Source organism: Callionymus lyra, chromosome 7, assembly GCF_982586985.1.
Source record: "Callionymus lyra chromosome 7, fCalLyr1.hap1.1, whole genome shotgun sequence".
Lineage (NCBI taxonomy): Eukaryota > Metazoa > Chordata > Actinopteri > Syngnathiformes > Callionymidae > Callionymus > Callionymus lyra.
The window spans coordinates 26,866,758-27,141,797 of NC_141824.1; the positions used below are offsets into that span (position 1 = coordinate 26,866,758).

General features: G+C 37.4%; 13 protein-coding genes and 153 non-coding genes across 169 annotated transcripts in view; 152 read left to right on the top strand and 14 right to left on the bottom strand.

Annotated features, from left to right (window-relative positions):
* b3glcta (beta 3-glucosyltransferase a) overlaps positions 1-58,158 on the bottom strand; it is a gene marked incomplete in the record, with an annotated part of 76,419 nt that extends 18,261 nt beyond the window's left edge. The window contains 6 exon segments of the mRNA XM_087795580.1: positions 1,816-1,927; positions 2,908-2,984; positions 7,418-7,527; positions 28,247-28,286; positions 44,981-45,024; positions 57,965-58,158. Coding sequence (XP_087651706.1) covers positions 1,816-1,927; positions 2,908-2,984; positions 7,418-7,527; positions 28,247-28,286; positions 44,981-45,024; positions 57,965-58,028 — 447 coding nt within the window.
* A 4,411-nt stretch (positions 58,159-62,569) lies between these two features.
* Positions 62,570-81,112, bottom strand: wdr95 (WD40 repeat domain 95). Its single transcript, XM_087796046.1, is given in 29 exon segments — positions 62,570-62,603; positions 64,372-64,495; positions 65,510-65,598; positions 65,673-65,712; positions 65,796-65,922; positions 66,499-66,557; positions 66,655-66,741; positions 66,864-67,026; positions 69,977-70,036; positions 70,756-70,801; positions 70,875-70,929; positions 70,995-71,074; positions 71,152-71,258; positions 72,350-72,452; positions 72,719-72,870; positions 74,145-74,250; positions 74,331-74,571; positions 74,829-74,898; positions 74,965-75,082; positions 75,189-75,235; positions 75,304-75,349; positions 75,435-75,527; positions 75,595-75,680; positions 76,940-77,170; positions 77,330-77,395; positions 77,467-77,547; positions 77,612-77,665; positions 80,024-80,156; positions 81,045-81,112. Coding segments are annotated over 29 exon segments (2,766 nt in total).
* A 3,025-nt stretch (positions 81,113-84,137) lies between these two features.
* hmgb1b (high mobility group box 1b) lies at positions 84,138-86,675 on the top strand. The gene is made up of 5 exons (XM_087795626.1): positions 84,138-84,245; positions 84,917-85,072; positions 85,141-85,286; positions 85,927-86,101; positions 86,182-86,675. Exons 2-5 carry the CDS (start codon positions 84,926-84,928, stop codon positions 86,302-86,304), a joined length of 591 nt encoding a protein of 196 aa, XP_087651752.1. The 5' UTR covers positions 84,138-84,245; positions 84,917-84,925; the 3' UTR covers positions 86,305-86,675.
* Positions 86,676-102,409: 15,734 nt separating this feature from the next.
* LOC148075834 (olfactory receptor 52E8-like) lies at positions 102,410-103,348 on the bottom strand. Its single transcript, XM_087796048.1, has one exon. It carries the CDS (start codon positions 103,346-103,348, stop codon positions 102,410-102,412), a length of 939 nt encoding a protein of 312 aa, XP_087652174.1.
* A 9,919-nt stretch (positions 103,349-113,267) lies between these two features.
* On the bottom strand, positions 113,268-114,188 carry LOC148075835 (olfactory receptor 52B2-like). The gene has a single exon (XM_087795581.1). The coding sequence runs from the start codon at positions 114,186-114,188 to the stop codon at positions 113,268-113,270; it is 921 nt and encodes a 306-aa protein (XP_087651707.1).
* A 3,376-nt stretch (positions 114,189-117,564) lies between these two features.
* LOC148075836 (olfactory receptor 52K2-like) lies at positions 117,565-118,533 on the bottom strand. Its single transcript, XM_087796049.1, has one exon. The coding sequence runs from the start codon at positions 118,531-118,533 to the stop codon at positions 117,565-117,567; it is 969 nt and encodes a 322-aa protein (XP_087652175.1).
* A 2,651-nt stretch (positions 118,534-121,184) lies between these two features.
* On the bottom strand, positions 121,185-122,153 carry LOC148075837 (olfactory receptor 2H1-like). Its single transcript, XM_087796052.1, has one exon. It carries the CDS (start codon positions 122,151-122,153, stop codon positions 121,185-121,187), a length of 969 nt encoding a protein of 322 aa, XP_087652178.1.
* A 2,660-nt stretch (positions 122,154-124,813) lies between these two features.
* Positions 124,814-125,782, bottom strand: LOC148075838 (olfactory receptor 52K2-like). Its single transcript, XM_087796053.1, has one exon. The coding sequence runs from the start codon at positions 125,780-125,782 to the stop codon at positions 124,814-124,816; it is 969 nt and encodes a 322-aa protein (XP_087652179.1).
* A 4,724-nt stretch (positions 125,783-130,506) lies between these two features.
* LOC148075839 (olfactory receptor 52B2-like) lies at positions 130,507-131,439 on the bottom strand. Its single transcript, XM_087796054.1, has one exon. The coding sequence runs from the start codon at positions 131,437-131,439 to the stop codon at positions 130,507-130,509; it is 933 nt and encodes a 310-aa protein (XP_087652180.1).
* Positions 131,440-134,161: 2,722 nt separating this feature from the next.
* On the bottom strand, positions 134,162-139,482 carry chrna10a (cholinergic receptor, nicotinic, alpha 10a). Its single transcript, XM_087796056.1, has 5 exons — positions 139,428-139,482; positions 137,755-137,900; positions 137,532-137,686; positions 135,685-136,217; positions 134,162-134,838 (listed from the first exon to the last, which is right to left on the bottom strand). Exons 1-5 carry the CDS (start codon positions 139,480-139,482, stop codon positions 134,162-134,164), a joined length of 1,566 nt encoding a protein of 521 aa, XP_087652182.1.
* A 481-nt stretch (positions 139,483-139,963) lies between these two features.
* LOC148075841 (acyltransferase PGAP2-like) lies at positions 139,964-141,790 on the top strand. Its single transcript, XM_087796463.1, has 5 exons — positions 139,964-140,445; positions 140,983-141,232; positions 141,299-141,405; positions 141,465-141,573; positions 141,638-141,790. Exons 1-5 carry the CDS (start codon positions 140,278-140,280, stop codon positions 141,766-141,768), a joined length of 765 nt encoding a protein of 254 aa, XP_087652589.1. The 5' UTR covers positions 139,964-140,277; the 3' UTR covers positions 141,769-141,790.
* A 2,964-nt stretch (positions 141,791-144,754) lies between these two features.
* stim1a (stromal interaction molecule 1a) lies at positions 144,755-165,987 on the top strand. Of its 4 annotated transcripts, none has more exons than XM_087796467.1 (14): positions 144,755-144,914; positions 145,494-145,629; positions 148,674-148,804; positions 150,168-150,282; positions 151,838-151,949; positions 152,167-152,282; positions 154,347-154,524; positions 158,608-158,785; positions 159,342-159,509; positions 159,605-159,705; positions 160,387-160,616; positions 161,177-161,257; positions 162,308-162,707; positions 163,563-165,987. In XM_087796467.1, the coding sequence occupies exons 2-14, from the start codon at positions 145,506-145,508 to the stop codon at positions 164,053-164,055; spliced, it is 2,427 nt and encodes an 808-aa protein (XP_087652593.1). In that variant the 5' UTR covers positions 144,755-144,914; positions 145,494-145,505; the 3' UTR covers positions 164,056-165,987. The 4 variants fall into 4 exon arrangements, with proteins under 4 accessions (XP_087652593.1, XP_087652590.1, XP_087652591.1 ...); XM_087796464.1 differs by having other exon boundaries at positions 162,308-162,371; XM_087796466.1 differs by lacking the exon at positions 161,177-161,257 and having other exon boundaries at positions 144,756-144,914; positions 162,308-162,371.
* Positions 165,988-168,359: 2,372 nt separating this feature from the next.
* Positions 168,360-235,928, top strand: LOC148075843 (protein sel-1 homolog 3). Its single transcript, XM_087795416.1, has 23 exons — positions 168,360-168,477; positions 168,538-169,003; positions 169,061-169,187; positions 169,452-169,573; positions 169,645-169,760; positions 169,832-169,887; positions 171,121-171,250; positions 171,321-171,456; positions 171,552-171,686; positions 172,384-172,589; positions 172,658-172,837; positions 172,939-173,058; positions 173,134-173,274; positions 233,397-233,459; positions 233,675-233,848; positions 233,914-234,041; positions 234,100-234,183; positions 234,790-234,880; positions 234,948-235,035; positions 235,095-235,204; positions 235,270-235,397; positions 235,476-235,578; positions 235,652-235,928. The coding sequence occupies exons 1-23, from the start codon at positions 168,433-168,435 to the stop codon at positions 235,751-235,753; spliced, it is 3,051 nt and encodes a 1,016-aa protein (XP_087651542.1). The 5' UTR covers positions 168,360-168,432; the 3' UTR covers positions 235,754-235,928.
* On the top strand, positions 174,558-174,643 carry trnar-ucu (transfer RNA arginine (anticodon UCU)). Its single transcript is given in 2 exon segments — positions 174,558-174,594; positions 174,608-174,643. It is a non-coding gene; the product is annotated as a tRNA-Arg (tRNA).
* On the top strand, positions 174,854-174,939 carry trnar-ucu (transfer RNA arginine (anticodon UCU)). The gene is given in 2 exon segments: positions 174,854-174,890; positions 174,904-174,939. It is a non-coding gene; the product is annotated as a tRNA-Arg (tRNA).
* Positions 175,150-175,235, top strand: trnar-ucu (transfer RNA arginine (anticodon UCU)). The gene is given in 2 exon segments: positions 175,150-175,186; positions 175,200-175,235. It is a non-coding gene; the product is annotated as a tRNA-Arg (tRNA).
* trnar-ucu (transfer RNA arginine (anticodon UCU)) lies at positions 175,734-175,819 on the top strand. Its single transcript is given in 2 exon segments — positions 175,734-175,770; positions 175,784-175,819. It is a non-coding gene; the product is annotated as a tRNA-Arg (tRNA).
* Positions 176,016-176,101, top strand: trnar-ucu (transfer RNA arginine (anticodon UCU)). The gene is given in 2 exon segments: positions 176,016-176,052; positions 176,066-176,101. It is a non-coding gene; the product is annotated as a tRNA-Arg (tRNA).
* trnar-ucu (transfer RNA arginine (anticodon UCU)) lies at positions 176,600-176,685 on the top strand. Its single transcript is given in 2 exon segments — positions 176,600-176,636; positions 176,650-176,685. It is a non-coding gene; the product is annotated as a tRNA-Arg (tRNA).
* Positions 177,184-177,269, top strand: trnar-ucu (transfer RNA arginine (anticodon UCU)). Its single transcript is given in 2 exon segments — positions 177,184-177,220; positions 177,234-177,269. It is a non-coding gene; the product is annotated as a tRNA-Arg (tRNA).
* On the top strand, positions 177,487-177,572 carry trnar-ucu (transfer RNA arginine (anticodon UCU)). Its single transcript is given in 2 exon segments — positions 177,487-177,523; positions 177,537-177,572. It is a non-coding gene; the product is annotated as a tRNA-Arg (tRNA).
* trnar-ucu (transfer RNA arginine (anticodon UCU)) lies at positions 177,787-177,872 on the top strand. Its single transcript is given in 2 exon segments — positions 177,787-177,823; positions 177,837-177,872. It is a non-coding gene; the product is annotated as a tRNA-Arg (tRNA).
* On the top strand, positions 178,083-178,168 carry trnar-ucu (transfer RNA arginine (anticodon UCU)). Its single transcript is given in 2 exon segments — positions 178,083-178,119; positions 178,133-178,168. It is a non-coding gene; the product is annotated as a tRNA-Arg (tRNA).
* Positions 179,372-179,457, top strand: trnar-ucu (transfer RNA arginine (anticodon UCU)). Its single transcript is given in 2 exon segments — positions 179,372-179,408; positions 179,422-179,457. It is a non-coding gene; the product is annotated as a tRNA-Arg (tRNA).
* Positions 179,668-179,753, top strand: trnar-ucu (transfer RNA arginine (anticodon UCU)). The gene is given in 2 exon segments: positions 179,668-179,704; positions 179,718-179,753. It is a non-coding gene; the product is annotated as a tRNA-Arg (tRNA).
* Positions 179,953-180,038, top strand: trnar-ucu (transfer RNA arginine (anticodon UCU)). The gene is given in 2 exon segments: positions 179,953-179,989; positions 180,003-180,038. It is a non-coding gene; the product is annotated as a tRNA-Arg (tRNA).
* trnar-ucu (transfer RNA arginine (anticodon UCU)) lies at positions 180,548-180,633 on the top strand. Its single transcript is given in 2 exon segments — positions 180,548-180,584; positions 180,598-180,633. It is a non-coding gene; the product is annotated as a tRNA-Arg (tRNA).
* trnar-ucu (transfer RNA arginine (anticodon UCU)) lies at positions 180,844-180,929 on the top strand. Its single transcript is given in 2 exon segments — positions 180,844-180,880; positions 180,894-180,929. It is a non-coding gene; the product is annotated as a tRNA-Arg (tRNA).
* trnar-ucu (transfer RNA arginine (anticodon UCU)) lies at positions 181,438-181,523 on the top strand. Its single transcript is given in 2 exon segments — positions 181,438-181,474; positions 181,488-181,523. It is a non-coding gene; the product is annotated as a tRNA-Arg (tRNA).
* trnar-ucu (transfer RNA arginine (anticodon UCU)) lies at positions 182,717-182,802 on the top strand. Its single transcript is given in 2 exon segments — positions 182,717-182,753; positions 182,767-182,802. It is a non-coding gene; the product is annotated as a tRNA-Arg (tRNA).
* trnar-ucu (transfer RNA arginine (anticodon UCU)) lies at positions 183,013-183,098 on the top strand. The gene is given in 2 exon segments: positions 183,013-183,049; positions 183,063-183,098. It is a non-coding gene; the product is annotated as a tRNA-Arg (tRNA).
* On the top strand, positions 183,298-183,383 carry trnar-ucu (transfer RNA arginine (anticodon UCU)). The gene is given in 2 exon segments: positions 183,298-183,334; positions 183,348-183,383. It is a non-coding gene; the product is annotated as a tRNA-Arg (tRNA).
* trnar-ucu (transfer RNA arginine (anticodon UCU)) lies at positions 183,893-183,978 on the top strand. Its single transcript is given in 2 exon segments — positions 183,893-183,929; positions 183,943-183,978. It is a non-coding gene; the product is annotated as a tRNA-Arg (tRNA).
* trnar-ucu (transfer RNA arginine (anticodon UCU)) lies at positions 184,189-184,274 on the top strand. Its single transcript is given in 2 exon segments — positions 184,189-184,225; positions 184,239-184,274. It is a non-coding gene; the product is annotated as a tRNA-Arg (tRNA).
* Positions 184,485-184,570, top strand: trnar-ucu (transfer RNA arginine (anticodon UCU)). Its single transcript is given in 2 exon segments — positions 184,485-184,521; positions 184,535-184,570. It is a non-coding gene; the product is annotated as a tRNA-Arg (tRNA).
* Positions 184,613-184,698, top strand: trnar-ucu (transfer RNA arginine (anticodon UCU)). The gene is given in 2 exon segments: positions 184,613-184,649; positions 184,663-184,698. It is a non-coding gene; the product is annotated as a tRNA-Arg (tRNA).
* Positions 184,908-184,993, top strand: trnar-ucu (transfer RNA arginine (anticodon UCU)). The gene is given in 2 exon segments: positions 184,908-184,944; positions 184,958-184,993. It is a non-coding gene; the product is annotated as a tRNA-Arg (tRNA).
* On the top strand, positions 185,503-185,588 carry trnar-ucu (transfer RNA arginine (anticodon UCU)). The gene is given in 2 exon segments: positions 185,503-185,539; positions 185,553-185,588. It is a non-coding gene; the product is annotated as a tRNA-Arg (tRNA).
* trnar-ucu (transfer RNA arginine (anticodon UCU)) lies at positions 185,788-185,873 on the top strand. Its single transcript is given in 2 exon segments — positions 185,788-185,824; positions 185,838-185,873. It is a non-coding gene; the product is annotated as a tRNA-Arg (tRNA).
* trnar-ucu (transfer RNA arginine (anticodon UCU)) lies at positions 186,383-186,468 on the top strand. The gene is given in 2 exon segments: positions 186,383-186,419; positions 186,433-186,468. It is a non-coding gene; the product is annotated as a tRNA-Arg (tRNA).
* On the top strand, positions 186,679-186,764 carry trnar-ucu (transfer RNA arginine (anticodon UCU)). The gene is given in 2 exon segments: positions 186,679-186,715; positions 186,729-186,764. It is a non-coding gene; the product is annotated as a tRNA-Arg (tRNA).
* On the top strand, positions 186,975-187,060 carry trnar-ucu (transfer RNA arginine (anticodon UCU)). Its single transcript is given in 2 exon segments — positions 186,975-187,011; positions 187,025-187,060. It is a non-coding gene; the product is annotated as a tRNA-Arg (tRNA).
* trnar-ucu (transfer RNA arginine (anticodon UCU)) lies at positions 187,103-187,188 on the top strand. The gene is given in 2 exon segments: positions 187,103-187,139; positions 187,153-187,188. It is a non-coding gene; the product is annotated as a tRNA-Arg (tRNA).
* On the top strand, positions 187,398-187,483 carry trnar-ucu (transfer RNA arginine (anticodon UCU)). The gene is given in 2 exon segments: positions 187,398-187,434; positions 187,448-187,483. It is a non-coding gene; the product is annotated as a tRNA-Arg (tRNA).
* trnar-ucu (transfer RNA arginine (anticodon UCU)) lies at positions 187,704-187,789 on the top strand. Its single transcript is given in 2 exon segments — positions 187,704-187,740; positions 187,754-187,789. It is a non-coding gene; the product is annotated as a tRNA-Arg (tRNA).
* trnar-ucu (transfer RNA arginine (anticodon UCU)) lies at positions 188,010-188,095 on the top strand. Its single transcript is given in 2 exon segments — positions 188,010-188,046; positions 188,060-188,095. It is a non-coding gene; the product is annotated as a tRNA-Arg (tRNA).
* On the top strand, positions 188,604-188,689 carry trnar-ucu (transfer RNA arginine (anticodon UCU)). The gene is given in 2 exon segments: positions 188,604-188,640; positions 188,654-188,689. It is a non-coding gene; the product is annotated as a tRNA-Arg (tRNA).
* On the top strand, positions 188,900-188,985 carry trnar-ucu (transfer RNA arginine (anticodon UCU)). Its single transcript is given in 2 exon segments — positions 188,900-188,936; positions 188,950-188,985. It is a non-coding gene; the product is annotated as a tRNA-Arg (tRNA).
* trnar-ucu (transfer RNA arginine (anticodon UCU)) lies at positions 190,189-190,274 on the top strand. Its single transcript is given in 2 exon segments — positions 190,189-190,225; positions 190,239-190,274. It is a non-coding gene; the product is annotated as a tRNA-Arg (tRNA).
* trnar-ucu (transfer RNA arginine (anticodon UCU)) lies at positions 190,485-190,570 on the top strand. Its single transcript is given in 2 exon segments — positions 190,485-190,521; positions 190,535-190,570. It is a non-coding gene; the product is annotated as a tRNA-Arg (tRNA).
* trnar-ucu (transfer RNA arginine (anticodon UCU)) lies at positions 190,770-190,855 on the top strand. The gene is given in 2 exon segments: positions 190,770-190,806; positions 190,820-190,855. It is a non-coding gene; the product is annotated as a tRNA-Arg (tRNA).
* trnar-ucu (transfer RNA arginine (anticodon UCU)) lies at positions 191,365-191,450 on the top strand. Its single transcript is given in 2 exon segments — positions 191,365-191,401; positions 191,415-191,450. It is a non-coding gene; the product is annotated as a tRNA-Arg (tRNA).
* On the top strand, positions 191,661-191,746 carry trnar-ucu (transfer RNA arginine (anticodon UCU)). The gene is given in 2 exon segments: positions 191,661-191,697; positions 191,711-191,746. It is a non-coding gene; the product is annotated as a tRNA-Arg (tRNA).
* Positions 191,957-192,042, top strand: trnar-ucu (transfer RNA arginine (anticodon UCU)). Its single transcript is given in 2 exon segments — positions 191,957-191,993; positions 192,007-192,042. It is a non-coding gene; the product is annotated as a tRNA-Arg (tRNA).
* Positions 192,085-192,170, top strand: trnar-ucu (transfer RNA arginine (anticodon UCU)). Its single transcript is given in 2 exon segments — positions 192,085-192,121; positions 192,135-192,170. It is a non-coding gene; the product is annotated as a tRNA-Arg (tRNA).
* trnar-ucu (transfer RNA arginine (anticodon UCU)) lies at positions 192,380-192,465 on the top strand. The gene is given in 2 exon segments: positions 192,380-192,416; positions 192,430-192,465. It is a non-coding gene; the product is annotated as a tRNA-Arg (tRNA).
* On the top strand, positions 192,975-193,060 carry trnar-ucu (transfer RNA arginine (anticodon UCU)). Its single transcript is given in 2 exon segments — positions 192,975-193,011; positions 193,025-193,060. It is a non-coding gene; the product is annotated as a tRNA-Arg (tRNA).
* trnar-ucu (transfer RNA arginine (anticodon UCU)) lies at positions 193,260-193,345 on the top strand. Its single transcript is given in 2 exon segments — positions 193,260-193,296; positions 193,310-193,345. It is a non-coding gene; the product is annotated as a tRNA-Arg (tRNA).
* trnar-ucu (transfer RNA arginine (anticodon UCU)) lies at positions 193,855-193,940 on the top strand. The gene is given in 2 exon segments: positions 193,855-193,891; positions 193,905-193,940. It is a non-coding gene; the product is annotated as a tRNA-Arg (tRNA).
* On the top strand, positions 194,151-194,236 carry trnar-ucu (transfer RNA arginine (anticodon UCU)). Its single transcript is given in 2 exon segments — positions 194,151-194,187; positions 194,201-194,236. It is a non-coding gene; the product is annotated as a tRNA-Arg (tRNA).
* On the top strand, positions 194,447-194,532 carry trnar-ucu (transfer RNA arginine (anticodon UCU)). Its single transcript is given in 2 exon segments — positions 194,447-194,483; positions 194,497-194,532. It is a non-coding gene; the product is annotated as a tRNA-Arg (tRNA).
* trnar-ucu (transfer RNA arginine (anticodon UCU)) lies at positions 194,575-194,660 on the top strand. Its single transcript is given in 2 exon segments — positions 194,575-194,611; positions 194,625-194,660. It is a non-coding gene; the product is annotated as a tRNA-Arg (tRNA).
* On the top strand, positions 194,870-194,955 carry trnar-ucu (transfer RNA arginine (anticodon UCU)). Its single transcript is given in 2 exon segments — positions 194,870-194,906; positions 194,920-194,955. It is a non-coding gene; the product is annotated as a tRNA-Arg (tRNA).
* On the top strand, positions 195,465-195,550 carry trnar-ucu (transfer RNA arginine (anticodon UCU)). The gene is given in 2 exon segments: positions 195,465-195,501; positions 195,515-195,550. It is a non-coding gene; the product is annotated as a tRNA-Arg (tRNA).
* On the top strand, positions 195,761-195,846 carry trnar-ucu (transfer RNA arginine (anticodon UCU)). The gene is given in 2 exon segments: positions 195,761-195,797; positions 195,811-195,846. It is a non-coding gene; the product is annotated as a tRNA-Arg (tRNA).
* On the top strand, positions 196,057-196,142 carry trnar-ucu (transfer RNA arginine (anticodon UCU)). Its single transcript is given in 2 exon segments — positions 196,057-196,093; positions 196,107-196,142. It is a non-coding gene; the product is annotated as a tRNA-Arg (tRNA).
* On the top strand, positions 196,185-196,270 carry trnar-ucu (transfer RNA arginine (anticodon UCU)). The gene is given in 2 exon segments: positions 196,185-196,221; positions 196,235-196,270. It is a non-coding gene; the product is annotated as a tRNA-Arg (tRNA).
* trnar-ucu (transfer RNA arginine (anticodon UCU)) lies at positions 196,777-196,862 on the top strand. Its single transcript is given in 2 exon segments — positions 196,777-196,813; positions 196,827-196,862. It is a non-coding gene; the product is annotated as a tRNA-Arg (tRNA).
* Positions 197,077-197,162, top strand: trnar-ucu (transfer RNA arginine (anticodon UCU)). Its single transcript is given in 2 exon segments — positions 197,077-197,113; positions 197,127-197,162. It is a non-coding gene; the product is annotated as a tRNA-Arg (tRNA).
* trnar-ucu (transfer RNA arginine (anticodon UCU)) lies at positions 197,383-197,468 on the top strand. The gene is given in 2 exon segments: positions 197,383-197,419; positions 197,433-197,468. It is a non-coding gene; the product is annotated as a tRNA-Arg (tRNA).
* trnar-ucu (transfer RNA arginine (anticodon UCU)) lies at positions 197,679-197,764 on the top strand. Its single transcript is given in 2 exon segments — positions 197,679-197,715; positions 197,729-197,764. It is a non-coding gene; the product is annotated as a tRNA-Arg (tRNA).
* Positions 197,983-198,068, top strand: trnar-ucu (transfer RNA arginine (anticodon UCU)). The gene is given in 2 exon segments: positions 197,983-198,019; positions 198,034-198,068. It is a non-coding gene; the product is annotated as a tRNA-Arg (tRNA).
* On the top strand, positions 198,272-198,357 carry trnar-ucu (transfer RNA arginine (anticodon UCU)). Its single transcript is given in 2 exon segments — positions 198,272-198,308; positions 198,322-198,357. It is a non-coding gene; the product is annotated as a tRNA-Arg (tRNA).
* On the top strand, positions 198,558-198,643 carry trnar-ucu (transfer RNA arginine (anticodon UCU)). The gene is given in 2 exon segments: positions 198,558-198,594; positions 198,608-198,643. It is a non-coding gene; the product is annotated as a tRNA-Arg (tRNA).
* On the top strand, positions 198,864-198,949 carry trnar-ucu (transfer RNA arginine (anticodon UCU)). Its single transcript is given in 2 exon segments — positions 198,864-198,900; positions 198,914-198,949. It is a non-coding gene; the product is annotated as a tRNA-Arg (tRNA).
* Positions 199,160-199,245, top strand: trnar-ucu (transfer RNA arginine (anticodon UCU)). Its single transcript is given in 2 exon segments — positions 199,160-199,196; positions 199,210-199,245. It is a non-coding gene; the product is annotated as a tRNA-Arg (tRNA).
* trnar-ucu (transfer RNA arginine (anticodon UCU)) lies at positions 199,456-199,541 on the top strand. The gene is given in 2 exon segments: positions 199,456-199,492; positions 199,506-199,541. It is a non-coding gene; the product is annotated as a tRNA-Arg (tRNA).
* Positions 199,762-199,847, top strand: trnar-ucu (transfer RNA arginine (anticodon UCU)). Its single transcript is given in 2 exon segments — positions 199,762-199,798; positions 199,812-199,847. It is a non-coding gene; the product is annotated as a tRNA-Arg (tRNA).
* trnar-ucu (transfer RNA arginine (anticodon UCU)) lies at positions 200,347-200,432 on the top strand. The gene is given in 2 exon segments: positions 200,347-200,383; positions 200,397-200,432. It is a non-coding gene; the product is annotated as a tRNA-Arg (tRNA).
* On the top strand, positions 200,600-200,685 carry trnar-ucu (transfer RNA arginine (anticodon UCU)). Its single transcript is given in 2 exon segments — positions 200,600-200,636; positions 200,650-200,685. It is a non-coding gene; the product is annotated as a tRNA-Arg (tRNA).
* Positions 200,896-200,981, top strand: trnar-ucu (transfer RNA arginine (anticodon UCU)). Its single transcript is given in 2 exon segments — positions 200,896-200,932; positions 200,946-200,981. It is a non-coding gene; the product is annotated as a tRNA-Arg (tRNA).
* Positions 201,024-201,109, top strand: trnar-ucu (transfer RNA arginine (anticodon UCU)). The gene is given in 2 exon segments: positions 201,024-201,060; positions 201,074-201,109. It is a non-coding gene; the product is annotated as a tRNA-Arg (tRNA).
* On the top strand, positions 201,615-201,700 carry trnar-ucu (transfer RNA arginine (anticodon UCU)). The gene is given in 2 exon segments: positions 201,615-201,651; positions 201,665-201,700. It is a non-coding gene; the product is annotated as a tRNA-Arg (tRNA).
* On the top strand, positions 201,921-202,006 carry trnar-ucu (transfer RNA arginine (anticodon UCU)). The gene is given in 2 exon segments: positions 201,921-201,957; positions 201,971-202,006. It is a non-coding gene; the product is annotated as a tRNA-Arg (tRNA).
* Positions 202,217-202,302, top strand: trnar-ucu (transfer RNA arginine (anticodon UCU)). Its single transcript is given in 2 exon segments — positions 202,217-202,253; positions 202,267-202,302. It is a non-coding gene; the product is annotated as a tRNA-Arg (tRNA).
* trnar-ucu (transfer RNA arginine (anticodon UCU)) lies at positions 202,521-202,606 on the top strand. Its single transcript is given in 2 exon segments — positions 202,521-202,557; positions 202,572-202,606. It is a non-coding gene; the product is annotated as a tRNA-Arg (tRNA).
* Positions 202,807-202,892, top strand: trnar-ucu (transfer RNA arginine (anticodon UCU)). Its single transcript is given in 2 exon segments — positions 202,807-202,843; positions 202,857-202,892. It is a non-coding gene; the product is annotated as a tRNA-Arg (tRNA).
* Positions 203,107-203,192, top strand: trnar-ucu (transfer RNA arginine (anticodon UCU)). Its single transcript is given in 2 exon segments — positions 203,107-203,143; positions 203,157-203,192. It is a non-coding gene; the product is annotated as a tRNA-Arg (tRNA).
* On the top strand, positions 203,413-203,498 carry trnar-ucu (transfer RNA arginine (anticodon UCU)). The gene is given in 2 exon segments: positions 203,413-203,449; positions 203,463-203,498. It is a non-coding gene; the product is annotated as a tRNA-Arg (tRNA).
* trnar-ucu (transfer RNA arginine (anticodon UCU)) lies at positions 203,709-203,794 on the top strand. The gene is given in 2 exon segments: positions 203,709-203,745; positions 203,759-203,794. It is a non-coding gene; the product is annotated as a tRNA-Arg (tRNA).
* trnar-ucu (transfer RNA arginine (anticodon UCU)) lies at positions 204,005-204,090 on the top strand. Its single transcript is given in 2 exon segments — positions 204,005-204,041; positions 204,055-204,090. It is a non-coding gene; the product is annotated as a tRNA-Arg (tRNA).
* On the top strand, positions 204,311-204,396 carry trnar-ucu (transfer RNA arginine (anticodon UCU)). The gene is given in 2 exon segments: positions 204,311-204,347; positions 204,361-204,396. It is a non-coding gene; the product is annotated as a tRNA-Arg (tRNA).
* trnar-ucu (transfer RNA arginine (anticodon UCU)) lies at positions 204,896-204,981 on the top strand. The gene is given in 2 exon segments: positions 204,896-204,932; positions 204,946-204,981. It is a non-coding gene; the product is annotated as a tRNA-Arg (tRNA).
* trnar-ucu (transfer RNA arginine (anticodon UCU)) lies at positions 205,149-205,234 on the top strand. Its single transcript is given in 2 exon segments — positions 205,149-205,185; positions 205,199-205,234. It is a non-coding gene; the product is annotated as a tRNA-Arg (tRNA).
* trnar-ucu (transfer RNA arginine (anticodon UCU)) lies at positions 205,445-205,530 on the top strand. Its single transcript is given in 2 exon segments — positions 205,445-205,481; positions 205,495-205,530. It is a non-coding gene; the product is annotated as a tRNA-Arg (tRNA).
* On the top strand, positions 205,573-205,658 carry trnar-ucu (transfer RNA arginine (anticodon UCU)). Its single transcript is given in 2 exon segments — positions 205,573-205,609; positions 205,623-205,658. It is a non-coding gene; the product is annotated as a tRNA-Arg (tRNA).
* On the top strand, positions 206,165-206,250 carry trnar-ucu (transfer RNA arginine (anticodon UCU)). Its single transcript is given in 2 exon segments — positions 206,165-206,201; positions 206,215-206,250. It is a non-coding gene; the product is annotated as a tRNA-Arg (tRNA).
* Positions 206,465-206,550, top strand: trnar-ucu (transfer RNA arginine (anticodon UCU)). Its single transcript is given in 2 exon segments — positions 206,465-206,501; positions 206,515-206,550. It is a non-coding gene; the product is annotated as a tRNA-Arg (tRNA).
* Positions 206,771-206,856, top strand: trnar-ucu (transfer RNA arginine (anticodon UCU)). Its single transcript is given in 2 exon segments — positions 206,771-206,807; positions 206,821-206,856. It is a non-coding gene; the product is annotated as a tRNA-Arg (tRNA).
* trnar-ucu (transfer RNA arginine (anticodon UCU)) lies at positions 207,075-207,160 on the top strand. Its single transcript is given in 2 exon segments — positions 207,075-207,111; positions 207,126-207,160. It is a non-coding gene; the product is annotated as a tRNA-Arg (tRNA).
* Positions 207,661-207,746, top strand: trnar-ucu (transfer RNA arginine (anticodon UCU)). The gene is given in 2 exon segments: positions 207,661-207,697; positions 207,711-207,746. It is a non-coding gene; the product is annotated as a tRNA-Arg (tRNA).
* trnar-ucu (transfer RNA arginine (anticodon UCU)) lies at positions 207,957-208,042 on the top strand. The gene is given in 2 exon segments: positions 207,957-207,993; positions 208,007-208,042. It is a non-coding gene; the product is annotated as a tRNA-Arg (tRNA).
* trnar-ucu (transfer RNA arginine (anticodon UCU)) lies at positions 208,242-208,327 on the top strand. Its single transcript is given in 2 exon segments — positions 208,242-208,278; positions 208,292-208,327. It is a non-coding gene; the product is annotated as a tRNA-Arg (tRNA).
* Positions 208,548-208,633, top strand: trnar-ucu (transfer RNA arginine (anticodon UCU)). The gene is given in 2 exon segments: positions 208,548-208,584; positions 208,598-208,633. It is a non-coding gene; the product is annotated as a tRNA-Arg (tRNA).
* On the top strand, positions 209,133-209,218 carry trnar-ucu (transfer RNA arginine (anticodon UCU)). Its single transcript is given in 2 exon segments — positions 209,133-209,169; positions 209,183-209,218. It is a non-coding gene; the product is annotated as a tRNA-Arg (tRNA).
* trnar-ucu (transfer RNA arginine (anticodon UCU)) lies at positions 209,386-209,471 on the top strand. The gene is given in 2 exon segments: positions 209,386-209,422; positions 209,436-209,471. It is a non-coding gene; the product is annotated as a tRNA-Arg (tRNA).
* Positions 209,682-209,767, top strand: trnar-ucu (transfer RNA arginine (anticodon UCU)). Its single transcript is given in 2 exon segments — positions 209,682-209,718; positions 209,732-209,767. It is a non-coding gene; the product is annotated as a tRNA-Arg (tRNA).
* On the top strand, positions 209,810-209,895 carry trnar-ucu (transfer RNA arginine (anticodon UCU)). The gene is given in 2 exon segments: positions 209,810-209,846; positions 209,860-209,895. It is a non-coding gene; the product is annotated as a tRNA-Arg (tRNA).
* trnar-ucu (transfer RNA arginine (anticodon UCU)) lies at positions 210,401-210,486 on the top strand. The gene is given in 2 exon segments: positions 210,401-210,437; positions 210,451-210,486. It is a non-coding gene; the product is annotated as a tRNA-Arg (tRNA).
* On the top strand, positions 210,701-210,786 carry trnar-ucu (transfer RNA arginine (anticodon UCU)). The gene is given in 2 exon segments: positions 210,701-210,737; positions 210,751-210,786. It is a non-coding gene; the product is annotated as a tRNA-Arg (tRNA).
* Positions 211,007-211,092, top strand: trnar-ucu (transfer RNA arginine (anticodon UCU)). Its single transcript is given in 2 exon segments — positions 211,007-211,043; positions 211,057-211,092. It is a non-coding gene; the product is annotated as a tRNA-Arg (tRNA).
* trnar-ucu (transfer RNA arginine (anticodon UCU)) lies at positions 211,311-211,396 on the top strand. The gene is given in 2 exon segments: positions 211,311-211,347; positions 211,362-211,396. It is a non-coding gene; the product is annotated as a tRNA-Arg (tRNA).
* On the top strand, positions 211,888-211,973 carry trnar-ucu (transfer RNA arginine (anticodon UCU)). Its single transcript is given in 2 exon segments — positions 211,888-211,924; positions 211,938-211,973. It is a non-coding gene; the product is annotated as a tRNA-Arg (tRNA).
* trnar-ucu (transfer RNA arginine (anticodon UCU)) lies at positions 212,184-212,269 on the top strand. Its single transcript is given in 2 exon segments — positions 212,184-212,220; positions 212,234-212,269. It is a non-coding gene; the product is annotated as a tRNA-Arg (tRNA).
* On the top strand, positions 212,469-212,554 carry trnar-ucu (transfer RNA arginine (anticodon UCU)). Its single transcript is given in 2 exon segments — positions 212,469-212,505; positions 212,519-212,554. It is a non-coding gene; the product is annotated as a tRNA-Arg (tRNA).
* On the top strand, positions 213,064-213,149 carry trnar-ucu (transfer RNA arginine (anticodon UCU)). The gene is given in 2 exon segments: positions 213,064-213,100; positions 213,114-213,149. It is a non-coding gene; the product is annotated as a tRNA-Arg (tRNA).
* Positions 213,614-213,699, top strand: trnar-ucu (transfer RNA arginine (anticodon UCU)). The gene is given in 2 exon segments: positions 213,614-213,650; positions 213,664-213,699. It is a non-coding gene; the product is annotated as a tRNA-Arg (tRNA).
* On the top strand, positions 213,920-214,005 carry trnar-ucu (transfer RNA arginine (anticodon UCU)). Its single transcript is given in 2 exon segments — positions 213,920-213,956; positions 213,970-214,005. It is a non-coding gene; the product is annotated as a tRNA-Arg (tRNA).
* trnar-ucu (transfer RNA arginine (anticodon UCU)) lies at positions 214,505-214,590 on the top strand. Its single transcript is given in 2 exon segments — positions 214,505-214,541; positions 214,555-214,590. It is a non-coding gene; the product is annotated as a tRNA-Arg (tRNA).
* Positions 214,758-214,843, top strand: trnar-ucu (transfer RNA arginine (anticodon UCU)). Its single transcript is given in 2 exon segments — positions 214,758-214,794; positions 214,808-214,843. It is a non-coding gene; the product is annotated as a tRNA-Arg (tRNA).
* On the top strand, positions 215,054-215,139 carry trnar-ucu (transfer RNA arginine (anticodon UCU)). Its single transcript is given in 2 exon segments — positions 215,054-215,090; positions 215,104-215,139. It is a non-coding gene; the product is annotated as a tRNA-Arg (tRNA).
* trnar-ucu (transfer RNA arginine (anticodon UCU)) lies at positions 215,182-215,267 on the top strand. The gene is given in 2 exon segments: positions 215,182-215,218; positions 215,232-215,267. It is a non-coding gene; the product is annotated as a tRNA-Arg (tRNA).
* Positions 215,773-215,858, top strand: trnar-ucu (transfer RNA arginine (anticodon UCU)). The gene is given in 2 exon segments: positions 215,773-215,809; positions 215,823-215,858. It is a non-coding gene; the product is annotated as a tRNA-Arg (tRNA).
* trnar-ucu (transfer RNA arginine (anticodon UCU)) lies at positions 216,073-216,158 on the top strand. The gene is given in 2 exon segments: positions 216,073-216,109; positions 216,123-216,158. It is a non-coding gene; the product is annotated as a tRNA-Arg (tRNA).
* trnar-ucu (transfer RNA arginine (anticodon UCU)) lies at positions 216,379-216,464 on the top strand. The gene is given in 2 exon segments: positions 216,379-216,415; positions 216,429-216,464. It is a non-coding gene; the product is annotated as a tRNA-Arg (tRNA).
* Positions 216,683-216,768, top strand: trnar-ucu (transfer RNA arginine (anticodon UCU)). Its single transcript is given in 2 exon segments — positions 216,683-216,719; positions 216,734-216,768. It is a non-coding gene; the product is annotated as a tRNA-Arg (tRNA).
* Positions 217,269-217,354, top strand: trnar-ucu (transfer RNA arginine (anticodon UCU)). The gene is given in 2 exon segments: positions 217,269-217,305; positions 217,319-217,354. It is a non-coding gene; the product is annotated as a tRNA-Arg (tRNA).
* Positions 217,565-217,650, top strand: trnar-ucu (transfer RNA arginine (anticodon UCU)). The gene is given in 2 exon segments: positions 217,565-217,601; positions 217,615-217,650. It is a non-coding gene; the product is annotated as a tRNA-Arg (tRNA).
* Positions 217,850-217,935, top strand: trnar-ucu (transfer RNA arginine (anticodon UCU)). Its single transcript is given in 2 exon segments — positions 217,850-217,886; positions 217,900-217,935. It is a non-coding gene; the product is annotated as a tRNA-Arg (tRNA).
* On the top strand, positions 218,445-218,530 carry trnar-ucu (transfer RNA arginine (anticodon UCU)). The gene is given in 2 exon segments: positions 218,445-218,481; positions 218,495-218,530. It is a non-coding gene; the product is annotated as a tRNA-Arg (tRNA).
* Positions 218,698-218,783, top strand: trnar-ucu (transfer RNA arginine (anticodon UCU)). Its single transcript is given in 2 exon segments — positions 218,698-218,734; positions 218,748-218,783. It is a non-coding gene; the product is annotated as a tRNA-Arg (tRNA).
* trnar-ucu (transfer RNA arginine (anticodon UCU)) lies at positions 218,994-219,079 on the top strand. Its single transcript is given in 2 exon segments — positions 218,994-219,030; positions 219,044-219,079. It is a non-coding gene; the product is annotated as a tRNA-Arg (tRNA).
* Positions 219,122-219,207, top strand: trnar-ucu (transfer RNA arginine (anticodon UCU)). Its single transcript is given in 2 exon segments — positions 219,122-219,158; positions 219,172-219,207. It is a non-coding gene; the product is annotated as a tRNA-Arg (tRNA).
* trnar-ucu (transfer RNA arginine (anticodon UCU)) lies at positions 219,707-219,792 on the top strand. The gene is given in 2 exon segments: positions 219,707-219,743; positions 219,757-219,792. It is a non-coding gene; the product is annotated as a tRNA-Arg (tRNA).
* On the top strand, positions 220,007-220,092 carry trnar-ucu (transfer RNA arginine (anticodon UCU)). Its single transcript is given in 2 exon segments — positions 220,007-220,043; positions 220,057-220,092. It is a non-coding gene; the product is annotated as a tRNA-Arg (tRNA).
* trnar-ucu (transfer RNA arginine (anticodon UCU)) lies at positions 220,313-220,398 on the top strand. The gene is given in 2 exon segments: positions 220,313-220,349; positions 220,363-220,398. It is a non-coding gene; the product is annotated as a tRNA-Arg (tRNA).
* Positions 220,617-220,702, top strand: trnar-ucu (transfer RNA arginine (anticodon UCU)). The gene is given in 2 exon segments: positions 220,617-220,653; positions 220,668-220,702. It is a non-coding gene; the product is annotated as a tRNA-Arg (tRNA).
* On the top strand, positions 221,203-221,288 carry trnar-ucu (transfer RNA arginine (anticodon UCU)). Its single transcript is given in 2 exon segments — positions 221,203-221,239; positions 221,253-221,288. It is a non-coding gene; the product is annotated as a tRNA-Arg (tRNA).
* On the top strand, positions 221,478-221,563 carry trnar-ucu (transfer RNA arginine (anticodon UCU)). Its single transcript is given in 2 exon segments — positions 221,478-221,514; positions 221,528-221,563. It is a non-coding gene; the product is annotated as a tRNA-Arg (tRNA).
* On the top strand, positions 221,784-221,869 carry trnar-ucu (transfer RNA arginine (anticodon UCU)). Its single transcript is given in 2 exon segments — positions 221,784-221,820; positions 221,834-221,869. It is a non-coding gene; the product is annotated as a tRNA-Arg (tRNA).
* Positions 222,073-222,158, top strand: trnar-ucu (transfer RNA arginine (anticodon UCU)). Its single transcript is given in 2 exon segments — positions 222,073-222,109; positions 222,123-222,158. It is a non-coding gene; the product is annotated as a tRNA-Arg (tRNA).
* Positions 222,326-222,411, top strand: trnar-ucu (transfer RNA arginine (anticodon UCU)). The gene is given in 2 exon segments: positions 222,326-222,362; positions 222,376-222,411. It is a non-coding gene; the product is annotated as a tRNA-Arg (tRNA).
* trnar-ucu (transfer RNA arginine (anticodon UCU)) lies at positions 222,622-222,707 on the top strand. The gene is given in 2 exon segments: positions 222,622-222,658; positions 222,672-222,707. It is a non-coding gene; the product is annotated as a tRNA-Arg (tRNA).
* Positions 222,750-222,835, top strand: trnar-ucu (transfer RNA arginine (anticodon UCU)). Its single transcript is given in 2 exon segments — positions 222,750-222,786; positions 222,800-222,835. It is a non-coding gene; the product is annotated as a tRNA-Arg (tRNA).
* trnar-ucu (transfer RNA arginine (anticodon UCU)) lies at positions 223,342-223,427 on the top strand. Its single transcript is given in 2 exon segments — positions 223,342-223,378; positions 223,392-223,427. It is a non-coding gene; the product is annotated as a tRNA-Arg (tRNA).
* On the top strand, positions 223,642-223,727 carry trnar-ucu (transfer RNA arginine (anticodon UCU)). The gene is given in 2 exon segments: positions 223,642-223,678; positions 223,692-223,727. It is a non-coding gene; the product is annotated as a tRNA-Arg (tRNA).
* trnar-ucu (transfer RNA arginine (anticodon UCU)) lies at positions 223,948-224,033 on the top strand. Its single transcript is given in 2 exon segments — positions 223,948-223,984; positions 223,998-224,033. It is a non-coding gene; the product is annotated as a tRNA-Arg (tRNA).
* trnar-ucu (transfer RNA arginine (anticodon UCU)) lies at positions 224,252-224,337 on the top strand. The gene is given in 2 exon segments: positions 224,252-224,288; positions 224,303-224,337. It is a non-coding gene; the product is annotated as a tRNA-Arg (tRNA).
* trnar-ucu (transfer RNA arginine (anticodon UCU)) lies at positions 224,541-224,626 on the top strand. Its single transcript is given in 2 exon segments — positions 224,541-224,577; positions 224,591-224,626. It is a non-coding gene; the product is annotated as a tRNA-Arg (tRNA).
* On the top strand, positions 224,841-224,926 carry trnar-ucu (transfer RNA arginine (anticodon UCU)). The gene is given in 2 exon segments: positions 224,841-224,877; positions 224,891-224,926. It is a non-coding gene; the product is annotated as a tRNA-Arg (tRNA).
* On the top strand, positions 225,141-225,226 carry trnar-ucu (transfer RNA arginine (anticodon UCU)). Its single transcript is given in 2 exon segments — positions 225,141-225,177; positions 225,191-225,226. It is a non-coding gene; the product is annotated as a tRNA-Arg (tRNA).
* trnar-ucu (transfer RNA arginine (anticodon UCU)) lies at positions 225,447-225,532 on the top strand. Its single transcript is given in 2 exon segments — positions 225,447-225,483; positions 225,497-225,532. It is a non-coding gene; the product is annotated as a tRNA-Arg (tRNA).
* Positions 225,743-225,828, top strand: trnar-ucu (transfer RNA arginine (anticodon UCU)). Its single transcript is given in 2 exon segments — positions 225,743-225,779; positions 225,793-225,828. It is a non-coding gene; the product is annotated as a tRNA-Arg (tRNA).
* trnar-ucu (transfer RNA arginine (anticodon UCU)) lies at positions 226,039-226,124 on the top strand. The gene is given in 2 exon segments: positions 226,039-226,075; positions 226,089-226,124. It is a non-coding gene; the product is annotated as a tRNA-Arg (tRNA).
* Positions 226,345-226,430, top strand: trnar-ucu (transfer RNA arginine (anticodon UCU)). The gene is given in 2 exon segments: positions 226,345-226,381; positions 226,395-226,430. It is a non-coding gene; the product is annotated as a tRNA-Arg (tRNA).
* Positions 226,937-227,022, top strand: trnar-ucu (transfer RNA arginine (anticodon UCU)). Its single transcript is given in 2 exon segments — positions 226,937-226,973; positions 226,987-227,022. It is a non-coding gene; the product is annotated as a tRNA-Arg (tRNA).
* On the top strand, positions 227,243-227,328 carry trnar-ucu (transfer RNA arginine (anticodon UCU)). The gene is given in 2 exon segments: positions 227,243-227,279; positions 227,293-227,328. It is a non-coding gene; the product is annotated as a tRNA-Arg (tRNA).
* On the bottom strand, positions 227,629-227,714 carry trnar-ucu (transfer RNA arginine (anticodon UCU)). The gene is given in 2 exon segments: positions 227,629-227,664; positions 227,678-227,714. It is a non-coding gene; the product is annotated as a tRNA-Arg (tRNA).
* On the bottom strand, positions 228,212-228,297 carry trnar-ucu (transfer RNA arginine (anticodon UCU)). The gene is given in 2 exon segments: positions 228,212-228,247; positions 228,261-228,297. It is a non-coding gene; the product is annotated as a tRNA-Arg (tRNA).
* trnar-ucu (transfer RNA arginine (anticodon UCU)) lies at positions 229,055-229,140 on the top strand. Its single transcript is given in 2 exon segments — positions 229,055-229,091; positions 229,105-229,140. It is a non-coding gene; the product is annotated as a tRNA-Arg (tRNA).
* Positions 229,735-229,820, bottom strand: trnar-ucu (transfer RNA arginine (anticodon UCU)). Its single transcript is given in 2 exon segments — positions 229,735-229,770; positions 229,784-229,820. It is a non-coding gene; the product is annotated as a tRNA-Arg (tRNA).
* On the bottom strand, positions 230,041-230,126 carry trnar-ucu (transfer RNA arginine (anticodon UCU)). The gene is given in 2 exon segments: positions 230,041-230,076; positions 230,090-230,126. It is a non-coding gene; the product is annotated as a tRNA-Arg (tRNA).
* trnar-ucu (transfer RNA arginine (anticodon UCU)) lies at positions 230,624-230,709 on the bottom strand. Its single transcript is given in 2 exon segments — positions 230,624-230,659; positions 230,673-230,709. It is a non-coding gene; the product is annotated as a tRNA-Arg (tRNA).
* Positions 231,161-231,246, top strand: trnar-ucu (transfer RNA arginine (anticodon UCU)). Its single transcript is given in 2 exon segments — positions 231,161-231,197; positions 231,211-231,246. It is a non-coding gene; the product is annotated as a tRNA-Arg (tRNA).
* Positions 231,467-231,552, top strand: trnar-ucu (transfer RNA arginine (anticodon UCU)). Its single transcript is given in 2 exon segments — positions 231,467-231,503; positions 231,517-231,552. It is a non-coding gene; the product is annotated as a tRNA-Arg (tRNA).
* On the top strand, positions 231,780-231,865 carry trnar-ucu (transfer RNA arginine (anticodon UCU)). The gene is given in 2 exon segments: positions 231,780-231,816; positions 231,830-231,865. It is a non-coding gene; the product is annotated as a tRNA-Arg (tRNA).
* Positions 235,929-275,040: the final 39,112 nt, after the last annotated feature.

Consider the following 275,040-nt stretch of genomic DNA (forward strand, 5'->3'; position numbering starts at 1 on the left):
TTTTACAAAAGTAATATATTATGACTTAATAATGGCTCCACTCCTCCTGCAGCCAGCAGTAATCATGGCCAGCTTTTTTCATACAATGAGTCCTTTTAAGGTGGAGAGTTGACAAATGACGCGAGGTGACAAACCCAGATGTTTTACAAATAATTGGTGTGGTGTGGTAAATAACATTTCATCTCCAGAAAAAAATGTGTTTTCAGTGGGCGGGGCTTAGGTACATTTTCTAATGCAAAATCAAGTTCAAACTGTAACGAAAAATACTCAGTTGGCAGACACATTCCTAAATCGGCATTATTATATATTTACTCGGACTTCACAAGGGCTGCATTAATACAGTCAAAGTACCAAAGAGTGGCCCCTGGACCACACATTGGCGAGCCATAGTAATCAGCTATATTGAGTAGAAAAACATCCTTTGCTTATATATGTAGGCACCAGGCCACCGCTTTAGAAGACGCAGATGAAAAGTGTTGTTGCAAAGGTTTGTAAACAAGACGGTGATGAAACATGCTTAGAAATTCAGCGAAGTCCAGAGATATTTAGATGAAAAAAACAAACATAAAAGAACAAATACACACTGCTCTACATGAGTTATGATGCAGCGCCAGGAGAGGAGATGAGCAAAGAGATAAATATTCGTGATAATAATCTACCCTGTGGGAGAGTTTTGCTTCTCTCTCCACAGAGGAAAGGTATTTTTCCACCTTGACCTGGCGAGCCGCGAAGAGGTAGAAAACCATAATAAAAGTTGACGTAAATAAATCATGAATAAATGATGATGTCAAAGGTTAAACATTAAAGATTGAAATACATTCACAAATTGTTTATTCAATCTACATGAAGCTCCACCACACGCCTTCAAGCTAGATCTATAAATATTTGAAAGCCGAATGATGAGGAGCTGAAGGGTGGTTAACGTCCTAAAGAAAATCAAGTTGATCAATCATAAATTATTTCAAAGGGTAAAACTTATATCTGTGTGATAATGATATTTAATGAGATGTAAACTGTTGTGTTATTGTTGTTGTAATTCTTGTTGTTGTTATTTTGATATTAAAAAATGTTTTAAAAAAGCATTCTAGTACAACTTACAGAATTCTGTGTTCATTTATCTCCAGGATTGTTTCATTCCCAAGTTATCAGAAACTAAACAAACTGTTTTGGAATACAGACAAGATTACAATCTAACTGTTGCAATGCACTATGGGACTTTATCATAGTTAGTGTTGGTATTGAAACTGCTGTGCACTGCTCTTCTTTACAATCTCTTTCTCTTGCATCCACTCCTTCCATCCCTCTCTTGCATAAAATCTCTCTCGCTTTCACACTTTTCTCTCGCTCTTGCCTTCTCTCCTTCTCACTCTCTTTTTCTTGATAGAATCTAGGTGCATATTTCATTTCTTATCATCTATCCTAGGTCTTCATGTGCATTCCATCCCCATCAAAACACAGGAAATGTTAGTTGAAAATAAAAACACGGAAACAACCTTTAAATAAACAATCATTAAATGGTGAAGGTTAATAACAGTGGAAGATAATAATCTTGGTAATGACAAATGAGACGATTAACAAACAACTTATTTAGGCTTTTTAAGAGCAGCTGTTGCTTCTACGACATGAATTCATTATCCTGTCCTTCTTTTTTTCTAAATGACAAAAAGTGCAGTTCAGTGGAGCTGCTCTGTTTGTATTGCTTTAAAATGTGTTTGTATGATGGCGCCGGGAAAAAGAAGATAAACGCTGGTGTGGGTGATGAATTTAAAAGAGGAATGCAGGTCTGGAGAAATTGCTTTCCAATTGCATACTCACTTTGCTCTTGTCAAACTTCGCCAGCACTTGAACCAGCTTTGTCATCTTCACCTTGGTTTCCTCCTCGAGAAAAACAATCCAGGAGGAATTTTGCCCGAAGGACGACGACAAACTAAAGGGGAATAAAGTGTTATTAAATGATATATAGAGACTACAGATAGGGCTGTAACACAGAAAGAAAATAATTGTCTTTTCAAGTCCGGCCTGGCTCTCCATCAGCTCTTCCCTGGAGGGCACAGAGATAACTCTGCGCTCCGTAACGATTTGTGTTGTTTCTGACCATCCGGGTGCCAAGCCAGCTTGAAAGAGGCAAACATTGTCTGGATAGATAAGGGACGAGGCATTATGAGAGAAACTAAACAGTGAGACGTGAGCTGCGCATTATAATGCTGTTCACAGCGCTAGATGACGACTGTAATAATCTTAACGTGGCACATTCAAACATAATGGCAAGAGATTCATCATGATCTCGAGCACTTTATTACAGACTTAATGTGGCGACTACTTTCCAAAGCAATTTGTGGACATAAAATATGATGCATGATTGAAATCAGACAAAGCCTTTGGGAGGGGTGTCAGACCCACTCACCAGCATTAAAGGATGCTTTTCCACTGCAGCCCAGAATGGCTCGAGCCTGCTCTTCTCACCCCGCCCAGCTGGGGTCAGTATGTGCCAAATTGTTGTTTGAGATCCTCATCATAGAAAACTTTTCTCCAAACCCTAACTCAGCATTACCAGTTGTTCTTGAATTTCGCCTCCACTATTAAAGATAAGTGCATATAGTTGTCCCCAAACAGTGGCCTGTGCATCAGAACCAGTCCATGAGGCATTTGTTACCCGCACACACACAAAGAATGAAAAACAATCAGCTATTCTCAGACATTGGCCTGTGCCGTTATTTATTATTATACTGTCTGTCTTTTTTTTCTTATTCCTGTATGCGTCTGCCAATCCTCGAGGGAGCAAGGGGATATTATTATATCAGGACTTCGTCTTTATGTATTAAAAACTCTTGAGGGCCACAGAAATTACTAGGTAGGCCAAATTGTGACGCCAGACCCAGTTTGACATGTTTTCAGGGTAATACTCACTAAGGCAGCAGCGGGAGGATGCTCCAGTCACCCTCATTCTCTGATAAACTGTGAAGAAGCAAAACCACCGGCGGCTCCTGGAACACACAAAAAGAATATAAGTCGCCGACTATGATCGTCATGGACAAACTTTCAAGGTGCAGATTTTGTAACGGTCAGATACAATTGCCTGTTTTTGTAGATAAAATCCCATATGGCATTATTGGCTTCTGATTCTCATATTTGGAAAGATACAGATAAAGATAGGAAAATAAAATAAGCAGCTCACAGGATTGTTTACTACTATATTTATTTGTTTATTTAATTCAACCTTAATTAAAAAGTGACTTAGGGCCAAAAAGTTCAAACAAATATCATTAACCTACCAAACTACTCAGTTGCACTAATAGTTATTATTTTTATTTTATTTTATTGCACTAAATATAAATAACATTTTATTTGTCCTTAAAATTGTATTGGCAAAATGTATAGACAGATGAAAGCTGCCATACATTTTAGGTAAACCTTCCATAACAACTTCTCCTCTGTCATGGATCAACATTCAGCCACATATTGCTCGACATCATGAAGCATCTATCTTGGGATGTGAGTCTGTCCTGCTCACCGCACTGTGACGCTGAGAGGTTGTGTCTAAAGCTGTGTCCTGTGTGAGTAAATGTCATATCAATTTGACCAAAATATCCTGCAGCTACCCTCAAGATACATTTGTGAAGACAATAGACAAAAAACACCAAGGGTTTGACATTTATTGTTTCCTTGACGACCACGAGATTCTATCAGAAAGATTACTTTGAAATGACTGCAGATGTCGCATATTCTGAAACACAGCGACGCAGAAAAAAATGACATGGGAATTTAGTTTCTATTAGATACAAGCGAATGCATGAAGAAAAGCAGCACAACAACCGTGACTGCATTTATATTTGACGTAAACGCCAGCAGCCTGAAGGAAGGAAGTGACAGGCCAAAAAAAGAAATTATTCCATCTCGAGCGGCGGATTTTTAACATGCAAGATAAGGTGTTTCGCTGCGACTTTGCCCAATTATTTAGTCTTTAATCTGAGACTTTTCAGTCAGAAAGTTACTGAACTGTGAATGTGGACAGAATGTTTGATTCATTTTTCCCGTTTGTATTCTTGAACTCCCCCTCCCCGAAAACACAGTTCACACTGTGAAAATGAAACGACCAAGAATAAGGGATCTGTAAGAGACATATTAGAACTAAACCACACTTTGTGAGCGTGATACATCAGTTGAGTAAATTAGTTAATGTTTCTTGTCAAAGTTCAGAGACCTTCATCAAAAGAAAAGCAGATTATCAAACCAACACTTCTTTGTGCTATATTCCATTAAGAAGTAACACAAGGTCGTTTTCATAGTTGCACTGTCCTTCCTCAATATAATGTGGAATTATAAATTTTTTGACACATTTAAATTCTCATTGAGATAAACAGAGAAAAAAAAATCATTTTATTACTGAGTTTGATTAAAATTAAACCAGTTCACAGCAAGACGGTTGCAGGTTCGCTTCCAGATTTGGGACGAGTTAACTTTCTGTGTGGAGATGGTATTTTCTTCTTGTGTTGGGTGGGTTTACAGGTACAGTTACAGGCACTCCGGTTTCCTCCCACAGTCAAAAAACATACACAGGTAGATTGGGAACTTGGGGCAATTGATCCTAGGTATGAGTGTGTGTGTGAAGCTTTGATAAGATGATAATAAGTTGCAGAAAATGAATACATTTGATTGATGCATTTGTTCAGAAAGTCAATTTTTTTCATGATTTCATTCATCATTTATGTATTGTTTTATGCTCATTTTTTAATTGGTGTCGAGTAAAGAGTCACTTTTATCACAAGGGACTTACAATAAGCGGGTTAAACAGTCATGTGCGACAAAACCATGAACAAAACATGAAGTTGAATTTCTGGATGAATCGAGTCAAAGTTCAGTCAAGAGCGATGTCTTCACACAGTGAGCTGTTCGGCGGACGTTCAGGGAATGGAAGCGTGTGAGTGTATTAGTTCTAAATGTCTCCAGTCTTGCATCATATGTGGGAAACGCAGCAAGTAGTCATCTCGGGGATGCTAAGAGCCTCAACCTCCATTTTTAAAGCTGGCCTTGAATTGTTTGTTACTGAAAGGACTTAATTAGTGAAACTATTTCCACTCAGCGATTCAAAGAAAAACCCAAGACCATTTTTTAATACATTCACATTTCGTAAGACAAATGGACAAGATGCACTTCATTTGAGAGACAATGGATCCACTTATTTAACACAATTCAATGATCGTCTGAATTTAACATGTCCTCATTCATTATAATGATTAAGTTTTAAGACTTTTAAGATATGAAAAGATACAGAGTGTCACAGGGTGATACATTTCACATCACAGCAGTAAGTTGAGATAAGTATCAAAAAGCTTGACATCTCCTTCATTTTTATTTTACTTTGGAAAGAAATTTAGCATCTTTCTTACTTAACGGTTAAAATAATGAGTTACCTTGACAACTTTTATTCATGACAAATCTAAGTTTAGGTATTTTTTAAGCGGGATACAAAGTAATGTTTAACATTAAGACATTTGTTTCATTTTGAACAAGGATTATTATTATTTGGCAGTTAAACTCTATTACTAATGTGTTGATTTAGGTGTGTTTTGAATAGATCTTGGACCTCTATTGTACTCATCAGTGTGTGTCTGTTTGTACAAAACTCTTCTTTGAAATATTAAAATGCTTCGTATTCTGGTCAAGCGTTGAGGCTTGTCACGCAGAGTCATCAATCCCAGATGTTTCTACAAAATGCTTGGAGCTATGGCAGTTGCATTTATTTGCACCATGGCTTAAGTATTAAAGTAACGATTTGAATCTTCCAGGAAGAGACAAAGGGAAACTATTCTATGGGCATGTTAGACCTTTTGTAGTGCTGCTTTACTGCCCGTTATATTATATACAAAAATGATTCAGTGATAAAATTGCTACTAAGCGTAAAAATATGATTCCTGAGTCGTGACACAATTGAACCACTACTCCCCAATTGGTAACTGAGGCGAGACTAGTCGAGGTGGATGGTGGTTCACTTCACAGTTGGATGACAGAAATATCAACTGTCACCTGCTCATGTTTTGGCATAAAACTTAAAATAAGTGTCGAGTCATCAGTACTCTACTGCTAAAAACAAAATCAACATTCACAAAAGCAGTTGAAACTAATCATGTGTTTGCGTCGAGCGTCAAACTGAAACAGAGACAAACATTGCATGTTTTGTGTGAGGAAGTGATTCACAGTTGGCCTTCCATGCAGATTGCCTGATGACAAAGGCTCATATCTAGAATCAGTCACTGGATCCGACTCTGAAAAGCCTTCAATCTGACAACACGCCTCTGAGGGATGCGACTGATTAAAATTGCCCAGTGGACTCGATGGGGTTTGTGTAATTGCATCCAACAGATATTAAAATGTCAGGTCACAACAAGAGGTGGCATTGATGAATGAATCTTATCTTATAAAACTCAATGTCCATTAGAGTAAATGAAACCTCTTGTGACTAAGCTTGTTTACCTGCAGAATGTGATGTCACTTTTCATTAGAGAGGATCTGAAACAGTAATTCTGGATAAAACACAGTTTGCTCCGATGAGTTACAAGGAAAACCATTTAATTAGAAGATCTCTTGTGTCAATAAAATGTTAATATGACTGTTAGTAGGATTAGACACAAATCTATGGTGGAAACAAAAACTCATATTTTTATTTAATAAATAAATAAAGATTGGAAAACATCACACTTTATTGACTATATTTATATGCAATCATGGTGAAAAATAATACTTTAGGCATTTATCTTATACTTTATAAGAAAAATAATTAAATAAATACATTTAGAAGAAAAAAGTATTAATGAAAACACAATAGTACAGAAATTAAATTTGGAAAATATGGAAAGAAAATATTCCATTATCTGCTGCTGTTTAGCCAAAAGACACATGGAAAGAAGAAAACAAATTGCTTGAGTAACAAAAAGATACATGAATATACTGTATTTCTTTATATTTTATTTATTGCTCACGCACATATATTTCATTGTGTTGAATATTTGACTTGTACTTTAACTTAGTAATATAATTTATTACTGAAAATATGAATTAAAAACAATTATATGATTTTATATACATAGAATTATTGGATTAAATGATTCTAAATATAAACTTGAATGTTAAAACTATGTTAAAAATATGTATATTTTCTTTTAGAAATACCAATTACTTCAATTTATACTGTATTTTAAATTTTTTGCCAGAAGGTAAAATCAAAAAGCATTACTTTAATGAGAAATATAATATACCAAACATTAACATATGAGAATAGCTGCAATGATCAACATAAAGACAGAAAAAATAATAATTAGGTCCTAAAACAAACAGAAGTTTATGCTGATATCTCAAAGGCCAATTTTGTTGCCAAAAAACAATGTGGAACTTCAAAATAAAAGCATGTTAAAAGCCTCACCTGTGAGAGCTCCTGTGCCTGCTTGACTAAATGGTTCCTCAGATTCTCCGCCTGTCTGGCATGAAAAGAGTTGCTCTGACTCTGGATAACGAAGACTATCTCCCGCAGGTCTGTGGAGACACCAAAGTGAGAGAAGAAATCAATGACCTTCTCCAGACTTCTGCTAATTTAACAGGAATGACCACATCATTTGCCTTTGTGTTTTGAGAGACACGTAATGGAAATAAACACTTGGCCCCCAATTGACTGTTAAAAGAGTATTTGTGGTCCTGACATTGCAACGGTTAACATTCCCAACAGTCCTCTAGGAAGGACAAAGTTAAGTAGAGCTTAAATATCTCAAGAGAATGGTTAAATCTTCTCATTTAGAAACTGAACATGCTGGAGGTCAAACAGCCTTAGAATCAGTTCAAAAAATAATAAATAAATAATGTTTACACTTTTAAAATAAAATGAAAAAAAAACAAACTATAAATATTAATGAAATCTAATGAAAATAATTAGTGATATTATAATAATAATAACAAGTTATATTCATAATAAGAAAAATGTTGTTACATCTGTTAATATTCACATAAAATATGAGAAAAATATATTGTATTAAAACACTTTTAACAAAACTAATAATAATAATAATAATCTTAAAAAATTTGAGTTGTACACATTTTAATCAAATAAAAAAGATGTGCAAGATTGAAAAATGCTGTGTTACCAAAGACATAACATCACACAAATAAAACATCTTCACGTAATATTTTGTGTCCATAAACCGAATTAATATTTCAACATTTATAAACATTCAAGAGAAAGGATTATTAGAGCAAACGTAGTAAACAAATTCAAATATATATTTAATACTTTTTGTAAAATGTGGAACTTTCTGTGAAGTATTTAAATACATATATATATATATATATATATATATATATATATATATAATGAAATATAATACGTGTCTGATCTTGGCCTTGCAAATGGAAATGTGGCCGTGAGTCTACAGTGTCCAGAACACAATACAAAAAGTTAATAAAAATGATAAATCAACAGCACACTAAATATTCTTGCTTCTGGCTCAACCGGCTTTTAAGTTTAACAACAGGTCAGCAACAGTCATAAAACTCAGCGTTGACATTGACTGCACAAACAAATCTGCACAACTCTTAAGGCTCTTTGTGCTAAATCAAAAGGAGTCTTGCCGACCCAAAGGGATGGAATCACAGCGAGAAAACAGGCCGAGCATTTGTCTTCGTCTCTTTCATTTACATTTGACGACTCCTAAATCCTGTAACCTGCCTGTCACATTTAATGAGCACAGAAATGGGTTTTGGTGATTTAAGTACAAAGGCTTAAGAACATATTGAAGTTCGACAGAAGGTAGGAAGAGTATTTCATCTCGGACTTCATAGATTTGAAAAGAAAAATGGAGTGTGTGTGTGTGTGTGTTGTAGTTTTAAAAATTCAGCTGCAACCATTCATTACGAACACACCACGTATTTTATGAGGTTATATAAAAAACAGTTTTTGGCTTCCTACCTTCAGAAATACCTAGAATGATTCACTCTAAAAGATGCAAAAGTAAGCATCAATGTTTATCTAAAAGTGAGTCATCACTCCTCAGATGATCTTATGTCACCCATAAGGTTTTGTCCCCACCTTTTGAAAGCAGATTTCTGATTGGCTGTTGGTCACCTGGTACAACTGCTGCATTTAACTGTAGATCAAGTTCTGGGGTTGCCTAGCATTAACGAATCTTCTCTCACAACACTAAAAGAACACCAAAACACATACCGTACCATAAGGCGTACAAGACTCCATCTCAATGCATGTGGCTTCGCAGTGTCATGCTATTGTGTTGACCCCGTAATAGTTTGTGTTGCGAAGGGTTTTACCCTTATTTGCCCTAGCCTTATCCGAAGCATAATGAATTTTATTGAAGTACTTCCACGTCTCCTCGGTTAGTAGTACAACACGTGGCGGAGGAATATCTCAGTGTCTCAAATTGGTATCTTACTAACATTTAGACAGACTTTTAAGTGCTTTGCACCACATAAAGCCGTCCGGAATCAGTATGTACAACCTGAATTCACTTATAAGACTCACTGGATTGTAAGGCAGACTGTCAATTTTTGAGAAGATTAAAAGATTCAAGCGCACCTTATAGTGTGAGAAATATGGTAAAACCTTTACCACCTGTCTTAATGTAGTGTCACATCTCTTTTGAGTTAAAATGATTCCAATCGGAAATATTGTATATCATTACTATTGCATTTGTGATCAATGATGATTCAAATCTGAAGGTAAAAGAATGATTTAATTTGCAATATTGTGAAAAAGAAATGTCCAACCAACCATATTTGTATCATTATTGTTTATTCAATACTTGTTCTTTAACATTGAATAATGTACATTATGACTGTTTTTATGTCGACAATCTTAAACTGTATATTACCTAAATATATAAAAAATGCAATACAATCCAAACATATTTGATAAAGAAAGAAAATATGCACCTTTTCTTATATTTATTGGACTCTTACAAGCTCTTACTAGCACCTCTGCGTTGGTTGTGAACCGGAACGAATTAGCTCATCTCTACAGTGTTGCTGTAATTGGCTGTACAAAAGCCAGTGGTACGGCTCGCTCACAAGAGAAATACATAATGTGCAGGGCTGCTGCAGATGTTGCAGACTGGTCTCCTATTATAGTTCTGCAAGTGCACAACAAGGCGACCAGGGGAAGGGCGAGTGCTGACAATGGCAGGATTAGATGGATCACCTCCTGTGCAATTCCACAAGCTGAACCTGCAAACACCCTGGGTCCAGATATTAGCACCAGGGTCAGGGGAAGACCATATCTCACAGTACAGTATCCCGTCAGATCTTTTTAATTGAGTGTGTCGCCTCTTCTCCTGGCTCCTCATAAAGATTCCATTCATCCCTGAGCCTGGAGGGGGGAACGAGAGGCGGGAGGATTTACTTGCTAAATCTCTGCATGTCCATCTCCTCGCAGATCTAACCTCCGCTGAGAGCCCAGCTTACAGAGCGAACACCACCTCTAAATGTCCTTCTGCTGAGTCTGCTAGACGAACATTATTGTGTGGACACGTTCAGTCTGAGAGCGGCAGGTTTAGAGCGGACCCAGGTGCGTCCACAGCTGCCTGACTGTGCACTGTACCACAATCTGGTGCATGATAATAACAACAGGATCAGATAAACTATTCCCTAATCTCTCATTGAGGAGATAAGGCAGACCCTGATTTTGAAGTGAAGGAGAGCGAGGAGGAAAAAAAGGGAAACTAATTAAGAATGAAATCACTGGCCTTGCCCTTGCAACTAATGGCTTTCGATTAATCATCAAACAAGGAGAGGAAGAGGGAGAAAAACAATTCCGAATCGTTCACCTACATCACTCCTCAATCGTTCACCTACATCACTCCTCAATCGTTCACCTGCATCACTCCTCAATCGTTCACCTGCATCACTCCTCAATCGTTCACCTACATCACTCCTCAATCGTTCACCTGCATCACTCCTCAATCGTTCACCTGCATCACTTCTCAATCTTTCACCTGCATCACTCCTCAATCGTTCACCTGCATCACTCCTCAATCGTTCACCTGCATCACTCCTCAATCGTTCACCTGCATCACTCCTCAATCATTCACCTGCATCACTCCTCAATCGTTCACCTGCATCACTCCTCAATCGTTCACCTGCATCACTCCTCAATCGTTCACCTACTTCACTCCTCAATCGTTCACCTACTTCACTCCTCAATCGTTCACCTACATCACTCCTCAATCGTTCACCTGCATCACTCCTCAATCGTTCACCTGCATCACTCCTCAATCGTTCACCTGCATCACTCCTCAATCGTTCACCTACATCACTCCTCAATCGTTCACCTGCATCACTCCTCAATCGTTCACCTGCATCACTCCTCAATCGTTCACCTGCATCACTCCTCAATCGTTCACCTGCATCACTCCTCAATCGTTCACCTGCATCACTCCTGAATCGTTCAGCTGCATCACTCCTCAATCGTTCACCTACATCACCCCTCAATCGTTCACCTACATCACTCCTGAATCGTTCACCTGCATCACTCCTCAATCGTTCACCTACATCACCCCTCAATCGTTCACCTACATCACTCCTCAATCGTTCACCTACTTCACTCCTCAATCGTTCACCTACTTCACTCCTCAATCGTTCACCTACGTCACTACTCAATCGTTCACCTACGTCACTCCTCAATCGTTCACCTACATCACTCCTCAATCGTTCACCTACATCACTCCTCAATCGTTCACCTACATCACTCCTCAATCGTTCACCTACATCACTCCTCAATCGTTCACCTACATCACGCCTCAATCGTTCACCTACGTCACTCCTCAATCGTTCACCTACATCACTCCTCAATCGTTCACCTCCATCACTCCTCATCCGTTCACCTACATCACTCCTCAATCATTCACCTACGTCACTCCTCAATCGTTCACCTACATCACTCCTCAATCGTTCACCTACATCACTCCTCAATCGTTCACCTACATCACTCCTCAATCGTTCACCTACATCACTCCTCAATCGTTCACCTACATCACTCCTCAATCGTTCACCTACATCACTCCTCAATCGTTCACCTACATCACTCCTCAATCGTTCACCTACATCACTCCTCAATCGTTCACCTACTTCACTCCTCAATTGTTCACCTACATCACTCCTCAATCGCTCACCTGCATCACTCCTCAATCGTTCACCTACATCACTCCTCAATCGTTCACCTACATCACTCCTCAATCGTTCACCTACATCACTCCTCAATCGCTCACCTGCATCACTCCTCAATCGTTCACCTACATCACTCCTCAATCGTTCACCTACATCACTCCTCAATTGTTCACCTACATCACTCCTCAATCGCTCACCTGCATCACTCCTCAATCGTTCACCTACATCACTCCTCAATTGTTCACCTACATCACTCCTCAATCGTTCACCTACATCACTCCTCAATCGTTCACCTACATCACTCCTCAATCGCTCACCTGCATCACTCCTCAATCGTTCACCTACATCACTCCTCAATTGTTCACCTACATCACTCCTCAATCGCTCACCTGCATCACTCCTCAATTGTTCACCTGCATCACTCCTCAATCGTTCACCTACATCACTCCTCAATCGCTCACCTGCATCACTCCTCAATCGTTCACCTACATCACTCCTCAATCGTTCACCTACATCACTCCTCAATCGTTCACCTACATCACTCCTCAATCGTTCACCTACATCACTCCTCAATCGTTCACCTACATCACTCCTCAATCGTTCACCTACATCACTCCTCAATCGTTCACCTACATCACTCCTCAATCGTTCACCTATATCACTCCTCAATCGCTCACCTGCATCACTCTTCAATCGTTCACCTACATCACTCCTCAATTGTTCACCTACATCACTCCTCAATCGTTCACCTACATCACTCCTCAATTGTTCACCTACATCACTCCTCAATCGCTCACCTGCATCACTCCTCAATTGTTCACCTACATCACTCCTCAATCGTTCACCTACATCACTCCTCAAACGCTCACCTGCATCCCTCCTCAATTGTTCACCTGCATCACTCCTCAATCGTTCACCTGCATCCCTCCTCAATTGTTCACCTGCATCCCTCCTCAATCGTTCACCTGCATCACTCCTCAATCGTTCACCTACATCACTCCTCAATCGTTCACCTACATCACTCCTCAATCGCTCACCTGCATCCCTCCTCAATTGTTCACCTGCATCACTCCTCAATCGTTCACCTACATCACTCCTCAATCGTTCACCTACATCACTCCTCAATTGTTCACCTGCATCACTCCTCAATCGTTCACCTGCATCCCTCCTCAATTGTTCACCTGCATCCCTCCTCAATTGTTCACCTGCATCACTCCTCAATCGTTCACCTGCATCCCTCCTCAATTGTTCACCTGCATCCCTCCTCAATTGTTCACCTGCATCACTCCTCAATCGTTCACCTGCATCCCTCCTCAATTGTTCACCTGCATCACTCCTCAATCTTTCACCTGCATCCCTCCTCAATTGTTCACCTGCATCCCTCCTCAATCGTTCACCTGCATCACTCCTCAATCGTTCACCTACATCACTCCTCAATCGTTCACCTACATCACTCCTCAATCGCTCACCTGCATCCCTCCTCAATTGTTCACCTGCATCACTCCTCAATCGTTCACCTACATCACTCCTCAATCGTTCACCTACATCCCTTCTCAATCGTTCACCTGCATCACTCCTCAATCGTTCACCTGCATCCCTCCTCAATTGTTCACCTGCATCACTCCTCAATCGTTCACCTGCATCCCTCCTCAATTGTTCACCTGCATCACTCCTCAATCGCTCACCTGCATCCCTCCTCAATTGTTCACCTGCATCACTCCTCAATCGTTCACCTGCATCACTCCTGAATCGTTCACCTACATCACTTCATCAATTGGATAAAAGACAAAAGAGTTCAAAATACAAAATGATATATTTCATTATCCACAATTGTCACATTTCAGTTGAGATTTTTTAGTTGGTGTGGTAGAACTTCAACATTTCCTGAACTAAAACTTAAATAAATATCATTGTATTCGTGGACAAAAGTGAAACTGAAAGTCAAACATGTTACACATCACTGTTCAACTGGCCTTCTACAAAAAATGAAATTAGTATTCCACTCATTTTTTCCTTAAATTCTCTGCAACTTTCATCTGCTCCACTACTTTTTCAACTGACTCCCTCTCAGTGAACTTATCAAAGCATCTGTGTGCGTTTAGCAATCATTATGTTTGCATTAGCGGAATTCTTGTCTTTCAGAAATCATGGTTTTATTCCACTGGGAGATGTGCTTAACTCTTGATGACTGTGCAGGTGAATCTGGTCTATGTTTGGAGTTTCTAACCGCAAAAGTGCCCTACTGATGTGGAACTCGAAGCTCCAGTTCTCTGCTTTCAGGCGTTCCTTGATTTTCCAAATAGTATGTAGTTTATAGTACAAACCTTCAGGGAGTTGAGGCCATATAAAATACATGTGAAATCCTGTCTGCGGGATCAGGATGCTCATCTAACAGGGTTAAAAGACGGGATTTGGAAAACACTTCGAAGAATTTGCGCAGCAGCGGGGTATTAAAAAGAGATCCGGGGCTCAAGGGTGTTGAAAGATATATGGAATGTTTTTATGCTTATCAAAAATCAAAGGGAGAAATATAGATCAGAGCGGGATCACCTGCTGTTTAAAAGGAACTAAATTATTTAAATTCACTTTATTCTCTGCAGGACTTAAAACGACGCACATTTCTCTTAAAACGATTTGACATTTCAAAGATGTTTAACGGAGAACCGTGAAACCACCCTGGATGAGCACTTTTCAGATAAAGTGTCTCTTAAATGGGAAGATTTAGCACAGTATATAAGATGTTTTTTGTGTGTTTTTTATTCATTTTGCATCTTGTTTTTTTTTGAAGATGAACATAAAAAAAAAAAAAGTTGCAAGAAGGATTTAGGAGTCGCCACAACTACAAGATACAAAATCTATGATAATATTAGCTGAAGTAAACCCATCATTTTCTCACCCTTGAGCAATGGAATGAATACTAAAGTGGTAAGGTGAATATAAAAACTCATACAAATAAAATGGTTTGCTGGATCACTGACTGGAATTATACAGTTATAGTTATTTTCTGCTTAAATCCTAACATTTTCCTTTCCAGGTAATTCATTTCAATTTCAACTTTTTCAAGCTGCCATGGTGATGGGCAAATAATATATTATTAGACCCTCAGCTTTCTAATGGCTAATAAATACTTTTATTTCGACGTCTTTTTTTCAGAGTGAATTTGTTCATTTAGTTAAATCACTCAAAATCTCTTGGCAGTACAAATAGCAAACAAATGTATATTTTTCAAATATTATTATTCTACAAATTCAAATTATAACAAAATATTTTTCCTTCTTTTTGTGAGTATTTCTTTTTCTCAAAATAATTTTGAAGTTAAATGAATAAAGGTTTTGAAAAAAGTTTTTTTTTCTCATATTTAATTCATACTAAAGGAAAAGAAATTATCTTTTAGCTTAATACTAATAACTAATTACTCTATTATTTTCCTTGTAAAACAATAATTCTCCGGCGTTTTTAATTGGCTTGTTGGCCCCTTATAACAGTCACAGAGTTTATTGTGGCCCTTGACGAATTTGAATTGCCCACCCCTGCGGGAAGCCAGAGTACATGTATGAATCCAACAGATAGGGTCTTTTAATTATTACATGTTAATTTCCTTTTCTTTCCCTTTATCATTGAACTCACAGGGCAAAACTTTTTAGAGCTATTGGGAAGAAAATGGCCCTTTAGCCACGTCTATTATTTTCACCCAGCAATGACTAAAAAAGTTAGCAAATATTAGGCGGTAAATTCAGTTTTAATGCTGACATTAACAAGTGACGTCAATCAAGGATTATACAGGCTCGCTGTGAAGCAAAAGGCTCATGAATAAAATTTAATGGAGCTGCATAACTCGTGAAACACTGAAGTCGTTGAACAATACAATGACAATGCTGTGATAAAGACAAATCCCTGTCACCTTGCAGCAGGTTATTTTCGGGACCGGCCTGTGAAACAAGAAAGCATGAGACTGGTTTGTGCTCCCTCAGAACTGCACTGTGCACATCAAGACTGTATCAACCTTGAAATATATTGGTCGAAATGAGACTCGAGAGAGATTCAGCTCTTCTTTCCCTCTGATCTGACACTTCTCCCAAAGCAGGGAGCCACTTTTTAAAGACCATCTGGCCTGTGGAAACTCAGCAGGAACACTTGGATAGTTGTGGTTACTCAGCTTCTCTGCATTTGAATGGAGGGAAAGATGGGACTGAATTAAGAATTTCTTTGATAAATGAGAGAGTGAACCGATAGAGCTTATTTGTATGAGCCACTGCTTTTGCCTGACGGATGAATAGTGACATATACTTGAAAAGCAAGGAAGTATTTACCAGAGTGTAAGGGGCTGCTGGCTCACTGACCTCCCGGTGCTCCTGCTGCCCTGTCATATCCAGAAGTGCAGAGCAGGTGAGCAGCCCTCCCTCCATTCTGCCTCCAGGGACACGATAAGTTAAAGGGCAACTAAAATGTCTACTTGAGTCTTTTAAATAGACCTCTATTGTACTCATCAGTATGTGCAGTATGTATGGAATAACAATGTGGTTAACACTTTGTTTTTCTGGAGATTAAATCTTGTTTACCTTAACCACACCACTATGCTGTAATTGGTCGAATATCAAGGTTTGTCTCCGAGTGTCATCAATCCAGGTCTCCACCTCAAAGGGACTCAATGTATGAACAAAGCGGGAACTGATTGCAGGAGGAGAGAAGACCAGGATAACGTGCTTCACTCTCATAAGCACTCATTCACCAAGATTTCAGACGGGGGAGAGGTTTATAAAGTAATAACTTCAAAACATCATCATGATGAGGGACTTAATGTATGTGAGTGAGTCAGGAAAGTTGGGTTTTCACAATAGTTGCCCTTCAAACAGACATACATTCTAAAAGAGGCATAACATTTCACCCTAAATCAACACATTAGTTGCCCTTTATGTTAATTTTATATAATTTCATGATTTATTTGAAGTATCTCTTAATTTGATCGAGGACCTCTATTGTACTCAGCAGTATGTGTCTGTTTGTACAAAAACTCTCATTTAATAAACATTTGAAACATGTGTGTAAGTCAGGAGAGTTGGGTTTTAACATTAGTTGCCCTTTAATGACCCGGCACTATCAAATAGATATAACAAGATTCATCTGGCAAAATGTAAAACATTGATTAGATTAAGAGAAATTAAATGATTTAAATAAAAGGTGATTTATTTCACGGTAAAATGTTATGCCTCTTTTAGAATGTATTTATGTTTGATCAATCCAAGCAAATTGAGAAAATTAAAAAAATAGTTTTAGCTTTCAATGTGGAGTTGTGGGTCAAAAACGCTCTTGTGAATCCTGTCGCTATAAAAAAAGAATTAAATGTTTTCTCATGCTGAAATTATTATTTCTTATCAACAGCTCTAGCACAAACCTTGCAGCAACAAAACAAATCAGTATTCCTTTTTTGAGAAAAAAAAGTTTCTTTTCTTTCTGCCAATAGTACATCAGCAGGAAAAGAGATTGAAAATGAAAAGATTTTGATACAAAAAACTACAGAAATATATGCATGACCTGTATGAGAGTATAGGATGAAATGGATAAACAAAACATAAAGAAGATACAAAACTCTCTTTGCATTCCTCTAATCATGCTCACAGAGAATTCTAAATGATGCTTCATTAAAAATCCAAGAAACTGCATTTTCCCATAATTGATTCATACTTTAGTAGAGCAATCCATGATAATCACAGATATTGAACTGTGTTTAGCAAAAAAAATCCTTGTCAAGCCAATATGACAATAACAGGAAGTTAACATATACAAAATGTATTTCTAAGAATAGTTTTTTTTTGTAATGCATTACATAACCCTTTTACATCAGGATTAGTGATGGTTGATGAGGCCTAATGATACATCAGAAGATGCAGTGTCCGCATTTTCACAGCAATATGGCATGATAGCTGTATCGTGATACAGTATTAACGAATCACTGCTATATATGTTAAACTATGTTGAACTACTACTGAAAAGTTTGGGGTCACTTAGAAATGTCCTTATTTTTGAAAGAAAAGCACTGTTTTTTTTAAACAGTGCTTTAAACTAATCTAAGTTTAAACTAATCTATACATTGCTAATGTGGTAAATGACTATTCTAGCTGCAAATGTCTGTTTTTTGGTGCAATATCTACAAAGGTGTATAGAGGCCCATTTCCAGCAACTATCACTCCAGTGTTCTAATGGTACAATGTGTTTGCTCATTGGGTCAGAAGGCTTGTGCAATTATGTTAGCACAGCTGAAAACAGTTTAGCTGGTTAGAGAAGCTATAAAACTGACCTTCCTTTGAGCTAGTTGAGTATCTGGAGCATCACATTTGTGGGGACGATTAAACGCTCAAAATGGCCAGAAAAAGAGAACTTTCATGTGAAACTCGACAGTCTATTCTTGTTCTTAGAAATGAAGGCTATGACATGCGAGAAATTGCCAAGAAACTGAAGATTTCCTACAACGGTGTGTACTACTCCCTTCAGAGAACAGCACAAACAGGCTCTAACCAGAGTAGAAAGAGAAGTGGGAGGCCCCGCTGCACAACTCAGCAAGAAGATAAGTACATTAGAGTCTCTAGTTTGAGAAATAGACGCCTCACAGGTCCTCAACTGGCAGCTTCATTAAATAGTACCCGCAAAACCCCAGTGTCAACATCTACAGTGAAGAGGCGACTCCGGGATGCTGGCCTTCAGGGCAGAGTGGCAAAGAAAAAGCCATATCTGAGACTGGCCAATAAAATAAAAAGATTAATATGGGCAAAAGAACACAGACATTGGACAGAGGAAGATTGGAAAAAAGTGTTATGGACGGACGAATCGAAGTTTGAGGTGTTTGGATCACATAGAAGAACATTTGTGAGACGCAGAACAACTGAAAAGATGCTGCAAGAGTGCCTGACGCCATCTGTCAAGCATGGTGGGGGTAACGTGATGGTCTGGGGTTGCTTTGGTGCTGGTAAGGTGGGAGATTTGTTCAGGGTTAAAGGGATTCTAAATAAGGAAGGCTATCACTCCATTTTGCAACGCCATGCCATACCCTGTGGACAGCGCTTGATTGGAGCCAATTTCATCCTACAACAGGACAATGACCCAAAGCACACCTCCAAGTTGTGCAAGAACTATTTAGAGAAGAAGCAGGCAGCTGGTATTCTATCTGTAATGGAGTGGCCAGCGCAGTCACCAGATCTAAACCCCATTGAGCTGTTGTGGGAGCAGCTTGACCCTATGGTACGCAAGAAGTGCCCATCCAGCCAATCCAACTTGTGGGAGGGGCTTCTAGAAGCATGGGGTGAAATTTCTCCTGATTACCTCAACAAATTAACAGCTAGAATGCCCAAGGTCTGCAATGCTGTAATTGCTGCAAATGGAGGATTCTTTGACGAAAGCAAAGTTTGAAGGAAAAAAAAAATGATTTCAAATAAAAATCATTATTTCTAACCTTGTCAATGTCTTGACTATATTTTCTATTCATTTTACAACTCATGGTGGTAAATAGGTGTGACTTTTCATGGAAAACACAACATTTTCTGGGTGACCCCAAACTTTTGGGGTGTACAGTGTACATTTTAGTAATATATCAGTACAAATTTGTTGGTAATGCCATAAATGTATAAAAACGTTTTTCAATCCTGAAACCAGACACTTGGACCAACAGCTCCTCCTTGGTGTTGACACAAATCTCAGGAAAAACCGAAAGGACAAAACAATGTATACCCGAGATCAATAGCAGCATTTTAACGACAAACGTCTGTCATGCTATAAAGAGATCAGATACAGCAAGCTGTTACCAGACAGTCCAGGGAGACGCAGAGCTCATATTCAGAGATGACAGACGACGTCAATAGCTCATTTCCATCGTCAGCAGGCGCGACTCCCGAAACCCACCGCTGATTAAACCAGCGTAGAACCTGCTTCACTCCAGTGACTCACAAGATTGGCCTTGCTGAGACAAGACACCCCAGAATATTCTCAAAAAACACTCTCTCTATTCCGACCTCACACCCATATGAAGACGGCGAAGACTGGACGCTTACAGGTTTGAGACCGAGCTGGTCATGTCAGTCACAGCAGAGGGAAACATGATTTAATAGTCACTCTGCAGAGATCCGCTGATATTCAATCTGGGAGCACTGTTCTAAATATACCACTGAATAATCGTTCCTTTCTTCAAGACAACCAGCAGGTCCAAGTCATGGTGGTCCAGAGAACCTTCTGCGGTTGCTACATAAAGATTTTTAATTGCCGCACACAAGATCAATAGGAAGAAAGGAGTAGTTAACTTCCAGCTTCCACCTGAAAGGTCAGTGCAATAAATATCAGTCTGGTATAACAGGGAGATGTGGGGACTGACCTGGAAAAGAAGTACACTATTACAGGGATACAGCAGAATGAATCGTCTTTGTCCTCACAAGAGACGAACTTCAGAGTCTACTAGTCGAAACATTAGCGAGATTAAAAATGAGATGATTGACAGCTACATTATTAAACACAAGATTAATCTTTTTCTTTTGGCATTTACTCAGCAAGTCCTCCACCTTTACGCATCTTTACTTAATTCTGACGCATATTTGTCTTTGTGGGTTGCTGAGCCGGTGTCAGTGAGGAATCATTTGTCTAAAGTGCCATTTGCTGATGTACTTTCATCTTTTTGATCATTAAATACAACTGCTAATCAATGTTTTTGAAGCCCTTTTACTCCACATTAAATATTAAAGACTAAAAAAGATAATTTGAATGTTTTGTGAATCCACCTCCAGAAGGAAAACTTGATCATGGCAGAAAAATCATAGAATGACATCTTAAAAGGATGTTTTTGCATAAAAAATTTTTTTAATTGCTTGTCAACATTAGCTCAGGCTAAAGTAACTTGTAAAAGTGTTTGGGATATATTAAGGTACTTCCTGTCCATGTGACATTGAGCGACTTCCTGTTGAGGTGGGCATCCCTAATTTATTTTCATGCGGAATTCAGCCATCACCCGTTTGCGTAACATTGATGCTTCCTATTCTGACACTAAGCTACTTCCTGTTCAGGCTACATCCAACAACTTCCTTTTGGATGACATTCTACTACTTCCTATTCGAGTGGTATTTCTGTAATTCCTCTTTGGGTGTCATTTAAGTACTTTCTATTTAGGCTACATTCAGCAACCGTTTCTTTGGACGACATTTAACTACCAAGGGGGAATTTGGCTACTTCCCTTTTAGGGCGGTCATGTGGCTTTACGCTACTTCCTGTTTGGGTGACACTCGACTACTTTCTTATCAGGTAACAATCTCCTTATCCCTGTTCATGCTACACTCAGCTTCTTCCTGTTTCGGTGAGATTTAACTACTTCCTGTTCAGGTAACCAGAGTAAATGACATTCAGTGATGTAAGGTTTTTCATTGTCACTAAAAATCCAAATCACTGAATAACAAAAGAAATAGTTGAACCAATCATGTATTTGAATTAAACACAAAGTTTAAAGAAGTATTTGAAGTATATAGAAATGTGTCCAATAAGAGCCACACTAGAGTTCTTGAACTCCTTCTGACATAATGAAAACACCAGAGCATAGTTAATTCGACAATTGTCTCATTTATCTGTGGGAGCAGTTTAGGGGAACGGATGGTGTTTGCTTCTTGAAAAGTCAGTCACCTGTAAAAAATGACTTCATTACCATTCGTTGGGCGTAGCAAGCAGAGTATAAAAGGTTGGAGCAAACGCTTTCCAGTTTGTGATAATCACTCATCAAGTTTTCTGAAGTCCAGGACTCGGTGGACAAACTTGCAAAGACTAATGATCGTTCAACCCTACCCTTTAAACCTCACCTAACATCTATAATTCAGGGAGCGGAGGACAGCGGCACGACTCTAATCTTTGGATGTGGCAGGGCATTGATTAATTCAATGAAGTATGCATATAAATGTACGTTAAGATTGGAGGCGAAGTCATGAGGAGATTAAATTGGAAACACACAGAAGGGGAAACGGAGATAGCAGTGACTTTATTTAATATTCATCCTTAGTGACAGAGTTACCATTGTCCTTTTCAATCTCACTTCAGAGGCTCACAGCAATATAGCTATTTCTAACCTGTCACTTTCAGTCAGTATCCGTAATTCTAGTTCACCTTACTAGGATCAAGCCAGTCGGGCTTCTCTGCCTCATTGAGAAACTCAAGGCTGTGGTCCCAAACAATCCCACCCACTTATTTTAAGTGGCCCATAAGTGCTTTAAAATAAAAAAGCTATCTAGAAATGAAGAAACACTGACTACATTTTAAGGAGAAATTATTGGAAACATAAAAAAAAATTAGCTGGCAAGACGGGTTGTCTTTCGGAGTTGTTTTTTTTACATTTTTTATTTCAGCTTTTCAACTTCAAAATAAAATGCATTCATTATAGACATCAATAAAAATGTATCCATAGAGTAGACTTTTACCAGTAAAGTAAATGCAGAAAGTTCCACACAAAATCCACATGTACAAGTGCCTCTTCAGATGTAGATTTCCAGTGGATAATACCGTCTCACAACTTTACATTTTCATGAGAGTCATCTATATTTAAAATGTAGCCTACGCCTCATGAGACTAACCTTGTTACAGTTTTGTCAAACAGAATATGAAACGATATAGTGCCTTGCTTCGTATCAAGATTTGTAAACTTGAGGGTACACAATAGTTTTATTTTTGTCTTGCAGAGAGACTTCAGAGTTCATCTGGTGAACCTTGGACTTCGCTGGAGCTACAATTTGTCTCCTCTTGGCCTGAAGATGCAGGCAGGGAGCCAGAACATGAATATAAAATAACTGCAGCCGGGACAGCAGCACGGTTTTTCCTCGGCTTAATTTTTATTGTCGAAACTGATTTAAATTCTGGCAACCTTCCAGAATCTGGAGCGCTGCCTTACTCTGTGCCACCGGGTTGCCCTGAACTGTCAGAAAAAAACACACCTGAGAGTTTGATGAAGGAGGATTTAACTGGCACAGAAATCAGCAAAGGTTTTTGTTAATATAGATCAAATATATTTTTTAATAATTAAACATGCTAGAAAATACTGCTAATATTTTTCAGTTAGCCTGCAGACTTTTTTTTTTCTACAAAATGTAGCTTTGACTTTAAGATACTGTTGCACAATTGGAGAGATTACGCTAAATTCCTTGTCCAGGATCAATGTTCATGACTAAATTAGATTAGCTCAATGACTGCCAGAAGAATATTGAATCTTGAAACCAACTAAAATCAATGATGATCTTCTGAGCCTGGAAGAAAAAGCACCCACAGCCAGGAAAGCGACCACAAAAAAAACAAATTAAGCGTACAGATGTTCAGCAATAATAGCTCAGATGTTCAGCCTGACAGGAGAAGGAAAGAAATATTTCACCAAAACACTTAGAAGATAATGAGTGTTTTTTAATCATTAATTTTCATGATTAATATTCACACTTCCTCGTCCTAAACCAAGTTGGCCTTGTTATACACAGAAATCTGATTTACACTACAGGTTCTGACAACTTCCTCTCGCCATTATTACCTCCGTCTACGAGTAACTTCCCATGAGAGCTGCAAAAGTAAAAACCAGGAATCACACCGTGTGGAGAGAAGCATCAATATACGCTTTAGGATCTAGATTTTACGTTGATTAGAGTCAACAGTCCACTAGATCGCTGGTGGTGAAGCTTTCCTTAGAAGTTGGACCTTTGGAATGTTTGTATTGTAGACAAAAAATATCAGGGTAAATGACAGTAAATGACAGAGGCACAAAGATCCTCCTAGTGAAAGTATGTGGCCATCAGTGGCGTATTTGTTGTGTCTTCCCATGAGTCACTTCCAATAAGGGGGCCCATTATCTTGGAAAAATGTGTTTTTCCGCCATAGTGAAGAATACAAAATAAAAGTATACAGTGAAATTCAGCTATGTTTACGTAGTGCTGCCACCCACATGCCACTGAGAGGATCTCGCCGTCTCTCACCAAATGAGTATAGAGTGCATTGTTTACCTACTTTAGTGGGCAGGGAATTTAAAATTAAAAAACGGATTATTTAAGTTTAAGAAAGGTAGATAATCAAGAATAACAATCAAGCATCTTACGTACATTTTCTACAACCTCTAGACAAAAGCACTCACAACTTTCAAATGTTATTTATCATGTATTATTATTATTATTATTATAACAATTCTACAGTATTGCAATTATAGTAAAAGTATATAATGAAAAAACAGCATGGAAAACAGAAAAAGTAGTGAGACTATTGAGAAAAATCAACATCCACTTTGAAAACCGATGTTGATCAATTGTTGATCATATTATTGGTTTGACAAACTTTCATAACAAGCTAAGATGCTTTTGGTTTAAAAGTGAGACAAAATGGCTGAATTAATTCAGATGATGAACCTTCATTGCAGAAGTGAAAGAGATCAAACTAGACGTACAGCGTTACACGAGGCATAGACACATGGCTGACAACTCTACTTGTTTGTTAAAATGACCTGAAAAAGCACCTGCTGCTTTACAAACCCGACTGTTCACGCAAACTACCCTCCGTGAAAGTATTTCACTCCTGGAGCAGTCAATCTACATATCTGATGGGATCATCAAACAGCACCAGAGAGAAATCAAAGAAGGCTCTGGTGCACAGAAAGATGCAGGAGGATCACACAATGTTTCGCTTTGAACTGCATCAAAAACTGCACTCCGAGTCAAGAATCTCTGGAGCTATTGGAAAGCACATGTTAGCATAACGCCAAAACAAAATCAAAGTTGGTACTTGTGTTACTGGATTTCAGAGTCAAATGGTGCAGGACTGAAATGCTTATTGGACATTTGAAAAAGACATCGCATTCTACTTGTTCAGCAAAAAGTTTCTGTCCTCACGAGAATGTGTAGCATCATGAATATGAACGAGTATGAAATATATTAAATCTTTATATTGTGCTGTTTCGTATATATCTCCCCAGGCATGAAAGATGATTACCCACTCTGAGGATTTACTTATCTGTGCGATTCAGAGACGGCACACAGTTTGTAACACAGCAGGAATAATTGTGCTGTTCTGCCTGCAACTACCCGAGTCGATCCTTCGACATCTTTAGAAAAAGAGAGTGGAGATGTATAAGCGGCAAGAGGTTACATGCGTGAGGACATGGAACGTTGAAGAGTCCTGTGTTTCTTTTCTTCTGTCTTGCAGTAAACAACACCAGCTCCATTTTTCCAGAGCCATGGTGGCGCTGCCAGATAGTGAAGCCTCATTTTCCAGATAGACGTCTCGGTCTGTTTGTGTTTCGTCTGTGTCGCCGTGCCAAATGACAGCATTATGAAATTGCCTTTGTGTGCTTCTGCATCTGCGGTGACCCAGTTGAATGAACAATCGGCAGAGGTCCAGACGACTGGCTCCTGACTCTACAGGCTCCAAAAATCACTCTCAGGAGTGATTGTGTGAGCTCCGTGGAGCGGAAGATCTTTTTATTTGCTCCACTTATTAAAGTCCTGGTTGCTGTCAGATGGGACGCTCTGAGGAACATTGACAATAATTTTAGGGAAAGAAAAAACTGATAATTTATTTAACTATCTTGCACAGATGTTTTTATTTGTTATTAGTTTGAAATGGCAGTGACACTCTGAGGACATGCGATGTGACAAACTAAAGCTCTCTGAGGTAAATAGAGTGAGGATGCATTTAAGTATTCATAATTCGCACCATGATGACAAAGTTTTGGCGTTACTCGGGGCAATGGGTGCGGTACACCAGAATTTCTTGCTGGGAGGATACAGCACTAAATAAAGACTTGGTGGGTATCATTAACATCATGGTTAAGAAAGCTTGAAACAGAATTAGAGATACTAAATCGGTTCTGTTTATCTGCCAATAACACCTTAAATTGTAGATCAAAGAACCAAGCAAGTCACATCTGGGAAAGGGGGGCTAAAAGACGGAAACCCCCACCGAGAACATTTGAATGATAAGATTACAAGAAAATAAATCAGGATGTCTTCTCTACGGGGGATCGGGACACAGGGAACTTTAAAGAACCATTTGGCCGGAAAGAGACGACCCCCCGGACCGGAAATTTGCCTTAAATATAGCGATGTTTCTACAGATCAGGGACCTTTTCTACCCGAGGCTATTGACCTGTACAGTCGCCGGGAGAAAGTGTGTCCGATCGAAAACAAGGGGTAACACGAACACATCTGTTTCAGCCACTGGGTCACATTGTCCCGGAGATAACATGACACTACACACAAAAGGATAATGTGACAAAATTTGGACTAAAATTATTAGTAAGGAAAATTTAAATTCCCTACAATATGGTTTGAGGGAAAAATAAATACATGATAAATAAAAGGAATATTTAAAAAAAAGATCAATTTCATTCCTAAAACAATTAACTACAATTTAACCTGAACCAAAAACAAGTTAGATAAGATGGATGTATCTATCTATGTAGTATCTGTGATGTCACTTGTCTGTTATATGGCCAAATCCTGGCCATTTTAGAAAAGTGAAGTTACAGTTTAACCAGACGTACGGTCACAAAGTGGGGTTCATGCTGACTAAATAATAATGTGGCGATCAAATGTGCCCATTTAGTTGAGGCTAAGGTGGGAAATATGCTGTCAAGTTAAGCACGGCCCTTCAGAATTGGCAAGCTCAGGATAACTAATAAATTGGATAAAGAAAGGGAGCAATTCACCCCTATACAGTGTGTGCTAAATGTGAAAATGTGAAAATGGTTAAGACACATGCTTTAAAAAAGGCTGTAATTATGTCTTGCAATGTCGTCAATGTCTGTTATTGACTGGGTTTGTTATTGACTTCCGGTTTTTCTGCAGCCAGCCTCAAGTGGACACTTTTTGCACTTTTACATTGGCCAGTAACTTAAATGTGTAAAAAAAAAAAAGTTAAAAGAACGGGAAAAACAAAAGCTTTTTCCCAACACTTGGTTGTTTCAAAATACATCTGCTTATTTTTGCCAAATTAAGGCAATGTTTAGCGCTCAAAACATTTTCCACTGAGACTCTGAAGTCGTCTCTGTCACTGCAAATCACTGATCCTGATATGACTTTGTTTTTAATTAAATTGTTATGTCTGTATTTCTTTTTAGATTAATATTTTTTATAAGGAAAAACAAACCAAACCTGAAATGAAGCACATTAATCATAATTTATTTCTGGTTTCGCGCAGCAAGGGTAATATTTCATACTTATATCAGAGGAGAACTGAACAGAAATAGCAAAATTCCTCAGCGTGAAGAACAAGAACAGAAAACAATCCTGAATATTACACATCCGTCATTGTTGACTTTAACGATAAGAGCATCTAATATAATGACTCTTTGTTTATTCTGCGAAAATAGAATGTCTAGTAGGCGAAAACACAAGTCTCTCAGGACCTCAAAAGTGCATTTATTATCTTGGCAGAAGAGGTTTCGTTTTTTCCAGCGTTCATCTGCTTGTAATCAAATAACTACAAAAGTTATAAACAGATTTAAATAAGAATTTGCAGGTAATATTGCTGATGATGCAACAAATACAAGTGTTGTGGACAACCATCTGGTTCCGTATATCTTAAGAGGGATCTTCTATTTTCTGTGCTACGTTGATGACAATCATCGTTAATAGTTTTCTGAAACTGCATACTCATTGGTGACCAACAACTTGAAATATAGGACAATAATATTGGTTTTGGAGGTCTGAGGTCTCTTAAGTTTCAACCTACAAACTGTATGTTGCCAAAGAACCATTGGCAACCATAAAGAAAAAACCTCAACCTAATTTGTGGAAATTTGTGCCTTGGCTGTTTTACCTCTTATGAGTTATAACACAAAACTTACAGTAATGTTGAATAACTGCCACACATTAAAGATGAAAAAGGGGGCAAACAAATCAATCACAACACATTTGTACAATTGTAGAGTAGTGAAATGAAAGAAAGCCCACCTGTGTATAATTGTACGAGTATAAATGTCAGCATGACACACCATTAGTTACGAAAACAACGTGTCAGTGTGAATGCATGAGTGAGGTGAGAAAAGAAGTCTTTGAATTGTTCATGTTTTGCCGTACTTTCTTTTATCCTTCAAATTAGACGAAAATAGACTTACCGAGTCGGCTGCTGTGGATGGCACGCGTGTCATCTTGACTCTGAAAAGACAGAGAGACATTTTAATCATTTCAGCAGCGATGAAATGATGCATTACTAACATCCGACGCTGCCCTACATACATTCCCCTCATTGCCTTCAACAAACGATTGAGAGACTATCAAAGTCGTGCGACAACTCCGGCTGAATTTCCTCCAGCTAATTAGGAGTTAATTATGAGCAGCACTATGGGTTATTTGACAAAATAATGGGAGATACTCCACCTCATTAGTTCCATCTAATCGTGTGTTCTTTGCGCCGGCAGCTTTTTAAGTTTGTACTTGTCGGCTCAATTAAGGAATTCAGCATTCCTCTACCTCCGTAGCTGTCAAGGCAGACCACGGAGGGATGAGTGAATCAATCACGAGCCGAGCAAACTTTGAAGAGTCGACTATTGCCTCCATTTTTCAGAGGAAATCTCTGCTGAAGGCGCGAGGTGGTACAAGCTTGCTTGGTTTTCTACAAGTTTAGAGCAAGAGCATTAATAGATAACGACAGATTGAGGCTGGTTATGATTCATGATTTTATCTTGATGAACAATATATTTTGGAAAACTACATATGTTTTAAGAGAAGTCAAATATGTCATGCAGTAAAACCCTCCAGAGCAGTACAGAGGAGAAGAACCAAGGGAAATAGATGAAACCCCATGTATCATGTCATATTCCCCCCACCATCATTATCATCATGGTCTCTCATCTTCTCTGCAACTGGCTCAAGTTATAGTTGACATTAGTTCTGTCACTCTTCTTCTGTGCTCTGCTCATCCTTTTTCTTCATATAATGATGGTTTTTTTTCTTTATTTCCTACTATTCGTGTCTCATTCTTATCTAATTTATTGCATTTGTTAAATAGTGTAGATTTTTGCAGTTAGACTGTGCCAACACTGGGGGAAGCAATGAAATAATACATTAAATATTGAAAATTGCCCAAAGGGCAACATCATGTTTTTGAATAGCTATAAAAAACAGCCTGGTTTAAAGAAAAAGCTCATTCTAAAACACTAACTTCAAGAGATATATTTTCCTAATGTTCCCCTATTGTTTACATTCACATACCAGAATTTTCAAAATAAAGTGCATGTTTAACATGACTGAAAACCGCCCCAATTATAGTTCAATTATAGTTCAACTATAGAGACTCTGGCTAAACTGCAAGTTTTTCGTGATGGCTGCAACCGCATAGTGGCTTCTGAACAATTGTTCTGTAAAGGCTGAAGATACAAGTCCACAAGTTATACTAGAGGTTTGACAGAATTGCAGTCCTTTAACTAATGGTATGCTGCCCATGGGCTTCTTTATAAACCATATTATTTACCACAAAAAGGTTTTAGACTCATGTGTTGTTCTCAGTGTTATCTTGACCTTTTAAGTATATAATTTATTGAGTATTGTTTTGATTGTTTAAGCGCTTTGTGACCCTGGTCTGGAAAAGCGCTCTACAAATATAAATTACTTACATGTAAGGAAAACACCACAAAGCGAATTTTGATAATTGTAGATGCTATTTCCTAGACAAGGATATAGTAGCTTTTATTTTGAAGTTCGGAGTAAGACAACTCTTGATTTGATGACACTTTTTTATGATAATGTTCCGATTTGGCCCTCGATTGTTATCACTTCCCCTCTATGAAAGTTTTGACCCTGTTACACAGTGTATTGTATTTCATCTTCAAGTAGTACTGAGGTTGAGGATCTCCCTCTCTTCATCCAGTCTTTACCTTGATCCCAAATACACGACACCAGAATCTGAAGAGAAACAGAGCTCTAGTCCGAGTACCTCCCCCTGACTGAGCTGACGACGCAATCTGAAGCCTAGCGAACCAGAAAATGGTTTCCTTAAGGTCATGACCTAGATCCTATGGCCACAGATGAGAGTCGGAGCTACACCGGAGCAGGAAGTAGAGCTTCTCCAGCTCTGCCTTCGGACGAAAGCTCCTAATTACCATGATAAAGAGCAGACCACTAATTAGGCCCAGAAACAGTCAAGCGTGAAGCCTTCATCTATGTTTACTCTGCACTTTCACTGATTCCAATTACACTCACACGGCTTAATTCGGGTGTTTATGTAACACAATGTCAAAACAATAGAAGCCTTCAGATGAGAAATAATTACAGATTGATGACTTATGCACGATGAATCATCTCTTCACAGGATCAACATTGAAAGTATGTGCAGGCGGACAAGATAATGTTCGGCTGGTTTAGCTCAGTAGATACACGACATCAGACTAATTGGACTCAGTAGATGTAGTCATGCCCACAAGGTTTCTGTCTCCTCGCATAACGCTTCTGCTCGTAGCTCCACGAAGAGCGCTGAGCGAGGAGCAAAAATATGCATTTTGGTACTCCAGGAATATCTGGTGGTTATGCATTTTCGCTTAAGACATGAGGAAAATGCCTTCCTGGAGGAGGCGATGAAGAAAAATGAGAAAAAAGGAGGTGTGATAAAAATAGAAGCAATCCTGGAAAAGTTGCGGACGGAACTCAATATGCAGAGAGGAAATGAAGAAACAGCAATAAATCCTGCAGTGACGAACCTGCTGGTGAAATAATGTCGAAAGAATTGACTGCTTATTGACAAATGGTTTCTAAAGGCATAAAAGAAGAGCTCTACAATGATGTACGGCATTAGCATGTAATGGTGAAAAAAAAATCACCTGATGCACGTAGTTTGGAGGTGAATTAACTGTGTTTTAGGAATGAGTGCTTCTTAAGTTAGAAACTTATTTTCTTTTCGTTAAAAGGATAGTCAGACAAAATTAGAAGTATTTAACTTTAATTTCTGACTCCAAGTCTTGCCAAAGAAGCAAAGAATATCTGGACATTTACTTGTTGACTGGTAAAAAAAAACTGAATAACCCAGAAGTTAAAGTTTCTCATTTGAAAATGTAAAAATGTTCAAAGTTATATATTAATGAGGAAAGTTGATTAAGTTGAGTTTAGAGCTACGGCAAAGACTGGACGGACTGGCAGATGGCGCTATGAGGAATCTCATAAAACAACAAAAGTTAAGGGACGAGCAGCATCTTGAGACACATTTTTATGTTTGTATGAGTTATAGGCAATTACCCATATCCATTTTAATAGTCTTCCCACACATTTAAAAACGTCCAAATACCTGTCTTCTGTCTGCATTGGAAAATATTTACTGTAAGTAATTTCTGTCTGTGTGGCATATTAACCATATAAACTTGTTTTTAGGTTTTCCGGAACAATTTCTCTTGTCGAGTTTGTTTTTATGGCCTATTTTAATTGTTAGTAGACTGTCAAAAACTCACAGTAATGTTTAATAACTGCCACATATTGGAAGATTATCTTGGAAAAAAGATCGGAGGACCACATTATTAGCCCTTCTACAGCCACAGAATCAAAAATAAACCAAGCTCACTTGTATTTCATCATCAGACGGATCCAAAAACAGAAAACATAGCATTTCGTATTAATACATGAAAATCATTAAAAGTCCAAAGCTTTTGGGCAGTAAAACAAGGCAGAACTTTTGATTACGAAGATGCTGAATATACATTTGACTCACATGGACCTAATGTCTTGAGTTGTCTGTTTTACAATGCAGATAAGAAATGATTCACCGACTGAAGCGTTTGTTAAAATTCCTTCTTAGTGTCTGTTTAAAGATGCAGCCCAGAAACATGAGCTAATACTCCTTGACATGGCGAACTCGGATCGCTTCCACCATAAATGAGAGATGATTTATTCTCAGAGCGGAGAACCCGGCTTTTTGTGCAGCCTTAATGCTTCCCTGCACGCCATGCTTAAACCAACGTGACAGCAGGTTGTCAGCCACATATCAGACAGCGATAGGTGTTAAAAAGAGATTGTTATGAGCTTCAGTCGTCCAGCTGATGCAGTTTGTTTCACCTCCCCTGCAGCACATTTGATCTTCCGCACGGCGGCTTTGCTGTAGACAGTCAGATAGATTGTGATTTGACCTCATGATAAGGTCAGAAGAAGCGGATACGTTTTCCCAGCCTAGATTTTTCGGTGAACGCAGAGCAAAGCACCTCAACGTGACTCGTTTGTAATGAAAGACGCCCTCAAGGACGACCCTTTGATCCAGCCTTTACTTCCTAAGCATCTCGTGTAAGCGCATGTCAAAGCTCCTGCCCTTTGCCACTTCTTCTAGTTCCCAGAGGAGAAACACACGCTCTACTGAAGCTACTGACCTGTCAGGTCACATTAGCGTTTTGCTCAGTAAGAGCACAAACGAGTTATGGATGCAGGATATCTGGACTTTTGACAGAAAGAGGAAAAACATGCAATGTTAGAAGCTTTTGATCCCTTGTTAACCGGCACTCGGCGATTCAATTAATTTTCCAGCTCGTCTTCATATTGCGCCAAGACCAGGAAGTGACATCAATTTAAAAATACATCATCACACTTAGCCCACTTAAGGAAGGAAATGTCGGAAATTATAGTTACCATAAATTCAGTTCAGTATGGTTCTGTGGGAGAAAATCTACGGAATTTTGTACGTATGTGACCGTGAACCATTCCAACATAAACATTGCTATACAATGACGTCGTACAAAAGGAAGGAATTCAGCAGACTTTCTTACAGAAATGATGTCAAAAGAATGTGATTTGTTAATAAATATATTTTAAACCTTAAGAAGAGGAAGCGGCAGAAGGATGAGTGTATGGAACACAGAGCAAGCTGTAAAGGTCCACACACCTCCCATCGCCCCAAAGTTCAGTAGAACCTTCCATGTTCACAGTACAAAGTTTAAGTTTTTGTTCACATCCAGGTGTGTTTTGTTGGAAATTTAGTGGAGAAGATGTTTGTGTTGTCCCTAAATTTGCACTTATATTATTTGAGTTATGCTTCTCTTTTAATTCAATGAATCATCTTTTTTTTTTTACAGACAATATCATGCGTTAGTTATTAAAGTAGATAATATATATATATATCGTTGAGCTACAAGCAGAAGTATATAATAGTCCTCTACATAAATCATGTCAATGGCATATACAATTGAATAAGATGATAAAAACATTGCTCAGCCATTGGAAAACAACAATAAACTTCACTGTTGTATGAAAACAGATCTTAATGTGTTGTAAAAATAATCAACACCACATGTATATTTTCATTAAAAAACAAAACCTGATAAATGAGCCAAAAAGGACGTAGAAAAACTGCTCTTGAAACTAACGTTTAACTTTAGGCTCACTTTAGTCTTTTGATTTTCCTCTGATACAAGTTGCTGGTTTCAGGCCAACATCCTAATCTTGCTCTTTAAATAATTATTTATTAAATATCATTTAGATACTTTAAATAGATCTTTGGTGATCTGTCCTGGAGCACCAACATAAGTATTTGCTTTATTTTGTGAATAAACCTTCGGCCCAAATATCACAAGTTTAAGTTACCCAAATGTTCAGCACATTATGCATCCTTAAGTCCACTAAAATCCACAGCGAACTTAAATATTAGTCATAAATAATCTTCTTAACTCTTCCGTGCACATGAACCAAAACAGCTATTTTCTTAATTCATGATAAATGAGACAACATCAACACTCTATTGGAATCCTGAAGCAGCTGTTAGGACTGAAAGTTAATTCCACTCTCGTTCAAGTGACCTTTCAGTGACACGCCTGTCGACTTGTCTGTCTTCTCGGTGTGTCTCATTTCCATTTTCCAGTTGAGGAATTACAGCCCCCTTAAATAATCCGGTTGATACATTTTCATAATCTTACTTTCAACAGAAGCTGTACACAAGGGTGTTGAAATATTTTGCAATAATGTGTTTTTCAACCTTGTAAGTGATTTAATAAAATGTTGAAATAAATATCTAAAAAATACTTAATTATATGAATATATAGATGTTTTTGCTTTTTTTTTAACATGAAAGCTAAAAATCATCGAGTGTCCATTCGAGGCAGGAGGAAGATAAAAACAGAAGATATTTACAAACAAAGCCAAAAATAACCAAACCTTTAGGAGATTTAAATGTTTAAAGCAAAATCCTGGGCTAACGGGAGGATTTTATCAGGAGTTGTATTTTATTTTAACATTTCCCTTTTAATTTTATTTACAATAGTCGGTTTCCAAAAATGTTCATAAGAATTACTTAAACATTTTAAGAAGTGGTATCTACTAGTCAATAACCAATAGTTGTTTCATAATAGAACTCCGACAGAGTTAATTGGATAAGCCAGTCGTCATTCAAAATTATTTGCTGTTTCAAAGATAAATGGATATGAAATAATGATACATCGTAGCAAACAGCAGCCCAAGGAGAATTGTGCAAATGATTATGAGTCCAGTTTAGTGCTGAATCCCTCAATTAATGTAAGTGAGTGAAAGAGTTAAAAATGGCTGCATCATATTTTTTAGATTCACCAGAAGCACGATACATTTATCACCGATTTTCTCCCGAAACAATTCTGTCAACATCAGCACCGAGACAATGAACTAGAAGTCATAGGAGATAACAAAAAATGGAATTATATGTGATTGATTTGTGTCCTTGGTAAAAAGTTGCGAGAAAGAGGTGATGCAGAGGAGGCTATGGTTTTCGTCTTTATCTTCCTTCAAAATGACGCATTAAAAACATCCAAATACCTCGAGTGGTGATTATCTGTATTCTCAATCTTGTGTTGAAGCCTGGACAAGAGGAATTGTTCCGGGGAAAAAATACTTTATTTAAGCTCGTTTGTAGCAGAAGTTTAAAGAATAACAAACAACACAGACCGGAATTACTCCGAGTAAATATCACATGGTCTTCCTGTGTAGAGAGCAGACTGTATGCAATTGAGGTATGAAAAAAGAATCGCAATAAACTACACAACTCTGGTATGTTGTCCAAAGAAATGGATGAAAAACAGACATCTTTTAAATCGGTTTTCCCTTATATGAGCATTCCCAGCATCACCACAAACTCAATCTCAATGTGTTTTGTCTTCATAGATATCATGAACTTTAATTATTTTTGTAACATTTGGCCTTAGGCTTATGATGCTGAATGAACAGAATGGCTTTTCCCAACTGGTCTAATTAAGTACACTCCACCACTTTGTCTTGAGTTTATCGTCTTCAACTCTTGTGTTAGACGGATGGCAGAAATTCTAACTGAGAGAAAACTTGGGAAATGGTTCTTGGAAAAGGCTCTGAAGAGCCTCTGGGTGAAGATGAAAGCTATTAGGATCACAGTGACTTTAAAAGGACAACGTAGAGCTTTCAAGGGATTTTGTTTTAAAGCGCAGATGTGATGTATAAGAAATATATTTTTAGTCACAGTGTTCAGTTCATTCAATTGTATGATGAAGGAAGCTGTTCGGCTGAGATGGGCAATTAGATTTTCTGACGATGCCACATGAACTGTGACTCTTGTTAGGGTCCGTCAAGCGAAAAGGGAAGACAACGAAACACTGCCTTAATTTGAAGGTGACTCAAAATGTAATTTAAAAAAAGACACAAATGAACATTTCAGGAAATGATAATAGCAGCTCACAAAACTGAAAATGATTGAGTTAATTCCTTATTATTTCTTTGCTTCTGCACAGCGACCCAATCATGTGACGACTGTTGTTCGCCGACAACAGGACTTGACACGCTGCACCATTAACGCCTGACCATTACTGAGCTTATCTCGCAGTCCAGCACGGAAGAGAACTCATTCGGATTAAGAATTTAGTTTCAAGTCAGTTCAACTGGCTGCAGCTCTGTCAAGTTAAAATTCATAAATTAGTTCTCGCGGTGCCAAGAATAATGAGAAATGTTCACCAAGTACAAGTGTGGCCTTTCTATATGTTCATGTAATGGAATTACCTTTTAAAGCACCTACACAATATATGCTGTGTCATTCCCTTCAGAGATTCAGCGATTCTTTGTATCTAATGAGTTCTTTGGTCACAGCAAGTCCTTCACATTATCCTGTCATGATCACACCTGTCCTCATCACTTTCTTGCTTCAATAGTAATAAATGTCTATAGCTTGAATGTTTAACACTGAATACTCTCGTTTATCACAGTCATGTTGTTCTGCTTTCTGTTCTGTTAATATGCTACAGTATGATTTTTACTTTTCGAGTGAATGCAAGGGGAAAAATTTTTTTTTGACAATGAATAATTGAAAAGGTGCAACATTTGTCTGTTAGTTGTTTTATGTGGTATCGATTGTCTCCGTCAAATGTCAGAATAAATAAACGAAACCAATGTTCTGATTCATATTCAAGAAAAATATTCTGCAATCTAATCACTTTTGTGACTTTTTCTATATTAAATAATAGCTACTGTAACTTTGACACCAGGCTGAAGCGACTTCTCACAAAACCGAGGAAGCGAAATTGTGCCAAGCACAAATTCAGCGACTACTGCTGACACAGCACGGGATCCTGCGTTTATATTCCTTTTTGTCCATCTGTGTGGTGGCCTTGAGTTTCTCCTGAAAAGTCAGATTTATCATCATATAAAAGGGTGGTCGAGCAGAAGAAAAAGAAGGTGAATAAAGCCTGACACCTCAGTCAATGAAGAAGGAGAAACAGAATGTTGCGTAGGATGGATCATGATTGGCCAAATATAGATTATATTTTAAAAACTCACTCCTAGTCTAGAAATAATTTTATATATAGTATACGATTTACAAATTGCTGTAAATATAACAAGAATAGTGTAAAACACAATATATATATTAGAAATAGGAATTATTTCATCATTTGATTAGTTGTTTTTATTTTTTACAAAAGAATAGATAAAAAAGCATAAAGGAATACAATATGCTGGATATTAATGTATTAATATTGTCAACTTGGGCTTTATATTCATTGAAAAACTGATTCTCTATCTGCCTTTAAATTTTTATGAATTCAGAGTCACAATAAATGCAAATTCTTATAAAAAAGATTCTAAACAAATAAAATGAAGTCATTTAAAAAAATGTTTTCTGACACTGTGGTTACAGGGTTTTTAAAGGGTCTTTTACCCATCGAGTGTGGTCAAAGAGCGCCTATCTAATTTAAGATCCAAATATTTTATTTGACATGTACAGGGATCTCGACTTAAACTACAAAAAGAACAAATTTTATTTGATAGTTCACTCATAAATGAGCCATTTTCTGCTATATAATTTTTTACTTTAAATTCTCACTTTTTCTTTTCTGTCCTCCCTTGTTGCTTCTAATATATTATTTACAGACCGATTCTTCTGCCTTTGTTCTGTCAAACTAAGAGATTCGCTGTTCAGGCCATGTGAAGTTTTTTTTTCATGTGGACCTAGTTGAAAAACTTCACACAAAAGTTACTGTTGGTTTAATCCCTTGGCATAGCTCACGCTCAGAAAGCCCAGTCAGCACTATATTGTAGACAGTGGGCTACATCTGGGTGACAGGACGGCCGTTACTGTTGAGCCCCGCTGTGTAAATTATTGAAGCTCACATTCTGTTTGCCAACAAGAGATCTTCTCTTGACCCCATGTGGCTGGACCTCCACTGCTTCCCTGACATGGATAATGTTAGCAGTACCTTTCGAGTTCGGTGCATCAAAGAGTACCACTAAAATGTTATTTTCCTTGTTGAATTAAACTCCTTCTTTACTGAAGCACAATAAATAACTGCAAGACATGAGAAAAATCCACTGCCAAGCTCATATTTTCACTTTGACCGAACCACAGAGGAGACCATGAGACTTCACACCTTCAGAAAGTGGAACATGATATGAAATACTTTTCATCTGAATCTATCGTAAATATTGATCCTACTGCTTTAAAGATAATGATAAGCGAGAAGTAAGACTTGTTAAAATACAGTAATAGAATGTGGGTCACCAGGTTTTGAGACAGAATTCACCAACATTAATCAATATTGTCAATGACAGCTTAGACATTGTATAGATCTCCCATGATGCAAGTTGATTTTGTGACACATGAGGAACTGGCCTCCTGCCTCTAGGTGGCAGTCTGTGTTCCAAAACTGAGATAAAATAGGTTTAAAGTAAAGCGTAAACCTATAGATACTGAAGGAAGAAATGCAGGGTTGTGGACTAACCTCCAAGAAAACAATGTAATTTAAAACACATGTATATCTAAGTAAGTATTGAAGTGTTTTAAACATTTGCTTTCAGGCTTTGACTAGCCAAATACATCAAACATGCCACACTTATGCACTTACACACTTTGAAGAGAAAACAAACAAACAGGATTAATTCATAGCCAAGTTTTTGATTTTCCACTTCAGTTGAAGGTAAATAAGCAAAAGTTGCAGCGGAATCATCCACATAACAGCAAAAACATTTGTAAATATCTGTCTTCTCAGTTGAGATGGGGTCATCGCTGCAGGCTGCAACAGTAACTCAGTCGTGTGACTCCTCTTGAATTCTATTCTGCTGGAGGTGAGTGGCTGTAGATGAATATCAAGAGCACTTTTGAGCGCTGACAGTCATTTAGCTCGTCCAGAATGGAGCACAAACAAATCACGGAGGAGGGTTGTTTGCCGGTAAAGAGAACAATGGCAGAAAAGACGTCACTGTCCAGCCGGACATGATAAGTCGAACTGAGTGGGTCATTAGGGATTGTTGCAGCCTATTTTCCCCACGACTGGTCATTATGTCGGCGGCTAAATGGTACTTAAGACTGTCCGCACAGAGAGAAACAGCTTTACCCTTCAAATAGGACGGAACAATTTATGCAACAAATGAATGTGTCCACGGATCCCTTAGCTGACCCACACACCATCATACAAATCTTAGAATCATTCAAAAAAAGTGCTGTTTACAAAGTATTATTAGAATTTTTACAGAAGAAAGGAGAAATACGAATATATATGCTGTATTAGTTAAATAAGCATTTGATCACCCATTGATTCTCCAAGTTTGCCCACTGAGAAATAAATGAACGGTCGATACGTTGGTAAGTTCATTTTAACAGTGAGGGACAGAATATCAAAAAGACAATCACATTAAGAAAATAATAAAAAATAATTTGCATTTCATTGAGTTAAATTAGTATTTGATCCTAAAACATTAGTTAGTACTTGGTTGGCAAACCGTTGTTGGCAAGTACAGAAGTCAGACGTTTCTTGTAGTTCATTATCATATTTGCACGCATTTCAGAAGGAATTTTGGACCAATCCTCTTTGCAGATCCTCTCTATATCCTTAAGGTTCTGAGGCGGTCACTTTGCCACTCGGTGCTTGAGCTCCCTTCACAGGTCCGGAGACTGGCTATGCCAATCCATGTGCCTTCTTGAGCACGGGGACTTTTTGGGCGCTGCTGGATTTTAATCCATTACGGAGTAGTGTTTTACCAATGGTGATGATCATGAACAAGCTCATCAAGTGTCGTTCTCGGATGATCCATCACCTTTCTGATGATTATTGATACCCCACTAGGTGTGATCTTGCATTGAGCCCCAGACCAGGGGAGATTGAAAATTCCTCCATTTTGGAATAATCGCACCAACAGTTATCTCCTTCTTCGCAGGTTCTCGACAGTTCTCCAATCATGTCCCTGATATCCTTAGACAGCTCTTTGGTCTTGCCCATGATGGAAAGGTTAGTGTCTGATTGATTCTGTGGACAGGTGTCTCTTATCCAGGTAACAAGTTGAGATTTGGAGTACCTTCTTAAAGTGAAAGGACAAATGTGTGGGAGTCATTTTGGAGTGTGGAGAATATGTGGAGAATTCTGCCAGCGCCAGAATTCTTTAAGGTTGGTAGGGGATAAAATACTTATTTGACTCGATAAAATGCAAATTATTTGTATCTATTTTTTTAAAATGTGATTTTCAGGATTTTCTTTTTTGATATTCGGTCTCTCACTGATAAATGAACCTGCCATTAAACGTGTACACCCTTTATTTTTTGTATGTGGACAAAGTTACAAAATCAAATACTTATTTCCTCCACTATATATATATATATATACATACACACATAATTTTTTAGATGAAAAAGGATCCTTAAAATAAATGATACCATTTCAGGTCATCAGATTTGGTTAGATGAATTTTTTTATATATATAAATAATTTAAACATTTTCAATTATATAAAATAATTATAATAATATTGCACATAAAAAATAGTTTCTGTCCTCTACACCTACAGACTTTATTCATGAGAGGATGAGTCCGGCCGCTGGAGTTCAGGAAACAAGTCTGTACCTTATGAAGTGCTACATATTCTCTTCTGACCGTTTGGCCTCAGTATCGACCGAAGTGGGTTCAGTCGAGCGGCACAAGAGTCATTTGAAATAAAAATCTTGCAATATAATTCCTCAGCAAGTGACTTTGTTACATTAACTGAATGTATCCATAAAACATCCGGAACAAGTACTTTGTGAAAGTACTCGCAGATTATAATGAAAGTAATGACCCATTTTCTCAGACTTTTAAGTGATTTTTTTTTTATCTTTTATTTTGTGTGTGTGTGTGTGTGTGTGTGTGTGTGTGTGTGTGTGTGTGTGTGTGTGTGTGTGTGTGTGTGTTTAATACAATGTTTGACACAAACTGTTTTGTGTTCCGATTCTGCTCCTGGCCTCTTTCACACTACACACACACAATCCAATCCAATTGTAAAATAAAACATATTTAATTTCAGACAAGATTTTCATGACAAGATCACAGAGATGTAGGGAAGTCTCAATGCGAATCCTAAATACAGAAAATATATTTCTTATCCGTCTGTGAGGTTCTAATTTATGTTTGACTGAGTAAGGATATAGGAGGTTTTATTTTGAAGTTCTGAATGTTATTGCTTTTTGTTGCCGATACTGTTCCCTCACTACCGTGCGTTTGTTTTTGTCGCTCACGATATAATGATGGATATGCAGTGATCGAACACAAACATAAATACATCACATGCATATTCACGACGCTATCTTGTTGTAATTTAAGACCCGTCAGAGGAAGACATTGGTATGGCTAGCAGACTGAGTCATAACATTTACATTAAATTCAGGATGCTTGGTGAATATATCCAGAGGAGCGGCGATACAGCTACAATTGGCACATGAAGACTGGTAAATCCACACAGACATCTTAAATCAGGGGCCACATTATGTACTGAGATTGTTGTGAATAACTAAAATAATTAAAAAGTCATCATACAGAGGCACGGAAAAAAAAAAAAAAAATAATATAGGGACAAAAAGTCTAATAAAAGGTTATCAACAGTGTGATCATACCATATCTTCAGGGTTTATTCCATTTGAACAAATACATATTTCTTTATTTTATTTCCTATTCAAGAAGCAATTCTCTGACATGTCTAGATGAATACATTCATAGTTTCTGACTAAGCAAGGGTTGCATGTGTGGGAAGGGTCAGTGTTGTGTACATGTGATGCTGTAGTGGTTGCCTTGAGAGGTCTTTCTGTGAGAAAAATAACGTTTATTTATTCACGGGACACACACAGAATCACACCTAAAATCAAGTTTGAGTCACCTTTTTGAACCAAAGGAGGAAACCGGAGTGCAGACAAGTCAGATCTGTTGTTGGGTCTAGTAAAGCAGCACGGACTTGCAGGTTAGAATAAAAATAGTTATTCAACAAACAACACGTCGTCAGGACCTCAGTCATGACCTCTCATTGATGCGGGAGGCCAGTGCACACACAGTCTAGAGGTTGGGGTCAGTTTCTCAGTCGCTGATATACTATCCTAGCTAGAGAAACATGCTTCAAATTGTCTTTGACTCAAATACAAATATTGTCAGAGAATGTTCAGTGTGTTCTAGTTGTTCTTGGTTATTGTTTTATAAAATTCATGTGGACAACAATCCTTAAACTACAGTTTTAATGCACAAATGAATATGTAGTTATTAATCCAATGCCACTTTAAAACTGTTTTTTTTCTGCCCGCTTCGTCTACCTCCTAAAATCACTACAGCACATCCAGCGTAGATACCAAGTACGTCTGGGCTGCCGTCTTAGAATGACAAGGCGAGATGCTCCATCCTTACCTGCCAGTGGTTCGGAAAAATGCAAGACTGCAAGTCAAAATATTGTGTGTAAGTATCAGCTTGAGAGGAATCAAGTGTACTGTAATTGCACTTTTTGTTTGCCTTGGTAAAGATGCTGTTTCATATTGCCAAAATACTTGATGGCTATTGGGTCTGCTTTCCAGCTACACCTCCAAATGACTCTTTGTATAAAGAAAGCAGGCCAAGGAGGATTGAAGCCCATTGTTATGTCATAATGTTATTATCTTGACAAAAATGATCCCGATTACTTTCTCGACCAACATTATCATGTCATTATTTTGACCAAAATTAACCTGATTACCTTTCTGACCAAAGTTATCCAGTTATTATCTTCACCAAAATGATGGTGACTATTATCTTGGCCATAACCGTGCAGCCCTAATTGCAACCCAAGACTTCCTGCTGCAACTTTTTATTCCATTGTTGCTAGCTAGTAAGTCTACTCGTCACGGACGGGACAAAAGAGGCTCAAAGTAGAGCTGCTGCCTTATCTTGTCCAGGGAAAACTTTTCATGTCAAGCATCTCTTGAGAATGACGCCTGGAGACCTTCCTGTTGAGAGGAGGCTCTGTATTAATGCAATAAAGAATGAGTCTCTGAGCTGTGATGGAAACCAAGGACCTCTGCAGCTGAACCCCCAATGGTAGGGTGATTTATATGTTGCTTCCTTTTCCTGTCAGTCTTCCACCTTATAATTCTTTAAATCTATGGAAAGTGATTAGTGATCATTAGACCAGAAACAGCGATCTATATTGATTAACCGTCAACTTTTTTTCTGAATTATGCAAATAAAGAGTAGCCGGATGAGCATCATAAACAGGCTCAGTAAAGGTCAGTATGCATATATTCCACATTAAAAGTCTTCCCTAGCCTTCATTTTCATTATTAAACTAAAAATCAGTTTTCTTTTCCCATTCGTAATGAGGTTTCCTCGGTAAAGCAGTCAAGCAGCGAACTCCTTTGTGCAGCTCGTGGAAGAAAACATCCCTGAATCAAACAAACTGATGAGGGGAGAAAAACTCATTTTCGCTTCCACTGTTTGGGAGGCACGAATTAGGAAGCAAAGATCAAGCAACTCCAATCTGAATGACGCGCACCAGCACTCGGACACAGCATGTCAGGAGACGTAAGGGTACGTGCCATCGCCATGGTGCCAGGGTAACTAGGCAACACAACCCCTGGCAAGGACCGGCAAACCACACGTCAGGTTGAGGGGTTTCAAGGATGTTTAAATATTTAATAAAGAAGAATGAACAAGAGTTGGAGACATTAAAACATAATAAATGTCACACTTTGCTCCAGTTCTTCATATTCTGCACTCTATAAACTCTTGATATAAATATAGATTCTACTCTATAATTATTGTTATAAAGGACTACTTTAAAAATGATTATTAAAATCAATTGTAAATGAAAGCCTAACCTCACCAGTTAAAAATATAGACATGTAGAAGTACTTGATCACATCCTCTTTCTTGAATGTCATTGGTTGTCTTTAATTTGTTACCATTTTCTGTTTAAACCGTGTAAGGTAAGGTAACGTAAGGTACAACTTTATTGATCCCTCAGGAGGTCTCCTTTGGGAAATTGTTTTTTTCCAATAGCCACAGAAAATATAGCAATTCTTCATAAAAAATAAAAATAAATAAAAATAAAATAAGAACAAGAACACAAACACAATGTGTCAAAGTCCTTTAAGTGGTGAGTTGGATGGTTGGCTCATAATGTATATTAATGCAGATTATTATTGTTTCATTTTGTTTTTGAGTTTATAGAAACAGTACTAAAAAAGTTTGTGCTGCAAGTCACACTTATATAAGCTATTCAGATTTATACAAGAAAGACTCAGTATGTGATTTTGACCCGTAGTGGGACTGGGTTAATCAAACAAACTTCAAACCAACGTTTTTTTGTATGGACATGAAGGCACACAAACAAACCAGCCACAACAAACTCACCATGATGTCTATGTCTAATGCACTCGGGCTGAGTATTCGCTGGTCATATCCCGTCCCTGCCAATTCATGAGCACACAGGAGGCAGGCAAGCCACAGCTCAGTAGGGTGTAAGACCCACAGTGTGAATATGTCGAAATTCTTTACAAAGTTGGGTCAATACGCTTTTGTTACGCCTATATATTGAACAAAGAATAGTTTTACAAAATGGCCACATAATGCCAAGAGGTGCAAAATATTACATCAGTTAGTAGCTCGACTCTATGGTGTTTAGGTGTTCAAAATTGCAACTTAATTATGATTTTGATTTTACTAAAAAAGTAATTTCAGTTCCTACAATAATCATTTCCTGTCTCCTCTCCTCAGAGACATCTACTCCTGAACTGCATGTATAAATGATGGGAAGTGTAATAAATCACAAGAAAGCAAAAAACCCATCCTGGTTAAAAAGCGAAACGACTGACAAGAGATGCAAAGCTGCAATTCCATCAATGCAGTGATGCTAAGCACCTCTGCCTGGAGGATCACTGTCAGCATCCTCTCACACCAGAACGAAGTAGGGCGGCTGCAGCCCTTAATTATGTATCAAGCAACAACCGCAGATCAAGAAAAAAATAAGGTGAAATTGCAGGATATTAAATCCCCTTCACAGTGGAAAGAGTGGCACAGCAAACCTTGGGAACAATAATGAACCAATTTGAAGGAGAAGGGTGCTTAATAAAGGCTGGTAATTAGGTTTCTGATAAAGAAAACAAGAAAGTGAGTGATTAACAGTCATTAGTAAACACAAGCTGTTGCGTCTTACCTGCGAGACTCTTTCTGAGCTGCCAGCAGCACAGTAGATGTGAACTGGAAGAAAATAAGAAAATACATTTTAAAATAATTACATACTACAACGTGAAGTTATGTAGTAAACATCATGCCAAGATCTGATACTGACACTTAATTGCCACAGTGTCACACTCTTTTAACAGGGAAAGCTAAAAATGTTAATGACAATTAATTATTAATTAATTATAAAGACAATCAATCCGATGGGCCACATAGAAAACATCACTATCATTATTTTTCATGATAAAGTCAGGTAAAATGGAAATAGGTCTTGAAAATTCCAAGTCTAGTCTTCACTCAACAAAAGAGAAAAAAAGATGAAGCCGTCCTTTGTTCCGCCTCCAATATTCTTTTGTTGTGCTGAATGGAGAGCTTTTTATTTCTTTGTCCCTCAGTTGGACCATATGGACCACTTTCGTAACAACTGTTCTTAAGATTCTTTTGTCAGTCCTGAGGTCATGTAAACATGAAAGCTTTATTATTTATAACCATAAGAACATGGTGCTTTACACGACGCATATCTCAAACGGCTCAGTTAAGGCTGACTTATGAGTTCAACTTGGGCACGTAACCTGCTTCCTGTGATTACTCTAGAAAAAGAAGAATTAAAAGATAAAAGTCTCTTTTCATCCTGATCCACTTTAAGATTTGTGGGAGCCCAGAGTACCATCCATCCATCCAAGTTAGCAATTAGACCAACGAGCGCTTCTTTCCAATTACTCTGCCATTGATTGTGAGATGGGAGAATCTTCGGAGGAACATTTCCAAGGATCAATATATCAAAAACACAAGCGCTTCTTGAAATGAGTTGTACAGCAGTTTATTACAAAACGTCTACCCTTGCTTCGGCACCAGTTGGCTGTAATTCTGCTTTCAATTGGATTATAAAACAGAGAAAGAGTTCAAATCTGGCCTAAACTTGTGGTGAGCAGTGTTTAATATCAATCCGACTTCTTTTTTTTCTTTTTTTAAAATCAAACGCCACAACATAGAGCCCCAGTCTGATGTTTACGAAAGTATTTATCAACACAAACATGTCACAGAATTGCACCATGTAGCTACTTTGTAGTCTATTAAAATCACACTCTTGAATAATTCAGGGGACTCACTCCACTGTGTGGAGCTTCAGTTCATAATACACTTCAATTATTGCCACGGAGGCAACAAAGAAATGACAACACACACAATTAGCATTTGCAAAACTGACTTGTTTTGGTTTTTCAAAGTTTTAGCTCCTTTAAATGATTGACTGGATTTAATCATATACAGTTTGCTTTCCTAAAGAATCATAGCCAGAGGCCATGTATGATGATGCGCCACACAACTTAACACAACACTTAAAAAAAACAACTAGATATCAGTTAAACACAATTTGTTATTTTAAGTTACAAACAATAATAATATCAGTTTCACACAATTTCACAGATCGTTTGCACACAGTAGTGAATACTCAATTATATTGTAGCGCGCAGCAGTCAAGACGGATATCCACTTTACTTGCAACAGTGAACTCCCATGATGCCTTTCTACACAAAGCTCTACTAATCGCTACATTACTGTATTTTAATTCTACATACTGTATATGTCGCTATATAAAAAGTGATCAACAGCTGTGTTTGGTTTGCTGGGCGGCAAAGCATTATGGGATCTGTTCAGGTTACCTTTCGCAAGAGTTTTCGTGAGAGGAAAAGCACCTCATATGCAAGGTTGTGTTTGCAAAAAGGGCTGCAACTATAAATTGACATTGTCGATAAAAATCTATGATGAAAATAGTCGATGATACATTTATTTGTTCACTGTTGCTTGTGTATACAGTGTCTTAAAGTTTCGTAAAAGTAAATCTTGTTTAGCCCACTAGTTAGAAATGACTTAATAAGACAGTTGTTTTGAGCAAAGAGTTCTTTACCTACAGTTGAGTCTAGAGACCACAGAACCACACAACTGTCTTCGTGAATCCTACTGTGACCAAGTTTGAACCACAATTAATCTAAGTGAATTACTTTGATAGAATTAACCTACACAACACCCATAAAAACGTTTTGGGATTAGTACATTTTTTATTTTTGTGTTTATAACTCGAAAGGCGGAATGTTATTTATAAGCGACCAGAAAAATAAGATTGTTTTTTATATTGAATGGTATAAATTTTCCATTTCTAACAGTCAGCCTCAGGAACAAACTTGATGAGTTCATTAAAATAAAAATAATCATTTTCCTGCAACAGCAAGGCAGAACAACCACATTGTCGTCTGGCCTCACAGCGCCTGTCCACATTAAAAATGCAACATCTGGTTCCTGGAGGAATAGACGGTGCCTCTCTGACTTCCATCACTTCATCGCTAATCCTCGGAGAAAAGCCTGCACAGTCGGAGCAGCAGGAAAGGAAGGATGACTACCTGTAGTCTAATGGGAGTACCTCTTAATCTTCCCTTCAAACACGACAAAATCAAAAGTGTTGTTTCAAACTAGGGTTCCGACTGCACCGAGCCCAGGGAAATCTGGCTGCTTTGATTTTTTGGAAACTTCAAATTACACAACATGATTAAACATCTGCTTGAATTTAATTGACGCCGGAGTACAAGACGCTTCAGGGGAATTGTGTGATACTTAAAAGATTTTAATGAATTGATTCTTTCAATAATGGACACAAACATGTGGTCAGCAGCAAATGTATGTGCTATGTGTATACGCTAGACACGAGGCAATGATGAAAATATGATTTGTTCGGATCAATACATGATTAGATCTAACCTTTACTACTCAGATTCTGAGAAGGAAAGAGGAGAAAGAGCAAGGGATGACATTTAGAATGGCATAATCAGCTCAGCTTAATGAAAGAATCATGCTGACAGCAGCATCTGATTCCAGCTTATTGATGATATGAGACCTTATCGTGATAAATCCGAAACAAAGCCTTGTTTAACTTTGTACTTTACACGTCAGAGTGGGGACATATTTGCGTCTCGATTCTGTGAGGAAAGTTGGCACAAAATTGCGATAAACAAAATTAAAACATATATTAAACATGAAACATTATCCCTTAGTTAGTTATTGAATTTAAATTAATTAATATTCAAACAAACCAGATGGAAATTTGCTATTAAATTATTTATCAGACAAAGGTTAAGCATGACGTGGAGGTTTATCATTGCCTACAGTGACATGTTTTAGTTGGCAGATTTGAGGGGCATTGGCATTTGTTATTTTTTAATTACGATATTAAAAAATGTGATTATTATATCACAAAGGTTGTATAATTTAACTTTATGTTGGTTTAATTTTCAAGCCGTCATGTCTACAGATACGAAAGCGCAGCAGTATATGACAACTGTGTGGCTAAATTGCTACCAGTGTCTCAACAACGTGGAACAACATGTAGCACAGCTGTCAAAACCGAACTCTTAAAACCTCCGTATGACCACAACTCGAGACAACTTGCACGTCTAATATGATGATGGCAATATTTACAATATTTAGGAAAATAATCGCAATGGTTCAGCCCTAAATGTAAGCATTGTATCTGTCAATGCAAAAAAGCGAGTATCGGAAATTCTCCTGCAAATGAAATCCCATGAGCCTTGGATCTACCGATGTAGCCGGTCGCATGCATTTGTATCGGTGCACCCATGCGAATCAGTAAATCTCCACATCCCTAATGAACACTCACACAGGTCACATCCAAGCAGAGGTTATGCAATATCCGTAGAGACAGCCGAGTCAGATCATTAATAACTTAGAATGTTGATCGTCAACTGGCTCTTAATTAACCAATGCCATGTGGTCTACGGCCACTCTGCACTAGCATAACCCGGTCTGCATATCAAGCTTGAGGGCACAAATCCACAAACATCTTAGGATGTTGTTTTCATTGCGTTGCTAAAGTTGTTCCACAGTTGAGTAATACTGGAATCAATATTAGGGAGTCCACCACGTAATTTCAGTGTAAACAAGTGAAGGGATGTCGGTGATAGACAAAGGACATTGTTTTACAATTTATCTCCAAGTTAAAGGGAGCGCCGACTTGTTTTGAAATAAAAGGTCTGTTATGCTGTAACTCTCTGGCAAACGACCGTTAGCTGCCGGGTGCTTTATAGAGGTGTTAATTGGCAATGCTGGAATTACACTGTTTCTGAGGCAAAGGCATTTGGAGAACAACTTTGAAGTAAATAAATCACATTAACAAAGAGGGCTTAGCTGGAAAATCTCATTAACCCAATTGCTAATTAGCAGTAAGTGTCAGCCTTAAATGAGCTCTGATAATCACCATGTGCATTGGTAGCAACAGGGGACAGTGAAAGCTTTCAAAGAACTCAGCCCGGAGATGCAAATAATGTTGTTTTATCTGTATTTTAAAAAAAATGTACATGGCGCTTCCCATGGTAGCAAGATTTTTCACGACAAGCACAGAAGAGTCATTTTTTAATTGCCATTTTTTCATGCCAGGAGTTCACATATAGTCCTGCTCTTCATCTTGCCAAGATTCAGGATTACCCTCTACAAATTTGTTTAGTTGTCTGTGACTGAGGCCTATACATTAAAGACTCATGTATCCATACAAGCATCCCACATGTTTTCAGAGGCTTCTGATCTATTCATCCACATGGTTGTACCACATAGTAGGAGGTCTGAATGTAGTGATCCGGCTTTTCTTTTCTATAGAGTCTTATAACAACCAAGAGCAGAACTTCCTAAAAGCTGGATATGATTTACCACCTACTCTGAGCCTCACAGATGACCCAAGTGATAGCCCCAGCTCCCTTTGGCAGGAAGTCATTTTCCCTCATTATAATTTTAATATTTTTCATTAAGGAAACTCTACTAGCAGAGGATCATTAAATGTTGCAGTCTGAATTAAAAAACAAACCTTTAGTCCCTTTCTTTTGTGAGCCTTATGCATGTGGGATCTGCAAAAAGTCATTAAAACTTAATACAGTTAAAAGTTCAAATGATTATCAGTCAATTATTGCTACTGTCTACTTGATTTGTCTTTCAGAGCATATGACTTCAGTAGTCCTTTAAATTTAAGGATTCAGAGAGTTGCGTTTTACTATTTTCATTCTTCTCAGCGAGAATGGTGCAGAATTGTATTACAGTATTTTTCGCAGTATTAGGCGCACCGGATTATAAGGCGCACCTTCAATGAATGGCCTTATTTAACTGTTTTCCTAAATAAGGTGCATAGAATAAAAGATACAGTCAAACAATTGACTGGGGTTGCATAATGCATCCACTAGATAAAGCTGTGCTAAAGGGAATGTCAACTAAAGAGTCAGTTAAATTCAAAATGTATTAAGCGTTCTGACAACTCCGTTCACTCCCATGGTAACGATGTTCAAATGATGTTTAAAAGGCTTCAAGCAGCAGTGCGCGAGACTGGTTTGAGCGCGCAGCAGAGTGATTTTGAGTGTACAATAACCAAGACACACTCGATCAAAACGGTGCGTCATTAATCCCACCCCGTGATGACGCAATGACGTAATTCTGCACATTACGTGTTGGCTCACTCGGCGCAGAGTCATGAAAGTGTTTGTAAACAAGACACCCACCAGGTAATGTTCATATATAAGGCTTTCCGGATTATAAGGCGCACTGTCGTTTTTTGAGAAATTGAAAGGCTTTTAAGTGTGCCTTTTAGCGCATAAAATACGGTACCTTTACAAAATTCAATATATCTAGGTCTGGGTTCAGAACTTCTTGAATGGCACTGACCAGAATGTTGTTGTACTAACGTCAGAGGTTAAAGATGGGATTAAAATCTGTTAATGATTCCTGTAATTGGCTATAGCGTAACATGTGGTTACACCATGTGGGAAAAACACATAATGGTTGCGTCCCTATTAACAGGCCTATACTGTTGCTTTCATTAATGAAAACTGGTAATGATATTGAAACAAGACGCGCAGAATTAAAGGTATTTGACGATAACTATTATTGACTAAACTCTATAATGCATAACTGATGACTAATAGAAACTATACTAATTTTTTCTTTGTTTACATTAAAAACACGAGATAAGACATTGTTTATACCCAGCCCTATGTATATCCAAATATCCCCCATGATTTGGAAATTATTTCAGCACATGCAAGATCTGGTATCATCTAAAGAAATCAAAATGAAAGACCATCATCAACACTGTAAAGTAATGTGGATTACATTTCCTGAGGAGTCAATTGGGGTTCTTCTGCAGAAAAGTACAAAATTACAGCAACTTTTCCCTATTTTGACCCAGTTCTGTGTTATTCCTGTCTCTGCAGATCCAACATGTACAGATGAACAAATAGGAAGGGAATGTTTGCAAGAGTGGGAGGAATGTCTTCGCAAAGAGTTTAAAGTACAAACAGAAAAATTTGATTAAAATCAAATGTACGGCTGGGACTTTTGTGTTTCTACAAATGTTAATTTCTACACTAGTTTCTTTGTTTGTACTGACACCAAACATAACTGTTTCTTTACTTGGGCTACATTGTTGGCAGAAATACGATTTCCTTCCAGTGTTCAACTGCCAGTTGGAGATGTTTGAACTCTTCGGTCATGACCTACAACATTTTAAAAGATCCAATTATAGCTAAATACCAGTGTGAGAAAAAAGGTGATATGTGAAGAATTTTTTCTCTGGCGCCTTTAAAAAAGTGCTCTATAAAATTGTTATAAAAGAGTTTTTTAGTTGCCCACACAACAACAAATAAAGAAGCTTGTAGTCTGTACACAGACAAAGAAGCATGAACAGAGAGAGCAACAGGAAACCTAAATCAGAGAAGGTGTGGACTGACGACTAAGTTGACTACAAATGAAACAAAGACATTTGAGAATGGCCAGGGACGGGCGGTGCATGCTCTTTGTGAGCTTTTAGGGCAAAATCCTTAAAAGATAGGACTTTGACATCATCAATTTCATACAGCTATGATTTGGTCTTCAGATGAAGACAAAAAAAGTTGGAATGACTGAAATTGCAGGTACATTATTTGGGGCTTGTCTCCAGAACCTTGAAATGCTGGGCAGTCCCTGGAGTTTGTCTATGTTAGTTTGATCATTCATTATTTTGGTGTGGCTTAACTCAATCCATTTGAAGACGTGTCCTGGTCTGTCCCCTCTTGTCCTTCAAGAAAGTGTCTGTGATACTACTTTGTGAACAATTGTTTGATTAAACCAAGTGAGAACATACGTATAAAAGTTAGCATAAAAGCAAATATAAAAGCTAATATGCCAGGGAATTAATAAATACATTTTACTGCTGCTTAAAACGCTTGACTGCACAAAAGCAGTGTCTTAACGTACCCAAGCCAAGGTTCTTGGCGGAACCAATGGGGGAAAGTATATGCATGTGTGCACGCTGTGAGTTCCAAAGACGAACCTCTACTGTCTTCAAAACAATGGCTTCCAATATTTCAAGGTAAAACAAGAAACCTCGTCTAATTTTCAAACCTGCCAGTCGGAGTCTCATTTGAAAAAACTTCAGATTCTAGGCGGATGAATGTTGAGTAATTATGGACCCTCAATAAAGTTTCGGAACTAAAGGAGGAAAAACGTCGAACCTTGTAAAACACTTGAGTTTAGAGTTGAATTTAATTTGAAGTCGAGTGAATTTATATAATAATGTCACATTAAACTAAAACCGAAGAAGGGGGACATTTCACAACAGTTTCACTTTACTTCACGTTAATGTTAATGTGACAATATCATTATGCAATGTAACATTAGGAAATGCTTCCCAAGTATTGATTATTATCATGTTATTTTACCTTTTCCTTTACAGTAAAAATCGAATGACACAGACCAGAAATAAGAGAGACTGCAGCCAAAAGTCAATGGAATATTTAAAAGAAAATTATTATTATTTTAATACTTTAAGGCTGCTCTTGGTGTCAACTAGTGCACATTTGGTTGTCGTGATAAACCCTAGCCTGTACGTTGACTTTCAGAATTATCTGAGGCCAATCCTTTGAAATAACAATTCTTGAGAAAGTTGAAGCTCAAGGCCAACATAAACTTGTTCAGAAAGTATTGCTACACACTTAACGTACAGAAGCAAATACTTACTGACTTGAATGAATGGTTCTGTACCTATATTTACCACTTGTGACACCATTTGTAACATGTCTTTGGTTTGTAATAACTGGGAGCACAGCCCCGTAAACCACGATCGTATCGTCTTTTAATTGGGACCACATAACGGAGTGAGTAACAGAAAGTGGGGGGTCCAAAATATGACGACACTACAGGCAGTCGACGGCGTACTTACTATACCATTATCAAGTAATTGGTGTGAGCAGCTGTCGAGTACTATTATGTAATAAATGTTTAAACTGCATAGAGTAAGATTCTGCATTCAAAGTGGATTTCAAAAGGGCATACTTGAGTAAGAATAATGAATAATCCGTTACAGCATGAGACATGGAGACTTTCTCCCACAGAACTTGAAGAACATCTATAAAGCTCTCTATATAACAAAGCCCTGAAAGTGCTTCAAAGTAAACTCAAGTGAGGCTAAAAAGTTGATCAATCCGATCCTTCAATATCCATTAGCTGCTTATTCAAGACGAAGTAGAGAAGACCAGCTAATAGGAGAATTTTCCCAGAAGCTGACTTCCATTCTTCCTGTGGGATCTTCAATCCCTCTAAGACAAGCCAGATATATTCTGTAATCTTCCGAAAGAACCATTCGTTCAAGAGGGTCAGGGTCTTTTAATGTCTTTACCAAGGGCTATTAGACAAACTCAAAGATCAGACCCGATCCTCAAAGCGGAAAGTTATTTGAGGGTATTTTCCCCCTTGATCTTTCTCTTAATTCCAACAGATCAAATGTTATCAAAGATATTAGATACTCTTTAACAGTTATAACTTTTTCTGACAAAACATTTTGGACAACCGGAGACACGAATCCAAGAATATAAAAACACTATTTTCAAAGTTTGTGATATAGAAGATGGTGCTTCATTAAATTCAGGGTTAAAGGCTCAAAAACACGAATTGAAGTATTTCTTAAAATGCTGACAGATTAAAGAGAGAATAGTATTTTAGAAGAGACGTGTCCTTGAGATCTGTTGGGAAAAATCACTTATAAAAATGGTTGTTTTTTTCATGAACACTTATTTTATAGTGTTGAAGAAAATATTTTTAGTTTCACTTGTTATTCAAACACTTAAAACAACCTTCATACAAACACATCCAAAGCACATTTGTACTTTACAAGTTTAAAAAATGTATAATTAGTTGAGTTTTAGTTTAAGTACAGGAACAGTTTCAAGTCCCAGTCCACCATAGAAGATTTGTATAATACAGTAGATTATGAGCACATTTCTAAGACAGAGTCGTTTATTTACAAGGCTTTATATAGTTATGATAGTTTATAGTCATGTATGGAGACTTATAAAAGGGGATTTATGAATCATATATGGTGGACATCTGGAGTGAAGTAAAGAACACTTTGCTGGTATAGCAATGTGACACATGTAACAACTGAATACTACATTGTAAAAAGATGTTCAAATCAACCAAATACAGTGTTATTTGTAATGACAACATATTTAAAATACATTGTTCCTACCAAACTTAAAGCTTTACATCTCTAGTTAATGTGTGTGTAATGCATCACAAAAAAGACATTCATAGAAAGTTTATTATAGTAAATTTGTCAAATAGTTAAAATATATCATTCTAGTTTGCTAATTCATGTCTTTTAGTCATGTCAAGTTACCGTCTTAAAATAAAAAGTCTAGTTAAAATTCTTGCCTTTTTTCCCCCCATTTTAATTGTTAACCAAACACTTAGTAATATAGAATACGCTGCAAGTGTTGTGAATGTAATTTACACACACCTACTATAACTGTAGTCATAAAAGTGTCAAGGACAAATCTTGGTAAAGATTTAAATGAAAAATAATTGTAGATTTGTTCTTGTCCGTCGTTGTTGCACTTGCTATTCAAGTGGTTCACTATTTAAAACGTAGTGTTGCGATGAAACGATACATAATCAAAACAGGACTGTTCCCACATTACAGCTTTGATCCCGTGTTGATCCGTCAATGTCGGAGCATCAATCAAGTGAGGAAGTGTTAATAAGTATCGAGGAAGACGGATTTTCTCCGTCTGTTTCAAATTAACCAGAGATCACAAAGATAACTAGCAGTTTATTGCTTCATTTAGTCTCCCAGACAGTGTTTTACAGCGTGACGGAGGTTTAATTACAGAGTCAAGATAGATCAGTGAGTGGAAACTGTCAATCAAGATAGTTCATAGTGATAGAACATCAATATTGCCACATTTTTTTTTTTTTTTTCTGAATCCATGTCACTGCTTCGTATCTCATTGGTCTCACAATTCTCTGTAATTATGAAAATGACTTTGTATTTCATGAATCCTGGAGGGAGAAATTGATCAACGGCTCTACGAGGAGCGTCAGTCGAGCTTCGATGCACAATTATTTGTCAAGAAAACTTGCCATCGGAGCATTTGCACTCATCTGTTACCGACCAGATGTTGCTATTTTCAAGCCCTTGTCATATCTGTGCGCATCGTTGCATGTCCAAAATTAGTAAGTTGCATTAATACATGTTTGTTTCTCTTACATTTTTTTTTAGATTTTGAGAAAAGGCAGACATGCTCTGTCTAGAGGATTTATCCCTCTATGTTCTGGCCATAACACGCATAACACGCACCGCTGCCATTTCACTCAAATGATGTGATTCTCTGGACAGATATGAGCGTGTGCTGTGTGCGCTATTATCCCACTGTTAGACTGAATCATTTAATTTCGTATTTAAATTACCGTTTGCGTGATGTCTTTTTTTATTAATATTTATTTATTTTGCATTGCCATTATGTCTACAGTCCTTTAAATGTTTTTCAAACGCATGTCATAGGTTTTTAATAGATTGATAAAGCATGATAAAGATACTTTTATGAAGCATGAAAATCAAAATTTCATGTTTATTACTCTACTTACTTCTGATACTAGCACCATAAAATAAATACACTTTACTTGTTACAGCTGGTTTGTCCAGTTCAGTTTGTTATATTAATACACTGCAGAGTGTCACCACCAATAGCGTCCCTAACCAGATAGGAAAAGTGTTCACATAAGCCAGTTGCTGATCTGATCAATTCCACAGTGTCTGTCAGTGCTGAAATCCAAGTCTTAATGGTTGGAGCTTCTTTCAAGAAAATCAAAATCTATTTTTGGCACAGAGAAAAAACAAATTAGCAAAGATGGTGTCCACTGCGTTGCTATTAAGACTCCCCAAATGCTCTTAAAATATCAATTTGGTTCCGGTGGAGAAATTATATCCAGCCAGAGAGTCATAGATCTGCTGGTGACTTGAGTTCATCTTGAACAACACTCAGCATTTAATTTAATGTTTTATGACATTCACACATGTTATCTTTAACCACCTGTTTCTGATATGTTTTTCTTATGGGACAATGCAATTCTAAATTGCAACTCAGTGTAAGTTTTACCTTACCTTACCTTAGCTACAGCTTCAGCATATAATTCAAATTAGAATTTGCTTTACTTCAAACTAGAGTCAAAATTTTTGTTTTTATAATAACCTTTTTCCTATTTATAATGTGTCAATGTTGGAACCATTTGAAACTACCCAAAATAGCAACAAAAAAAATAATATTGAAGGAAATACTGCTGACCTTGGCTCCTGGGTGAGTTTGAGTGATATCACATTAAGAAACAGTGTCTTTGTAAAAGCCAGAACAAGGAAGCATCACAAGGTAGCATGTCAAAGTGTGGGAGAGGCATTAATAATATATTTAAATACTGTATATGTAATAGAAAATGTTGGTCTCCGTATGTGTCCATCTGACTTCCCGAACCACTTGACACTCTTCCTTTTAAATATAATAGAATACTGACCTCGGAGTGAAGGTTTTTAGGGAGCAAGCTCAAGAAAAAGAGGGCACAAGCCCCCCAGAAAATTACAATACGTCTTATTTCAATGAAGCTTTAATAAATCAAAGGAATTTGTGAAGATATATACAGTAGATTTAAAGTTAAACCAAAAGTTGGTCACTATTTTTTTTCAATGTAACATTTTGAGGGATAGTTCTATACAGCAGTGTTCCCAAACCTTTTTTGCAGCACTGACAGGTTTATTAACTGCATAATGTTTACGGACCAGCCTACAGACAGAAAAAAAAACAACGTTAAGAGATTAAAAATGTGTTATTTACTTATTTTTGAGTCAACCTGACGGAAATAGCGTCTAAACTTGTCAAAAGTCACATTCTTACATTAGCTTTTTGATTAGAAAAATTGGAAAAAATAGTACATTTATATTTATTATTTTATTATTTATTTAAAATATATATTTTAATTTATTGATACACTCGTGTGTTGTGTAATTCACAACATTCCCAGTTTTTTGGTTCTTTTAAATACATTGTTGACACATTTCTGCAGAGATCCTGAAATGAATTACTCGCAATTTCAATGGTTCCAATATTGTTCAAGGAACTTAAAACTTTTCTTTTTCTTGATGGAGTGACGAGAAAGATAAAAATGTGTCTGAACTTTAAGATCAATTTACATTTCGGCAATTCTAAAAGAAAACAATGAAGTATTTCACTAGGACTCTCGTCCAATATTTTCGTTGGGAAATTCCTCAACTCAGCAGCAGCCTGAGGCGGACTCATTCTCTGGCATGACTCCTTCCAAGTCGATGTGACATGACGTGGAGATCCGTGGATTCATCTCTGCAGCGCGTGTTGTTTCTCTTCCACAAGTCTTCCACGCACGAGTGTCCGCGTCACAAACTTCCAGTCACGGGGCGTCTGTTCTTCACCCACATGGCAACAAACTCCTCAGGAAGTTGAGAAGAAAAACACTTCTAGGAAAACACACGCAGCATCTTCGGACTCCAGTCGTCTTAAGGATCGAAAGGACTAAAACCCGGACTAAACGCGTGACGTGTCCCGGCTGTGGTGGGGGTTCTCGTGGGGTCACTCACCGAGCCAGAGGAAGAGCACACAGCGTCCCACTTTGTGCCCGACGAGTCGCTCGGTCGTCAGCATTCTGTGGAAGTCCGGTCCGCTGTGGAGCAGACTCGCTGTGCATGAGGCTGTCCGAGCGAGAAAACACACAGACCCTCGCACTAAAAAAAAAAGAAAAAAAAAGAAAAAGGGGGGCTTTTCCTGCTCCCGGTTTCACGATCGACGTGGAGTGGGCTCCAGCTATGACACTGAGTGAGCGCGCAGAGGCTCAGGCGCGCCCTCTGCTGGCCACAGATATATTTTAGCTTCCAAAATCAATACTATTGATATTACTTTCTAGATAATAAGATACTTTATTTCCTTAATAACCAGTGTGAGTGAGGGTGGTCTCTTAAGACCGTTGTGGCAAAGAGAGAACATTTAAGACAAAATGTGCCATTACTAGTTGCAATAAAAGAAGGATTTCTGGTGATGATAGTATTATCGGCATCTTCATTTATATAAACTTTGTTTTCAAATGAACCGTATACGTAAGACAAATAATAGGATCAGTTAAGACATTTTTATTCTTGCAGGCTTTTCCTTGATTTTCTGAGACTCCTGTGTTGTTCTCGGTGTTATCTTGATCTTTAAAGTATATATTTTATTGAGTTTTGTTTTGAATGTTTAAGCGTTTTCTGACCCTGGTCTGGAGAAGTGCTATACAAATATATATTATTTACTTACTTACTTACTTCATTTATATTAATTTAATATTGAAGAAAAGAAGGTTGTTTTTGAAAGAATGTGTCAATTGGTCACATTTTGTTATTTATTTTTATATAATTCATTCAGTAAATTATTGTAATGGATAATAAAGGACAGAAAATTGTTTTTTGAGTTTATATATCGTCAAAATGTTGTTTAATGGATCAAATTAGTGTGTTGATGGAACAAAAATAATGAATTGTTTATCTTTTTTTTAACATATACCATGATAATGTATTATTATGATTTTTATTATATAACTTATGTAATAATAAAAAGGACTTGGAATGTTAAATAAATATTTGAGCTTTTAAAAAAATTATTGTTTCTAAATGACATCAAAATTAACTATTTTTATTTATTTTTTCCACCTTTTTTTCAACTTTGAATATATACATAATATTACCCAAAAAAAAACAACGTATTTTAGATATTCAAGCTTGTAATATTATCTTTGAAATTTGATGAAAAATTAAATATTTACTTTTGTAAATAAAATTTGGCAAATTCTATATAGGATATGTTGAATCATATTTGTTTGACATAAATTGATTAGAATTTTTGACATCATATCGTGTGTAAATTTATTAGGAATTAGTTATTAGGATAATGTTGTCACAACATGATCTGGAGCTTGTAATCCATGTGTTAGTGTCTTCTTGTCTGGACTATTGTAACAGTTTGTTTTCTTGTCTAAACAAGAATGAGCTGTCTCGCCTGCAGTTGATACAAACTCTGCAGCGAGAATTGTGACCTGCTCTAGTAGAAGAACTCACATTTCTCCGATCCTTAAAACTATTCACTGGCTTCCAGTTTCTTTCAGGATCAACTTTAAAATTATGGTTCTTACTTTCAGAACTATTCATGGTCAGGCTCCTCCTTACATCAGTGATCTGATCCAGCCTTACACCCCAGCTCGGGCTTTGAGGTCTGTGGATCAGAATCTACTGATGGTTCCTCGCACACGGTTCAGGACCAGAGGAGAGAAATCTTTCCAGGCTTTTGCTCCTAAACTTTGGAACGATCTTCCTCTCCCTCTGCGTTTGATGAATCTACTGACTCATCCAAGAAACATCTTACAACATTTTTATTTGTGCAGGCTTTTCCTTGATTTTTCTGGGACTCCTGAGTTTCTCTCTGTGTTATCTTGATCTTTTTAGTATATATTTTTTGAGTATTTTTTGTTTTGTTTCTTCAAGCGCTTTGTGACCCTGGTCAACATTTTCGGCCGCTCTGTTGTGAATGTTTCTGTATCATGAACGTTTCACAAAAGACTTGAGGAGGAAGTTTGTGACTAAGGCGCTAAATAACTTATGTAGCCGTATAAAACAGCATTCTTGTTGTCACTGGCTTTGTTAGACTCCCTGAAGACTTCTGGTTCGCTCCTGTGAAGTGTTTATTGATGTTACTTTTGCTTGATGAAATCCCTGCAGTAATCACTGCCGGAAGCTTGTTGTCATAAAGATTCAGAACCTTTATGAATCAGCTGATAGAAAGCTGGTTTCAGTGTCACAATACGAGAATCTTTTTCAGTTTCACATGTTTAGATGTGAACAGATTTGTGGACCGCTGTGACCTGTAATTACGTTGTTTTTCCGCTCGAAAAATCATCACAGTGGCCACGGAGATTCAGACGGAGAACTGCTACATAATTTAATCTGCTTTGTATTCAACCGTCAACAGCCTGTTGTTGTTGTTGTTGTCAGTGTTTGAATGCACCGCGAGAAGAAAATCATACTGTTTATTCTCTTGATTGCAAACAGTTTGATCACAGAAAAGAAAGTTTGCTGTAACTCACTAGTTCCAACATTTTTTGTCAAGTCTTAACAGTTTTAAATCATTCACCAGTAACTACTTGAAAGCAGGGATATAACTGTAGCAATGTGTATCAGTTTTATTCTTGGATTTGTTCGACAGATACATTAGAAAGACTGTTTGAAATGAATTTTAAAAACGTAAAGTAAATATGTCTAAAATGAACATTTAAATTGATATTAAATTGAAAGCCCAATTTATACAAACAAAATAATGCTAAGTTATTAACAAAAATGCTGCTGATTAAAATTATAAGGTAAATACCCAACATATAAAAATTACATTCTAGACACATTCACTCTGATCTGATAAAAGCTGTCAGGAAGCCGCTTGTTTGCCCTCCAATGTTCTGAGACCATGAAAAACAATAAAAACAATTACTCTTTGTATTCTATTGACAACCCAATAGAATGCATGGTATGAAAAAGGAGAGCATGACAGACAAAAAGAGCAGGACATTTTGTCCAAATTCTGCATTAGTAAACTCAACTTGACAGAAAACTTATTATCTAATCAAAATAATCAAAACAAACTGTCCTGTAGGGGGTGCTGTTTCCCTTTAAATTTTAATGACGAGCAAATTAGCAAATGTTTGGAATTGTTTAAAGGGCAAGCGTGTGATTTGAGTGTCTCTTACTTTGACTCTTGGACCTCTATTGTACTCATCACTATGTGTCTGTTTGTACAGTTTTAATTTAATTATTTAACTCAGAAAATGTGCTTAAGCCCTGCCAACTGAAAACACTGGAGATGAAATCTTGTTTAACATAACCACACCCACTCTGCTATGATTGGTCAAGCATTGAAGTTTTTCACTTTTTGTCATCAATCCCTGAAGTGTCCACCTCCAAAGGACTTGGTGTATAAACAAAGTGGGGAGTGATTACAGCTGGCTGGAGGAGGAGTGAAGCCATTATTACATCATAATGGAATCCACTCTTGTAACTTCTCGTTCGCTGAGATTTGAGAAAGGGGAGGACTTTATAAAGTGATATCTTGGTGTGACAGCTGGGTTTTAACATGAGTTGCCCTTTAAGTTTGTAATCCCATCTCGTCCTTTATATCAGTGACAGTAAATTAGCAAGTTAACTATTTTACACTTCGAATCCAAAATATTTTTGTTTTATATACATTATACAACCATGATCAAACATTTTCAGATTTACGCAACCAAATTATGAATTCCCTCGACTTCTGTTACGCCTTAATTAGGTGTTCTTTTAAACAACCTAAACCTAAATAGCCGAAAAGTATCTGCAAAAATATCTCATTTTGAGTTATGTGTGAAACACTTGGAAACTGTAACAAGCACTTAAGAACTTGATATCTGCACTGTTCTTCGACATGGCAACCACCGCCTCAGGAATGTTCATCCTGTTTACTTCTCTATTTGCTTCCTTGTTTACCAGAGATTATGTCCACCAGGAGCCTCTTCGTGTAAATTCTGGTTAATCTAAGAACATGAATTCATGTTGTTTACCTTAAGTTAAGGTCATTGGAAGTTCAGTTCAACATTCGCAGCAATAACACACAACACAATCTTGGCAATAATCAATTTAAATATATGCGGAAATGAAAACATCATATTTAAAAAAACACAAGGAGGAAATTGATTTGGGGAAAAGTTTCCCCGGAGAAGGGATTCGGAGGTAACTCATTAGTCAATGTAGAAAACTTTCTCCTTTAAGGCAAAATGAGTAATTGTGCAAAAGTGTTTTTGAACTTCTGGGACCTTTTTAATCCTCTTATTTATTATAAAATCCATCCTCACAGCTTGACCCGGTGCATAGAAATAGCAACATTGCATTTATTAATAATAATTAACTGCTGCAGTTGAATTCTAATGATATTTTTTTCAGTTTATAAAATTGTGTAGGATTAAAAAACTAATATGTTAAGTGCTTACATACATTTAAAACTACTATTTACGATGGATCCTCTAAAAGTGAAACAATGAAAGTGAATACACTTCCTCTTTGCATCGAAGGAATGAATCAATGACAGCTGGGAGAGGTCATGGTTCAAACTGGTGCCTACTGGCTCCTCAATATTAGAGCCCTTTAGAGACTTGTGTTTTATTGATTGCCAGGAAGTCTGGCAGGAAGACAGCAGGGCTTTTTAAACAGAGATTAGCCTTGACAACTCAGGCTTCAACATCCTTTCAAACATCAACATTTTATCAAAAGATAATTTTTCTGCTATTATATAATTATAATTTAATATAATTAATGAATTCTGTTCACAAAATTATATTACTGAAGGGTAAACCTAGTCATCATTATCACGCTTTTTTGAAGATGAAATATAAATAAACATCAATTAAAAATACAGCTCTCATATTAAAACATATATTATTATAAAAAATGTAAATAGCAACAATATATTGGAATAATGTTAAAGATTACATATTGAATTCAACACCTTTTATAGCAGGGATCTCAACCCCAGGGGTTGTTTAAACGCTTAAAGGTCCAATATTTTGATTTTAATAGGTATATTTTGGTAACTATTTGTCAAAATGTTAAATTTCCAAATTAAAAATATCAATGACTTTGCAATCATATAACCCAATATTTTAAAATCCTCAGCAATTCTCCTGCAGGACCAACCAAAACCAGACTAGAAAAACAGTTGCAGAGAGCTTAGCATACAGCTGCAGTGATGATTCAATGAGAGGGAGTGAGATGAAAAGAGGGCAGTGTTTGCAGTACTTTTTAACGTGAGTCACTCAAAACCACCATTAAGCAATATATATTTTCAGTCCTACAACATCTGAACAAAATGTGTTTGTCCTGCTTTCCTTTACCTTTTGTCTTTTTTTGTGTTAAAACTTTTATTACATAGTCACATTGTATTTTGTTAATGGTCACAATTATTGAATATGTCATTTATCTTTAAAAAAAATCATAGAACTAACTCGTAGCGCCTAAAAAGAGATTGTACTGCCATTCAATTAGGATAAACAGAGACAACATGGGTGTAAATGTAGTCTTGAAAGAATACAATTATTATTTTAATTTTTGGTTTTACTTGAAAGTTCCCTGACAATTCTAAACAGCACACAAAAACATATTAAGGCGATAGATTTTTTTTAAATAATAGTCAATTGCTGCAGTTACTGCAGCCACAAATGTCCAGCCTCTCACCACAAAAATAGATCAAATAATAGCTTCATGTTCTTTCACTGGTGCGTGAATTCAAGTTCTGCTCCAGGTTCTTCTCTCTGATGTTTGAATCCCCATCATTGACGAATCCGCAGCACACTCGCTTTACATGCTATCTTGGGGGAAGAGCTCAGAAAAAAGGGAACTCACCTGGAGAGACTTTGATATTCTAGCTCCACCTTTCAGCTCAACTCTCTCGCAAGACCAAGACTGGGTTTTTCATTACAGACGATTCTACAACAAATTGTGTCACTACTCACCCTCCTTTATTCATGTATTTTACCCTCTAATCTCTCTGTGTTTGAAGACCTGATCAGTCTTACTGTTCTACCCAAGGCTCCTCATCCCTCCCCAAAAAACAAAAAAGTAACATTAATGACGTGAAACTCCATGACAGATTCTTTAATGTGGAATTTCCCGGCGTTCAGAATATTGCACCACATGAAAAACATGTGGAAAACACCTATCCTTATATCCTATAACTCCTCCAGGCCATCATCAAAAGCATCCCCTTTTCAATTGCAAGCGCTTCTGGAATCGATATCTGCATTCATGTCTGCCTCCAAGTGAAATTTTATATCTGGGACATCCTAATTACCGAGCAACATGCTGCGCAAACAACATGGCAACATGCTGTCGGCACAATGAAACGTCAGGAGTTGTTTCCTTTATGATTTTGTGGAACACAGACGACTCGGTTTTGCCCCAGAATTTCACAATCAGGCATGCTCAGAGGATCGATCAAAACCTCGTAGGGAACAGCAGGGTGCCTCCACGAAGACGGGATATGGATGCTCCAGCGCTCAGTCTGGCCAAAAGTCCCTGTGAAGACAGTCCAAAAATGATCTTTACAACTTGTTTTACATAATTATATGTTGATAAAATGTGTTTGTCGGTACTTTAATGGGAAGCATCTCATCATGAAGGATTCATGATGTGATTGGACTCACATTCACACGATGAAACTAAAGAAAACAAAGTTTTCTTTCTCAAAGTTAAGTGAACAGATGGATCAATGATAACGTTATTCAGATGAATGGAAACACAAAACAACACAAACCCATGCAAAGAGAATATTAATTCAAGAATTAATCTTTGTTTGTTATCTCGGAATAAAAACAAATAAACCTTGATTGTCATTGCAAACAATAAACAATGGAATTAGGCTAACTTGTATTAAATTACAGAATGAAAACTTTAATTGTGATGAATTACAGCTCAGTTAATGGTTTATACCATTCCCATATTTGATGCAAACATTGTCATTTGCCAGGATATTTGTTGTGCTAAGACAAAAAGCCCTGTATAATTACAAGAATTGAACCATGACCAGAGTTTGTGGCTGAAATAGTGGGTACGGATTGAAAAAGTTATTTTTGGAAAAAAAAAAAGTTTCTCACCAAAGATAATGAAAACAAATATTTCAACAAAATATTGATAATAATTAAATTGATTATTTTATTATTTTATTTAAAAGTTATATACAATAAAATGCAACCTTTTATACACGGATAGATTTTTCTAATTTTATTTTATTTATATATAGACAATAATGGCATAATTAAACAAGTATACATTTTTCAAATTATTATTTTTTTTCTTTTCTTGAGATTTTTTTTCCCGAATCATTTATCCTTTACTTTTATTTGCCTTTCTGGCCACTCACAAAAGTCACAGAAGGTTATCGCTCTTTTTTATCCATTAATAAATGATATTACTTAACTTCTCTTAAAAATACAGAATAACTCAACCCTATTATCGAGCGATGTGTTTGCTAATTTACTTTCATCATAAAGTTTTGTTAGAAATCTATTTCAATACTAGTAGGACACCTACCTATGAACTGTCCATAAATACTCCACAGTCGTACAGTTAAATCCATGGACGAGGTGAGCACAGCTCTATTGTTGTCAACAATCTCCAAACTGAAACAAAATGACACAAGAAACTTCAGTTAGAAAGATAAAGTCATCTATTGTCCACGAAAGCTTTTGCTCACCCAGTGATTTGGTTAGAGTGGGCTCTCCAGAACATTTCCACTGAGAGGATAAACATAAACACACAAATAAATCACATGTTTTATTTCTGTTTGATATGCAGTGAGTGCGACGGTGGCTCTTACCTCTCGGGGGTTGTTGATCATGCAAAAGATCAGGCAAGTGGTAACTATGAATGTAACCAATTTGGTCGGCAGCAAACAACAGTGTGTCTGTTTTAGCCATTTTTGTGATCTTTTGAAGGAATCTAGACTGTAAAACATACAATATCATTAGCTTCTGCTTTAAAATATAAAGGAAAAAATTAAATAATAACACATTTAAAAAAAAAACCACAGTATAACTGTTGGTATAACATGCTAAAACATTTTTTTTTGTATTTTTCTAGCATTGTTGCATTACTGTTTAGGTTATTAAACTTCATAAATGAAAAATAGATACCAAAAACAAGCAGTGCTAGTCAACTTAACACTGGCCCTGCCAGTAATTTGGACTGGTCCATGGCCGATTTACTCAAAATGAATATGACATCAAAAACCTTGCTTTTTATTTTATGGGAATCATTCACACGTGCCTTTTTGTTGTCTGTGTCATCAACAAGTGAAAGAGAGAGTTAGCAGTTGCTATTTCAATACATTAGTGCTTAATTATTATTATATTATCTATTTTATTTTGTTCAGTAGAAATATGAAATTGCAATAAAGGGGTTGACCAGCCCACAGGACATGCTTCCGAAAATCTGTCCTTCAGGATATTAAGTTCAATAGCCCTGCTATAGAGAGATGAAAACCACCAACTTTATATCTCAAAGTGAGTTTTTACTCTTACAGCTTTGAAGCTCTTTTCGAACTTTCCTTCCCCGAGCACATTCCAGAGATTTACACAACCTTCCGAAAGGAGAGAAAGAGCGTCATTAACATTGGTGTGCGGGGCATTATATTGGACGATAAGGCGCAGTCACGCGCTGCTGATCACAACACTGACCCTTGGATCCCGACGAGAGCAGAGTTGTCGTCGAGGAGTCTCGCTGTAATTTGTAGAAGATGATACTCGGAACACTCGTGTCCGGACCTGCTTCATCGTTAAATATCAATTGTAAAGTCACGCGACTGTAAGGTTTAACAGTGAACTTAGTATTCCGGGCACACCGTCAAGCCTGGCTGCAGATTTCTACTTTAAAGCTCCAAATTCACCTTCAGTACTTTGGTATTCAGCTGGAAGAGGGCTGGCAAAGCGACAATGAATGTGTCCAGAAACCACATTCCACACGATAATCTCCCCATTATAGCTGCTGGTGGCCAGGAGCGATGGCGGGCAGTGTGCCATGCACAGGATGTCATCCTTGTGGCCATTAGTCTGAGAGGGACACCGAATAGTCAGATAAAAATCAAACCTGGAAGGGATTAGTGGAATCTTGCGATGACAGGAAATGACAGTGGAAAAGATAATGACAATGTCGCACAGTATGGCTTTCACTACTGTATATGAGAAAGTCTGGCTACACGCTCACACATCTGCAAGTTATATAAGATACAGTGTTTTGTTGCCTGTCTGTTAAAAAATCCCAGAAAAACTAATTAAAAGATTTTAACAAAGTGAAGAATGTAATAACCCATTATGTTTATTTTATTTCATATGCATTTTGCTTTTTGATACCTGTGATTTCTTTACAAATTAAGATATGATTATACCTGTGATTTCTTTACAATTTACGATTTGATTATACCTATGATTTCTTTACAACTACTTCTATCAATATTTTGAAGTTAATGGGGGCGGGACTAGATAAGCTTCGAGCTTCTCCTGGTGTTTTCCCTTTCGGGACATGCATGTAATATGTGAACTATGATGACATGATAAAATGTGATCCAAACTATCATGCCTGAAATAACATTTAATTCATTCATTAATTGTTAAAATGCTTTGTAACCCTGGTCTAGAAAGGCGCTTTACATATAACCATTACTTACTTATTTACTACTCTTAGCAAAATAGCTCAAGATCAGCCAGATTGGATCCAGGGCATCTTTAAGTCTTGCAAAAGATGCTCAGCGGTATTGATGGGGTTCTTATCAATACTGAGACATGAATATTCTTTGATCCAACCCATTCCATCATCTCTGATTTTATGTCTATGGTCTGGATGATGATTCTCCATCCCAGTCTTTGACAGCCTCTAACAGGTTTTCCTCCAGGATAAGGATGTGTTTAGCTCCCTCCACCCTCCCATCAACTCTGACCAGCTTCACTGTCCCTGCTGAAGAAAACATCCTCACAGTATAAGGCTGCCACCACCGTGTCTCAGAGGGGTGATGGTGTGTTCAGGCTGATGAGCTGTGTTTTCCCCCCATAAATATCGCTTTCCATTAAGGCCAAACTTTTCTGCAGCTCCTCCAGAGTGACCATGAGCTTCTCTTTCCAGTTCTCTCCTTGCTCACTCTGTTTAGGTGGATTTCCGTAACTTGGTAGGTAAGTGTTGAGACCCAGAAGTATTAAGTTATTCAATACTTCTTCCATTGTTGAATTCTGGATTCAAAAGTGCTCTTTAAGATGTTCATATCTGTAGGATACTTTCATATAACTTAATGCTTCTTTTAACTTTTCTACAACTGTTTCCCTGACCTGTCAAGTGAGTTTCCTGATTCCTTCATGATGCTCTTTAATGACAGTTGTATTTATATTCTACTGGCAATAAAATATACACAGGTAACCTCTATTAACCATTCAGGTGACTGATGAAGTCAATTGATTGCACTGGGCTTTGTATTTTCTGAATACATGGGCACAAATCACTTTTTCATTTGAATACAATTTTGAAAACAGTACATCATTTTTGTTAAACTTCCTAATCATATTCTACTTTCTGTTGATTCTCTTTTTCAAGGCGCTGTATGTCAGATGATTTGCTAAGGCAAACTGTAGAAAAACAGCAGAAGGTCAAGTGAAATGTAAAACATTGGCGTGTGGGAGGAAACTGTAGTTTTCTGGAGAAACCAAAAAAGTAGAAAGACATAATTGAGATGAGATGTATAATATATATTTTTTAATACTTTACCCTGAGAAATGCAGGAAGAATGTTTCTACCGGGGGATCTACCAACATTCCTCTAAGCAGGTGATTTTGAATTCCCCCAGAGAACCCCATCAATACTTATTGAACTCATAGATGTCCTGGCTACAGGCGGAATACCAAGAACAATATCTGCAACAGAAAGTTTGCCTTCCTTCTCTTTACAAGGGTCATCTCTCTGCCTGTAGCCATTGTAAATGCAATCTCTGATCCACAGGGTGGGAATCCATCACCTCCTCCATTGAATCATACAAGGTTAGTGAGAATCAATTTCCTCTCTTCGGCTCATGCGGCGAGAACCCTGCCTGTGGTCTGAAGAAAAATGGCCGAGTTGCACAGACGATTGGATCACTGAAAACAATAATCTATTTTGCTCTCCAGAACTCAGGAGAATTAAACGCTGCAGCTGAAGATAGTTAAGATAATTAAATATCTTTTAATCTTGTTGTGCTTCCCCAGGGTGATCATGTAAATAAAATATTCATGGAACTGTGGCGTGAAGCATCTTTTCTCAAGGTGGAGATTCTCCGTTTTTTTCCTTTTAAAGGTTGAGAACAGAACAGAACGTTTGCAGTGGAAACATTACACGAATACCCCAACATGGAATGAAAAATATTATGGCACCCTTGATTTTACAATTTCTTAGCTGGTTCTTAAGGGTTAGTTCACCCAAAATGCACCCTCATGTCCACTAAGGGTTGGGATTATTTTCATTCAGAGTAATCTGTTCCTTTTTAGAGTTATAGACCAAAACGTACATCCATGTATATGTAACTATTGTGAGCGCTTCCAGTGTAGATAGTACACTGTGTGTGCTCTGGAAGTGCTCGCGTGATTTACTTTCAGAATACTTCCAATTCATATAGCCTGTAATTATTTAAATGGACGTAAAATATACACCCTTTTTTTCCAGTAACAATTATTTTCATCGAGGCTTCAATACAGGATGGACATAGATACAGATAAGTATATATTCTTGTTTTTAAGCGTCTTTTTTTGGAATAAGTTTGTCCACTGGGCGCAAGCCGCTTCATTAAAATGAACATACATTTTTGCCTATAACTCTAAAAAGTAACATAATCTAAAAAATTGTCCCTACTTTTAGTCGACATGAAGTGGAGTAGAAAATGACTGAAGATTTTTTTTTAACTATCACTTTAAGCTGGTACTTGTACAGAACTTCCACTCATGTATCTTTCCCGACCATTTTTTTTGTTCATTTAAAAAAAGGAATTACCAAGGCATCATGCCAGGAACGCTGTGGTTTCTGGAGGTGGTAGCGGTCTTCAGGTATGTCCTGAAAAAGAAAAGATAGTTTTTTTTGTATCTCCATGATTTCTAGATGAATTGATAGCTCAGGAAATATGTCCTATCAGGAAGAAGAAGGATCTATCAATCTAGACTGAATATCATGTCTTAATGTTGATCATTTTTTAAAGGTATGCTTCAGTTTTTAGACTAAACAAACAGTCAGGGATGAGTTTCTGGTAAAACACTAAGTTTGATGATGCTTAAGCTTAGCTAAAAGGCTATGAATCACCATTTGTACTCTATCTTACCGTAAAAAGGTGGGAGTAGTTACATATCAGGTGATATACAAGTGATCAAATGAGGTATTTTTGATTGATATAGGTTTTCTAAATGAAAGAGGTTTAATGTATAGATACAGGATAATCGTACGTGGGTAAAAAGAGAGTACATTTAGTCATCATTCAGTGGGCTGCTCCCTCAGAAAGCAACCTCGGATAACAGGAAGAAAATGCGTAGGTTGATGGACAATTCATAAATCACCCAAAAATAGAGAGTAACAAATGCAGCACTTTCTAATTCAATAGTCAGACATTGTGCAGTTTTCCTAACGTCTGGTTTTGTAATAGCAGTCTATAGGTGAAGGCAGCTGTTAGTAGCTCCCCTGCTGTTACAGATGCATTATACAGAACAATGTAAATGTTAATGAATTCAACATGTTCCACTAGATGAAAGCTTTGATAGATGATTATTTTCTTTTGTACTCACTGGGTAAATTTCAATCTTCCGATCGCGGCCAACAGACATCACAAAGCTTCAGACATAAATTGGACATGAAGCATTAAAATACATCCGGATTCAGTGAGGAAAAGCAATTTGTTCCTTACAAATTCCCATGCACTTTCAGATAGACGCAGTCACACACCTCCTGACTTTTGCCAACTATAAGGGAAGAACAGACTTGTTTTAAAAAAGTGGAGGAATGTCAAGACTTGCTGATTTGCTACCTTTGGTTAATGTTTTCAAACACTGGCCATTGTTGTAGTTCCAGATCTTTAAGCATCCGTCTTTTCCTCCTGTGATGAGTCTGCTTGCACAAACAAACTGTAACTGGAGGTGAAGCTTGATAAAAAACTCCAGGAAGCCAAATTACGTGAGTTTTACCTCCTGCCTTTTGTGTCAAAGGTCATGCAAGTGATTGGAGATAGGTCGGGTGTTCCACCGAATTCAAAAACCTGACGTCCAGTGTCTACGTCCCAAACTTTTATCACCTGCAGAGAGATTTAGGGAAGTAGTATTCAGTGTGTCCCAAAATAATTTCATAATAAATCGATATGACTCATGAGATACAATTTGTTTGGTACAAAAACATGTTCTTTCTTGCAAATATCAAATAAAAAATAATAAATGGTTGATAATTATATATTTTTTTCTTTGGTTCCACAAAGACGGAACGTTCTTTTGTAGTGGTAGATGACATGTGTATTCCTCAATGCAGAAAAATGAAAATATTATACTTTACCCACATTATAGGTAAACATTGATAATAGATAGTTATAATATTGTGATTGCATGGGGTTTTCAAATGTTGTTATTAATTAATTAGAGCTAGTGCTGTATTTTCTCTAATAGTGCAAATGTTTTTTTTTCTTGAACTTTACTGTTTATATTTGCAAGTTGTCATTTGTAAAATCTTTTATTTTTCCTTCCTTCTCTTCTTGTGCTTGGGTTACAGTGTCAACGCAATAGTCAGTCACACCCTGATGTATAAATTCATTGGTCTGTTGAACAGAATCATACTTGTTTTTTGATGTATAGAATTACAGAACTTTATATAAAGCTAATATTTTGTTTTCATTTTCAAATGATGTAGACAAAGCCCCTGCTCGGGAAAACTAAGATGACACCATGGCTAGACTGCATATTATGACCATTTTGTTTACTATTTTCTACTAGTTTCAATGCTATGTTTGTTTTAATACATATTGCTACTGGTTATTTCACATCTCATCAGCATTCTTCACGCACATATGACGTTTAAAAAATATATGATGATATGAAGTCTATAATGAAAATGGCCTAGCATTCATGCTATGCAAAGGGTAGTGCTGTCCCAATTCTTAGTCGATATTTCTACCCATAGACCTGCCACAGTAATGAATTGAAATGAAAATAAGTCAGGTTGATGATGTTTTTTTTTCTGCTTGAATATTCAATTAAAAAAGAGATGTATCCAATAAAAGAATAACACATAACAATTCATAAATATCTTAATTGGAAAAGTAGCTTCAACATACAATAATCTTTTAATGGCTGTATAAGAGGAACATTCTAGTTGGAATCTTTCTGTTTATTCACTCACAGAGCCTTCGGTGCAGCTGACAACTTGTCTGAACTCCTCACAGTAGCTGCAGCAGGTCACTGGCTCGTCATGTGACACGATCACATTTCTGTGTCTCCTCGGCCTCAAGAGAGAAAATATGCCATGAATGGTGAATATATGACAGTCTTATTTATCCCTCGTGGAGGTTCGTTCTTTTTTCCACCTGCCAACTTTTTCTAGCATTGAACTTTTTAGTGACACAGCCACCATCTTTTTATATTCATAAACCTCCTGGGAGTTTCATCATCAATTTCTTTTCAGTTCAGGATCATCTTAGACAATCTCATCCGTCACATATTCTGTTTAACAAATCTGCAATTTTTTTTTTGTTTGAATCATGAGGCAAACCTGATCTGTAGGGAGAGCACAGCCATGGAGTCGGCAGCGACGTACAGGGATTTCATGAGCGGGGAATACGAGCATGCAGATAATTCACCATGAATCCGACTCGCTTTGGGGTCTGCTGTAAACAAGCAACACTGATCTTCAATATCCCAGATCTGAAATGAGAGAGCTGTGTGATGTGAATCTGAATCTGTTATCCTTCTGCAGTACACGCTGGAGTTGCACAACTTCTTCAGGGCACTGAAAAGTTTGCATGACTTGTTTCAGACATTGTTCAAAGGAAGAGAGGAATATAAAGTAGCTATAATCTGAATTGTAGATGAACAAATTAATTTAACATTCCTGACATTATGTTTCCACTTTTGAACAGAAGTAACTTGATAGTTGCACAGAAGTCTGTCACATTAAGAGTGTATCTGCCAGGAAGAAACATATTGTACATCCACAGGCGCTGGCAGCGAGGCAACGCTTTGACAGCTGTTATTAGCGTTGTCAATTAAATCAAGACGAGACCCCAACCACAACTTGTCTCTGCACTACTGAGATAGAAGAAGGACTTACAACAGCTCAAGTGTATTTGTGAGTGTTACAGCTTTCTTGAACAGGTGTCATTGAATTCTTTATGTTTTTGCGTGAAAAGTAGCACTGTTAAGTTTGAGAACTATTTAAGATACCCTAAGCATGTCCAAAGTTTAGCCTGGGGTCAATTTCAGGCATTTATAATTCACGAGGCCAGACTGCTTTCTTCAACCCAATAATGTTAAAAACAAAGCCAATTATAAACTGCGAAAATAAAAAAAAAATCCAAATCTCTCCCAATTTTTTTTTTTTTTAACAAGATCCCTTGAGGCAAATGAAAAGATCCGAAAGTAAAGTTGCCAAATCACTGAATTCTTAAAAAACGGTTTTCCTGTCTGTCCGAAAAAATTCTATTCTATTATGTGCTGAACTGGATGAATGAAAATGTGCATTTTGGATCTTATTTTCAATTTTGTCCCCCATATGTTTTCACTTCATCAAATGTGGCAAGGTTTGTAAACCCCTGATCTAAAAACCTTACCCTATCCTTACTCTTACCTAAATGAACCCCACATGCATTTATGTTAGTACACTGGAAATAGTTTGAATAATATTTAATTGAGTGTATTCTCTCTGTTTTTATTTTATTATTGTCTCTGTACTATTTTTATTTCCTGTGTGAAACGGAAGGACAATTTTATTTTCTATGCTGTTGGTGCATGTGCAGTACGTCGGAGAAAAATACGAAGTTTTTCCCCAACACAGTTCAAGGGGGCAACATATACCTACAAATTTGGAAAATACTACGACTGATGATCATGTTTTTTAGGTTGAAAAGTAAAAACTTCTGAAAAGGTTAAACTACACAATGAAAGTTTTATGATTCCTTTCATACTTTGAGGCTATTCACCTTAACTGTGTTGTCGGTGGAGACAGAAAATATCTGAGCCTCTTCTGAAGAGATGTAAAGGTACGTGATGGAAGCTGAGTGACCTTTCAGGATTCCAGTCGGCTTACTGAAAGGAGAGTAAACAAATACATTCCTTTAAACCCAACTGTCCACAGCAGAATAATAGAAGTAACCAAAGAAACTGACGCTGGGAACAGTGGATTCCACATGTTTATGAGTCCTCCCATCCCTCCAGTGACCAGCAAACTGTCTCTTTCACTAAGGTCAAAGGTCTTTACACCCTTATAGACGGAAAAGACAGTCTTGTCGCTGGACGCTCGCTGCTGTGGAGTCCAGCTGAGTTGGATTTTTTTGGTTTTGCCCTCGTAACAAGCTTCAGTGATCTCTTTCAGCTGCTGCTGCACATCTGTTAATGGAAGCACTCGACCTGGAGGGACAGAAGATGGTCTTTAAAATAAAAGTTTGATCAGAGGAGAGAGATCCTTCCAGGCTGTTGCTCCTAAGCTTTCTTCTTCTCCCTCTAAAGATAAAATATTAGCATAAAATATTACGAATTGATTATTATATATATATATATATTTAAATTTATTGATTGCAAGACCATTTTAATGTCTAAACCTGCTGATTTGTTAAAAAATAAAAAACAGTAAATCTTAAGTTTTGTTTATTATTAAAATCAATTACCAACAACCAGCGATGACGTTTCGTCACAGGAAGAAGACACAACTGTCTGGAAACTTGAAAAATACTTCACCTAAATATTGAAAGACTGACGTCAATTATACATTCGTTAAGTGTTTTTTTCCACACTCAACGTCACCTGTGTCACCCAGTCTTGATGAGCCTTCCACCGAACAAACCTCACATTTGGTGAGAGAATCGCGTGATCGATACCAATGCTCGGCGTATTTTCCAACATTGGGAATCTATTCCATAATCTGTTTAAAAAAACAAAACAAAGTATTAGATTCAAACTATACTGTATGTTTGAATTGTATTTTAAATATGTTTCAATAAGTTTGAACTTGTGGATAAATAAATTACCTGAGTGTGTCAAGCACTGAGGATATTAAAATGATATTCACACAACCCTGAAAAACACATAAACATCTTAACTAGTTCCTTTAGACAACTATTGATATGATAAGGAATGACTCACCTCAGCATCTCCATATACGATGCAACACTGATCTTTCCCAGTGTAACTGTTGGGGAAACACAAAATCCCCCGATGTTACTGTTGTCTTTCTTATGTGAGCAGGTGACAAAAATAATTTAAACTCTATTCACCCGTAGTCCACTGTCAGCGGGACTGTGTCCAGTGAATTTATCTGACAATACGGTTCAAAAGTGCTGAGCTCAAATAGTTGGATCTCTCGGTCCCTGCAAGAAAAGTACACATTTGAGAGAGTTTCCTCAAAAGGTATGGTGACTTTGAGATAAATCATACCCTGATCCGATCATCAACTTGTCATACTCGCTCATCACCGTGAAGTCATTGGCACACTTTGACTTTCTGTTAGAAAAAGTTCCAATCTGCAAGGTATGAAAATAGATGTGAAGTTTCTCCCTTTTTTTCCAGCATGTCGCTTCCACGTCAGTGTCTGTCTGCTCCTCCCTTGAGTATTTGCTGCTGCGGCTCGTAACCCGGCTACGCCTAATGAGTACTTCTGTTAGACAGCACACCTTAAGGCAATCGCACAACCACCTCTGTGGTATGGATGACAAACATACTGTTTGTGTGTTCATGCACTAATGAGCTGTTGACTAATGAATAAGCTCACGTCAGGTCATTGGATTTCACATTTAAAACTTACCGTTTCCATACCTCCTGTCATGATCCACTTCCTCTTGGCCTGTGTACTGGATATCCAGCAGAATATACTAGATTACAGATAATTTATGTGCATTCATGATGGAGGTAGTAATTCTCTAAAGGCATGCGACTGCTGCGATGAGTTCAGTGGAGATGAAGTGAGATAGTGTTAGAAAGCGTGATTGGAATGTTTATTGAGATGAAAAGTCTGATGTGAGTCAGAATGTGATTTTATTGTACCGAAGAGGATAGTTAAACAGTATTTATAACACTATTCAGACTCAAATGAATGGATTAAATTATTTCAGTTTCAGATGTGCAACTGTTTCAAGTCAACCTACACCAGCTAAAAACGTGTGGATTTTAGCAGAAAACCTCAATAATAAATGTCCAGAGTAAAAGGTTTTTCTGCAGATATTTAGATTAGTTCATCCGATTATCTTCCTGCATCAACCTCACCATCACTCCTGCTTGTATGGTCATAATGGGGTCCGTTTCTGAAACTTCCTCTTTCCGTAACATCTACACCCTGACTGTTTTTTAAACATCCGCCTTTTTAAACTTGCTTATTTAATGTGATTTATGTTTTGTAGCTTCCCTTTTAAATTATATCTATTTTTAATAATATACAGTATCTTTCTTAATTTATTAACCGATGTCTTATTGATGTTTTTACTTTCACTTTTACATCTGTCTTGTTTAGTTCCGTTGAGTGCTGTGAAAGGACACTCCAAAATAAAAACATAAAGTTTAAATTGTTTTTTTGTTTTTTTTTCTTGTCCTTTAAATCAGTTGGTGTTTTTTTCTGTACATTTCTGGACTTTTTTTCATTAATCATGAAGGTTTGTTTATTAATTCGATTGTACAATGCAATACTTAAAGACGTGGAAAAAGCAGCCTTCGGCCTACTTTCCACTTAGAAGTTAATCCTTAAAGATGCAGACATTACGTTTTGACACTGACAACAGTTTGAACGTACAAGTACTTGTTTGGACTTTTGCAACTTCAGCTCAGGACTCCAGCCGGACACAGTTCCGTCCTCCCGCAGGGTGAGGACGGTGCCGTCGGGGTTGTGTCGTATATTAACAATGGGGCTGCATTGATTCACAGCTCTCATGGTCGCGGGGAGAGAGAAGGACACTTGTTTCCCGCGACTCACTGTTTCCTCCTTAACTTTCAAGAGCTGCAGCATGTGGCCACAAAAATCCCCCTGAATAAAAAAAAAAAAAGATATAAAAGAAGAAGTCCACTTTTTGATCTGTTAAGCCTGGCGTCTGTCACAGAGAAGGTTAATGATTTTATAATCACTGTTCTCACAGTAATGAACAGATTTAAAGATCCTCCACTGCGAGTTTAATTTTGAACTCACCCATGAAATCTCTCCTTGGCCCAAATAATCAATCTTCTTAAACAATTCTTGGATTTGGACATCGTTCTGAGAGGATAAAAGTGCAAAACAATGACTGACTGATATCGAGGAACAGGAAGAGCGCTGACTTGTCTTACTATGTTTAAGGAATGCAAACACTTCAGTATTCTCCCAAAGCTTTCTACATCAATGGACTTTGAGTTTCTTTTGTCAAATTCCTTGAGGGATTGAAAAAAAAGAAGTTAGAAACAATGTTGGAAATAGAATCAAAGTGTTTGGTACCTCGAATTCCAGCTGCAATTGTTTGAGGTTGTCGAGCGATATGGTTTGAATTTCCTTGGACACTTGGGTTTTCAGAGTCTAGAAGGGCAGGTTGATTTCATTACCTGCTTCTACCTGTTGATATCACAGCTCTACACCGATTCACTGGCAAAAACTGAGCTCATTAACCATTAATCCTATAACTCACTGAAACTAAGAAAAGTATGACTAACTTTTTAGAGGATAAATAAAAATATCCTTCAGGAATACTTGATGACACAATGGCAAAGATATTAGTAGAATGTAATAGCCCTGCATCACTCACTATGGTTTCCTGGCAACAGGTCCTTGAGCCATGACAGCCTTTGATGGATCATTGATGAATAAGAAAACAGCCCAATTTCCTCAAGAACGTGACCGGAGGATCGATGTTCTCACTGACAAATCTTAAATGGATCAATTATGACAACCGGGTGTTTCACAAACTTTGCGAGAGACGTGTTGAGCAGCTTGTGTATTGATTAGGTAGCAGATGACTGTATGATGGCCAAGAAAAGAATGATGAATCTTTCTCTAAATCAATTCAACATTGCCATAATGAAACTTGACACTGAAACATTCTAATTAAATTTAATGGGATCCACTTAAGCCCTGAAAGCTGCTCCCTTGAAGTAAAAAACAAAATTATTACAAATTTCCTGCAAGTATTAGTTGATTAAACAGAACATTACTGACATTGTCTTAGAACAAAGATGCAAATTAAAACATGTTCCAGCTTTTCCAATTAGGTCCAAAACAGCAATAGCTACAGAATCCAAAGCTTCTAAATATTGTGCATCCATTAAAAAACAAGACAGTTGTGTGTTTAAATCCACCTTGAGGCGAGTATTGATTGAGTTGGCACCAGACACCACTGGGTTTACTAAATCCTAAAGAGGAGCTACCTAGTTAGTTTTATTTTTTGGTCGTCTTCCTCTTGAGGAATTTCTCCTCGTATGTCAACGTACAAACTGTGCTGTGATTGCTTAAGGGCCTATCATACTGTCCCGGTGACTTATTCGCAACCTGGTGGCCACTTCAGGCTCTGCTGGTCGCGGCGACGTCTCTTCAACATAAGTCGACTTGCCAGGGAAATTTGAACATGTTCGATTTTGACTTGTTTACAAAGTTTTCATGACATTCATGACATCGCCACGCATGCCGCGACAGATCAGTCGCAGTGACTCTAAAACTAAAGATAGCTTTTGCTCTTACCAGCGCGACTACTCATTCAAGTCTCGACGGCCTCTGTGCAAATTGGTTTTCACCTTGTCAGGTGAGAGCACAAGCAATTTTTTTTCTCGAAGTCGAACAAATCAGTCGCGGCATCGTCTCCGCTGATGAGATACGACCCTTAATGTGCAGCGACATCTTCTTGAAGTACATTTTTTCAACTTGACTCAAGTGTTGGTTGCTCCAACAGCGCATCTAGGTTGACTTAAGATGAAAACCAATTACTTGTCCTTTTGTGAGAATGTCTCTTTAGAGTGTTTGTTCATTTGTGTTTCCTCCTTTTGCATATGTTTTCTCTGAGAAATCCAGTTTCCTCCAGCAGTCAATCAACATGCAGAGGTTATCTATTGTCTATTGCTAAAAGTAGCTGAGATAGGGTTCAGGGTTAAAATATATATTAGGTTAAAAAAGATTCGGAACTTCATTCCCTTTTCTAATATACCTGAAGGAATGTTAACAATGGTTGTGAAGCTTTGTACAGGTAAGATTCACCTAACAAACACACACAAATACACAAACTGAAGTGTGTGAAACATCGTTAGTATTTGTCTTCCTACTTTAATCCATGAATAAAGCTATAAATAAGTGCAGTAAGTCTGCAAAAGGTAATTATTATATTAGTACCTATGAGTAGTGATGGGTTGATGAGGCCTCACGAAACAGCATCAACTGTATCTATATTATTTTTCAAAGCCACTAGATGGCAGTCTCTGCTTTAAATTATTTGGCTTTGATCTACTAATACAATACAATCATGCATCATTTTCAAACTGAGAGTGCCATCTAGTGGCCTCTCAAAGTTTATCCTAGTGTATCATACAGTTAATGCTGTATTATGAGGAATCAACGACCCATCACTACTTCTGTAGATATCAGGATTTCTTTCACAAACATATTTGTTGGTGCTTTACTTTGGCTCAAATAGGATTTAAGCAGGAACAAGGATTGATTGTCCAGCTAAGTGCTGCACCGTGAGTTAATTGGTCATTAACTTGATTTAAAACCGCATTTTTGGCTTCAGTTCACATCCATTCTGCTTCACAGGGAGATAAGCAATGTGCAGGAGTTGAGGTAAAGAGCATCTGTTGTGATACAACATTGACATCTAGTGGCTAAAATGAGAGCAGGCGTGTACTTTAGGGCATTAGATCATTTTATCACCTGAAGGAGAGGACATGGTAGGTTATGTGGCGCCCTCGTGTGGCAGCCAAGAGAATGTCTTCGGTTCTGCTTCAACATCTCTCGCACGAACCACTCTGGCTGCTTCGAGCCGCTGCCACCCACAGTGAGGATGCTGGGAAATGGTGTTTCAATTTACTCTCATCCAAATGTACATTCATTTAGTTTTCATTGGAATATGATTCCAGTGTCAGTGATGTACATTTCACATAGGCCACATGTTTCCAGTAGACAGACATTGATGTGATAAAAAAGGGTCCACAAATTCATATACTATGGTGGTTTATTTTATACTCTAATACCTATGTCTAATATATTAGGTTTTTGATCTTATGTCTTTAAGCGTTTGTTGTTAGTGAGTCAAAGAACTGATGGCTGCCTTTTGTAAGGGAGTAGGGAAATTATATTTGTATTCAGCTTTTGGTGACGTTCTGGAGTAGAATGAAAAAAGGATATGAAAGAATCTTCACTGCTCTTCAGATCTAGCCATACATTGGAAAACTGTACAAAACACAGATGCAATTGAATCCTTGACATGCATTGTCTTTCATGTGTGTGTATAGCAACACTTTTCGTTTCTATTGTTGGGGATGCGCAATGATATAGCTTTAAAAACTCTAATAAGCTAAAACGGAGTGTGACATAGTGTTTAGGACTTTCTTCAATGTTCAAATCTTGACCTGTGGAATTAGTTTTATTTATTTGTGCCACTGCTGTGTTTATAAAGGCAATATGACCTCTTTGGCATAGGTAAGTGCTGTCTCAGTTTTTTTTTAATTTTTTTAGCAAATTTCCATTAACCATAACATAACATAGCATGGCAACACTTACATTAACTATGCTTTTCAACTTAACCTTTTTTGGTAAAAAATCTTAGTTTTAATTCTTCTAAACCCCAATTAAAAAACCTAGTGGGTCTGAACATTGCCGAAAAGATATTGTGATTTGTTTTCTTGTCTATAATACGTGATAATCACTCGCATCATATATTATATCAGAATACCTTCTTCCTCTCTGTGTTTCCAATCTTCCAGAAGCAGACGAAGCTCGGGCTCCTCTTCTAAACGGCATCTTGACCGTTTCTTTTTGTCGAAGGCCACCAAGTTAAGTAAGATCCTTACAGCAGACAGTCCGTCACACCTGAGCAGAGCAGGTGACCCTGGTAACCAAGACACCCAGAGTGAAAACTGAGACGACAGCAACAAACACAGAGACACTTGGAATCTTTTTTCTTTTTATTTTTGTTACCTTCATTTCCACTGCATTTTATGTTTAAATCAGTTTGGGAAATCATTGCAAATACATATTTGTCTTTCACTTGCTCTCAACTTAGTCTACTATCATTGCTGCACAAAGTGAAAAAATAATCTATTTAAAAATAAAAATAAAACACTTTTACGTTTTAAGACAAATAAAAAAATATAAATTAGAAACCATCAGCTGCTTCTAGTACTGACCCAGAAGCTACTTTTCAGCAACTTAACGTATTTCATATTAAATGTGTTCAAATGTCATCAAATAAATATTGTTCTTGAATTTCATTCATGTTTTTGCATATTTTCAATTTTACTTCAGCTCATAAATAAAAATCATTATAAAAAGTACAAATTGGAATAAATATTGAATCAGCTTGTCCTATTTATTGCCAGAAAATGTACAAGTAACATCAACATTTTGTTCCTTCATAAATTCACCCACGCACTGCCCAGGAGTAGTGTGTTTTGTTTTGTGTTTTGGCTCGAATTTTAGAAGCAATAGCAGGTCCTTAGGCAGATGAGAATACAAACAGATGTAACTTTTTGCCTTCTCTTCCAAACACCACTGCTTATGTTGCCTCATCAAATCCCTAAAGTAGAATTGAAATAGCAGAGCTGTAAATGAGACGAGTTTTAACAGCCAGCCTGGGGGAACCTTGCCACTGTATGTGTTTGTATGGCCATCACATTTTTTATCTCTGTCTTTTTATTCGCAGTCATGATCACAATAGTATACTACAGCAATGAAAAAAAGTTGTGAATGTTTAATAAAGCTGGCTTTCAGTGGAGGCGCCACCGTCTGTGCTGCTTGAATGTATTCTGTAAATAATAAATGATGCTAGTGTCAATTACCATGCCATGGTTTGATTTAGTACATGTAACTGATCAGCTTTTATGTGCGATGCCTTCTCTCTAAAGAAACCTTGTGAAAGATTGCTATATACTAAGTAGGAAAAAAAAAGGCTCAGATTTCCCACTGGCACCCACTTGTAAGTAAGTAAGTAAGTAATTTTTATTTATATAGAGCTTTTCCAGACCAGGGTCACAAAGCGCTTAAACAATACTTAAAAAAGTATATACTTTAAAGATCAAGATAATACTGAGAACACAACAGGAGTTCCAGAAAATCAAGGAAAAGCCTGAACAAATAGAAACGTCTTAAGATGTTTCTTAAAGGAGTCAGTAGACTCCATCAAGAGCAAAGAGAGAGGAAGATCGTTCCAAAGCTTAGGAGCAACAGCCTGAAAAGATTTCTCTCCTCTGGTCCTGAGCCGTGTGCGTGGAATCATAAGTAGATTCTGATCCACAGACCTCAGAGCCCGAGCTGGGGTGTAAGGCTGGATCAGATCAGTGATGTAAGGAGGAGCCTGACCATGAATAGCTCTGAAAGTAAATTGTAATAAGAAATGTACATAAAATATGAAATAATTACTTTAATTATTATATGTGGTGCCTAATTTATAGTTATATGATTGTTAACTGTGGTATAAAATACCACCTCCCTATTAACTACCTACTACAATTATAGTTTCTTACAGAAATATCATGATTCATGCCCATCCCGCAGTCTGACATACCACCCTGTGACATATGTTGTTTCTTTAAATACCATCAGAGACAGCAGATGCCCTCGGTGAAACTCCAGCATGAGTCAAAGTTGCAAGCAAACAAACAGCAACACCATTTGAGAAATTTTACACTGGTTAATATACTTGCTATCTTAGCTTGTCATGGGCCACTAATGTGTTGATTTAAGTGTCTCTTAAACTGATCTTGGACCTCTATTGTACTCATTAGTATGTGTCAGTTTGTACAAAACTCTCTTTTCATTGAAATATTTACATTGGAAAATAATCTTCAGCTCTGCCCACTAAAAGCACTTTGTTTTTCTGGAGATTAAACATTGTTCACCATTACTTCACACACTCTGCTGTGATTGGTCAAGCATTTAAGTTTGTCACTGTGCGTCATCAATCCAGGGAAGTCTCCACCTCCAAAGATCTTGTTGTATAGACAAATTGATTAAAGTTAGCTGGGCAAATTATGACGTCATAATGGACTCCGCTCTCGTAACCTCTTGTTTGCTGAGATTTCAGAATGGGGGAGAACTTTATAAAGTAATAACTTCAAAACGTTGTCATGATGAGAGACTTACTGCATCTTGGAGAGGAAGACTTGCATTTTTAAAACATGTACGTAAGTTGGAAGAGTTGGGTTGTCAGTCACATTAAGTTGCCCTTTAACAGAGCCCGCTGCAGCCATTTCCTGCAAAACAATTTAAAAATAATTTATTAAAATCTCAAATTAACAAACCTAGCATTTCCATTTTCGAAATTTAGGACAATATTTATTAAATAGGATTATTTCCATTAAAAAAAAAAGCCAAACTATTTATATATTTTTTTAAATCAATGTTTTTTTTCACAGGTAGGCCAATACTTTCTCTGGAAAATGACAGCTGGATCCCATTTAAGATGATTTTATACTGACGCACATTTGTTTTGATTAATTTTAAGGTGGGAAAATATTTTGGAGGCCATACATTATCTACCCAATATAAATGTAAAGCAGCTAAATACGATTGTCATGCATTTATTAATTAATGATTATTATTATTATTTTCTATGTGTTATCGTGATATTTGACAAATGTTTATGGCTGTTATTTCGGGGCTTTAAAAAGAAGTCTCATGCACTAGTTATGAACTCCATGATGCGCGGTGAGTAGTTGTTATTATTTTAAAAGAAGCGCCGAGGCAGCGGCTCTGGACCGGCGAGCCTCCCCGGCTGTGAGCGCTTCAAACGGGCGTCCAATAAGAGAGTCCCGGGGAGGAGGACGCAGCCAATGTCCGCCAGCCGGAGCCAAACAATCAGGAACATCACAGAATGATTCTTCCCACAAATCCCATTGTCTGAGACGCACGGCGGCCTCACACAGCAGCTCCTCTGGTAAGCATCAATTAATAAAATATATACTTTTTTTAAAAATTATTTTCATTAAAAAATAAACCGACATGTTGCGCAACAGAAGCTTGTGTTCGGCGCGAGGGCAGAGGTTTCTACTGACGGTGCTGATGCTGCGCTCTATATAGTGTCAATAAACATTTATTTTTAAAGTAATATTGTCACCTAACGTCCTGGTGGTGGTCAGATAAACACGAGTTATCGGTTTATATCCACGCAGAACGAAAAAGGTGTAGCATTAGGCTAAACTCTCTGAGTCATCTTATCAGCCATTTTAATAATCGCAGCATGAAATTAGCATGTTTTGCTAATGCTAAGTTAGCTTAATAGCTAGAGGGCAACAAAGCTGTCAATGAAGCTGTCCAGATATACAACGAGGACGGGTCGGATGTCCGTCCCCCCCCCCTCCCCCTGTTTGACATCACATGGTGAGGCTGGTGAACATGAATGAATGTGGGGAAAGTGAAGCGCCATCTAGATGGGTGCAGCATCTTCTTACAATGGGCCATCAGTCACCCTGACACCCTCCTCCTCCCGCCCGCTTAAACAATAGAAGCATCTCACAGCAGACCGGCAGACATTATGTAGATCTTCCCTGTGGCTAGACGAGTGATTCTGTGATCTACAAATCAAATTTATTGTTGCTTTATTTTCAGTATAACAAGATGGTGAAGGATGCCAAGAGGCCGAGAGGCAAGATGTCCTCTTATGCCTACTTTGTGCAAACGTGCAGAGAAGAGCACAAGAAGAAGCATCCGGACACCAGCGTCAACTTCTCGGAGTTCTCCAAGAAATGCTCTGAGCGATGGAAGGTAGGTGAAGGAAGTGTTTTTAGGTGATTTTAAACTTTTGATTTCATTCATTTTGGTTTTTCTTGTAGACAATGTCCCCAAAAGAGAAAGGGAAGTTTGAAGACATGGCCAAATTGGACAAAGTGCGATACGAGAGAGAAATGAAGGACTACGAACCTCCGAAGGGGCAGAAAAAGAAGAGGTTCAAGGACCCTAATGCACCTAAAAGACCACCGTGAGTGTACACAGCACCGACCGATGTTTGAGACTCAAGAGAAGAATATATAGTTTCATATTTGATAAGATTGTACAATATAAAAAAAAGATGGACAATTGAATCCCCTCATTGTAAGTAAGTAAGTAAGTAATTTGTATTTATATAGCGCTTTTCCAGACCAGGGTCACAAAGCGCTTAAACAATCAAAACAATACTCAATAAAAAATATACTTTAAAGGTCAATATAATACTGAGAACAACACAGGAGTTCCAAAAAATCAAGAAAAAGCCTGAACAAATAAAAATGTCTTGATGAACAAGATGTTTCTTGAAGGAGTCTGTAGATCCATCAAGCGCAAAGAGAGAGAGGAAGATCGAAAGGCAACTTGGATTCAAATAGTAATGAATAAAACATCTAACTATTTGGACATACACAAGATCATTTTATGAAGGTTTACTACTATCAAGGGCACTCCAGATCTGCAGTGGTCAGTACCTTGCTGAGGTCCTAGAGGTTTTAACACCACAAAGTACAATACTGTCAGACACCTTTCTATAGGATCCATTATTCTATTATCAACCACTGTGCTCATGATAACGTCATCCTTGCCTTTTCATTACACGCTCTTACAAATGTGTTCACTGTCCGCCCCACAAGGTCTGCTTTCTTCCTGTTCTGCTCGGACTTCCGTCCTAAAGTCAAAACTGAGACTCCTGGCCTCTCTATTGGCGACACGGCAAAGAAGTTGGGGGAAATGTGGAACAGCTCATCTGCAGAAGACAAGCAGCCGTATGAGAAAAAAGCTGCCAAGCTGAAGGAGAAGTACGACAAGGTGTGTTCAGTGGAACATAAAAAAGGAACGTTCATGTCTGTCCCTTTTTTTAAAAAGGATCTTTCTCATGGTTGCAACAGGATATCGTCTCTTACCGTACGAAGGGCAAAGTGGACTCAGATTCTGCAGCGGCTGCAGAAGAGGATGAAGATGGCGAGGAGGACGAGGAGGAGGAAGAAGACGACGAGGAAGATGATGAATAGAAAGCCGAAAGGACCTCAAGTTTTGTTTATGCCATATATCCTAAATATATTCAATTGAAACTGAAGGTAAACAAGTGTATATTTAATGTTTTTATGATGTACAGTGTTATTCTTTCACACAACATACTTTCTAGTTGTAGTTCTTCAACCCAGCCATGTTGTGTGACAATGTAGAGGGAAACATATGAAACTTAATAGTCTTAAGTGTCACAACTCAAAATTCCTGAGTTGTCAGTTTCTGTTTATTTGGGGTAAATTATTTTTTTACGTGACGTCTGATGTCTTTTTATTGTTCTTTGAATACCACTCTAATGTCAAATGCAGCTGTTGACATTCAAGAATGTCCTTAATAAAATGTTTTTGTTCTATTATTTATTATTTGTGACTAATTTTCATTTTTCCAATCGGTATATTGGAAAAATATATTTTCAGTGATTGTGTGTTATATTAATCTAAAGAACAGACACATTACCTTTTAACTATGAACACATGAAGTTTACTCTATAATCCAGCAGGGGGCAGTGTACAATGAAATTTGGCCGATCGCACACTATAACTACTTAACACATTAAATTATTAAATAAGAAGAAATACATTTAGTGTATTTATTTTGTAGTTAGTTTTCAATCATTTACAGGCCGTTTATTATCATTTTTGATGACTGAACATGGTCAGAAAGTTCAAACTCATTGACAAAAAATGATCATCTACACGTTTTTAATGAACAAAAAACCAAGCACCAGCAACATTAACACAGATCACGGAAACGACATTCAAAAAGATTGACAACAACAAAGCCAACAATATATAAAACAATATCAATAAAGACTACAACGCTCTGCTCATTTTCAATCTTTAAAATCCTGAACATTACATTAGAAAATATTTATTGTATGTACTCCACAGACACATCTAAACCGATGTCAACTGATATCATGATGATAATGAAAATATGTCAATATGCGATTATTTATTTTCATAGTGTTCTACAAAGCTTCAGTTTACTGTCTGATTATTTATTATACCAAAGGTCTGATAGTAACTGATTAGAAGTTCTCTCTCACTCTACTGATCCTTTGCTCACACCAGAATTCAAAACATCCTCAAAATATTCTTTCTGCTTTGCTTATAAATCAGGCTTAGACTTAGACCTATTAAGTGACTTCCCAATCCTCCCCTCTCTTCCCATCGATCAAATTTCTCAGAGTCTCTGACTGAACTTCACCTGATACGCAGGTGAAAAGGGGGCTCGACTGAAAGGGACTGCAGGAGTTCTTTTTTCACCTCAGCTTTGGGATATCTGTCCACAAATCAAAATGTGGACTTTGTGATTTTCAAACTAAATAAAATCGAGGATAAAATGCTAACTTCTCGTTGGATTCTTGGATAAAGATATGGAATTACCAGAGAAAGTTGTCTATGCAGGTAAAGTTTCTCAAATACAAAAGCTTTTATTGTTCCTTAGTAAAGCTGGATTAAATGTCTACTGTTTCCTTTTTAGTGACGAAATTAGAAGTCAAGTTACCTCTTTGAAAATGGAATATTTGAACATTTGTGCATTTCTCCTGCTTCATCTTTCGGCAAGTATTCTCTGTATTTACTGATTTTGATGCTTAACATGTGTATAGGCATCATTTTACGGCTTTATTTCCTTGTATGTTAGAATGTATGCTCTCGTGAAACATCTGGAAATACCTTGAATGTGAGCATCACGGTGCCCACCTGGAGCGCTGCCTCTGTTGACGCTGCCGTCAAAGATGGATCAGTCAATTTGCACAGATGGCGAGGAGAGATTGCATCCACCAGAAGTTTTTACTCATTCACAGTGGCAGAAGACACAATGCCAGGTCCGTCAGAATCTACAGCAGCTTACTGTGTCATTATTTCATTTGGCTGATGCCATTGAAACAGCTTGACGTTCCTGTTTGCAGGGACAGTTGTGGGGACATTAGTAGTCTCACCGCGTCTGACGGCAATCACGTATTCCGTGGAAGAGGATGACGGGGAGAACCTTTTCCTCCTCAGTCCAGCCTCTGGGGAGTTTCTATTGTCCCGAGCTTTGGACTTTGAGTCCCAGCAGCTCTACATTCTCACGGTGGCGGTGCAGCAGGGGGGTCTGCGGGTATCAAGTGTCCGGGTCTACTTCAATGTACTGGATGTGAACGACAATCCACCTGTGTTTAGTCCAGGCGTCTACTCTGTCTCACTCATGGAAGATGTGAAAGTAGGAACTTGCTTCCTTTTGTTGAATGCTACTGATAAAGATGATGGTAAGTGGATGAGATAAACACTTTAAACTGCACAAAAACTAAACACAAAAAACACAATATTTCAATTTGATATTTTAAATAATATCTTTGTCTTAAGGGAGTGCTACAGCATTTCTTTCACCTCAACCTATCTTGACCATCCCCCTGTGCTTTCTTTCTGGTAGCTTCATCTCCCGTACCATCTTTCCTCCGCACACTCTCATCATTATTTCTCAACTTCTCCACATGAACTGTCTCTGTGATATTGCCTATTTTTTTTGTCCCCCTTGTCTACTTAATATTTTTGTCACTGAAGCGTAAAACACAATCATTTTGACCAAAATTATATTTATTAACAGCCTACAATAGATAATCAAAACAGAATACTAAGCAGATTTAGAATAAACACATCTATTATAGTGTTTTTTCTCTATATAGTTTCTTCCATCTGGAACATTTGTTAAAAGTTCCCAAATTGTTTAACTGTCTAGTCTTTGTATATGAGAAAACGTCCCTAACTGCAAAGGTCAGAAACTTTTACAAGTCATTATATCAGAGCATTGGAAGTGGGACTACATTTTTGGTCCACACTTAATATTCAATTTAATCATCATGAACAAGTTACAAGCTCTTTAGACCTCAACATTGCTGACTTAATATGGCTCCTTGGCCTCAAGTTTGACACAGGTTCTCCAAGCCATACATCATGGCAAAGAGTTGCCAAAAGAGTCCTTTTACTGTCTCTTATACTCTTTAGTCAGAGTTTCTACTGTTCCACCCTGTCTGCATTGTCTTCCTCACCACCCTTTAGTGCTTACTCTGATTTAGCTCATATTGACTTTGTCGGAAAGAAGGATACAGAGAGAGAGAGAGAGATAGCTTTGTCTCATCCAACAATCTAAGCTTATAGCAGCATAAGGTGGTCAGTCCTAATTATAGGCTTTATCAAAAAGTAAAGTTTTAAGATTACTCTTAAACATAGAGAGGGTGTCTGCCCTCTGGACTAAAGCCAGTAGTTGGTTCCACAGCAGAGGTGTTGGAAGGCCCTGGCTCCAAATCTACATTTAGAGATTTGTGGAATAACTAATAGATCTGAGATTAAGGATCGTAACGTTGATAAGTTTGGATTACATCTGTGATCTATGTTGGTGCTAAAGTAGACAATATAAAGGTTTGTAGGTTGAAATAAGGATTCCAGACAAAAGAGGGTTTAAGTAGTAACAGCTTCTCAGCAGCGTCTAAAGGAAGGAAATGCCTGATTTTTGAAAAGTTACAAAGCAGAAAGTAAGAGCATAGGAACAAAATACAACACAAACACACAAATGTGATTAAATATTTGTTTTTTTTGAATGACTGATCTGCGGTTTTCTTCCAGGCAACAATGGAAATGTTCGCCTTTCTTTGATGGATGGAGATGACACTTTTGTAATTGACCAAACAGGTAGTTTGTGTCTAAAATCAAACGTAGACAGAGAGAGACAATCATTTTACAATTTGACTGTGATGGCCAAAGATGGAGGCACATTATGTCTCACCAGCAGTGCGTACGTTTCCATCACGATTGAGGATGTGAACGACAACGCTCCTATTCTTGTGTCAACCCAAAGGGTCAGTGTTCCTGAGGACACGTTTGTGCGTGATGTGGTGACGCATGTTCTTGCGGTAGATGCAGATTCAGGACCTAATGGGGAGGTTCTGTATTTTCTAAACACTAATTTTAATGGATTTTTTAGTATTGATCACAAAATTGGATCGGTTTACCTGGAACACCAACTGGACCGGGAGGAAATAGACCAGATGAATGTTACGATCATCGCCATGGACCAAGGCTCACCACAGATGTCAACCCTCATCAATTTGACAATCACAGTCAAAGACATCAATGACAACAACCCAGAGTTCTCACAAGACTTCTACAGCCTGTCAGTGAGAGAGGATGCTTACAGAGGAACAAACGTCTTTCAGGTTCAGGCCCACGATCGGGATGCTGGAATGAACGGACAAGTTCGATACTTGCTAACTCAGAGGAGCCCATTCGTGGTTGACTCCGTCCGGGGTATAATCTCAGTCATGAGTGGTCTTGACAGAGAGCAGAAGTCGAGCTACACATTAATCATCACAGCTGTTGATCGCGGCGAGGGGAAAAGATCTGCCACGACTACTCTCAGTATCCAGGTCTTGGATGTGAACGACTGTCAACCGATGTTTCAACCAGAGACGTTAATCATACAAATCATGGAGAATGAGGAGGACCCAAATAAGCTTTCACACGAGGTACACTTTTAAACTCTGAACTATATATAGGACACATTTCATGCCTTAAGTGCTTTCCCTTCGGTCTACCGGGACTAGTACAAATATTTCTACTAGGCATGTTAATATAAACCACCACTTGAAATGGACAAAAAAAACCCAGCAAAAAAATCTATGAATGGTAAAACCTAAAAATAGAATACCTCACTAGGTTAAAATGCTTTATCGATATTCAAGTTTTACTTATAGTAAAGAAAAGGGATTTGAGTGTTTTGTGATTTTTCTTGTTTAAACTCTACTAAAGCAATTATTGAGCTCAATATATTCAATGTCCTTTTTTGAAATATCATTGATAGTAATAAGCTCAATAGAAGGTGGCTGTAGCAAAATCATTGCACAACACACACAGTAGTATGTACATCAAGACACAAATTGTGTTCACCAGAAAATACTTTTTTTGAAAAAGTAAATACTTAACAAAAATAAAAACATGTTTTTCATTAAAGTCTTAGTGAAAACATGTTACAACAGTTAATTTAACATCACAGCTTGTCTTCAAGTGATTTCTACTAGTTAAGTTATGGATTTGATTTGGTTAAGTTCTGAAGTAAAGGAGTTTTTTTTTCTAGTGATGGGCTGATAAAGCTTCATGAAGCATATCCTTGTTTTGAGTGCACACTATATGACGGTTTCTGAATTATTTCCCCTGTGTTTAAACAACTATTCTAGTGAAATGTCACATCATTTTTAAACTGATGGCGCCACCTACTGACCGATAAACACCATGACACCGATTCCTTAGTCTTCATTAGCCCATCACTAGTTTTTCCCGTGTGTCCAGTAAACTGCAGTTATATTTGTCTTTGAATGTTCAAAGCAGATCCTTGTTGGTTATATTTATTTTAAATGACTAAATTCTCTTTGTAATGTATTTGTTATATGTATCCCTCTCATGTTGACTTCAGGTTTCAGCTGTGGATGAAGATCTAGACATCAACAGTCAGCTGATATATTCATTAGAGGAAGGTGATGGAGATTATTTTTCACTCACTGCTGAAGGAGCTCTCCAAATTTCACCTGGACTCGATAGAGAGAGAAAAGCATTCTACGTTCTGACCATTACAGCAGCTGATTCAGGTAAACACGCGCACAATACAATGTTTTTGTTAGCACTGATTAACAGTCTTTGAAAAAACATTTTAAAGGCTTCCATCCTCTCACGGGAACACTAATGGTTCACGTCATTGTGGAAGATGTCAATGACAACCCTCCAGAGTTTAGCGAGGATGTCTTCAACACAATTGTTTCAGAGGACAGTCCAGCAGGAACAGCTTTTGCAATGATAACAGCCTCTGATATGGATGAAGGAGTCAACGGAGATTTGAGGTCAATTATTCAATTCAAATTATAAATGATAACCTAAGACTTATCCTGAGAGACTTTACTCTAAAACTTTTCTTCTCTTTATCTTCAGATATTACATGGACGATCATGAGTTGCCCTTTTCTATTGATGAAACATCTGGGGAGCTGATTACTACTGATTTACTGGATAGAGAAACCACTGCAATTTATAGGCTAACAGTAATTGGAAGCGATAAAAACCCCACACATCCTCTTTCTAGCACTATTCTTGTTATAGTGCTTATTGGAGATATAAACGATAACTGGCCCAAGTTTGTAACAAGCCCGGAAGAGGTTTATCTGCCCACGAAAATGGCTCCAGGTAAGTTTTACCTTTAATTTGTCTTGTAATAGCACTTTGCACACTTTATTAAAGAATAAAATAAATGGATGCTAATGGCTGGGATATGTAACATGATATATGGATGGCTCTCTGATAATCACAGAAAATAAACAACTAAATAAATTGTTTCTTCTGAGTACTTCCCCACTTATTCATCACAATTGCAATAAGTGAGAGACCTGCCAGGAGTGTCTGTGTAAAACTGATGTGCACATAGAAACAGGAAGTCTCTTGATACAATATCACAAACAGGAAAAGGAACATTATGCAAATTAGACTTACAACTTTGAATGTTACAAAAGCTATTTTAGCATTCGGCAGCTTATTATGTCTGCCTTGATGCTAACGTCAAATTTATTTTGCAATTATGATTACATGAGCTAAATATACTAAACCTACCAACTGATTCATATATGAACATATGCAAGAAATAATTGTATTGATTTTTGTGTTTTCTCAACAGGCTCAGTTGTTTGTGCTGTTCGAGCAACAGACCGAGACGCTGAATTAAATGCAGACCTTCTTTACTCGCTCTACGGACAGAGTTCAGAGTTGTTTACCATCCATCCGTACAGTGGCACAGTGTACACATCAACTCTTCTCATTGGGATTGAGGCAGTTTCTCTCAACATGCATGTGGAGGATTTGGGAGAAAACCCCAAATTTGACGTAACTACCATCAGTATACGAATAAAGAATGAATCAAGTTTTCCGGTAATGGATATGGAAGTTTTGATGGAGAATCTCTCTGAGAATGAAACACTGGGAACTATAGTAGCAATAGTTTCTGCAGAAAGCTTCAGAGCAGAACCAGTTTCTTTTCATATTACCAATGGAAACTACGAAAACCACTTTCATCTGGACCCACGAGATGGAACTTTGAGGCTGGAGAACCCTTTAGACTTTGAGGCTAAGAAGGAGATCACCCTTTTAATAGAAGCTAGGGATTCTGGCCTTCCTCCGTTTTCTACATTTGAAGAAATCCATATCAATATCAGCGATGTCAACGACAACCTCCCCCAGTTCACATATGTCGAGTACAGATGTGAGGTTTTTGAGAATACTCCTCCATCCTGGGTGTGTGATGTTCTCGCCATTGATGCTGATTCTGCAGGCTTCGCAGCAGTGCAATACAACATCACCGAGGGCAACATTGACAACTCCTTTATCCTCGACCCTGAAATTGGAATGCTAAGCACGGCTCACAGTTTAGACCGGGAGTATGTCGCTGTCTACAATTTAACAGTTGAAGCTGTGGACTTAGAAAATCCTTTTCACAAAGACCAAGCAAACATTGTCGTTGTTGTTTTAGACAGAAATGATAATGCACCGCAATTCTCACAAGTTTTTCGAACAGCCAAAGTTCCAGAGGATTGTCCGGTTGGACACTCAGTCTTACAAATAACGTCCACCGATGAAGATAGTGGGGCTAACGCTGATGTATTCTACTCCATCATTGACCAGAACAATCACATACCTTTTAATATTAACTCAACATCAGGCTACATTACTGTTCAAATGCCTCTTGATAGGGAGACACAAGCCTTGTACATCGTTAGAGTAATTGCAAACGATTCACAGTGGAGCAACAGTGCAACCATCACCATAACCATTACAGACGTTAATGATAACCCCCCAATATTTTTAGAAAGGTTTTATGCTGTGACTATACCAGAAACCAGGGAAGTTGATACAGTCGTACTGCATGTAGAAGCTACAGATGCAGATGCTAAACGTAATGGTGAGATTGTTTATGTTATTGAACCAAAAAATGAGGAATTTTGGGTAAATGTTACCTCAGGTCAAATTCATGCCAAGCAGCTTCTGACTTTAGATGGTTTATCTTATAAAATATATAACTTTACTGTTACTGCATTTGACTGCGGCAGAAATCCTCTGTTCACCAACAGCACAGTCAAAGTAAAGATAATTCCTTTAAATAAATACCCACCGATGTTTTTACCCTTTAAAACCCTCATTGCTATCCCGAATTATGCATCTTTAAATGCTAGTGTGGCTGAAATCCTGGCAGTAGACCCTGATGTGGACAACAGCAGTGCTGGTGTTGAGTATTTTGTGATCGGAGGCAATGCATCTGATTTATTTTGGATCCAAGGTGACAGCGGGAAAGTGATGTTGTCTCAGAGTATAGAAGAGTATTTGAATGTATTCTTGACTTTAATCATCATCGCAAAAGATCGTGGGTTTCCATCTTTAGAAGCTCACGCTCAAATCAATTTTGAAGTTACAGGAAGAAATCTCTTCTCTCCAAACTTCAAACACTCGGTTGTCACTTTTTCCATCCCTGAGGATTTACCTGTCGGCTCTGTCATTAGGAGAATCCAAGCGGAAGATGGGGACTTGGGTTTAAATGGTGCAATTTTGTACAGTGTCAACTCAGAAAATCCGTTTTTGCCTTTCTCTGTTGGAGAAACGTCTGGCCTGATAACACTGATAAGTGAAGTGGATTTTGAAAAGCAGTATGTTTATTGCTTTCAAATTGATGCAATTGATAGAGGATGGGTGCCGAACACGGGGGTCTTAAATATTACAATAGAAGTTTTCGATGTGAATGACAATCCTCCAGTCTTTCTCGCTTCAGAACATGTTGTGTCGGTCCCTGAGAACTCACCAGTTGGAACACATGTTGAAAATGTTACGGCTTACGATGCTGATTCCGGGGCCAACGGAGAAATAATCTATTCTCTTGTTGCTGGTCATGTTGACAGATTTAAAGTCAACTCCAAAAATGGCTCAATCAGAACAATGGATGTGTTTGACTATGAGAAAGAGAATATTTTTGAATTAACCATAAAAGCTGTTGACAACAACAGCCCCAGACATTTTAGTTTCATGTATTTGATCATCCAAATTTTGGATGTCAATGAGTTCAGGCCAACCTTCACGCAACACATGTACTACTTCTCCGTCTTAAAAAATGCGCCCATGGGTTCACTGGTCGGTAAAGTCACAGCCACAGATTCAGATAGAGGAGACGGAGGTCAGGTGTTCTACCTCATGTTTGGCCAAAATATTGGATTTAAAGTGGACGAAAACTCTGGAGAAATCTATACTAGCAGCAATCTGCGCAGTCAAGGAAACAGTCAAGTTGTTCTTAAAGTTTTGGCAAAAAACTCTGGCGTTGTCATTGGTAATGATGTAGATGAAGCCAATGTCCAAATTCAAGTGATAGATGTCAACGACCCACCTGTCTTTTCTGAAGATATTTACACGGCAGACGTTGCAGAGGACAGTCTGATTGGCGAGTCTGTTTTAACAGTCAAGGCTCATGATCACGACTCCATTTTAGACGGGAATCATTTTAGCTTCAAGATAGAACACGGGAACACAAACCTGTCTTTTACTGTAGATCCAATAAGAGGTGTTGTATCAGTGATGTCTTCTCTGGATAGAGAACAGTGGTCAGTCTATAACCTTACAGTTACAGCTACTGACAATGGCTCTCCTCCAGCGACAAGTTCCGTTAATGTCATTATACAAGTAACAGATGTAAATGATAACGCCCCTCAACTCTTTTTCACTAAAGCCGAAGTGAGAGAAAATCAACCACAAGGTACGTTTGTCACGAAACTGAAAGCATCTGATTTGGATTCACCACTTAATCAGGGCCCGTTCCATTTTTGGCTGGTGAACACTGCAGTTAGTCATCTGTTCTCATTAACACCAGAAGGAGTCTTGTTCACCACAAAGACCTTTGATAGAGAACAAATTGCAGTGTATAGTCTTCTGGTGGCTGTTCGAGATGCAGGGACCCCGTCTATGTCTTCCACAACTACATTACACATCCAGATTGAGGATGAAAATGATAATGCGCCGTCACAGAGGAACATTTATATCGAGGTAAAGTACTTTGGCAGCTCGTTTGACGGCGGTATGATTGGACACGTGCACCCTGAAGATCAAGATGAGCGTGACACGTTTGTTTGCAGCATTAAAAATGGACCTATGGGCATGTTCATGATTTCAAACGGCACATGTCAGCTCTGGTCGACCCCTTTCCAAGGTGAAGCCACTTTTAATATGACGATTGAAGCGACAGATCAGCTTCATTTTCCTGTAAACAACAGTATCTACGTCAACTACAAAGGCTTCACAAACGCAACAATGGACAGTTGTGTCTTGTTTTACCTCTCTTCAATCTCAATGAAACAGTTCATGTCGTTTAACTATCGAAGGTTTGTCAAAGCGCTGGACAGTTTGTTTAACTTGCAAGCCTCCAAGACTCATGTGTTTGGAATCAAAGAATCTGGGGAAGAGATACTTTTGTTGGCCTCTATCAAAAACTACAATGGTCATTATCTTAGCAGAGAACTGGCAAGTAATATTTCCGCTGGTCATCAGCGGATCCTCGAGTCTCAGAGCAATGTGACAATTTCTTACATCTTCAGTGACCCTTGTCTTCGAGGCTTGTGTCAAAACGGGGGATCTTGTAACAAAAACATTTACACTAGCCAGGATGCTGCAGTCTTGGAAAGCCCAGCAGTCATCTTTGTATCTCCAAGGAAGGAGATCTTTAATTGCACCTGTCCACCAGGATTTACCGGTCAACTCTGTGAGGAAGACCTCGATGAGTGTCAAATCAATCCTTGTCAGAATGAGGGCAGATGTGTGAATACACAAGGAGGATTCTACTGCTATTGCCAGGGTGGTTTCTCCGGATCCTTCTGCTCTTTCCATGAAGATGACTGTTTGAAATTGAATTGCCTGAACCAAGGAACTTGTATGCTTAGCCATGATGGCTATCGCTGTACCTGTGCGCCTGGATTTGAAGGTAGGATTCCAAGGGCTTAAGAGACGTCTCTTTCTCCTCTATCTTCTCAATGGCCTGCGATTGCGGTCTTAGGTATTGTCCTTTTTTTCATTGATTAATTTTCTCTCACCAGGTGAAACCTGTGACCACAAAGTGGACTACTGTCACTCAAACCCCTGCGCCCAAGGAAGTTGTCTGAATTCTCTAACTGGATTTTCGTGTCACTGCCCCTTTGGTATAAAGTCTAATTTTTATTCTTACTAGAAACACTATTACAAAACTTTATTTGGGTTGAAGGCGTTGTCATTTTCTTTTATGGTTTTACAACATTGAATTATTAACACAATTGAACTTTAATGTGTCTTTGGTAACATTTCCCTGGAATCATGGAAGTTGTTTCATTGATTTTATTTCTTGCTGGTTTGTTTTTTAAAAGTCACGTGAAATTAGACTATTGGGCATGTTTTAGTTTTTTTAATTTCAGTTCTATTTTTCAGTAGCAAAGACGTATAGTTTCTTGGTCTTGGGATGTACAATGTTCAGTTGGGCGATCATCTACACTTTTTACTATCTGTTTCAGGAATCACTGGGAAACTTTGCGAAGAGTCCATTTACGGTTTCAATGGACTTTCTTTCTTTGAGTTTCCACCCCTGGATCACATGACTAACTTTATCTCCCTTGAGTTTGCAACCGTGCAAAACAACTCTCTGCTCCTCTTCAACTCTGGAGGATCATCTAGCAGAGACTTTTTTGCTTTGGAAATACTTAATGGCTCTGTGTCGCTGACATTTGATTTGGGATCTGAACCCATGAGACTGTGGATAACGAAGCAAGTGGCAGACGGGGAGTTTCACAGCATCACTGTCAGGAGGACTGGAAATGTGAGTTTGTGCATAAATCACAATACAAGTCTTTTTTTAATGGAAAATTAAGCTTTTTTTTTGTTTTGTAAGAGGGCAGTATAAGACTTTAGAGTAACAATTTACATTATGAAACACATAAAACATTTTTTATCCAGTATTAAACCTTTCAGACTTACAATATTGTATACTAGACAAGTTCAATCTTAAAAAATATTATTAGGAAATAATTTAGGAAAGTATTTAGCATTGATTTATTTAATATGTTTTCCCTAATCTGTAAGTGTTAACAAGATTTATATGTATGATAATGGTATCATATTTGTATGTATCTATTTCATAATAGTATTAAAGTATTTATTAAGAAAAAACTAAAAAGTAATTGTCTAATACATAATGGGCATATACAATTGTTTTACGCAAAAAGATCCATTGATTTATAAAATTCATTGTTTTTGACAATTTCTTGTACCTATATACACATTTGTCATACATTTCTTCGTGTTTACTATATTCATACTTTACGGTTTAATTCAGGGTTTTTCTTGTTTAAAAAATGTATTTCAATTAATTAGGTGGCTTCTCTGCATGTGGACAACTGCACTGATGTAGATGGAATGGGATTTTGTTTTCTGCAGAGAGAAGGCAGCAGCTCAGAAAGGTATTGTGTTTTTTTTGTATTTTTTTTGTATACAGCTTCAATGATTGTCATTCCAACAGGACGCTTGATGTCAGTGACCACAATATGACAGTCGGCGGAGTGAGGAGTATAGCCTCTCTGTCTCTTTCTCCTTCTCAAGTTCAAACACCCGACTTTGTCGGATGCATTGGAAACATTAATGTGAATGGATTTCCAATGAGAATAGAGACGGCTCTTGCAGCATATAAAGTCCTCAAAAGGCAAGTTAAAACTATGAGAGAATTCCTACCGATCTTTAAACCAAACAACTTATTAGTTAATTTGTCTTCACAAATTAAATTGCTTTTACCTTTCAGTTGTTTCAATTGAATCCACTTTGTTTTTATTTCAGGGAAAAACACATCACATTTCTGCAAAATATCTTATTATGTTCCCTTACTTTACAGCTGTCCACATAGAAGAGCCTCCCCATGTCACTCAAATCCTTGCCAAAATGGGGGTGAGTGTCAAGACATTTGGTCGGAATATCTTTGTGTGTGTGGAGACACTTTCACTGGGAAAAACTGTGACACAGGTATGTAATTATTGTGTTCTTAAGCCAACATTGACAATGTACTGTTTGCTGCCAGGGGTGTAGACGCAAAAAAAGATTTTCCCTTTACAACACTGTCCCAACAATTTTATAGTTTGAAAATAAAAAGATTATATTTTTATCTAATCTTTAATTTATAATCTTGTAAGAAATGCAATATGTTGCAAATATACAGTTAATACATTAAAAGTAAAATATATAAACTATACTATACATAAAAATCTCAACGATGTAACTATTTTTTAAATTTATAATAGCAGAATATATATTTATTATATATTTATCCTAAACAATTACAGAATATTATTGTCAAATAATCTACGAATATGAGGAAATTTTGGACATTTGACCCCAGAATATCTGTGTCTGACTGAAATTGAATTTGTTTGGCATCAAACAGAAGTCCCATCTGAGCTTGTGGTGAGATTTCGTGGGAATGGCTTCATTGAGTTTGTCATCAAGGAGAAGTACCGGAGATATTATTTTGGTAAAGACCCTGTGGATGAAGATGTTGAAGCAGTGTCAATCAAATTTAAAGCCAAACATGATGGAGTGTTGATATCCATGACTGGACGTACGGAAAACATAATTATCCAAGTAAGTCACTTGTATTTATTCGTTTACAACCTTAAGACTTGAATTTGAATGAGTTTGTCTTTTTCAGATAACAAACAAAATGGCAGCGTTGACCGTCGTCAACCTTGTGTCTGGTTTCTCCTCTGACTTCATTGCGAACTCAACAGTTGCTGATGGCCGCTGGCACTTCCTTTCCTTGATCATCAGTGACAACAAATCTTTAGTTTTACTTGATGGCGAAGTGACGTTAAGCATTTTGGACAAAGGCAATAACCTCACTCCAATCACTGTTCAGAAAGTCGTGCTGGGTTCAAAACGACGTCTAAATCTGCAACAACAGGGTGAGACATCCTTAATAAGACTGACAGAATCCGCCTCAGTGATTGTAATGGAAAAAAAGGTGGTTTTCAATACCAAATAAAGCTGACAGCAAACAGAACGCTACTCTACATACCTGAATCTAAATCTTTGCTGGTCTCACCAACAGGGTTCTCCGGCTGTGTGCAACATCTGTCTGTGTTTGGAACCACACTTCTCTTCAGTGGACATAATCAGATGGTGGACGTCTGGCCCAGTTCCACGCTCATCCAGTCGAGCTGCAAAGCTTCAGATTACTGCTTCCCTACTATCTGCACGGAAGAAAACCTGTCACTAAACCTCTGCCCCCCTGACAATGGATCTTGCATCTGCTTGAACAATATTTCAGGGTTTGAATGTGACACGTGTATCACTGAAGGTTCATGCTCCACAGTGGAAAGGAGCTCATTCCTGTGGATTATAATTTTCCCAGTTCTCTCTACCCTTGTTATTTTCATTGTCATTTTGCATAGACGAAGACAACAGAATCTAATCTGTCACATTCTTAGCTTGAGAGAGAAAAAGCAAGATGATGTCTTATTTTGTATCAATGAGAGCAAAAACACTTGCAAACCAGATGAGAGAAGCTTTTTTAAGACCCAGGCGGTGACTCCCAGTGAACTGGAGTACCATGAGATCAGCAGCATTTGTAGTTCATTCCCCTCAAAACAATTCTCGCCACAGCATCAGCCTAAACAGTGGAACAACCTGACTCTTTTGCTAGCTGGTTTCAAGAAACAACATTTAAACAAAGACACCACACACTGCCCTCTTACAAAAGGCCCAACACAACCACAGAGACCTTCTCTAGGTGCTCATCTAGCAGGACCAATGATGGTACAACCGAGTCAGTGTCTCACTTTTGATGAGATCAGGAAACTTAATTCAGACCCTAAAGCCAAATCAGATCAGACCGGTTTCACACCTGCTTTAAATGGTAAACCACAAGACTTACTGCTCACCCACACTTTGGCTTCTTTTGATGTGGGACAATGGCTGGATGTTTTTAATATTAATTTTGCTACATACGCTTCTGTGTTCGAGGATATCGCCAGTTTATCACTAGAGCCTAGTATCTGTGATGTGCAGTGCGACTTTGAGGAAATTATTTAGACGCTGAAGATATTCTGTGAAATTTACCACTACACGACACTTTGTATCTTCCTATAACTTGATTATACAAACCTAATTTCTGTAACTATCCAGATAAAAAATCAAACCTTTTATTTATGACACTGTCTGAAATAGAATGTGTTTATTATAAGGTGATTTAAACCTGAAGTGAGAAATGCCGTATCTGTCTACCTTTACGTGTGTGTGAGCTTTAAACTATGCACTCTGATCTCAATATTTAAATAAATAACATCGTTTTCTTTCCTCTAGAGACCAATTATTTATTAAGACAATGTTTCAAAATTAGGAAATATTGTTGAATGGATTCAAACATAATCATGCAGACATTCTATGTGTATTAATGATAAAAGCATCCGAAACAATACTTTGTTGTACTTTATCTCTAGTGGTAAATAAGTGTGTATGTGAACAAAAAAGATGAAGGCAAAAGGCATGATCAAATTTTTGTTTTGCTACTGTCTATGACTGCTCAATAGAGATATATGACTTCACCTTTTTGGTTGCTCCATGCCATAGTCGTTTCAGAAAGAATACTTACTGCCAGAAGCCTGTTTCTTTTGCTGTTCTGCATGTTAGGGTTTGTATGTTTTTTTTTGCAATGGTTAAAATTAATTAAATATTAAAGCTACGCTAGAAAAGATTTGAAGTCATGCTTTTAAGAACTGTTGTTTTTCTTTGTTTTTGGTCCTTGGGGAGACAAATTAAGAGACAGAATGTAGATTAAAGAGTTTATTTAGGCACAAGCGTTTATTTGAAAAGTACAATAGGAGATTTAAACATTGGTTGAATATGAGTTATTGGTTAACATGTGGAGCATCCAGCAATCCAGGATCAAAGGTGTCAAACATTATATTCAACTTTGTGTAGTGTTGCAAACATTATCAGCATTAACCTACCTCCATTTAGAAAAGTGAAAAATACCTTTCTTACATGTTTCTGGCTCTGTGTGTTTGAAATCTTTTCAATAAGGCTTGTTTGATATCCTTGGTCTTGAAACAGTAAATAAGTGGATTTATGACACAAGGCCCAAGGCTGTACAACATTGTAATAAGGATCTGGCCATCAATGCTGAAATAAAAACCCAAATGGTGTGCGATGTACAAAAAACATCTGGGTACATAGAACAAACTTGTGATGAGAATCTGAGGAGCGCATGTGGAGAGGACTTTGACTCGCCCCTCATTTGGAGAGATTCTCAGAACAAAAAAGATGATGGAAACGTAGGAGACGATAATAAAGGCTAAAGGGACCAAAAGGTTGACTAGAGCATTCCCCAGTGCCACCTTTGCAACATAACCTGTATTAGGACCACAGCCCAGTTTGGTGATGGAGATGTGATCACAGTAGCATTGTTTGATGATGTTGGAGTTGCAGTATGGCAAAGACAGCGCGTTAAGCACAACCCCTATCATACGGATGAATGTTCCTATCCAGCAAAGACCGCACCCTATGGCCATCGACCTAGTCGTTATGGAGACTGGATATCGAAAAGGAAGCCATATTGCCACAAAGCGATCCACAGCCATCGTCATCAGGATTAATGAGGTGATCGACCCCATAGAGTGGACAAAGTACATCTGTGTGAAGCAAGCCGCGAATGAGCAGATCATGTCGTTCCACCAATATATGGCAATGATTTTCGGAAGAGTAGCAAACGCAAAAACAATATCTGTTATTGCCAAGTTAAAAAACATCACGTACGATGGTTTGTGAAGCGTCCTTTCGTATAAAATAACAGCACAGATGAAGCTGTTCCCACCAACAATAGCAATCAGCGTGAGGAGAAGAACAGCAGATACTAGTCCATAATACTTCTGCTGAAGTCCAGGAAATCCAATGAGGATGAAGTCCTTGATATTTGTCATGTTTTCATATTTCATTTTCAAGTTTCACAAAATCAAAGAAATTAAAGTCAAACTATGAGAATAAATCAAATAAGCAAAATTACAAATGGGAGCAGTGAGGACTAAAGAGGAGCAAACATTTCTGCCCCTCCTTTACAAGTGCTCTGACATCATTTATAGTCTGTCAAGACAGTCAGGTCCAAACATGTTTGTGCAGAAGAAAGCTCAGAGGAAGAACTTCTCTTGTGAATACACTGTTTGTCCTTTGTGTGCGCACATGTGTAAATATTTGTGTTTCTATTCAAGCTCATCATGATTATATATGATTTATAAATAAAAATACTTGTGATAATCAGTTTTGTAAAAGAATTATGATAAAATAACTGATTTTGAATCATATGCTTTTCCTGTTGGACATGTAATGGAAGTTAAGGTACCAACATTACATTTGTTAGCCCATTGTTTACATTATAAACATTGTCACAAATAAAGGTTGATTTTCTAAATTCAAATTAATATTTTCTTGTTTGGTTATCTTTATCACATCTGTCACCTCATAAGATGAGACATTCATGGTAAAATGGGTTTTCAGCATCTAGATACCAGTCAAAGACACAGAATTGCAATGACCATTCCTAATTGTTTCACTAATAAATCCCACCTGAAACATCTGAGCAGAAAAGCACCCAGAGGGTTTGAATTATACTGTACAAATATCCCCTGTGTCTAATGATCTCCCTGCTGGTAGCAAAGTATGTACACTAGCCTTTTTTCATCACCTCGAACATAGTTTATCTCAAATGTGAGTGACTGTGAGAACAATAAATTATGATACAAATTTATTTCTAGTTTAACAAAAAAATGTTTTGAGTTAGTCATCTTCGACTTTGAAACAGAGCTGCCCCAGTCACGACTGATGTCATTATTATTCGTAGGTGTAATAGACTTATCTCTCCATGTTTTGAAATTGAATATTGCACTTGTAACTCTGTCAGTAAATCAGAAAACCACTGAGATTTAAATTGCTGTGAAAGAGCAGTGTCACAACTACACCTCCAATGACTTTCTTCTTTTTCGAAGCTCTAATTATCTCTGAAATATGTTGTTGCGTGAAAGTTAAATCATTTTAATTTATCTGATTGTATTCTATGCTTTGAAATGTAAATTTTTTTTTCTAATCGTTACAAGTTTGAATGTTGCATCACTAATCAGAAATCACTAGTAAATGATAAAACCCTGCTGAATATAGATACAGACACAGAACACCAAATCTAATCACATTTAACATTTACATTTATTGCCTGGAAATATATATTTACTTGACAAATGTCAAAGTAATATGTCTTAATTTTAAAAAACAAAACAATGACGAAACACTAGTAGTAGTTACAACTCAAACCAATTTGTTTTCTTCTGCTTATCTGTGTTTGGGTTCCAGATGCAGCAGACTGTAGCTCTCACCAATAACATACGCAGCCTTTTCTCAGCAAAGGCGCATCAATATGCAATCGATCACGAAGGGGGTCTGAGAGGAATCCACCTTCTCCTATAAGACGATTATTTGACATTCTACATAGCACATATATCTCACTAGACAGTTTTCTTTCAATAAATTATATTCCACTGAAACCTAAGAGAACATATATATAATTGAATGTTGAGAAAATGTTAAGCAATGCAAGTGAAATGAACATTAATGTGGATTGTTGTAGGTGCTTCCGTAGAGTGGAAGAAACACCAGACAATTTGCTTTCTGTGTTTAAGCCTCAATCATATATTATCAGACTATGTAGCCATCTTTGCGCTTCTGTAAGAGAGAGGCTGGACTCCAAGTCGTGTGCAAACTACAACTAGGAGGACACTCAGACGGTTTTATGAGGCTTAACACTAAACACCTGTAATTACTAGGCCCAGAAGTCTAGCAGACTAAGGTTGGTGTTTCCACGACTCGAACCCTGCATGTTTGATTTTGGCCCTGCCGTCCAGCAGTGATTCTCAGGGCACAGGACCAGAGCATGCAATGTTCTTCCATAAGGCATTTGCTGGGACCCAGCTCAGGTAATGTTACTAGAGAACAACATGACCTTACTGTGTAATGCATTTATCTGTATAGGAGGTGCAGGTCTCGGTCGCTGCCCTGATGATGCAGATGTACGCCCTCCTGTGGCTTGGACTGTCTTGCATGTCAGAAGCAGATAATCGGATCCTACTTGTACCCCAGTGTCTTCATCAGGGCCAGAGCTCCTGGTAATAGTGGTGGAGCAGTTGTTTGCTAAGGGACAATCTACATCAGAGGAGGGTGGGAATGTCCTGCCAGAGGTCTGCACCAGAGGTCTGCACCAGAGGTCTGCACCAGAGGTCCTGTTCGTAGACGGTCTCATACAAGGAACCAGAACTAGCAGCTGATATTGTCCTAATTTTCCTAAGAGGGCTATGAACAGCAAACCTGCGGCTTTCCCATGGTGAGCATAACTTACTACCAGGCTGCAAATGAGGCCTTCAATGCTGATGCTTAGCTGGTAGAACGGTCAAAACACGGAGTCCATTCTGGTCGCTCCAACACACCGTCACTTCCCGTTCCCGGGTTCTTAATGCTTCGCTTCGTGGAGAAAGATAGTCAATACAGAGTGTGTCACGGGTCGTTTATTCGCCGCTTCAAGTAAAAAAAAATACAAGCTTTACGATTGATCGGTCACACTTTCTCCCGGCGACTGTACAAGTCAATAGCCCCGGGCAGAAAAGGTCCCGATCTGTTGAAACATCGCTATTTTTAAGGCACATTTCCCGCCCAGGGGGTGTTGTGGTCACAGCAGTCTGCTGGGTTTTCCTCCTCCTGGTCTGCCACTCCCCCTGTCGTCTCACCTCACACCTGGTCCTCATCTTCAATCATGCTCACCTGGTCTTGATCCCCAATCAACCCCCTTCATAAACCCTTGGATTCCCCGCGGTCGGCGCCAGATCATACTACGCACAACCGTGGTAACTATACGTGCCTGGCTCAGTGTTTTTTGCTACCTCTCTCCCTAACTCTAGTCTCTTGTTGTTTTTTGGACCACATCTAACCTTTTGTTCCTCTACCTGCAGTAACCCGGATCACTCACTCCAGCTCGCCCACCTCGCTCTCCCTCCGGCTTCCTCATCCACTACCTGCTCCCCTCCTATTCAATAAACCATTTTTGTATTCCCTTGAACATCGCCTCTGTCTGCTCTTGGGTTCAGCATCGTTAAACATAACAGAACGATCTGGCCAAGATGGACCCAGCGGACATGGCCAAAGTCCACGGAGCTCTCACCGCTCAAGGCACTCAGGTTGCCGAGCACAGCCAAGCCCTCCGGGACGCTATGGAAGCCTTCAAAAACATCGCTACCCGAGTCACTCAGATGGGCGCACAATTGGACGCATTGGTTCCCCACACACCGGAACCCCCACTGCCTACGACTCCTCCGCCTGCCCCCACTTCCCCAACACACCTGCCACGAGAGCCTCTCATTCCTGCGCCCGAACGCTACGCTGGGGACATGGGTACATGCAGGGCCTTTTTGATCCAGTGTTCCCTAGTTTTCAGCCAACAACCCCTCACCTACCCCACTGAAAGGGCTAAGATAGCTTACATTATGGGGTCACCTAAGGGTAATGCCTTAGCGTGGGCCTCAGCCTTATGGGACAGTGATTCTCCAGTCAGTGATAATTTTGTTCTTTTTGTTGCGGAAATGAGGAAGGTTTTTGATCACCCCGTGGAGGGAGGGGACGCCGCCAAAAGCTTCCTTACGCCAGGGCTCCCGCAGTGTAGCTGAGTTCTCCGTAGAGTTCAGGACCTATGCAGCAAGATCGGGCTGGAATGATAAGGCACTACGTGGGCTTTTTCTTTCCGGTCTCAGTGAGTCCATCAAGGATGAGCTGGCTACTAGGGAAGAGGCTGATACTCTGGACGAAATGATCTCCGTTTCCATCAGGCTGGATAATCGCCTACGCGAGCGGCGTAGGGAGAAGACAGGGAGTTCCGTACCCCCAGCACTCTCTACTTCCTATTCCCCACACTTCCCGAGAGCTACCCTCTCTGCCCCCATGAGATGTGCCGTGCCCGAAGAGGAACCCATGCAGCTGGGGCGCACTCGTCTCACCGAAGCTGAGCGGTCCCGTCGTTTAAGGACCGGAGTGTGTTTGTACTGTGCACAACCCGGACATCTCATCTCCACCTGTCCGTCACTGCCAAAAGACAAGGCCCAGCAGTGAGACTCGGGGCCCTGCTGAGCCACGCCCCCTGCGTCCCCGTTCCTCTCGGTTCATGCTCTCTGCTGGATGCCACTCTTCTGTTCCTCGGACGCCCCCTTCCGGTATCCGCCCTGGTGGACTCGGGAGCGGACGAAAACTTCATTGACGCCAAGTTCGCATCTCAGGTTGGCATTATTTTCGAACAGTTACCCTCGCCCCTAAACGCTAACGCCTTAGATGGCCGCCAACTGGCCCTTATTACTCATCGTACCAAGCCCCTTGAATTAATTGTTTCTGGTAATCACCATGAGAAACTCCAGTTTCATGTCATCCGGTCTCCTCTTACCCCTCTGGTCCTGGGTTACCCCTGGCTCAAGCGGCACAACCCCCATTTCGACTGGTTGTCTGGCAAGGTGGTGGGTTGGAGCACCTTCTGTCATTCCACCTGCCTTCAATCTGCCCTGCCTCCAGCAGAGGGAGGTGTTTCCTCGCCCCAGGTACCCCCCAACCTCTCCTTGGTTCCCTCAGCCTATCATGACCTAGGGGAGGTGTTTAGTAAGTGTTGTGCGCTCACCCTGCCCCCTCATTGCCCCTATGACTGTCCCATTGATCTCCTCCCCGGCGCCCCCTTGCCCAGTAGTCGCCTGTATAACTTGTCCCGGCCTGAGAGGGAGGCCATTGAGAAGTATATCAAAGATTCTGTTTCGGCTGGCCTCATAAGACCCTCCTCCTCCCCTGTTGGTGCTGGTTTCTTTTTCGTCTCCAAAAAAGACAAGTCTCTTCGTCCATGTATCGACTTTAGGGGACTCAACAACATTACAGTCAAGAACAAGTATGCCCTGCCTCTCATCAGTTCCACATTCGAGCCACTGCAGGGCGCTACAGTCTTCTCGAAATTTGACCTACGCAATGCCTACCACCTGGTGCGCATCCGTGAAGGGGATGAGTGGAAGACTGCTTTTAACACCCCCCTCGGCCATTTTGAATACCTTGTCATGTCCTTCGGTCTCTCTAATGCCCCTGCTGTGTTCCAGAACCTTGTAAATGACGTCCTCCGGGACTTTCTCAACCGCTCAGTTTTTGTCTATTTGGACGACATACTTATTTTTTCTCGGAACCAGGAGGAGCACTGCCAGCACGTCCGACAAGTTCTTCAGCGGCTGCTGGAGAACAAACTGTATGTGAAGGCCGAGAAATGCGAGTTCAGTGTCATCTCTGTATCCTTCCTTGGGTTCATCATAGCGAGCGGGCAAGTGAGGACCTGCCCCGAGAAGGTCAGTGCTGTGACCATCGTTAAACATAACAGGGGGTCGTCATTTCCGGGCAAAATGGTTCTTTTAAGTTCCCTGTGTCACCGACCCCCATTGAAAGAGATCCTGATTTGTTTTTTTGTAATCTAATCATTCAAATGTTCTCGGGTGGGGGTTTCCGTCTTTTAGCCCCCCTTTCCTGGATGTGTCGTGCTTTGTTCGTTGATCTACGATTTAAGGTGTGATTGGCAGTATAAACAGATGTTTTAAATAACCGGTGTCGTATCTCTAATTCTGCTTCAAGCTTGTCTTGTAACAGTGTATCAGTCATGGGTGAAATGTTGATTGTGAATGTGTATTGAAACGTTTAAGCTCTTAGATCAAGCGAGTAGTTTATACTTTATATTTTGATTATCTTTTAGCATTAATTTAAGTATGGCGTATACGTAAGTAAGTAAGTCATTTTTATTTGTATAGCGCTTTTCCAGACCAGGGTCACAAAGCGCTTAAACAATCAAAACAATACTCAATAAGGTATTTACTTTAAAGGGCAAGATAAAACTGATAATACAACAGGAGTTCCAGAAAATCAAGGAAAAGCATGAACAAATAAAAACTTCTTAAGATGTTTCTTAAAGGAGTCAGTAGACTCCATCAAGCACAAAGAGAGAGGAAGATCTTTCCAAAGCTTAGGATCAACAGCCTTGAAGGATTTCTCTCCTCTGGTCCTGAACTGTGTCCGAGGAACCATCAGTAGATTCTGATCCACAGACCTCAGAGCCCGAGCTGGGGTGTAAGGCTGGATCAGATCACTGAAGTAAGGAGGAGCCTGACCATGAATAGCTCTGAAAGTAAGAACCAGAATTTTAAAGTTGATTCTGAAAGAAACTGGAAGCCAGTGAAGAGTTTTAAGGATCGGAGAAATGTGAGTTCTTCTAGTGGAGCGGGTCAGAATTCTCGCTGCAGAGTTCTGAATCAACTGCAGGCAAGACAGCTCCTTCCTGTTAAGACATGAAAATAAACATATAGTGTATAATCATTTTAATCCAACACTAGCGTGTTCTCCCACTTGGCTAGGCGTTTTCCCATTACCTACAGGAGATTTAAGTGGTAGTCAGTCCCAGGTTTGGCATTTTGTTTTATGGCACCAAAGCCTCATTAAAGCACATGCACTATCCCCTCCTACCTTTGGCTGCTTCTTGGATTCACGAAAGAACCCTGACCGGATGTTCAGAACTGGTCTACCCAGACTTTTCCAACAAATCCAAGCTTTACACTGTACTCCACAACATCCAAGGGTTAAAAGACCACGGATAAGGCTGGTTAGATTTGAGGCCCACACTTTAAGCCTGCACTGACAACAAGCCTAACAATTTGTTATTTATTACCAGAATTACAATTACATAAATATCAGCTCCTTAATAGTCGTACAATTAAAACTAAGAATAACTTTATTTTTATTAAGTGGTTCAAGGTTCTTTCTTATATATTTATTTAAATAATTCATACATCACAACAAACAGAGACATAGATGATGTTGGTGTCTCATGAGTATTTTGAGACACATTTGTTGCTGTTTAGTGCTGCTTGTTACAACAGAGCCACGGGGATTCATTAGTGCTGAGTGAACACTGAGGATTCAACTCTCCAGAGATCTCATATCTGCACCAACCCCTTAAAACCAAATAAGTCATTACTGTAATTACCTCAACATAAACCAACTTTGATGCCCTGAGGACAAAAGCTAGATCAGGAACATAACAAGCAACAGGTAAACATTTACTAAGGAAATTTGAGCAAATGTTGATTTAAGATAAACCTGTTTTTAATAGGAATGATGAACATTAAAGATTAGTAGTGGATAAAAAACAAGAGGAAAGAGCAAAAACCAGAGAGAACAAAAAAATGAAAAAATAAAAAAAAATTATAAAAATATATTTCTCCAATATACGTTCACTGACTGTTTTAATTTCCTGTTGTCTTGAATATGTCAAAATATTCTAAAGGAATCAAGTGTTGTGAATAATTAGATTTTTTATAATTTCATTCTATGTACAAATGTGCATGTTTTTGTCAATACCACCAATAATTTAGCACCTATTTACAAATTCAACATTAACATTTTCTAAACCAAATGTTTATGAATCTGATAATTTAAATGATTGATCCTGTAGCAATGGGTTGTTTTTTAACCAAACTATGAATTCATTTATTTTCTTTCACTTATTAGACAATAGTCTATAATTTTTGTCCAACCACAATTTTACACATCAAACACACCTGTTTCAGAGAACCAGAGGTCAGTGACCAAGCCCACAATGTCAGGGTGCCTGATGTTAGGTAGATCTACATTTTTGTGTTAGGGAAGTTCAGGCGTTCAGGTGTAATCTAATCCACGAATTATGAGTTTAGACAACAGCACTCCTGGCACACTGCTGACAAGAACAATGATAATGTTACACATGCTGCCTCCCTCCTCGTTCCCAGTCGGGTCACATCCCGCATGGATAACTCTTAGGCCTCCCTGAAAAATGTCTTAATAGACTTCAATTATCCAGAGCTCTGCTGCCCGCATCACCCCCAGAACACACTCCATTTAACACATCACTCAGTTCTACCTTTAGTTCAAAGTTCTCCTCTTGTCATTCAAGGCCCACACAACCTCAGCCACCCACCTTCCCCCCGTTCTCTTCGATCTCCTCCATGTTCACACCCCCTCCCGCACCACAGACACCTTTCTTTCCCCTCCACCCCTCACCTGCAAGGAGAGCAGAGTATTCAGACGCTCTGCACTCAGCCTCTGGAACTCATTGCCACCCAAACTCAGAAACAAGTTAAATTTGTAGAAATATAAACTTAGATATAAACTTTTAATTGCTGCTTTTTATGTCTAAATGTGTTTTAATGTGATTTTCAGTTTGAACTGTATCTGTATGGTGACCTTGGATTTCTTTAAAGGCACCTTTAAATGAAATTAGATATTATAATTTACATTATGATTTAATTTATTAAACATCCAAGTCCAAAACCTTCATTTAGCTCCACTCTAGATGTCGTTCATGATGAAAAAAAAAGCAGTTCTACTAGGCTCTGGATATGCAGACTATTCTGGGAAAAAAGACGCTGAATAATAACTATAATGTGAAAAAAATCAAACAAAAAAAAAAACTATAAAAGAAATAGTATTTATTTAATATTTTAAATAAAATAAAAATTGATTTACCTTGAATATAGTAAAAAAAAAAAGGTTTTTACATTTTTTATTTCAGTTTTTCTTGTATAGAGGAAGTCGTCTTACGGATGTGACGTCACACACAAACTACTCTGGCGAAGCGATTGGAAGAATTACGATCGGTCAACAGGTCAACATAGATTATCGGTTCATTTCATTTAGGTTTTAGATTTACTTTAATTATGAATCCCTTTACAAGTTACATGAATATGAGTAGAGAATTGTTCCCGCTCATAACGAGAAGCCATTTTCCCAGCGAGCCTCCCCCGTACCTGCTGAGACTGACATCTTCAGGACTCTACTAGTAATTGCAAATATATATTTTTTACTTTAGGGTATTCAATCAAATTTTGATCTCTTTAAAATTGAAATACCCAGATTAAATATATTCCTTTCTGCTTGGACAGCCCAGGAAATCACCAAGAACAGTGGACAGCATATAATCAATATGTCAAGAGCAGTCACATATAAAGTTACATATGAGGTCAATAAATCAGCAAAAGTTAAATTCATTTTCATTTCATTTTATTGTAGTTTTATTTACAAAAGTTCAAGGACACATTCTTATTGGATGAATACAGAGAATATATAATTGCACATGGTTTAAATGTATACAATATATACATGAATATTTAGAAGTTTAAAGGAAAGTCATTTCTGTATCTAGATAATTCTCACTTACATTCGGTTTCTTTAAAACACTGAAGAGCAGACAAGTAAACTTGTTAAGCAAAGAAGCAAACAATTGTTTCTTAGAAGAAATAGAAACATTGAGGGAGTTCCATTTAAAAGTACTCAAGATTTCCTCTGCAGACAGAAACCTATCTATTTCTCAGCCAAACCTGACAAGTAAATGCATTTCAAGGAAAAGGGGAAAAACAACGAAACTAAACTAATGACAAATACAAACAAAATCTGTATTTAAATCAAAGTCTATTTTACCTTATTCATGATTTAGTTTTTCCACCCTTTCCACAATCTGTATACCTATATAACCTGCATACTTGTCCTTTTTCAGGCATACATTATCAATACTAAAAACACATACTCCACAAACAAAATTAAGTTGGTAAAAAGTAATGCAAGCATGTAACGTGCGCTTGAAAACACAGCTGAAGTGAGTCATTGTATTTTATAAACATAATATAAACCTTCATATACGTTGTAGCCCTTCGTGTGACAAATAGATCAAAACAATTTTAAATACACATTATTAACTACTCATAGTAATTACTAATTATTTTCTCATTTCCTTCTAAAGAGTTGTAATATTTTTTCCCGTATCTCTTTGGTTTTAAGCCCGTAGATAACAGGATTGATTGCTGGTGGGAAGATTAACGCCCATGCCCCAAAAAACATCCTCAATCGTGGTGAAATGCCCTTAATTCTGTATGATATAATGGTAAACAACCCCAGACACTCCAGCAGCAAGTAAACAGTCAGATGCGTAGCACAAGTCTGAAGCGCTTTGGTTTTTGTGTCTGACCGTTTGGACCTAAAACAGGTGATTAGGATGCTCAGGTATGTGTACAAAATGATTGCGTTGGCAAAAACCTGTGTGACGGCGACAATAAGGAGGCCAAAAATGTTGTTGATGGTGGTGTCGGCGCAGACCAGAGCTAAGAGCGACGGGTTGTCACAGTACAGAAGCCTCAAGTGAGTTCCACAGCGAGGAAGACGCAGAAGCAAGAAGAAAAGCAAACCTATCATCAACACACACAGCAGCCATACAGCGAGAATAACTCTCATGACATGTGTGTATGTCATCAACGTGTTGTACTTCAGAGGAAAACATATGGCGACGTATCTGTCATAGGCCATCGCTGTGAGAATAAGAATGGTGGCGGCAGCATAGATGTGGATGAGAAACGCTTGGGTCACGCATGAGGAGTAGATGATGGACCTGCTGCCACTCAGAATTCGCCTGATGAATTCTGTGAAGAACGCAGTAGAACCTATGATGTCGTTAATGGGGAGGTTGAGCAGAATGAGATACATGGGCTGGTGTAGACTTTTTTTCATCACAATGACGATGATGAGCGTAAGGTTGCAGAAAAGAATGATCAAGTAGCATAAAGTTGCAAAGAGAAACGCAGGAAAGACTGCTTCAGCCTTTAAGTCCAATGGAGGGAATATCAAATGTGAATCGTTGTGCAGGCTGTCCATTTTCTCTCTGATCCTGAAAATATTAAATATTTTACAAAGCAGTAAGTATTAATATATGAGCAGAATATTCCGATTACTCACCACGGGAAAGACTCAAAACACGGAGAAATGCCTCAACAAAACATGACATGTCAAACAAGAGCACATACATTCATCACTACACTGAGAGCAATTGCTGCCCAGACTAGAAGTATTCAGGTTTATATAGGAGTAAATGTTGATGTCAATCATCCCTCTAGAGCAGGGGTGGGCAATTAAATTTCCTCTGGGGCCACATGATATACTGTGACTGTTGTGAGGGGCCGTCAATCCAAAGGAGAGGAGCGAAGAGCTAAAATATGACAGAAAAACTTTGAAAATACAAAGTAAGTAAGAATAATAAAGAAAGAAATGTCAGCATAAAATAAACCTGGCTGTGTAAAACACTTTTATAAACCTTTCATGTAAATGACACTGATGGGAAAATAACTTATTTCTCTAAATATGATGTCAATCATTTCGATGGGCAAGAAATTTTCATAAAAGTAAAAACAAAAAAATCAGAAATGAAAAACAAATATATATATATATTTAGAGTTAATACAATACAATAAACACAATATTAAATTGTAAGCCAGACGGAAATAATGTCTATGTTCTTCTCTGACCTCTTGAGGGCCGCATGAATACAGTCAAAGGGCCACATGGGGCCCCCGGGCCACACTTTGCCCAGGTGTGCTCTAGAGCCTCTAGATATGTATCTTCAGATGAAGCGAGCTCCAGGGAGTTTCCAAGAAATTATTGAGTAACTCAATTAGAAAACAAACGTCTACTTATATATTACCATAAATTGTCTTACAATCAATTTTCATAAACTTTTCTTTATTTTTACTTGGTAAGGAATAAAAAAACAAAACAATATTTTTTATTATATAAGCAGTAAGACTTTTAGCTCAAAATCAGCACGTGGTCTTGATAGAAAATTATTTAAACTGATATCGAGAAAGTAACCAACCACAAGGGTTAGTGCTGATTTAAAAGTACAATAAAAATATTTAACACTGTTCAAATTTCATTCCAGGTAGATGTATTTAGAAATTTTGTTTCTTTTATTTAAAAAGCTGTTGGAGTTTCAGTGCAGTTCTATACATTTTGCCAAATATAATGACGTCATCAGTTACAATCGAAGTATATTTTGGGGAAACTAAACATTTTGAATTTGAATGAAGCGCTTATATCGTTCTGGGTTCATAGCAAATGAATGAAACAACTCTGACCAGAAGCTGATGGAAAGATGAGGACTTGTTGAGGACTATCAAAGTATCTCATTTCCTTTCGATTATTAAACATGTCCTTTCTCTGATATTTGCTGAAGTTACCAATGTTGTTGTTTATTTCAATCTCAACTGATCTGTTGATATCGGTTTGTGTCTTTATCCTAGAAGATAGAAATGATATGCAAGCTGAGTGATGAACTGTTTTGTCTGCCCCTTATTCTCACTTTTCCTTTCAATGAACCAACATATTGCTTTTCAAGTTGTTGTTGTTGTTTTGTTGTCGTATCATGCAAATGAATTCATGTGTGTAGCATTTAAGACACTCATTTTTGTATAAATTATTTTACATTCTTGTCATTTGTTTCATCAAGCTTATTCTGTTTATGAGTTTGTAAGGGGCTGGAACTTTTCCCAGCTACAAACCTACTACAAGGGGGTCCATCAGAGTGAGAATGTCATCACTATATGTTTTGTGTTGTTTCTCTTTAAATTTGGGCATTTTTTGGACATTGTGCAAAGATGCAGATTGTCATTTTAAGGGCATAAAATGGCCAGAATGCTGATGGTTTCAAACTAATTAAATAACTTAATTTCAACCAAACCTGCATTTGCAAACAGTTTGTGTGTGACTGAGACATGAGATCAACTTATTTATGTGTAGACGCATGGTGTTGCATGATGTACAATTGTAATTACAATTTGATAAATGGTACATCAATCCCTACTATAATTTTTATAATTATTATTGTAATTAAAACTTACAATGACAGATCCTGAAAATCTAGTTTGATTATTTACACACTCTTGTCGCAATAATATAATGATGATTTATAGAATAATGAATGAAAAACTAAAATCTAATATTCATGTTTGGAAAACAAATATATTTGGTAAATGAAATAAGTGAAATAAGAGAAACTTTCTGTATAGAATGTTTATGCTGGTGAAACTTTGCTAATTTTGTGTTGGAGATAAATCCGCATGGGTCATTGTTGATGTTCTCAGTTATTGACAGGTTTGAATTTGGCTATATATATGGCTTTGTGTCATCATGTTTTTGCATTACAAACACTTTCATAATTATTAAAAAAAAATACTTACTTAACATACTGTATTTATACTACTTCAATATAAAGTTTATGGTATTTTTTTTTATTTCAATTTATTAACTTGTTATTATTTTTCTTTGATTCAGAGACGATCTTTATTCCTTTACCATTTAACACTGTTAACAAATAATGATTACTTGCTTACTTAGATGGAGTCTCTTGCTCACTAACAATCATAAGAAGAATCATTTAAAAATGTGTTGCCAGTTTCACTGCTGTGTTCTTCTGTGCAATGACAATAAAATAAAGTCTAAATTCTAAAAGAAATCACACAGAGGGCTGCAGAACATCTCAAATGGCTTGTGGGCTGCAGTTTGAGAAAAGGGTCCAAAATGTGTATTTTATATTGTCTTGGTGACGTGCTTAATATGGACAAAGTATAGTATGTTTGGCAGTGCAATAACGCAAGAAACTGCAAAATCAAAAGTGTGAAGCCAAACAATAAATGTAGAGAGGAGGATTTTTTATTCATTTAACAACAATAAATACATTATATGAACATATAGGTTTTGAATGAAAGGAATAAGAAACACTGATATTGTAACAGAACCATATAAGAATATATTGAACAAAATATGAATTGAGAATAGTTTACAAACACGTTGAATTTATCTCACAATATTTATTTTAACTACAATCAGACAGAACATATAAAATAACAAAATATTTTACACAGCACCTGAACTGAAACTTTTTTTTCACTTTTACAACGTTTTCCTTTGGAATAAATTGAGTCACCAAAACAGTATAAAGAACTGTAATATTATTCATATAGTACACTGTTTTTGGCTCAACATAAAGCTAAGGAATAAATACATTGAATTGAACTTAAAGGACACATTAAAACATTAACAAACACTAAATGAACATCAACCGAACTTACAAGTCAGGAAAATGTATAACATTATTACTGTAGTTATTTGTAATTATTATTTTCTCTCTTATTTCATACACTCATTTAACCTATACTGGAAAGTAGTGATATTGAGATACAATTCTCATTTTGTAATTTCACAACCTTTTAGCGATTAAAGCTCTTCTTATGATCATCATGATGCCTTCCTTGAGCTGCTTGGTTCTTAAACCATAGATTAGTGGGTCCAAAAGAGGAGGGAAAACAACAATGGATAATCCCAGAGCTTTCCTTATGTTTGGTGATACAATCTCTAATCTATGGCTAACAAGTGTGATCAAAACGTTTATCTCCAGAAGGAGGTAGACAGCCAAATGTGTTCCACAAGTCAAAATGGCTTTGTTCCAGGTGTCCGACGTGTTGGTCAAGATGCACATGCGAAATATTTGCCCGTAGGTGAATAATAAAATACACAGACTGGATGTTTGGTAGAAAATGTTTGCTATCATGCCGAAGTAGCTAATGTTGCGGGTGTTTCCACATGACATTCTCACTATGGATGGATTGTTGCAATAAAAATCCACGATATGGGTCCTGCAGTATTTCAACTGTCTCTGCATTAAAACCATGATAAGAATTGGGGATATTGAGAAGAACCATATAAGAAGAATCATTTTTACCAACTTACTTGGACTCATGATGGTGTTGTATTTCAAAGGGTGACATATAGCAATGTAGCGGTCATAAGCCATGAAGCTCAAGGTCAGAAAGTTAGCCGTTCCATAAGCATGAATCAAAAATGTTTGGATGATACAAGCAGGAAAGGAAATGATTCGGTCTCGTGTCACAACACTGAACAGAAAGTGTGGGAAGAAGGCTGAGGCGCCCAACATGTCGCTGATCGGAAGGTTGTAGAGCAGGATGAACATGGGCGAGTGCAGCTGTTTGCACAAAGTGATGCTGGCCAACACCAGGCAGTTAAAAAGCATGATGAGTAGATATGTGAGGGTGCCAATCACAAACACTGGATAGACAAACACATCTGCTATACCCAAGTCTTCCATTGTTAGAAAAGCATCAGCGGCTACACTTGTGTTTGTAGCTGCGGCATCGTTGATCATATCCATGGCCGATGCCCACTGCACAGAGAAGAAGAAACATCTTATCATCCAAAATTGACACTCAAGTATTGATAAATGATATCTCACCACCTGTTGTCTGTTCAGTTCTGGATGGTGAGGGCTTCAGATCTGGTCTTTTATAGATTCAAACTCCTAAGAGCGACGCAGAGAAATATGGAATGACGTCATTCTTTTTAGCTTTTAGTCACGTGACAGTTTTCCACCATGGATGTTGTGCCACCTCTGTTGGTTTCTTTTTTATAACTTTAAGTAGGGAATACTAACGTCATATAATTGCTTTTTTATCTTAGCTTTTCACATGTTATTGTTGCTATATGTTTTTAGTTTTTATTGCACATAGACATACAGTTTTTTTTAAATATAATATATATATATATATATATATATGTATATATAGAATATATATATATAGAATATATAACATCAGTTACAATTCCAGTATATTTTGGGGAAACTCAACATTTTGAATTTGAATGAATCATTTATATCGTTCTGGGTTCATGGCAAATTAATCAAAACAACTCTGACCAGAAGCTGATGGAAAGATGAGGACTTGTTGAGGACTATCAAAGTATCTCATTTCCTCTTGATTATTGAACATGTCCTTCATCTGATATTTGCTGAAGTTACCAATGTTGTGTCTTTATCGTAGAAGATAGAAATGATATGCAAGCTGAGTGATGAACTGTTTTGTCTGCCCCTTATTCTCACTTTTCCTTTCAATGAACCAACATATTGCTTTAAGTTGTTGTTGTTGTTTTCTTGTCGTATCATGCAAATGAATTCATGTGTGTAGCATTTAAGACACTCATTTTTGTATAAATTATATTACATTCTTGTCATTTGTTTCATCAAGCTTATTCTGTTTATGAGTTTGTAAGGGGCTGGAACTTTTCCCAGCTACAAACCTACTACAAGGGGGTCCATCAGAGTGAGAATGTCATCACTATACGTTTTGTGTTGTTTCTCTTTAAATTTGGGCATTTTTTGGACATTGTGCAAAGATGCAGATTGTCATTTTAAGGGCCTGAAATGGCCAGAATGCTGATGGTTTCAAACTAATTAAATAACTTAATTTCAACCAAACCTGCATTTGCAAACAGTTTGTGTGTGACTGGGACATGAGATCAACTTATTAACGTGTAGACACAAGGTGTTGCATGATGTACAATTGTAATTACAATTTGATAAATGGTACATCAATCCCTACTATAATTTTTATAATTATTATTGTCATTAAAACTTACAATGACAGATCCTGAAAATCTAGTTTGATTATTTACACACTCTTGTTGCAATAATATAATGATGATTTGTGTTGGAGCAGCATAAAATGAGGAAACTGGGGTCTTGAACTCAAACGCCATGGCTATCAGAGATAAATCCGCATGGGTCATTGTTGATGATCTCAGTTATTGACATGTTTGAATTTGGCTATATATATGGCTTTATTTGACTTTGTGTCATTATGTTTTTGCATTACAAACACTTTCATAATTATAAAAAAAAAAACATACTTCAATATAAAGTGTATGTGTTTTTTTTCCGATTTATTAACTTGTTGTTATTTTTCTTTGATCCAGAGATGATCTTTATTCCTTTACCATTTAATAATGTTTACAAATAATAATTACTTACTTACTTACTTAGATGGAGTCTCTTGCTCACTAACAATCATAAGAAGAATCATTTAAAAATGTGTTGCCAGTTTCACTGCTGTGTTCTTCTGTGCAATGGCAATAAAATAAAGTCTAAATTCTAAAATAAATCACACAGAGGGCTGCAGAACATCTCAAATCGCTTGTGTACTGCAGGTTTGATAAAGGGGTCCAACATGTGTATTTTATATTGTCTTGGTGACGTGCTTAATATGGACAAAGTATAAATTCTATTACCCTGTGTTTGTCGAGGCAGTGCGATCAAGCAAGGAACTGCAAAATCAAAAATGTACAGTTAAGACTCAAGTAAAGAAAATAACAAGTGTGAAGCCAAACAATAAATATAGAGAGGAGGATTTTTTTATTCATTTAACAACAATAAATACATTATATGAACATATAGGTTCTGAATTAAAGGAATAAGTAAACACTGATATTGTAACAGAATCATATACGAATTACAATAATAAATTGCCTTTAGAAATATTGTGTTTTCTATAATTAATAACCGCAATGTAAATCTGGAATATATTGAACAAAATATGAATTGAGAATAGTTTACAAACACGTTGAATTTATCTCACAATATTTATTTTAACTACCATCAGACAGAACATATAAAATAACAAAATATTTTACACAGCACCTGAACTGAAACTTTTTTTTCACTTTTACAACGTTTTCCTTTGGAATAAATTGAGTCACCAAAACAGTATAGAGAACTGTAAGATTTTTCATATAGTACACTATTTTTGGCTCGACATAAATCTAAGGAATAAATACATTGAAATGAACTGAAAGGACACATTAAAACATTAACAAACACTAAATGAACATCAACCGAACTTACAAGTCAGGAATATTTATAACATTATTAATGCAGTTATTTGTAATTATTATTTTCTCTCTTATTTCATACACTCATTTAACCTATACTGGAAAGTAGTGCTATTGAGTTACATTTCTCATTTTGTAATTTCACAACCTTTTAGAGATTAAAGCTCTTCTTATGATCATCATGATGCCTTCCTTGAGCTGCTTGGTTCTTAGTCCATAGATTATTGGGTCCAAAAGAGGAGGGAAAACAACAATGGATAATCCTAGAGCTTTCCTTATTTTTGGTGATACAATCTCTAATCTATGGCTAACAATTGTGATCAAAGCATTTATCTCCAGAAGGAGGTAGACAGCCAAATGTGTTCCACAAGTCTGAATGGCTTTGTTCCAGGTGTCCGACGTGTTGGTCAAGATGCACATGCGAAATATTTGCCCGTAGGTGAATAATAAAATACACAGACTGGATGTTTGGTAGATAATGTTTGATATCATGCCGTAGTAGCTAATGTTGCGGGTGTTTCCACATGACATTCTCACTATGGATGGATTGTTGCAATAAAAATCCACGATATGGGTCCTGCAGTATTTCAACTGTCTCTGCATTAAAACCATGATAAGAATTGGGGATATTGAGAAGAACCATATAAGAAGAATCATTTTTACCAACTTACTTGGATTAATGATGGTTTTGTATTTCAAAGGGTGACATATAGCAATGTAGCGGTCATAAGCCATGAAGCTCAAGGTCAGCAAGTTAGCCGTTCCATAAGTATGAATCAAAAATGTTTGGATGATACAAGCAGGAAAGGAAATGATTCGGTCTCGTGTCACAACACTGAACAGAAAGTGTGGGAAGAAGGCTGAGGCGCCCAACATGTCGCTGATCGGAAGGTTGTAGAGCAGGAGGAACATGGGCGAGTGGAGCTGTTTGCACAAAGTGATGCTGGCCAACACCAGGCAGTTAAAAAGCATGATGAGTAGATATGTGAGGGTGCCAATCACAAACACTGGATAGACAAACACATCTGCTATACCCAAGTCTTCCATTGTTAGAAAAGCATCAGCGGCTACACTTGTGTTTGTAGCTGCGGCATCGTTGATCATATCCATGGCCGATGCCCACTGCACAGAGAAGAAGAAACATCTTATCATCCAAAATTGACACTCAAGTATTGATAAATGATATCTCACCACCTGTTGTCTGTTCAGTTCTGGATGGTGAGGGCTTCAGATCTGGTCTTTTATAGATTCAAACTCTTAAGAGCGACGCAGAGAAATATGGAATGACGTCATTCTTTTTAGCTTTTAGTCACGTGACAGTTTTCCACCATGGATGTTGTGCCACCTCTGTTGGTTTATTTTTTATAACTTTAAGTAGGGAATACTAACGTCATATAATTGCTTTTTTATCTTAGCTTTTCACATGTTATTGTTGCTATATGTTTTTAGTTTTTATTGCACATAGACATACAGTTTTTTTTTAATATAATATATATATATATATATATATATATATGTATATATAGAATATATATATATAGAATATATAACATCAGTTACAATTCCAGTATATTTTGGGGAAACTCAACATTTTGAATTTGAATGAATCATTTATATCGTTCTGGGTTCATGGCAAATTAATCAAAACAACTCTGACCAGAAGCTGATGGAAAGATGAGGACTTGTTGAGGACTATCAAAGTATCTCATTTCCTCTTGATTATTGAACATGTCCTTCATCTGATATTTGCTGAAGTTACCAATGTTGTGTCTTTATCGTAGAAGATAGAAATGATATGCAAGCTGAGTGATGAACTGTTTTGTCTGCCCCTTATTCTCACTTTTCCTTTCAATGAACCAACATATTGCTTTAAGTTGTTGTTGTTGTTTTCTTGTCGTATCATGCAAATGAATTCATGTGTGTAGCATTTAAGACACTCATTTTTGTATAAATTATATTACATTCTTGTCATTTGTTTTATCAAGCTTATTCTGTTTATGAGTTTGTAAGGGGCTGGAACTTTTCCCAGCTACAAACCTACTACAAGGGGGTCCATCAGAGTGAGAATGTCATCACTATACGTTTTGTGCTGTTTCTCTTTAAATTTGGGCATTTTTTGGACATTGTGCAAAGATGCAGATTGTCATTTTAAGGGCATAAAATGGCCAGAATGCTGATGGTTTCAAACTTATTAAGTAACTTAATTTTAACCAAACCTGCATTTGCAAACAGTTTGTGTGTGACTGAGACATGAGATCAACTTATTAACGTGTAGACACAAGGTGTTGCATGATGTACAATTGTAATTACAATTTGATAAATGGTACATCAATCCCTACTATAATTTTTATAATTATTATTGTCATTAAAACTTACAATGACAGATCCTGAAAATCTAGTTTGATTATTTACACACTCTTGTCGCAATAATATAATGATGATTTATAGAATAATGAATGAAAAACTAAAATCTAATATTCATGTTTGGAAAACAAATATATTTGGTAAATGAAATAAGTGAAATAAGAGAAACTTTCTGTATAGAATGTTTATGCTGGTGAAACTTTGCTAATTTTGTGTTGGAGATAAATCCGCATGGGTCATTGTTGATGTTCTCAGTTATTGACATGTTTGAATTTGGCTATATATATGGCTTTGTGTCATCATGTTTTTGCATTACAAACACTTTCATAATTATTAAAAAAAATACTTACTTAACATACTGTATTTATACTACTTCAATATAAAGTTTATGGTATTTTTTTTTTTATTTCAATTTATTAACTTGTTATTATTTTTCTTTGATTCAGAGACAATCTTTATTCCTTTACCATTTAACACTGTTAACAAATAATGATTACTTGCTTACTTAGATGGAGTCTCTTGCTCACTAACAATCATAAGAAGAATCATTTAAAAATGTGTTGCCAGTTTCACTGCTGTGTTCTTCTGTGCAATGACAATAAAATAAAGTCTATATTCTAAAAGAAATCACACAGAGGGCTGCAGAACATCTCAAATGGCTTGTGGGCTGCAGTTTGAGAAAAGGGTCCAAAATGTGTATTTTATATTGTCTTGGTGACGTGCTTAATATGGACAAAGTATAGTATGTTTGGCAGTGCAATAACGCAAGAAACTGCAAAATCAAAAATGTACAGTTAGGACTTAAGTAAAGCAAATAACAAGTGTGAAGCCAAACAATAAATGTAGAGAGGAGGATTTTTTATTCATTTAACAACAATAAATACATTATATGAACATATAGGTTTTGAATGAAAGGAATAAGAAACACTGATATTGTAACAGAACCATATAAGAATATATTGAACAAAATATGAATTGAGAATAGTTTACAAACACGTTGAATTTATCTCACAATATTTATTTTAACTACAATCAGACAGAACATATAAAATAACAAAATATTTTACACAGCACCTGAACTGAAACTTTTTTTTCACTTTTACAACGTTTTCCTTTGGAATAAATTGAGTCACCAAAACAGTATAAAGAACTGTAATATTATTCATATAGTACACTGTTTTTGGCTCAACATAGATCTAAGGAATAAATACATTGAATTGAACTTAAAGGACACATTAAAACATTAACAAACACTAAATGAACATCAACTGAACTTACAAGTCAGGAACATTTATAACATTATTACTGTAGTTATTTGTAATTATTATTTTCTCTCTTATTTCATACACTCATTTAACCTATACTGGAAAGTAGTGCTATTGAGATACAATTCTCATTTTGTAATTTCACAACCTTTTAGCAATTAAAGCTCTTCTTATGATCATCATGATGCCTTCCTTGAGCTGCTTGGTTCTTAAACCATAGATTAGTGGGTCCAAAAGAGGAGGGAAAACAACAATGGATACTCCCAGAGCTTTCCTTATGTTTGGTGATACAATCTCTAATCTATGGCTAACAAGTGTGATCAAAACGTTTATCTCCAGAAGGAGGTAGACAGCCAAATGTGTTCCACAAGTCAGAATGGCTTTGTTCCAGGTGTCCGACGTGTTGGTCAAGATGCACCTGCGAAGTATTTGCCCGTAGGTGAATAATAAAATACACAGACTGGATGTTTGGTAGATAATGTTTGATATCATGCCGTAGTAGCTAATGTTGCGGGTGTTTCCACATGACATTCTCACTATGGATGGATTGTTACAAAAAACATCCACAATATGGGTCCTGCAGTATTTCAACTGTCTCTGCATTAAAATTAAGATAAGAATTGGGGATATTGAGAAGAACCATATAAGAAGAATCATTTTTACCAACTTACTTGGACTCATGATGGTTTTGTATTTCAAAGGGTGACATATAGCAATGTAGCGGTCATAAGCCATGAAGCTCAAGGTCAGAAAGTTAGCGGTTCCATAAGCATGAATCAAAAATGTTTGGATGATACAAGCAGGAAAGGAAATGCTTCGGTCTCGTGTCACAACACTGAACAGAAAGTGTGGGAAGAAGGCTGAGGCGCCAAACATGTCGCTGATCTGAAGGTTGTAGAGCAGGAGGAACATGGGCGAGTGCAGCTGTTTGCACAAAGTGATGCTGGCCAACACCAGGCAGTTAAAAAGCATGATGAGTAGATATGTGAGGGTGCCAATCACAAACACTGGATAGACAAACACATCTGCTATACCCAAGTCTTCCATTGTTAGAAAAGCATCAGCGGCTACACTTGTGTTTGTAGCTGCGGCATCGTTGATCATATCCATGGCCGATGCCCACTGCACAGAGAAGAAGAAACATCTTATCATCCAAAATTGACACTCAAGTATTGATAAATGATATCTCACCACCTGTTGTCTGTTCAGTTCTGGATGGTGAGGGCTTCAGATCTGTTCTTTTATAGATTCAAACGCCTAAGAGCGACGCAGAGAAATATGGAATGACGTCATTCTTTCTAAGCTTTTAGTCACGTGACAATTTTCCACCATGGATGTTGTGCCACCTCTGTTGGTTTATTTTTGATAACTTTAAGTAGGGAATACTGATGTCATATAATTGCTTTTTTATCTTAGCTTTTCACATGTTATTGTTGCTTTATGTTTTTAGTTTTTATTGCACATAGACATACAATTTTTTGAACTTGTAACTAAAATAAACCACTTAAAAAATGTATTTTACTAACCTTGAAGGTTTCCACTTTACGTAAGGTATAAATATAATTTGTGGCTCATACATATATATATACAGGGATATAGAATATATAACATCAGTTACAATTCCAGTATATTTTGGGGAAACTTAACATTTTGAATTTGAATGAATCATTTATATCGTTCTGGTTTCATGGCATATTAATCAAAACAACTCTGACCAGAAGCTGATGGAAAGATGAGGACTTGTTGAGGACTATCAAAGTATCTCATTTCCTCTTGATTATTAAACATGTCCTTCATCTGATATTTGCTGAAGATACCAATGTTGTTGTTTATTTCAATCTCATCTCATCTGTTGATATCGGTTTGTGTCTTTATCCTAGAAGATAGAAATGATTTGCAAGCTGAGTGATGAACTGTTTTGTCTGCCCCTTATTCTCACTTTTCCTTTCAATGAACCAACATATTGCTTTTCAAGTTGTTGTTGTTGTTTTGTTGTCGTATCATGCAAATGAATTCATGTGTGTAGCATTTAAGACACTCATTTTTGTATAAATTATTTTACATTCTTGTCATTTGTTTCATCAAGCTTATTCTGTTTATGAGTTTGTAAGGGGCTGGAACTTTTCCCAGCTACAAACCTACTATAAGGTAGCAGAGTGAGAATGTCAACACTATATGTTTTGTGTTGTTTCTCTTTAAATTTGGGCATTTTTTGGACATTGTGCAAAGATGCAGATTGTCATTTTAAGGGCATAAAATGGCCAGAATGCTGATGGTTTCAAACTTATTAAGTAACTTAATTTTAACCAAACCTGCATTTGCAAACAGTTTGTGTGTGACTGAGACATGAGATCAACTTATTAACGTGTAGACACAAGGTGTTGCATGATGTACAATTGTAATTACAATTTGATAAATGGTACATCAATCCCTACTATAATTTTTATAATTATTATTGTAATTAAAACTTACAATGACAGATCCTGAAAATCTAGTTTGATTATTTACACACTCTTGTCGCAATAATATAATGATGATTTATATAATAATGAATGCAAAACTAAAATCTAATATTCATGTTTAAAAAACAAACATATTGGCTAAATGAGTGAAATAAGAGAAACTTTCTGTATAGAATGTTTATGCTGGTGAAACTTTGCTAATTTTGTGTTGGAGCAGCATAAAATGAGGAAAATCTAATTCTGGGGTCTTAAACTCAAATGCCAGGGGCTATCAGAGATAAACCCGCACATGTCCTTGTTGATGATCTCAGTTATTGACATGTTTGAATTTGGTAATATATATGGCCAAAATGTTTATTTTATATTGTCTTGGTGACGTGCTTAATATGGACAAAGTATAAATTCTGTTACCCTGTGTTTGTCGAGGCAGTGCGATCAAGCAAGGAACTGCAAAATCAAAAATGTACAGTTAAGACTCAAGTAAAGCAAATAACAAGTGTGAAGCCAAACAATAAATATAGAGAGGAGGATTTTTTTATTCATTTAACAACAATAAATACATTATATGAACATATAGGTTCTGAATTAAAGGAATAAGAAAACACTGATATTGTAACAGAATCATATACGAATTACAATAATAAATTGCCTTTAGAAATATTGTGTTTTCTATAATTAATAACCGCAATGTAAATCTGGAATATATTGAACAAAATATGAATTGAGAATAGTTTACAAACACGTTGAATTTATCTCACAATATTTATTTTAACTACCATCAGACAGAACATATAAAATAACAAAATATTTTACACAGCACCTGAACTGAAACTTTTTTTTTCACTTTTACAACGTTTACTTTGGAATAAATTGAGTCACCAAAACAGTATAGAGAACTGTAAGATTTTTCATATAGTACACTATTTTTGGCTCGACATAAATCTAAGGAATAAATACATTGAAATGAACTGAAAGGACACATTAAAACATTAACAAACACTAAATGAACATCAACCGAACTTACAAGTCAGGAATATTTATAACATTATTAATGCAGTTATTTGTAATTATTATTTTCTCTCTTATTTCATACACTCATTTAACCTATACTGGAAAGTAGCGCTATTGAGATACAATTCTCATTTTGTAATTTCACAACCTTTTAGAGATTAAAGCTCTTCTTATGATCATCATGATGCATGTTATTGGTGCTATATGTTGTATTTGTTTTTACAATTACAACGTGGGGTATACATATAATTTGTGGCCCATATATATATATATATATTTATATATATATTTATATTTATATATTTATATATATATATATATATATCATCTCAAATATTTCATATTTTGAGACTTTTTTTTGCAGCTAAATGTGGACAAAACTGAAACTCTGGTTATTGCTCCTTTTGATAAGGTTCCAGGGTTGAGTCAGTACTTGGGTGACTTAGGTCAGTCCGTCAAACTGAGCCTGAGAATCTGGGTGTTGCATTTGACAATTACATGTCTCTTGCTCAACACTGCAGAAAACTGACCAGAAACTGTTTTTTACTTAGAAAAATCTCCAAATTTAGGAAAATGTTCTCACAACATAATCTGGAGCTTGTAATCCATGCGTTTGTTTCTTCTCGTCTGGACTATTGTAACAGTTTGTTTTTCATGTCTTAACAAGAAGGATCTGTCTCGCCTGCAGTTGATTCAGAACTCTGAGGCGAGAATTCTGACCCGCTCAAGTAGAAGAACTCACATTTCTCCGATCCTTAAAACTATTCATTGGCTTCCAGTTTCTTTCAGGATCAACTTTAAAATTATGGTTCTTACTTTCAGAGCTATTCATGGTCAGGCTCCTCCTTACATCACTGGTTCAGGACCAGAGGAGAGAAATCCTTCCAGACTGTTGCTCCTAAGCTTTGGAACAATCTTCCTCTCTCTTTGCGCTTGATGTAGTCTAGTGAGTCCTTCAAGGAACCTCTTAAGAAAATTTTTTTTGCAGGCTTGTCCTTGATTTCTGAAACTCTCTGAAACTGTTTTTCTCAGTATTATCTTGACCTTTAAAGTATATCTTTCATCGAGTATTGTTTTATCGCTTTATAAATACAAATTACTTACTTACTTACCTTTGCTCCTGTACAAATCACATCATTTGATACTTAACCAAAACAAGAGGCCATGCAATCTGTTGCATTTAATTTCCAATTTACAAAGACAAATATTAGACAACAGTCAACGCACATGCATTCAGTACAGAGCACCTCAGGGTTTATGAAGAGAAAATGTATTTATTAATATAAGTACAAAGAAACTTATCAGACAATTATTTGGTCCATTAATGATTTGAAAGAAAACTATTTTACATATGGGAAACATGGAAAATAAACATTAAGATCAATAATTTGTAATTAAAGATCCAACAAAACTGAATATGGAGTCACATCTCAATGAACTTGGAACAAGTCATTTTAATAATTAAAAGATAAATGATACACAAAGAGCATATTAGGTTAGGTTAGGTAGAACTTTATTGATCCCTCAGGTGTCCCTCAGGTTTTTTTCAATTAGCCACAGCAAAACAGCAATTATTCATAAAAGATAATTAAAAATAAAATAAGAACAGGAACAAAGACAAATAAAGAGAAAGAACAAAATGATACAATCTAAGTCAAACAATAAAGAACATAGATCAAAGAAAAATAACAAAGACATAAAAACTTCCAGTTTTGACGTTAATGTAAAGACTGGAATAATTTTTATCATATTCAATGTGTTATCTTCAATGATAACCCCATGAATAACAGGAAAAACATACAAATATTCTCCATCATAAATGGAGAAACTCAATAAAAGAAATGTTAATTTATAATTGTATTTATGTACAATACATTTCAAAATATAACCCATCATTCTTTAAACAGTCACAATGTACAGTTAATTTACTGTGATTGTTGCAAGTAGGAAGAAATCACATTGACCATTTTAAGCATCAGTTGATTATCTGGCATTCTATGGAATAGTACAGTTATAATTTTTCCTTATTTGTACTTTTGCTTTCTTCCAAGAAACTTCTTACATTAAACTGAGACCTTTATCACAGAAATTATATAATTATCAAACCGCAATGAACATACTTTTTTTGTTTGTGAACAAGAGTAATTCAACTACTGTCAACACAAAACACAATCCATTTGAATCCATGTTGTGTCACTAGCAGTAGAACTAACTGAATAAAAAAACTGGGCAGTGTACCACTTAAAAATAAGTAATTGTAAATATGATTTTGAAGATGACCGTACTTATCTGAATGTTAGTATCTTGAGAACACCTTATATTAAGAATGCGCCACAATTACCGGCGATTTGAGGTTTACACTTAGGCAAAGACTCTGTTTTTTAGGCTCAGCAAAGTGTTCCGTACCTCGCTGGTGTAAAGCCCGTACACCAGCGGGTTCAGAAGTGGAGGGACGGTGAATATCAACATGCCCATGATCTTCTGCAGGTCAGCGGACACATTTTTGAATCTGTGAGACAAGATGGTAAACATCGCCACAACTTCAAAAATGACCAATATGACCAACTGTGCCACACAAGTATTAACAGCTTTGGTCTTCACGACACTCCTCCTGGCGACCACACAAGCGATCAGAATCTTGACGTACGAGAACGCCTGCACAGACACGCTGACCACCTGCATGATGGCTGTGTTGAACAACCCGATGATGTTGTTGATCCCTGTGTTTCCACAGGTGAGTTTGACAAGAGAAGGGTTGTCACAGAAAACGTTTTTGATGACGGACTTGCATCTGGGAAGTCTAGTCTGCAGGGAGAACAGTGCGAGGTTCAAAATAAAGTCCAGACCCCAAACTGAAGCGATAATACTAGCGACCACTCGAGGGGTCATGACAGAGCTGTAGCGTAGTGGAAAGCAGATCGCGACATATCGATCAAAAGACATCGCAGCTAAGATGAAGAGAATCCCACCTCCGTACATGTGCAGAAGGAAGGCCTGCAGGACGCACAGAGGATAGGAAGTCTTGTTAGTCTCAGTCACAATGTCTGACAGAACTTTAGGCAACATGGCTGTGATGCCGATCAGGTCATTGAGGGGAAGGCTGAACAGGATGAAGTACACGGGCTTGTGAAGACTCCGCTTAACGACGATCAGAGTCAGCAACGTCAGATTGCAGAAGACGCCGAAGCAGTAAATGGCGAGCCCGAAAAAAAAAATGGGGTATTTCCCTCTGTGTGGGATCACAAATGGATCCAAAATCAGTTCGAGATGGAGGCCAAAAGACTCATTGGACATTTTTCTCTTCGGTGGTGAAGCAGTGTGTGGAGAAGTCTCTCGTCTAACATAGGATGAGATCTTGATCTGCAGTCCCCCTTTAAGTCCTGCTCGGACCACTGCAGGGAGCCGCGTCATCAATTTCTTTGGGGACTTGGTGTCATCAATAAACAAGTTGACAAAGAGGGAGACATTTTTATTTTACTCTTTATCACCATTTATATTTATTACTTTACTTATATGTATATGTTATCTGTTTATCAAAACGTAATAAACATGACCAATGTTAATAAATAAAACAAACATTGTTTAATGAATAAACATCTTGCGTTTCTTGAAATAGATAAAAATAAAAGTTTAAAATTGAATGTTTACAATTGAAAAGTGATGGAAGTCCGGTTAATTTGTAAAGCATAGCTACTACTAAAAGAAAAAGCATTTTAAATTCTAAATAAATTAACAGAATTTAAAAATTATAATGTGGTTCACAGAGAAAGTGAAAATCTGTTTCATTTTAAAAGACGCTTTTTTTACTCAAAAATATAGTTGTAAAATTAGCAGATATAAGTAACAACACAAGCAAAATATATTAAATAAAATATAATTACCAGCATCAAAATGCTAATAGATGTAGTTAAGAATACATCGTAGATTTTGAAATGGTTTCCAAATAAGGGTAAGATGTAAGTAAGTAAGTAAGTAAGTAATATTTATTTATATAGCGCTTTTCGAGACCAGGGTCACAAAGCGCTTTAACAATCAAAACAATACTCAAAACATTACATACTTCAAAGATCAAGACAACACCGAGAACAACACAGGAGTTCGAGAAATTCAAGGAAAAGCCTGAACAAATAGAAACGTCTTAAGATGTTTCTTAAAGGAGTCAGTAGACTCCATCAAGCGCAAAGAGAGAGGAAGATCGTTCCAAAGCTTAGGAGCAACAGCCTGAAAAGATTTCTCTCCTCTGGTCCTGAACCGTGTTCAGGAACCATCAGTAGATTAACATTTTTTATTAATTTACACAGTATACAAGGTAGGCAGACGTATCTGACATGTTCCTTTTGTTCTGAGGAAAAAGAGTTAAGTAGATCTTGATGATCACCTGCCAGTATTATGAAGGCCTGTTTTTACTACTGGAACCGCAGCTTAGACTGGGCCTTTACCTTTACCTCTGCAGTGAACGCTGGTTAAGAGAGTACAAGAAATCATAAGTAGACTAATTATTTAATAGAAAGCTCTACTGATCTCAATGTAAAACACATGTTACCTCATAACATACAGTATATGTTAACTGACAAAAGCACCACAGACCTCAATACAAGTTTTACTCCATAAACCACTGAATACTAGCCACTGAAATAGTTGTTGTTCTCTGACCTAAAATTAATACTTATGTTTGGTTATTTGGTTCTTGGGGAAAAATAAGCTTAAAAAAAATGTAATCCAATGTTATCATATATGTCACTGGCACTGGTTTAAAAAAAAAGAATTTTGTTTGACATCATTTATTTAATATTACTCTTTCTTTTTGTGCTTTAATAATAATTATTATTACACTATAATATCACCCAAGTCCCATCATAATCTAGATTTAAATGTGTGTTTGAAAGTATTAAACATCTCTTCTAGTCAGCGGTGACATCAGTTTGGAAAACAATTCATTAATTACCCCCTATGGGATGGCACCTAATTGTTGTTATTAACTGTCACAAATAGTAATTACTCCATTGAGGATTGGCGAAGCTCTTGGTGATTCAGAGGATGTTTTTCCTTTTTTCTACTTTGACGTCTTTAATAACAACCATAGGGATTTTGCAAATCTCATGCAAAACATGTTGACAGGTAAAAAAAACGATCTAATATTTAAAAACTATTAAAATATGAAAATGTTGTAAAAAAAAGAAAAAGAAAAAAAGTAACATATTAATACCATTTTCTCATCAGGCTACAATAAGGGTTATATTTAAATGTTCTAATCAACAAATACAATTTTGTTTAATTGGTTCTTATTTTTCTTAATATCAATAAATGTATTATTCATTTATTCAATATTCTATATGAAAACTAAATGGATATATGAAAAACTAAACCTGCTGTAATTAAAACTGAAACTCAAAGTGGTCACAATGCATCCTGGGAAATGACACTCTCCAGACTCCAAGACTGTCCAAAAGGGCAGTGAGGAGACTAATCATCTCACCCGGGGGATATCCCAGAAAAAAGGACCACAAGCTTTATAATGAAATACCATTCAATTACTTCCTTTGGGCCGTTGACCTCAGGTGTCCAAGTCATTGTGATGAGTGTTGGAATGGTTATCCATTTATCCAACTTTATTTTTAATTTATCGATGATTTAATTCAGTTTTTTTTTAATCTTATATACCTTACATTTACTTAATTGCTTTTATGTAACAATGGCAGAAAAGACGAAGAAGAAATTCACTTTAATTTGATGAGATATCTAATGTTCTATAGTGTAGAATTATGTTTTTTTTTCTAATTTGAATGTGTTCAACATTAATACAAGTTACAGATTTGTTAAAGAAAATGATCACACTTTGATTTATCTATTTATTTTGTTACCTGTAAAGTTACACTGCAATGATTACACATGATTTACATACTGCACGGCATCATTAATCTCATTGAAACCAGGATCGGTTCAAATATTCATTCGGTTCACTACAGGTCTAGTATGAATTAGATTACCACATTTATTGCGCCGTAAAGAGAAAACTCTAAATAGCTTTCCCCATTATGAGAAGACTCATGAGGAAGACCATTATGAAGAAAATCCACATGAAGAAGCGATCTAGGACTTTGGCCACTTTCTTCCACTCTCCCGTCCTCTTCTGCGTGGCCCTTTGGTCCCTGTAGCAGTTGGCTATGTACTCAATGTTCTGCAGCAAGTGACTTTCCCCAGTAGGGGCAGTAGAGTGAAGATCTTTCCTTTCGCCATCACTCACACCCCCTTTCCTGCATCTCCTCTGAGCCCCTGAGTCTCCACAGTCCATGCTCCCGAAGATACCATTTTTCCAGGTACCGTATTCGTTGGTGGGGTTGTCCCCCATCGATCCGACTGGACTCTTAATTTGTTCCTCTCTCTCCTCCGTAGACATGAACCCCACCGTCTCCTGACCTTTCTCCATTCTGAAGACGGTGTCATCTCTCCCCACCTGCCCGTTCATGTTGGTGTTCCTGACGGTATGAGCTTCCTGCTTCTCCGGTTGTGGTGACATGCAGTTTTCACCGACCTCATACACAAAACACATTCTTGCCAGGTACTGCAGAATCACCGTCTTCGCCCACTTGGGTACAGGCTTGGCATCCGGCCCACAGTGATGTACGTTCATGATGAAGATGGTGAGGGCAGTGGACCCTGTGATCATCGTCATAGTGGCGATGTAATACTTTCCTGTGTAGAATCAAATAGGAAAATGTGGTTATTATTTATGTTGTTAACCTCATGTTTGCCTTTTTTCCATTAGGATCATTTTCCCTTTAAAATCTTAGATCCGGGGTGGTCAATTACGTATCATAAGGGGCCACATTTCCTAACCATCACTACTGTGAGGGGCCAAAAAAAGGAAAGAAGAAGAAAAGCCTCAATATAATGGGTAAATGAATGGAAAAATGCATACCTTATCTGGAACAAAACATAGTAGCTATCAACAATGTGGAATAATAACTTTTGAATGACACAGAGAGAAATATTCAACAAAAGTAAAGAACATATCAAAAGGCGTATTAACCTTTATTTACAGCATATCTTAAAACATTATGAAAATATTTTCATAATGGTTTTGGTTAACAAAGTGTACCTTTGAAAAACTTTTTTTTATGGTGTTTTTCTTTTACTTCCTGGATATTTTAAGATACGTTTTCAATTGTAAGGGTTTCCACAGCTAATGCTCACACACCCCTCTGTGGGAGGATCAACCCAAAAAGAAAAGGAAAATTTGATGATTTACATTAAAATAAATTTGGTTATGCAACAGAACCTAATCACCTGGTGGTGAAGTGGCTTATATGCTTTTATTTTGTTTGTACAATTCATGAATCATGGAATTATTTTATTGATTTGATTCTTTGTTCAATAAAGTCAGGAAAAATGTGCTCCTAGGTTGAGGTACAAACTTACCTTGAATCAGAGACAACACGAGGGATCTCAGAGCCTGATCCAGTGTGTTGGGTATTTTAAACCTTTTTTTAATACATCTGTATTTATTTTATATGCCTGTCGTTGTTTTTTCAGACTTACCGATTAGTGGCACGTTCTCAGATGGAGGCATGATCTCTGCGACCAGCAGTTGAAAGACAGTGAGTGCCAGCATGACGGTGACACCCAAAGACACTTTTTCTCCAGAGTCGGCCGGCAAATAGAAGCCCAGCGGCGCCAGGAAGGAGATCATCACGCACGGAATCAGCAGGTTAAAGACATAGAAAGAGGCTCTTCTCTTCAGCATGAGCGTGAATGTGACGTCGGGGTAAGGGTCAGCACAGCAGCCGTATTGGATAATGTTTTTCTTGGCCGGCATGCCCAGAATCTCCCACTCCACGTTTTCCACCAGGTCTGCAAGGTCCGCACTGTCCATGGCGTTCAGGATGTCCAGCTGGTTCCCGTTGTACGTCCAGGAGCCGTAGGTGAACCTGCACTGCTGAGAGTCGAAAGGAAAGAAAGACACGTCCACTCTGCAGGAACTCTTAGTGATGGCGGGAGAGTCCCACATTATCTGGCCGTCGTGTCGGATCACCACATTGGTGTCCATGGGCCCGGTGAAATGATCGTCGGCGCTGAAACATAAAGATGAGTTGTCTGGAGGTTTGAGCGATTGACAGGTGAGATGGCTCAGAATACAGAGGCACAAGTTTACCTACTGAGTGAAGAGTCAACACGAGTTGCACATCATCCTCAGTCTGTGTTTTATGTTTAGATCGGAATTGTAGTTTATTTCCTTTTTTATTTCATCAAGAAACAGCTTAAGTAGCCATCAACAAGACAACGTGGAAAATGTCTAGATATCAGATAAATTAAATTAAATTGTATTGAAATATCTTTCTTATCATTACCTTTCCCACATAGGTTTGCCATCGTTGCACCAGATTTAAATGAATCATTTAAAGAAAACAATGATGTTACAATCCTTTTTATATTTGACTGATATATTATAAATGATAAAGTTTATCCTGAGGTGATGTCTTAGGTGTAATGAGTGATGGTGTGACACAGCAACAACTGTATCATGATACAGTGTCTTTGTTAGATGGCGCTCTCAGCTTTATATCATTTGGATCAGTTCTACTTATTCACTGAAACCTGGCATCATTTTTAAACTGTGAGTGTCCTCTAGTGGCCTTCAAAAATGTATCATTATGTATCATGATACAATTGATGCTGTATTAAAAGACTCCATCAACCCAACACTAGGTGTAATATTTTAAAGATGACAAGAATCAAGAAATAAAATACATTTTAAAATGGGGTTTAAGTAAGTAAGTAAGTAAGTAATTTTTATTTATATAGCGCTTTTCCAGACAAGGGTCACAAAGCTCTTAAACAATCAAAACAATATTCAATAAAGTATATACTTTAAAGGGCAAGACAAAACTGATGAGTTTCAGAAAATAAAGGAAAAGCCTGAACAAATAAAAACGTCTTAAGATGTTTCTTAAAGTGTCAAGAATATAATATAAAAGAAGATGAAAAATCAAATTGCAAATGAAAAGTAATATTAAAAGAATAAAAAAACTAATAAAGAAATTCAAATGTTTTTCATTTCTAAAAAGTAAATGAATAAATGCGTATCTATTGTAATGTAGTCTCAGTCTCCAGCAACTAAATTGGGTCAAATGAGATGGAATAGGTGGATGAATGAGAGCATTAAATAGATAATAATATATGGTATATATATTCATATTTAAGTGCAACATAAATGTCTATTTATTTATTCTCATGATCATCACAGACACAAAAAACACGGACATTGGTCTGAACACTCCTGTGAAAAAAAGTGCACAAAAGAGTTCAGCTTGTGCCTCTAAGTCTGACCATCTTCAACAAAAGAACAAATCACTGCTGACCTCTCACTGAATACCAGTCCGACCTACTTGTTATATAGGACGATGTCAGGTCTCCATACATAACTACTAGGTATGCGGATGGTATCGAGGCCATCGTAATCATCTTTATCCCATTTAAGATGAGCATCAACCCACACTTGACGAATCCATAAATAAGCAGTCAAAATTTGATTTCGCTCATCCTGAGGAAACATTGAAACAGATGAACAATCTGAGGTCTGGGTTGCCACAGACACTTTGAAGTCTTTACCATGTCGATAATTTGGGACAAAGTAACCTGCAGGGTCACGTTGAGGATGGTGTTGGTGTCCTCTACAGGTCTCAGAGCGCTGGTGTAGTTGGTAAACAAGTCGTTGAGAAGTTGCTTGGCAAAGCGGCCGTGAGCACACCAACAGGCTGAGAGAAACATGACAGTTATTAGATCCTCATCTTTAGCTCAAACAACAGGCTTCATTGCTGTCGACATGAGAACTGATGTGACAGATGGTAGAAGAGTGATCCAGGATAAATTGTGCTTCTGTTAATCTTTGTTGGAGATCAGGCAAATCTGCTTGTACGTATCACAAGCAAGTACTCTGTTGTCCAACACATATTTCTTTTATCAAGATAAAAAGAAGACCTGTCAGTCATTTCGTTTGCATGCTGGCTTGATTATGGGTTCTAGTATTTATCTGAAATACTAGTGCGTTCAACATTAACATGACTGTTTGTGTGTGTGCTCATCAAGGTAGATGCTTATACTAGTCCTGTGTAATGAAAAAGGTGGTGGTGACCAGCTGAAATTATTATTTTTGTTCATGTTTCTTCCTTTTTAGTCAAACTGAGGGCTGCTTTAAATAACAACTGATTGAGATGTTGACTGAAAATGGTGCAATGAAAGAACAAAAAAGGTTTGTACGTTCAAACATATGATATATCATAATCTTTTTAAATAAGCATGTATTTAACTCTTCAAATACAGATGCATAATACAGAAATGCATCATTTGTATATTCTTCAATTCAATTAAATCTATATACTCTGTCATCCTGTGTTGAGTAACCTAAATAAATATTAAATATATAACAATAAATATTCCATTCTATGCACTAATTTAATAACAATAGGATAAATTAAATGAGAAAATCATAGTCAACAAAAAACACTAACACACAAAAAAACAATAAATAAAATACAGACAAATCAACATGAAACTGTAAAAGGAAACTACTTTAATATAGCTTTTTTATTCTTCCCTCATTTCAGATATTTGAAATGTCCATCAAAAATTTCACAAAAAGGAACATGTAATACATGTAATAAAAATGATTACAAAACAACAATAGCAAAAACAGATATACATAAAATAATAACAATAAGAAGATCACAAGTGCAACACAGTACAGCAACAACAAGTATTTTATTATATATTTTGACAGCAGTTGGCAGAAAGTAGCATCATTGGAATGGGTTAGTGTAGGTAAAGTGACACATGTGGTTCCAGCCTCTCTGTCTGAAAAAGGGAGGAGTTAATGTTTATTTTTTTTTACTTTTTATTTTTGTAACTACTACCCTTGTCGTAGTGTGATGGTAGGAATGTTGTTAAAACTGCCCACATTAGTACTTCTTTAAAAATAATCTACATACCACACTTTATTCATACTATACTATATTCATTACTTGATAGATGTTGTGAAATGAAATGAGAATGTAGTTACGTCAAAAGAGTGCTTGCCAGATGTTTACTCTGACCGCTTTGATCAAGCCTCTGAGCCGGACGCACAGAAGGATGCAGGATTAAGAGTCTTGTGCATTAAAAAAAACAAATTTGGAAATGAAATGTAATAAAGGTTTTTGTAAGGTAGTAAATACACATGATGAAATAAAAATGTTGATCATAATAGGAGCACGAGTCCCAAATAAAGAATCTGAGCAAAAACTCACTTGGTGTGAAACAAAGAAGCACCAGGAGAGAAGTGTGGATATTCCATCCTTTCATCGTGTCCGAGGAACTCAATTCCAAAACATTTAGGTGAGTGGATTGACATAAATAATAAAACAAAAACAATAATGCTGTAGAGTGGATTTGTCCCATCAGAGGAGGGTGGGATTATCTAAGCTGAAGAGGGGCATAAGGGAGGAGCGACATCATTAATGCAGGAGAAGTGGGCTGTAAATTTTCGTTTATAAAATAAAAAAAACAGTTTTAGTTTTAAAAAAGATCGTAATCGTGAACATCTAAATCTATTCATACAGATGTGGGTTTAAGATGTGATGTTAATGTTTACCTTTGTGATGTTACTTTAAATTGAATTGCGTTTTATTTAAAAATTCTCCATGTTATCCTGTCAAACTGATTAACAAAAAAGGAAAATTATGGAAAATGAAAAACGTTCTCTGGATGTCACAATGCATGCTTTAACTGATGAATCGTAAAAGCTTTACTTAAGTCATGGAAAAAATAAAGCAAAAATAATCAACTGTCCTCGATATGAGCATTTTTTCTAATTCTAAGGGAGGGTTGTTCAGAACCACGGAGAGCTCCGGCTAAACGGTCACGTTATTTTTCCAGAATCAATCGCGTAAACACGATGTGATTCGTATTCAACCATTTTTCCTCCGAGCCGAACGACTCCGATCATCTCGTTCTACCTCGCAGTAAAATGTCCTGCTGCCATGTGTTGCTACTACCATTAGCACGCCTTTAGCATCGTATGACTGCTGTATTACTAGTCACAGCGAGACGATCAGTACCACCGGGTTCATTCAATGAGTCGAAGAAAGAGGGTCGGAGATGCTGCAGGCTCCTGCAGTCCTGGGTTATGAGAGACCACCAGTGGTCAGGGTGTCGTTCAGCAGCTGTGTTCTGGCCACCGCCTGCCTGCCTCTGTTCGGACTCATCGTCTGTGTTTTCATATCTTCATATTTCCACTTCGAGGACTCGACCGGAACTCACTGTCAGGTACATGTGCATCATTTCACTAGCATCCCTAGCATCAGATTTAAAGTGGTCTCATGAATCTAAAAGAGAACCATTGTGGCTCACGTGATGTTCCTAAACGATGGTGGAAATGCTGTTTCATATATATATATTTTCAAGTTATAATTACAATTTTCTACAATCAAAATGAGTCAGTATGTGTTCTCCCCTGTATAAAAATACATAAAACATGTTCTATTTTACCAACATAATTACTACTATTATATGTAAATAGCAGTTCATTATTTCCAAACATATATTGAATTGAATCCATCTTTTATTTCTATTTTGTGTACGGTGACCCCTTAAAATGTCATCTGTGGTTCGCTTAATTTCACTGAACATCATCAATATTTTATATTTGATGTCATTTATTTGAAGATTAAGAACTAGATATTCTTATTGGGCCTGACAACATATTTTTTTCAAGTCAATTACGTTATACCATATGCAAGTTCACCACCAGATGGCGCCATTTAATCTAAAAGGTGACTTTGAATTTGTTTAACTCTGTTTCAGGTGCCAAACTACCTGCCCTCCATCAGTGCCTCCATCAGTTTAAGTCCTGAATGCCAAATATGGAGATTCTGCATCGGTCTGCACTCAGCTCCGAGGATCCTACTGGCTTTCACCTATTTTAAATTTTACAAAACACGCTTCGCTTCTAAGTTACCTGAGAGTTTTCTTGGCTTTTTGAACTTGGCTTTTTCTATTTTGGAAAACCTCGGCCTCCTACTTCTCACATACGTTTCATCCAGTGAAACATACTGTTAGTGACTTTCCAAATGATCTATTTACCTGAAAATAACCATTAATTTCTCACTTTCTGTTCTAGTTGTCCACGAGGAAGGTTTCATCCTCTTCATCTTCAGCTCTCTCATCTACATGCTGATCACTTGTCGCCTCTGGAAGACAATTAAAAACTACTCACTAAATCCTGAGGTATGATCTGACTAAAAAAACAATGTCTATGTTAATTTATATTTTAAATTTTTCTTCAGGATTACAGGTCTCACCGCTGGAAGAAACGTTTCTTAACTTTCTACGTTTTCTGTTGTGCCTTTGCTGGATTCTTTTTTTGGAAACACAACATGTACTGTGAATCAGGAAGTAAGTTCTAAATACATTTTTTTTTGTCGACTAACAAACTTAATTTCTACACTTTTCTTTGCAGGTTATACAATGTTTGCCTTGTTTGAGTATCTGGTTGTTCTTTCAAACATGGCCTTCCATCTGACAGCCATCTGGGACTTCAAAACAAGGGAGGTCATGGTCGTTTCTTCTGCTGAGGATAAAAACTTCTGAACCAAAATTTGCTGATTCATCAAAACATCATCAAGGATCAAAAGGATCAAAAGGATCTGAATTAAGTTTTTCAGAAAGCAGTTAAGACCTGGAAGTAATTTTAATTCATTGTTTACCAAGATGTGTATGTGCCAGAGTTAGCTCCAGCAGGAAACAAGATCTCTATCTGAAACTTTATGGTTCTGAGTTAATGTTAGGTTAACTTTTTTCCCTTTTTAATCTTGATACATTTTTATCTGTCACAGAAATCCACATTCTTGTCTATCAATTATGTGATCACATTTTTGTTGGACTCTAAATGGATACAGACTTACATTTTAATGTAAAAGGGTGATATACTTATTGACGCTCTTGTTTAAAAATTAGAAGAAGAAAAAAAATGTGATGTTGTAAATTAAGTGCATTGCTATAAAACATCAAATAAATATATTTATAAAATAACTGGCCTGGTTATTTAATGTTTATTATTATGTTGAGTTAAAAACCACACCTACACTACCTAAACACTTCCTACAACACTATAGCACATCCTGTCCAGTTGCAAGACTGGCTCAGGATCGGTATAGGTGGCAGCACGACCAGGTCCTACCAGGAAGCATGCAAAACACCCGGTAACATCGCGGAAGTTGTTCTATTTTGTTGCACAAGGAGCAGAAGCTCAGAACATCACCCAGAGGGAGAGAAGATCATTGTTAACACCTGGATACGACTGGAACTTAAGAGTGACCCTTGATCGACAGCTCAAGTTCCCTCCAGACCTCCACCATGACCTCTCTGAGACCAGAAATTATCCTGTGGTCCCCTTCAGCCAAAACGATGATCCTGGCAGAGCTCACAGTCCCTTGGGAGGGAGGAATGGAGGCAGCGTTGGAAAGGAAGAAGGAGAGATTCAGCGAGCTGGCAGCTGAGTGTTGAGATGCAGGGTGGGTGACCGTTACCTCTTGGCTGCAGGGGCTTTATCGGAACATCCATCCAGCTTTTCCTGAGGAACGTAGGAGTGACAGGGCTTAATCTGAAGAGGGCATCCAAGGACTTGGCAGAGGAGGCGGAAACAGCCAGCTTCTGGCTTTGGCTGAGAAGAAAGGACATGTCTTGGGGAAAGCAAGGATCCTAGGGGTGGTTGCAGGGGGCTGTAGGGAGACGTCCCTGCCGTGGCTCCACCACCGTAAGATGTTCCGGGATTAATGGAACGAAACAGCAATGAATGGTGGCTCCTGGCTGATGACCCTGCAACTATTCCATTGGCACCATCGGAGGTGCATCAGGCCGAAACGCCCTGCAGGTAGCCCCTACCTGTGCTTGTATCTAGAACACACCCTCGACCCCCCCCCTCTTAAAAAGAGGATCGCCACCCCATTTGTGTCAAACTCTGTATGGATCTCATCCCTCTCAGGGGCCTTGCCACCAAGGAGCTTTTTAACCACATCCTGATCTCCTGACCAGGCTTCCTTCTTGGTAGCTATGTTGGTGTTTATTATTTTCTTTCCCACAAAGGTCACGAGAAGAGGTCAGCAGCCTGCCATCGCCCCCGAGACATCTGATGGCTGTCAAGGACCTCTCAAACTCCTACCCCGCCCTGGTTTTTCCTCAGCTACTACCGCAGCTCGCTTGGCCTGCCGGTACATAACGGCTGTTTCAAGAGACCCACTGACCAAAAAGGCCTGAAAGACCTTCTCCAGCTTGATTGTATTCCTCACTGTCAGGGTCCAATAAGGGGTTTTAGGATTACCGCCATGACAGGCACCGGCCCCCTAATCAGCTGCCTTAAAAAAAAAAACGGCACGGAACATGGCCCATTCCGACTCAATGTCCCCCACTTCACCGGAACATGGCTGAAGTTATTTCAAAGTTGAAGCCTCTATTGACAAGAGAATCTACCAATTGTTCCAAGCTGACCATCACACCACGTTTGAGTCTGCCAGGTCTGACCGGCATCATCCCCCACCATCGAATCCTACTCAGTACCAAGGGGTGCTGCTGTCAACGGATCACCCCTCAAAGAATTGCTCCAACGCTCTCTTCACCTGAGCGTTGGAGCAATTGCTACCCCTGCTCTGCGCCTCTTCCGAGTAGCAACTAAGGAGTGGAAAACAACACGCACAAGCTCAGGTTCCAGGTCTCTAGAGCCAGCTTCTGAAGAAATGACAGTTACAGTTTATAGCAAGGAGCATTGAGAGCAGCCATGCACGAATGCTCTTTCCCAGATGCAACACTAATAGACTCAGGGACTCATTCATTCCTCGGCCTATTAAATTGTACAATTCTGAGTTCGGGGGCAGGAGTGGAGTAAAAGTAACTGGATGTTCTGTTCTATGTTAATCTCTGTATCCTTTGTCTTTGTTATTTTCCTTTGATCTATGTTCTTTATCTTTATCTTTAGACTTAGATTGTATCATCTTTCTCTTTATTTATCTTTGTTCATGTTCTTATTTTATTTTGATTTATTTTTTATGAAAAATTGCTGTATTTGCTGTGGCTATTGAAAAAAAACAATTTCCCGAAGGAGACCTCCTGAGGGATCAATATAGTTCTACCTTACCTTACTTTACCTTAGGTTAGTCCAACTACATCTAGCCGGAACCTCCCGCACAAGCTCAGGCTCCTTCCCCTGTTACAGTTTATAGCAAGGAGCATTGAGAGCAGCCATGATTTATACAGCAAAGTTAAAGGAGTCAGAGATGGTTGTAGATGAAGATACCAGAATAAAGGAAGAGATAAACCACCAATATGGTGTATGGATGTGATAAGTGAAGACATGTTGTGGAATGAACACAAACAAAATGCTAGAGATCAAATTATTAATAATAATGCATTTCAAAAAAGCCGCCCTACACCGACGAGCAACAAAACAAGTCAGGTTGTAATGTCCTAATTCATCCACAAGAGAGCAGGTTCAATTAATCTGTTAACCCTTATTTTGTGCAGTACTTGCTTTGACCTATAGAGGGCGACACCCGCTGATGGCAACCAGGAAGGCGGGGGCGTCGAAGAAGACCGCCGTCAGTCAGCGAACGCTCTGCGGCGTTTTCAGCTCAGTCCCTCGGTCGGTGAGGGAGAGACCGAGAACCTTTCAGGGAAGGAGTGTCAGGGGGACTATACATCTGCTGCAATGCCAACAAGCCCCTCCACGGTCTGATTCATGACAGGTAACGGTTTAACATTCATTAAAGTAGTCCGTGAACGTCTCTCGTGTTGTAGTTAGCATGATGTTGCTAACGTGTCATCGTAGTAACGCAGCGAGTTTATTCTGTCGTAAAGTAAACACGTCAACATAACAACACTTATAGACAATACATTGAACCATTGACTATATTGTGACCAGACACCATTGATTAATTTGTTTGTTAGCAAGGCTTGGGCTAGTCAGCAGCATGCAGACAAAACGGCGGTTTCTTCTATGATCTTTCCCGGAAAAAGAAATCGCATCTATTTAGTAGATCACGTTCATAAGCTCGCCAAACAAAAGCCACTGGATAACGTATCCCTTTAAACGTTTCCTAAGCTCCTTTGTGGCGTGACTGGGATTTGACTTCTGTTACTCGGGGAGAAGAATAGAGATATTCCCTGTCACTTTGTCTTGTGACTCTCTCAGTTAATAAGTGCTTCACTTCAGCTCTGAACAGGTGTGTATTGTGTTAATCCAGTTGGGATGCGTCTGATCCTCTGTAGTAATGTTTATGTTGTGAGTTTTTTTTTTAACTCGTATATGTATTTTCTCCCCACAGCATTGATCAGTCATGGAGCTCAACAAAAGACTCTGGGTGTTTTTAGTCTGCTTCTTTGTCGTTGGGGACATTTTGTGGGAAAAAGCAAATTCGCTTTCCGATGATTCCCAAGCTTTAGACAACGGTGGTATGTCAGGTGAGTCATTGTTTTTTTATTTTTTTATTTCAACATGCCAGTTGGGTTGGGCGTGGGAAAATATATTTGTGAACTCAGACCTCCTTTTAAGTACAAGTAAAAACCTTGCATGCAAAACTTGATTATGAAACTCAAAATAATCAAAATGTATCCTAACTTAAACTTAACTATGTTTTAGTGTCAAACAGTTTGAGTCGTGAGTGATGTTAACAGTGGATATGATATAAAGCAGAAACGGAGGAGACGACGAGAACTGGTTATGATAGACATGAGTTAAACACTTGCATTAACTATGGTTACGTGTTTTGTAACCACAGTATTGCTTCAGTTCTAACGTGGTCTTGCATCCTCTCACTCTCTTTTCTTGTGCATGCCCTTCCCTCGTGCTGCTGAGAAAACTTTTCAAATATACAAATGATTGGTTTTCACTTTTCCTTCAACCTTAAATTATCCATGAAATACATGAACAGTTTACAAAAGCTATGACATCAATTAATGTAACTATTAAAATAAGGTGCATTTTATTTCCAAAATGGTTACTATTATCTGATAAAGTAATGTGAATAAAAAGACAATTTTCAACCAATAGCCCCATAACTTAACATGTAACTGTTTTTTAGTGAAACATAAATGGGGACACAAAATCATTCAAGCTTACCTACTAGAGATTCATCCATTAGGCTAAAAAATGAGGAGGTAGACACCTTGTTCTCTCTGGTGTCAGAGTTCTTGTTGCCTGACACGACACTCATTTATGTTAATGTAAATTCATCTAAAAATGTCAGTTTCCAAGCTTGATTTGCATGACGTGATTCCGTTTTTAAAGAAAAAAATAAATTATCGATACAGATGTAATAATAATCAAGTAATCTGTCTCATACAAAGCAGATGTTGTTTTTTTTTGTGTCGTCAGAATTCCTAGTTAATGTTTTACTACGAGTGTATTTTAGGAGCTAAATAGCGATTGGGAAGTATTTCTTGCTCAACTTTGTGTCATGAATAGTGACTGTGCATAGTAACTGCTCTGTTACACAGTGGGAGAGTTTGTCTACCGTCGACATGTAGGCACAGAAAAGAAGTTGCGTAACTTGATCTGTTAAAAAAAAAAAGCTGCCTGGCTGGTATGTAAATATCTAATCTTATGTCCCTGGAGGGTTGCTGACCAAATTAGTAAAAAGGGGATGGATTAGATGCAAGTGTGTTACAGCTGGTTGCTCTCACCAAGGGTTTTTTGTTTGTCTAACTTGCTGTAGGCTGGACAAATGTGTTAAAGACAGCAGTGGTTTAGGCATGTGGCCCATCAAGTTCTCCTCTATGGTTATAAACCCTTCACAACAGGGAAGTTGTTTTCCCGCTTACCGCCTTGTTACTTCTGGTTTCATATGAAGAACAAGAGGGAACAAATGTAAAACAGTTGCAAGATCTATGTGCTATGCTAACACAGACTTGTGACACTTTTTGTTTTCTGTTTCTTCTCCTGCACTTGCTAAGCCACCTTGTCATAACACATTGTTCTGGGAAAGAAGAAAAGGAGGAGGAAAGGAGAAAGACTGTAAATTGGTTGTGTTGGCGGTTTAGTACATTCTTGTATGATTATTCTATGTTAAATTTTAAACTGTTATTGGGGCATATAATCAGGTTTGAAATAATAATAATGCAGCAGAAAGTGCACAATACTTCTCCAGAATTACCCAAAAGATTAGGTTTGCATAAACATGGAGTTTAAAAGGTTTTAAAAAGGAAAATTTAGGTTGAAAGAAGAATTCTGTCACCTTTTACCTACATCTATGAAAACGGTAAATTGACTTTAAACATGTCAGCAAATATTTAATGATTTGTTATTATAATTTTGAAATAGAAACAAAACCCATTGAAGTTAAATAGCCTTTAGTCTCCATTCATTCTTTCCAATGCCTCTTTTTGGTAAAGATGTCCTAGAATGGGATTATTAGACACAATGCAGTGTAGTGGGATTGAAGTACGATCTTATTTTTAGCGGCACCATAGTGAACCTCAGTGAATCTGGGAATTGGAGCATGTGTACCCAGACCCTGATACATGTATCTTGGGTAACTTAACACCCGGTATTGGTCTCCGAGCTTTAGACTTTTCACAATTTCCCACTCAAATGTTTTGACATTTTAGTTCAATTTATGCAAGGACAGGATGTTTGAAAACACATTACACAACTGTTTGCAGTCAGACATGGTTCTGCAGCTCTTTTTTGGTTCTGTTAACTGTGATTTGAGGCGTAGAACAACAAATCCCTCAGGGCAGAAAGCTGAAAAAAAAAAGAAATTAAATGTGCTCTTGCTGAACTTGAGTTGGTGATATTAGGTATTTCCAATTGTCCATTAAAGTATGTATAAATATTATATATATTAAAATGTACATTTATGTTTTTCTCCTGAATGGTTATGGACAGTGATTGTTGGAATAGAAAAAGTATTGAGTGAAAAGTAATGTGCTTGGAGCCAGTAGAAAACAGGATTACATGGTCAATGTTTTCTGCCTGATCAGCCTTGGATCTTAGTAACTAATCTTATTCAATAACTTTAGTTAGTCTTTTTATTTATTTGTGTCATAGAGCTGCCACTTATTATCATGTAGACAAGCAGTCAAAAGTTTACATGTAATTCGTGGTTTTATTTGAATTGCCTTATTTAATTATTTTCTAATAAAGTACAGTAATTTGTTAACTGAAATATTTGATCTAAACAGAAATAAGCTGTGGTTTAAACAGTCAGTTGAATAAAACATATGTTTCCTTTGTTATATAATACCTTATTGCCTGTTATTTAAAACAAAAAAGAAAGAAAAATGTAATTGTATGACGTTTACAGAAACTTCACCTCATACATTTGTCAGTGATAAATGAAACCTCAATAGTAAATGGAGGGGCCGTGAACCTTTTGTTTCTTTTTATCCTTTTCCATTGCAGGAAGCTTGAGAATCAATGTGGACATCATGATTTCAAGTCAAATGTTTGTTTACCTCATCGACAATAATGTATTTTTTTTTTTTATCTGAATTGTTTTCAACAGATTTTTGTCGCATCGACAAGCCACTATGCAATGATGAGAACGGCCTCCTCAGCTTTGAGGCAATCGGTAGCATTCACAAGCAGATGGATGATGACGCAAACGGCAATGTAGACGTAGCTGAGACAGACGGAGTAAGTGCTATTTTGTCTTACCACAAAATATGATGCTTTCAAAGCCTTCTGCAATTCCCACCCAGTTGAACAAAGTCATTAAATGGTGCATCTTTTTATGTAACAAGCTATTTTAAAATGCATTCCTATTTCCCTGTCAAATAACTGTCTTATAGTTAACCAAAATAAACTTTTTTGATGCTTGTATTGTCGATGATTTATTATTGTTTTGTTGAAATAATCAAAAAAATGGCTACAGTATTTGTAAATTAGTTTGCTATTGTATATATGTTGGATAAGCAGAAGAATGATCTTTGGTGCCTGAAAAAAGATGTTGTTGTTGTTTGCATATCTTTCATTGTCATCTTAACCTTGCAATGAGGCCTCGAACAAAGTTCGCTGTGTCAGTCTGTGGTGGCAGTTTTTTGCCTAATGTCATCAGTCATATCATTTGGACACACTAGAAATTGAATTCAATGGGCTGAATGAAGGAAAAACATTTGCCTGCTACTGTAAAATAAGCCATGGTGACTAAGGATCGTCCTATGCTGCTGATATGAGTCTGCACTTGTGGGTGTGCACAAGCATTTCTTTTATAGAAGACAACAACCTGGTGACTAAACTGGGTCAAATAAAGCAGGTTTTTTTCATAATGAACCCTCAATCATATGGAGACGTGACAACAAGTAGTAATAATACATTGGCAATGCTTCTCAACTTTAGATTTATAAAGTCAATAAAAGTATGACTGAAGACTAAACAAAGAGGAAGTCATTTCAAAATGTAAGTGTTGATCACTGGGGTCATCTTGTCAATAAATTAGTATTATAGTCATTGTACAACAGGTGTACAATAGGACAATAAATATATATTTTGATGATGGCATGTACCGTCATGTATCTAGCATGTGATGTGGCTGACAGGCTCTCTTGTTTTAGATACTTTCATTATTTTTCTGTTGTCATTTAACTAACAACATTGTCAGCCTAAAATAAATGTGAATGCTCTGTCTTTCTTAGCCATTAAATTTAAAATGTCTCCTGCTCCGTTAAGTTATTTCTAGTGTCTCTGAGTGACTAAAGCAAATGTTCACATAGTCCACAAGAATTGCATTTTCTTCTTTTATTGGCATCATAAAAGTCACAGTAGTGAAACCAGTCACACTTTACGGTGCTCACAATAAATCCAAAGCCATTAACACAAATTGCCCCACAGTCCTTTAAAAGTCAAGGCTCTGTCCTCCCTCCTTTGTACTCTTTAAGCTACCGGCTCATGCTCTCGGATACATCGTAATCTTACAACATGGTTGCTGATAGAAAGTGCTTTGTATTCAGTCTTTTATCTGGATACTGTAAGTAACTAAACCTGTCATGTCATTCTGCAGTTCCTAAGGGAAGATCTTAACTACCATGATCCTAAAGCGAAGCACAACAGCTTTCATGGGGATGACCAGTTCATTAGCGTGGAGGACTTGTGGAGTGCCTGGAAAGGTTCTGAAGGTACGTAGCTCTTGTTCTCGGTTAACAAAATGAACAGGTCCAATTTGTTCAAGACATTTCAGATAAAAAATGTGCTGATCTGTTTCAAACATTGTGTACTTTCTTTATTGAAAATACTGGCACGATAGAAGCTCAAAGAACAGCTGATTACAAAAGCAATAACGTGTCCATTCAGTTTGTCCGTTTTAAAACATGCCAAACTTAAGGTTCGGGGGCAAAACCATCCTGCTGATTTATGTGGCCTGGTACAAACTTAAATGCATATAGTATATTATACAGTATATATTCTTTATTCTATAGTTCTTATTTATTAACCACTCAAACAGTCCTAATATATTTTATGACATAGGGTATACCAGGACAAACTGCAGCCCCTTCCTGTATTTATGTGGTTCTCATAAAAATGATTATTGAGAAATGTTTAACAGTGAATCCAAATCCCTATTGTTAACAATTTATTTATTTTATATTTATATTTTATTTGTTTATTTTTCCTTGTTTTATTTTTTATTTCTGTTTCAATTAAAAATATACTTGTGAATGTTGTTTAAGTTTACTCCCTGTTTTTAATTCCTCTATAACCCCCAAATAAATGATATTACTGTTAAAGAATACCACGCCTATACTATCATATCCTATACTAGTTTCACAAAAAGTCTTCCGAGTCAAATTTAACAAAGATAACCCTGCCTGTACTGTTTTTCTTTTCTTTTTTTTCTATGGACTGCAAGTGACATGATGACAGGCTTCCTGCCAGAGGGACGGGCCTGAACTGATAATCTTTCTGTGCAAGATGTGTTCTGTGTTTTAAATGTTACGGATGTGATGCTTAACCGCCGTTTCGCCTCTGCATTTCCTCCAGTCTACCGTTGTGCTGTTCACACCACTCAACCGTATCAGTCACAAAGTAGAGAGGGCATGTTATCAGGTGTTTTCCCAGAGTAGAACTCTCAGCTCTTAGGGTGACTAGTTGATTATACCTCATCTGGTCTGTCAACATACATTTAACACGCCCTTCAATTCATTCTGTTGGCAAGCTCATCACGAGTCTCTTTCCTGTATTTTATTTGGCAAGCCTACATTCACACACCCTTCCCTTCAGCCCTGTGTTGAGAAAAATAACGCTCAGTATCAAGTTTGTATCTAATTCAAGCAGCTCTGAAGTCGGCCATTAATAAAACATATGACAGATGCACACACTAATTCAATACAAATAGTGATGTATTCAAGTGGTTTTGAAATGTATTTGACTCGATTGAAGCTCGGAAGAAATAATAAAAAAAAGGCTCCAGGATGTTTGACAAATCTGAATATGTTCAGGGTGATATTTGGTACAGTGACTCTAATGGTAATGTGATTGAAAGAGGAGGCTGCTGGTTAAACCTGAGACTTGGTAAAGAGATTGCCACTCTGAATTGAGAACATATTTGTAGAAAACGTAAGCAAATTAAAACTATACCTTCATCATAGAGTCCCATTAACTTAAAATGGATGATTGATGCACAAAAATATAATATGTTTTAATAAAACATCTGCATTTTTTTTGTTTCTTCAGTTTACAACTGGACAGTGGACGAGGTGGTGGAGTGGATCATCTCGTATGTGGAGCTCCCGCAGTATGTGGAGGCATTTCGTAGAATGAATTTCAACGGAAGTGTCATGCCAAGGTAAATTCTTAATTACCATCCTTAACTTGACTTCTTTACAATTATAATATGATTTACCTCTGCCATTATAAAAACAGTTTTTAAAAGATTGTTTGAAAATGTATTTCATTGATGATCAAGAGAGCGAGAAATAAGTTGATTATGACATGGATGTTTTAGAATTCTCATATCCTTGTGTAGGCACAATGGCTGAATGAAAGTATCTGTTCTCCCTCAGGCTTGCCGTTAAGAATACGACTCTGACAGTCTCCATTCTCAAGATGTTGGATCGGAGCCACGCTCAGAAGCTGCAGCTCAAGGCTTTGGACACTGTGCTCTTTGGGGCGCCGCTGAGTATGTGACATTTCTACGTGGGTCATGAGCAAATATTCACCAAATCTGACATTGGCTCTTTTATGTAGTGGCATTTCTTTATAACTTTTTAACTTGGTTCAGAAAAAATATTATTAGCAGTCATAAGATCCTTGTTTTACATTTGAAGGACTTCATTTAAGTAAGACCAGATTTTAAACGCAATATAATACTTGAATTTGTATTAAACAAATTAATTTAGAGGCAGAGAGATACTGCTTGGTAATACAAACAAACCATCTCACTCTCACTGTGTACTTTAGCAAAGTCCTTTTTTTATTACATAATTGTTTCAGTTTAAGAAAATCATTGAGAGCAACTCAAATTAAATTTGTTTCATGGAAAAGGCACATTCATGAGTAAAACTTAGATGGAATTATAATAGCAAAATTAGTCTAACCTGCTAAGTGATGCAACTGGGATTTTGACAACACGTGAAACGCAAATGATCTAAAAGCATTTGAGATTATAGAAGTTGCAGCAACGTGTTATATGGACACATTCAGTGTTCTTCTTGAGCCACACCGACATCTGGCCACATCCAGATCAACACCATCCACACCATTTAGAGAAGTGACGATTTAGCACCACAGCCAACAAAATTATCCTCCCCTAAATATGTTGTGAAGTATTAGTAATATTCTAAATCGTCCTTACTCTCCATAATCTAATTTTCTGACTTGATTCAAATTTGAACGTTAATATTTTGTTAACATTCATTGATTCTGGTTTCCTCATCAGTGATTTGGAAAAAGATACATTTACCGTAATTGTTGTGACACACTGAATGTGTATTTAATGATGATGAACTAGTAAAACACCACTAAAATAAATAAGTATAAATGAGTTGAATCTTTAATGGAAACATTTCATGGTTGAGGAGCAACACACCAGGATGCTGTATGAAAAGATCTGGGGCAGGAGTGAATCGTGGTCTGTGTCTGGCATGTCTCTTTGTGGGTGTGTGTTGTTAATCATGCCACAACGAAGCCATCAGTGAAGACTGTCTGGCTTTGACAGGTCCTCAGGACCATTGGTCCACTGACTTATCACAACAGCAGCACTTTTAGACACTTGTCACAATGGCATGATCCTCTCCCACTGGGCCTGGTGGACGTTAAAACAAAGTGAAGAGACCAGATTTGTCTCCTGCTGTCTTTTCTTTGTTTATTAAACAGCCCTCTTTGTTTTTCTTTGGAAGTGCTGAAGGTGTGCCTCGTGTTTCCTATAAAGAGCATGAAATGATTTATTTACAAAATCAGACTTTGTTTGAGTTTTAAACGTTTTCTTTCCAGCAGCAAACAAATATTCTGTTTATCTTTTTCAGGGCTAGGCAGCTACTGTTTTCACAAAGCTAGTAATAATGGTATTTTATAGTATTTGTACTGCTACAAAAGGGAGCAAACAAACTAGAATTAATTTACTTTGGTTAATGCTAACGAAAAAAATAAAACTTCATAGCATTTACTGAACACATTAAAAGGTAAGTTTTGGTTGTCTTTTGAATACAGGATGTGGTTTGCCTTGTTGCACAATGATTCATTACACTAGAAACTATTGGCAGGAACTTCCTCTTAGAACTTTTTATTCTAGTAGAGACAAGTAAGCAGGAGTATTCTTGTAACAAAGGTCTTATTTTTACAAGTCTCCTGTTTGACACTTGCTCATGTGACAAAATGCCATTTGTGCCACTGAACAACTCATTTAATTGTATCTTTAAATCAGATAAACTGCGAAGAAACATTGAATTATAAATTGAAAAAGAACAAAAGGTGATTGAAGCTGCAGATGCATTTGTGTCCCAAGACCTCTAATGCTAGTTGTATATCTTTTGGTGACTGCAAATTGATATATAACCAGAACAATGTGATTTCTACCCCATTCTTAGCCTTGTTGAGAGCATTTTTTATTTATTTTTTTACAGATAACTGAATTTGATTAAATGGCAATGATTAAATAGCAAATTGAATGTTTAATCAACTCTGCTTCACTGGTGGATAATTAATTCCGTTTTAAATGTAATATAGTTTTTACCTTCTTTTTCAGTGAACCGACACAACCACTTAAAGGATTTTATGCTGGTGGTGTCCATCGTGATCGGTATCGGCGGCTGCTGGTTTGCCTACATCCAGAAACGCTACTCTACGGACCACATGAAGAAGATGATGGGGGACCTGGAGGGCCTGCAGCGAGCCGAGCAGAGTCTGCACGACCTACAACAGAAGTAAAGAACTTTTTAATCCCGCACCAGTAACTTGTTGCATGACCATTCACTGTGCTTTATTTTAATGAGAGTGAATCAAGTTAATGAGGTTTTCTGCAGGAATGTCTGGTTTATGATTGGAAAATAACAAAACCTATTTATACCTATATTTATATCTTAAATTATATTATTTCTTAAGGTATTTATCACTTGCAACTGAAAAAACTCAAGAGTAGTTAATAGGTTCCTGAATAGATAAGTAATGACTCGGAAAAGGATATAAGCGAGCTAAATTGGTGAGAGATATATATTTTAGAAAAGGTATGTAAGTAATTAGTATTTATAGAGCGCTTTTCAAGACCAGGGTCAAAAAGCGCTTAAACAATCAAAATAAGTTAGGCATTGTAATCATTAAAGTTAATTGTACTGGTATAGCTCCTTCTGTTTATTGTTTTCAAGTTATTTTTTATCAAGCCTTTAAAGACGACCACTAAGGCTACATTACATTTGTGAGCATAGAGGAAGGAAATAAAGCTCCTTCACTCATGTTTTATTTATAACATGTTTAAGAAGATAGGAAGTACTTCATACAATAGACTACCACAAACCATTCAAACTATTGCTAACAATATATATATATATATATAAATGTGTATTTCTTAAATTAACAAATCGGCAAACACCGAAATATGGGTACACAATAGTTTCCTGTGATTATAGGGTATTTACTTACATTTATTTAGATTCTACATCAAAGGCAGTGCATTTAGGCTTCCTTGATTTATCTATTCGCCCAGTTTCCAGACTTGCAGACACTAGTCAAGAGGCCAGGAACAATCCAGGCTGGTCACAGACTACTCACATTTACTCCTTCAACAATTTAGCGTCTCAAATGACCTCTGCATGCACCCTTTTGCTCATATTCCACACTTTTTCCCGACACCACATTGCCATACTTTGTAAAAAACTTTTCAAGATAATTTAAAATAATTAATTACTTAATCTGGACTTGTTACATACCTTCTTCTTTATCATGCATTTGTCCTACCAATGAGACTCGAGTATTCATGTGGTCCTTCACACATTCCCTACTGACATGTAATAACTCGTCAAACATACACACGCATATTCCTACATACTTGTACAACATAGCCAAATACCTTCACGACTATTTCCTCCTCTGAGATAACACTGTTTAAACTGAACGTAGAGTTAAAAAGAGTACCGGATGAAAATCAAAGTTTAAAAAGGCATTTCTATTTTGAGCTAAAACATCCATGAATGTGGGGAATGTGCTGTCGGAATCGCACCTTGTTTTTATACCTTCAAAGGATATTTTGATAATGTGCCATTTTCTCATTTTCAGATCGGTTCACTTTAAGAGCCACATGCTGTCAACTGACTAAAACTGTACAAATCCCCCCATTACTTTGACTCTAATTTGAGTTCTGTTTTTTTGGTATGCATCTAGAAGGATTGTGCGGTTCACTTACTTTGTTGCTAGAAAGATGAGCCTTACAAAACAGATAAATCTTTTGATAAGACTACAGTTGTTTAGCGTTTATATTTTTCACATCATAACGATTTTAATTCTCAAAAACCTTTTCTTCCTAGTCATAGCCATTTAAAGTAATTTTTCTCTTTGTATACCACTTGAGTTTTTATTTGCATACCTGTCTGGACCAGTTTATTTTTATGCTAGCTGTACGACAATCATGCCAGACTCCTTAACAAGGGAAAGCTAAAGTTGACATGTGTCAAATATTGAGTTATATAATTATAATAATTATAATTTGCATGTAAGTTTATATTTACTTTAAGAGGGATATATGTTCCTTTTATTACTTTCTGTAAAACGTTTTTTTCTCGTTGGATAACATTTATTTCTTCATTAATTAAAAATTATCTTATATCAATGTCCTAGCAAGGATCAAGGTTTCGTAAATACCGCAGTGTCTGTTAGCCTAAGCAAGATATTGGAAAACCATCGGGTCAGTCGATCATGGTAAAGGTGTGATAAATTGCTTGCAAGTATTGACGGGTTAATGAGGCCTCATGATACAGTTTATTCATTTTAAAAGGCCACTAGATGGCACTCTCTGCTTCATATTCGGCTGTGATCAACTAATTCAATGAAATCAGGCATCATTTTTAAACTGAGAGTTACATCTAGTGGCCTTTTTCAAAATATATCATTATACATCATGATACAGTTGAAGCTTTATCATCAACCTTTCACTACTAGCAAGTCCAAAACGAGGTCAAGCTTTTTGTTAAATTCAGACTGACAACTGACTTTTAATACTGAAGAAGTGTGTTGACTAAGCTCATCATCCTAGATAAGAATTATTATTCTTTCCATTTTAGTGACTTAATGTGCTTTTCAATTGTCCTGAAGACTGTTTTCAGACCAAAAAAGTACATTGACATCCGTTTTTATTTAGTATTTCCTTCCCAATAGTTCTCCTGCCCTCATTGCTACACACATGAGCTGCTCTTTGTTTCAAACGGCTGTTTCTGAAACACGAGCTGGTACGCTCTGCTGAACAGCAAATAGACTGAAAAAGAAGGTTTATATTTCACTGAACGGACTTAGGTTGGGTCAACCATGGGGTATTTGTTTTCCGCCCTGGTATACCTCCTCATATGGTAATGTTCCAATTGAACTTTTTACTCCCTGCACATCTCTATATAAGCTGCTGCAAAGCTGAACGTCTAACAAAACCATCTGCAGTGAAGAGTGTCAAATATGAGATGCTACATTACTTTATTGCTCCGACTGATTATTGAATAACCTTCTGCCAATGACACACAGAACCGGTGTTTGATAACAGCTTTATAAATAACCAACACTTGTTACGGTTGACTGTGGAGCGACATGAAGCTTTGTTCAGGCGACAGAGTTGGAGTGTTATGACAACATACCTCTGTTTATCGGATTAGCGATTGATCCCTTTCGTCATGAAAAAAGTGTCGATGACTTTAAACTGTTGTGTCCGCCAATCTAAAAGTTCTATTTTGTCTTGTTAGAGATTGTTTTGATCTTTTTCACCAGTAATTAGTGACTGGATTCAGTCAAACACAGCTGCTTGACATCTGGATTAAGCGGTTCTGCTGATCTGGCCATGGCTCAACCATGAGGACTATTTTGCGTTGGTTGCACTCCAAGCAGAGAGATAAAGTGTGAGAGAGGTATGTCCTCTGTAGCTGTGCCTTTGCTTCTGATCCCAACTGCCAGCTGCTCTCTTTCCATACCTTCAAACAACCCATGGTGGTATCAAGTAGCCCAGTCCCAGCCACGCTTCCCCTCAAGAGACAGTAGGAGGAGGCTCTGGCTGAGCTGGTGTGACAATGACGCCTGACGCAGCTCACTAGTGCGTTACCAACAATATAACTAAATAAAGGGACAACAAGACACCATTTGGCTGAGTAATGTGGTGTTCAAACTTTTTTAAATGAATGTTGAGTAACATAAAAACTAGACGACAAAAGTCTGAGGCTCTGCCAGTGCTTTCAAATCCAAGTGACAGAGGTCACGGTCCAAGCATTAGCACCAACATTTTCCATGGCCAGTCATCTGGATCACCTTTCATTCCTCTGTTTTGCTGCTGCGCAACCTCTCAGCGGCTTAAATTCTTTTTTATTTTCAATGACATTTAGAACAAACTTTTAAAATATCCTGTCATGACTAACTATAGAACAATCCACAGCACATATTCTGGTTACTACACAAGCATTGAGTCCTGCACTATACTGTTCTAAATTTGCTGGTCGACAGCTGGTCTGTGTGCTTGCTCTGCTACCTCTAATGTCCGAGTGACCCAGCAGCTTATCCAGAATAGATGTCTTCTATATGTTGGCCATCACTTCCGGTGATGCATCGCTGATGCATGTCCTACATTCTACACATGCATGCTCATCATGCGCTCATAAATCAAGGTGGGATCTGACAAAGAATTTGACACTTATTACGACTAACAGCAGCTTTGAAAATCTATGACGCAAGTGGGGGAATATTTTACTCTATTTGAAGTTTCCTCTCCTTGAACCAATCAAAGTATTTCACCTGATGCGACAAAGTAATTTTTAGTTGTTAAATTTCAGGTTGCAGATTGCCCAAGAGGAGCACCGCACTGTGGAGGTGGAGAAGGTGACCCTGGAGCAGAAGCTCAGGGACGAGATCGACACTGCCAAACAGGAAGCCCACCGACTCAGAGAGCTGAGAGAGGGCACTGAGAACGAACTGAGCCGCCAGAAGTATGCGGAGGAGGAGCTTGATCAGGTACCATAGCTGCTCACCAGCTTAAATGAGGTTTCTAGCATCTAATGGGTTTGTGAGACACTTCCCCAAATGGTGCTTACAAGGAAATCTAATTGTTGCATCAACCTCATAGTGATGTATTTCAAGCCACTTCCCCTAAACTATACTATTGTCACACAAGAGCTGACTTGAGCAGTGTGCTTCTTCGAGTTGGACAAACGCCGTAGGGTTTGTCAACATTCTATAGAAATATTCAAGTACAACATAGTCAGTTGTTGCTCAACGTTGAAACGTAAAGTATTTGCAACTTTCTCTGTAGAAAATGTATTGCTACTGCAGGTTTGCAGCTTGTCAAGAAATAATTCTATTAATTTGTTGTGTATTTTAGAAACTAATGTACATGGAGTATTGAGCTCTAGAGTTGTATTTTGGGTTAAGTGTTTCATGTAAGAATAGTGCTCTGCACAGAAGCAGACATACAGTAGTCGTGGTCCAATCTGAATAGCGTCTCCTTGCAGCTTTGTCGTAAAATTGGATGTGTTAATCTGCCACCTGAAGCTTTTGACATTTGTCATAGGTTCGCATGGCGCTGAAAAAGGCTGAAAGGGAGCTGGAGTCACGGAGTGGCTGGTCACCACCCGAGTCCCTTCAGAAGTGGCTGCAGCTCACCCATGAGGTGGAAGTGCAGTACTACAACATCAAGAAGCAGAATGCAGAAAAGCAGCTGCTGGTGGCGAAAGAAGGGGTAACTATTATTAACTGTTCTAATAACATTTAATCTTTTCATGCATTTGCTTAAATGTTTTTGATTAATTTGTATTTACTACAAACGTTTCATAGGCGGAAAAGATAAAGAAAAAGAGGAACACGCTTTTTGGTACATTCCACGTCGCTCACAGCTCTTCCCTTGATGATGTGGACCACAAGATACTGGCAGCAAAGTGAGCAACTCTGTCATGCTTGAACTAAGAGTGGCACTGCATTTGTGCTTAAACTGAAAATGCAAAAACTTAGATATATTACAAAAACTGCTTGCTAGCATACATTTATAATCCATTCCTTTATGTTATTACAAAATTGAATACAGTTTGAAATTAGATCCAGACATTACCTTGGAAAAGAGAATAATACAATAAATAATGCACAAAACTCTTTCCCCACCTATTAAGACAATATTCAACACGAGTTTGAAACCTAAACAAGTTTTAAAAAGGTTTTTTATAATGAAATGATATTTGTCCAAACAAATGAACAATTAGCTAGTATCAGAATTGAAATTACATTTCTCTAAACCAAGTACCATTTCCCCAACTCGAGGTTAAATTAAATTGCTAGATCAAGTGTTAAAAGTAAAGTTTCTGTTTTTAAAAAAAAAAAAAAAATTAAGAATATAAAGGCATTGAATTAGTTAAGAACACTTCACACTAACAATCAATCAACAATAGTTTAAAATATGTCAATGCTTTTGTCAACCTCAAAAACTTCAACAATTGATACAAATGATGTATTGTGTCCTTTTTGAAACTGTGAAGATGTATTAATTTCTTCTGAACACTGATATGACTGCTGTCATGCTAAAATAAATATTTAGTTTTCTCCACTAACCGTCTCGTATTTCATAGGCAAGCCCTGGGCGAGGTGACAGCTGCTCTGCGTGAGCGGCTGCATCGCTGGCAGCAGATCGAGATCCTCACAGGCTTCAACATCGTCAACAACCCGGGCCTGCCCTCGCTGGCCACCTCCCTCAACCTGGACCCCAGCTTCATGGGCGGCAGGGCCACACCACAACACTTCATCATGACTGATGACATGGACGACCTGGACGAGGATATTCTGCCCGGTACTCTGCAATGTAAGAGTTCATCCGAATCTCTCAGCTCCTCTGTGGGAATTAGCAAACGAAGCACTAAAAATTCCAAGGCAGTGCTCGGAAAATCCAAAAATCATCATACATGAGAATTTTGAAGTCCTTTCATTTGATGGTAGTCGGGGTCTAAAACTCACTCAAAGTCAGCGTGTTTGTACGTGTGACTTGGGAAGCAACACTTTTTCACTTGGATGCCTTCTGTTAACTGTTTTCACGTGAACTGAAGTCGATTCGTCTGGATATAAAACTGTCAAAATATACTTTTAATGACAGCAACTTTTGTGCAGCAGTATTTGTGTGTGGATGTTTGTGTGAAGTTCTTAATCGTGAAGCTCCTCTACTTGGCTCTATTGGTGGGCACGAACGGAAACTGACATCCTTTGAAGCTACATTGTTATTGCGCATATCAACAGCTGAACCCTTTTTGCTGCTGTAACTGTGAGTAAGTAACTGTTAATCGCACTCCTTATCTCACTTCCCGTCTCTTCCTTCACCACGTTTTCTGTCATATGGCACCCCCCGCTGTCTCAATGGCCCAACTACAGATTGCACCCGAATGTTGGAGCGGCGATCCAGCGACCTGTGGTCCGTCGGGTCGGACTGTCAGCCCGCGTGGAAATATCCCGGTTGGCCATTTATTTAATGTCCCAGTTCCACCCCTGTGTTCCCCCTCACTCCCACACCCAAGCATGGACACAGCTGGAAGGAGCAGATCCCGCTCCAAGCTGCATCCATCTAAAAACTCCCCTGACCTTTTCTGTAGCTGCTTGCTCACCAGATTTATTTTTAATTGCCACACCTCCCAGTTATCTCCCTTGTTCTCTTCCCACAGTGATTTGTGGCTTTTTGTTCTACATGGGCTTTCACGAGCAGGGTGTCAATTATTACATTGAAGTAGGACAATGATTTTATTTATTTAATCTTTGCTGTGTAAATTATAACACATCACTCTTGATTCTCTCAACTGAAGTGGAGATACTACAGAATGTTGGGATTTTATTCTGAATATTTTGACGTTTTGTCACTCAAAGTAGAACTGCCAGGCTCTCAACTCCTGATCTCATCGATGTCTTGTAATGTTTTAAAGTAATTTATAAATTTTGTGCAGCTCAGAAGTTATTTGAATATATATTGTTTGGTAGAAAATGATTTAAATCCTAATATAAGCTAAATCATCTCCAATATATGTCGCTATGATAAGGGTTAAAACTTTGCCATTCCAGAGGCTGTTTTTACTCATTCTTAAATATTACCTGTATCAATTTGTTTGTGCGACAAATCCCAGATAATTATTATGCTAAAATTAGTATTCAAGAACTGAAACATGGACTTTTATCTGGTTCTTAGAGTTCTTCAAGTAGCGCCAATAGCTTCATCCTTTAGAGTGGATCCCTAATTGACATCCACTCTCCTGAGAATTAAATGCAAAGAAGCTTTAGGTTGGTCTGTTTACATGTTTTATGGCTACATGTTGTCAAAAAGGTTGTTTTTAGATTGTCATATGTGAGCACCAGAGACACCAAATACAGCCCTTTTCTACATTTGAGCTTGAATGCTAATTCTGTAATGCTGCTTTGCCATCTTAAGCGATAAATATCAGCTACTCCCAACACCTGTGTCTTTCCACTCCTCGTTCTGTGATTCTTTTTTTAAACTGTTGTTTTTTTTGCTTGCAGCTCCCAGTATGATCTCGCTTCGCCAGCGCTACATGGATCCGCAGCTAGCCATGGGCTCCCAGAGGTTGGTAGACAGCTGCCTGACGTTGAGTCAGCAGGGAGAGGGTTCTTCATACCCATCCAGGTCTAAGGCTCCATTCAGGCAGACGCGTAGCCAGTCTTTCAGTCAGCTGGACAATCTTCCCCTGCCTCCTCTTTCCTCTGCCGTCTCCCATCCCTCCATCATCTGCACCTCCAACCCTCTTCCTCAGTCGCTCTCATCCTCAGTCTCCTGCCTTCCCAGCTCTGTGGGCGGCGCTCATTCCTCCCATATATATCACACCTCTTTCCAGCCCATGGACCCCATTCCCGATTTGACGTACTCGGACGTCTGCAAAGACTTGTGTGACGACAGTGCTGGGTACTCGTCTCTTTTCAGTTCTCCACACACCGCATGTGCGTGGTTGCCGTTCATTCACCACCTGCTGTCATTTTTCTTAACATTCCAGAAGTACATCACAGGTTTTCCCACCTTTCTCCATGCTGCTTTCACCTTTTTTTCTTCTAAAACTAACAATTTTCCAGGCTGTTTTTGTTTGTCTTTGACTTGACATATGTGGTTAATTCTCTCTGTGTGCTGGGTAAATGAAAACACATTTTCGAAACAAGGTTCCAGCTCCTAATAAGTGACAAAAAGGTTCACTTTAAAACTGTATTTAGGTCAATGTGCTGGGTCTTTTTTGACAATAATTGGCTACTCTTGGAGTCAAAAAGGTCCCTGATGTAGAGTTGTATCTAGATAGACCTTAGTCTCCCTTAACTAGAAAGTAAGTAGAGGAATAATATAAATGAACTACGTTTGTTACACCACAGATACAAATCCTACATTGTCAATTACCTTTAAATTATTTCCAGAGGGAATTTATCTCTCCATCTTTCATTGGGTTTCAACAGGGCCTCCCCCCACAGGCAAAAACACCCAACTAGGAAGTTCAGGAGACATCCTATACCTAATTTACCTCAACTGATCCCTCTCAATGTGAAGGTACAGTAGCTCCAAATCCAATAGGATGCTGAGTTTCTTGATAAGTTATTCAAAATGTTTGTATTTAAATGAACAAAACTAAAAGGGTGAATACAGTGTTGCTGAAACTGGTGTTTCCAAAGGGTGTTTTCTTTAAACAAAATATTGCTTTAGTAGCAAAGGTCAACTCTGGCATGACAGGACTCATTTATGGGGTGTTTCTCTCTTATCCTGTCTCTCGTCATTTCACAGGGACCTCAACCGCTCAGATTCGGACTCCTCTCTCTCCCTCTCGCAAGTTGGAGATCGGCTTTCTGCTTTCAGCTCCAAAGGCCACTTGATAAAGCCCACCTCTCTGTTACATGGCATGTCGGGGGATTCCATCTCGCTGAATGCATTCACTCCAAATGGAGGGAATCGCATCCACGACATGGGACCCGCAGAGCCCTCCAGCCCCGACAGCCCGCTGCTGATGAAGCGGATGCAAGGCATGGAAAAGTCGCCCAGCCTGGGTGAGATAAACAGCCTATCCGAGTCCTCGCGTTCCTTCAGCCCCAACTCCACTGAACCAGAAACCCCGTCGCCAACCGGAGCAGCGGGAGTCAAGGGAAGCAGCCGCATCCCGCAGCTGAGCTCCAAGAAGAGCCCGTTGGAGGAGGACAGCGGCTCTACGGGCGAAGACACAGATTCCACAGCCAGCCGCAAGAAACACACCTTCAAGATCTTCAAGAAGCAGAAAAAATAAGTGCTACTGGACTTTCTCTGACTCACTTCCTTCTCTGAGAAGAAAAAAAAAACCTCCAGATGAATCGTCCAATCATTCTGTAGGTGCGCCACCTACTGGAGCGTGGGAGCAACCGGCTGTTGAATTTTAAATGTCCATGTCGAGTACATCGGGATTGGGTGCGGTTTGTATATCGGAATGTAAACTATTATTTATTCAGCAGGACATAGTCCCACTCCCAAAGGGAAACGTGTCGCCCTGTTTTTTTTTTCTTTCAACCTTTTTCTTGCATGTCTTCACTATGGTTTGACTGATACTCGAATGCTCTAGGTGTTTGCTCGGTTCTCTGTTGTTAACCTGCTTTGGAAACATTTGATGTTTTGTTTTTACTACCTAAACACAAACATAACTTCGATTCCCAAAATGAAAACGCACACCTTTTGCTTCCTCTTTTTTTCCATTTGTTTTTTTCCCATCTATTTGTCATGGCTTAGCGAAGGGTTACACGATTTACTAGTGGCTTTGAGTTCAGATATCCGATCAGGAAATTATCATTTTATTTTTGTAAACATCCGTTTTATTTACCTACATTTCAAGTGGGTATGAATCTTGTCGGTATGTGTTGAAAATTTAATATTATGGGGACAGAGTATTTAAGTAATTTAAAGGTTATTCCAAAGGTTTCCATGCCTGGTAAATACCTGTACCACACCAAAAATGTATTTTTAGTCATAACAAAAATTCTGTTAAAATTTGGTTGGCCATTCTTTATGGGGTTGTTTAATTTCTCCATAAATGTTGTAAGCCATTATATCATGCTTTTATTATTATTTACTCTGCTCTTTTTGTTGGCTTTAAATTCTGATACAGGTGGTGAATCTGAGAGTTGCTGGGAAGGGCTACAAGTACCTGTAGTTAGTCTTGAAGACCAAGAATCGCATCAAAAGTGCCAAACCCGGCCAAAGGCCAAAGCCTTTCTGTGTCATGAATGTTCCAGGACAATGTTTATCGGTGAACAATCGCCGACACAGTCAGTTTACATTTGTTGTTCATAAGTATTACTATCGATACAAAATCCAGAGTCTGTGTCGCTGACTACACGAGCACATAACTATGCAGTAGTTGTAGGTATGTTGGATAAACAACCAAAAATGTGCTTAATTGACAATACGGACTTATGTATACAGAATTTAAGGGCAAAAGGTCAAATATTGTTAAAAAATAAGTGCTGGTTGACTGAGGATCGATGTCAATGTATCACTATTGTTGTTTGTTGCTAGACGGACTGTTAATGTGATGCACCCGTGTTTACCAGGCGGGTCTGAATTTCAGTCAATACCTTAGGTTTTTAACCTATTATTGTTGAAATGTAAACACGGTTTAATCATCACAATACAGAGTCATGATATTATGTGGTGGCAGCATTTGTCGAGTTTGTCGAGGGCTAAGAAGCTCTAAAGCTATCAAAGGACATACGACATTCCGCATCCGCATTGGGGGCTCAAGGATTGGACTTTAAAAAATGTTTCGTTTTTAAAAACCAAAATATACTTGGTGTATTTTCATCGCATGGCCCTGTCGTAGCCAACTCCTTGTAACACCGAAAGTACGCGTGTGTGTGGAAAACATTTTGAATATTTAAAAATATTTCTTACCGGTACTTTTTAAAAAGTGTCATTTATACCCTTTTTGCACGACGGCTGTTAAGAAACTCTGCCACCGGAACGTGTGGGTGTGTCTACCTGTCTGCTCCCAATACATTGCACCGTTGTTGATGCATGTCAGCAGCACGACGTCGCCTTCACTTCTCCCTATGTTTATAGCTCCTGTTGATGAATACCTGGCGTATATTTGTAAAGAGAAAAAAAAGATACTTTTGCATCTTTCTGTGGTGGATCTGAACTTTTATGGCACTCCTGCATGATAGCAATAAAGTATTTTAAATGAAACAAAGGTTGCTTTGAACTAATTGACTGTGTTGCTTGTTGATTCCCTCTTATTAGAACCACTGGCTGCAAACTCCATTTTTTTTTTACTGCCACAGTTTGCACTTTTTATTGACAAGCTGAAATATCCGTTTTTGCCTGGTTAACTTGGATATGAAGGTTTGCCTTAGTGAGGGTCGAAAGAAGGACAAAAAATAATAATGAAAAATTATTATATATTATTATAATTTATTCATTCTTCACACACACATGCAGATGAATGGTCTTTGGTAAAAAAACATTTTAAAGATGATTTTATTAGACTGATGTCCTCAACTCCATGCCAGTTATAGCATAAATCTGTAATATTTCACAATATCATATGAATAAGATAGTTTAAAAAATATATATATTTGTTGGGATGTTAGTCTACATCCTCTAGATCTTTGGAAGTATTCGATTGTGGATAAATATTGATATATAAACCTGTCATCTTTGACATTTATATAAGAGTCATAGCTTAAATGTTATGTTTTAATTATCAATTTATTTAAAATTTAAATTCAAAATCTTTAACCTCCCATATTTAATGATATTTAAGAAAAAAAATAAATGAACTGATAACTAATTTAAAAAAGGACCAGCAAATGTGGACTTTAAACAGTATAGTGTACATCCGTGATGATAAAGGATCACAAGGAAGACGCAGCTGAGTCAATGCTCTTCAATTGAAAGACAAACGTTTATTTCCTCCTACTGAGGGGAATTTACCGTACAGTTTAGCAAGAACTCTCCATATTTAAATTTGGCTCTAGTGTGAAGAAACCCAAGCGATAGTAAGATTGACAGCAGAATGATGTCAGCGCTGTATTTGTATTAAAATGTTAACATTGTTAAGTTACGATGACTCGATCACACGTTGTTAGACTCATTGCTGTCAGGAAAGACAGACCCGCCTTATGTTGATTCTGATTGGTTAATATTGCGTCGTCACTTCCGTGATAGACCCGCCTTTTGTTGCTTCTGATTGGTTAATATTTAGTGGGTCCTTCTGGGATTGGCTTGTTTTATGCAAACGGACTAAAGTTCATTAACATGAAAATATAAATATAGAGTATTTATTGGGTCAATATAAGCGTGAGAAAAACAAAGAATATTTTTATTTAAGGCCAAAATGGAGATTTTAAATATTGTATTGTATATTTCTTAGTCTTATCTCTTTTTTTCCCTGATTGAAATTAAAACCTTTTCTGGTCTTACCTTTATCTGTAAATAAAGTCCATGCGCATGTCCTTCGCCACACAAACGTTACTTTGTTTTAAAAGTCCATCTTATTTCCTTTATTTTTAAAGTCACTGGAGATGTGACGTAGTTTGATGAGGCTCATTGGTGTGTGCCTCAAACTTTTCCTTTTCACTGCGGTTGTATTCCTGATCAGCAAAACTTAATAAGACCCTTACAAACATTAAACTTAAATGGTTAAATACATCAGCCAGGCTGTAGAAAACCAAGGCAAATAAACGTACCAGCGAGCATTATATTTGCGACATTCAGAGATACGGCAGCCGGCGCGCGTCAATTGCTGTATCAACGCAGTTTGTGATGGTTTGCGCATTGAGAGATGAGGCACTGCCTCACCTGTCTACCCTGACCGTGTATATACAGTTTGTTTGTGTACCATCTGGGCCCAACCCTAATAATAAGGGAACATATGCCACTAAGTAACTCTGAAAAGACACACCTGTGAAGCAAATAAACATTTCAGGTTTTTTTGAGGAATCTGGAATATAAGAGTCAGAGAATTGTTGAGTATATAATTCTTCATGTGTTCATTCATAGTTTTGATGCCTTCCGTGAGAATCTACTGTGTAAATAATCATGAAAACAAAGAAAAGCATTGAATGAGAAGGTGTGTCCAAACGAGTACATTTCCTTGTATAGAAGAACTATGTCAACCCAATACTAACACAATTTCAAAAATATCAGTTTAATTTGACACTCATTAGACACTAGAAGCAGTATTTGAAAGTGAAGATTGTTTATACGAGAAGAAAGAAAGGACTGAAATAAAAGTTAGCACTCGACTCAATAGTCCACTCTGAGAGCAGTTTAACAATAAATTTTTTTTTTTTTTTTTTTGTTTGCCTGAGCTGTTTGAAATGTGTCATGGTGAAAGTTCAGAAGTCATATCTGGCTGAAGATAAAGCTGGCTGCAGAAGAATGCATTCCTAAGGTGTTATCTGCTGAACAATATAACTTTAACTTGTCAGGTTATTAGCATGTTTTATCAAGAACATAAAAAAGGATCTGAGTTTTAAAAGGTGTTCGTGAATTACCTTCACTTATTTCTGCCTGACTTGGCTCCGCCCTCCTGGGGAGGTTAAATATTTACAGAGTTGACACAGGTGGAGCAGGATCTGGTCCCGGGTCTGTTGCCTTGAGTCTTTTCTTTTAATCCCATTTCAAGTCGAGAATGGACTTCCAGATTCTGTTTCTTCAACTTCTTCTTGGTGTCCAGGTAAGAGCTTGTCACGTGATAAAGTTTTTGCTTTAAGATCTTCACCATCACCTCTTCCAGGTCGCCCTCTGTTGGGACACTTTGAAGCTCCTTAGTCCTCCACTGGAGCCTCAACCAGAGCTTTCATTACAAGTCCAGTACTCCTGTGATGAACCTTCAAGTGTGCAGATGGACTGTATTGTAACATTTGACACTGGTGTGGTGTCCACGCTCCAGCTGAGGAGATGGACCTGTGACCCTGGAGGTCTGAGGTGGAGGATGGTGTCCCTGATCCTGCCGGACTGGTTGGTTTATCGACCGGACGGGATCATCACGGACTCCCAGTGGGTGCTGAGCTGCATCCTCAGAGCGTCACTCAAGCACGTTGACGGTGACGAGACCGTCTCGGCTCAGGATGCAACCAGTCTGCAGCTGCAGCCAGTTCTGAGTCGACCTCTGAAACAACACCGCCTGTGCTTCCCCTGGAGTGAAGAGGTGCTGAGGCTGACACGCCAGCCCTGGAGGACTCAGTGTAGAGTGGAGAAAGGTGAGAGCCTCCAGATGACTTACACATTTTTCGATTTTAAGACATAATCTCGCGCAGAAACGGTCGACTTCCTGTCTGGTGTTTTCGCTTCAACGGGTGAGAACTTTGGCATCACAAAGACTCTTCAACCGTACAGCAGTGAAGCTCTGGAGTACTCGAGAGTCAACTCAGTGTCCTTTCCCTGGTAGGAAATAGAAATAATTCACTTTAAGTTTAAATGGCAAAACTCATCAAAATAAGAATGAATTAAGCTCTTTTAATGCAGAAAACACACTATAATCAAATATGAATCCAAGACCATGGTGCTTTTTTGGAATAGTTTTGAACGAGGGGTTTATGTCTTTTTGACGTCTCCTGCATAATTGAACCTAAGACGAAGTGTTTAGTCATCATCTGTTTGTTATGAACTTTCTTTGGTGGATGCAGTTATTGTGCACATGTATGCCAGGTGTATGTTCTCCCTGTGGATATTTGTGACGAGAAACTGTCAAGAAAGAATGTGTGGAATATTCCATCACATCGATCCCTTCAACAACTACGCTACTCCGACCGTGTTTCTCATGAATTCAGGTAAAAAAAGAAGATATTTGAGGTATTACTTCTCGTGTGACAGTGAATGATAAGGATTTCCACCTGAACAGGTCATCTGCATGTTCAAGTGTCCGGAGACTCGCAGGACTCGTCAGCTTACCTGACGCCGTTCACACTTCCTCTGAAGCAGTGGTGCTACATCAGCCTGAAGCTGCACGGTCGAGAGGTGAGCATCGTCTGCCGCAGCCACATCGACACTTGAACGATGGGACTGATCCACCTTCATCTGTGCATCAGGTCGCTCTCTCCCTGCTGTGTGAAGAAGACAGAACCGTTCACTCCATTGAACACATGTAAGTCTCTACCTTGAGTCGCCTCATCACTGAAGCATGAGTGATAGTGTTAAAGATCAAATTGAGTTGATTTTCTTCTATAACTATTCGATAAAATACTCAACAAAACAGGTATTTTCTTTCCTCAAAAAAAAGGAGAGACAGGAAGACAAAAAGGTGTATCTACTGTGAACCCAGTAGTCTTCTACGCTCTGTGCTCCAAAATTATGACTATCATTATATTTTTTCCTACATGGATGATGCCACCACATACAATTGCTGCCCTGGGCGGTTTTCTGGTTCGCCTATGTCTAGAATCGCCACTGAGAACAGTACAATATTTACACTATTTTACGTTTATATTTACGCTATGGAACCAATTTAAACATATATACAGTATATATAATATTAATAAGTGGAAAACGCTGTACACTAGTATTTAAAAAGTAAAGTAAACAAGCTGAATTTAACCATTTGGTATTCATCATGACTCCATGTCGGAAATTAAAAAAATGGGTTTATTAGCGAGTCCTTTGAGGACCGGTTTGGAGACCCCTGGTCCAGAGAGTTAGGAGACGCCACAGACAAGACACAGTTTGCCACTGATGGCCACATAGTGCCTGTGACACGTTACTACCTCCCACTACCACCGGGAGGATCTCGGTGCTGCTGCAGAAAAGTCTGTTGAACAGAAAGTCTCTTTTTGGGCCCCATACTATGATTACTGGGCCAGATTTGGCCCTGAGGTCTTGTCTTTGATTCTTTATACGCTGCAAACAGATCCAACAATTGATTCTAGTATTAAAATGTTTTTATTGAATTACATTTTTTTAACCAACACATTTAGAGTTTTTTCCTTGCAGAGAATGTCTTTTTCTGTTTGTTTGAATGTAATTTTTATTTGCAAGCTAAAAATTAAATCTCAAAACATTCTTGGTAAACACAACTTTGTATCTTTTTTTAAGATCACATTGTTATACTTTTGTGATACGTCTATACTAAACAAAACATATCTGTAATATCCTAAATCATTTAGACATGCAGAGATATAACATAAGTTTATTAAAAAATAATAAAAAAAATATTAAGTTGGATCATACTAGGTTTATTGTAGTGAATCACTTTTAACCACATTGCAAAGATAATATATGTTGCTATTAATGCAGACTTGTGATCATGTTAAATTAGATTAATCTGCCTTAATCTTGTTTCGAGAATAAATCATGGTGTTTTTGTTGGAATTGTGTGCCACAGGTTAAAGGACGTTGACTTGGATGACACAAAAGGGTACTTTGTGATCGGGGGAGGGAAGTTTATAGCAGGAGTAGAAGGTTATTTTGGACCTTTTGTCTACTACCGCAACAGAATCCCAACTCACAGCCCGGTCAGTACTGCACTCAGGTACCCCAGAGACCCCTTGTTCATTTTCAAACGTGTGTCACTGTGTTTTACAGCCTGAGGTTGATGTGCCTGATGGCATTAAACACCTGGACATGAATGGATGGTTGAATAGATGCAGTGGATTCAGGCTGAAGATGAATTCTACCATCAAGTTCAATTTACAAAGAGCTCAGCAGAGTGCAGAGCCTGGTATGGCAGGTTTTATCCACTTGATGGCGACAATTGCTTCTGTGATATTTTAGCTCGCTTGTGATTTATTCAAATACTTTTTTTCTTTCTTTCAGAAAGTTGTTTGGATCCGTTTCACAAGTGGAAACAGACAGAGGAACTGTCAATTTCAGAGTGTCGGCAGTGGGAATCAAACGTGCTGCACAGAGGAAGTGCCGCCAAACTCGCCAAGTTACTGGTGTTTAAAAATGGTGGGGTTCACTCTCAATATGAAGGCAGTTTCACGTTGGCCTTGATCTAAATTGTGGTTCTAACTGAATAATAAGGTTCTTATTAGTGATGGGTTGATGAGGCCTTGTGAGCATTGACCATTTAGTAGCCTTTTAAAATGATGACATAAAACATGATTCAGCTCCAACAACTGACACTGCATCATAAGTGTTGATGGTCTGATGAAGCTTCATGAAGCAGTGTCATTATTTCGAGTCCACTAGATGGCGGTCTCTACACTATTCCCCGTTGTTTTGAACAACTGTTCTAATGGAATACCATATTATTTTTAAACTGATGGCGCCACCTACTGACCTCTAAACAACATGACACTGCTTCATGAAGTTGTCATCAGACTATCACATCATATTCTTGTCCATAAAAAACAAACTGTTTTATCTAAAGATTAGATAATATGGTCATATAGTTATTATTCTTAATAAGGTCTTGCTACGCTAGCTAAATATGTTTTAGACATAATAACATGGTAAGTATTATTTTCCTTGATTAGCTTTAATAATACTTCTTAACTTTTACAAATACATTTTTATGCTATTTTCATATTATAAATATGAATACATATATAAATATGAAAACACATTGTAGCAGATTGAAACCAAATTGTTGAATTACACTTTATTGAGCAGATAATTATAATCAATAGTGCGGATCTTGCAGGTGGAAGGGCTGTGGATCTGCTAGCGGTGGGCCGGGCACTTTACTCATTGTCCCTCCGTAAACTTGGCAAAGCAAGCAACACTGGAATTCTAACAAAAATGCTGCCACTGCTCCTCCAAGCCGGGTGTCTCGGTGCCACTGAAGCGCTGCACATGTCATCCGTCCTCTACAGTTGTGGCTTGTCAATTAGGAAACAACCAAACAAGGTTATTTCCCCAAAATGTTCTCAGAGAACTCAAACCAAATTACTTTTATCCCTGTGTGCAACATCCAGGCTCGACTCTTGGCCTTGTTAGCAGCTCAGGCAGATGATCGATTTGCTCTCTTGCAACTGGGGCACTTGCATCACCTCGGCCTCCACGGGGCCATCTTGGATCCAGATGTAGCTTACGCTTACTATGCGAACATTGCTTCCCAGACAATTGTGGACCGACACAATCCCTCACCACAGCAGGTGATGCACAAGTTCAGAGAATTTAAAGCTCTCTAATTTATGAATTCGAAAAACAGATCTTTTATCCAATATCTAGCATGTTAATAACACTTATCTCGTAGACCTTTGTTGAGGAAATTTACTTGAACAATGAGGAGGTCTTGAACCTCCAGACCAATGAGGACCATCACATCTTCCAGTGGCTAAAACATCAGGCTCGCAGTGGCGCAGTGGAAGCAGAGGTATTATTTATTTGGTTTGTGACTACTATATTGAAAAACTTGTTTTTTTTTATCTACATTTTTTGTCTTACATAGCAAACAATTGCCCGTATGCTGTTTTGGGGACAACAGGGAGTCTCTCCCGACATCCAGAGAGCTGTGAGACACTTTGAGAGAGGAGCGATTCAGTGGGAGGACCCAGTTTCCATGTATGACTATGGAATTGCTTTACTGCAGGTACATTTATTACCAGACAAGTTTTTTCATCCCAAAAGTTTTTCTTGTTATCGTCAAAAGATTTTTTATTGGATCAGTCCATACAGGGTAAAAAGATGTTTCAGGCTCTGTGGCGAATTGGACTTCTAGGCTTGGGCAGATGTTCAGAGGCAGTGGTTTCCAGTCCCATCATAGATTAAATGATGCAGTCTGTTGCTCAGAATGTTTAGAAACATTTTAAACAAATGCTTAAGACTGTAAGAGTCAAGAGCGAATCAGCATAAAATCAAATTATCATGAGCAGGTGGTATTTTAAGGTTGGGTGTTAAATTAACATCACATACATCAATTGATTCCCGTGGGTAAAATCATTTAGAGATTTCCTCATGTTTCTTACCACATTTTTGCTGATGACATACAGCTCTACTGCTCATTTATTCCAACTAAGCTTTCTCGTCTGCAGACAGTTAAGTTAAGGAAACTGGAATGTGTGAAATTTTAATCACCTAAAAGTTTGCCACATTGAGCAATAATTGGGGGTCAATATTACTGATTTTGTACTCTTTAATTGTTTACAAGGCTCTGTGTACGCTGATTGGGTGTGTCATATTGACAAGGCTCTGTGGAGCAATGGATAGTGCGTTGGACTTATTCACAGTTATTCAAAGGTGGTGGGTTCCAATCCCACCAGAGTTGAACATTTGCAGTATATTAATAAATAATGCACAAGCATTTTAGACAAATACTAGATTTTTCAAGTCTAACCAAAACAGTTTGACTGTAATAGCCTCTGAATTTAAGAGACGATTCCATCATATAACTTCCTTTCAGAACATCTAGGAATATATCTCGAAAGCTAAAGGTACCGTGGCTCAGTATTATGGATTAAACAACTCTAGTTTAATTTGTTTACAAAGCTCTGTGGCGCAATGGATAACAATTCAAATGTTGTGGGTTCAAATCTTACCAGAGTCAAACTTATGGTTTATGTTCTTCAGAAATTGTATAAGTATTTTAGAAAAATTGATAGCGCGTTGGACTTCTTGGCTTGAGCAGTTATTCAAAGGTTGTGGGTTCGAGTCCCATCAGAGTCGAACATTTGCAATATAATGCACAGCAATTTCACACAAAGACTAAAGACTATTGGTTTATGTCTTACCAAACCAGTTTGACTGTGATTGCCTGTCAATTTAAGAGACAATCATAAAAATTCCCACCAGAACTTGTAGAAATATATCATTCAAATTGAATGTACTGTTGCTCAATATTAGGAATTTAAAAACTTTAGTTTCTCTTTATTCCATGGCTCTGTGGCGCAATGGATAGCGCGTAGGACTTCTAGGTTTGAGCAGTTATTCAAAGGTTGTGGGTTCGAGTCCCACCAGAGTCGAACTTATGCAATATAATGCACAGCAATTTCACACAAATACTAAAGACTATTGGTTTATGTCTTACCAAACCTGTTTGACTTTATTTGCCTCTCAATTTAAGAGACAATCATACGAATTCCCACCATAACTTGTAGATATATAGCATTCAAATTGAATGTACCTTGGCTCAATATTAGGAATTTAAAAACTTTAGTTTGTCTTGACTCCATGGCTCTGTGGCGCAATGGATAGCGCATTGGACTTCTAGGCTTGAGCAGTTATTCAAAGGTTGTGGGTTCGAGTCCCACCAGAGTCGAACTTATGCAATATAATGCACAGCAATTTCACACAAATACTAAAGACTATTGGTTTATGTCTTACCAAACCTGTTTGACTTTATTTGCCTCTCAATTTAAGAGACAATCATACGAATTCCCACCATAACTTGTAGATATATAGCATTCAAATTGAATGTACCTTGGCTCAATATTAGGAATTTAAAAACTTTAGTTTCTCTTGATTCCATGGCTCTGTGGCGCAATGGATAGCGCGTTGGACTTCTAGGCTTGAGCAGTTATTCAAAGGTTGTGGGTTTGAGTCCCACCAGAGTCGAACTTATGCAATATAATGCACAGCAATTTCACACAAATACTAAAGACTATTGGTTTATGTCTTACTAAACCAGTTTGACTTTATTTGCCTCTCAATTTAAGAGACAATCATACAAATTCCCACCAGAACTTGTAGAAATATAGCATTCAAATTGAATGTACCGTGTCTCAATATTAAGAATTTAAAAACTCTAGTTTCTCTTGATTCTGAGGCGCAGTGGATACCGCGTTGGACTTCTAGGCTTGAGCAGTTATTCAAAGGTTGTGGGTTCGAGTACCACCAGAGTCGAACTTATGCAATATAATGCACAGCAATTTCACACAAATACTAAAGACTATTGGTTTATGTCTTACTAAACCAGTTTGACTGTATTTGCCTCTCAATTTAAGAGACAATCATAAAAATTCCCACCAGAACTTGTAGAAATATATCATTCAAATTGAATGTACTGTTGCTCAATATTAGGAATTTAAAAACTTTAGTTTCTCTTGATTCCATGGCTCTGTGGCGCAATGGATAGCGCGTTGGACTTCTAGGCTTGAGCAGTTATTCAAAGGTTGTGGGTTCGAGTCCCACCAGAGTCGAACTTATGCAATATAATGCACAGCAATTTCACACAAAGGTTGATGTCTTACCAAACCAGTTTGACTGTGATTGCCTGTCAATTTAAGAGACAATCATACAAATTCTCACCAGAACTTGTAGAAATATATCATTCAAATTGAATGTACCGTGGCTCAATATTAGGAATTTAAAAACTTTAGTTTCTCTTAATTCCATGGCTCTGTGGCGCAACGGATAGCGCGTTGGACTTCTAGGCTTGAGCAGTTATTCAAAGGTTGTGGGTTTGAGTCCCACCAGAGTCGAACTTATGCAATATAATGCACAGCAATTTCACACAAATACTAAAGACTATTGGTTTATGTCTTACTAAACCAGTTTGACTTTATTTGCCTCTCAATTTAAGAGACAATCATACAAATTCCCACCAGAACTTGTAGAAATATAGCATTCAAATTGAATGTACCGTGTCTCAATATTAAGAATTTAAAAACTCTAGTTTCTCTTGATTCTGAGGCGCAGTGGATACCGCGTTGGACTTCTAGGCTTGAGCAGTTATTCAAAGGTTGTGGGTTCGAGTACCACCAGAGTCGAACTTATGCAATATAATGCACAGCAATTTCACACAAAGACTAAAGACTATTGGTTTATGTCTTACCAAACCAGTTTGACTGTGATTGCCTGTCAATTTAAGAGACAAGCATACGAATTCCCACCAGAACTTGTAGAAATATAGCATTCAAATTGAATGTACCTTGGCTCAATATTAGGAATTTAAAAACTTTAGTTTGTCTTGACTCCATGGCTCTGTGGCGCAATGGATAGCGCATTGGACTTCTAGGCTTGAGCAGTTATTCAAAGGTTGTGGGTTCGAGTCCCACCAGAGTCGAACTTATGCAATATAATGCACAGCAATTTCACACAAATACTAGAGACTATTGTTTTATGTCTTACTAAACCAGTTTGACTGTGATTGCCTTTCAATTTAAGAGACAATCATTCAAATTCCCACCAGAACTTGTAGAAATATAGCATTCAAATTGAATGTACCGTGTCTCAATATTAAGAATTTAAAAACTCTAGTTTCTCTTGATTCTGAGGCGCAGTGGATACCGCGTTGGACTTCTAAGCTTGAGCAGTTATTCAAAGGTTGTGGGTTTGAGTACCACCAGAGTCGAACTTATGCAATATAATGCACAGCAATTTCACACAAAGACTAAAGACTATTGGTTTATGTCTTACCAAACCAGTTTGACTGTGATTGCCTGTCAATTTAAGAGACAAGCATACGAATTCCCACCAGAACTTGTAGAAATATAGCATTCAAATTGAATGTACCTTGGCTCAATATTAGGAATTTAAAAACTTTAGTTTGTCTTGACTCCATGGCTCTGTGGCGCAATGGATAGCGCATTGGACTTCTAGGCTTGAGCAGTTATTCAAAGGTTGTGGGTTCGAGTCCCACCAGAGTCGAACTTATGCAATATAATGCACAGCAATTTCACACAAAGACTAAAGACTATTGGTTTATATCTTACCAAACAGTTTGACTGTGATTGCCTCTCAATTTAAGAGACAATCATACAAATTTCCACCAGAACTTGTAGAAATATAGCATTCAAATTAAATGTACCGTGGCTCAATATTAGGAATTTAAAAACTTTAGTTTCTCTTGATTCCATGGCTCCATGGCTCTGTGGCGCAATGGATAGCGCGTTGGACTTCTAGGCTTGAGCAGTTATTCAAAGGTTGTGGGTTCGAGTCCCACCAGAGTCGAACTTATGAAATATGATGCAAAATAATGCACAGGAATTTCACACAAAGACTATTGGTTTATATCTTACCAAACCAGTTTGACTGTGATTGCCTGTCAATTTAAGAGACAATCTTACAAATTCCCACCAGAACTTGTAGAAATATAGCATACAAGGTGAATGTACCGTGGCTCAATATTAGGAATTAAAAAACTTTAGTTTCTCTCGTTTCTCTTGATTCTGTGGCGCAATGGATACCGCGTTGGACTTCTAGGCTTGAGCAGTTATTCAAAGGTTGTGGGTTCGAGTCCCACCAGAGTCGAACTTATGCAATATAATGCACAGCAATTTCACACAAAGACTAAAGACTATTGGTTTATGTCTTACCAAACCAGTTTGACTGTGATTGCCTGTCAATTTAAGAGACAATCATACAAATTCGCACCAGAACTTGTAGAAATATATCATTCAAATTGAATGTACCGTGGCTCAATATTAGGAATTTAAAAACTTTAGTTTCTCTTAATTCCATGGCTCTGTGGCGCAATGGATAGCGCGTTGGACTTCTAGGCTTGAACAGTTATTCAAAGGTTGTGGGTTCGAGTCCCAACAGAGTCGAACTTATGCAATATGATGCAAAATAATGCACAGCAATTTCACACAAAGACTAAAGACTATTGGTTTATATCTTACCAAACCAGTTTGACTGTGATTGCCTCTCAATTTAAGAGACAATCATACACATTCCCACCAGAACTTGTAGAAATATAGCATTCAAATTGAATGTACCGTGGCTCAATATTAGGAATTTAAGAACTTTAGTTTCTCTTGATTCCATGGCTCTGTGGCGCAATGGATAGTGCGTTGGACTTCTAGGCTTGAAAACTTATTCCAAGGTTATGGGTTTGAGTTCCACCAGAGTAGAACTTATGCAATATGATGCAAAATAATGCACAGCAATTTCACACAGACTATTGGTTTATATCTTACCAAACCAGTTTGAGTGTAATTGCCTCTTAATTTAAGAGACGATCATACAATTTCCCATCAGAACTTGTAGAAATATACCATTCAAGGTGAATGTACTGTGGCTCAATATTAGGGATTTAACAACTCTAGTTTCACCAGTATCCATGGCTCTGTGGCGCAATGGATAACAATTCAAATGTTGTGGGTTCAAATCTTACCAGAGTCAAACTTATGGTTTATGTTCTTCAGAAATTGTGTAAGTATTTTAGAAAAATGGATACCGCGTTGGACTTCTAGGCTTGAGCAGTTATTCAAAGGTTGTTGGTTCGAGTCCCACCTGAGTCGAACTTATGCAATATGATGCACAGCAATTTCACACAAAGACTAAAGACTATTGGTTTATGTCTTACCAAACCAGTTTGACTGTGATTGCCTGTCAATTTAAGAGACAATCATACAAATTCCCACCAGAACTTGTAGAAATATATCATTCAAGTTGAATGTACTGTTGCTCAATATTAGGAATTAAAAAACTTTCGTTTCTCTAGTTTCTCTTGATTCTATGGCGCAATGGATACCGCGTTGGGCTTCTAGGCTTGAGCAGTTATTCAAAGGTTGTGCGTTCGAGTCCCACCAGAGTTGAACTTATGCCATATAATGCACAGCAATTTCACACAAATACTATACACTATTGGTGTATGTCTTACTAAACCAGTTTGACTGTATTTGCCTCTCAATTTAAGAGACAATCATACAAATTTCCACCAGAACTTGTAGAAATATAGCATTCAAATTGAATGTACTGTGGCTCAATATTAGGAATTTAAAAACTTTAGTTTCTCTTGATTCCATGGCTCTGTGGCGCAATGGATAGCGCGTTGGACTTCTAGGCTTGAGCAGTTATTCAAAGGTTGTGGGTTCGAGTCCCACCAGAGTCGAACTTATGCAATATAATGGACAGCAATTTCATACAAAGACTAAAGACTATTGGTTTATGTCTTACCAAACCAGTTTGACTGTGATTGCCTCTCAATTTAAGAGACAATCATACAAATTCGCACCAGAACTTGTAGAAATATATCATTCAAATTGAATGTACTGTTGCTCAATATTGGGAATTTAAAAACTTTAGTTTCTCTTGATTCTATGGCTCTGTGGCGCAATGGATAGCGCGTTGGACTTCTAGGTTTGAGCAGTTATTCAAAGGTTGTGGGTTCGAGTCCCACCAGAGTCGAACTTATGCAATATGATGCAAAATAATGCACAGCAATTTCACACAAAGACTAAAGACTATTGGTTTATGTCTTACTAAACCAGTTTGACTGTGATTGCCTTTCAATTCCCACCAGAACTTGTAGAAATATATCATTCAAATTGAATGTACCGTGGCTCAATATTAGGAATTTAAAAACTTTAGTTTCTCTTAATTCCATGGCTCTGTGGCGCAATGGATAGCGCGTTGGACTTCTAGGCTTGAACAGTTATTCAAAGGTTGTGGGTTCGAGTCCCACCAGAGTCGAACTTATGCAATATGATGCAATATAATGCACAGCAATTTCACACAAAGACTAAAGACTATTGGTTTATGTCTCACCAAACCTGTTTGACTGTGATTGCCTGTCAATTTAAGAGACAATCATACAAATTCCCACCAGAACTTGTAGAAATATAGCATTCAAATTGAATGTACTGTTGCTCAATATTAGGAATTTAAAAACTTTAGTTTCTCTTGATTCCATTGCTCTGTGGCGCAATGGATAGAGCGTTGGACTTCTAGGTATGAGCAGTTATTCAAAGGTTGTTGGTTCGAGTCCCACCAGAGTCGAACTTATGCAATATGATGCACAGAAATTTCACATAAAGACTATTGGTTTATATCTTACCAAACCAGTTTGACTGTGATTGCCTCTCAATTTAAGAGACAATCATACAAATTTCCACCAGAACTTGTAGAAATATAGCATTCAAATTGAATGTACCGTGGCTCAATATTAGGAATTTAAAAACTTTAGTTTCTCTTGCTTCCATGGCTCTGTGGCGCAATGGATAGCGCGTTGGACTTCTAGGCTTGAGCAGTTATTCAAAGGTTGTGGGTTCGAGTCCCACCAGAGTCGAACTTATGCAATATAATGGACAGCAATTTCACACAAAGACTAAAGACTATTGGTTTATGTCTTACCAAACCAGTTTGACTGTGATTGCCTGTCAATTTAAGTGACAATCATACAAATTCCCACCAGAACTTTTAGAAATATATCATTCAAATTGAATGTACTGTTGCTCAATATTGGGAATTTAAAAACTTTAGTTTCTCTTCATTGTATGGCTCTGTGGCGCAATGGATAGCGCGTTGGACTTCTAGGTTTGAGCGGTTATTCAAAGGTTGTGGGTTCGAGTCCCACCAGAGTCGAACTTATGCAATATGATGCAAAATAATGCACAGCAATTTCACACAAAGACTAAAGACTATTGGTTTATGTCTTACCAAACCTGTTTGACTGTGATTGCCTGTCAATTTAAGAGACAATCATACAAATTCCCACCAGAACTTGTAGAAATATAGCATTCAAATTGAATGTACCGTGTCTCAATATTAAGAATTTAAAAACTCTAGTTTCTCTTGATTCTGAGGCGCAGTGGATACCGCGTTGGACTTCTAGGCTTGAGCAGTTATTCAAAGGTTGTGGGTTCGAGTACCACCAGAGTCGAACTTATGCAATATAATGCACAGCAATTTCACACAAAGACTAAAGACTATTGGTTTATGTCTTACCAAACCAGTTTGACTGTGATTGCCTGTCAATTTAAGAGACAAGCATACGAATTCCCACCAGAACTTGTAGAAATATAGCATTCAAATTGAATGTACCTTGGCTCAATATTAGGAATTTAAAAACTTTAGTTTGTCTTGACTCCATGGCTCTGTGGCGCAATGGATAGCGCATTGGACTTCTAGGCTTGAGCAGTTAGTCAAAGGTTGTGGGTTCGAGTCCCACCAGAGTCGAACTTATGCAATATAATGCAAAGCAATTTCACACAAAGACTAAAGACTATTGGTTTATATCTTACCAAACCAGTTTGACTGTGATTGCCTCTCAATTTAAGAGACAATCATACACATTCCCACCAGAACTTGTAGAAATATAGCATTCAAATTGAATGTACCGTGGCTCAATATTAGGAATTTAAGAACTTTAGTTTCTCTTGATTCCATGGCTCTGTGGCGCAATGGATAGTGCGTTGGACTTCTAGGCTTGAAAACTTATTCCAAGGCTATGGGTTTGAGTTCCACCAGAGTAGAACTTATGCAATATGATGCAAAATAATGCACAGCAATTTCACACAGACTATTGGTTTATATCTTACCGAACCAGTTTGAGTGTAATTGCCTCTTAATTTAAGAGACGATCATACAATTTCCCATCAGAACTTGTAGAAATATACCATTCAAGGTGAATGTACTGTGGCTCAATATTAGGGATTTAACAACTCTAGTTTCACCAGTATCCATGGCTCTGTGGCGCAATGGATAACAATTCAAATGTTGTGGGTTCAAATCTTACCAGAGTCAAACTTATGGTTTATGTTCTTCAGAAATTGTGTAAGTATTTTAGAAAAATGGATACCGCGTTGGACTTCTAGGCTTGAGCAGTTATTCAAAGGTTGTTGGTTCGAGTCCCACCAGAGTCGAACTTATGCAATATGATGCACAGCAATTTCACACAAAGACTAAAGACTATTGGTTTATGTCTTACCAAACCAGTTTGACTGTGATTGCCTGTCAATTTAAGAGACAATCATACAAATTCCCACCAGAACTTGTAGAAATATATCATTCAAGTTGAATGTACTGTTGCTCAATATTAGGAATTAAAAAACTTTAGTTTCTCTAGTTTCTCTTGATTCTATGGCGCAATGGATACCGCGTTGGACTTCTAGGCTTGAGCAGTTATTCAAAGGTTGTGCGTTCGAGTCCCACCAGAGTCGAACTTATGCCATATAATGCACAGCAATTTCATACAAAGACTAAAGACTATTGGTTTATGTCTTACCAAACCAGTTTGACTGTATTTGCCTCTCAATTTAAGAGACAATCATACAAATTTCCACCATAACTTGTAGAAATATAGCATTCAAATTGAATGTACTGTGGCTCAATATTAGGAATTTAAAAACTTTAGTTTCTCTTGATTCCATGGCTCTGTGGCGCAATGGATAGCGCGTTGGACTTCTAGGCTTGAGCAGTTATTCAAAGGTTGTGGGTTCGAGTCCCACCAGAGTCGAACTTATGCAATATAATGGACAGCAATTTCATACAAAGACTAAAGACTATTGGTTTATGTCTTACCAAACCAGTTTGACTGTGATTGCCTGTCAATTTAAGAGACAATCATACAAATTCCCACCAGAACTTGTAGAAATATATCATTCAAATTGAATGTACTGTTGCTCAATATTAGGAATTTAAAAACTTTAGTTTCTCTTGATTCTATGGCTCTGTGGCGCAATGGATAGCGTGTTGGACTTCTAGGTTTGAGCAGTTATTCAAAGGTTGTGGGTTCGAGTCCCACCAGAGTCGAACTTATGCAATATGATGCAAAATAATGCACAGCAATTTCACACAAAGACTAAAGACTATTGGTTTATGTCTTACTAAACCAGTTTGACTGTGATTGCCTTTCAATTCCCACCAGAACTTGTAGAAATATATCATTCAAATTGAATGTACCGTGGCTCAATATTAGGAATTTAAAAACTTTAGTTTCTCTTAATTCCATGGCTCTGTGGCGCAATGGATAGCGCGTTGGACTTCTAGGCTTGAACAGTTATTCAAAGGTTGTGGGTTCGAGTCCCACCAGAGTCGAACTTATGCAATATGATGCAATATAATGCACAGCAATTTCACACAAAGACTAAAGACTATTGGTTTATGTCTTACCAAACCTGTTTGACTGTGATTGCCTGTCAATTTAAGAGACAATCATACAAATTCCCACCAGAACTTGTAGAAATATATCATTCAAATTGAATGTACTGTTGCTCAATATTAGGAATTTAAAAACTTTAGTTTCTCTTGATTCCATGGCTCTGTGGCGCAATGGATAGAGCGTTGGACTTCTAGGTTTGAGCAGTTATTCAAAGGTTGTTGGTTCGAGTCCCACCAGAGTTGAACTTATGCAATATGATGCACAGCAATTTCACATAAAGACTATTGGTTTATATCTTACCAAACCAGTTTGACTGTGATTGCCTCTCAATTTAAGAGACAATCATACAAATTTCCACCAGAACTTGTGGAAATATAGTATTCAAATTGAATGTACCGTGGCTCAATATTAGGAATTTAAAAACTTTAGTTTCTCTTGATTCCATGGCTCTGTGGCGCAATGGATAGCGTGTTGGACTTCTAGGCTTGAGCAGTTATTCAAAGGTTGTGGGTTCGAGTCCCACCAGAGTCGAACTTATGCAATATAATGGACAGCAATTTCACACAAAGACTAAAGACTATTGGTTTATGTCTTACCAAACCAGTTTGACTGTGATTGCCTGTCAATTTAAGTGACAATCATACAAATTCCCACCAGAACTTTTAGAAATATATCATTCAAATTGAATGTACTGTTGCTCAATATTGGGAATTTAAAAACTTTAGTTTCTCTTGATTCTATGGCTCTGTGGCGCAATGGATAGCGCGTTGGACTTCTAGGTTTGAGCAGTTATTCAAAGGTTGTGGGTTCGAGTCCCACCAGAGTCGAACTTATGCAATATAATGCACAGCAATTTCACACAAATACTAAAGACTATTGGTTTATGTCTTACTAAACCAGTTTGACTGTATTTGCCTCTCAATGTAAGAGACAATCATACAAATTCCCACCAGAACTTGTAGAAATATATCATTCAAATTGAATGTACCGTGGCTCAATATTAGGAATTTAAAAACTTTAGTTTCTCATAATTCCATGGCTCTGTGGCGCAATGGATAGCGCGTTGGACTTCTAGGCTTGAACAGTTATTCAAAGGTTGTGGGTTCGAGTCCCACCAGAGTCGAACTTATGCAATATGATGCAAAATAATGCACAGCAATTTCATGGCTCTGTGGCGCAATGGATAGTGCGTTGGACTTCTAGGCTTGAGCAGTTATTCAAAGGTTGTGGGTTCGAGTCCCACCAGAGTCGAACTTCTGCAATATGATGCACAGCAATTTCACACAAAGACTAAGACTATTGGTTTATGTCTTACTAAACCAGTTTGACTGTTATTGCCTTTCAATTTAAGAGACAATCATACAAATTCCCACCAGAACTTGTAGAAATATATCATTCAAATTGAATGTACCGTGGCTCAATATTAGGAATTTAAAAACTTTAGTTTCTCTTAATTCCATGGCTCTGTGGCGCAATGGATAGCGCGTTGGACTTCTAGGCTTGAACAGTTATTCAAAGGTTGTGGGTTCGAGTCCCACCAGAGTCGAACTTATGCAATATGATGCAATATAATGCACAGCAATTTCACACAAAGACTAAAGACTATTGGTTTATGTCTTACCAAACCTGTTTGACTGTGATTGCCTGTCAATTTAAGAGACAATCATACAAATTCCCACCAGAACTTGTAGAAATATATCATTCAAATTGAATGTACTGTTGCTCAATATTAGGAATTTAAAAACTTTAGTTTCTCTTGATTCCATGGCTCTGTGGCGCAATGGATAGAGCGTTGGACTTCTAGGTTTGAGCAGTTATTCAAAGGTTGTTGGTTCGAGTCCCACCAGAGTCGAACTTATGCAATATGATGCACAGCAATTTCACATAAAGACTATTGGTTTATATCTTACCAAACCAGTTTGACTGTGATTGCCTGTCAATTTAAGAGACAATCATACAAATTCCCACCAGAACTTGTAGAAATATATCATTCAAATTGAATGTACTGTTGCTCAATATTAGGAATTTAAAAACTTTAGTTTCTCTTGATTCTATGGCTCTGTGGCGCAATGGATAGCGTGTTGGACTTCTAGGTTTGAGCAGTTATTCAAAGGTTGTGGGTTCGAGTCCCACCAGAGTCGAACTTATGCAATATGATGCAAAATAATGCACAGCAATTTCACACAAAGACTAAAGACTATTGGTTTATGTCTTACTAAACCAGTTTGACTGTGATTGCCTTTCAATTCCCACCAGAACTTGTAGAAATATATCATTCAAATTGAATGTACCGTGGCTCAATATTAGGAATTTAAAAACTTTAGTTTCTCTTAATTCCATGGCTCTGTGGCGCAATGGATAGCGCGTTGGACTTCTAGGCTTGAACAGTTATTCAAAGGTTGTGGGTTCGAGTCCCACCAGAGTCGAACTTATGCAATATGATGCAATATAATGCACAGCAATTTCACACAAAGACTAAAGACTATTGGTTTATGTCTTACCAAACCTGTTTGACTGTGATTGCCTGTCAATTTAAGAGACAATCATACAAATTCCCACCAGAACTTGTAGAAATATATCATTCAAATTGAATGTACTGTTGCTCAATATTAGGAATTTAAAAACTTTAGTTTCTCTTGATTCCATGGCTCTGTGGCGCAATGGATAGAGCGTTGGACTTCTAGGTTTGAGCAGTTATTCAAAGGTTGTTGGTTCGAGTCCCACCAGAGTCGAACTTATGCAATATGATGCACAGCAATTTCACATAAAGACTATTGGTTTATATCTTACCAAACCAGTTTGACTGTGATTGCCTCTCAATTTAAGAGACAATCATACAAATTTCCACCAGAACTTGTGGAAATATAGTATTCAAATTGAATGTACCGTGGCTCAATATTAGGAATTTAAAAACTTTAGTTTCTCTTGATTCCATGGCTCTGTGGCGCAATGGATAGCGTGTTGGACTTCTAGGCTTGAGCAGTTATTCAAAGGTTGTGGGTTCGAGTCCCACCAGAGTCGAACTTATGCAATATAATGGACAGCAATTTCACACAAAGACTAAAGACTATTGGTTTATGTCTTACCAAACCAGTTTGACTGTGATTGCCTGTCAATTTAAGTGACAATCATACAAATTCCCACCAGAACTTTTAGAAATATATCATTCAAATTGAATGTACTGTTGCTCAATATTGGGAATTTAAAAACTTTAGTTTCTCTTGATTCTATGGCTCTGTGGCGCAATGGATAGCGCGTTGGACTTCTAGGTTTGAGCAGTTATTCAAAGGTTGTGGGTTCGAGTCCCACCAGAGTCGAACTTATGCAATATAATGCACAGCAATTTCACACAAATACTAAAGACTATTGGTTTATGTCTTACTAAACCAGTTTGACTGTATTTGCCTCTCAATGTACGAGACAATCATACAAATTCCCACCAGAACTTGTAGAAATATATCATTCAAATTGAATGTACCGTGGCTCAATATTAGGAATTTAAAAACTTTAGTTTCTCATAATTCCATGGCTCTGTGGCGCAATGGATAGCGCGTTGGACTTCTAGGCTTGAACAGTTATTCAAAGGTTGTGGGTTCGAGTCCCACCAGAGTCGAACTTATGCAATATGATGCAAAATAATGCACAGCAATTTCATGGCTCTGTGGCGCAATGGATAGTGCGTTGGACTTCTAGGCTTGAGCAGTTATTCAAAGGTTGTGGGTTCGAGTCCCACCAGAGTCGAACTTCTGCAATATGATGCACAGCAATTTCACACAAAGACTAAGACTATTGGTTTATGTCTTACTAAACCAGTTTGACTGTTATTGCCTTTCAATTTAAGAGACAATCATACAAATTCCCACCAGAACTTGTAGAAATATATCATTCAAATTGAATGTACCGTGGCTCAATATTAGGAATTTAAAAACTTTAGTTTCTCTTAATTCCATGGCTCTGTGGCGCAATGGATAGCGCGTTGGACTTCTAGGCTTGAACAGTTATTCAAAGGTTGTGGGTTCGAGTCCCACCAGAGTCGAACTTATGCAATATGATGCAATATAATGCACAGCAATTTCACACAAAGACTAAAGACTATTGGTTTATGTCTTACCAAACCTGTTTGACTGTGATTGCCTGTCAATTTAAGAGACAATCATACAAATTCCCACCAGAACTTTTAGAAATATATCATTCAAATTGAATGTACCGTGGCTCAATATTAGGAATTTAAAAACTTTAGTTTCTCTTAATTCCATGGCTCTGTGGCGCAATGGATAGCGCGTTGGACTTCTAGGCTTGAACAGTTATTCAAAGGTTGTGGGTTCGAGTCCCACCAGAGTCGAACTTATGCAATATGATGCAATATAATGCACAGCAATTTCACACAAAGACTAAAGACTATTGGTTTATGTCTTACCAAACCTGTTTGACTGTGATTGCCTGTCAATTTAAGAGACAATCATACAAATTCCCACCAGAACTTTTAGAAATATATCATTCAAATTGAATGTACTGTTGCTCAATATTGGGAATTTAAAAACTTTAGTTTCTCTTCATTGTATGGCTCTGTGGCGCAATGGATAGCGCGTTGGACTTCTAGGTTTGAGCGGTTATTCAAAGGTTGTGGGTTCGAGTCCCACCAGAGTCGAACTTATGCAATATGATGCAAAATAATGCACAGCAATTTCACACAAAGACTAAAGACTATTGGTTTATGTCTTACCAAACCTGTTTGACTGTGATTGCCTGTCAATTTAAGAGACAATCATACAAATTCCCACCAGAACTTGTAGAAATATAGCATTCAAATTGAATGTACCGTGTCTCAATATTAAGAATTTAAAAACTCTAGTTTCTCTTGATTCTGAGGCGCAGTGGATACCGCGTTGGACTTCTAGGCTTGAGCAGTTATTCAAAGGTTGTGGGTTCGAGTACCACCAGAGTCGAACTTATGCAATATAATGCACAGCAATTTCACACAAAGACTAAAGACTATTGGTTTATGTCTTACCAAACCAGTTTGACTGTGATTGCCTGTCAATTTAAGAGACAAGCATACGAATTCCCACCAGAACTTGTAGAAATATAGCATTCAAATTGAATGTACCTTGGCTCAATATTAGGAATTTAAAAACTTTAGTTTGTCTTGACTCCATGGCTCTGTGGCGCAATGGATAGCGCATTGGACTTCTAGGCTTGAGCAGTTAGTCAAAGGTTGTGGGTTCGAGTCCCACCAGAGTCGAACTTATGCAATATAATGCAAAGCAATTTCACACAAATACTAGAGACTATTGTTTTATGTCTTACTAAACCAGTTTGACTGTGATTGCCTTTCAATTTAAGAGACAATCATACAAATTCCCACCAGAACTTGTAGAAATATATCATTCAAATTGAATGTACTGTTGCTCAATATTAGGAATTTAAAAACTTTAGTTTCTCTGGATTCCATGGCTCTGTTGCACAATGGATAGCGCGTTGGACTTCTAGGCTTGAACAGTTATTCAAAGGTTGTGGGTTCGAGTCCCACCAGAGTCGAACTTATGCAATATGATGCAAAATAATGCACAGCAATTTCACACAAAGACTAAAGACTATTGGTTTATATCTTACCAAACCAGTTTGACTGTGATTGCCTCTCAATTTAAGAGACAATCATACACATTCCCACCAGAACTTGTAGAAATATAGCATTCAAATTGAATGTACCGTGGCTCAATATTAGGAATTTAAGAACTTTAGTTTCTCTTGATTCCATGGCTCTGTGGCGCAATGGATAGTGCGTTGGACTTCTAGGCTTGAAAACTTATTCCAAGGCTATGGGTTTGAGTTCCACCAGAGTAGAACTTATGCAATATGATGCAAAATAATGCACAGCAATTTCACACAGACTATTGGTTTATATCTTACCGAACCAGTTTGAGTGTAATTGCCTCTTAATTTAAGAGACGATCATACAATTTCCCATCAGAACTTGTAGAAATATACCATTCAAGGTGAATGTACTGTGGCTCAATATTAGGGATTTAACAACTCTAGTTTCACCAGTATCCATGGCTCTGTGGCGCAATGGATAACAATTCAAATGTTGTGGGTTCAAATCTTACCAGAGTCAAACTTATGGTTTATGTTCTTCAGAAATTGTGTAAGTATTTTAGAAAAATGGATACCGCGTTGGACTTCTAGGCTTGAGCAGTTATTCAAAGGTTGTTGGTTCGAGTCCCACCAGAGTCGAACTTATGCAATATGATGCACAGCAATTTCACACAAAGACTAAAGACTATTGGTTTATGTCTTACCAAACCAGTTTGACTGTGATTGCCTGTCAATTTAAGAGACAATCATACAAATTCCCACCAGAACTTGTAGAAATATATCATTCAAGTTGAATGTACTGTTGCTCAATATTAGGAATTAAAAAACTTTAGTTTCTCTAGTTTCTCTTGATTCTATGGCGCAATGGATACCGCGTTGGACTTCTAGGCTTGAGCAGTTATTCAAAGGTTGTGCGTTCGAGTCCCACCAGAGTCGAACTTATGCCATATAATGCACAGCAATTTCATACAAAGACTAAAGACTATTGGTTTATGTCTTACCAAACCAGTTTGACTGTATTTGCCTCTCAATTTAAGAGACAATCATACAAATTTCCACCATAACTTGTAGAAATATAGCATTCAAATTGAATGTACTGTGGCTCAATATTAGGAATTTAAAAACTTTAGTTTCTCTTGATTCCATGGCTCTGTGGCGCAATGGATAGCGCGTTGGACTTCTAGGCTTGAGCAGTTATTCAAAGGTTGTGGGTTCGAGTCCCACCAGAGTCGAACTTATGCAATATAATGGACAGCAATTTCATACAAAGACTAAAGACTATTGGTTTATGTCTTACCAAACCAGTTTGACTGTGATTGCCTGTCAATTTAAGAGACAATCATACAAATTCCCACCAGAACTTGTAGAAATATATCATTCAAATTGAATGTACTGTTGCTCAATATTAGGAATTTAAAAACTTTAGTTTCTCTTGATTCTATGGCTCTGTGGCGCAATGGATAGCGTGTTGGACTTCTAGGTTTGAGCAGTTATTCAAAGGTTGTGGGTTCGAGTCCCACCAGAGTCGAACTTATGCAATATGATGCAAAATAATGCACAGCAATTTCACACAAAGACTAAAGACTATTGGTTTATGTCTTACTAAACCAGTTTGACTGTGATTGCCTTTCAATTCCCACCAGAACTTGTAGAAATATATCATTCAAATTGAATGTACCGTGGCTCAATATTAGGAATTTAAAAACTTTAGTTTCTCTTAATTCCATGGCTCTGTGGCGCAATGGATAGCGCGTTGGACTTCTAGGCTTGAACAGTTATTCAAAGGTTGTGGGTTCGAGTCCCACCAGAGTCGAACTTATGCAATATGATGCAATATAATGCACAGCAATTTCACACAAAGACTAAAGACTATTGGTTTATGTCTTACCAAACCTGTTTGACTGTGATTGCCTGTCAATTTAAGAGACAATCATACAAATTCCCACCAGAACTTGTAGAAATATATCATTCAAATTGAATGTACTGTTGCTCAATATTAGGAATTTAAAAACTTTAGTTTCTCTTGATTCCATGGCTCTGTGGCGCAATGGATAGAGCGTTGGACTTCTAGGTTTGAGCAGTTATTCAAAGGTTGTTGGTTCGAGTCCCACCAGAGTCGAACTTATGCAATATGATGCACAGCAATTTCACATAAAGACTATTGGTTTATATCTTACCAAACCAGTTTGACTGTGATTGCCTCTCAATTTAAGAGACAATCATACAAATTTCCACCAGAACTTGTGGAAATATAGTATTCAAATTGAATGTACCGTGGCTCAATATTAGGAATTTAAAAACTTTAGTTTCTCTTGATTCCATGGCTCTGTGGCGCAATGGATAGCGTGTTGGACTTCTAGGCTTGAGCAGTTATTCAAAGGTTGTGGGTTCGAGTCCCACCAGAGTCGAACTTATGCAATATAATGGACAGCAATTTCACACAAAGACTAAAGACTATTGGTTTATGTCTTACCAAACCAGTTTGACTGTGATTGCCTGTCAATTTAAGTGACAATCATACAAATTCCCACCAGAACTTTTAGAAATATATCATTCAAATTGAATGTACTGTTGCTCAATATTGGGAATTTAAAAACTTTAGTTTCTCTTGATTCTATGGCTCTGTGGCGCAATGGATAGCGCGTTGGACTTCTAGGTTTGAGCAGTTATTCAAAGGTTGTGGGTTCGAGTCCCACCAGAGTCGAACTTATGCAATATAATGCACAGCAATTTCACACAAATACTAAAGACTATTGGTTTATGTCTTACTAAACCAGTTTGACTGTATTTGCCTCTCAATGTAAGAGACAATCATACAAATTCCCACCAGAACTTGTAGAAATATATCATTCAAATTGAATGTACCGTGGCTCAATATTAGGAATTTAAAAACTTTAGTTTCTCATAATTCCATGGCTCTGTGGCGCAATGGATAGCGCGTTGGACTTCTAGGCTTGAACAGTTATTCAAAGGTTGTGGGTTCGAGTCCCACCAGAGTCGAACTTATGCAATATGATGCAAAATAATGCACAGCAATTTCATGGCTCTGTGGCGCAATGGATAGTGCGTTGGACTTCTAGGCTTGAGCAGTTATTCAAAGGTTGTGGGTTCGAGTCCCACCAGAGTCGAACTTCTGCAATATGATGCACAGCAATTTCACACAAAGACTAAGACTATTGGTTTATGTCTTACTAAACCAGTTTGACTGTTATTGCCTTTCAATTTAAGAGACAATCATACAAATTCCCACCAGAACTTGTAGAAATATATCATTCAAATTGAATGTACCGTGGCTCAATATTAGGAATTTAAAAACTTTAGTTTCTCTTAATTCCATGGCTCTGTGGCGCAATGGATAGCGCGTTGGACTTCTAGGCTTGAACAGTTATTCAAAGGTTGTGGGTTCGAGTCCCACCAGAGTCGAACTTATGCAATATGATGCAATATAATGCACAGCAATTTCACACAAAGACTAAAGACTATTGGTTTATGTCTTACCAAACCTGTTTGACTGTGATTGCCTGTCAATTTAAGAGACAATCATACAAATTCCCACCAGAACTTGTAGAAATATATCATTCAAATTGAATGTACTGTTGCTCAATATTAGGAATTTAAAAACTTTAGTTTCTCTTGATTCCATGGCTCTGTGGCGCAATGGATAGAGCGTTGGACTTCTAGGTTTGAGCAGTTATTCAAAGGTTGTTGGTTCGAGTCCCACCAGAGTCGAACTTATGCAATATGATGCACAGCAATTTCACATAAAGACTATTGGTTTATATCTTACCAAACCAGTTTGACTGTGATTGCCTGTCAATTTAAGAGACAATCATACAAATTCCCACCAGAACTTGTAGAAATATATCATTCAAATTGAATGTACTGTTGCTCAATATTAGGAATTTAAAAACTTTAGTTTCTCTTGATTCTATGGCTCTGTGGCGCAATGGATAGCGTGTTGGACTTCTAGGTTTGAGCAGTTATTCAAAGGTTGTGGGTTCGAGTCCCACCAGAGTCGAACTTATGCAATATGATGCAAAATAATGCACAGCAATTTCACACAAAGACTAAAGACTATTGGTTTATGTCTTACTAAACCAGTTTGACTGTGATTGCCTTTCAATTCCCACCAGAACTTGTAGAAATATATCATTCAAATTGAATGTACCGTGGCTCAATATTAGGAATTTAAAAACTTTAGTTTCTCTTAATTCCATGGCTCTGTGGCGCAATGGATAGCGCGTTGGACTTCTAGGCTTGAACAGTTATTCAAAGGTTGTGGGTTCGAGTCCCACCAGAGTCGAACTTATGCAATATGATGCAATATAATGCACAGCAATTTCACACAAAGACTAAAGACTATTGGTTTATGTCTTACCAAACCTGTTTGACTGTGATTGCCTGTCAATTTAAGAGACAATCATACAAATTCCCACCAGAACTTGTAGAAATATATCATTCAAATTGAATGTACTGTTGCTCAATATTAGGAATTTAAAAACTTTAGTTTCTCTTGATTCCATGGCTCTGTGGCGCAATGGATAGAGCGTTGGACTTCTAGGTTTGAGCAGTTATTCAAAGGTTGTTGGTTCGAGTCCCACCAGAGTCGAACTTATGCAATATGATGCACAGCAATTTCACATAAAGACTATTGGTTTATATCTTACCAAACCAGTTTGACTGTGATTGCCTCTCAATTTAAGAGACAATCATACAAATTTCCACCAGAACTTGTGGAAATATAGTATTCAAATTGAATGTACCGTGGCTCAATATTAGGAATTTAAAAACTTTAGTTTCTCTTGATTCCATGGCTCTGTGGCGCAATGGATAGCGTGTTGGACTTCTAGGCTTGAGCAGTTATTCAAAGGTTGTGGGTTCGAGTCCCACCAGAGTCGAACTTATGCAATATAATGGACAGCAATTTCACACAAAGACTAAAGACTATTGGTTTATGTCTTACCAAACCAGTTTGACTGTGATTGCCTGTCAATTTAAGTGACAATCATACAAATTCCCACCAGAACTTTTAGAAATATATCATTCAAATTGAATGTACTGTTGCTCAATATTGGGAATTTAAAAACTTTAGTTTCTCTTGATTCTATGGCTCTGTGGCGCAATGGATAGCGCGTTGGACTTCTAGGTTTGAGCAGTTATTCAAAGGTTGTGGGTTCGAGTCCCACCAGAGTCGAACTTATGCAATATAATGCACAGCAATTTCACACAAATACTAAAGACTATTGGTTTATGTCTTACTAAACCAGTTTGACTGTATTTGCCTCTCAATGTAAGAGACAATCATACAAATTCCCACCAGAACTTGTAGAAATATATCATTCAAATTGAATGTACCGTGGCTCAATATTAGGAATTTAAAAACTTTAGTTTCTCATAATTCCATGGCTCTGTGGCGCAATGGATAGCGCGTTGGACTTCTAGGCTTGAACAGTTATTCAAAGGTTGTGGGTTCGAGTCCCACCAGAGTCGAACTTATGCAATATGATGCAAAATAATGCACAGCAATTTCATGGCTCTGTGGCGCAATGGATAGTGCGTTGGACTTCTAGGCTTGAGCAGTTATTCAAAGGTTGTGGGTTCGAGTCCCACCAGAGTCGAACTTCTGCAATATGATGCACAGCAATTTCACACAAAGACTAAGACTATTGGTTTATGTCTTACTAAACCAGTTTGACTGTTATTGCCTTTCAATTTAAGAGACAATCATACAAATTCCCACCAGAACTTGTAGAAATATATCATTCAAATTGAATGTACCGTGGCTCAATATTAGGAATTTAAAAACTTTAGTTTCTCTTAATTCCATGGCTCTGTGGCGCAATGGATAGCGCGTTGGACTTCTAGGCTTGAACAGTTATTCAAAGGTTGTGGGTTCGAGTCCCACCAGAGTCGAACTTATGCAATATGATGCAATATAATGCACAGCAATTTCACACAAAGACTAAAGACTATTGGTTTATGTCTTACCAAACCTGTTTGACTGTGATTGCCTGTCAATTTAAGAGACAATCATACAAATTCCCACCAGAACTTGTAGAAATATATCATTCAAATTGAATGTACTGTTGCTCAATATTAGGAATTTAAAAACTTTAGTTTCTCTTGATTCCATGGCTCTGTGGCGCAATGGATAGAGCGTTGGACTTCTAGGTTTGAGCAGTTATTCAAAGGTTGTTGGTTCGAGTCCCACCAGAGTCGAACTTATGCAATATGATGCACAGCAATTTCACATAAAGACTATTGGTTTATATCTTACCAAACCAGTTTGACTGTGATTGCCTCTCAATTTAAGAGACAATCATACAAATTTCCACCAGAACTTGTGGAAATATAGTATTCAAATTGAATGTACCGTGGCTCAATATTAGGAATTTAAAAACTTTAGTTTCTCTTGATTCCATGGCTCTGTGGCGCAATGGATAGCGTGTTGGACTTCTAGGCTTGAGCAGTTATTCAAAGGTTGTGGGTTCGAGTCCCACCAGAGTCGAACTTATGCAATATAATGGACAGCAATTTCACACAAAGACTAAAGACTATTGGTTTGTGTCTTACCAAACCAGTTTGACTGTGATTGCCTGTCAATTTAAGTGACAATCATACAAATTCCCACCAGAACTTTTAGAAATATATCATTCAAATTGAATGTACTGTTGCTCAATATTGGGAATTTAAAAACTTTAGTTTCTCTTGATTCTATGGCTCTGTGGCGCAATGGATAGCGCGTTGGACTTCTAGGTTTGAGCAGTTATTCAAAGGTTGTGGGTTCGAGTCCCACCAGAGTCGAACTTATGCAATATAATGCACAGCAATTTCACACAAATACTAAAGACTATTGGTTTATGTCTTACTAAACCAGTTTGACTGTATTTGCCTCTCAATGTAAGAGACAATCATACAAATTCCCACCAGAACTTGTAGAAATATATCATTCAAATTGAATGTACCGTGGCTCAATATTAGGAATTTAAAAACTTTAGTTTCTCATAATTCCATGGCTCTGTGGCGCAATGGATAGCGCGTTGGACTTCTAGGCTTGAACAGTTATTCAAAGGTTGTGGGTTCGAGTCCCACCAGAGTCGAACTTATGCAATATGATGCAAAATAATGCACAGCAATTTCATGGCTCTGTGGCGCAATGGATAGTGCGTTGGACTTCTAGGCTTGAGCAGTTATTCAAAGGTTGTGGGTTCGAGTCCCACCAGAGTCGAACTTCTGCAATATGATGCACAGCAATTTCACACAAAGACTAAGACTATTGGTTTATGTCTTACTAAACCAGTTTGACTGTTATTGCCTTTCAATTTAAGAGACAATCATACAAATTCCCACCAGAACTTGTAGAAATATATCATTCAAATTGAATGTACTGTTGCTCAATATTAGGAATTGAAAAACTTTGGTTTCTCTTGATTCCATGGCTCTGTGGCGCAATGGATAGCGTGTTGGAATTCTAGGCTTGAGCAGTTATTCAAAGGTTGTGGGTTCGAGTCCAACCAGAGTCGAACTTATGCAATATGATGCAAAATAATGCACAGGAATTTCACACAGACTATTGGTTTATATCTTACCAAACCAGTTTGACTGTGATTTCCTCTCAATTTAAGAGACAATCATACAAATTCCCACCAGAACTTGTAGAAATATATCATTCAAATTGAATGTACCGTTGCTCAATATTAGGAATTTAAAAACTTTAGTTTCTCTTGTTTCCATGGCTCTGTGGCGCAATGGATAGCGCGTTGGACTTCTAGGCTTGAGCAGTTATTCAAAGGTTGTGGGTTCGAGTCCCACCAGAGTCGAACTTATGCAATATGATGCAAAATAATGCACAGCAATTTCGCACAAAGACTAAAGACTATTGGCTTATGTCTTCCAGTTTGACTGTGATTGCCTGTCAATTTAAGAGACAATCATACAAATTCCCACCAGAACTTGTAGAAATATAGCATTCAAGGTGAATGTACAGTGGATCAATATTAGCAATTAAAAAACTTTAGTTTCTCTTGATTCCATGGCTCTGTGGCGCAATGGATAGCGCGTTGGACTTCTAGGTTTGAGCAGTTATTCAAAGGGTGTGGGTTCGAGTCCCACCAGAGTCAAACTTATGCAATATGATGCAAAATAATGCACAGCAATTTCACACAAAGAATGAAGACTATTGGTTTATGTCTTACCAAACCAGTTTGACTGTGATTGCCTTTCAATTTAAGAGACAATCATACAAATTCCCACCAGAACTTGTAGAAATATATCATTCAAATTGAATGTACTGTTGCTCAATATTAGGAGTTGAAAAACTTTGGTTTCTCTTGATTCCATGGCTCTGTGGCGCAATGGATAGCGCGTTGGACTTCTAGGTTTGAGCAGTTATTCAAAGGTTGTGGGTTCAAGTCCCACCAGAGTCGAACTTATGCAATATAATGCACAGCAATTTCACACAAATACTAAAGACTATTGGTTTATGTCTTACTAAACCAGTTTGACTGTATTTGCCTCTCAATGTAAGAGACAATCATACAAATTCCCACCAGAACTTGTAGAAATATATCATTCAAATTGAATGTACTGTGGCTCAATATTCGGAATATAAAAACTTTAGTTTCTCTTGATTCCATGGCTCTGTGGCGCAATGGATTGCGCATTGGACTTCTAGGCTTGAGCAGTTATTCAAAGGTTGTGGGTTCAAGTCCCACCAGTGTCGAACTTATGCAATATGATGCAAAATAATGCACAGCAATTTCACAAAGACTAAAGACTATTGGTTTATATCTTACCAAACCAGTTTGACTGTGATTGCCTCTCAATTTAAGAGACAATCATACAAATTCCTACCAGAACTTGTAGAAATATATCATTCAAATTGAATGTACTGTTGCTCAATATTACGAATTTAAAAACTTTAGTTTCTCTTGATTCCATGGCTCTGTGGCGCAATGGATAGCGCGTTGGACTTCTAGGCTTGAACACTTATTCCAAGGTTGTGGGTTCGAGTCCCACCAGAGTCGAACTTATGCAATATGATGCACAGCAATTTCACATAAAGACTACTGGTTTATATCCTACCAAACCAGTTTGACTGTGATTGCCTCTCAATTTAAGAGACAATCATACAAATTCCCACCAGAACTTGTAGAAATATATCATTCAAATTGAATGTACCGTTGCTCAATATTAGGAATTTAAAAACTTTAGTTTCTCTTGATTCCATGGCTCTGTGGCGCAATGGATAGCGCGTTGGACTTCTAGGCTTGAGCAGTTATTCAAAGGTTGTGGGTTCGAGTCCCACCAGAGTCGAACTTATGCAATATGATGCAAAATAATGCACAGCAATTTCGCACAAAGACTTATGTCTTCCAGTTTGACTGTGATTGCCTGTCAATTTAAGAGACAATCATACAAATTCCCACCAGAACTTGTAGAAATATAGCATTCAAGGTGAATGTACAGTGGATCAATATTAGCAATTAAAAAACTTTAGTTTCTCTTGATTCCATGGCTCTGTGGCGCAATGGATAGCGCGTTGGACTTCTAGGTTTGAGCAGTTATTCAAAGGGTGTGGGTTCGAGTCCCACCAGAGTCAAACTTATGCAATATGATGCAAAATAATGCACAGCAATTTCACACAAAGAATGAAGACTATTGGTTTATGTCTTACCAAACCAGTTTGACTGTGATTGCCTTTCAATTTAAGAGACAATCATACAAATTCCCACCAGAACTTGTAGATATATAGCATTCAAATTGAATGTACCGTGTCTTAATATTAAGAATTTAAAAACTTTAGTTTATCTTGATTCCATGGCTCTGTGGCGCAATGGATAGCGCGTTGGACTTCTAGGCTTGAGCAGTTATTCAAAGGTTGTGGGTTCGAGTCCCACCAGAGTCGAACTTCTGCAATATGATGCACAGCAATTTCACACAAAGACTAAAGACTATTGGTTTATGTCTTACTAAACCAGTTTGACTGTTATTGCCTTTCAATTTAAGAGACAATCATACAAATTCCCACCAGAACTTGTAGAAATATATCATTCAAATTGAATGTACTGTTGCTCAATATTAGGAATTGAAAAACTTTGGTTTCTCTTGATTCCATGGCTCTGTGGCGCAATGGATAGCGCGTTGGACTTCTAGGTTTGAGCAGTTATTCAAAGGTTGTGGGTTCAAGTCCCACCAGAGTCGAACTTATGCAATATAATGCACAGCAATTTCACACAAATACTAAAGACTATTGGTTTATGTCTTACTAAACCAGTTTGACTGTATTTGCCTCTCAATGTAAGAGACAATCATACAAATTCCCACCAGAACTTGTAGAAATATATCATTCAAATTGAATGTGCTGTGGCTCAATATTAGGAATTTAAAAACTTTAGTTTCTCTTGATTCCATGGCTCTGTGGCGCAATGGATAGCGCATTGGACTTCTAGGCTTGAGCAGTTATTCAAAGGTTGTGGGTTCAAGTCCCACCAGAGTCGAACTTATGCAATATGATGCAAAATAATGCACAGCAATTTCACACAAAGACTAAAGACTATTGGTTTATATCTTACCAAACCAGTTTGACTGTGATTGCCTCTCAATTTAAGAGACAATCATACAAATTCCCACCAGAACTTGTAGAAATATAGCATTCAAGGTGAATGTACCGTGTCTCAATATTAAGAATTTAAAAACTTTAGTTTCTCTTGATTCCATGGCTCTGTGGCGCAATGGATAGCGCGTTGGACTTCTAGGCTTGAGCAGTTATTCAAAGGTTGTGGGTTCGAGTCCCACCAGAGTCGAACTTCTGCAATATGATGCACAGCAATTTCACACAAAGACTAAAGACTATTGGTTTATGTCTTACCAAACCAGTTTGACTGTGATTGCCTGTCAATTTAAGAGACAATCATACAAATTCCCACCAGAACTTGTAGAAATATATCATTCAAATTGAATGTACTGTTGCTCAATATTAGGAATTTAAAAACTTTAGTTTCTTTTGATTCCATGGCTCTGTGGCGCAATGGATAGAGCGTTGGACTTCTAGGTTTGAGCAGTTATTCAAAGGTTGTTGGTTCGAGTCCCACCAGAGTCGAACTTATGCAATATGATGCACAGCAATTTCACATAAAGACTATTGGTTTATATCTTACCAAACCAGTTTGACTGTGATTGCCTCTCAATTTAAGAGACAATCATACAAATTTCCACCAGAACTTGTGGAAATATAGCATTCAAATTGAATGTACCGTGGCTCAATATTAGGAATTTAAAAACTTTAGTTTCTCTTGATTCCATGGCTCTGTGGCACAATGGATAGCGCGTTGGACTTCTAGGCTTGAGCAGTTATTCAAAGGTTGTGGGTTCGAGTCCCACCAGAGTCGAACTTATGCAATATAATGGACAGCAATTTCACACAAAGACTAAAGTCTGATTGCCTGTCAATTTAAGTGACAATCATACAAATTCCCACCAGAACTTTTAGAAATATATCATTCAAATTGAATGTACTGTTGCTCAATATTGGGAATTTAAAAACTTTAGTTTCTATGGCTCTGTGGCGCAATGGATAGCGCGTTGGACTTCTAGGTTTGAGCAGTTATTCAAAGGTTGTGGGTTCAAGTCCCACCAGAGTTGAACTTATGCAATATAATGCACAGCAATTTCACACAAATACTAAAGACTATTGGTTTATGTCTTACTAAACCAGTTTGACTGTATTTGCCTCTCAATGTAAGAGACAATCATACAAATTCCCACCAGAACTTGTAGAAATATATCATTCAAATTGAATGTACCGTGGCTCAATATTAGGAATTTAAAAACTTTAGTTTCTCATAATTCCATGGCTCTGTGGCGCAATGGATAGCGCGTTGGACTTCTAGGCTTGAACAGTTATTCAAAGGTTGTGGGTTCGAGTCCCACCAGAGTCGAACTTATGCAATATGATGCAAAATAATGCACAGCAATTTCATGGCTCTGTGGCGCAATGGATAGTGCGTTGGACTTCTAGGCTTGAGCAGTTATTCAAAGGTTGTGGGTTCGAGTCCCACCAGAGTCGAACTTCTGCAATATGATGCACAGCAATTTCACACAAAGACTAAGACTATTGGTTTATGTCTTACTAAACCAGTTTGGCTGTTATTGCCTTTCAATTTAAGAGACAATCATACAAATTCCCACCAGAACTTGTAGAAATATAAATTCAAATTGAATGTACTGTTGCTCAATATTAGGAATTGAAAAACTTTGGTTTCTCTTGATTCCATGGCTCTGTGGCGCAATGGATAGCGCGTTGGAATTCTAGGCTTGAGCAGTTATTCAAAGGTTGTGGGTTCGAGTCCAACCAGAGTCGAACTTATGCAATATGATGCAAAATAATGCACAGGAATTTCACACAGACTATTGGTTTATATCTTACCAAACCAGTTTGACTGTGATTTCCTCTCAATTTAAGAGACAATCATACAAATTCCCACCAGAACTTGTAGAAATATATCATTCAAATTGAATGTACCGTTGCTCAATATTAGGAATTTAAAAACTTTAGTTTCTCTTGATTCCATGGCTCTGTGGCGCAATGGATAGCGCGTTGGACTTCTAGGCTTGAGCAGTTATTCAAAGGGTGTGGGTTCGAGTCCCACCAGAGTCAAACTTATGCAATATGATGCAAAATAATGCACAGCAATTTCACACAAAGAATGAAGACTATTGGTTTATGTCTTACCAAAACAGTTTGACTGTGATTGCCTTTCAATTTAAGAGACAATCATACAAATTCCCACCAGAACTTGTAGAAATATATCATTCAAATTGAATGTACTGTTGCTCAATATTAGGAGTTGAAAAACTTTGGTTTCTCTTGATTCCATGGCTCTGTGGCGCAATGGATAGCGCGTTGGACTTCTAGGTTTGAGCAGTTATTCAAAGGTTGTGGGTTCAAGTCCCACCAGAGTCGAACTTATGCAATATAATGCACAGCAATTTCACACAAATACTAAAGACTATTGGTTTATGTCTTACTAAACCAGTTTGACTGTATTTGCCTCTCAATGTAAGAGACAATCATACAAATTCCCACCAGAACTTGTAGAAATATATCATTCAAATTGAATGTACTGTGGCTCAATATTCGGAATTTAAAAACTTTAGTTTCTCTTGATTCCATGGCTCTGTGGCGCAATGGATAGCGCATTGGACTTCTAGGCTTGAGCAGTTATTCAAAGGTTGTGGGTTCAAGTCCCACCAGTGTCGAGCTTATGCAATATGATGCAAAATAATGCACAGCAATTTCACAAAGACTAAAGACTATTGGTTTATATCTTACCAAACCAGTTTGACTGTGATTGCCTCTCAATTTAAGAGACAATCATACAAATTCCTACTAGAACTTGTAGAAATATATCATTCAAATTGAATGTACTGTTGCTCAATATTACGAATTTAAAAACTTTAGTTTGTCTTGATTCCATGGCTCTGTGGCGCAATGGATAGCGCGTTGGACTTCTAGGCTTGAACACTTATTCCAAGGTTGTGGGTTCGAGTCCCACCAGAGTCGAACTTATGCAATATGATGCACAGCAATTTCACATAAAGACACATTTATATCCTACCAAACCAGTTTGACTGTGATTGCCTCTCAATTTAAGAGACAATCATACAAATTCCCACCAGAACTTGTAGAAATATATCATTCAAATTGAATGTACCGTTGCTCAATATTAGGAATTTAAAAACTTTAGTTTCTCTTGATTCCATGGCTCTGTGGCGCAATGGATAGCGCGTTGGACTTCTAGGCTTGAGCAGTTATTCAAAGGTTGTGGGTTCGAGTCCCACCAGAGTCGAACTTATGCAATATGATGCAAAATAATGCACAGCAATTTCGCACAAAGACTAAAGACTATTGGCTTATGTCTTCCAGTTTGACTGTGATTGCCTGTCAATTTAAGAGACAATCATACAAATTCCCACCAGAACTTGTAGAAATATAGCATTCAAGGTGAATGTACAGTGGATCAATATTAGCAATTAAAAAACTTTAGTTTCTCTTGATTCCATGGCTCTGTGGCGCGATGGATAGCGCGTTGGACTTCTAGGTTTGAGCAGTTATTCAAAGGGTGTGGGTTCGAGTCCCACCAGAGTCAAACTTATGCAATATGATGCAAAATAATGCACAGCAATTTCACACAAAGAATGAAGACTATTGGTTTATGTCTTACCAAACCAGTTTGACTGTGATTGCCTTTCAATTTAAGAGACAATCATACAAATTCCCACCAGAACTTGTAGATATATAGCATTCAAATTGAATGTACCGTGTCTTAATATTAAGAATTTAAAAACTTTAGTTTATCTTGATTCCATGGCTCTGTGGCGCAATGGATAGCGCGTTGGACTTCTAGGCTTGAGCAGTTATTCAAAGGTTGTGGGTTCGAGTCCCACCAGAGTCGAACTTCTGCAATATGATGCACAGCAATTTCACACAAAGACTAAAGACTATTGGTTTATGTCTTACTAAACCAGTTTGACTGTTATTGCCTTTCAATTTAAGAGACAATCATACAAATTCCCACCAGAACTTGTAGAAATATATCATTCAAATTGAATGTACTGTTGCTCAATATTAGGAATTGAAAAACTTTGGTTTCTCTTGATTCCATGGCTCTGTGGCGCAATGGATAGCGCGTTGGACTTCTAGGTTTGAGCAGTTATTCAAAGGTTGTGGGTTCAAGTCCCACCAGAGTCGAACTTATGCAATATAATGCACAGCAATTTCACACAAATACTAAAGACTATTGGTTTATGTCTTACCAAACCAGTTTGACTGTATTTGCCTCTCAATGTAAGAGACAATCATACAAATTCCCACCAGAACTTGTAGAAATATATCATTCAAATTGAATGTACTGTGGCTCAATATTAGGAATTTAAAAACTTTAGTTTCTCTTGATTCCATGGCTCTGTGGCGCAATGGATAGCGCATTGGACTTCTAGGCTTGAGCAGTTATTCAAAGGTTGTGGGTTCAAGTCCCACCAGAGTCGAACTTATGCAATATGATGCAAAATAATGCACAGCAATTTCACACAAAGACTAAAGACTATTGGTTTATATCTTACCAAACCAGTTTGACTGTGATTGCCTCTCAATTTAAGAGACAATCATACAAATTCCCACCAGAACTTGTAGAAATATAGCATTCAAGGTGAATGTACCGTGTCTCAATATTAAGAATTTAAAAACTTTAGTTTCTCTTGATTCCATGGCTCTGTGGCGCAATGGATAGCGCGTTGGACTTCTAGGCTTGAGCAGTTATTCAAAGGTTGTGGGTTCGAGTCCCACCAGAGTCGAACTTCTGCAATATGATGCACAGCAATTTCACACAAAGACTAAAGACTATTGGTTTATGTCTTACCAAACCAGTTTGACTGTGATTGCCTGTCAATTTAAGAGACAATCATACAAATTCCCACCAGAACTTGTAGAAATATATCATTCAAATTGAATGTCCTGTTGCTCAATATTAGGAATTTAAAAACTTTAGTTTCTCTTGATTCCATGGCTCTGTGGCGCAATGGATAGAGCGTTGGACTTCTAGGTTTGAGCAGTTATTCAAAGGTTGTTGGTTCGAGTCCCACCAGAGTCGAACTTATGCAATATGATGCACAGCAATTTCACATAAAGACTATTGGTTTATATCTTACCAAACCAGTTTGACTGTGATTGCCTCTCAATTTAAGAGACAATCATACAAATTTCCACCAGAACTTGTGGAAATATAGCATTCAAATTGAATGTACCGTGGCTCAATATTAGGAATTTAAAAACTTTAGTTTCTCTTGATTCCATGGCTCTGTGGCGCAATGGATAGCGCGTTGGACTTCTAGGCTTGAGCAGTTATTCAAAGGTTGTGGGTTCGAGTCCCACCAGAGTCGAACTTATGCAATATAATGGACAGCAATTTCACACAAAGACTAAAGTCTGATTGCCTGTCAATTTAAGTGACAATCATACAAATTCCCACCAGAACTTTTAGAAATATATCATTCAAATTGAATGTACTGTTGCTCAATATTGGGAATTTAAAAACTTTAGTTTCTATGGCTCTGTGGCGCAATGGATAGCGCGTTGGACTTCTAGGTTTGAGCAGTTATTCAAAGGTTGTGGGTTCAAGTCCCACCAGAGTTGAACTTATGCAATATAATGCAAAGCAATTTCACACAAATACTAAAGACTATTGGTTTATGTCTTACTAAACCAGTTTGACTGTATTTGCCTCTCAATGTAAGAGACAATCATACAAATTCCCACCAGAACTTGTAGAAATATATCATTCAAATTGAATGTACCGTGGCTCAATATTAGGAATTTAAAAACTTTAGTTTCTCATAATTCCATGGCTCTGTGGCGCAATGGATAGCGCGTTGGACTTCTAGGCTTGAACAGTTATTCAAAGGTTGTGGGTTCGAGTCCCACCAGAGTCGAACTTATGCAATATGATGCAAAATAATGCACAGCAATTTCATGGCTCTGTGGCGCAATGGATAGTGCGTTGGACTTCTAGGCTTGAGCAGTTATTCAAAGGTTGTGGGTTCGAGTCCCACCAGAGTCGAACTTCTGCAATATGATGCACAGCAATTTCACACAAAGACTAAGACTATTGGTTTATGTCTTACTAAACCAGTTTGACTGTATTTGCCTCTCAATGTAAGAGACAATCATACAAATTCCCACCAGAACTTGTAGAAATATATCATTCAAATTGAATGTACCGTGGCTCAATATTAGGAATTGAAAAACTTTGGTTTCTCTTGATTCCATGGCTCTGTGGCGCAATGGATAGCGCGTTGGAATTCTAGGCTTGAGCAGTTATTCAAAGGTTGTGGGTTCGAGTCCAACCAGAGTCGAACTTATGCAATATGATGCAAAATAATGCACAGGAATTTCACACAGACTATTGGTTTATATCTTACCTAACCAGTTTGACTGTGATTTCCTCTCAATTTAAGAGACAATCATACAAATTCCCACCAGAACTTGTAGAAATATATCATTCAAATTGAATGTACCGTTGCTCAATATTAGGAATTTAAAAACTTTAGTTTCTCTTGATTCCATGGCTCTGTGGCGCAATGGATAGCGCGTTGGACTTCTAGGCTTGAGCAGTTATTCAAAGGTTGTGGGTTCGAGTCCCACCAGAGTCGAACTTATGCAATATGATGCAAAATAATGCACAGCAATTTCGCACAAAGACTAAAGACTATTGGCTTATGTCTTCCAGTTTGACTGTGATTGCCTGTCAATTTAAGAGACAATCATACAAATTCCCACCAGAACTTGTAGAAATATAGCATTCAAGGTTAATGTACAGTGGATCAATATTAGCAATTAAAAAACTTTAGTTTCTCTTGATTCCATGGCTCTGTGGCGCAATGGATAGCGCGTTGGACTTCTAGGTTTGAGCAGTTATTCAAAGGGTGTGGGTTCGAGTCCCACCAGAGTCAAACTTATGCAATATGATGCAAAATAATGCACAGCAATTTCACACAAAGAATGAAGACTATTGGTTTATGTCTTACCAAACCAGTTTGACTGTGATTGCCTTTCAATTTAAGAGACAATCATACAAATTCCCACCAGAACTTGTAGAAATATATCATTCAAATTGAATGTACTGTGGCTCAATATTAGGAATTTAAAAACTTTAGTTTCTCTTGATTCCATGGCTCTGTGGCGCAATGGATAGCGCATTGGACTTCTAGGCTTGAGCAGTTATTCAAAGGTTGTGGGTTCAAGTCCCACCAGTGTCGAACTTATGCAATATGATGCAAAATAATGCACAGCAATTTCACAAAGACTAAAGACTATTGGTTTATATCTTACCAAACCAGTTTGACTGTGATTGCCTCTCAATTTAAGAGACAATCATACAAATTCCCACCAGAACTTGTAGAAATATAGCATTCAAGGTGAATGTACAGTGGATCAATATTAGCAATTAAAAAACTTTAGTTTCTCTTGATTCCATGGCTCTGTGGCGCAATGGATAGCGCGTTGGACTTCTAGGCTTGAACACTTATTCCAAGGTTGTGGGTTCGAGTCCCACCAGAGTCAAACTTATGCAATATGATGCACAGCAATTTCACATAAAGACTACTGGTTTATATCCTACCAAACCAGTTTGACTGTGATTGCCTCTCAATTTAAGAGACAATCATACAAATTCCCACCAGAACTTGTAGAAATATATCATTCAAGTTGAATGTACTGTTGCTCAATATTAGGAATTAAAAAACTTTAGTTTCTCTAGTTTCTCTTGATTCTATGGCGCAATGGATACCGCGTTGGACTTCTAGGCTTGAGCAGTTATTCAAAGGTTGTGCGTTCGAGTCCCACCAGAGTCGAACTTATGCCATATAATGCACAGCAATTTCATACAAAGACTAAAGACTATTGGTTTATGTCTTACCAAACCAGTTTGACTGTATTTGCCTCTCAATTTAAGAGACAATCATACAAATTTCCACCATAACTTGTAGAAATATAGCATTCAAATTGAATGTACTGTGGCTCAATATTAGGAATTTAAAAACTTTCGTTTCTCTTGATTCCATGGCTCTGTGGCGCAATGGATAGCGCGTTGGACTTCTAGGCTTGAGCAGTTATTCAAAGGTTGTGGGTTCGAGTCCCACCAGAGTCGAACTTATGCAATATAATGGACAGCAATTTCATACAAAGACTAAAGACTATTGGTTTATGTCTTACCAAACCAGTTTGACTGTGATTGCCTGTCAATTTAAGAGACAATCATACAAATTCCCACCAGAACTTGTAGAAATATATCATTCAAATTGAATGTACTGTTGCTCAATATTGGGAATTTAAAAACTTTAGTTTCTCTTGATTCTATGGCTCTGTGGCGCAATGGATAGCGTGTTGGACTTCTAGGTTTGAGCAGTTATTCAAAGGTTGTGGGTTCGAGTCCCACCAGAGTCGAACTTATGTAATATGATGCAAAATAATGCACAGCAATTTCACACAAAGACTAAAGACTATTGGTTTATGTCTTACTAAACCAGTTTGACTGTGATTGCCTTTCAATTCCCACCAGAACTTGTAGAAATATATCATTCAAATTGAATGTACCGTGGCTCAATATTAGGAATTTAAAAACTTTAGTTTCTCTTGATTCCATGGCTCTGTGGCGCAATGGATAGCACATTGGACTTCTAGGCTTGAGCAGTTATTCAAAGGTTGTGGGTTCAAGTCCCACCAGAGTCGAACTTATGCAATATGATGCAAAATAATGCACAGCAATTTCACACAAAGACTAAAGACTATTGGTTTATATCTTACCAAACCAGTTTGACTGTGATTGCCTCTCAATTTAAGAGACAATCATACAAATTCCCACCAGAACTTGTAGAAATATAGCATTCAAGGTGAATGTACCGTGTCTCAATATTAAGAATTTAAAAACTTTAGTTTCTCTTGATTCCATGGCTCTGTGGCGCAATGGATAGCGCGTTGGACTTCTAGGCTTGAGCAGTTATTCAAAGGTTGTGGGTTCGAGTCCCACCAGAGTCGAACTTCTGCAATATGATGCACAGCAATTTCACACAAAGACTAAAGACTATTGGTTTATGTCTTACCAAACCAGTTTGACTGTGATTGCCTGTCAATTTAAGAGACAATCATACAAATTCCCACCAGAACTTGTAGAAATATATCATTCAAATTGAATGTACTGTTGCTCAATATTAGGAATTTAAAAACTTTAGTTTCTCTTGATTCCATGGCTCTGTGGCGCAATGGATAGAGCGTTGGACTTCTAGGTTTGAGCAGTTATTCAAAGGTTGTTGGTTCGAGTCCCACCAGAGTCGAACTTATGCAATATGATGCACAGCAATTTCACATAAAGACTATTGGTTTATATCTTACCAAACCAGTTTGACTGTGATTGCCTCTCAATTTAAGAGACAATCATACAAATTTCCACCAGAACTTGTGGAAATATAGCATTCAAATTGAATGTACCGTGGCTCAATATTAGGAATTTAAAAACTTTAGTTTCTCTTGATTCCATGGCTCTGTGGCGCAATGGATAGCGCGTTGGACTTCTAGGCTTGAGCAGTTATTCAAAGGTTGTGGGTTCGAGTCCCACCAGAGTCGAACTTATGCAATATAATGGACAGCAATTTCACACAAAGACTAAAGTCTGATTGCCTGTCAATTTAAGTGACAATCATACAAATTCCCACCAGAACTTTTAGAAATATATCATTCAAATTGAATGTACTGTTGCTCAATATTGGGAATTTAAAAACTTTAGTTTCTATGGCTCTGTGGCGCAATGGATAGCGCGTTGGACTTCTAGGTTTGAGCAGTTATTCAAAGGTTGTGGGTTCAAGTCCCACCAGAGTTGAACTTATGCAATATAATGCACAGCAATTTCACACAAATACTAAAGACTATTGGTTTATGTCTTACTAAACCAGTTTGACTGTATTTGCCTCTCAATGTAAGAGACAATCATACAAATTCCCACCAGAACTTGTAGAAATATATCATTCAAATTGAATGTACCGTGGCTCAATATTAGGAATTTAAAAACTTTAGTTTCTCATAATTCCATGGCTCTGTGGCGCAATGGATAGCGCGTTGGACTTCTAGGCTTGAACAGTTATTCAAAGGTTGTGGGTTCGAGTCCCACCAGAGTCGAACTTATGCAATATGATGCAAAATAATGCACAGCAATTTCATGGCTCTGTGGCGCAATGGATAGTGCGTTGGACTTCTAGGCTTGAGCAGTTATTCAAAGGTTGTGGGTTCGAGTCCCACCAGAGTCGAACTTCTGCAATATGATGCACAGCAATTTCACACAAAGACTAAGACTATTGGTTTATGTCTTACTAAACCAGTTTGGCTGTTATTGCCTTTCAATTTAAGAGACAATCATACAAATTCCCACCAGAACTTGTAGAAATATAAATTCAAATTGAATGTACTGTTGCTCAATATTAGGAATTGAAAAACTTTGGTTTCTCTTGATTCCATGGCTCTGTGGCGCAATGGATAGCGCGTTGGAATTCTAGGCTTGAGCAGTTATTCAAAGGTTGTGGGTTCGAGTCCAACCAGAGTCGAACTTATGCAATATGATGCAAAATAATGCACAGGAATTTCACACAGACTATTGGTTTATATCTTACCAAACCAGTTTGACTGTGATTTCCTCTCAATTTAAGAGACAATCATACAAATTCCCACCAGAACTTGTAGAAATATATCATTCAAATTGAATGTACCGTTGCTCAATATTAGGAATTTAAAAACTTTAGTTTCTCTTGATTCCATGGCTCTGTGGCGCAATGGATAGCGCGTTGGACTTCTAGGCTTGAGCAGTTATTCAAAGGTTGTGGGTTCGAGTCCCACCAGAGTCGAACTTATGCAATATGATGCAAAATAATGCACAGCAATTTCGCACAAAGACTAAAGACTATTGGCTTATGTCTTCCAGTTTGACTGTGATTGCCTGTCAATTTAAGAGACAATCATACAAATTCCCACCAGAACTTGTAGAAATATAGCATTCAAGCTGAATGTACAGTGGATCAATATTAGCAATTAAAAAACTTTAGTTTCTCTTGATTCCATGGCTCTGTGGCGCAATGGATAGCGCGTTGGACTTCTAGGTTTGAGCAGTTATTCAAAGGGTGTGGGTTCGAGTCCCACCAGAGTCAAACTTATGCAATATGATGCAAAATAATGCACAGCAATTTCACACAAAGAATGAAGACTATTGGTTTATGTCTTACCAAACCAGTTTGACTGTGATTGCCTTTCAATTTAAGAGACAATCATACAAATTCCCACCAGAACTTGTAGAAATATATCATTCAAATTGAATGTACTGTGGCTCAATATTAGGAATTTAAAAACTTTAGTTTCTCTTGATTCCATGGCTCTGTGGCGCAATGGATAGCGCATTGGACTTCTAGGCTTGAGCAGTTATTCAAAGGTTGTGGGTTCAAGTCCCACCAGTGTTGAACTTATGCAATATGATGCAAAATAATGCACAGCAATTTCACAAAGACTAAAGACTATTGGTTTATATCTTACCAAACCAGTTTGACTGTGATTGCCTCTCAATTTAAGAGACAATCATACAAATTCCCACCAGAACTTGTAGAAATATAGCATTCAAGGTGAATGTACAGTGGATCAATATTAGCAATTAAAAAACTTTAGTTTCTCTTGATTCCATGGCTCTGTGGCGCAATGGATAGCGCGTTGGACTTCTAGGCTTGAACACTTATTCCAAGGTTGTAGGTTCGAGTCCCACCAGAGTCGAACTTATGCAATATGATGCACAGCAATTTCACATAAAGACTACTGGTTTATATCCTACCAAACCAGTTTGACTGTGATTGCCTCTCAATTTAAGAGACAATCATACAAATTCCCACCAGAACTTGTAGAAATATATCATTCAAGTTGAATGTACTGTTGCTCAATATTAGGAATTAAAAAACTTTAGTTTCTCTTGATTCTATGGCGCAATGGATACCGCGTTGGACTTCTAGGCTTGAGCAGTTATTCAAAGGTTGTGCGTTCGAGTCCCACCAGAGTCGAACTTATGCCATATAATGCACAGCAATTTCATACAAAGACTAAAGACTATTGGTTTATGTCTTACCAAACCAGTTTGACTGTATTTGCCTCTCAATTTAAGAGACAATCATACAAATTTCCACCATAACTTGTAGAAATATAGCATTCAAATTGAATGTACTGTGGCTCAATATTAGGAATTTAAAAACTTTAGTTTCTCTTGATTCCATGGCTCTGTGGCGCAATGGATAGCGCGTTGGACTTCTAGGCTTGAGCAGTTATTCAAAGGTTGTGGGTTCGAGTCCCACCAGAGTCGAACTTATGCAATATAATGGACAGCAATTTCATACAAAGACTAAAGACTATTGGTTTATGTCTTACCAAACCAGTTTGACTGTGATTGCCTGTCAATTTAAGAGACAATCATACAAATTCCCACCAGAACTTGTAGAAATATATCATTCAAATTGAATGTACTGTTGCTCAATATTGGGAATTTAAAAACTTTAGTTTCTCTTGATTCTATGGCTCTGTGGCGCAATGGATAGCGTGTTGGACTTCTAGGTTTGAGCAGTTATTCAAAGGTTGTGGGTTCGAGTCCCACCAGAGTCAAACTTATGTAATATGATGCAAAATAATGCACAGCAATTTCACACAAAGACTAAAGACTATTTGTTTATGTCTTACTAAACCAGTTTGACTGTGATTGCCTTTCAATTCCCACCAGAACTTGTAGAAATATATCATTCAAATTGAATGTACCGTGGCTCAATATTAGGAATTTAAAAACTTTAGTTTCTCTTAATTCCATGGCTCTGTGGCGCAATGGATAGCGCGTTGGACTTCTAGGCTTGAACAGTTATTCAAAGGTTGTGGGTTCGAGTCCCACCAGAGTCGAACTTATGCAATATGATGCAATATAATGCACAGCAATTTCACACAAAGACTAAAGACTATTGGTTTATGTCTTACCAAACCTGTTTGACTGTGATTGCCTGTCAATTTAAGAGACAATCATACAAATTCCCACCAGAACTTGTAGAAATATATCATTCAAATTGAATGTACTGTTGCTCAATATTAGGAATTTAAAAACTTTAGTTTCTCTTGATTCCATGGCTCTGTGGCGCAATGGATAGAGCGTTGGACTTCTAGGTTTGAGCAGTTATTCAAAGGTTGTTGGTTCGAGTCCCACCAGAGTCGAACTTATGCAATATGATGCACAGCAATTTCACATAAAGACTATTGGTTTATATCTTACCAAACCAGTTTGACTGTGATTGCCTCTCAATTTAAGAGACAATCATACAAATTTCCACCAGAACTTGTGGAAATATAGCATTCAAATTGAATGTACCGTGGCTCAATATTAGGAATTTAAAAACTTTAGTTTCTCTTGATTCCATGGCTCTGTGGCGCAATGGATAGCGCGTTGGACTTCTAGGCTTGAGCAGTTATTCAAAGGTTGTGGGTTCGAGTCCCACCAGAGTCGAACTTATGCAATATAATGGACAGCAATTTCACACAAAGACTAAAGTCTGATTGCCTGTCAATTTAAGTGACAATCATACAAATTCCCACCAGAACTTTTAGAAATATATCATTCAAATTGAATGTACTGTTGCTCAATATTGGGAATTTAAAAACTTTAGTTTCTATGGCTCTGTGGCGCAATGGATAGCGCGTTGGAATTCTAGGCTTGAGCAGTTATTCAAAGGTTGTGGGTTCGAGTCCAACCAGAGTCGAACTTATGCAATATGATGCAAAATAATGCACAGGAATTTCACACAGACTATTGGTTTATATCTTACCAAACCAGTTTGACTGTGATTTCCTCTCAATTTAAGAGACAATCATACAAATTCCCACCAGAACTTGTAGAAATATATCATTCAAATTGAATGTACTGTGGCTCAATATTAGGAATTTAAAAACTTTAGTTTCTCTTGATTCCATGGCTCTGTGGCGCAATGGATAGCGCATTGGACTTCTAGGCTTGAGCAGTTATTCAAAGGTTGTGGGTTCAAGTCCCACCAGAGTCGAACTTATGCAATATGATGCAAAATAATGCACAGCAATTTCACACAAAGACTAAAGACTATTGGTTTATATCTTACCAAACCAGTTTGACTGTGATTGCCTCTCAATTTAAGAGACAATCATACAAATTCCCACCAGAACTTGTAGAAATATAGCATTCAAGGTGAATGTACCGTGTCTCAATATTAAGAATTTAAAAACTTTAGTTTCTCTTGATTCCATGGCTCTGTGGCGCAATGGATAGCGCGTTGGACTTCTAGGCTTGAGCAGTTATTCAAAGGTTGTGGGTTCGAGTCCCACCAGAGTCGAACTTCTGCAATATGATGCACAGCAATTTCACACAAAGACTAAAGACTATTGGTTTATGTCTTACCAAACCAGTTTGACTGTGATTGCCTGTCAATTTAAGAGACAATCATACAAATTCCCACCAGAACTTGTAGAAATATATCATTCAAATTGAATGTACTGTTGCTCAATATTAGGAATTTAAAAACTTTAGTTTCTCTTGATTCCATGGCTCTGTGGCGCAATGGATAGAGCGTTGGACTTCTAGGTTTGAGCAGTTATTCAAAGGTTGTTGGTTCGAGTCCCACCAGAGTCGAACTTATGCAATATGATGCACAGCAATTTCACATAAAGACTATTGGTTTATATCTTACCAAACCAGTTTGACTGTGATTGCCTCTCAATTTAAGAGACAATCATACAAATTTCCACCAGAACTTGTGGAAATATAGCATTCAAATTGAATGTACCGTGGCTCAATATTAGGAATTTAAAAACTTTAGTTTCTCTTGATTCCATGGCTCTGTGGCGCAATGGATAGCGCGTTGGACTTCTAGGCTTGAGCAGTTATTCAAAGGTTGTGGGTTCGAGTCCCACCAGAGTCGAACTTATGCAATATAATGGACAGCAATTTCACACAAAGACTAAAGTCTGATTGCCTGTCAATTTAAGTGACAATCATACAAATTCCCACCAGAACTTTTAGAAATATATCATTCAAATTGAATGTACTGTTGCTCAATATTGGGAATTTAAAAACTTTAGTTTCTATGGCTCTGTGGCGCAATGGATAGCGCGTTGGACTTCTAGGTTTGAGCAGTTATTCAAAGGTTGTGGGTTCAAGTCCCACCAGAGTTGAACTTATGCAATATAATGCACAGCAATTTCACACAAATACTAAAGACTATTGGTTTATGTCTTACTAAACCAGTTTGACTGTATTTGCCTCTCAATGTAAGAGACAATCATACAAATTCCCACCAGAACTTGTAGAAATATATCATTCAAATTGAATGTACCGTGGCTCAATATTAGGAATTTAAAAACTTTAGTTTCTCATAATTCCATGGCTCTGTGGCGCAATGGATAGCGCGTTGGACTTCTAGGCTTGAACAGTTATTCAAAGGTTGTGGGTTCGAGTCCCACCAGAGTCGAACTTATGCAATATGATGCAAAATAATGCACAGCAATTTCATGGCTCTGTGGCGCAATGGATAGTGCGTTGGACTTCTAGGCTTGAGCAGTTATTCAAAGGTTGTGGGTTCGAGTCCCACCAGAGTCGAACTTCTGCAATATGATGCACAGCAATTTCACACAAAGACTAAGACTATTGGTTTATGTCTTACTAAACCAGTTTGGCTGTTATTGCCTTTCAATTTAAGAGACAATCATACAAATTCCCACCAGAACTTGTAGAAATATAAATTCAAATTGAATGTACTGTTGCTCAATATTAGGAATTGAAAAACTTTGGTTTCTCTTGATTCCATGGCTCTGTGGCGCAATGGATAGCGCGTTGGAATTCTAGGCTTGAGCAGTTATTCAAAGGTTGTGGGTTCGAGTCCAACCAGAGTCGAACTTATGCAATATGATGCAAAATAATGCACAGGAATTTCACACAGACTATTGGTTTATATCTTACCAAACCAGTTTGACTGTGATTTCCTCTCAATTTAAGAGACAATCATACAAATTCCCACCAGAACTTGTAGAAATATATCATTCAAATTGAATGTACCGTTGCTCAATATTAGGAATTTAAAAACTTTAGTTTCTCTTGATTCCATGGCTCTGTGGCGCAATGGATAGCGCGTTGGACTTCTAGGCTTGAGCAGTTATTCAAAGGTTGTGGGTTCGAGTCCCACCAGAGTCGAACTTATGCAATATGATGCAAAATAATGCACAGCAATTTCGCACAAAGACTAAAGACTATTGGCTTATGTCTTCCAGTTTGACTGTGATTGCCTGTCAATTTAAGAGACAATCATACAAATTCCCACCAGAACTTGTAGAAATATAGCATTCAAGGTGAATGTACAGTGGATCAATATTAGCAATTAAAAAACTTTAGTTTCTCTTGATTCCATGGCTCTGTGGCGCAATGGATAGCGCGTTGGACTTCTAGGTTTGAGCAGTTATTCAAAGGGTGTGGGTTCGAGTCCCACCAGAGTCAAACTTATGCAATATGATGCAAAATAATGCACAGCAATTTCACACAAAGAATGAAGACTATTGGTTTATGTCTTACCAAACCAGTTTGACTGTGATTGCCTTTCAATTTAAGAGACAATCATACAAATTCCCACCAGAACTTGTAGAAATATATCATTCAAATTGAATGTACTGTGGCTCAATATTAGGAATTTAAAAACTTTAGTTTCTCTTGATTCCATGGCTCTGTGGCGCAATGGATAGCGCATTGGACTTCTAGGCTTGAGCAGTTATTCAAAGGTTGTGGGTTCAAGTCCCACCAGTGTCGAACTTATGCAATATGATGCAAAATAATGCACAGCAATTTCACAAAGACTAAAGACTATTGGTTTATATCTTACCAAACCAGTTTGACTGTGATTGCCTCTCAATTTAAGAGACAATCATACAAATTCCCACCAGAACTTGTAGAAATATAGCATTCAAGGTGAATGTACAGTGGATCAATATTAGCAATTAAAAAACTTTAGTTTCTCTTGATTCCATGGCTCTGTGGCGCAATGGATAGCGCGTTGGACTTCTAGGCTTGAACACTTATTCCAAGGTTGTGGGTTCGAGTCCCACCAGAGTCGAACTTATGCAATATGATGCACAGCAATTTCACATAAAGACTACTGGTTTATATCCTACCAAACCAGTTTGACTGTGATTGCCTCTCAATTTAAGAGACAATCATACAAATTCCCACCAGAACTTGTAGAAATATATCATTCAAGTTGAATGTACTGTTGCTCAATATTAGGAATTAAAAAACTTTAGTTTCTCTAGTTTCTCTTGATTCTATGGCGCAATGGATACCGCGTTGGACTTCTAGGCTTGAGCAGTTATTCAAAGGTTGTGCGTTCGAGTCCCACCAGAGTCGAACTTATGCCATATAATGCACAGCAATTTCATACAAAGACTAAAGACTATTGGTTTATGTCTTACCAAACCAGTTTGACTGTATTTGCCTCTCAATTTAAGAGACAATCATACAAATTTCCACCATAACTTGTAGAAATATAGCATTCAAATTGAATGTACTGTGGCTCAATATTAGGAATTTAAAAACTTTAGTTTCTCTTGATTCCATGGCTCTGTGGCGCAATGGATAGCGCGTTGGACTTCTAGGCTTGAGCAGTTATTCAAAGGTTGTGGGTTCGAGTCCCACCAGAGTCGAACTTATGCAATATAATGGACAGCAATTTCATACAAAGACTAAAGACTATTGGTTTATGTCTTACCAAACCAGTTTGACTGTGATTGCCTGTCAATTTAAGAGACAATCATACAAATTCCCACCAGAACTTGTAGAAATATATCATTCAAATTGAATGTACTGTTGCTCAATATTGGGAATTTAAAAACTTTAGTTTCTCTTGATTCTATGGCTCTGTGGCGCAATGGATAGCGTGTTGGACTTCTAGGTTTGAGCAGTTATTCAAAGGTTGTGGGTTCGAGTCCCACCAGAGTCGAACTTATGTAATATGATGCAAAATAATGCACAGCAATTTCACACAAAGACTAAAGACTATTGGTTTATGTCTTACTAAACCAGTTTGACTGTGATTGCCTTTCAATTCCCACCAGAACTTGTAGAAATATATCATTCAAATTGAATGTACCGTGGCTCAATATTAGGAATTTAAAAACTTTAGTTTCTCTTAATTCCATGGCTCTGTGGCGCAATGGATAGCGCGTTGGACTTCTAGGCTTGAACAGTTATTCAAAGGTTGTGGGTTCGAGTCCCACCAGAGTCGAACTTATGCAATATGATGCAATATAATGCACAGCAATTTCACACAAAGACTAAAGACTATTGGTTTATGTCTTACCAAACCTGTTTGACTGTGATTGCCTGTCAATTTAAGAGACAATCATACAAATTCCCACCAGAACTTGTAGAAATATATCATTCAAATTGAATGTACTGTTGCTCAATATTAGGAATTTAAAAACTTTAGTTTCTCTTGATTCCATGGCTCTGTGGCGCAATGGATAGAGCGTTGGACTTCTAGGTTTGAGCAGTTATTCAAAGGTTGTTGGTTCGAGTCCCACCAGAGTCGAACTTATGCAATATGATGCACAGCAATTTCACATAAAGACTATTGGTTTATATCTTACCAAACCAGTTTGACTGTGATTGCCTCTCAATTTAAGAGACAATCATACAAATTTCCACCAGAACTTGTGGAAATATAGCATTCAAATTGAATGTACCGTGGCTCAATATTAGGAATTTAAAAACTTTAGTTTCTCTTGATTCCATGGCTCTGTGGCGCAATGGATAGCGCGTTGGACTTCTAGGCTTGAGCAGTTATTCAAAGGTTGTGGGTTCGAGTCCCACCAGAGTCGAACTTATGCAATATAATGGACAGCAATTTCACACAAAGACTAAAGTCTGATTGCCTGTCAATTTAAGTGACAATCATACAAATTCCCACCAGAACTTTTAGAAATATATCATTCAAATTGAATGTACTGTTGCTCAATATTGGGAATTTAAAAACTTTAGTTTCTATGGCTCTGTGGCGCAATGGATAGCGCGTTGGACTTCTAGGTTTGAGCAGTTATTCAAAGGTTGTGGGTTCAAGTCCCACCAGAGTCGAACTTATGCAATATAATGTACAGCAATTTCACACAAATACTAAAGACTATTGGTTTATGTCTTACTAAACCAGTTTGACTGTATTTGCCTCTCAATGTAAGAGACAATCATACAAATTCCCACCAGAACTTGTAGAAATATATCATTCAAATTGAATGTACCGTGGCTCAATATTAGGAATTTAAAAACTTTAGTTTCTCATAATTCCAAGGCTCTGTGGCGCAATGGATAGCGCGTTGGACTTCTAGGCTTGAACAGTTATTCAAAGGTTGTGGGTTCGAGTCCCACCAGAGTCGAACTTATGCAATATGATGCAAAATAATGCACAGCAATTTCATGGCTCTGTGGCGCAATGGATAGTGCGTTGGACTTCTAGGCTTGAGCAGTTATTCAAAGGTTGTGGGTTCGAGTCCCACCAGAGTCGAACTTCTGCAATATGATGCACAGCAATTTCACACTAAGACTATTGGTTTATGTCTTACTAAACCAGTTTGACTGTTATTGCCTTTCAATTTAAGAGACAATCATACAAATTCCCACCAGAACTTGTAGAAATATAAATTCAAATTGAATGTACTGTTGCTCAATATTAGGAATTGAAAAACTTTGGTTTCTCTTGATTCCATGGCTCTGTGGCGCAATGGATAGCGCGTTGGAATTCTAGGCTTGAGCAGTTATTCAAAGGTTGTGGGTTCGAGTCCAACCAGAGTCGAACTTATGCAATATGATGCAAAATAATGCACAGGAATTTCACACAGACTATTGGTTTATATCTTACCAAACCAGTTTGACTGTGATTTCCTCTCAATTTAAGAGACAATCATACAAATTCCCACCAGAACCTGTAGAAATATATCATTCAAATTGAATGTACCGTTGCTCAATATTAGGAATTTAAAAACTTTAGTTTCTCTTGATTCCATGGCTCTGTGGCGCAATGGATAGCGCGTTGGACTTCTAGGCTTGAGCAGTTATTCAAAGGTTGTGGGTTCGAGTCCCACCAGAGTCGAACTTATGCAATATGATGCAAAATAATGCACAGCAATTTCGCACAAAGACTAAAGACTATTGGCTTATGTCTTCCAGTTTGACTGTGATTGCCTGTCAATTTAAGAGACAATCATACAAATTCCCACCAGAACTTGTAGAAATATAGCATTCAAGGTGAATGTACAGTGGATCAATATTAGCAATTAAAAAACTTTAGTTTCTCTTGATTCCATGGCTCTGTGGCGCAATGGATAGCGCGTTGGACTTCTAGGTTTGAGCAGTTATTCAAAGGGTGTGGGTTCGAGTCCCACCAGAGTCAAACTTATGCAATATGATGCAAAATAATGCACAGCAATTTCACACAAAGAATGAAGGCTATTGGTTTATGTCTTACCAAACCAGTTTGACTGTGATTGCCTTTCAATTTAAGAGACAATCATACAAATTCCCACCAGAACTTGTAGAAATATATCATTCAAATTGAATGTACTGTGGCTCAATATTAGGAATTTAAAAACTTTAGTTTCTCTTGATTCCATGGCTCTGTGGCGCAATGGATAGCGCATTGGACTTCTAGGCTTGAGCAGTTATTCAAAGGTTGTGGGTTCAAGTCCCACCAGTGTCGAACTTATGCAATATGATGCAAAATAATGCACAGCAATTTCACAAAGACTAAAGACTATTGGTTTATATCTTACCAAACCAGTTTGACTGTGATTGCCTCTCAATTTAAGAGACAATCATACAAATTCCCACCAGAACTTGTAGAAATATAGCATTCAAGGTGAATGTACAGTGGATCAATATTTGCAATTAAAAAACTTTAGTTTCTATTGATTCCATGGCTCTGTGGCGCAATGGATAGCGCGTTGGACTTCTAGGCTTGAACACTTATTCCAAGGTTGTGGGTTCGAGTCCCACCAGAGTCGAACTTATGCAATATGATGCACAGCAATTTCACATAAAGACTACTGGTTTATATCCTACCAAACCAGTTTGACTGTGATTGCCTCTCAATTTAAGAGACAATCATACAAATTCCCACCAGAACTTGTAGAAATATATCATTCAAGTTGAATGTACTGTTGCTCAATATTAGGAATTAAAAAACTTTAGTTTCTCTAGTTTCTCTTGATTCTATGGCGCAATGGATACCGCGTTGGACTTCTAGGCTTGAGCAGTTATTCAAAGGTTGTGCGTTCGAGTCCCACCAGAGTCGAACTTATGCCATATAATGCACAGCAATTTCATACAAAGACTAAAGACTATTGGTTTATGTCTTACCAAACCAGTTTGACTGTATTTGCCTCTCAATTTAAGAGACAATCATACAAATTTCCACCATAACTTGTAGAAATATAGCATTCAAATTGAATGTACTGTGGCTCAATATTAGGAATTTAAAAACTTTAGTTTCTCTTGATTCCATGGCTCTGTGGCGCAATGGATAGCGCGTTGGACTTCTAGGCTTGAGCAGTTATTCAAAGGTTGTGGGTTCGAGTCCCACCAGAGTCGAACTTATGCAATATAATGGACAGCAATTTCATACAAAGACTAAAGACTATTGGTTTATGTCTTACTAAACCAGTTTGACTGTGATTGCCTTTCAATTCCCACCAGAACTTGTAGAAATATATCATTCAAATTGAATGTACCGTGGCTCAATATTAGGAATTTAAAAACTTTAGTTTCTCTTAATTCCATGGCTCTGTGGCGCAATGGATAGCGCGTTGGACTTCTAGGCTTGAACAGTTATTCAAAGGTTGTGGGTTCGAGTCCCACCAGAGTCGAACTTATGCAATATGATGCAATATAATGCACAGCAATTTCACACAAAGACTAAAGACTATTGGTTTATGTCTTACCAAACCTGTTTGACTGTGATTGCCTGTCAATTTAAGAGACAATCATACAAATTCCCACCAGAACTTGTAGAAATATATCATTCAAATTGAATGTACTGTTGCTCAATATTAGGAATTTAAAAACTTTAGTTTCTCTTGATTCCATGGCTCTGTGGCGCAATGGATAGCGCGTTGGACTTCTAGGTTTGAGCAGTTATTCAAAGGTTGTTGGTTCGAGTCCCACCAGAGTCGAACTTATGCAATATGATGCACAGCAATTTCACATAAAGACTATTGGTTTATATCTTACCAAACCAGTTTGACTGTGATTGCCTCTCAATTTAAGAGACAATCATACAAATTTCCACCAGAACTTGTGGAAATATAGCATTCAAATTGAATGTACCGTGGCTCAATATTAGGAATTTAAAAACTTTAGTTTCTCTTGATTCCATGGCTCTGTGGCGCAATGGATAGCGCGTTGGACTTCTAGGCTTGAGCAGTTATTCAAAGGTTGTGGGTTCGAGTCCCACCAGAGTCGAACTTATGCAATATAATGGACAGCAATTTCACACAAAGACTAAAGTCTGATTGCCTGTCAATTTAAGTGACAATCATACAAATTCCCACCAGAACTTTTAGAAATATATCATTCAAATTGAATGTACTGTTGCTCAATATTGGGAATTTAAAAACTTTAGTTTCTATGGCTCTGTGGCGCAATGGATAGCGCGTTGGACTTCTAGGTTTGAGCAGTTATTCAAAGGTTGTGGGTTCAAGTCCCACCAGAGTCGAACTTATGCAATATAATGCACAGCAATTTCACACAAATACTAAAGACTATTGGTTTATGTCTTACTAAACCAGTTTGACTGTATTTGCCTCTCAATGTAAGAGACAATCATACAAATTCCCACCAGAACTTGTAGAAATATATCATTCAAATTGAATGTACCGTGGCTCAATATTAGGAATTTAAAAACTTTAGTTTCTCATAATTCCATGGCTCTGTGGCGCAATGGATAGCGCGTTGGACTTCTAGGCTTGAACAGTTATTCAAAGGTTGTGGGTTCGAGTCCCACCAGAGTCGAACCAATGCAATATGATGCAAAATAATGCACAGCAATTTCATGGCTCTGTGGCGCAATGGATAGTGCGTTGGACTTCTAGGCTTGAGCAGTTATTCAAAGGTTGTGGGTTCGAGTCCCACCAGAGTCGAACTTCTGCAATATGATGCACAGCAATTTCACACAAAGACTAAGACTATTGGTTTATGTCTTACCGTTACCAGTTTGACTGTTATTGCCTTTCAATTTAAGAGACAATCATACAAATTCCCACCAGAACTTGTAGAAATATAAATTCAAATTGAATGTACTGTTGCTCAATATTAGGAATTGAAAAACTTTGGTTTCTCTTGATTCCATGGCTCTGTGGCGCAATGGATAGCGCGTTGGAATTCTAGGCTTGAGCAGTTATTCAAAGGTTGTGGGTTCGAGTCCAACCAGAGTCGAACTTATGCAATATGATGCAAAATAATGCACAGGAATTTCACGCAGACTATTGGTTTATATCTTACCAAACCAGTTTGACTGTGATTTCCTCTCAATTTAAGAGACAATCATACAAATTCCCACCAGAACTTGTAGAAATATATCATTCAAATTGAATGTACCGTTGCTCAATATTAGGAATTTAAAAACTTTAGTTTCTCTTGATTCCATGGCTCTGTGGCGCAATGGATAGCGCGTTGGACTTCTAGGCTTGAGCAGTTATTCAAAGGTTGTGGGTTCGAGTCCCACCAGAGTCGAACTTATGCAATATGATGCAAAATAATGCACAGCAATTTCGCACAAAGACTAAAGACTATTGGCTTATGTCTTCCAGTTTGACTGTGATTGCCTGTCAATTTAAGAGACAATCATACAAATTCCCACCAGAACTTGTAGAAATATAGCATTCAAGGTGAATGTACAGTGGATCAATATTAGCAATTAAAAAACTTTAGTTTCTCTTGATTCCATGGCTCTGTGGCGCAATGGATAGCGCGTTGGACTTCTAGGTTTGAGCAGTTATTCAAAGGGTGTGGGTTCGAGTCCCACCAGAGTCAAACTTATGCAATATGATGCAAAATAATGCACAGCAATTTCACACAAAGAATGAAGACTATTGGTTTATGTCTTACCAAACCAGTTTGACTGTGATTGCCTTTCAATTTAAGAGACAATCATACAAATTCCCACCAGAACTTGTAGAAATATATCATTCAAATTGAATGTACCGTGGCTCAATATTAGGAATTTAAAAACTTTAGTTTCTCTTGATTCCATGGCTCTGTGGCGCAATGGATAGCGCATTGGACTTCTAGGCTTGAGCAGTTATTCAAAGGTTGTGGGTTCAAGTCCCACCAGTGTCGAACTTATGCAATATGATGCAAAATAATGCACAGCAATTTCACAAAGACTAAAGACTATTGGTTTATATCTTACCAAACCAGTTTGACTGTGATTGCCTCTCAATTTAAGAGACAATCATACAAATTCCCACCAGAACTTGTAGAAATATAGCATTCAAGGTGAATGTACAGTGGATCAATATTAGCAATTAAAAAACTTTAGTTTCTCTTGATTCCATGGCTCTGTGGCGCAATGGATAGCGCGTTGGACTTCTAGGCTTGAACACTTATTCCAAGGTTGTGGGTTCGAGTCCCACCAGAGTCGAACTTATGCAATATGATGCACAGCAATTTCACATAAAGACTACTGGTTTATATCCTACCAAACCAGTTTGACTGTGATTGCCTCTCAATTTAAGAGACAATCATACAAATTCCCACCAGAACTTGTAGAAATATATCATTCAAATTGAATGTACCGTTGCTCAATATTAGGAATTTAAAAACTTTAGTTTCTCTTGATTCCATGGCTCTGTGGCGCAATGGATAGCGCGTTGGACTTCTAGGCTTGAGCAGTTATTCAAAGGTTGTGGGTTCGAGTCCCACCAGAGTCGAACTTATGCAATATGATGCAAAATAATGCACAGCAATTTCGCACAAAGACTAAAGACTATTGGCTTATGTCTTCCAGTTTGACTGTGATTGCCTGTCAATTTAAGAGACAATCATACAAATTCCCACCAGAACTTGTAGAAATATAGCATTCAAGGTGAATGTACAGTGGATCAATATTAGCAATTAAAAAACTTTAGTTTCTCTTGATTCCATGGCTCTGTGGCGCAATGGATAGCGCGTTGGACTTCTAGGCTTGAGCAGTTATTCAAAGGTTGTGGGTTCGAGTCCCACCAGAGTCGAACTTATGCAATATGATGCAAAATAATGCACAGCAATTTCGCACAAAGACTAAAGACTATTGGCTTATGTCTTCCAGTTTGACTGTGATTGCCTGTCAATTTAAGAGACAATCATACAAATTCCCACCAGAACTTGTAGAAATATAGCATTCAAGGTGAATGTACAGTGGATCAATATTAGCAATTAAAAAACTTTAGTTTCTCTTGATTCCATGGCTCTGTGGCGCAATGGATAGCGCGTTGGACTTCTAGGTTTGAGCAGTTATTCAAAGGGTGTGGGTTCGAGTCCCACCAGAGTCAAACTTATGCAATATGATGCAAAATAATGCACAGCAATTTCACACAAAGAATGAAGACTATTGGTTTATGTCTTACCAAACCAGTTTGACTGTGATTGCCTTTCAATTTAAGAGACAATCATACAAATTCCCACCAGAACTTGTAGATATATAGCATTCAAATTGAATGTACCGTGTCTTAATATTAAGAATTTAAAAACTTTAGTTTATCTTGATTCCATGGCTCTGTGGCGCAATGGATAGCGCGTTGGACTTCTAGGCCTGAGCAGTTATTCAAAGGTTGTGGGTTCGAGTCCCACCAGAGTCGAACTTCTGCAATATGATGCACAGCAATTTCACACAAAGACTAAAGACTATTGGTTTATGTCTTACTAAACCAGTTTGACTGTTATTGCCTTTCAATTTAGGAGACAATCATACAAATTCCCACCAGAACTTGTAGAAATATATCATTCAAATTGAATGTACTGTTGCTCAATATTAGGAATTGAAAAACTTTGGTTTCTCTTGATTCCATGGCTCTGTGGCGCAATGGATAGCGCGTTGGACTTCTAGGTTTGAGCAGTTATTCAAAGGTTGTGGGTTCAAGTCCCACCAGAGTCGAACTTATGCAATATAATGCACAGCAATTTCACACAAATACTAAAGACTATTGGTTTATGTCTTACTAAACCAGTTTGACTGTATTTGCCTCTCAATGTAAGAGACAATCATACAAATTCCCACCAGAACTTGTAGAAATATATCATTCAAATTGAATGTACTGTGGCTCAATATTAGGAATTTAAAAACTTTAGTTTCTCTTGATTCCATGGCTCTGTGGCGCAATGGATAGCGCATTGGACTTCTAGGCTTGAGCAGTTATTCAAAGGTTGTGGGTTCAAGTCCCACCAGAGTCGAACTTATGCAATATGATGCAAAATAATGCACAGCAATTTCACACAAAGACTAAAGACTATTGGTTTATATCTTACCAAACCAGTTTGACTGTGATTGCCTCTCAATTTAAGAGACAATCATACAAATTCCCACCAGAACTTGTAGAAATATAGCATTCAAGGTGAATGTACCGTGTCTCAATATTAAGAATTTAAAAACTTTAGTTTCTCTTGATTCCATGGCTCTGTGGCGCAATGGATAGCGCGTTGGACTTCTAGGCTTGAGCAGTTATTCAAAGGTTGTGGGTTCGAGTCCCACCAGAGTCGAACTTCTGCAATATGATGCACAGCAATTTCACACAAAGACTAAAGACTATTGGTTTATGTCTTACCAAACCAGTTTGACTGTGATTGCCTGTCAATTTAAGAGACAATCATACAAATTCCCACCAGAACTTGTAGAAATAGAGCATTCAAGGTGAATGTACCGTGGATCAATATTAGGAATTTAAAAATTTAGTTTCTCTTGATTCCATGGCTCTGTGGCGCAATGGATAGCGCGTTGGACTTCTAGGTTTGAGCAGTTGTTCAAAGGTTGTGGGTTCGAGCCCACCAGAGTCGAACTTATGCAATATGATGCAAAATAATGCACAGCAATTTCACACAAAGACTAAAGACTATTGGTTTATATCTTACCAAACCAGTTTGACTGTGATTGCCTCTCAATTTAAGAGACAATCATACAAATTCCCACCAGAACTTGTAGAAATATATCATTCAAATTGAATGTACTGTTGCTCAATATTAGGAATTTAAAAACTTTAGTTTCTCTTGATTCCGTGGCGCAATGGATAGCGCATTGGACTTCTAGGTTTGAGCAGTTATTCAAAGGTTGTGGGTTCGAGTCCCACCAGAGTCGAACTTATGCAATATGATACAAAATAATGCACAGCAATTTCAAACAAAGACTAAAGACCATTGGTTTATGTCTTACCAAACCAGTTTGACTGTGATTGCCTGTCAATTTAAGAGACAATCATACAAATTCCCACCAGAACTTGTAGAAATATAGCATTCAAGGTGAATGTACCGTGTCTCAATATTAAGAATTTAAAAACTTTAGTTTCTCTTGATTCCATGGCTCTGTGGCGCAATGGATAGCGCGTTGGACTTCTAGGTTTGAGCAGTTATTCAAAGGTTGTGGGTTCAAGTCCCACCAGAGTCGAACTTATGCAATATGATGCAAAATAATGCACAGCAATTTCACACAAAGACTAAAGACTATTGGTTTATGTCTTACTAAACCAGTTTGACTTTTATTGCCTTTCAATTTAAGAGACAATCATACAAATTCCCACCAGAACTTGTAGAAATATATCATTCAAATTGAATGTACTGTTGCTCAATGTTGTAAAAGTGTGTTTCCCCTCTGGGGATGAATAAAGCTTTTCTATTCTTTCTTTCTATAGTCTTTAGTCTTTGTGTGAAATTGCTGTGCATTATTTTGCATCATATTGCATAAGTTCGACTCTGGTGGGACTCGAACCCACAACCTTTGAATAACTGCTCAAACCTAGAAGTCCAACGCGCTATACATTGCGCCACAGAGCCATGGAATCAAGAGAAACTAAAGTTTTTAAATTCCTAATATTGAGCAACAGTACATTCAATTTGAATGATATATTTCTACAAGTTCTGGTGGGAATTTGTATGATTGTCTCTTAAATTGAAAGGCAATCACAGTCAAACTGGTTTGGTAAGACATAAACCAATAGTCTTTAGTCTTTGTGTGAAATTGCTGTACATTATATTGCATAAGTTCGACTCTGGGGGGACTCGAACCCACAACCTTTGAATAACTACTCAAGCCTAGAAGTCCAACGTGGTATCCACTGCGCCACAGAATCAAGAGAAACTAGAGTTTTTAATTCTTAATATTGAGACACGGTACATTCAATTTGAATGCTATATTTCTACAAGTTCTGGTGGGAATTTGTATGATTGTCTCTTAAATTGAGAGGCAAATAAAGTCAAACTGGTTTAGTAATACATAAACCAATAGTCTTTGGTATTTGTGTGAATTTGCTGTGCATTATATTGCATAAGTTTGACTCTGGTGGGACTCGAACCCACAACCTTTGAATAACTGTTCAAGCCTAGAAGTCCAACGCGCTATCCATTGCGCCACAGAGCCATGGAATTAAGAGAAACTAAAGTTTTTAAATTCCTAATATTGAGCCACGGTACATTCAATTTGAATGCTATATTTCTACAAGTTCTGGTGGGAATTTGTATGATTGTCTCTAAAATTGAGAGGCAATCACAGTCAAACTGGTTTGGTAAGATATAAACCAATAGTCTTAGTGTGACTGCAATATTAGGAATTGAAAAACTTTGGTTTCTCTTGATTCCATGGCTCTGTGGCGCAATGGCGCAATATGATGCAAAATAATGCACAGCAATTTCACACAAAGACTAAAGACTATTGGTTTATGTCTTACAAAACCAGTTTGACTGTGATTGCCTGTCAATTTAAGAGACAATCATACAAATTCCCACCAGAACTTGTAGAAATAGAGCATTCAAGGTGAATGTACCGTGGATCAATATTAGGAATTTAAAAACTTTAGTTTCTCATAATTCCATGGCTCTGTGGCGCAATGGATAGCGCGTTGGACTTCTAGGTTTGAGCAGTTGTTCAAAGGTTGTGGGTTCGAGCCCACCAGAGTCGAACTTATGCAATATGATGCAAAATAATGCACAGCAATTTCACACAAAGACTAAAGACTATTGGTTTATATCTTACCAAACCAGTTTGACTGTGATTGCCTCTCAATTTAAGAGACAATCATACAAATTCCCACCAGAACTTGTAGAAATATATCATTCAAATTGAATGTACTGTTGCTCAATATTAGGAATTTAAAAACTTTAGTTTCTCTTGATTCCATGGCTCTGTGGCGCAATGGATAGCGCGTTGGACTTCTAGGTTTGAGCACTTATTCAAAGGTTGTGGGTTCAAGTCCCACGAGAGTCGAACTTATGCAATATGATGCAAAATAATGCACAGCAATTTCACACAAAGACTAAAGACTATTGGTTTATGTCTTACTAAACCAGTTTGACTGTTATTGCCTTTCAATTTAAGAGACAATCATACAAATTCCCACCAGAACTTGTAGAAATATATCATTCAAATTGAATGTACTGTTGCTCAATGTTGTAAAAGTGTGTTTCCCCTCTGGGGATGAATAAAGCTTTTCTATTCTTTCTTTCTATAGTCTTTAGTCTTTGTGTGAAATTGCTGTGCATTATTTTGCATCATATTGCATAAGTTCGACTCTGGTGGGCTCGAACCCACAACCTTTGAACAACTGCTCAAACCTAGAAGTCCAACGCGCTATCCATTGCGCCACAGAGCCATGGAATCAAGAGAAACTAAATTTTTAAATTCCTAGTATTGATCCACGGTACATTCACCTTGAATGCTCTATTTCTACAAGTTCTGGTGGGAATTTGTATGATTGTCTCTTAAATTGAGAGGCAATCACAGTCAAACTGGTTTGGTAAGATATAAACCAATAGTCTTTAGTCTTTGTGTGAAATTGCTGTGCATCATATTGCAGAAGTTCGACTCTGGTGGGACTCGAACCCACAACCTTTGAATAACTGCTCAAGCCTAGAAGTCCAACGCGCTATCCATTGCGCCACAGAGCCATGGAATCAAGAGAAACTAAAGTTTTTAAATTCTTAATATTGAGACACGGTACATTCACCTTGAATGCTATATTTCTACAAGTTCTGGTGGGAATTTGTATGATTGTCTCTTAAATTGAGAGGCAATCACAGTCAAACTGGTTTGGTAAGATATAAACCAATAGTCTTTAGTCTTTGTGTGAAATTGCTGTGCATTATTTTGCATCATATTGCATAAGTTCGACTCTGGTGGGACTTGAACCCACAACCTTTGAATAACTGCTCAAGCCTAGAAGTCCAATGCGCTATCCATTGCGCCACAGAGCCATGGAATCAAGAGAAACTAAAGTTTTTAAATTCCTAATATTGAGCCACAGTACATTCAATTTGAATGATATATTTCTACAAGTTCTGGTGGGAATTTGTATGATTGTCTCTTAAATTGAAAGGCAATAACAGTCAAACTGGTTTAGTAAGACATAAACCAATTGTCTTTAGTCTTTGTGTGAAATTGCTGTACATTATATTGCAGAAGTTCGACTCTGGGGGGACTCGAACCCACAACCTTTGAATAACTGCTCAAGCCTAGAAGTCCAACGTGGTATCCACTGCGCCACAGAATCAAGAGAAACTAGAGTTTTTAATTCTTAATATTGAGACACGGTACATTCAATTTGAATGCTATATTTCTACAAGTTCTGGTGGGAATTTGTATGATTGTCTCTTAAATTGAGAGGCAAATAAAGTCAAACTGGTTTAGTAATACATAAACCAATAGTCTTTGGTATTTGTGTGAATTTGCTGTGCATTATATTGCATAAGTTTGACTCTGGTGGGACTCGAACCCACAACCTTTGAATAACTGTTCAAGCCTAGAAGTCCAACGCGCTATCCATTGCACCACAGAGCCATGGAATCAAGAGAAACTAAAGTTTTTAAATTCCTAATATTGAGCCACGGTACATTCAATTTGAATGCTATATTTCTACAAGTTCTGGTGGGAATTTGTATGATTGTCTCTAAAATTGAGAGGCAATCACAGTCAAACTGGTTTGGTAAGATATAAACCAATAGTCTTAGTGTGACTGCAATATTAGGAATTGAAAAACTTTGGTTTCTCTTGATTCCATGGCTCTGTGGCGCAATGGCGCAATATGATGCAAAATAATGCACAGCAATTTCACACAAAGACTAAAGACTATTGGTTTATGTCTTACCAAACCAGTTTGACTGTGATTGCCTGTCAATTTAAGAGACAATCATACAAATTCCCACCAGAACTTGTAGAAATAGAGCATTCAAGGTGAATGTACCGTGGATCAATATTAGGAATTAAAAAATTTAGTTTCTCTTGATGCCATGGCTCTGTGGCGCAATGGATAGCGCGTTGGACTTCTAGGTTTGAGCAGTTGTTCAAAGGTTGTGGGTTCGAGTCCCACCAGAGTCAAACTTATGCAATTTGATGCAAAATAATGCACAGCAATTTCACACAAAGACTAAAGACTATTGGTTTACGTCTTACCAAACCAGTTTGACTGTGATTGCCTTTCAATTTAAGAGACAATCATACAAATTCCCACCAGAACTTGTAGATATATAGCATTCAAATTGAATGTACCGTGTCTCAATATTAAGAATTTAAAAACTTTAGTTTCTCTTGATTCCATGGCTCTGTGGCGCAATGGATAGCGTGTTGGACTTCTAGGCTTGAGCAGTTATTCAAAGGTTGTGGGTTCGAGTCCCACCAGAGTCGAACTTATGCAATATGATGCAAAATAATGCACAGCAATTTCACACAAAGACTAAAGACTAAAGACTATTGGTTTATATCTTACCAAACCAGTTTGACTGTGATTGCCTCTCAATTTAAGAGACAATCATACAAATTCCCACCAGAACTTGTAGAAATATAGCATTCAAATTGAATTTACCGTGGCTCAATATTAGGAATTTAAGAACTTTAGTTTCTCTTGATTCCATGGCTCTGTGGCGCAATGGATAGCGCGTTGGACTTCTAGGCTTGAAAACTTATTCAAAGGTTATGGGTTCGAGTCCCACCAGAGTAGAACTTATGCAATATGATGCAAAATAATGCACAGCAATTTCACACAGACTATTGGTTTATTTCTTACCAAACCAGTTTGAGTGTAATTGCCTCTTAATTTAAGAGACGATCATACAATTTCCCATCAGAACTTGTAGAAATATACCATTCAAGGTGAATGTACCGTGGCTCAATATTAGGGATTTAACAACTCTAGTTTCACCAGTATCCATGGCTCTGTGGCGCAATGGATAAAAATTCAAATGTTGTTGGTTCAAATCTTACCAGAGTCAAAGTTATGGTTTATGTTCTTCAGAAATTGTGTAAGTATTTTAGAAAAATGGATACCGCGTTGGACTTCTTGGCTTGAGCAGTTATTCAAAGGTTGTGGGTTCGAGTCCCACCAGAGTCGAACTTATGCAATATAATGCACAGCAATTTCACACAAATACTAAAGACTTTTGGTTTATGTCTTACTAAATCAGTTTGACTGTATTTGCCGCTCAATTTAAGAGCCAATCATACAAATTCCCTCCCGAACTTGTAGAAATATATCATGCAAGGTGAATGTAACGTGGCTCAATATTAGGAATTTAAAAACTTTAGTTTCTCTTGATTCCATGGCTCTGTGGTGCAATGGATAGTGTGTTGGACTTCTAGGCTTGAGCAGTTATTCAAAGGTTTTGGGTTCGAGTCCCACCAGAGTCAAACTAATGCTTTATTCTTTTAGACTAACACTTAACAATGTTGGATTTAAGCACTATATTAGTATGAACATATTCTAGCATGACCCTGTGCTGGAACATACTTCTGAGTACACTAAGCTATTCAAGTCCCATTACATTTGCATGATCTTCTGATAGCTTATACTATAGGATTAAAACGTGCCACAATGGTAACCATTATGCAGACACTTTTATCTGCCAGTCAAAATCACATTGAGCAATAATGGCCTCTAAATTTGAGAGGAGATGTTTTCATCATGAAACTTCAATTCAGTGGAACATTGGTGATTTTAGTGTTGTATAAGATGTTTTCAAGGTTCACACAACTTCTTTTCAGAACATGTAGAAATATAGCATGCAAGGTGGATGTACAGAGGCTCAATATTAGGGATTTAACAAGCTGTTTCTATGGCTCTGTGGCACAATGGATAGAGCGTTGGATTTCTAGGCTTGAGCAGTTATTCAAAGGTTGTGTGTTTGAGCCCCACAAGATTTGTAATTATGCAATATAATGCACAGCAATTTCAAACAAATACTAAAGACTAAAGGTTTATGTCTTACCAAACCAATTTGACTGTAATTGCCTCTGAATTTAAGAGACGATCTTACACGTTCCCTTCAGAAAATGTAGAAATAAAGCATGCAAGCTAAATTTACTACAGCTCAATTACATTATTTTCTTTCCTGTAAGAAATGGGTCCAAATGGCTCTTTGAGTGGTAAAGTTGCCGACCCCTGAGCTAGACATACGTCTGCCAATAGAAAGTGTAAATTCATCATATAATCATTATCAATTGACATCATTCAAACTGAAATTGTTTCTCTGCAGGGTCAAGGTGTGGACAAAGATATTCCGAAAGCTTTGACTTTTTTGAAAAGAGCAATGGACAAGGTGATTTTCTCTCTTTTGAAGTAAACGTCATACCTGAGGCTTGGGGGCCAAATAGACATTTCTGTTGGTGGCGATAGCTTAAAATAGATGATATGAATAGAAAATGGAAATTCCAAACAAATTAGACCTTTTCTAAATTTTGGTTCCTTGTGACATTCCTGACCTTAGGCAAGTTTAAAAATCATATCTCTGCGTTATTATTTCACTGCACACAGGGCTACGCACCAGCATTAAATGCATTGGCCTGGTATTACGAGCAGATTGGGAATGACTACGAGAAAGCGGTGAAGCTGTGGGAGGAAGCAGATCATCTGGGCAGTCCTGACGCTGCTTTAAATCTCGGAGTCTTGCACTCATCAGGCCGCTATCCTGGACAAGCAGCAGACCAGGTGAGCGCAAACAAGGGTCTCTCAATTCAGAAGTAGAACAAGCCTTCATCTCCTCTTCTTCTCAGTTCACAGCCTATAAGTATTTCTTGAAGTCTGCCGAGAGGGGTCACATCCGAGGAGCCGTTGAGCTGGCTCATATCTGGACCACCGGGATCCCTCGTTCTGTCGACAGACGGACATCTGATGCAGTATTGTGAGCGGATTTTTTCCATGTTCTTGTCTGACATGCTGATCTGAAATCCCTTTCAAAGGTGGGTTAAGTGGGCGGCTGAACAGAATGGACTCATGGGAACTATCTTGAGGAGAGCCCTGGACTCTTACCTGAAGCACAACATGTAAATATTCACACATCAATTGTGTTTCCATAATATGTTCAAGTTGATTTGAATTGGCACATTTTCGCTACTGCTGCTTTACAATTACATGAAGCATAAAGTTGAACAAGATGAAAATAAACAGAGAAAAAGATAATTAAAATAAATATGTAGTACAACTTAATGAAACATTAAAACTTGTTACCAGGAGTTCCAATTTTTTTTTGGCAAAACAGACCAGCCTTCACTGACTACCAGTTTATTTTTTACTTTACAAACAATTCTCCTGAACATGTTCCGATCTCATCCTTTACTTAAGGTAAGTCTTAAAACAAAGATATATAACTGGTAAATACTGATCATAGCAGAAGTAAAGAAATACAAGAATCAGTTTATAGACTTTCAATAATCTTAATCTGGTGAGTTTGATGTTGCAGCAGATGCCATGTTTCTCTCCACAGAGATGAACGAGTATTATGGGTTTGTTGATTCATATTCTGTGTGGGCTAGAAGAGAAAATACACTCTTCGGTTAGAGTGTAGCCATCTGAGAAGGTTTCAGGGTTAAAGGGTGAGTTTGAATGAATGCCTGCTTTTATAAAAGGTGATCTTTTCAACTCTGGAACAGGCTCAGCGCTCTCTACTACTACATGTTGGCTGCAGAGATGGGCTTCGCTCCAGCTCAGTTCAACATGGCGTACCTGTGTGAACAAAATCAGGTGAGTCAGTAGCCATTCATGTTCAGATAGAAGTCATCTGTGTAAACATGCTTATGCTTGTCAACAGGGAGGTTTTCTGGACGCTGCTTTCAGACAGCGCTGCATGGCCCATTACTATAACACCACAATCCAATGCCAGAATCCTGAACCTTATGGTGATTATAACATTTCGAGCAGCTTTTTGAAAGTGTTTTAAAATATGTGTTCTCTGCAGCCTTGATCAAGATGGGCGATTTATGGTTTGAAGGCCAGGTTAATGGAGTGACAGATTTGTTTTCAGCTGCAAAAATGTACACAAAAGCAGCACTCAGGAATGAGCCACAGGTTTGATTCTAATAAAGATGCATGTACATCTTTAAAATCCGCCTTCATCTTCACTTCCTTCTCAGGGATGGTACAACCTTGGCCTTCTTGCTGAAGATGGATTCACGCCGCCGCTGTTTTTGTTGATTGAATTAGGCCTTTCTGAGCTTCATATGTTGGAGAAAAAGGCGTTACAGATAGCTTTGTACAAAAGGTCAGCTTCAACTCTGAAGGTGTTGTAATTGTACGTCAGGCGCTTACACATTATTCTTCTTTGTTTCTTTTCAAAAAGGTGCAGAGATTCAGAAAACACAGATTCTTACTTGCCATGTAGTCTAGCCCTTTTCAGCGTCTACATGCATGTGTTTCGAACTGAGTATAGCGACAACCTCAAGGTAATCTCAGTTATTTATTTAAGTACTGATAATTATGATGCTGAAAATGTCTAAAAATCATCCCTTTCTGCAGGTCTTGACTGCGATCGTCGTCGTCACAGCTTCCACACTGGCCTTAGTCACCATTGGTCTGCTCAGGATACGCAGTTCACGACGCAACGACAACTCCTCTTGAACGAACACAGTTTAATATTTTTATTCATTTGTACTATAGTCTTTTATGTAGTAATTGTCATGTTTCTCAAGTTAAATTCAAGGTTTTATTTAAAATTGCACGTTTTAACTGTTGTACTTGCTTATTAAACTGATTTATGCTGAAATGTCATTTACATTATAAAAATGTGTTTCCAATGCTACAGTACTTTGCCTTTATTACAGATTTAACACATTCATCTTCGTCAAACACAATCAAAAAGGATTTCTTCCTCACACTCTATATCGTTTTTACATTATTGCTGGTCATTGTAAGACATCAACAAAATGCTTGACGATAGGTTGAACACTTACTAAGCCAACAGAAAATGCAAAATAAGATACTTATTGTCTTAACACAAGTAACGTTTAATGTCACAATTTTATATATGTAACTTACATCTTAAAATAAATATGATGTTCTATTACATGTATTATCTTAGTAAGAGTAAATACATTATTTTAAATGAATTCCTTCAGGAACGTTACAAAGCCTGGTTCGAAAAAGCTTCCAGTGTCATTGTCTTAAAGATGCAGCTTAAGATAAGTATTTCACCGTTAAAATATTGAGGTTTGAACTAAAATTATAGTCTTTTCTTATGTAATATTATATTTATAAAAAAAATGAATGCAATGTTTTTCAGAATTACATTTTTGTCTAACAAGTACCTTTTAGACTGTCCTTTGTATGAGGTCTTATCTGTGGCAGCTCTTTAAACATTTTTTTGCTGCTTGTCAAGTGGGTTCAAGGTTGTTTTTTTCTCCTGAAATTAAGGCGAAGTCCACTACTACAGTAATAGTATGAAGAATACGTCAAGGTTTGTTCTTGTAATTTGTTCGTTTAAACATAAGCAAAGTTTGAATCTGCCAAATATCCTTAGGTACATTTAGTTAATGATGGCTTGAACAATGTTGCCCAGAGCTACATTTAAGCAACTCATCAGACTGAAAATAAATGGAATTGTCTTCAGGTTTGCAAATGTATTAAAATAAAGGTATCTCAGTATCTAACATATACTTGACAGTGTTTAAATCATATTTTAATATTATAATCAAAGCTTATATAACTGAGCATTTACAATATTTATTCCCAGCACCTTTAATGTGTTAACTGCATTTCAGAAATACATTTATTGTTGTCCACATTTAAGAACATTTGTGATCTGTTCAATGGGTCTGATTGTATATATATATAAAAAAAAATTATATGTGACTCATTTTCATAATCTAAAAAACATCCATCTCTATTGTTGAAGGGCTCCAGTCAAAAATTCAGTTAGGTAACAGAATATTCATGCATTTGAAAACTACAAATAGAATGTTTTCAAGTAAATGAAGTAACATAGATTACTATATAACAAATATAATGGGATAATTTCAAAAACAAATTGGCAACAATTGAAAATATATTATATATATTATATTTTAAGATCAGTGAATCAATAATACAACATGGCTTTTATTAATATATTATTATTCATAGAAACTACTGTAAGGGTCCATCTTCAATCATATTTGCCATTGTTCAAGCATTATCTAATAATCCTTCAAAACCTGGTTCGAAAAAGCTTCCAGTGTCATTGTCTTAAAGATGCAGCTTAAGATAAGTATTTCACCGTTAAAATATTGAGGTTTGAACTAAAATTATAGTCTTTTCTTATGTAATATTATATTTATAAAAAAAATGAATGCAATGTTTTTCAGAATTACATTTTTGTCTAACAAGTACCTTTTAGACTGTCCTTTGTATGAGGTCTTATCTGTGGCAGCTCTTTAAACATTTTTTTGCTGCTTGTCAAGTGGGTTCAAGGTTGTTTTTTTCTCCTGAAATTAAGGCGAAGTCCACTACTACAGTAATAGTATGAAGAATACGTCAAGGTTTGTTCTTGTAATTTGTTCGTTTAAACATAAGCAAAGTTTGAATCTGCCAAATATCCTTAGGTACATTTAGTTAATGATGGCTTGAACAATGTTGCCCAGAGCTACATTTAAGCAACTCATCAGACTGAAAATAAATGGAATTGTCTTCAGGTTTGCAAATGTATTAAAATAAAGGTATCTCAGTATCTAACATATACTTGACAGTGTTTAAATCATATTTTAATATTATAATCAAAGCTTATATAACTGAGCATTTACAATATTTATTCCCAGCACCTTTAATGTGTTAACTGCATTTCAGAAATACATTTATTGTTGTCCACATTTAAGAACATTTGTGATCTGTTCAATGGGTCTGATTGTATATATATATAAAAAAAAATTATATGTGACTCATTTTCATAATCTAAAAAACACAGTTCCAGTCAAAAATTCAGTTAGGTAACAGAATATTCATGCATTTGAAAACTACAAATAGAATGTTTTCAAGTAAATGAAGTAACATAGATTACTATATAACAAATATAATGGGATAATTTCAAAAACAAATTGGCAACAATTGAAAATATATTATATATATTATATTTTAAGATCAGTGAATCAATAATACAACATGGCTTTTATTAATATATTATTATTCATAGAAACTACTGTAAGGGTCCATCTTCAATCATATTTGCCATTGTTCAAGCATTATCTAATAATCCTTCAATATTTATCCATACTGTTGTTCAATTTTCCAAAATGTCCGCCAAACTGTGACAAAGGCTACCCCAAAATATCCCTAGCCTCGTTCGGAATGTCCAATGACCTACTAGTGATGGGCTGATGAAGCTTCATGGAGCAGTGTCATGTTGTTTAGAGGTCAGTTGATGGCGCCATCAATTTAAAAATGACGTGATGTTATTAGAACAGTTGTTCAAAACAAGAAATATTGCAGACACTGCTAAATGAAGCTTTCTCAGACCATCACTACTGTTTACATTTAGAGTCTCTGGCACTCATTTCAATCAGTGTCTCAATGAAACGCTGCTCAGATTTGTATTGAAGTGCAGACTCAGAAGCTGGCCTCTGATGTGAAGCTCACCGGCTGAAAAAAAAAAAGGAAAAAAGGAAGCGGCCGTGGGAATGTGAAATCAAATTAGACTGATATTTGATTCATTCCACACTTGTTCACCCACAATGCTGCCCTGACAATCTGCATTATCAAAGCAATGTGTCTTTTCCCGTTCACCTTTCTCATTCTCACCGTTATGTATTGTTTCTTGCTCTCTTTTTGCTGATGTTTCTGGGAGGCAAGACCAGACCTAAACCACCTGCAAAGACGGAAGACGAGGCAGGAGAATGTTCTTTTCATAGCAAAGTGCAATATCATTATTTTTATTATTATTAATATACATTAAAATGATAAATATCTTCATCACTTTTCTTTATTTATATATATATATATATATATATATATATATATATATATATATATATATATATATATATATATATATATATAATTAACTTTTCATTTGTCTCTCAACATCTCTCAAAACCAAGCGTCTTTTTTGAATGCCAAGAACAGGCCATTACCAAAATCACATGTGCTGTTCACACATTTGTTGGTGGTTTATTAAACATTCTGGTCCAAGCAGCATCTGACCTCGGTGATCAAACAAAGTGCTTGTTGTTCTTTCTGTGTCTTTCATTTGGAAGCAAAGCAAATTTGATTTATTTTCTTCTCCACTGATGCGTTGTTGCCAAACAATTAATCTTTTTTCTTTGGTGTCAAGATGTGAATATAAATCAAAAAGAAAACCTTGTGGATATTTTGATTTAGTTTTTCCTTCACATTAAAGTGAATATACCGTCAGTGAACTTGAGACAATAACTCACAGTACAGCAAATAGCTTATCACACTGTGAACACTCTCCTTTTATACCTGTAAATAATACTACTTCTGTGGGAGAAACCAATGGAAACATTGCAAATAAGAACAATGTGGGAAATTTTTGAGCTTCATAAATAATATGGAAGGATAATCATGATGAAGACAATGCAATGTTTAATGTTCGTCCTTTTTTTCTAAATATTTTGCTTTAACAAGTAAACAAAGAGAAAATCATTTTAAAGTTATACTATAGACTAGTCGTAGGCAAAAATACATCCAGGATTTTTTGTAAAAAAGGAGTATTTTTCAAAGGTGGTTTATTTAGATATTTTAGAGAACTTGGAGAGACTGCTTTGCTTTTATCAAGGCCCAGCATAGGTATTGAAAAGTCACTTTAAGCCATCATCTTATCAATCCTCATATCTCAGGTAGACAAGGCCGTGATGTCCTCTACTGTCACGGCTCTCTGCCGGCCTTCATCCCTCCCTGTGACTGCTTTTATTTATAGCATGACAGGAAGTGCTGCACGAACAAGAGACCGGCTCAAAACACACAGAAACACATTCAGGACTCAAATGCCAAATTTCAGAAGAGTCAGAGGGCAGCAAGAAGGTTAATGCGGGGGAATTGCTCGTCATTTCCCACTTTCATAAAATAAGCTCAGATTAACGGTCTGATGTTTGTCAGGATGAATTGTGTGATAGGGCACAAGCGGGCAAAAGCAATTAGACATAAGAGGCAATTCTAAAAGTGTTTATGAGACATTTAAAAGGGAGAAAAGCCAAAGGCTGTTTTATTTGTATAGTTCTTTGCTGTGTACGGAAATCATAAACATGACTTTAAAGTGACTTGTACATGCACTATTACACTCTTGCAGCAGGAAAGAAAGACCATCACACATTGAAACATGGACATTCTTTAGGGTTATACAAGTGTTACCCTGTTACCATCCTACATACAGTACATTGGAAAGTCCATTGTATTTAGAAGTTTTATCGTTTTTAAATAAGGCTCCAAAAATATCAATATGGAACAGTTTCTCTGAACTAACCGGGTTATAAAGTGTCACTGTCATCTGATATAAAGCATAGTGAAATGAAGAACTTGGAGACGGAAGACCCAAAGTTGCTGTTGTTCTGTAGAAGACTGAGTTCTAGAACCCGAAAGGGAAAATGCACAATTAGCATCATTATTATTCAAGGACTATGGGCAGTTGCAAGAGTATTTAGTTACAATAAGGCAGCAAATGACAGTGAACCAGTCTGAGGTCTTCATACCTGACTACTGTTCACTCACACTTTCCTGCCATAATCGCGATGATTAGAGTTTGACTTAATGCATTTCAAAGAATTGATGTCATCAACTTTCACAACCTTATTAATAAAAAAATGGATAAAGGCAATTACAGCAAAAAGTTTGTAGAAATGTAACATAAGTAACCCAAATTAAAATGTACAGGTTGAAAAATAATTCCTTTTGGAATATGAGCCATCTTGGATAAAATAACTTGCAGTCAACTGCATTTATAATGACACTACCTCTTAATTTACTTACCACTACAGGAGACATTGTACAGCAGATAGGTTTGCAGTGTAAAACATGATAATAGAGGTTTTGCAAGTAAAATAGAGAACGGATTTCTCAATCCAACAATTTGTTCTGCATCAGTCTTTTGTTTTACTATCCTAATCTGCATAAAAAGCATGGTTGTACGGCTATATTTGTCTTCGATAGCAATACACAATTAACTTTTGAAGCGGTCTTTAGGATTGGGGATTTGTGAAGGCATTTTAACTTTCACAACAATAAAGGTGAGCTTCATTATTAAGTCTTCATTTGCAGTGTGAGATTCAAAACATGAATTTCTAAATGTTTTATATTTTGGACATTTTAATCTTCTGATATTTTTATTTAATTTTTACGACATTTTATCATCTTTTTGAGCAAAATGTTAAACTTTCGTTTGATTTAAAATAAATATTTTTGCGAAATATTAAATTCAAACAACAATTATTATGATGATAACCCTTGCTGTGTTGCTCATACTTTATTAACATCTTTGCAAATTTCTTAAATGCTCAACAGGATGAGCTCATCACACTCAGATAATAAAGGCTTCTTTTGAATGGCTAATATAAAAACACCTTTTTGATCCTCAAGCTTCCTGTTAAACTGTCACACATCTCCCCTGCATGTGTTAGAGAATTAATGCGGCTGATGTATGGAAGTCATTTCTTAGATCCCGTCTGAAAACCTTGGCAGCAGTTCGCACCGTAATGTGCCAAAAGCCAACTCCACCTTATCAGCAGCAGTGGACGGCTGCCAGGCTCCTCACAGATTGATTTTTTTATTACCCAGAATAAATGGTTATTGAATCTGTGGGTAACTGCAGTGACCTGGCAATAAAGACACTAATACATATGGGTCTAGTGTGGGAGAGAACATGTTGACAGCAAAGCAGATTATATGATGTGTTTTATATGATGAAGGTGCACAAAGTAGAGGAGGACTTTAAGGGGTTATGATCTGGCATGGTCATTCTGATAGAGTACTTTCTAATGTAACACATTTAATCAGGGAAGCAAAATATAAATTTTTTTGACTGGAACATGTCGAGCATGTTATATTTTAAATTAAAAACACATCAGTGAGGTCAATTTAAATGCTTAATGGGAAAGCCTTTCTCTTTGATTATATGTGAAATAAATACTTTTCTCAGTCAATGTACATCTTATTCAGCTTCGCGTTTTAGTGATGTATATTTAAAATACACAAAGTAAACTTTAATTTAGTGAACAATTAATGTCAACTATGCCAATATAGTTGAAAAGTATAAGTAGGTTGTTAAAGTAGAAATACAATAAAACCGATATAACATCACTAGTGCTTTTCTTTGTCAGGGTTAACTTGCACGACTTAGAATGTTCAGAACAATCCAAAGTTGTCTGGAAAAATCAATAACAGTGGTCCTTCGTATAATGCAGGGGGTTATGACAGTTTCATTTTTTACTCCTCAAATACATGTTAAGTCTCATAATTAACCTATTAATATTTTAAACAAATAGTTGAAAATGTTCAGGGTTTAATTTTACAATGTTTGTTTAACAACATGTATTTGCAATTGCAAACTCAACGTTCCAAATGAGGTGCCATCTCTCTCAACAACCCTCTCAGTAACTGTGACCTGAACAGCTCTTGTGATGACAGCAATGTGGTAACTATGTCCTACGGTTGTGTTGATGTATATCAGCTGTTTAATTATATCACCACAATGACAAGGTATTTTGCAGTGATTGCAACTCTCTACAATATTTTAAAGTGTGTAAGAAAAATAAACAGTGAGACCATGAAAGGTGAACTGCGATAAAGCGAAGGACCACTGTTTAGTAAAGAAAGTGATATAGATAGATAGATAGATAGATAGATAGATAGATAGATAGATAGATAGATAGATAGATAGATAGATAGATAGATAGATAGATAGATAGATAGATAGATAGATAGATAGATAGATAGATAGATAGATAGATAGATAGATAGATAGATAGATAGATAGATAGATAGATAGATAGATAGATAGATAGATAGATAGATAGATAGATAGATAGATAGATAGATAGATAGATAGATAGATAGATAGATAGATAGATAGATAGATAGATAGATAGATGGACGGACGGACGGACGGACGGACGGACGGACGGACGGACGGACGGACGGACGGACGGACGGACGGACGGACGGAGGGACGGAGGGAGGGAGGGAGGGAGGGAGGGAGGGAGGGAGGGAGGGAGGGAGGGAGAGATGGATGGATGGATGGATGGATGGATGGATGGATGGATGGATGGATGGATGGATGGATGGATGGATGGATGGATGGATGGATGGATGGATGGATGGATGGATGGATGGATGGATGGATGGATGGATGGATGGATGGATGGATGGATGGATGGATGGATGGATGGATGGATGGATGGATGGATGGATGGATGGATGGATGGATGGATGGATGGATGGATGGATGGATGGATGGATGGATGGATAGATAGATAGATAGATAGATAGATAGATAGATAGATAGATAGATAGATAGATAGATAGATAGATAGATAGATAGATAGATAGATAGATAGATAGATAGATAGATAGATAGATAGATAGATAGATAGATAGATAGATAGATAGATAGATAGATAGATAGATAGGACATGTTTGTCCTGCACCTTGTTCAAGAACATAACATCAGATGTAGTTTTCTTGTTTTTCATCCATTGACATAAATATATTTTTCATTTTTAAATTATAAATACATTTTAGGAATTGTTGCACTCAATAGTTGAGGTTGTGCAGAAGAGGGCTGTCTTTACTGCAAATAATTCTAAATGATTAAACAAATTAAAATGATTGCACACTTAATACAATACTGTATGCAATAAAAATAATAGAAGTAATTTTCTCTTTACTGCTGTTAGTAGCTTGAATTTTTTCTAGTATATTCCAACACAGGCAAGTTGAAACTGGAAGTAGTGCGTGCTTTGAATGTCAAACACAGGGACAACATGAAATAAAGTTACACAATTGAAAAGATACAGAAGATGGTGTGGGTTGAGCTGCACGTGTGATGAATATAATGCAGAAAAAGAAGGATATACAGAGAGAGAGCTTGCTGTCTAAACTATAGGCTTTATTAAAAAGTAGAGGGTGGGTGCATATAGAGGGTGTCTGCCCTCCGCCGGTAGTTGGTTCCACAGATTACTGAAGGCCCTGGCTCCATATCTACGTGTCGTAAAACGTATAGATCTGAGTTCAAGGATTGTAATATCCTCAAAGGTTTATTAGTTGGGATGAGATCTGAGATGTATGTTGATGCTAGAGTAGACCATGTAACACCTTGTAGATTGAAAGAAAGATTTTAAATTGTATTCTAAATTCTACTGGAAGCCAATGTAAAGAGGACAGCACAGGAGAAATGTGATCGCGCCTCTGAGTCTTAGTCAGGACACGAGCTGCAGAGTTCTGAATGAGCTGAAGAGTTCTGAGCGACTTGTTAGAACATCCTGACAGAAGAGAGTTACAATTGTCCAGCCTGGAGGTAACAAAAGCATGGATGAGCTTCTCAGCAGTATCCACAGGAAGGAGGTGCCTGATTTTTTAAATGTTACAAAGGTGGAAGTAGGCGATAAATGAGATTTGTTTTATGTGTGAGTTAAATGATAAGTCCTCTTCAAAGCAGCAAGAACAAGTCCATTTTGAAAAGCTAGATCATTAGTTTGGGATTGTCTGAGATGTTGTGGAAGTTTTTGGTCATCCAGGACTCGATATCTGTAATACAGGACTGCAGTTTTGTTATCTGATTTCTTTCATCTGGCTTCATTGACAAGTAGAGTTGATTGTCATCAGCATAACAGCAAACGTTTATAGAGCGTCTTCTAATAAAGTTGCCTAGTGGAAACATATAGATTATGAAGAACAGATGATTGGGGGATAAGTTCCGGCTTACATTTTAAACAAGAAAGAGAAGAGGAATTGAAGAAACTAAACAAAATAAGAGCAAACATAACAAGTATTGCTTTGATATTTTAGTTGTTAACTTGTTGCTGTTAAAATTCTGTCACAAGTGTCCTGACAAAAAGGCAAGATACTGCTGTTCTCACTGTGTAAACTTGAAGACAAACCATTCATTGTGGTAATTTTCCGTTGATGTGAGCACGGACATATAACAAGTTCCTGTACAACTCGTCTTAAGAATTAGGCATACATCACGCACAAAGGCTGTGACACCAGCAGGGTACACTATCTGTCTGTTGGTCATTAAGTTGATGCTGGAGCACCAGAATCCACAGTCAAAACTTTGGTTGTGTAGAGCACTTTTATAGTGTGTAAGCACTGAGGCTTTATTAAGAAACTATCTGTAATAAAGTGAGTGGGAGTGCTGTCTCATTTAGCAGAATCCATGGGGTAACAACAAGGAGGGAATACCAAAACACAAAGCTTGCACATTAGTGAGCAGCTGTAAATGACAATACACTATTATACCGCTTGTTTTTGTGCCTCTCATGAGCAGCAGGACATGTTCTATTCATCCATTTGATGCCCACAACACAACAAAGACTGCAAATGTTCTTACTAATTTTAAGATTTAAAATTCAAATCAAACACATCATCTTAATTGCAGAAACTCATTTGTCAACTACTGCCAAGTCTTTTCTACTAGTGAAGTAAAAGTATTCAACATACGATCAGAAAATGTATTTAATACAGCCATACATCATTTTTCTTAGGCTTTGCTTGCTGTTTAGTTTTAGTAAGTAAGTAAGTCATTTGTATTTGTATAGCACTTTTCCAGACCAGGGTCACAAAGTGCTTAAACAATTAAAACAATATTCAATAAAGTATATACTTTAAAGATAAAGATACATCTGATAACACAACAGGAGTTCCAGAAAATCAAGGAAAAGCCTGAACAAATAAACTGAAATTCTTAATATTTCCTAATAGTCGTTGATCTGCTCAAGTGTTTTTCCTTTTTTCATCCTGACTGAATAGAGAGATGATAAATGATGAGAAGCACAGTTTGAACTCACATACACAATTAAGTCTTGATTCTGTACCATCTATTTACATGTTCTACTTCAGTATTTGATTAAATAATATGATGCAAATGCTACTTATCATCTTAGATACCCACTATGTCAGCCATGTCCAAAGACGTTTTGTTCATGAGTTAACTAGTATGGACACCCCTGCCCAGTGTATTACCTAGAAGCAACAAAAAATAGTCCTGCTTCATGATACACTTAATCTGGATTTTTTAAATTTGAGGACTTCATTCTCCATGTCACTATTTCTTATTTTAGGTCACGTCTTTGTTGATATAACACAAAACAATGAACGTGTTACCAGAAATATTAAATCCTATCGTGACTATAATTTCGTGTTGAAAAGACGAAACTGTTGTTAAATGACAGCGATGGTAACTGTTGAAGTGAATGTAATATTCCTTTTCTGAACACTAGATGGGGCCGTTGCTGTGCTTGAATGGCAGTGGGGGTTTCAAAGGAGAAAACGTGCCCTCTTTTCAATTCAGTAATACAGTAGTTTTCTATTTTTGGTAATAAAAACACCGTTTTTTAATAATAGAGATGTTTTATCATCAAGATACAGTGGTTAGTTTTAGAGCCATTCAAGCCGCCATTGCATTTTAGAAAAGATGTCTTTGTAATCCTAAAGTATTTTTGGAGAAGCTAATGTGTTTCTTTTAAATGAAAAGACTGTGGAGATCGTCTATGATTCATTAACCCGACATGTTTTTGTAGTGGATTAAAAAAGGGAAAGATAACAGGCTGGGCGCAGCAGGACTTGTCTCCATTACAACAAAATTACTCGGGAAAGAAAAGTCACATTAGGGGAGTTCATTTCCGATGCCTGGTTGCATTTGCTTGTTTTGATGGCCATCATGTCACGCTGCCAGAAGACATCACAGTGGAAGATCTTTTGTGGGACTGTTTATTTTAGAAGACTATGTGCATTTCATATGCCTCCCCGCGATCCGGCCATGTAAAGGGTCATGAAATATTAGGGAAAGCCGTAAAAGACCTGGCAGGTTCGCTGCCCAGGCACAGAATAAAGGCGGTGATGTCCCAGTGGACTATGTCACAGTCACAGACTCCAAGTCCCTACACACAGCAAGGACCATTAAATCTAACTATCTGGGTTTTTTACGCTTCCCACAAGCATCGCCTCTTTCCAGGCTAAAACGGCCGCGATACTAAAGCGTATTCCCTCTTGCAACAAAGAAAAATGATACTACCATTGAAATTGCTTTTGGAAAATGTAATAAAAAACATTTTTATTCAGTTTCGGCCCTTATCTCATTTGGGGATGAACTAAACACCTCCTGCCAAAATAGAAGCTGGTGTTTACACCTGCCTTCTGAGATCAATTCCAGTTAGAGAAGATGATGTCTAACCAGCCTTGATTTTTTTTTTTTTAACTCATTTATCTCTGCTGGTCCCAGCTCAGAACACTTCTTGTCACACATCTGAAGCTGAGCTGACACTATGTAACTTTTGCAGCTCAATTCACACATTCTATCGCATTAAAGTGTTCACACTGTTCTGCTCTGATGACCAGCTGGAACTAAACGACAGGTTGATTGCTTAATCTGGAAAAAGAAGAAAAAACATGTAGTTGCACCATGTTTTCCAAGTAAACAAACAAGTTGACTGTTTGGTGTTTGTGAGCGGGCGTAGCGAGGACAAAAACAGCAGGATGTTGACATGGCATTACTGGTGAAGGGAGAAACCTACTGTGAGCAAATCCAGCAGATTCTGTGAACTGTGCAGGGATTTAAATACCCAAAAGATCCAACCACCCAGCAGCAAGACGTAACTTTACTTGAGGTTTAGGCAGATTATCTTTTGTCCTTGAAAACTGTTATGATGACCGCCACTTATGTGTGTGTGTTTATTTTTAATTTAGTCTTTTAGCTTACTTGGCGACTTCCAATGTCCTTAGAGTTCTGCGATGTTTTGTCCTCTGAGTTGGATGGTGTTTTGATATAGGGAGGTGTGGACACGTGACTTGGCTTCTTCACTGGCAGTGGCAATGACGCTGTTCTTCAAAATGACATCTGAAGGAGGGATCTTAAACCAAATGCATCACAGCCTCATCAAGTTTTGCAGTCTGCCCAGATTAATGGGGTTGAGAGCTGATTATACGGGGCTGTACATCATGTCTGTCTCTCTCCCAGCTGCTCTTCCTGCCTGTCAATGATCCTCCCTGCTATATTGTTCCCCCTTCTCTGAAAAAAAGGCAGGGACTTTACTGTTGGAACTGGAAGAGCTGAAAGGTGAGAAGAGAGTGGAGATATATACTGTATATATATTTATTATGTGATGAACAGTCAAAACATAAAAAAGATTTGTTTTATATGTCTTCCATTATATTTCTCTTGTTTCTTTTTTTGTTCCTCATGGGCCAGTAAGTAAAATGGACAACAAGCTGCGTGTCAATGAAAGTGTGGAAGACGCGTATCACATTTGTGCATTTGTACACATGAATACAACAGGACAGGTTTTTTTTTGCAACTTACAACCACTTCCATCTGATTATTACATGATATGTTTTGCACCTGCTCTCTTCCTCTGCCTCCCATTGACATGACTGAAACATATAGATCACATAATTCCCCACAAGACTTGAATAGGAAATATTAAATCTCTGAATGCTTACGCAACAATTGATCTTATTCTATTTAAAGCAATTAAAAACAATTGCTTGACTAGCCTGTGAGTAATTGTTTTATTTGAAGTTATTGGTAGATGCGTTTACATTAAAACACCTGATGAGGATTTATGATACAGTATTGAAATATTTTGAGCTCAGAAAGTGATACTATTGTTTTAAAATATTGTCCAATTTATTGAGTTTGTAGTACAGAAATATAACAATATTGAGCAAAGAGCTTCTAGAAAATGAGGAAACTGCATCATGAAACGTCATCAATCGGTAGTGAGTAGATATCTGATGCAGTGTACCAAGTATCACAAATGTTGTTTCCTGAAGTCATCTTTCTTTCCTGACCTTTTATTTAGACAAATTAATGACTGAACTCGGAAACAGTCGCGCCAAATAAAATCCATGATCTATCCACTTTGTGACCGCTTTAATTTACGATCATATTGGACTTTAAAGTGTAAAGTGTGAATAAGTGGATGAAACTGAGAGGATATACACATATTTTACAACTCCAAGGCCTTAACTAGTCAGTGGAGCTACCTGTACGTGTAAATTACTTCTGGCACCGCACCCTGCCAGCCCAGCCCTGTGCCGAGGAAGGATTAATCTTCCCAGCACATTATTGAATGTGTTCTCTTGCTTGGGAGAAGCCGATAAATTGTGCTTGTCACAACAGCCCTGCACCTGCTCTCCATAGCCTTGGAATTTCTAACAAAGCATCACATTTCTGAACACAGCACTCGGGGCTATGAAAAAAAAAGAGAGAGTCAAAACATAGACGGAAAAAGCTTTAAAAAGAACGGAAGAGGGTTGGGGAAATGGAGCTGTTAGAAATAGAACTACAGGAAGCAGATGCAGCAGTTTCAGCAGGTGTTGCTTTACAGTGCCGTGACATGCAGCATACCAAGAAGTGGAGATAAAAATGACTCCGAAATGCTCATTTTCTTCCGTGCACCACTCACATGTTTACTGCTAGTTGTGTATGCTGTAAGTAGTTAGCTCTGAGAATGAATGATTGAAAACATTTCAATTTTCACGCTAACTTCAAGAATCACGTTTCATTCCACTACCATGTGTTCCAGTTCATGGTGGTTTCATATCTAAATTACTCTGTCTGTTTTATCTATTAATCACCTGTTGAATTTGTTCTCAGATATGCTTTATGTATTACTATAAGTTTCATAAATATGATATTCACTCTCCTCTGACCTCAGTAATATTGATTCACTCTCACAATTTAATCACAAGCTCACCTGTTCATCCTGCTCTCTTTGAGGGCACAATGCTTTTGGTGTCGCAAAAACAATGTTTTTATTGTCCTTGTGCTGCTTGTATTGTGTTCGGTTTTCATTAGTTCTTTTAACACAAGAGCCAAAAACATGACTATAAATCAGAGGGATTAGCAACCTGTCATCTTAACTTCTTAAAATCGGACCTTCCGTCTGGTGTGTATTTATTTATGATTTGAGATAACAACGACTTAATGTCCTATCCCTAGTTTTTAAAATAGTGTGTCTGAAAAAGCATCGTAAAAGTGTAACTGCATTTTCTATCATTTGTGGGTAGCAATTCTCTGCGTCTACATTTGTTTACAAACAGGATAAAGGCTACTCAGATTCTGGTTACAGTACAGTACAATGATCGCAGTTTGCTTATTGCTTTATTTATTTTCTCACTTTATGCTTTTACTGTTACATTTTGATAGCCTTTGAAACAAGAGACTTCTAAGATATGTTAACATTTCACAAGTTGCTTCTGTAGTCTTTTACTATCATTCTTGCTATTATATTTTCTATAAATTAACTGATGATTTCAGTAGAAAAGTACGCAGGCAGTTTCCCTTTATGTGATTTATGTCTTCAACAAAGAATCAAGATGATGAAACGCAAGCTCCTTAAAATTGTGAATGCTAACTTTTCATCCTAGTCAAACTAAATTTTGCAGCTCAATCTCAGTCGATCCACCTTACCCGCACTCTTCTCTTCGCCACTGTAATTCACAAATAGAAACATGTTCAAGACATTGATTTTTAAAGATTAAACAAAGTATATATTTAAATCAAACATAACCAAATTCAATAACATATGTTATAAAATAGCATAATTTTGCAGCTTTATATTAGGATTAAGATGAAGTTGTGAGAAAACATTCATCCATTTTTTGATGCATTTGCTCATCCTTAATTTCGTTAAATGTGTAGTGTTATCTATCAGCCAACAGGGGGAGCTTGCACGCTTGCTTCACCTGGATGCCTCACAAGCTCTGTTCAGGATTCCATCAAGTATCTCCCTGCATGTTCCCTGTTTAGCTCCTCTCAAAACCTCCTTGCACTCAACCTCAAAGACCACATGTTGTACGTGTACATTACTTTTGTTTGTGTCCTCGCAATAGTTGTAAATGATCTTCTGGGTTCACTCAGCGGTGATTTGTTCTCTTCAAGGGGAAGTTGGAGAAAAGGATGTTTTTCTTGTACATGATCATTGGCACCAGTTAAATGAATTTCTCTCTAACTCCTACTCCATCTTCACCCTCGTCATCCCTGTCTCTTTGTTTTCACTCACTCACTTCTCACCCCGACTTTGCTTCCTCCGCCAAGCCACCACAGCACACCCCCCCACCCTGGCTGTGCTCATGCCGTTTTATCCCCAGAGGTGGAGAGCAGACTCCTATAATTACCCAAGTGTCTGTGAAATGAATCATTGGGCGGCTGATTGAGCTGCATGATGGGAAACATCCATCCTGAGTAGTAGGACTGAGTGTTCTCACTCTTCTACCTCATCCCTCTGCTCATGCCCAGGGCATGCACGTGTGCATCGATGCTACTGCTGGAGAAGACGGGGTGTGGTCTCCATCCTTTGTATGCTGAGCAGCGAACATGACAGCTGACTTTCACATCACTTAAGCCAGCTGGTTGCACTGATGTGACATTATTGGATTTTCTATTGATACCTCTGTAATAACGTTGTTTCTTTTACTATTTTCCCTTAAATCCCGACTCACTGATTTCCATTTTTTCCCCTCATTCAACTTGTTGAGCTAAAATAATGTTGTGGTCTCAGACTTTATCTTGAAAAAAGCTTTTGATCTTGTGTAACTTCCTTTTTCTGAAAGCACATTTGACACTTGCACTCAATTAAAAAAGTGTAAAGAATAAATCTTTGGGGAAATTTCCAAGGCGAACTGCACAATTTTGTATTGCTTCACAGAAATTTCACTTCCTGCCTGTCAAGGGTGACTTTCAACTTTGTTTTACTCACACAGTACAGTAGAAGTGTAAAATATAAGTCTTGACCGTATTTTTTAGAGCTTTACATTTGTTGAAAATTGTATTAGTTTCTTATGGAAATTCCAAAAAATACAGAATCCCAAAGTTTGTTAGTGATCAATTACAAAATGCTGTTTGGCCCTGAAGGGGAGCGCATGGTGGCCATGTCTTCAACCATGGGGCCTGTTCACGCTCACCACCTGCAATAGGAGCCAAGAGGGTTTGGTGCTGTGCGAGATGGGCACGGAGCAGGGGTAGCAGTACTGACTGCTGGCTTAGCACCTGATTCCCGGTGCACGAGAGGGTAGCCTCTGTAACCTGGGTGCATTTTTGTTTTTCCCTTTCCCGATATTAGTGTCATGTAAGCTGAACTCCCGCAACGTCAATGCTCTTGTGATTGGTTAGGACCAATCACGACTGCATATTATTAAACAGAGGCTGCTGTCCGACGTTCTTCTGTGTAGGCTCTTTATTAAAGTGTTTGATGCAATTGGCCTCTGGGTTACCAAAATGGTAAACCTTTACCTGAAATTATCCAGTAACATCATGATGTCGGCTGATTCGGGTCAAAACACTGTTTTGGTTCTCTTGGATCTGTCCTCAGCCTTTGACGCAATTGATCACCAGATCCTGCTGAGAAGACTGAGGGATGAAGTGGGACTGTCAGGGTCCGTGTTACAGTTGTTCTCGTCATACCTTTCTGGGCGCAGTTTCAGTGTATCTGCCAATCTAATGAGGTCTGAATCAGTGGATCTGTTGTGTGGAGTCGCTCAAGGTTCTGTTTTGGGTCCATTATTATTTTTTGCTGTACTTGATTCCCCTCAGTAAAATCATTCAGAATGTTGTTTCCTACCACATTTTTGCTGATGACATCCAGCTCTACTGCTCATTTGATCCAACTGAGCCCCAGAGGCTGAACAGCTTAAACAATTGTTTGCTAGAAATCAAAAAGTGCATGTCACTTTGCAGCTAAATGTGGACAAAACTGAAACTCAGAGTCAGTACTTGGGTGACTTAGGCCAGTCAGTCAAACTGAGCCTGAGAAACCTGGGTGTTATATTTGACAAATACATGTCTCTAGTACAACACTGCAGAAAACTGATCAGAAACTTTTTCCTTCAACTGAAAAAAATCTCTTAATTTAGGAAAATGTTGTCACAACACGATCTGGCGCTTTTAATCCATGTGTTTGAGTCTTCAATTTTAGACTATTGTAATACTGTATTTTCCGCACTATTATGCTTCCGGATAATAAGGCGCACCTTCAATGAATGACCTATTTTAGGGTGCACCGGATTATAAAACGCATAGAATAAAAAATTATAAGTCTAACGTTTGCCTTGGGTTGCCTTATGGCTCCACTAGATAAAGCTGTGCTAAAGGGAATGTCAACAAAACAGTCAGATAAAGTCAAACTTTATAAAGCGTTCTGACAACTCCGTTCACTCCCATGGTAACGAAGTTCAAATGATGTTTAAAAGGCTTCAAGCAGCAGCACGCAAGACTGTTGTTGTGAGCAGACAATTGTTGAGCCAGAAGCAGTGAAGTTGAGCGGGTGTGTGACAGTAAGAGCGTGCGTGTATGACATGTTCAACGCACGTGTGGCAGTAATCTCACTCCATAGACATCCGCAATAATCTGACGTGCGTCGTTAATCCCACCCCGTGATGACGCAATGATGTAATCCCGCCCACGGCATGTCGGCTCAGTCGGCACAGAGTCATGTGAAGTGTTTGTAAACAAGTCACCCACCAAGTAATGTTCATATATAAGGCGCTCCGGATTATGAGGCGCACTGTTGTTTTTTGAGAAAATTAAAGGCTTTTAAGTGCGCTTTATAGTGCGGAAAATATGGTAGAATTATTTTCGTGTCTAAACAGGAATGAGCAGTTAATACAAAACTCTATAGCGAGAATTCTGACCCGCTCTAGTAGGAGATATTTCCCCAATCCTTAAAACTCTTCAATGGCTGCCAGTTTCTTTCAGGATCAATTTTATTTTTCCTCCTCACATCAGTGATCTGATCCAGCCTTACACCCCAGCTCGGACTCCTAGGTCTGTGGATCAGAATCTACAAATGGTTCCATGCACACGCATCCGGACCAGAGGAGGGAAATCCTTCCAGGCTGTTGCTCCTAAGCTTTGGAACGATCTTCCTCTCCCTCTGTGTTTAATGGATCTACTGACTCCTTCAAGAAACATCTTAAGACATTCTTATTTGTGCAGGCTTTTCCTTGATTTTCTGGGACTCCTGTGTTTGTCTTATGTGTCTTGGCCTTTTAAAGCATGTATTTTAGCTGTATATTGTTTTTGATTGTTAAAGCGCTTTGTGATCCTGGTCTAGAAAGGCACTTTACAAATAACTATTACTTACTTACTTACTTCACAGGAAATAGACCTTAAATTAGTAAAGCTCTAGTCTATCTACCTTAAAACATGGTTCTTGGCAATTGTGCAATCCAGGAAAAAAAAAAGATATATTTTGTATTTATCATGATCAATATTTAGTCAGAATACTGCGGAGATTGATAGATCTTGAATTCAATGCAGGGTTCTCATTCCTATTAAAAAAACTGTGTAAGACGTCAGTGCGCTATACATTGATGTTCTTCTGTTTACTATCTTGCTTGCCTTTCTATAAATGCTCATTTGTTCCGTCCAGTACATCAATAGAAAGTCATTAGAAAGAGTCACAGGAATGCAATCCAACTTCAATCATATTTTGCTCAGCAGTCGAGCTTCAACTCTCTACTCAGAGCTTTGGTTTACTCTCTCAGACCACAGCGCGACGCCGCTTTGATGCCGACTTTGTGCTCAGAGAGAAGGGGAGAGATACAGGGACAAACAGCATGTGACAACAGGCCTTCTCCCCGACTGGCATTAGACATGGGATTTTATACTTGGGAGAGGATGAGTGCTGTGACAAAGTCAACAGGACAGCAGGAATAAGACTGCATGGGCTTGATTGTTTAATTAGACGTCACTTTATTTCCCGCCAAGCCAAATGAAAGGATTGTGCGAGAGGGGAAAAAAAAAAAAAATTCTTGGCCAAAGCTGGTCGTCGCAGATTGTGATGGGCTCATGAGATTCTGGTTCGTCGCTGATAATGTTGTCATTGTTTGTTTTTTTTCACTGTAAACATTCAAACAATGACAACATTTTAAATACAGATTTATTTATTCATATTTATAGCACACACAAATTATGACACATTTGGACTGGAGGAAAACTGATGAAAAAGTAGCCCACAATATCATGTCCGGTCAATACTTCCTGAATTAATTCTACAACGAAACCTATTATTTTTACAAATAACTGTTAAAAACTTTTAAAAATAAAAAAACTGTTTCTGTTTCATGTATTTTTTTTTATAAAAACATTAGTTTTGGTATGAAGAAGTTCTAGAATCAACACATACACTTTACCCCAATGCTTCCAAATTGGTTGCTGTGAGATAGGCGCTCTATCTGGTTAACAGGGAAAGTAGTTTTTATTTCTGACTTGGAAAGTGAAAGGTCAAGTAGGACCTTTATCTAATTGAAGCAAGTATGTTGCGTGTTTGAGGTAAAACACATTGGACTCCTAGATACTGTTTTTTTTACTGTTAGCTTTTGTAATGTACTGTTAGCTTGTAGCCATATACTGGGAGCTCATGACATATTTTAATATATTTGAATGTTTCCTGGTTTATATTTGTTCCAAATATATAAAACAAAATATTGCTGCATCACTTTCTGTGCTCGATCAAGCTGCCTCTCACTTTGCTGTGAAACATTGTAGTGAAAATAAGAAAAGCACTCAAGAAGCTCATTTCCACTCGTAATGTGATTTTCAGCCGAAGTTGTTGTCCTACATTTAAAGCTTTACTCTTGATTGGCTTTTGGTTGCAGCGTGTCTGGAACACTGCTGCATTAAATTATATCAAAACTTCTGAGTTCCCATGTTGGGAAAACTCTACAAATATTATATGGCAACCCCCTAAAATTGTCATATGAATTACAACATTTTTCTTTGCAAAAAAGGCGAATTAGTAACTAACAAACCCTTCAAAATATAATTTTTTTCAGAGAGATTTGTTTCAATCTCAGCATGTCCTTTAACATTCGTTTCAGTATATGTACAATATAATACCATTAATTGGTAGAATATTCAATTGCAAACAAAAGTTTAAACTGCGATAAAAACATTTTTCTTCTAACAATTTTCCACAGAATTCAAACCTGTTTTTTACTATAATATATATATATATATATATATAATATTATTTACGAACAAATCATTTTCATCATTATTTTTTCTGTCCCTTATTTTTTATTTTTTTTATTACACTGGAAACAATATTTACTTCATATTTATTTCTCTTATTTTTTTGGTTGAATTTATCATGTGTGCATATGATGACCATATATGTTACACAGCATGGTTTAGATCATATGTGTGTTCTCTCTGTGTCATTTGATCATTTACTTAACTCATTAACTCGTTCTTTGTATGTGAGTATGTGTTCACATATTCTGAATACCACCATAAGTGGCTAATATGTTCTTTGTTTTCCCATTATCAAGTTTTCAAATCAGTGCAAAACCTCACCAGTCATTTATCCAACAGAATCATCTCGGCTGGGTTAATTAAAGGTCTTTACTCAATGGATCCAGAAGTACCACATCATCTGCAAACCACCTAGATAAGAACCTGAAGTCAACAAACTGAAAATCGACTCTGTGAGGAATGTATGAAAGTCATGTGTGGCAATGTAAAATGTAGAAAGACTTTGTTTCTTATCATCAATAACTGTACCATAAACTGTCCTAATTCCCCAGTGCACCTGACTTACAGTTTTAGCAGTTGCAGAGCAATTCCCACCTGTCAGAAGGATCGACAGTATGGCGTTCAGTTTGCTGCTGCTGGCTAATCTAGTGCATTTGTATGAAGCAGTACCCTGACAACCTGAGCGGCTCCACTGCTGCCTCCAAGGGATTATGACTTTGCTGCTGATAGTCTTGATTTTTGTCAGAAACACAATTTCAGCCATCAAAGTTAGGAGCATTTATTGCTCCTCAAATCCTTCTAGAGCTACGTTGTGTTCGCAAGCATGCATTTGCCAAACATATCTATAAAAAGAGATCAAAATTGTGTTGATTTGCGATTTAAAAAAGCGATATCTGCTTGCCTTTATTAAAGATTGTATTTTAAAATTCTCATCTCACGGCAGCCATGGTATAAACAAAAGAAATTACCTTTTTTATGTTATGTTTAATTCATTCCTTCCCATATACGGGACATGATAAGATCTATGATATGCGACAGAGATTGTAATATCACCACAGTAGTGATTGCTTGACTAGCCAGACTGCGAGTGGGACAAAACGCCTGTAAAGAAAAGAAGCCCACAGCAGTTTGTGTGATCATGTGAAGAAATGCTCCAGACATATTGAATTTTCAATAGGAAAACAGGGCCAAAACACAAACTAATAAAGTTCTGAGGGGCTATTTTTCTATAGGGCACTAGTTATGAATTTTCTCCTTTTGAGCGAAGGTGCCCTCAATAAGTAGTGAATGTCACAGGTTTTTGCATTCGCCCCTAGGCTGTTTGTAATTATAAACCCTTCTCTCCTCACAGAATATAAAAAAGGCTCGGCATTTGCACCAAAAACGACTTTTTGTTCTGTTGATGTGCTGACACAGTTTCTTTGTGCTTACTTTTATTGCGGAACGCTGCACACTCTGAATAGAGTAAAACACATGTGCAGGATGTACAGGATAAAATAAAAACTAATTACAATTAGATTGCTCTAATTTGTTATTAACATTTAGTGTATTTCCCAGCACTGGTAGAAGTTAGACAGGATTGTTGAGATGGTCCATTACATTTACAGGAGGAGATTTATGTTTGCTTAAATTGTGTAGCATTAGTACTTCTTGAAACTTGCACAGGTCTTGTCTTTCTTTGTTTTACTCTGAAATGTGCAGTAAAGTTTCTAATTCTTCACAAAGCAAATGACAAACTCAAATTAAAAAGGGCATTGTAAATTCATGATATTTAGATATAGTCAACATATAAAATGACAATAAAAACTACAAAAATTAATATTGTAATTGACAAAAATACAATATACAATGGGGATCAAACCTACATTACAATTGTTTATCAAACTCAAGGGCAGTGTATCAAATCTGTAATTTTATGAGGCAAACACGGGATTTAATTGCATAACGTTAAAAAAACGAAGAGTTTAAAAGTAGGTTAAAGGTGGATCACTTATTTTACATGTTCCCATCGAACCCACCGAGATCAAAGTATCCAGTCTGAGCTAAACGAGAAGATGCAAAAAAAAAGGAAAATTTACTTATGCAATATATTTAAAATGATTAAAACAAATTAGATGTTTTATGCAAAATTAGCTTTCAAGAAAGGAGGGAAATCTGAAGTCATCTGTTTAAATGTCGGCCAAAACTGTCTAAAAATCTATGTAGTTGGCCGTTTAAAAAAAGCTGTCTTATCTTTGAAAATGCAGAAAGGACCAATAAATATCTCCTTTTAAGATTTTGTACTTTTCCTGTTTATCTTTGAGGCTGTAGCGATATTTTACTTATACTAATAAATATAACATATACTTAAAAATGTATAATATAAAATTCCTCAAAAACAAAAGCAATGAAAAAATGTTTTAGGCATACACTGATATAAATATGATCCGTTTTTAACATGCATGTCTAAATCTTTTAGCTTCCATGCTTAGTGCCTTGATTCAAAAGGTTTGATTGGCGGCTGATTTATTAACCTGTGAGGCTCTTTAGCTTTGTGCGACTGCTGGGATTCACTACTTGTCACATACTTAGCGATTGTTCCACACGTGGAATCATTATCTTGATCTAGACCTTACAGAGCAGGACATTTTAATTTAATTGCAAAGCCACTCCATCCTGCCCATTCTCTCTTTTTGGTAATGACAAGTGTAATCATCAGCAATTGATATGTCAAATGCCAACCGCGCGGCTTCATTAAAATGGTGTCAGGGCCAACAATAAATATCTTAAAGTAAGGACAAATGAGTTATATAATGGAGACTCAAATGTATATCATCATGGTTTCCAGCGGAAGCCATTAAATTGTAGTGATTGGCATATACCCCTTTGTCTGGAGGCTGAAATGAGAAACGATCCATATTTTTGTTAAGCATGTGATGAAAGCATTAATTTTCAGCAGCTGGCCTGACAGACTGTCTATGGGTGAGATATACCAAATTATCACATTTTCACTCATAATCAATATTGGTCAGTGACAGTCGCCCCCTATTTCTCATGCCGTGAGGTGTCTCCCGAGAATGATATGTGGCTCCTTCCTGGTAAAGGGCCCTCTCAGCAGCTTGGAGATGGAAATGGCATTTTAACAAGTGGCCTGGAAAGCTATTGATTATTGTGCCATTTCTGCAGCAGCCGTTTCTGTGCCCCAAGAGCCCCTCCAACCATCTACGCCGGTTGGTTTCAGATGGAGCGAAAGCAAGGATTTCAAAGTTTCCTCAATGTTTTTTTTGTGAGTATTTTTGTCCCGACAAAGTTGATCCATTATGAGCATTGAGTGTCCGACTCGCACAACCTTTATACCATTGAAAAAAATCTGTGGGAGGAGCAGGAGTCAGGGTGTCATTTGTGTGTCTTGTTGTTGTGATTTTACCCTGGAATAACAGCGAGAACATAGATAGTAATTCTTTGAGTAGTAGGCTACGACAAACATTTACTGTATATGGAGAAAGTTGTATTTCTACATGTATAATAGTTACAACCACCAATTCATGAAGAATCCTGGTTTTGAAATAGATGACATCAGTAGAAGGACTGTATATACAGTAATATCAGCTAAAGATAGGGTTGGCAAAACAAGGGCCCCCTTTTGTGTCAGCAGCAGTAAATCATGATGATTCCATTTTCCCTGAATTGACCAATGACCTAGCTAAGTAAAAAATATATTCATTATTTTTCCAATTATAGGATTGTTTTTGGAGTATTTTAAAGGGCAACTCATTTGCAAACCCAACTCTCTTGACTCACTCACGTGTTTCAAATGTTGAAGTCTTCCTCTCCAAGATTCAGTAGGTCTCACATAATGATGTTTTGAAAATGTATAAATGTATTACTTTTTAAAGTTCTCATTCGTCTGCAATCTCGATGAGCGAGAGGTTAAGAGAGGGAAGTCCCTTATGGAGTAGTAATGTGTTTCACAACGAGCCCTTTGGAGGTGAAGAGTTCCCGGGATTTATGACGCGATGCTTGACCAATCACAACAGACTGGGTGTGGTTATGGTTAATAAGATTTAATCTCCAGAAAAAGTGTTTTCAGTAGGCGGGGCTTAAGCACATTTCCTAATGTGAATATTTCAATTAAAATATTCGTAAAATGTTGTACTGATGAGTACAACAGAGGTGCAAGATCAATTTAAGAGACACTTAAATACTTACATCGATTAGCTGCCAGATAAGAAATGCGGCAAATTGTTTAGAAAATGTTTTAAGACACAAAACTCTCTTTGTATAAATTGTTGTAAAACAAATTCCTGAAAATAAAATATTTTTCCTCTTGAACTTTATTTTGTAACATACTGCCCACTCTTTTTTTTTTTTAACGAGACAATTGATTTTGAGTTGAAACATTCTTCTTTGTTTGAGTAGAAAAGTCCCTTCTGATTATACCTAATCATTTTTATATTAGAGACAGAGAATGACGGTCTCTTACACTCATTAAGAAATAGAGGTCATAGCGTCCTGCTGTTCAGGACAGCTTGCAAATGATGAACACGAACTTCAGATACACCACACTTCACATATCTCATACAATAGCTAAAGTCTAAGGATAAGAAAACCATGTCATTTTGTGATTTCCAGAGACTTGTTTTTTATTCAGTTGATGGTTTAATGCAGGACAGAAGTTGCATCAACTACCTGCTGGCTCAAATCTTTTTGCCAGATGGTGGATTCATTTGGGTGTGCAGATTGAGAGTCCAATTGTGTTATCCTGGTGTGAGGACCCGCTGATGCACAGCTGGTGGGAACGAAAATGTGTATTTGATCTGTGGCGAGAGCATTAACCTGAGTTTTGTTGAGATTTGTCATGATATACCACCTACATCTGTGGAGATAACAATAAGTCTTCAGAAATTGTACTCTTCACCCAACACATTCGCCAAATAAACATTCAATTTCAAGTTTACCTGTCTCCTTCATCATCATCATTTTATTGTCCTTAAGAAATTACACGGAACAGGTGTTTGATTCTCCCATAGAGGATTCAAAAAGAAAAAAAAATCTTTAAAAATAACAGCTAGACGTCTTAATTGTGTCTAAATCCACAAAGGATCCTTCGCTTTTCTTGGTCATTAGTTCCTTAATTACCTCCCAACTGTCTTTGTTTCATGGGTTGACTCGCTGACCAGGAGAGCAGGTCTACCAGCTGGTGCCTGAAAATAACCCATTAATCCTTTGTCACTGTGAATTGAGGAACTTGCTGGCATTAGAATGCCAGCGGCACCCTATCACAAGCGGATGTTGGCCGAAAATTCTATATTGCTTTTATGTCTTTAACTCTTAAATTGATTGTTTTGTGAATACGCCATTGTGTCGAACGTCATATTTACCTATAACTTAGGTGGAGATGTTGCTTTTAGTTTCAGTGCAAAAATGCTGATTATTGTAAATGCACGTAGAAGCGCCTTACAATTGTGGAAAAAACTCAAACATAAATCAGAATTAAAATCAGAAGTAAAAAGTAGGACAAAGCATGCCCATATTATGTAAAGGCACATTCAAACATATTCAATATTTTCCTTTGTATTGCTTTTTTTTATTTTGACTCTAAAGAAATGCTCAAAAAAAGTATCCATTAAAAAAGTAAGAGCAAGTTATAAAGCAGGAAATGTTTGTGGATAATGATTTGTATATTTCCTCATGAAGGGCTCATAAAAGAGAAGAAAATGTGATTAAAAAATAAGAGCAAGCATAAGTATATGTATTGTTTTAATATTGGATATATATTAAATATTCTCCACAGTTTTAACACACTGTCTTCTCCAGCAGTAGTATTAGTCACGATGCCCACATTGGACTAGTTGTTGTTACAATCTTTTTTCTCCTTCCTGCTTGAGAAATTCGTGACCAAAACTTTTCTCCCCCTGTTTCTCCCCATGTCTAAGTCTAGAAAACCCCCAATCATGACCCTGTATTTCTTTTCGCAAAATGTGTTTTATAATCACCTCCAATGGAAAATTAATATACAGTATGAGCATTTGCATCTTATGACGATGCCATTTTTTGAACAGGTGAAAAAGTAAATAATGAAAGTTGACATTGTAATATTTTTAATAGATGAATTAGTCGATCAGTTTCGGCATGTCACAAGTAGCCAAGTAGTTACACTGAGAATGTACTGGAACAGCTGTCATTACTTAGACTTTAGGTGGAGCAATATTAAACAGAGGTTTTATAATACCTATTGTGTCCTCTACTGTCGGTACGTAATGCTCATTAAAGCTGCTTAGTGCGGGGCTGGTACACATCTGTACACATGTGGCCATACAGCGCTCCGCCCATTTTTTTCTCCAGTTTGACACATAAGCTCTGCTGGTGCCAGATGAGCTCCGGCTGACAGCTGGATATAGGCCGGTCAATCCTCACGAGTTCACCTGTCAGTCTGTGGAGCTCTGAGACTTTTAAGCAACACTGACACTTCCTCTGTCCTTCGTCTCCACTCCACTGCTGTCACTCGTCTTCCTCCTCTGCATCTTCTTCTCTCACCAACCTCTGAGCCAGGAAGAGATAATCCTGTAGTAGTCGTTGTAGTTTCCGTATCACTATTTCCTTAGTAAGCAGCCCCGTCAATAACTTGGCTAAAAATAAAGCTTTAAAGGTGACAGTCTGCAGCAGAACACAGTAATACAATATATGATTGTGACTATCATTCCTTATTTTCATTAACAATTCAAGCTTGGTTGTAGCTCTGCTATTGATATGAATTATACGTGTCCTAATCGCTTATGAATCAATAATTTAAAACCTTGGCAAAAGAAGATATCAAGATACTCCAATTATCTTATTAGTATAATGAATCTGTGCCACATGTTCGGTTCGACATGACTAAGTACATGATCTCTTTCATCACGGCGGGTTTCACGTGACCGTCAGAGCATAAGATTCCTGCCAAGTTCCTGGTTTTTCAATTTGATTTCTTTCCAAACATAATGTCATAATAATTAATCAGCCAAGTTTTTGGCTTCGTTTGATGAATGGTCCTTGAGCACAGTTTGTGTGCACACAAAAAAACATATAGACGTGTCATTTATCAACAAAATCCAATGTTTGTATTAAAGTTTAAATCACAAGCGCATGAAAATAAGTAATGGCACAAATTTCACCTAATGTGTGTGCTGTATAATAAAAGAAAAAGTAAATGGCTCTATTAGACTTTAATGTCCTGCTTGTTTATACTCACCACCTTTTAATCTCTGATGTGAGGACTTTTAGAGAACCTAGACATGATTGAATAGCAGGTGTTTTTGTGATTTCTTAAATCTGACATTGACATGGAATAGCAAATGGCAGTTTATTAATACATTTGATTCCTAAAAGAGACTGTAGGGACGAATTGGGAAAAATCCATCATTTTTTAATTGTATAACTCGTCACAAAAACGAATTAACAGAAAACAATGGTGCATTTTAATGAGTTATAGAAACAATAACAATCCAAAAGGACTCAAAAGCATGGCAACTGGACTTGGTACATTTTTGGGAAGAAGTGTCACCTCTCGTCTGAAGGGCTTCTTCGGTACCAAAGAGCTGGTCAGTGGAGCCAGTATATATAATATATAAGAACAAGAATTACAATTGATTGTAATCTAGTAATCTAACAAAAGATGATTTTACCATGGCAAAGTGGAAAAAGAGATATATCCTGCTAGGGGCGAGCCAGAGAACCTTTTAAGGAGTTGGAATCTTTGTGTAAGTTGTAGAAACCCATCAGGGTGATAGGCTTGGTTATGGCCGTTATCACTTACAGAGGGTCATTGGCTCTCATTCTCAAGTGAGGTGTGATGATCACATGATCCCAGGTGTGGATGTTCGAGGAATTTACTAGGAAGGGAGCTCAGCAGTGCATAGTGACTGATCTGATTCTTCCACTTTTGTTGATAGAAGGATTCTCCACACTTGTGAAGATGACTTCTTGAACTCCTCCTCAAAACTTCTTTCTGCTCTTGACAGCACCTGTACGCTGCTGTCCTCGAAAGAGTCTCCTACCAAAAGCGCACAACACAGCGCTGCGTGGCGATGTTAAAAAAACAACAACAATATAAACTTATGATATTATTCACCTCAGACTCACACCATGCTGGTGCTAAACCTAGGATTCAATAGTATATCCGCCCCCTACAGTCCACGGCACTGCTGCAGACAAGATCATTCAGGCAGGAAAGTAGTTGTAAGTATCCGGTCAATTAAAAGGAAAAACACAGAGCTAAGTTAAAGAGTAATTTTATCACCAAATTAACCTTTTTTTTTAAATTTTTTTCATAATTTCAACTTAAGCCAGAAAGAAGATTTTGATACATCACGGAATTAAACACAATTATCAGTGTATGTGTTTTTCCGAGTTTTCAGATGTGGTCAGTTTATATTCATCAGGGATCAATATTAATCGACACTTAATGATCTCTCACAGCCCGGTGTTTATTTAATCAGACCTTCAACTCTGATTCCACACATCTATATATTAGATCTTAGATCTATATCTAGCATTCTTTAACAAACCTCACACAATTATTCATGATATTAATAGCATCAAACAAACCCAAAATAAACAGGGCAATATGTAATAATAATAATAATAATATTTTAAATGACTCAAATATCTCACAATGTAACCATCTCTCACAATTGGTAACGGTATTGCTATTGGTGGTCTTGCTCTTTATTCTTTCCCTCAGATTTTGTGGACACACACCCGTGGTTAAGGGTCATGATTACACCCAGATTGTGCTGCAAGGTTGGTACCAATAAATAATAATAATAATAATAACAGCTTTCCCATTTGTAATTTTGTCAAATGTTTAATAATAGCCAGAAGGAGGTGTTGAGATTTTAATGAAATAAATAACTCTAAAATGTAGGAATGAAGTACCTACCGACATTTTAGAGTTATTTATTTCATTAAAAATAATCAAATTGACTTAATTAAAGGAGGTTGAAAGTTGAAATTCAAATATTTAAAAAAAAAGTGGCTCCCTATTTCTGTGACATTAGTGAAAGACAAATAGAAACAACAAGTAGGCATAATTTGAGGAGTAAAAGTAGTAAACGTTGGCAACCCTGCAAATAACTGGACCCAGTTGCGTGTATTGACTCGAGGCAAAAAGACTTAACACAATACATTTAGCAATGAAGAAATTTAGCCCTCTACAAACTGAGAGTAAAAACACATAAAACTGAAGAATAATCCAGAAATAAGAACAATTCCAACTTAAAAAAGATGTAAAAGATAAACAAAAGATAAATGGCAGAATGAAAACAAGGAGGAAACAATCACACTCATCGAAGAATCTAGAAATTCTCAAAGACACCAGGGAGAAAACCCGAGAAGAATCGAGGAACAATAGGGAAGACAACTTTGCCAGCACAGTAATGAGGAGCTGAAGCTGCAGAAAGGAACCAGGATGTTTAAGTAGTAGCAAGTGGTGTTGATTTCTGATTTTTTTTTTCCATCTGGACGTCATTCACTTGTCAAGAGCTCACACAAAGGATAAAAGGACACAAAAAGAAGAGCGCGAAATACAAGGGAACACAACACGGATCTTGACATACAGGTGTTATGAGTGAGGAAAATGTATCCAGCTGGAGGAAGCTAACTTGCTGTGGCAACCCATAGAGGAACTGTTGAAATTAAAAATAATTTTGTGAAAAGTATTGCTCCTAGATCAAGTATAATTGAATAATTTAAAATGTAATTGTATGTTTGAAAGTGATTATGTGTAATGTCTGGATCAGGTATTTGCTTAAGGACTTAATTTAGCAGCCAATTATCAAATGTAGTGCCACACCTCCCCATAACTGCATCTGAAGCTCATGTTCGATCCCTTCGCTTGTCGGCTGTTATAATGCTAATGGAGTGCTGTATCAGTAAAGACAGTAAAGGTGATGGCTAGCCTGAGTGGACTTCTGTCCTGTATAAAGTCCTATCTCCAGATAGGCCAGCCGAGATTTAGTGATGAGCAAAGGGGTCTTTTAAATGAGTGAGTGCTGGAAATGTGGAGACGCATCTCTACATCCAGCCATTTGGACTGGAATGGCACAGAGGTGAGCACCAGGGTCCTGTCCATTTGGAAGACTGACAGCACAATCAGAGACATCTTAATCACATCTGCTTGCTTCGTTAATCAAATGAAGTACGACTGTTAAATGTAATGCCTCTGTCCATCAATGCGCAGCTACATTTCCGTTAATAATTTGGCTAACCTTCAAGGAAAGTTCGCTCAATGACCAACAGGAAGGAGACGCCAAGCTCACAATTGATAAACTATAGCTTCCACTGAATCATTTTTCGCCAAACATTTTAACAATACAGTTTACAGATTTTTCCCGGCATAATTGCTGATGTTTATGCTAGCACCCCACCTAACACTTCTGCTTCTAAAGTTTTTGCTAGATTTGACATATGCTATTTTTGCTCCTACCCTACACATTGTCCCTGACTGTGGAAACTTGAATGTCTTTGTGCTAAAAGCGGAAGATCAAATGCACAGCACAGTCAAAAGACAGTACTGTCTTTGTCCGGGTGACAAGCAATTTATCTCCAAACTATTCATATGCAGCCCTGATCATCCCGCCGTCCAAATGATAAATGCTCTGCAGTCATTTGTGTCTAGCGCTGTCTGGTTATAAATGGTGTCATTTGAACTAAATAATTATATTTATGATTTTCCAAACCCGCTGCCCTGGTCTAAAAAGAGTTCATGTCAAATGAGTATTTGCAACATGGTCTGTTATCTGCACGGAGAGGTGGAGAGGTGAGAGCTGTGCCACCCCTATGAAATATAGAAAATGTTTTTGTGGCTCTTTTATACCTCCAGGCAGATTTAATACCCAGCACTGCTCGAGAGATCAAGTCGGCCTTCCCAGCACATCAAGTGGAATATTTCCAGCTATCAGAACCTCTGTTGCTGCCTCTTTTCGGGGAATCTTACAATTGCCAAAGCTAAACTTTGAAAGGTTCTTATAATCTACTGCCGGCTGTCTTCGATTTATTTTTTTCATAATACATTTCTATTATTTGTGTGCAGCGTAAGATTATTCACCAGATGTCGAAGAAATTATTGATTTCATAAATTGTATGTAAACAATATCGTCGAGGGAACGACAGTGTACCTTATCTGTGTTTGACAATTAAACATAATAAAGAAGTTCTCTTAAATAGTAGAGTTTTATTTTGGTTTACCCTATTTGCGCTTTTACAAAAAGCTAGTCTGACTAATCTTAATCAAAATTCCTACTTACTTCTATCTTGTCTTTTGCCTCATTTACCACAACTATCAACCTCAATGACTTTAAAAACCCAAATATATGGCAAAGACAGAAAATGAATGCCAAATTATAAAAAAAAATAGCAAAAAGGACAGGAAAAGAATGCAATAAGTAACATGAACAGTTGTTATTATACATGTATAGATACATTTTCTGCTGTTCTCGTGTGCTACATAAAAATAGACCATGGACCTTTAGAGGCCCATATTTCTATTTTTATCAAATTATAGAGGGATTCAATTATTATCTTGTTGGTCATTGTTGAATCATCATTAGCAGAGCGACTGAAACTGAGTTGTAAAGGGGAACCTTTTTAAGGTTCTAGCTAGTTTAAAAGGTAAATCATCAGTTGACAGTAAAGAACCATGCGTATAGAAAAAAAATACCTTGCATTTGTGAGCCGTTGAGGCTGAATACAAAGTTGCTTAGATAAGTATATTTAGTTGAAAGATCATGATTTTGAAAAAAGTGCTCACATGACACCCATTAATGATTAAATGAAACATTACGGTAAATTCCAAAATAAATTCTCACATTGATAAATAATCACATCATCATATCACATTAATGATCAAAATACATGAATCAAAACAACATTGTGTAATGTTGATAATAAATAAATACATTTCATAAACTTTGTATAAAGTAAATGTTCTGTAGGATAAAAGCAATTAATTAGGGGCAGAACTTTTCTTTCTTTCTTTCTGCTCTTTTTTAATCTTTAATATATAGTGTCTGGTCCACTAAAACGTCTTCAATTACCGCTAAAATTGTGTGAACATAGATGAAAAAATTACAATTTCTGAAAACTGACTACAGCTTAAAGTGTCTGAAAGTTTCAAATTTGAATGATTATGTTTATGCCACGAAACAAAAATGTGTACAACTTTAAGTGTCCGACATTTTAGTGAAACTGAAACTGATTTAAAAAAAATATATATATATTTTGTTTTTGAAGGAACAGACTATATTTAAGGCTCCAAAATATTTGCAAACATAAATGATGGTAGTTTTAAACATAATGGACAGTTTCTGCAAAATTGGGTTCATTTTGTAGTGCTTGAGAAACTTTTTTTGTTTTGGATAGTTTTTTTTATTCTGTTGGGCAAGTTCTATAGAGATGTTCGGTTTGTAATAATTTCGAGTTTTCCACGTGTGTACTCAGAAAGAAAGCTTCTCTTGAATTATACATTATTTAGTATTAAGGATATAAGAAGACACAGATGTCTTTGTAATTATTTGTTACATAAGGCATTAGTTGGATGACATCTCTGTTTTCTAGTAGTACTATCAAGTACCTGACTTCAGCCTGAGTGCACTTCTGTCCAGCACAAGTCTTATTCGACAGGATACAGGGAACTATTGTATTATACTCATTCAATTTGCACTGATCAAAAGTGATACTGTAATGGATGAAGGCACGCAAGGCCATACAGCGCCTTCGCAGGCAGCTCCACTGAAGCCTGAGGCCGACTGGAGTCTACTTGAAGTGTCTGAGAGATGATGTGATTGGTGCTGATGATTTGAGGTAATGGATTTGTATATAGCTTTCAATCTATCGGCTCTCCCACTTCTCTCTCTACAGCCGGGGAATTCTTTTTGTAAACACATCCACAAAGTTGGCGTGTCAGGATTGAGGTCTCACTCCATCCGTCTAGCTAAATACCACTTTCGCCATTCTACGGGTGTTTGTTATTATAATGAGTTCTGCTTTTGCTGATCCTGGACCACCTCTTGGCATTCTCGCTACTGATATTTTGGGTTTGATTATAAATAATCCCAGTGGAGTTACTTTATATTCATATAAGCAAACAAGCCCCATGAACGTACACAACTGATGATCGATTGTTCGGCAGCCGAGTACTTTACAAATTCATGCTATTCACAAGAATGTGACTGAGCAATAACCACGAGCTGAACCGAGCAAACAATTTTATCCTAGAGGCGCATCGGCCTCAGATAACTACAGCCCATTTCTCACCTTAACATTACATTAGTCCCTATGGTTCAGTCCTGCAGATACACCAGATATATAATTGGTATTTGGAATGTTACTCATGTTAAAACATTATAGTGTGAAACATAAATACAGGCCTTGAATAATATGTTAGTTTCCCCTTTTTTCAAAGTTATGTAGAACAACATTTCACCAATATAGAGACGTTTCCACAAAATATTCGACATCTGTGAAAATATAAGTTTATATCTTAAGACCTTTTTATTTGTGCAGGCTTTTTCTTGGGGCTCCTGTGTTTGTCTCTATGTTGTCTTGACCTTTTAAAGTATGTATTTTAACTGTGTATTGTTTTGATTGTTTAAGCGCTTTTTGTCCTTTGTCTGAGAAAGGCGCTTTACAAATAATAATTACTAACTTACTTACTGACATTACCCTAGCCAATAAGTTAACTGTCTGTGTATTTCCGTTAACACATGAAATCATATTACATTTTCAGCAAATGTTATATTGGATGGATCTTCCATCTCTATGTTTAATTAAGAGCACCCTGAGCTCCTTTTCTTGCTTGCACTGACAACATGCTTTCCAGAATGCTACTGCCATCAGCTGTCTCATAAAGATAATTGTAGACTGATTTTATCCCCTTGTGTTATCTCATGGTCAAGATCACCCGAAAACAAATGCATTTGTTTTATCCTTTGTGTTGTCTCTGTGTTAAAATGCTAATAATAATACAATTAATAACAATCATCTTTCTTTATATAGCACCTTTCAGACCGAAAGTCATCACAAAATAAATATAAAATGAAACACAGCACCAGACATTTAAAAAATGAAAAAACAAACAAACAAGATATTAAAATAGGACAGTTGAATAAAATACAATAAAATAATAAAGAAGATTTTATAAAAACATAAGTGGTCAACGAGTAGCTGAGGGCCAGAATACACTTAGAAGAAATCAGTATTTTTTATTTTAAATCAGTTCTAAAATGCACAGGCAAATAGTGCTAATTGCTAAAACTGGATTTTATAACCAGTTAAGAGCCTAGATTTTGGAACAGTTTGAGGCGAGAAAGATATTTTAAATGCCAGAAAAATCTCCATCACAATGGGTGTGTTGGGTAGAGGAGGTTGGTATATGTAGCTCCTCCGAATGTCCAGATATAAGCATAAGGTTTAATTTAATTTTGACCACAATGTTCACTTTTCATTTGACTTTCGGTGTCTGCGATAAAGTTTGTTTAATTCTTGTCTGAGTCCGTGACGAACACTCCTTTAATGACATATTCAAATTGGTATATTCTGCTAATGTGCCCTGCTAAAAAGAGAAATTCAATCCTGCCGACCACAGCAGTGTGTAATTGAGATTTTATATTGTTTTGAGAAATGAGAGCGGCATAGAAAAAGAGAGCGGTGGAGTGGAGAGAGCTGGCGCTGAAACCTGTTATTTAATTGAGTGTGTGATATAGAGCCCACACGGCTGTTTGTCTGAAGATGTGGTAACCTTGACCAGTGAGACAAATGGTCAGGTAGAGACCTAGAGCGGGAGCGTGGATGGGAGCGCTGGCAAAGATCCGTTCATGTACTGTTCCCCACCAATGGATACGATAAATCAATTCTTTTCATTACAGTTTCATAATGCAGCTCCTTCTCTGAGCTTTGCTGTACACAAACATTATCCATGCTGTGATGGTTTAAATAATGAACATTTGTGTTTTTCTAATTCAAGCGATAAATGTGTAGGGTGGTTTCTCTGTCTGCTGATCCATTAACCAAAGCAGAGCCACTAAAATTACGTTTGAACTTTGAACTTCATTACTCTAATACATCCCATCAAGCAAACATTATACTTACTCAACCTTAGACGTATTGTTTGAGGAATGTTCAGAATCGCTCCCGTGTACAATCGGAGATAAAGAGAGAGAGTACAAATCCACACAGCTACAAATCGAACGACAAAGGAAGAAAAAAAACACAGGACTGGAAACCTTTGTAATTCATATGATCCAACCTATTTGAAGTGAATGAATGGTTAAGAAAAGGAGTATGGATGTGAAAGGCTTTAACACATTAAATGAAAAACATGAAAGATAGATTATAAAGTACACTGAAGACAAACCAAAGGCAACTTCAAGGTCACATAGAAACATATTATTTTGTTGTAACATTTATGGACTACATGCATTCTCATGTTACTGATTTTAAACATGCTCATTTAAATTAAGTTAACTTGTTCTTTCAGTCATTACTGATATTTTGTGATCAAATAATTTGTTCCAAACTGGTGGTTTTAGGCCTTAACGGCATGAACCTAAAATTAGAGTTTACAATGACCTCTTTGGAAGAAAAATAATTTTTCATTATTTACCCCTTTGGTTCTATTGGTACTAATCCTTACCAATAATCTCACTCCCTCGATTTATCCTGGTCAGAACCGAGCATAAAAGCCATCGGCTTAACACAAATAATACCCTAACACCTGTTTAGTGGCTTTGATAAGCAACATTACTTCAATTATAACGACCGTACAAGATGAATAATAATCATATCACATGAACCCCCTTAATCCAACAGGTGTAAATCAAGGTCCAAGAAATTATTATGTAAGTTTTCGAGCTTTACAATTTTCGGTTTGGACAATAATTTTCATTTCAGTGTATCAGTGGAGTAAAAAATTAAATGTAATTGAATTTTCAATCCAAACACCAAATTAAAATTAGTTAGTTGAGTATAAAACAATAAAAATGTACAGTTTTGGGAATACGTTTCCTCTCTCATTTTTATTTATCAGTTTATGGACATTTAAGTTGAACCTACAATTATTTATTATTATATATTTAAATTATTTTTTAAACAAATGCATGAATACATTTCACTACATTAAAATTTCCTAAATTAAATGAATACAATTATCACCAGGACTCTGTTATAAGTATAAATAATAAATATATATTAAATGAAATATAATATTAAATATATATTTGTGACACACATTAAAGCCAGTTCAATATTCACATAAGCATATTGACATTTTGTTTTACATTACTGTACGTCGTGAAGTGTCAGCTAGAACTCTTGCTAAATAATTAAATGAGCGAGAGAGGGTAATGTATCACGTCGAATGACAAAAAAAGAGGTGGGTGTTTCAAAGTCATGTTTAAAAATGAACCACGATTTTACAATAATTACTTCAACCGCCACCCTGATGTTATGTGTTGAACATTCAATTAGCTTTGGCGGTGATGGAAGAGACAGGGGATTGATGACGGGGGAAATGTTGGAGAAGAGCTCAGCAGTAAGGATGGGACTCCAGGATGGAGAAAGGCTTCAGGCTATAGCTACACCGCCACCTGAATACCATGCAAGCATGACGCTGTTGCTTTTTTTAGCACCTGCTTTCCAGTTTGTAATGCACTATTAGACAAAATGTCCATCTGCCAATATATTCAGAATGCACTGTGGAGGTTATTAACATGCCCTTGGCAAAAAGGGTGTAGCTCTGTGGGGCAAGCATCTCCATAAATCGCTGGAGAGGCAGTTTTATTACTGGTTGTAAATAGAAACCCGTGCCATATTTTATGACAGCCATCACTAACTCATTCTGATTCTTATTACCGCTCTGTTCTTCGACTTGCCAACCATTCACAGATGCATTCTGTACACAAGTTTATGCAGTAGAGCGGGATTCAGTTCACAGGAATTTATTCCTGATGTAATTGCACCTTTAAATTGTGTTGCTTGGGTCTGGCTTTAGTTGCCATTTTTTATGTACGACACAATAAGCTGAGCCTGTAGACGTACATAAAAATTTACATACGAGTGTTTGTAGCAGGAGTTATGATTGAAGAGCTGTTTGGAACAGTATATAATGTTCGTACAGATCTCTATGCATTTCTTATCAGTTTACAAAATTGTTAAGGCTGAAAGAAAAAAAGCATGAATGCGATTTTCTAACCAAATTCTGAATAACTGGTTTACCTTGATCTGTTATTACAGGGGCAATTTAACATTTCCTGGCACACTTATGGAAGTACATCAGTGCCATCAGAATACTGAATAGTTGAATTTATTTTTTCAAATATTTAAAGGTTGAAATAGTTATATTTTAATTTCAAATATTCAATATTTATTTAATTCTTAGCCTTTTTAAATTCAATATTAAAAATTTCAAAGCATTTTAAATTCAATATAAAACAATACGAAGCCTTTTAAATTCAATATAAAAAAAACACCGGCCAAAACCAAACAGGTACCGAGCTACTTGATCATACTTGCATGCATAAACGATCAGGTGTCGTCATCACTTTTCAACAGGAATGATGTTTTAATTTCATGACCACATCTTGCATAATGTCTGCTCAGTTCAGTGAGTTAATGGGAGGTCACTTCTTTTGGAGTCGCCGGTTCGAAAACCTGCTCATATCTGGTGAGACTGACTCTCTTTATGAAGCTGGTTCTGTTAAAAAAGGTATGGTCTTTAAAAGTCGCAGGTTCGAACATCGGAGCCTCATGTTCTATGAGAGAGAGAGCGTAGTTACACATGTCAACGTCCATATGTATCAAGAATGAACAGATTATAAAAATGAGTGAACTTTTCGACAGGTTTGAAGGTGATTTGCAGTTTTATTTTTGTTAAACTTCGTCAGAAGCGGTTCCAAACAAGCCACTGATCGTCTTTGTTAATAAAGTATGGATGTGTTAATGTATGTAAAATATAAACATTAACATCAAAGCTGATCTGAAACTCCTTTACAACAGTGTGATTCATGTCAAAAAAATTAAAAGAACGATTATAAACTCTTAATACAGTCTAAATTGATGTTTTCATTGCCTTTTTTTATATTTCATTTTTTATATTAAATTAGAAATGCTTAAAAAAAACTATATTGAATTTTAAATGCTTCAAATTGTTTTTATAACTAATTAAAAATGCTACGTATTAATAACTATTGAATAATTGAAATTAAAATATAACAAATATTGAATAATTTAAATGAATTCATCCTTTCAATTTAAAAATTATTAAAAAAAACCAACCATTCAATATTCTGAAGGCACTGATGTACTTCCATACATGCTGCACATCATACTGCTTTACATGAACATTGACGGACAACTCATTCAGACTTATGTTCAGTGTGAATATAGAAGTGTGAGCAACGCCCGTTAATCAATTTAGATAATCTAGCAGCTCTGCCTTCTTTTAATATGCCTTGTTTGCTCGTTGAAATAGACTGACAGAGCTCTCATTAGTTTTTGATCCTCACATTGCTAAAGGGGAGGACATTTAAAATGATTTTCACAACAACACATATTTTTTAATGATTCCCTGACTTTGATTAGGATACTAAATTTGTAGAATTATTTTGGGGGAAAAAACAATTGGGATATTTTAATTAAATGTAGCCTAGTTCTATTTAAATTAAACAATTACTGTTGGTGAATATTTTCCATTAAACTGGCCAGTAGTGGCAACATATTT

What these genes read in the sequence shown, in the direction of transcription:
- hmgb1b (XM_087795626.1), top strand. Translation starts at nt 84,926, where the DNA reads ATGGTGAAGGATGCCAAGAGGCCGAGAGGCAAGATGTCCTCTTATGCC. An exon ending in AATGCTCTGAGCGATGGAAG is followed by an intron (nt 85,073 to 85,140) that starts GTAGGTGAAGGA and finishes TTTTTCTTGTAG; the next exon opens with ACAATGTCCCCAAAAGAGAA. An exon ending in TGAAGGAGAAGTACGACAAG is followed by an intron (nt 86,102 to 86,181) that starts GTGTGTTCAGTG and finishes TGGTTGCAACAG; the next exon opens with GATATCGTCTCTTACCGTAC.
- LOC148075834 (XM_087796048.1), bottom strand. Translation starts at nt 103,348, where the DNA reads ATGACAAATATCAAGGACTTCATCCTCATTGGATTTCCTGGACTTCAG.
- LOC148075835 (XM_087795581.1), bottom strand. Translation starts at nt 114,188, where the DNA reads ATGGACAGCCTGCACAACGATTCACATTTGATATTCCCTCCATTGGAC.
- LOC148075836 (XM_087796049.1), bottom strand. Translation starts at nt 118,533, where the DNA reads ATGGATATGATCAACGATGCCGCAGCTACAAACACAAGTGTAGCCGCT.
- LOC148075837 (XM_087796052.1), bottom strand. Translation starts at nt 122,153, where the DNA reads ATGGATATGATCAACGATGCCGCAGCTACAAACACAAGTGTAGCCGCT.
- LOC148075838 (XM_087796053.1), bottom strand. Translation starts at nt 125,782, where the DNA reads ATGGATATGATCAACGATGCCGCAGCTACAAACACAAGTGTAGCCGCT.
- LOC148075839 (XM_087796054.1), bottom strand. Translation starts at nt 131,439, where the DNA reads ATGTCCAATGAGTCTTTTGGCCTCCATCTCGAACTGATTTTGGATCCA.
- chrna10a (XM_087796056.1), bottom strand. Translation starts at nt 139,482, where the DNA reads ATGAAAGGATGGAATATCCACACTTCTCTCCTGGTGCTTCTTTGTTTC. An exon ending in GCTTCTTTGTTTCACACCAA is followed by an intron (nt 137,901 to 139,427) that starts GTGAGTTTTTGC and finishes TGTTTCTCTCAG; the next exon opens with CCTGTTGGTGTGCTCACGGC. An exon ending in TGAGAACGTGCCACTAATCG is followed by an intron (nt 134,839 to 135,684) that starts GTAAGTCTGAAA and finishes GATTCTACACAG; the next exon opens with GAAAGTATTACATCGCCACT.
- LOC148075841 (XM_087796463.1), top strand. Translation starts at nt 140,278, where the DNA reads ATGCTGCAGGCTCCTGCAGTCCTGGGTTATGAGAGACCACCAGTGGTC. An exon ending in CGACCGGAACTCACTGTCAG is followed by an intron (nt 140,446 to 140,982) that starts GTACATGTGCAT and finishes ACTCTGTTTCAG; the next exon opens with GTGCCAAACTACCTGCCCTC. An exon ending in ACTACTCACTAAATCCTGAG is followed by an intron (nt 141,406 to 141,464) that starts GTATGATCTGAC and finishes ATTTTTCTTCAG; the next exon opens with GATTACAGGTCTCACCGCTG.
- stim1a (XM_087796467.1), top strand. Translation starts at nt 145,506, where the DNA reads ATGGAGCTCAACAAAAGACTCTGGGTGTTTTTAGTCTGCTTCTTTGTC. An exon ending in TGCCTGGAAAGGTTCTGAAG is followed by an intron (nt 150,283 to 151,837) that starts GTACGTAGCTCT and finishes TTGTTTCTTCAG; the next exon opens with TTTACAACTGGACAGTGGAC. An exon ending in CACAAGATACTGGCAGCAAA is followed by an intron (nt 159,706 to 160,386) that starts GTGAGCAACTCT and finishes CGTATTTCATAG; the next exon opens with GCAAGCCCTGGGCGAGGTGA.
- LOC148075843 (XM_087795416.1), top strand. Translation starts at nt 168,433, where the DNA reads ATGGACTTCCAGATTCTGTTTCTTCAACTTCTTCTTGGTGTCCAG. An exon ending in TGAAGCTGCACGGTCGAGAG is followed by an intron (nt 169,761 to 169,831) that starts GTGAGCATCGTC and finishes TCTGTGCATCAG; the next exon opens with GTCGCTCTCTCCCTGCTGTG. An exon ending in CTGGACAAGCAGCAGACCAG is followed by an intron (nt 233,849 to 233,913) that starts GTGAGCGCAAAC and finishes TCTTCTTCTCAG; the next exon opens with TTCACAGCCTATAAGTATTT.